This window comes from Erpetoichthys calabaricus, chromosome 6, assembly GCF_900747795.2.
Source record: "Erpetoichthys calabaricus chromosome 6, fErpCal1.3, whole genome shotgun sequence".
NCBI lineage: Eukaryota > Metazoa > Chordata > Cladistia > Polypteriformes > Polypteridae > Erpetoichthys > Erpetoichthys calabaricus.
In genome coordinates, this window is record NC_041399.2 from 159,377,705 (window position 1) to 159,666,062 (window position 288,358).

Here is a 288,358-nt window from a genome sequence, read left to right on the forward strand (position 1 = left end):
CTCCTTTTTCTTAGGAGACTACAATCCTTTAATCTGTGTAGTGACATCCTTCACATATATTGCAACTCTGTAATGGCCAGTGTGATTTTCTATGTGTGGTGTGCTGGGCTGGTAAAATCACTTTATGAGAGGCCCGATGAATCGTCAAACTAATTAAAAGGGCAGAGTCAGTTATGCACCCCTGTAGGTCGTAGCAAAGGAAAGAATTAAAACAAAACTGAGTGTCATTATGAACAATGCTGCAAATCCTCTCTATGACACAATGACAATGACAATTTCAGCCAATGAATTATTCATTGTCAGGAAACACTACTGGGGCTCCTTTATGCCAACAGTAATGTGCATGTATAACACCTCACTGTGACAGCCAAGTCAGAAGTTTTCTTTCTTTTTAATTTTCTTTCTTTTTAGTCATTCTGGTGCATGTACAGGCCATTGTGTGTTTGTTTATATATTTATTTTATGAGCTTCTTAAGTTCTATCTATCTATCTATCTATCTATCTATCTATCTATCTATCTATCTATCTATCTATCTATCTATCTATCTATCTATCTATCTATCTATCTATCTATCTATCTATCTATCTATCTATCATAATCCCATCATGCCATAATCAAAAATCATTCCTAAAAACTACAGGTCTGGAAATGTTTACAGTGTTTTTACTAATCACCCTTCTCAGAAATGTTCATCCTTTCAAATTATTTTTAAAAGAATGCCATTTATGTTTCACTGATGTTACACTCAACTCCAAATAAAGGTGATCCATAGGCATTTCTAATATCAAGTAAGGGCACTGCACAAAAACTGCATTCATGCCAAAATTGCAAGTCAGAAACTCAGGTTCACTATGTATGATCAAAGTAACTGTACAAGTATGCTTAAATAAGGACAGCTGACCGATATTGTACAGACAGATAGGTCAAAAGCGGAACTTTTTTTGCTGTAATGTGCCCAGTTGCATTGCACAGTAAAAGCCTTTTACTAGCAGTCATGGTAGATGAAAATAAAACTTAGGAATGGCCCAGTCCAAGTCCAGACAAAGCCTGATAGATGTTTTGTGCAAATCCTACTGTACATTGAGAGGCTCACATAGTAAAATATATTCTGTAAGTAGCAATGGGACAAAATTCATTCACAGTTCTTTGAAAAATGTATCCATGGAACCACAGAAAAAAGTGTAGTTGCAGTTATGTCTGCTAACAGTGGGCCCTGGTGTTTTAGGAGATGAATAAATTATTTAATAAAAAAGGAAAGAAGCAGCTACATTTTGTTATGTTTGTTCACTCAGGCTCAGTTTAATCATAAATTAGATAGTTTGATGATTTTGTTAACATTCAGAGTGAAAACAATAAAACCATGCAGCAAATCTAATGGGGCAAATACCTTTTCATGGCACTGAATGAGAACAATAAGTTTAGTAGGCCAGGCCAGTATTTCCTCTTTGAGCAAAATGTAGTAAACATAAATCCAAATAAATCCCAGAAATCTTTAATATTCTCAATAAATAATGGTGAATGCTTCTTTCAGTTAATTCCTGTCACTGGCTTTCTTTATGTACTGGATGTGCTAAAGATAACAATGTACCCCTCTGAAAATACTAGACATCTGCTATAGCTAACTTACATGGTTTAAAAATTTGTTAGTGTTTTATAATCTCTCTATATTTAGAGTTGAATGTAATGGATTTAATGGCTCAGGGTTAAATTTCAGAATATTAATTTACAATGTTTAATTTGTATAAAACAACATGTGCTAATCTGGAAACAGTGGATTTAAAATTAGACCACTCATTAATAATGGAACTGAGGAAATTTGTGTGTGTTGTTATTTACAGTGCATGCCAACAGAGTCATGGGCACAAGAGCCAAGATGGCAAGATACTGTGTTTATAAAAATATAAATATTTGTATTTAACGGCCTAATAAGAAGCATTGGAAATCTGCAAGATGAGCGAATATCTTATAACTTCTTCCGCAGGTGCGAGGATAGCTACAAGCTACGGACTTGCTGTCCTGCTTCTTGTTTGTGGCTTTGTCAAGGGTGCTTTGCTATAGTTTAAGTGCTGACTTTTTCCAATATCACTTTCTCTTCTTAAAGCAAAGAGAAAATTGCCTGCTATTTCCACGGAGCGGACAGCACAGTTGGCCCTAACTTCCAACCACCACTCTGCACCCAATGTATTCTAATAATCTACACAAGAAGCACCTTTTTCAAGTAAAATGAAGAAGAGAACCTCTTGTACTGATCATAAATTCATGACAATTGAGAACTGCTGTTGTCTACTTAATATATTATTGTCTTTTCACCAAGATTTTTGTTTTTTCAATATTTTATAGCCATTGTGTCACTTTGTGGAGTTTAAAAATGACCTTTGTGTATTATATATTTAAATGTGTTTTTTTTGGCAATGTATTTTCTTTAAAGACAACCTAAAATGTATTGCTTACACATGCTATACATGTATCTGTAAAAGGGAAAAAATGTTTGCATTTGTCTCTGATATATACACAGACATACATATATATATATAAATATATGGTACATATATATGTGTATGTTGTTATCCTAAAGCAGTTAAAAAGCTGATGCTTTATTGTAGGATCTTTTGTATTAAATGTTCTGCAAAACAATTCTTGGTCCTTGTCATTGCAGAAATATTCTGTATTAATAAAGGAAATAGCACATAATTCTTTGTTTCAATAACTACATGATTATAATAAAGATTACACTTTTATCTGTTTTGGTTGTTGAAATCAATTAAAGATTTATGTAAAAACTGTTTAAAAATGGAAATTTTGTTATAAGATAATGAAATCTTTCCAAATTTACAAAAGAAATTGCTATATTTTTTAGAAGATTTGAACTACAAAATATGCTAAATGAAACTATACAACACTTGGATCTTTCGTAAGTTTTCTGTAACTACTGTGGATATCTATATGTACTAGAGTGTTAGAAAAATGCCATGGTAAAACAGATGCTACCACCTGAAAAAATGTATGCTCAAGTTATTTCATTCAATTTAAGTACTAAATATATTTTTGAAATTACCTTCAATCATTTATGGAATGCATAACATTAATAAATTATGATTTAAAACCACTTACAATTATTTAAAATTCCAGTACAGGTATTAATTTTATTGTCACTATTGGAGACATTCTATTGACAAACATGACAATATTTAAAACAGAGGGTATGTAAAAATCACATGAATGGAGGACATGCCAGCTACAGGAGTCAAACGCAAAATAAATTTCCTATAACAATAAATATCACAAATGAAGAAGAACAGACTGTCTATTGATGTTAATTGTTAAAATTGCATTTGAAAAAAATACATTTTTATTGCAATAATTTGCATTAAAAGATTTTCATTTTTGCTACAGGAGCATACATTATGGTCAATTTATACATTTAGAAGTCATGGATACATCCAATGTTGACTTTCCTCTAACTTGTTATTAAATGACTTCTGTAAAAACACTTTCTACCAAAATACTAGGTGATAATTACTATATGTTCAGAAAACTTTTCATTACAGATTTGTTTTGATTAATGTTAACTTTTCCTTTTCCTTGTCTCCACATGAACCTCCAATTAATTAATACTACATTATTGTACAAGGTTTAGAGTCTTACATTTTACGAGTGAATGCTGTTAGAAGTATTTCCAAAATCAACATGTAGAATTTTGTTTATTACATTCTTCTTTTTGAAATATTTATTTTATGTAACATAAAAGTGTATTCTTCTACATATTACTTTTAACACAATACTGATAAGACCTTAAGGAATGTCTCCTGTGAAATAGAACTCTTTTTTGCAGATTTCCAACAAAATGTTATCCCCTGGTATCAGTTCAAACAGTTTCTTGAGCTCTACTGTTATAACATTCATGAACAGGTGGTCGCTAGTATGTCTTTATTAAAAAAAAAAAAAGAATACATTTGCGATAGCACAAGTAATGATAGGATCTATTTTATTTCCATTTATTCTTTCTCTTTAACCTCAACATTAGTTTCTCCTCAAATTTAATTAAACTGATAAATATAATTTTGTGTTTAAATGAATAAACACTGAGTTGTAGTGCAAGTTGAGTGTTACTAGGAAAAAAAATACACGGTAAAATATTTTGGATGGCTGTTCTTTCTTTAAATGTACTGTAGGTGGTGAAATTTTATTAACACAATAATCCAGTAGTATTGAAGAAACATAACTATAACCCTGAGAGCCATTTGGAAGAAACAAAACAAAAATTTTGGAACAAGGATCCCAGAAGCCTAATAAATGAGGTAAGCAATGTCATTTCGATGAATGAGCATGGGAAGCATCTATGTTTTACAGGTAGACAGGCAAAAATATGTTCATGCAGTGTAAAGCAATCTATCAATATGTAATTTCATTTCAAATTATCATATTTTCACCCTCCATACTACAAAGCATGTGTCAAATCCTTTACAAGACTGACAATGTATGTTAAAATGATAATTTAATAGAGAAATAATCATAATCAACAATGAAATAAAGGCAAACACCTAACGTTAAAAAAACCAAAATAAGGTGTACAGAATGGTGTTAGAGAGACTCTAAAAAGAAAACTGTTTATCTACATGTGTTCTAGGCAGCCAAACACCAGTAATTATTGGTGCAAATTATAAAAATGTAAGCCAAAACATATACAAATAAAAGCTGATAAAATAATAATTATAAAGTCAAACCTTCATAGCCCTAGCATTACTGTAGTTTGGAAATCTGTTGTGATCCTCGAACATTCGGGTGGTATAATAAAATATTTTTAAATACAGGATTGGGTTTTCTAAAAGTGATGCATCTTAGTGAATTACAAACAAATTAAAGCGCTAACCAAAAGTATTTGTCATGGTTGTGATCATGTCTCGAATGGCTTCTTCAGGTATTTAATGCTACAATTTAAAGTGCTTCTTTGTTGAGTCCTCTGTATGTCAACAGAATGCAAAAAAGCATTTCCAATTGAAAACTGAACAGCTGATACACATAAATATCAAATATATTTTTCATTCTTACACAAGAAAAATACATATAAATGTGTAAAATGAGTATTAGAAAAACATTAATAAGATTATTTGGTTTAGATTGAATGGACATACAGTATGATGACCCAATAAAGACTGTGGCAATGCATTTATCAATGTGACAATTAAAGCAGAGCTAACACATTAACCAACAAACTGTTGTAAAGTGAGTTAGGGGTTCATGGCAGTGTGGGAGTTTTAATAAAAACAGTGTGGCTCAGACTTGGTTCATGTAGATGCATGCTGCTGGAAAGTTGTGAGGCCGCAGGGTGTACAATGAGAAAATTATCTTATTGCATATTCACGTCCACACATGAAACTATCACAGCCATTCCCCATTGATGCTCTGAAGGTTCTTAAGCAAAGCAACTATATCCACAGGGTATTTAGGTGTCTGAATAGGACAGAGAATGGAAAAAGAAAGAACATATTGAGAACAGAAAGAAGGTTTGGGAGTGTGAACAGGTGCAGTGGACACAAGGCAAGGGGGTTGGGAGGCCCCAGGGAACTCTATGGTTGAATCGCTCCTGGTGAGCTTTAGAGGAGCTGGAGTAGTCGGTTGGCTTCTTGGAACATTTTATGGACACCAAGGGATATGGGTGGGCTGATGGAAGACAGGCATTTGGTATCCCAGCAGGTTTTGGCAGAGGTGGCTGGGATAAAAACTGATTGAATAAGGACCGCACTTGCTGGTGTCTCAGCTATGCTGTGGAAACTAGATGGGTGAGTGGGGGAGACAAGATAGAGAGAGAGAGAGAGATAAAGCGAGAGAGAGAGAGAGAGACTCACTGAGGCCCACAGGAGAAAAGGCAGACAAAGGAACCCGGTTTTAACTGGATTATGTCAGTTATTCTGATCTTATTTATTTATTGACTGATTTTAACTCCCACAATGAGCACTGATTTAAAGGATTATTTATTGGATTATTTATCTATTGAACTGTAATGGACTATTTATTTGGGGACTGCTTTTTTTGATTGCTGTGAATAAATTGCAAAAAGTACTTTGCACCAGTCTTGCTTGTTTGTGTCATTATTCCACAAGTCCATCCTTGGTTCATGATTATCGATGTCCCAGAAAATGGGTAATGCCAAGGCTGTGGGCACCAGAAGCATCAAAAAACACAGTGCAAATATACTCTCTACCTTCCCTCCCACTCTCCACCATGCCATATCAACTGTGATTATCAGGAAGAATTTCATTTAAAAGAACTAAATCAGTCTAATTGTCTTGAATGTTTGATTTTAGATATAACCGCATGGGAATTGCTTTACTGCTGATGCAAAACAAATAAACCACTAAATGTTGTGCTGACTACAAAACCAGCAGCACAAATATGCCCAAAAAAGATTCTAATTACTCTTATCATGCCTTCCATTTTCCAACCCGCTGAATCCGAACACAGAGTCACGGGGGTCTGCCGGAGCCAATCCCAGCCAACACAGGGCAGGAACCAATCCCAGGCAGGGTGCCAACCCACCGCAGGACACACACAAACACACCCACACACCAAGCACACACTAGGGCCAATTTAGAATCGCCAATCCACCTAACCTGCATGTCTTTGGACTGTGGGAGGAAACCAGAGCGCCCGGAGGAAACCCACGCAGACATGGGGAGAACATGCAAACTCCACGCAGGGAGGACCCAGGAAGCAAACCCAGGTCTCCAGGTCTCCCAACTGCGAGGCAGCAGCGCTACCCACTGCGCCACCGTGCCATCCTACTCTTATCATACACGGGGAAATGTTATTTTTAAGATGTATCAATGTAATTTCTGTTTCTGACATCTATATTTATTAATTTAGATATTTACAGACCACAAGTGCATAATACAACACTTACATCAGTAGCAGGTAAGTTGACTTCCCAAGGTCAGAGACTGCAGATAAGTGAGTCATGAAAGATTAAAACAGCTTACCATGCAGTTTACATCCAACATGTAGATAAAAAGCTACTATAATTGCATTATCACAATGAACTTCACATTTCAAAAAGATTACATTTTTCACTCCATACAAATATCATAATATGGAATGGTATGTTACTGGGAAGTATGAAATTGAGCATATTATACCATATCTAGACACCTGATAGAATGATTTTTTGAGCTTTTCATATACTGCATTGAAATTATAAACCCAAAGCGTTGTTTTTTACACACTATCTATCATTGTTCAGGTTAGTTAAAACATTTCCTACTTTTCAATCAGACATTTTCAAACTGGAGAAATAAAATGCAACTGTTAGCTTTAAGCAGAGAGCTTAAACAACAACAACAACACTGTCTTTCACCGTAGGAACTGCACAAAAATTTGTTAACTGTACGGCAAAAGTAAAATGCCAGCCCATTAAATGTTTGTGTGAAAAAGAAAATGCACTGTTGTTATGAGTGATTTACTAGTTTGGCTGCATTAAACAATGTTTCTATAAGTTATTGATTAGTTTTTTAAACATTTACATTTTTTCTACTAATTTTGTTGTTCTTCTTCTTCGTCTTCAACTTTTCCCACTTCTATGTGGGGTCGATGTGCTTGATCAATCTTCTCCATGCAGCTTGGTCCTGCACCTCCTCTCCAGTCAGACCATTTTCCTTCAGATTTTTTTTTACTTTATTGATCCACCTCTGCATTGGCCTCCCTCACTTTCTTTTCCCCCTGTACCTCCATTTCCCATCACTCTTTTGCCCACATATTCATTGTTTCTCCTCATCACATGTCCATACCAATTCAACCTACTTTACTGTACTTTCTTAGGTACTTCTCCCATATCTATTATACCTCTGATTGTCTGATTTCTTATACTGTCCTTTTTGTATCTCCACAAATCCATGCCAACAGTATAATTTCTACCACATCTAACTTCTTCTCTTGCACTCCCTTTACTGCTCATATCTCAGCTCTATACATTATTGCTGGTCTTACCTTTGACCTTTGCCTTAATTCTTTGATCACACAATACTCCTGATACCTTCTTCCAGTTATTCCATCTACATTGCACTCTAATAGTTGTCTCTGCGTCTAATTTTCCATCATGAGCTGCCACTGATCCTAGATATTTAAATGTATCCATTTTTTCAGTAGCTCTCCCTGTATGCTAACTTCTGTCTTCTACCTTTTTATCTTCAATTCTCTATCTTCCAAAGCCTTTCTCCATTCTTCTAACTTCCTCTCCACTTCCTCCTTTTCCTCTCTTGTTTATTTTTCAACAAAATGTCATCAGCAAAACGCTTGGACTGGGGGATTGGTCTTTTATCCTATGACAAAGCATCCATAACCAGATCGATGAGGTAAGGACTGAAAGAAGGTCTGTGGTGTAGACCTACTCTAACTGGTATCTTGTCTGTTACCCCAACACTGCTTTTAACAACAACACCAACATTTATTTATATAGCACATTTTCATACAAATGATGTAGCTCAAAGTGCTTTACAGGATGAAGAAAGAGAAAAAACTCAAAATATATAAAAAATAAAATTAGGCAATACTAATTAATATAGAATAAAAGTAAGGTCCGATGGCCAGGGAGGACAGAAAAAGCAAAAAAAAACCTCCAGTCGGCTGAAGCCACAAGACCGCCCAGCCACCTCTAGGCATTCTACCTAACATAAATGACCTCAATCATGTTATTCAGGGTTAACATGGAAGAACTTGATGATGATGGTCATGTGGACTTCTGGCCTTTAATCCATCAATGTAGGGACATCACAGTGCTTTGACTGGGTGGTGGTGGCGTAGATCGCCACCACAGAAAACTGGAAGAAGAACAGCAGAGAAAGTATGGGTTAGTAAGGATTTTGGAGCCAACCAAAGTCCTCAGTCCCTCACACATATCCTGGACAATCCTCACTTACTTCTCTGGTACTCCTTTCTCTCTCATCCACCTCCAGACCTCTTGATGTGGCATTCTATCACAAGCCTTCTCTAAATCAATAAACATTATATGCAAACCTTTCTTTATGATAAGTTTATAATTCTTTTAATTCTTTAATTTGACTAAAATCATTTTTTTATATTTCACAAATGTTATTTATTTCATCCAATAAAATAAATACTGTATGTTCATTTATTTTATAAAATTATTATTAACATCTGATGTTTTCCTTATTTACACTTTGCCAAAATTTATTACAGTATATCACAGATGGTCTAGGCATTTTGTAGAATAGGCTACATAAACTACAAAATTAAAAATTAAAATGTTTCTTATTTTGCAAAAAACTAATATTAATTATAATAATAATATATTTTATATGTTTATATATTTTATATTTTATATGTTTTTATAACACATCAATACAGTACTGTGTTTTCACACATTTCAAGAAGCATACATATTACCAATAATTTTGTAAAGATTATATCAGAAGTTGGTAATGCATTTGTTAACTTTATTACCTCTCACCTCCAGAGCCCTGGGTTTAAATCCCTGGTCAGTTACTGTAATGTTAAAGTTCACTTTATCTTTGTTCAGTTTTTTCCCCCCCAAGTACTTTTATTTTTTCTTGTAACCCAAAAACTTGCAGGTTGTAAATGAATGTACTGGAATACATGAGTAATAAAATAATAAAATGAATGAGAAATCATCATAGAAATTATTATTGCAAAGTTATCAAAGTACAATTTTTGGTATTGTAGAAGGATGGATAGTGAAGAATGGATACAAATAATACTGAGTACAGATCAACGAAAATGTAACATTAAGATGACATCAGTTATATAGTGAAAAAGGGTTTGGCATAAAATATATACCAGTATAATTTCTGTGGGGCGGCACGGTGGCGCAGTGGGTAGCGCTGCTGCCTCGCAGTTGGGAGACCTGGGGACCCGGGTTCGCTTCCCGGGTCCTCCCTGCGTGGAGCTTGCATGTTCTCCCCGTGTCTGCGTGGGTTTCCTCCGGGCGCTCCGGTTTCCTCCCACAGTCCAAAGACATGCAGGTTAGGTGGATTGGCGATTCTAAATTGGCCCTAGTGTGTGCTTGGTGTGTGGGTATGTTTGTGTGTGTCCTGCGGTGGGTTGGCACCCTGCCCGGGATTGTTTCCTGCCTTGTGCCCTGTGTTGGCTGGGATTGGCTCCAGCAGACCCCCGTGACCCTGTGTTCGGATTCAGCAGGTTGGAAAATGGATGGATGGATGGATGGATAATTTCTGTGTGACAAGTTGTTTTTTTGAAGGTAATAAAACAAAAGAGAAATTCTCTACCCATAACCAGCACCTATCAATTACATAAAGATTTGGGGTTAATTTATGAAAGGCAAATTCCATCAATGGAAAATGAGAAGTAGAAATAACTAATGACCCTTCAGCTTTCGAGATTAGGACTACATTAGCATCTACACAGAGACATATGTGATCATCACTAAACGACAAGATATGGCTGGTAATTTTCAGAAAGGATGACATATCTCAGATTCTTTGTATATAAATGACCTGGAAAGAAAATAAATTGTTCCTGGGCCCAGCTTAGTGATTAGAAAGAAGAGCCTGGCATAAGCTCAGTGCTCGTACTATAAATACATGAAGTTAAAACCATACGACAATCTTTATCATATTCATGTTGGCACTGATTGGGAAGTGTTAATGTCTCAGCACTACAATTTACTAATAAAACAACTATAGTGAATTCAAGAAATAAATATTTAATGAGTAAGGCTGGAAACAAAATGAGAGTTTAGGTGTGGTGGGGGAATCATGGGAGGATGAACACAGTCCCAGGACAACACAAGCATTATGAAATAAAGTACAACAACAGACAGTTTCTTTAAACAAGCTGAAAAAATAATTTTAGAGCAATTTCACAGATCACTCATCCTTTAACAATCCTTGACATTTTTAATGTGCTTATTACATAAAGGATGAAAAAATGCCAGTTTGATAATGAATAAACAAACATCTGACCCCTGCTCAGTCTTCTTGCTAAATACCTTTTATTTATATTGTTTGTGAACAGAGAATCCCCAGTCTCAATTGTTCTGTTCTATTATAATACCTTTTATTCCCTAAAATATAAAATCCAGGTGAAAAATAGTATATAATGAGAGAGTTGAATCACTTGCAAAGTTCAATGTTTCACCCTTGGCCTTGCCCTGAGGCACTGATTGTGATTTTTCTTTGCCATTTTGGATTTCAAAGGAAATGGCATTTGGAAAGAAGCCATCATACCCAGGATTCTACTCAGGTAATATAGAGGATAGAGAAGTCTGAAGGTATCAGGACCATCTTGTCCTATATTTCTGGGGTTGCTTTCTCCAAAATTTGAATAGAAGCACAGGAGGTATTATTTATTTTCAGTTCATTAAATTCCACCTGAATTAAGTGATGAAAGGAAATGCAGCTATGGTTAATAAGTACTAAATGGGGGTACTTCTGCCTGGAAGCAATTACAAGTTTAGCAGTGAGAACCAAGAAAGACAACTCTTAACTAAAAGGAGGTAAGAGAGATGCTGAAAGAATCAAGTGAAAGGTTATGGAAATTTCATTAACTAAGATAAACAATCACATATATCAAGCTGTACAAGGGCAAAATTAAAATAAATGCAAAAATGTGCCAGATGAGATTAAAGGATAAAATTGATTTTGGAGATCAGGTGACAGCTCCGTTACATGGGATTTACAACAGAATCTATGAGCAAACTGTAGCTGCAACTGTAAGCTTTTAATAAAAAATTAATGGAAACATGAATGTACTGATGAACAGGACTTTTGAAACATGCATTAATATTTTGAAAGATTTAGTCAAAGTTCAAAAATGTAGTTTAAAATTAAAGTCAGGTGATCATATCCGGATGATACAGTGTACAGTAGTGGAAAGAAGATTTGTATTACTTATAAAAGTACAAGAAGTATTAAACACAAATAATCTGAATGTTTTTGTAAATAATATGTCAGTTGCTCAAGATGCAATGTAAGGCAGGTTTGCACATCAGAACACTGCTGTTTAGCTCATCTGTTAAAGGTTTAATTGGATTAAAAATCAGGCTTTGGCTACACCAAAGCATTGAATTTGATTGTTTTGCAGGACATTCCAGTACAGTGTTTCCTGTATGTCTGGGTCATTATACTGATTGAAATGTAAACCCCTAAATGTAAAGCCCTAAGTCTCTTGCAAACTATAACAGTGTGTTTTTCCCAGGCTTTTCTGCAAGAAGTTTTAGTTATTTTGTCTTCTACCCCTCACAGGTCTTTCAGACTGTAACCTAAAAAGATTTCCCCAAGCATGATGATATGTAGTTTGTTTTTAGAGTGATATGCAGTGTTACACTTATTGACAAACATAACATGTACATAACATTGGAGCCAATAAGGTGAATCATTGCCCTGAAAAACACAGACGCTTCCTAAAAATCTTCAAAGTTTAATTTTTCAAAAATTATTTTTATATTTCAATCTCTAAGAAAGTCTGATTTGGTTTTGAGAAGCACATAGCAAATATTGTCATATTGCATTTATGTTTCATGTCATGTCATTTTCTAACCCACTCAGTCCAGACCAGGGTTGCAGGTGGTCTCAAAGTCCATGCCAGCTAGCATTGGGCACAAGGCAGGAACAAACCTTGGACAATGAGCCAGTCCATCACACCCACACACCACACACACACTAGGACCAATTTAGCATTAGGACCTTCATGTCTTTGGACATTGGGAGGAAACCAGAGCATCTAAAGGATACTCAAGCAGACATGGGAAGAACATAAAAATGCAGGATGTGGACCCCAGGTCTCCTTACTGTGAGGCAGCAGTGCTACCAGTGCAACTCCATGCTATCCCACATTTATGTTTCAAAGTATTATAATTGCTTTACAATTGTTAAAGGCCTTTTGATGGCCTCCATGGTGGATCTCCAATCTTCATAGAATCACTGTACAAGAACTTTCTTGCTTCTTTTATAATGGACTTTACTTTGCTTTATGGGATTTTCAGCGGCTTAGAAATCCTCTTTTATGCAACCCCTTGACTAGTGATTTTTAATTCTGTTTTTAATGATGTAGTGTTTGTGACATGCCACACTAGCCAACACTGGATGTTTACCTAGAAATGTGTATTTATTCCCCCGAAACGACAAAAATATCTCACTTGAATATAGGTAAACCTTGGTAAACTAACTAACTACAGGAATAATAAATGGTTACTCCAGAATACTGCATATGTACTGTATATCTTAAATAAAAGTGGCTAAATATTTAGAAAATTATTTTTTATAATTAATTTATTTTTGTCTTGCCTTTGTTTTGTTCCATGACAAAACATTTTAGAAACATTAACATAATAATGTGAAAAAGACTTGGCCTGGAGGATAAGTTTTGTATATTTAGGAAGTCATAGTAAAACTGAGACTAGACCTCATAAAATGTAAACTGTGAGTTGTGAAAAGGGAGAAGAGTATACCTTAACATAAAAAGCAGAGAGAAAAAGAAAACATTGGGTTATAGTAGTGAATATGTAGTTTTTAGGAATGTATACGCATTGTGACAGTAGGGGGCGCTGTCGCACCACCAAACCCACAGACAACACATCCAGACACCAGGTAAAAGTATCAGAAGTAATTTTAATTTTCCAATAATGTGCACAAAGCACCTCCACCACCACAATACTCAATAATACAACAATAATCAATAATACAATATCCTCCTCTCCTCCCAGCAGCTCCATCACACTCCCACCCAACTCCGGCTTAGTCTGCTGGGTTTCCCATAGTCCTTTTTATAGTCGCCGACCCTGAAGTGCTTCTGTCCTTCAGTCCATGTGATTCCATAGCACTTCCGGGTCAGATGAACACTCTTCTTTTTCTTCAGCCCAGAAGTACTTCATTTCTTCCGTCCCTGTGATGAGGTAGTACTTCCGGGCTATAATAGAAACACTCGTGCCTCCCTGCAGCATCCCCTGGCAGCCCCCACGGTATCCAGCAGGGCTGTGAAGCCGAACTCCATTGTCCATGATGCCTAGCGGGAATTCAGGGCACCTCCATGTTGCAGGGAAGACTCCATCTAGCGGCCTGGGGTGCTGGCTGGGATAAACTGCCGGCCATCCCATCAGCATACATATTGTCACACATGTGGACTTTGTGAGTGCCACAATTTGCTGGAACATCAGAGAGGATTAAACCTTTTATAACTGAAACTTCATTTCCTGTTCCCATAGCAGATGAAGTTCTGTCTGAAGACACATCTAGTTTTATCTATTCCTCACCTTCCTTTCTGGTGAAGTTGATACACAAGAAGGTGACTTCAAGAATTTGTTGTCATTTGACCAGGAGTACTCCTGAGGAACATTTACTCACCTTGTGCTGTTTATGAGATGTATTGAGTGTCTCCCTTCTGCTGCATTGTAAAAAATCTTCCATGACACTGAATCTTCCTTGCTAGGAACACAATCCTTTTCATTTCATTTTGTTTTTTATTACAATACTAGGCGGCTTTGCCCCCTGCTCACTTCACTCGCCAACCCCCCAGGCCTGCACTACTTGCCAGCCACTTCGCACCTCTGCCACTCGCGTATGTGGATTTCACTTTCACCAAACAACAAATCTTTTAATTCTTGCAGATACGCCTCTTCACTGGGAAGAAACACTACTTTTCCCTGATGGCATCAAGAATTAGATGATCTACAAGTCTCTGAGTTAAAGTTGAAATCCGAACAATATATTCGATCTCTTTTTGCTGTTCCGTTATTTCACTGAGTAATCATTTCCATTTATTTGCGCTAATGCAATCTTTACTATCACTTTTTTGAGACTTTTGAATGCTAGCACTTTCATTATCTGTAACCTGCTCTGCATGTGTATTGCACCAACGTTTTTGAATTGTTTATGACGTTCTACTTTGTCATCTACTCTTTGTCTTTTATTTCTGGCCCCGGGTGTGGTTAAATCTTTTGGCACAAAGTCTTGTCTCGTGGGATGTGAAAGTATCTCTCTGAAAAAGTCATGTCTCATCCCTGGCTAAAAATCTCGTCCCAGAATTTTTTTATTATAATAGAGAGACATATATTAATAGAAGGTGGGTGTGCAGTTGAAGGAGGAGCACAAGTAATGAAGTGCCACCGAAAAAAGGAATTAAAAAGATTGATAAGCTGAACAGACCACTCATGCACTAGCATTTACGTATGTAATCTTACTTGTGCAAGAAGAAGCACATCCTGGAGGTGTGGTACTGATATTAAATTAGTGCCCAGTTCTACCTTAAGTTTTGAGAAAATGCAGTAGTCCCAGCAGTTATTCTCTAATTGCAATGCATCATTGATTAGATTTATTGTCTTTATTTAATTACCAGGATGTCTGTTTGTTTGATACAAGTAATTAACTTTTTGTTCAAAAATATTTTGCTACTTCAAGTTTTGAACCAGACACGTTCAGTTTATTAGATAGATAGATAGATAGATAGATAGATAGATAGATAGATAGATAGATAGATAGATAGATAGATAGATAGATAGATAGATAGATAGATAGATAGATAGATAGATAGATAGAGAGATAGATAGATACTTTATTAATCCCAATGGGAAATTCACATTCTTCAGCAGCAGCATACTGATACAATAAATAATATTAAATTAAAGAATGATAATAATGCAGGTGAAAAACAGACAATAACTATGTATAATGTTGAATGTTAACGTTTACCCCCCCGGGTGGAATTAAAGAGTCGCATAGTTTGGGGGAGAAACGATCTCCTCAATCTGTCAGTGGAGCAGGACAGTGACAGCAGTCTGTCGCTGAAGCTGCTCTTCTGTCTGGAGATGATACTATTAAGTGGATGCAGTGGATTCTCCATAATTGATAGGAGCCTGCTGAGCGCCCTTCTCTCTGCCACAGATGTCAGACTGTCCAGCTCCATGCCAACAATAGAGCTTGCCTTCCTCACCAGTTTGTCCAGACGTGAGGCGTCTTTCCTCTTAATGCTGCCTCCCCAGCACACCACTGCGTAGAAGAGGGCGCTCGCCACAACTGTCTGATAGAACATCTGCAGCATCTTATTGCAGATGTTGAAGGACGCCAGTTTTCTAAGGTAGTATAACCGGCTCTGTCCTTTCTTGCACAGAGCATCAGTATTGGCAGTCCAGTCTAATTTATCATCCAGCTGCACTCCCAGATATTTATAGGTCTGCACCATCTGCACACAGTCACCTTTGATGATCACTGGGTCTATGAGGGGTCTGGGCCTCCTAAAATCCACCACCAGCTCTTTGGTTTTGCTGGTGTTCAGGTGTAGGTGGTTTGAGTCGCACCATTTAACAAAGTCCTTGATTAGGTCCCTATACTCCTCCTCCAGTCCATTCCTGATGCAGCCCACGATAGCAGTGTCATCAGCGAACTTTTGCACATGGCAGGACTCCGAGTTGTATTGGAAGTCCGATGTATATAGGCTGAACAGGACCGGAGAAAGTACAGTCCCCTGTGGCGCTCCTGTGTTGCTGACCACAATGTCAGACGTGCAGTTCCCAAGACGCACATACTGAGGTCTGTCTTTAAGATAGTCCACGATCCATGCCACTAGGTATGAATCTAATCCCATCTCTGTCAGCTTGTCCCTGAGGAGCAGAGGTTGGATTGTGTTGAAGGCGCTAGAGAAGTCTAGAAACATAATTCTTACAGCACCACTGCCTTTGTCCAAGTGAGAGAGGGATCGGTGTAGCATATAGATGATGGCATCCTCTGCTCCCACCTTCTCCTGATATGCAAACTGCAGAGGGTCAAGGGCGTGTTGAACCTGTGGCCTAAGGTGGTGAAGCAGCAGCCTCTCCATGGTCTTCATCACATGTGATGTCAGAGCAACAGGCCGAAAGTCATTCAGCTCACTAGGACGTGATACCTTTGGGATTGGGGTGATACAAGATGTTTTCCAAAGCCTCGGGACTCTCCCCTGTTCCAGGCTCAGGTTGAAGATGCGCTGTAGAGGGCCCCCCAGCTCCGATGCACAGACCTTCAGCAGTCGTGGTGATACTCCATCTGGACCCGCTGCTTTGCTGGCACGAAGTCTCCTCAGCTCTCTGCTCACTTGCGCTGTTGTAATTATGGGTGGGGATGTCTTTCCTATGCTGGTATCAGCAGAAGGATGTGTGGAGGGTGCAATACTCCGAGGTGAGAGTGAGTAATTGGAGGCTCTATACCTTTCCCTCTTATTTTTAATATCTGCCCATTCTGCTAGGCTTTAGTGGCACATCAGGCCTGTTAAGAACTCAGATATAACAGAGAAGCAGGCATCTAGCTGTGCCTTTCCCCAGTTACATTCTAAATTAAGTGACTGAACACCAGCTTGTATCAGGACCCGCCTGGACTTCATCTGATAACAAAGTTGTAAATCAGAGTTGCACTGACATCTCTTCATAGGACCCTCTGAAGAATTCTTGAGCCACAATGTTCAAAATTGAGTCAAGCAAGGATAAAGACCAATAATTAAAGAGATGAAAACTAGAATGGACAGAATAACTCACCTATTAGAAGACTCTGATTTTGTAACTGGAAGTGGCTTTAATCCATTAAAAAAAATTATTCATTCCCTTAAAACTCTCTGCACCATCCCGAAGAATTTCTCTGGGATATTCACTGGACACTAACTGAACTCCCTGGAGATTTTCTCGGGGCACCACCTCGGGGATTCTCTCGGGAAGGGGGAATATGCAAAACAACTTTTTGAAACCTGGTCTCTAAAACCAAAAAAGTTATGAGCTGCTCTTCCGACAAACCTTAGAACAGAGATCTAGTTTGCCAAGCTAAACACTGAGTCAGTCTGAAGGCTGACAATCAGCCATTACTTCAAGAAGGGAACTTCAGCATTTAAACTCTTGTGCCAGAAAGAGTTATATAAGAGTGATTCCCTTAAGTTGCAGACGGCACAGCAAAGGGCCTAACAGCAGAAATAAAGCCGAGAAAGCAGCAGCATAGCACTGACGAGCAGTGCAGCAAAGAAGAAGAGTGCACTCCAACGCAAGAAGAATCCTCCACTTTAACCCTGAAAAACAACAAACCAGCATCTCCACACAACATTGGACATTATCTTTAAAGACCTGGTATCGTAAAACTAGTCATCTGTGTCAAGAAAAACAGTCAGCCTGAGTTATATGGTTTCTGTCTAGTCTATAGTCTATATATACTGTTTGTATATATATATATATATATATATATATATATATATATTTAGCATACTTCTATAATCTTTGTGTTTCTTAATAAATTGTCTTGTTCTGTTTCTAAAACAAATGTGCTACAGTTACCTTGATATAAGTCTAAAGGCCAAAGACCTACCTCCTAAAACAGAGAAAGGTAAGGTAAATAAAGTTGAAGCCTTGTAGAATTATTTGAGTAATTACCGGTATTGCTGAAGGCAAATCTAATAATTAATTAACCAACTTAAAATTTACTCAATTTCTACATTTTATTGAATGTCCCTGGGTGGGCAAGTTAACATTTCTTTTTCAAATTCTACATATGTTAAATGAAAAACACCATGAATAATAGAACTCATACAAAATACACATAAATATATGTGAATTAATCAACTAATAATTCTTGAAAGCTAGACTAAACTATTTAAGTCAAAATATTTTGTATTTTAGCAACATACATTTTTTAATAGATTTGCCCTTAACAAACATGTCAAAAATAATCATCAGTAGTGTTGCGTCTTTCATATATTTTGGTAATTTCAAATGCTATACTTTACTCATGTGCTAGCCACATCAGATTTTCTGTTGTACTGTACATTTGCAACATTAATTGCATAAATATTTTTTTAGATATAAACATTAAGAAAAAGCTGACAGTTGATGTTTTAACAGAGCAGTAAAGTTAGAATAATGTCCAAATTTGTTCTAACTAATAAATATCCATCCATCTATGCAACTTAAAAACCCATTTTTTCTAGTATAATGTTGCAGTATATTAGTTTCACAAGTCTAGAGACTAGATTATTTGGACTGTGGAAGGAAAAAGTACTACCAAATAAAACCCATTGGAACTATGTTTGGGATGATGCAACATACATAGAGAAAGCACAAATGCCTAGGAACAATGTGCTTTATACATCATCCATCTATTTTCCAACCCGGTATATCCTTTCACAGGGTCATGGGGGTCTGCTGGAGCCAATCCCAGCCAACACAGGGCACAAGGCAGGAACCAATCCTGGGCAGGGTGCCAACCCACCGCAGGACACACACAAACACACCCACACACCAAGCACACACTAGGGCCAATTTAGAATTGCCAATCCACCTAACCTGCACTGTGGGAGAAAACCGGAGCACCTGGAGGAAACCCACGCAGACACGGGGAGAACATGCAAACTCCACGCAGGGAGGACCCGGGAAGCGAACCCAGGTCTCCTAACTGCGAGGCAGCAGCGCTACCACTGCACCACCGTGCCGCCCACGCCTTATACATCATGCATTCTCAAAACCTTGTTCTTGTGGTGAATGTAAAAGTGCTAAATCTGAAACAAGCAAACTCTGCAAGTAATGGTTCCCCTCTTTTAAAACTGCTATAAACATTTAAAATGTTTTATTAACAATAAACAGGTTCTGCTGGATATTTCTGAATTAACTCAAGAAAGGTATTAACTGGAAAATGACACACTTAATTAAGGACAGCAGACAAATTGGAACAAATATCTACAGCCACAGGGGTCCCCAAGAACTAAGGCTAGAAAGCCACTGCCCTACAGCAATACAAGGGCAAACCACTGAAATAAGTTAATTAAAACAATTTGTCCTACTTTTTCTTGTTTTCCAACTGATTTTATATTACATAGACAATTTCTGAGTGCAATCTACCTATCAAACCACTAACACTATACTATTTAAATAACGAGAACAGAACTTGATATAGTAATTTTTATGAACAGAATGAAGGCAGACCAGTTATATGATGACAAATACGGAACAAAGATCAATCTCTTTCATTCTATTTTAGGTCATTTTATAGAAAGCTTTTTTGTGCATTGTCTAGTCAGCAGGACAGAGACTTGCAGAATGATCTGACTTAATTTCATTATTATTAATTAAGCCATCATTCAGTGAGACATTTCACAACATATTTGCTTTTTGTCCTTTAATCTGATAGGAGGCTATATAAATTTAAGTGGCATGGCATGACCATTTCAGAGAAAGAAGTTAAGATGGAATTTGGTCTAATGTATTGGTAGTAAGTTCCAACCCAGCCACAGGGGATGCACAAACCAATGTGTTTCATTGTTCTGGGGATAAATGGGGAGGGATACTTCAGGAACGGCATCCAGTGTAAAATTTTGCCAAATCAATATGCGGACAACAATACAGATTTCCATACCGGATCAGTTGAGGACCAGGTTAACAATGGCTGCCACCAGTACTGTTAGCCAACAGGGTGCTGGCAGAAATTGGGCTACTGTTGGCCGAAGAAGGAGAAGAAGAGGAGGGAGACATGTCTGGAGGCAGGAGGAGAGGACGAGGGTAAAGAAAGTGGAACTGAGGGTAAGAACTTTGAATGTTGGCAGTATGACTGGTAAGGGAAGAGAGGTAGCTGATGTAATGGAGAGAAGGAAGGTTGATATTTTGTGTGTGCAAGAGACTAAATGGAAGGGGAGTAAGGCCAGGTGGATTGGAGGTGAATTCAAATTGTTCTATCATGCTGTGGATGGGAGGAGAAATGGGGTAGGGGTTATTCTGAAGGAACAGTATGTCAAGAGTGTTTTGGAGGTGAAAAGAGTGTCAGACAGAGTGAAGATTATGAAGCTGCAAATTGAAGTTCTGATGATGAATGTAGTTAGTGGCATATGCGCTGCAAGTTGGGTGTGCAATGGCTGATAAATAAGATTTCTGGAGTGATTTGGATGAAATGATGGACAGTGTACCAAAGGGACAGAGAGTGGTGATTGGAGCAGATTTCAGTGGACATGTTGGTAAAGGGAACAGAGAGGGTGAGGAGGTGATGGGTATGGTGTCAAAGAGAGGAATTAAGAAGGTCAGATGATAGTGGATTTTGCAAAAAGGATGGACAAGGCTGCGGAGAATACGTATTTTAAGAAGAGGGAGGAACACAGGGTGACATACAAGAGTGGAGGAAGACACACACAGGTAGAATATATCCTATGCAGGACGGTCGAGATTGGGAAAGAGACTGAAGACTGCAAAGTGGGGGCAGGGGAAAGTGTAGTTAGGCAGCATAGGATGTTGGTCTGTAGGATGACGTTGGAGATCAAGAGGAGAAGAGTGAGGGCAGAGCCAAGGATCAAATGGTAGAAGTTGAAAAAGGAAGACTGCAAGGTTGAGTTCAGGGAGGATGTAAGACAGGCACTGGGTGGCAGTGAAGAGTTGCCAGATAGCTTGGAAACTACAGCAGAAGTAGTAAAGGTGACAGCAAGAAGGGTGCTTGGCATGACATCTGACCAGAGGAAGGAGGAAAAGGAAACCTGGTGATGGAATGGGGGAAGTACAGGAGAGTATACAGAGGAAGAGGTTGTCGAAGAAGAATTGGGATAGTCAGAGAAACGCACAAAGTAGACAAAAGTACAAGAAGATAAAGCGCAAGGTGAAGAGATAGATAGATAGATAGATAGATAGATAGATAGATAGATAGATAGATAGATAGATAGATAGATAGATAGATAGATAGATAGATAGATAGATAGATAGATAGATAGATAGATAGATAGATAGATAGATAGATACTTTATTAATCCCCAAGGGGAAATTTACATACTCCAGCAGCAGCATACTGATAAAAACAATATTAATTAAAGAGAGATAAAATCACAGTGCAAGATAAAAATGCAAGGTGGAGAGTGCAAGGCAGGTATAATAGACAATAATCTTGTATAGTGTTACCGTTTACTCCCCCGGGTGGAACTGAAGAGTCGCATAGTGTGGGGAAGGAACGATCTCCTCAGACTGTCAGTGGAGGAGGAAAGTGACAGCAATCTGTCGCTGAAGCTGCTCCTCTGTCTGGTGATGATACTGTTCAGTGGATGCAGTGGATTCTCCATGATTGACAGGAGCCTGCTCAGCGCCCATCGCTCCTCCACAGATGTCAAACTGTCCAGCTCTGTGCCTACAATAGACCCTGCCTTCCTCATCAATTTGTCCATGCATGAGACATCCCTCTTCTTTATGCTGTCTCCCCAGCACACCACTGCGTAGAAGAGGGCGCTCTCCACAACCGTCTGATAGAAAATCTGCAGCATCTTATTGCAGATGTTGAAGAATGCCAGCCTTCTAAGGAAGTACAGTCGGCTCTGTCCTCTCTTGCACAGAGCATCAGTATTGGCAGTCCAGTTCAACTTATCATCCAGCTGCACTCTCAGGTATTTATAGGTCTGCACCCTCTGCACACAGTCACCTGTGTCCAGGAAGGGCCTGGGCTTTCGAAAATCCACCACCAGCTTCTTGGTTTTGCTGGTGTTCAGGTGTAGGTGGTTTGAGTCGCACCATTTAACAAAGACATTGATTAGGTTCCTATACTCCTCCAACTGCCCACTCCTGATGCAGCCCACGATAGCAGTGTCATCAGCAAACTTTTGCACATGGCAGGACTCAGAGTTGTATTGGAAGTCCGATGTATATAGGCTGAACAGGACCGGAGAGAACACAGTCCCCTGCAGAGCTCCTGGGATGCTGACCACAATGTCAGACCTGCAGTTGCCGAGACACACATACTGAGGTCTGTCTGTAAGATAGTCCATGATCCATGCCACCAGGTATGAATCTACTCCCATCTCTGTCAGCTTGTCCCTAAGGAGCCGAGGTTGGATGGTGCTGAAGGCGCTACAGAAGTCCAGGAACATAATTCTTACTGCACCACTGCCTCTGTCCAAGTGGGAGAGGGATCAGTGTAGCATATAGATGATGGCATCCTCCGCTCCCACCTTCTCCTGGTATGTGAACTGCAGAGGGTCAAGGGCATGGCGGATCTGTGGCCTCAGGTGGTGAAGCAGCAGCCACTCCATGGTCTTCATCACATGTGACATCAGGGCGACAGGCCTGAAGTCATTCATCTCACCAGGACTTGATACATATGGGACTGGGGTGATGCAAGATGTTTTCCAAAGCCTCGGGACTCTCCCCTGTTCCAGGGTCATGTTGAGGATGCACTGTAGAGGACTCCCCAACTCCAACACACAGGCCTTCTGCAGTCGTGGCGATACGCCATCTGGACCGACTGCTTTGCTGGCACGAAGCCTCCTCAGCTCTCCGCTTACCTGGGCTGCTGTAATTGTGGATGGGGGGAACCTCTCTCCTATGCTGGTATCAGCAGAAGAATGGGTGGAGGGTGCAGTACTCTGAGGTGAGAGTGAGAATGGGTTAGGGTGGTCAAACCTGCTAAAAAAGTTGTTCATCAGGTTTGCTTTCTCCACGAGGTGGCGAAGGCTAAAGAAAAGGTGTATGATGAGAGGTTGGACACTAATGAGGGAGAAAAGGACATGTACCGATTGGCTAGACAGAGGGACCGAGCTGGGAATGATGTGCATCAGATTAGAGTGATAAAGGATAAAGATGGAAACGTATTCACCAGCGTGGAGAATGTGTTGAGCAGACAGAAAGAGTACTTTGAGAGGCTTATGAATGAAGAGAACAAGAGAGAAGGTTGGATGATCTGGCGATAGTGAATCAGGAAGTGCAATGGATTAGCAAGGAGGAAGTAAGGACAGCTATGAAGAGGATGAAGAATGGAAAGGCCATCAGTCCAGATGACATAAATGTGGAAGCATGGAGGTGTTTAGGAGAGATGGCAGTGGAGTTTTTAATCAGATTGTTTAATTGAATCTTATAAAGTGAGGAAATACCTGAGGAGTGGAGAAATGTACTGTTACCAATTTTTAAGAATAAGGGGGATGTGCAGAACTGTAGTAACTACAGGGGGATAAAATTGATGAGCCACAGCATGAAGTTTTGGGAAAGCTTAGTGGAAGCTAGGTTAAGAAGGGAGGTGATGATTAATGAGCAGCAGTATGGTTTCATGCCAGGAAAGAGCACCACCAGATGCAAAGTTTGCTCTGAGGTTGTTGATGGAGAAATATACAGAAGGCCAGAAGGAGTTGCATCGAGTCTTTGTGGTATGGTATTGTATGAGGAAGTCGGGAGTGGCAGAGAAGTATGTAAGAGTTGTACAGGATATGTACTAGTGTGATAGTGGTGAGGTCTGTGGTAGGTGTGAAGGATGCATTCAATGAGGAGGTGGAAGTACATCAGGGATCGGCTCTGAGCCTTTTCTTATTTGCAGTGGTGATGGACAGGTTGACAAACAAGATTAGACAGAGTTCCGTGGACTATGATGTTTCCTGATCCGAAGGTGATCTTCAGTGAGAGTAGGGAGCAGGTTAAGGAGACCTTGGAGAGGTGGAGATATGCTCTAGAGAGGAAAAGAATGAAGGTAAGTAGGAACAAGACAGAATACATGTGTGTAAATGAGGAGGTCAATGGAATGGACAGGATGCAGGGAGTAGAGTTGGCGAAGGTGATGAGTTTAAATACTTGGGATCAACACTACAGAGTAACGGGGATTGTGGAAGAGAGGTGAAAAAGAGAGTGCAGGCAGGGTGGAATGGGTGGAGAAGAGTGTCAGGAGTAATTTGTGATAGATGGATATTAGCAAGAGTGAAAAGGAAGGTCTACTGGACTTTAGTGAGACCAGCTATGTTATAAGGGTTGGATATGGTGGCACTGACCAAAAAACAGGAGACAGAGCTGGAGGTGGCAGAGTTAAAGATGTTAAGATTTGCATTGGGTGTGATGAGGATGGACAGGATTAGATATATGTACATTAGAGGGTCAGCTCAGGTTGGATAATTTGGAGACAAAGATAGAGAGGTGAGATTGTGTTGGTTTGGACATGTGCAGAGGAGAGATGTTGGGTATATTGGGAAAATGATGCTAAGGATAGAGCTGCCAAGCAAGAGGAAAAGAGGAAGGCATAAGAGAAGGTTTATGGATATGGTGAGAGAGGGCATGCAGGTGATGGGTATAACAAAGCAAGATGCAGAGGACAGAAAGATATGGAAAAATATGATCCACTGTGGAAACCCCTAATGGGAGCAGCCAAAAGAAGTATTGGTAGTAAGTTCAATTAAAAAAAAAATTAATTCTTCCATTTTCCAACTTGCTTACAGAGTTCAGTTTTTTGGGAAGACAGCAGATATACCAGCAATATTACAAGTGCCTTCTCCTAGACATGACACCTTTTCAATGCATGACATGCTCATACATATATTAGAACAGTTGATTAACTTAAATAGGCATTTTTAAATATGGAAGGAAAACCTAAATAAAAACACCTAAAAGAAATGCACACAGTGCAGCGTCAGAAGTAGCAGACTTCATGTAGGCAGGTCCAGGATTTGAAAATCAAAAGTAAAATTACCTTTTTTTTATTCATGTTAATTTAATAAGATGATAGGTTTAGTGGGTAAAATGTTATGATGTAGCATTTAATCATTTATTATATTTTTTTAATTTAAGAAATTCATAAAGACACTACAAGTAATGTTAAAGGAATTATTCACCAAAAAGTATTATTTTTATGTTACTTAAAACCCATATAGTTGTGGACAAGAAATTATTTAATGTCATGTTTTCACGCAGAATGGGATGAAAAATAGTTTATGACATAACATAAGCCAATAGTACCCAATGCTGTACAACAGGAAATTATGTGAAAAAAGTGAAAAGCAAAAAAAAAAAACCCTCATGTTACTCATTTCACATAATCCACGTATTAGCTATCCAGTAATAAGTTCAAAATGTGCAAAACAATTGACAATCTATAACAGTCAAGTCTAAGTCCAAGGAAGCAAAGACTCAGTTAGTAAAGAGTTGTAGATTGATAACATTGTAATGAACTTTGAAGACGCCACTCAGGACACCAGGTAAGGCTTTTTGGTGAATGCTGGAGAACCGTGATTTATTAACTCAATTCAGTCCCTACTGCAGTTACCCCCTTGTCAACCCAATGTTAAGGTCCCCAGCAAATCATAAAAAAGGAAACCTCACTCACTGATCCAGTCAGCACAGATTTTCACTTTCTTATCCTGTTCCATTCTTCCTATTCGTTTGGATCTCCCACACTCTTCAATTACTCATTCTTTTTTGTTTTCAGGGCTCTGCATCCTCCCTTTTGTCCTGTCGCTGACAGGCTTCGGTTCCAGATGCCTTTTTTCCGTTCTTACTGTAGACAGACAGAACACCAGCCAACATTACATGATTAAATTTAATTTAGATTTAACTGTCTAATAGAAGAACCTCAAAGAATACAACACTGACTACATACAGTATCTGAAAGATATACAAATTCATCATAAAAACCATTTTTCCTTTCACCATTGCCTCTGTAGCGGGGCTATGTAGTTAGTGTTGTCAAATGTTAGTACTACGTGCGTCTTGTTTCCATCGTCCCGTTTGCTGTTTATGTGTGTGTCAGTGAATGCCGTCCCCAGGGACGGATGATGGAAGGAGGCCGCAACCCCAAACCTGGAAAACACCTGTTCACTATCAATTAATTACATCCGTCACAGGACTATTTAACCAATCAGGAGGGAATAGCCAATGGAGAAAGGAAGAAAAGAGAGGAGAGGAGAGGAGAGGGGAAGGAAGGAAGGAAGGAAGGAGACCATTTTTTCACAACCACGGATCAACTTACTTGCTGTTTTTTCACATCACGCTTTTACAATAGCTTGTTTTTCATTCTGCCGGACTCTCTTCCCTCCCTCATCTGCAGAGACCCCGGGGTCGGATCGTCATCCACCATGTGCCGAGGAATCACGGTGAGGTTGCTTCAATTGCCGGAAAAATCAAACAACTCATTTATCTCTAGTTCAGTCATCCGTCTTCAGGACTGTTTTATAACCGGACTCTAATTCACAATCAGACATTCCATATATCATTCATTGTTATTATTCGTTGTTTGTTATATGTTACAGGGGCAAGGGAGAGTGTGTTGTATTTATATATGGTGTTGTCACGTTATTGCTGAGGTGGAGGGATATTTATATGTATTTTTTCTATTTATTTTACATATTTATTTCATTTAATATAATCAATCAGTTTAATTTTACATATCTGCTTTTCTGTTGTGCTTATATTTACACTGTCGATTGTGGGGAAAAGTTTAATTTGTTAGAGGTACGGCTTGACAGTTAGATTCAAACTCAGTAAATTATCCAGGCCACAGGTCTTGGAGGTGTAGCTGCCGGCTGGGTAAGGGGTCGGCCGTTACACCTCTACTGTGCGATTTATTGAAACAGGTAAAGCCTTTAAGTGAAACCTCAAACAAAAGAGCAATCAGTGTTGCTTATGCCAGTTTTCACTATGAAAACAAATAAAGTATTGTGCTTAATGTCAATAACTAAAACCACTTTAACAATGTTACAGTAGTAAGCTTTGCTGCCCCATAGTTCCCTTTGCTGCCTAATAGGTCTATTTTGGAGTTTGCATGTTATTCCAGGAAGACATGGGTTTTGCTTCAGAAACTGTGGTATTCTTCTCACATCCCCAAAAACATGTAGGTAAATTTAATTGGTGATTTCACTTTGTTTTCTGTATAAGCATGAACGTTGCACATGTGAGCCTTGCAATGGACTGGCTCTTGTCCTGGGCTGATTCATGCATTGTACCTAGTGCTGCTGAGTAAGCCCCGGCCTCCTGTGACCTCAAACTGGTTTTATAAGTTTTGAAAATATATTAAAACATAATTATTCTAAAATCAGTAGGTCTTTTAGGCCAGAGTCACAGTAGAATCTACATGACTTCAGGTCAGAGAGCATGTGAAATTTAATGACTGTAGTTGCTAAATGTTGTTGCCTCTGATAGCATTAAATTTTATGACTAGAAGTTGCAGGAATTGAAACTCAATACAATTACCTAACAACTGTTCATCACTGTTCCGTATCTCATATTGTACTGCACAAGAACTACACAGTCATCTCATTTTGGCAGTTAATTAGTATAGTGTACAATGGAATAAGAAGAACAAGCAATGTGGAGAACAAACAACTAGTCACCTGCTTTACTGTAGCCTGTCATCTCCTTTGAGATGACAATCACTAAACAGACATCAGTGGTGACTCCAAAGTTCAAAAGCCTCTCCTCTGTTTGCACAGTTCAGAAAAATCACTTTCTTTGTTTCGTTGTATCCAGCACTGGACAAGAGTTCAGCCCTATGACTTTCAACTTTCTATGAGATAATCAAATTTGTTTTTTTTTTTTGTTTTTTTTTTTTTTATAGAAGTAGGAAGTCAAGAAATAAATCCCACTTACCAACTGCTGAAAGTTTATGAAGGCACAATAGCCCCCTCCTGGAAATCAAATATTAAAACCTGGGATATCTGGAAAGCCATAGGTGAATCTTTGAGAATTGTCATCACAGTGACTGAATTAGTTTGATTTATGGGTACTTTTCATGAATGTTAATCACTTAGAAGTAAGAGAGTCTAATTAGGGAAAAATTCTCGTATTGAAAAATGGGTATATATGTATATATTATAGTGTTGGTGCCGAGCCCCACAGTGGATGGATTCTCTACTCCTTACATGGCTGTTTGAGGTGTCTATCCTTAGAAGGACTGCTTGCCTTTTGCTGCACTAGTTAGAAAAGCATGTGACTTTGCAGACTTGCCATTTATATGGCGCCCCTGGCACTGGTGATTAATGGCAGCTCATACTTGGGTGACTTATCCCAGGCTGATGTAACTTGGCAGCGCTGTTACAAATATATATAGGCAGCCTGTTTTTAAGTTTATTAAGCATTTTAAAACTATATGCAGTCATTTAATGTTATTAACACCAAATCCCTGGCAGATGCAACTTGTCTGCGCTGTTACATAGCCCACCCACTGAAGTCGCTATCCCCAACTCCTTGCAACAGCACACAAACTCATTGAAATGGCAGCGTGGTCTTCTCTCCCACTTCAGTCATGCAGCTGGTGACGTGAGCATTGTGTTGTCTAATGGCACAGCTGGGATATTGAGTGCTGTGCTGTAATGTCGTACAGCAGAGGCATTTGATGCTGGTCAACTGTAAGCAAACAGGCGAACCTCCTTGTGTGGAGATACCAGTTTCTTGGCTGTTTTCCTTCACTGAACTGGAGCTGCAAACTGTTTTTCAGGTCTGGATGTCAGCTTTGAGACTTCCTCCTTGGTCGCTTTATAATGCCTCTATGATCTGACTGTTTTTTGCCTGTGCATTTTTACCACCTGCTTTTCTCAGCTCACTTGGGTCAGAGGCAACTCCGTCTGCCACACTTTTCCCCAACTCCATGAGCTCAAAGCTCCGCCGGCATCTGCACACCCAGGCTAATAGACCTTAGCAGATGGAGAAGTGATGAGGAGCTGTAGAGTCCTTAATTATACTGCGAACGGCACTCCAAATTATGGATTTGAGCCTCGAGACTCTCCAACAATTTCTTTGAAGAGCCAAGCAGGTCGGTTTTAGGCCTCTAAGGCACTTGGTGCTCTAATAAGTTGGACTGTAGGTCTTCTCTTCCAACTTCTGATACCAATGTAGTGTCTTCGCTGAGCTCCATAATGGATGGACTCTCTGTTGTTTACATGACTCTTTGAGGGAGCTCACTATCCTTAAAAGGATTGCTCGCCTTTTGCCTGCACTTGTTGGAAAAGCTTGTGACTTTGAAGGCTTGCCATTTATATAGGCGCCCCTGCCACTGGTGATGTCATGCCAGCTCATACTTGGGTGACTTATCCCTGGCTAATGTAACTTGGCAGCACTGTTACAACAAATATACACAGCTTGTTTTTAAGTTTATCAAGCATTTTAAAACTATATGCGGTCATCTAATATTTACATCAATACCAGTCAAAAATTTAAAAAATCAATTAAATTAATACTTTTAAGTTAACAAACCAGTATTGAATATTAAGAATGTTTTACTGGAAAAGGTGACTGTATTAAAATTGGTGCATTCTTAAAAATTTCGTTACAAGTACAAAAAATAAATTTTAAATTCCCTATCTTATGTTCTCTTTTTTCTTGAAACTCTCTTGGTAAAGCTTTTACTACAATGTAAACTTTGGCTTCTTTTGTCTATGAAGGTTAGTATGAGGCTTCAAGGCAAACAAAGCTTAGCCATGGGCCTTTCTTTTAAAAGGAAAGCCTGTCAGCCTGCCAATATGTACTAAAGTCATTTGGGGAAGCGGCCCTGAAAGATGCTTTTAAAAATAAAAAACAAAATGCTGGTTGAAGGTCTAATTTTTTTTTTTTTAGTTGTGAGTTGCAGATGCAGCTTAGTCATCAAAAAGAAATGTAAAAATAGCAGCATTTCACTACAAACGATAAAACTATTTTAAAGCCATAAAAGGAAAGATGCATGTTTCATATATTACTTGGGTACGATGATTTTCCAAAATCTCTGATCACACTTAAAAATATTGCCTTCCTGCTGTTTTCAATATTTCCAGATGCTCATACCATGTCATACATTAGTTGATATGCCATAGATGTGTTCATCGTTAGATTGCTTCCCCTATTATTCTGTAACCCAATTCTACAGCAATACTTACCAGTGATTAGATTTTAAACATGCATAATGGATGAAGTGGAAAATAAACATGAGTAACTTGGTCCTAACTAATGGCTTTGATGAAATGTAAGAAAAGGGTCCTTGGAAGTTTTCCTATTTATAAATGTCATGCTGTATAACCTGTCAGTCTAAAGGCTGTCTTTTTATTAATAGTCTTTTACCAATCAATAAAATTAATCACGATTAAAAATCTACAACAAAGCATATTTCATAAGCTCCTAACAAATATAGCTTACCAAATATTATATTTAAAAGGAAGCAGAATTTATAAACATTTCTGACATGTGTTTATTTCCTCAGAAGATACTAAAAACACTTATTATTAGCAGTGGTTAGCACCATTCCCTTCAAATTCAATATCCTGAGTTTGAATCCTTATAGGTTATGCAAAAATTATTCTTCCACCCATCAATTAGTATAGGTCAAAAATTCCTTACAGTAGCTGGGTTAAAACAAGTCTGCCTTAAGTTATTGATTGATTTGTCAGAACCTCTACTAAGGCATCCAAATGTAATTCTCCATGGCTTCACTAAACTTCAGCATTCACAAGTCTTTGTTTCAGCCACCTCTGCAGATGAAACCTTTTTGGCCTGCAAAACACTGCAAGTCAAATCCAGAAACCCTCATGCTAACATTGCACAGAAGCCATCTTTCTTAAATTTGACAGCTTTCCTTACCAGTGGTAACCACCAGCTAGTACTAGTGTTGCTGCCATCCCCGACATGGACAATCTTCTTTGCCACAGAGCAGCTGCCTCAACTACTGAAATCTTAAAAAAGGTACTGTATATTCAGGTTCCGTGTCCCAGACCTCTCACCAAATTCAGAAGAAACTCTTCTGAAGCAATAGTTGGGTTATTCACATGGCAGTTTCACTTCTCGTTCAGGTCTTGAAAGTCAAGCCATTGGGAGCTCCATCAATCTGAGCTTGCTTATCAACATGTAGGCATCAGTAGACAACTCACCAACTCTTATTACCAACTAGCAAAATACCCACGCTTCGCAGCGGCAAAGTACTGCTTTAAAATTTTAGATAATAAACTGAGGGAAAATGTACCAATAATTATTTGTTAAGGATCTCTTTGTATACCACGTTGTCAGTTCGCCCCTCCGGTTGCAATATGACCAAGCTGTGCGCTGAGCTTACTCTTGAGCATGTAACATATAGTTGGCCATGTGAAAAGCAATCTTGCCTCAAATCAATGCCAACCTTTTGTAGTGTTTGTCCTTGAGACTTATTAATTGTCATTGCGAAGCAGAGCCTTACTGGAAATTGGAGGCATTTGAATTGAAATGGGAGATCAGAGGGTATAACGGGGATACGAGGAATAAAAACTGTGTCACCTGAGGCACTGCCAGTAAAAATAGTTGCTTCAATTAGGTTGTTTTGTAGAGATGTGACCTGAAGTCTCGTGCCATTACAAAGTTTTGGTGGCTGTAAGTTTCTCAGTAACATTATTGGTGCCCCAACCTTCAAAATGAGATTATGCTCAGGAGTGCCTGGAGGATTTAGAGTGTTGAGAAACTCTATCGGATAATGTACCGCGTCTTCTACTTCTACAACTGAATCAACAGACTGATATGTTTTCGGTTGTGAAGGTAGTTCTTGAAGTAAAATGTGGTTTATAGTCGTAGTCATGTCATTTTTTGTTGTCAGGATAGCTCTCTCTCTTAACCATGACACGTCATTTTGTTGGAGATTTCGTAGATCGGGGTAAACATTTTGAAGGAGGCTTTGTAAGGTATTCACGATGATACAGAGATTTGTAGGAATATTTATTTTACGATTTTCTTGTATGAAGGTGCCATCACCTATACTCATCAGAAGAGCAGAGAACTCCTCAGCTTTTTTGTCACCTTTCAAATGAACTCTCTTGTTTATTTTTAAAGTAACAACATTGACTTGTGGCCATAGGTATGAAGATTTCAGAGATGCTTTAACTTCATCAGCGCGTGTTCCTCTGGGCACGACTGGTAGGGTTTGGCAGAAGTCTCCAGCCAGTAACACTCTCAAGCCTCCCATAAGTTTGTTGGTGTTTCGGATGTCTTGGAGGGTCCTGTCTAAAGCCTCAATACCTGCTCTGTGTGCCATAGTGCATTCATCCCAGACAATAAGCTGACAATGTCGCAGCACTTCAGCCATGTTGCTCTGCTTTGATATGTTACACATGGGGGATTCAGTATGGTTGAGGTTCAGAGGCAGCTTGAAAGCTGAATGAGCAGTTCTGCCACCCTCTAGAAGAGTTGCAGCAATGCCAGAAGAAGCCACAGCTATGGCAATGTTACGTTTTGCTCGGATTTTTGCAAGGAGAAGGTTTATTAGGAATGTCTTACCAGTTCCTCCTGGAGCATCAAGGAAAAACACCGTGCCAGTGGCTGACGCAACGCTGCTCATGATTTGGTCATAAACTGACTTTTGGTCACTATTTAGCAACCGCTCGTTATTTGTGACTATATTGGCCAATTGCGAGGTGTTGTAAGATGTCTCTTTCAAGTACTCGGGATTTGACATAAGTTGTGCCAGTTCTGTTAAAGGTGAAGGCAAACCGTAATGATGAAGAGATTGACCTCCAATACCAATTACGTAGTTTTCAAGCAACTGTAGGCAGTTGTTATAGATCAAATTTAACCACTGGTGGACTTCTGTTCGTATATGATCTCTTTCAGTCTGTCTCCTAATATCTTCTGCTATGCTGTCTTTATGTTTTTCCCATAGGTTTAAGGGGTTTTCCATTTGGCAGAACACCAACATGACAGCAAACAGTTCACGGATCTTTTGAGGTGAGCGAGACAGAGCAGCTTCCTGTAGAGTCTCGTCCCAGTTGATATCATCATGTAATAAACCGAGTGCCCTGCAGGCTGACTTACAGGTTGGATGTAGGACACCAACTGTTCTGAGAGATTTGAAAGATGTGGGACCTGTGATTTTGTTGAGCAGCAGTAGAAGATGGTAGCATTCAGAGTTATTCGGGTGTACAGTGTAGACCCATCCCAGTACATTATCCTTTTTCACTCCCGAATGTCCTGGTACAGGGTTGCCCTGTTTCCTTCAACGAAACATGTTGTTTGCCCACACATAATATGATGGAATTTCATTATAATGAAGTTGTTTTGCAAAATCATCGTGTTTACAAAGGTCAAAGAACGCTAAAAGGGTGGTTTGTGGTGGATTGTGTACTCTATCGGCAACATTGCCTTCTGTGAAATGTTCGTGAATGGGAAAACAGAAAATGCGCCAGGCTGCTTCAGAGCTACTAATGTAACGACCAGCTTCGTATCAAGATACTTCGTCATTTTCATATTGTATTGTAAATACTGCCTGGTCACTTCCCTTGTTAACATACTTGCAGATGTATTTGATTGATTTTACTGAACTGCAAAATTCGACATTGATGTGAGCATTGAAGAAGCAGGACAGCACAGGACTATAAGGGACCACCCTTCTGTTGTCGATATCTACTCTTTTGATGTTAATTGTATGACCTCCATCAGCAGGTGCGCGCCGGCGGTACTGAGGGTAACCATCTTCTCCAGTCTGAGTTTCTGAGATGAACGGACGCGGGTACTTCTTAGTGCATATTCTGTTGATCATGCAGGGTGAGTTGATATTATGAGGTCCACATGGGCCGTGAATCATGGTGGATTTTACTATTTTGTGTAGGGCAGGGTCAGTCTGTGGATCAGGAATTTCCGCACGGATGACTTGATTGATGAGAGCTGGTTTAATCCTATCTTTTAGCCACAATAGAATGTGTGCATGGGGAATACCTCACTTTTGCCACTCTATGGTGTACATGTAGCAATTTGTACAGCCAAAAATGTTACTCTTCGTGAGCAAGTCTATCATTTTGCGAATCTTGAGATGAAATACACGACTGATAAGGTCGTGGCGATCGTGAGGTTTTCAACGTGGAAGGAGAATTTTAGTGATGTCAGGCCATTTAGGATTGCAAGTAAATGTGATGAATAAGTCAGGGCGGCCATAATGATGTATGTATGTCATTGCGTCTTGTGTACACTCGTGCATATAGCGAGGTCCTCCAGTGAAGGAAGATGGTAATATCACAGCTTGACCAAGTTCTATTAAATCAGTGTCATTTTTGTCAATTGCATCTTTTAAGTGAACGTAATTTTCAGCTCGTAGTTTTTTCTGATTTAGTCTGATATAATTTAGTCTTTCGGATTCAATTTTTGCGTACATATCAACTAAAAACTGATTTAATAAAGTTCGGAAGAAAAGGATAGTATTATCATGATGTTGTCTGATCATAAGCCGGTATGAATAGAAGTTTGCTGCTGAGACGGTTTTGTTCATAGGTAACTTACTGGTAGCATGAACTTAAGGTATAGACACAGAATAGCCGTCTTCACCATAGCAGAACATGAGAGGATATTGAAGTGCATCATAGGATCTGTGGGTTTCCTTAATGCGTTGTAGTTTATTGTCTCTGGTTTTCAAGACAATATCTCTATTGTTGAACGTTTGCCCAACGATGACAACACCAACTTGATGAACTGTGGGTTTATTAAATCTGCCTTTGTGTGCATGTAATGGTTTTTTGTCTGCGTGAATGACAACTTTGAAGTCTTTCTCATCATCTGAAATACTGTCCATTGTGGAGTGGAAGTCCTGGATGTAAGTGTTACAGTCATGGAGCATTTTTTGTAATTGCTTGACCAGGGGTATGTTAAGTCCAGAAAAATTAGCGCAGCGGATTTGTGCTTCCTTTTCATCGTCCCCGACGAAATAAATTTGCAAAAATTTGTGTTCCTCACTCGGCATAGGTAAAAGACTGCCAATCAAGTGATACACTTGTCCCTGAACTTTAAATGAAGACATAAAATTTCCCTCAACGATTTGGTTAGCACCAAATGACATCATTTGAAATGCGCTGTTGTACTTTCGAATATTGTTCAAGAAATGCTCACTTTGAGGATGTTCACCATTTAACAGGCTCCTCAAGAAGGTCAGGAAGCTTACGTAAAGGAGTGAGAGAGACTTTACCACCGTTACAGCACAAACCAGGAGACTCGCATTTCCACTTCTGAGCTTGACAATAGTCACAGTGAACATCCATGGATCCAATGTGTACTGTTTTGTCAGACTCATAATGTACTGTATGTTTGGGTCGTACGCAAATCCACAATTGGCTTTTTTGAGCCAAACCTGTTGTTTTCGTATGAGCCTCTTTTCATTATTGGGATCGTATCTAGAAACAGAAGCTCTATTAACTTGTGGATTTGCCTCTGTGCATTTAGCGACAGCGTCTCTATGAACTTGTGGATTCGCTTGCCAGTATTTAGCGACAGCGACCCTATTAACTTGTGGATGTGCTTGCGAGTATTTAGCGACAGCGTCCCTATTAACTTGTGGATGTGTTTGCGAGTATTTAGCCACAGCATCCCTATTAACTTGTGGATGTGCTTGCGAGTATTTAGCCACAGCGTCCCTATTAACTTGTGGATGTGCTTGCGAGTATTTAGCGACAGCGTCCCTATGAAGTTGTGGATGTGCTTGTGAGTATTTAGCTACAGCGTTCCTATGAAGTTGTGGATTTGCTTACGAGTATTTAGCCACAGCGTCCCTATGAACTTGTGGATTTGCTTGCGAGTATTTAGCCACAGCATCCCTATTAACTTGTGGATGTGCTTGCGAGTATTTAGCCACAGCGTCCCTATTAACTTGTGGATGTGCTTGCAAGTATTTAGCAACAGCGTCCCTATGAAGTTGTGGATGTGCTTGTGAGTATTTAGCTACAGCGTCCCTATGAAGTTGTGGATTTGCTTGCGAGTATTTAGCCACAGCGTCCCTATGAACTTGTGGATTTGCTTGCGAGTATTTAGCCACAGCGTCCCTATGAACTTGTGGATTTGCTTGCGAGTATTTAGCCACAGCGTCCCTATGAACTTGTGGATTTGCTTGCGAGTATTTAGCCACAGCGTTCCTATGAACTTGTGGATTTGCTTCTGAGTATTTAGCCACAGCATGTTTATTAACTTGTGGATTTTTCTGCGAGTATTTGGCGGCAGCTGCATGAAGTTGCTTCCATCTAGCTGCATCAGAAAATCTACCACGACGTCTGATACGCCTCCTTTTTACTGTGTTCTCACAGCTTGGATTGCTGCTGTCATAATCAGCTCGAGTTGGATTTGTGTTGAACTGACATTCGGTATGTGTCAATCGATATAAGCATACAACTGGCTTCATCAATAACTTCGCATCCATCTTTTGAGAGTTGAAATATTCATAAACATCAAAGTGTCCACTACTCAAATCGTTATCTGTGAATCTAAGATGTTTAAGAGGCATTGACGGTTCTCCAAAGGTGTAAAATATTTGGCCATTTTGGTACACTTGAAAGCGACAACGAAACAATTCAGCGGCAGCCATCAACTCACATGCAGAACCATAGGTGAAGGGCTTAAGCATTTCAGTCTTATAGTGCTCCTGTGTACTATAATTATCTCCTGTACCATCATCAGTCCACACTTTGAACCTGTCCCAGTCATTTAATACATAAGACACAATGTCCCTGCGGATATCAAAAGTGAGCCTGATATGTCCGTGCAATATGTAACACAGAGAATGGAAAAGGCAGGAGCCATGGACACCATTCAGTAAGTGATAGTTCTTTGATTGATGGTGATCACCTCCATAGACATGTTAATAGGGGTACAGTTGGAACAATAAAGGGAATGGATACTTGATCAGTAAAGAAAGTATAAAATACCTACACAATAATTATAACAATCGTAATAAACGAAATAATAACCCGTGGATTAAATAAAAAGACTGCTTCCTTTTCGAAGCAAGCAAAAACGACGGCCTTATATGGCATTCGTTTATAAAATAGCGGAGAAGCTGCGTAAAGGCTGCTTCACAAAAAAACAGCGGAGCACCTTATATGGGCAGGCAGCGGATTAAATAAAGGAAATGGGTACCTGAACAGAAAACTAAGTCTAAAATAGCTACACAATAACCATAACAATCGTAATAAACGAACAATAAAACAGTAAAGAACCACGAAGCAAGGAGAAAGGATGGCCTTATATGGCGTATTTGGCGGCACCTGCACGAAGTTCCTTAAAACAACAGCAGAGAAGCCGCAGATTAAATAAAGGAAATGGGTACCTGAACAGTAAACTAAGTGTAAAATACCTACACAATAACTATAACAATCTTAACAAATGAACAATAAAACAGCGGAGAACCCGTGGATTAAATAAAAAGGCTGCTTCCTTGGCGAAGCAAGGAAAAAGGACGGCCTTATATGTCGTTCGTTTATAAAACAGTGTTTAAGCTGTGAAAAGGCTGCTTCCTTGGCGAAGCAAGAAAAGGAATGAACACACCGCAGCGAAGAATGGCCTTATATGGGCAGGCACTCAATTACGTGGGAGGCATGATGATGCAAGACGCAAGCGCCTCACACTGTGACTGAGCTGCCCACTATGGCCATATACAGTATACGAAAGTAGGTTCCAGTTATGACCGTTACGCGTAGAATTTCGAAATGAAACCTGCCTAACTTTTGTAAGTAAGCTGTAAGGAATGAGCCTGCCAAATTTCAGCATTCCACCTACACGGGAAGTTGGACAATTAGTGATGAGTGAGTCAGTGAGTGAGTGAGTGAGTCAGTGAGGGCTTTGCCTTTTATTAGTATAGATGTGTCTAGAATCCACTGTCCACCATAATGTTTGAGACAAAGACACATTATTTCTTGATTTACTCCTCTTCTCCACAGTTTAAAATTACAAATTAAATAATTCAGATGTGTACTTTAGTTTAAGAGTATTTGCATACATTTCCGTCACACCACGATAAAAATTACACTTTTTATACATGTTCTCCCCATTTTAGGGCCATAATGTTCGGGACACAGCAATGCCAAGTATATTAAAGCATTCCTATTTAGTACTTTGTTGTATATCCCTTGCATGCAATGACTGCTTGACTTCATAGACTTCACCAGGGGCCTTATGTATGAATGGTGCGTACACACAAAAATGTTGCGTTCTCCCATTTCCATGCTCAAATCGCGATGTATAAAACCTAAACTTGGCATAAAGCCATGCACATTTTCACACGAGCTAAATGTTTGCCATACGCAAGTTCTCCGTTCAGTTTTGCAAACTGGCGGCACCCAGCATCAAAGCAGAACTTTTGTTCAAGTGTGGTTTCCCTTTCGTTTTTAGATCCACATCCCTGACGCGGCTTTATCAAATACACTGAAATTAACCGCTGTGACAGATTGAGGTCTCCGTGACCCCTTGAACCCTCAGATCAAACGTCAGACAACAGGTAAAAGTCCAAATATAATATTTATTAATATAAATAAGTGCACAAAGCACCCTCCTCTCCACAATACTCAATAATAAACAAACAATCAATAATCAATCCTCCACACTCCCAGACACTTTGCCACCCTTCCTCCCAGCTCAGCTCAGTGTCTGGGCTACCCAGAGTCCTTTTATAGCCCCTGACCCGGAAGTGGTTCTAAGCACAACCCACAAGTCCATTTCCTTCCGGGTCAGGGCAAACAGTCCTCTTCTTCATCCCGGGAGCACGTCACTTCCTCCAGTCACGTGACTGAGACGCACTCCCGAGTTATAGGGCACGCAAGAGCCCACTAGCCCCCCTATAGCGACTCCCGGTGGCCCCCAAGGTATCCAGCAGGGCTGTGTGTACAAACTACAGAGTCCATGAGACCCTGCTGGAAGTCGGGGCACCATCATGCTGTCCGGAGGGCTCCTCCTAGCGGCCTGGGGGTGGCGACCGGAGTCCATAGCCGGTCGTCCATCACACCGCATATTGTTCATTAGTTTAAGGCATCTGATTGTAATTAACCTGTAACAATATAATGGTCCACGGAATGGCCAAACTATTCCAAATACCATAGCTGCTTTAGCGTTGTTCCTCTCAATGCATCACTCAGTATTTATCCCACTGTATCTGAGTGTGGAATCCCAGCTCTACTGCAGCTGATCGGAAAGAGAATTATCAGTATACAGCATCAAGCACACGCTGCCTCAGCCATGCGCACTGTCTATTGAACTGCTCCCTGTGATATCCTGTGTAGTGGGAAGTGGCCCCAGCCTACACTCTGGACATCTGATAGTTCATGAACCGAACAGGATCAGTGGAGAGATGAGACACAGACAAAAATTGAAGGGTGAATGGTGCAAGTTTATTTACAAGAGTGCTGTACAACCAAAATGCAGTAGTGTCAGGTGGGCTGTGAGACACAGTCCTTCAACACTGACACTTTTTCAGAAATAAATAAAAACAAACAAAAAGAAAAATTAGGTGTATTTTCAAAAACAGTGCACTCCTACAAAAACTACACATACACTCTAATAATGAAGGTTGTTTTCTTTTATCCCTGGCTCAAGACGCTCCTCCAGCAAAAAAAAAAAATGCACAAAAACAAGTGCTCTGCCAGGCCTTTACTGCAGTGGCTTTCAGTTGCTGTTTGTTTGTGGGCCTTTCTGTCTGAAGTTTAGTCTTCAACAAGTGAAATGCATGGTCAATTGGATTAAGATCAGGTGACTGACTTGGCCATTCAAGAATTTTCCAGTTTTTTTTGCTTTAATAAACTCCTGGGCTGCTCTGGCTGTATGTTTTGGGTCATTGTTCATCTGTATCATGAAACGCTGCCCAATCAATTTGACTGCATTTAGCTGGATTTGAGCAGACAGCATGTCTCTGAACACCTCAGAATTCATTCGGCTGCTTCTGTCCTGTGTCACATCATCAATAAACACTAGTGCCCCAGTGCCACTGGCAGCCATGCACGCCCAAGACATCACACTGCCTCCACTGTGTTTTACAGATGATGTGGTATGCTTTGGATAATGAGCTGTTCCACACCTTCTCCATACTTTTTTCTTGCCATCATTCTGGTAGAGGTTGATCTTGGTTTCATCTATCCAAAGAATGTTTTTCCAGAACTGTGCTGGCTTTTTTAGATGTTCTTTTGCAAAGTCCAGTCTAGCCTTTTTATTCTTGAGGCTTATGAGTGGCTTGCACCTTGCAGTGCACCCTCTGTATTTACTTTCATGCAGTCTTCTCTTTATGTTAGACTTTGATATCGATACGCCTACCCCCTGGAGAGTGTTGTTCACTTGGTTGGCTGTTGTGAAGGGGTTTCTCTTCACCATGGAAATGATTCTGCGATCATCCACCACTGTTGTCTTCCGTGGATGTCCAGGTCTTTTTGCGTTGCTGAGTTCACCAGTGCTTGCTTTCTTTCTCAGGATATACCAAACTGTAGATTTTGCCACTCGTAATATTGTAGCAATTTCTCGGATGGGTTTTTTCTGTTTTCGCAGCTTAAGGATGGCTTCTTTCACCTGCATGGAGAGCTTCTTTGACCGCATGTTGTCTGTTCACAGCAAAATCTTTCACATGCAACCACACCTCAAATCAACTCCAGGTCTTTAATCTGCTTAATTGATAATGATATAACGACGGACTTGCCCACACCTGCCCATGAAACAGCCTTTGAGTCAATTGTCCAATTACTTTTGAACCCCTAAAATGAAGGGATTGTGTTAAAAAAATGCTTTAGTTGCCTCACATTTTTATGCATCATTTTGTTCACCCTACTGAATTAAAGTTGAAAGTCTGCACTTCAACTGCATCTGAGTTGTTTCATTTAAAATTCATTGTGGTAATGTACAGAACCAAAATTAGAAAAAAGTTGTCTCTGTCCAAATATTTATGGACCTAACTGTATATACCTCCACCAAAAATAATCACTAGGGGATATATAACTCTATATACAAAAAGAATATATACAAAAGCCGCCAAAATCACAACTGCTTCTCCAAATAGCTCAGCAGTGCTTACTCCTACCTTGCTTTTAGGTCCACTGACGACCCCTGTTGGCTGGTAACTCCTTAAATATAACTGGCAAGATTGTCCAGCCCATCTGCCAACACGTCTACCTCATGCACCTATCCAGGTAGACGCTAGCGCATTCATGCCACGCTCCACAGCACGCCCCGGACAACTATGTATTTAAAACAAAACCCCTGCGGGTCATGCACGTATAACCCTCCAGGATAGCCAATGGCTATGCTGAGCTCAAGCACACCCGTTGCCGACTCACCTGTAAGTAAAATCATTTCTTTAACATTATGGGATCTCCATCTCTGACTCAATCAAATGCCGGCTTTCTCTTTTAGGCACACCGAACTTTAAACCACCTGCACTGGGAAGGCTGCGAGGACATCAGCGTGTAAAAATGAACACGTACGGTGGAGCCCGTACTGGCCATTATACCGGCTCCACGTGTGTCCAGTCACACCGCGCCTCACAGCACTCACCTGCAAGATGGCCCTGCGTTCCTGTGCCCTTAACACACCAACGGTCAGCACACTTCCTTATAACCATATAAATGCTCCTGCTTCACTTTCAAGGCCTCTTCAACTTAAATTTGGTAATGCGCATTAACCACACTCCCATACAGCAAATGCTTCAGAGCCTTTCCTGTAGGGACATCACGGTTCATAAAAAATTTCATCCCAAGAACTATAAACACAATCAATCAGTCCATCAAGTGCTCCTTGTAGAACTGTTTGTACATATTAGTACAATTACCTCACTGTAAACTTGCGATACAGTTATAATATTGCACAACCTGAGCCACTTTATAAAGCGTGTATTTACATATGATGACGATATCATTTTTAAGATGAAATTCAGCTAAATATATTTATTACATTATACTGATAAAATGTTACCATCATTTAAATAATCTACATTGTTAATAATTAAACATGTGAGGACATGGTGTCGCAGCGCTATCTAGTTCAGGGATTGTTCCTGCCTCGCGCTGTATTCTTGCCGGGGCTGGTGTGACACTGGAAGAATAGATGGATAGAATAATTAAACATGTACTACGAAGATATTTCAGTGTTTCTTAAAAGTTTTGAAGAGTTGGCATTCTAAGCTTACAGATGGCATAACATCTATTACAGAGCTGATTGTGTGGCAATTGGTTACTTGGAGAAAGAAAAGGAAGGACAGGAATTGGTTGAAAGACAGTACTGCTGCAATAAATTATTTCATTGAAGGTCATGCACGGCGCAGCAAGCATCTTACGGGAGACAGGAACAATCTTTGGACAATGTGCCAGCTCGTCACTATCACTGCGCCACCATGTTCCCATGTTTAATAACATGCTATAACTCCTATCATCATGAAAATGATATCAAGTATATATCTCAGTACTTTAAGTATTCAGAGACCTGTAATGTCACAAATGTAATGGATTCTGTGTCCCCTCAGAGGAAGAGAAAGCCCCTTTAAGAAGCACATAGCGATTCACACACATAGAGCATATAGAAGAACACATAAAAAACAAAGCATTTAACATGCTACTTTAGTTACAATGGGATCTACGAAACTAGTAAATTAACACTGAAATTACCACAGCCAACGAAAAAACTAATTTGATGTGTTTTGTGTCTACAACAATCTATGTAAACACATCATTAAAACAGAAACGTTTTTCATGTTTTAGTAATAAATGACAAAATGTAGACATGAACTATATAATGTATGAAGGCTGATGGCCAAATATCAAATAAACACTTTCACAAAAGGTGCAAATACAATACGACAGCTTCTGTGGTGCAGCGGTTAGATCTGACGACTTATAATCCAGAGGTTGTGAATTCAAAACCATCTCCCCCGCAAATTTACCATTTTGAGTAGTGAGCTACTCTTATTGTTAATATTATACAATAAAAACATACATTTGATTTGTGTCTGTAACAGCCGGTGTAAATTTATAGCACTTGTAAAGCATTTTTTTTTCACTTTTATTCTGTCAGTCACGATCACGATACAACACCCACCCACTGCCCCAGATCTGACTCGGTTACTTTTTATCTGAAACTGGGAATAACTGTAGATGTGAGTGGTGTTTTGAGACAGTGGAACTGAACATTCTCTGATCTGGAGGGATAAAAGCTGACACACAAATGCTGGTGAATCCGCCTTCTTCGTATCTCACCGTCACTTGAATATTTTTTTATTCAGTTTTATTGAGTGTTCCTGCTCACACTGAATTAATATGTGCCTTATGGTCAATGATGTCAAAGCCGCACTGAAAAAAAAAACAGAGACATAGGTATATATTTGGAATAACTCGTTTTATGACCTGTATAGTACATTTCGGAAAACGTGGCACTGATGCAACATTATTCATATTTTTCATATTTATTTGCACACCTTCTTGCGCTTGTAATCAGTGACCGTGTTTTTTTTTCCCCCTATCTTGCCAGTCTTCACATGTTGCTGCATGGTGCTGTTTTTTTTGTACTCCAGGACATGCAGAGGAAAGAATAGTACAGAGAGGTCAGTTCTGCGCTATATGCAATCATCAGATTCAAATGTTAACAGTTCCCACTCACCCAAGGACTCTCCTTCCTACATTTACAACGTGTACCTGTTGCAATGCACACACTTCTCTCTATGCTGTGGTTCCTATTACATTGAAGGGGCGTCAGACATTGACTGAGTTTTCTTTCCTGGGGGAAGCGGCTGTCTTGGAACAGAAGCTTGTCGATGTTGCATCCTCTTTTGCTTTATCCATCACCTTTTCTTGTAAGAAGCGACGACTAAGTTCCTCTGCAAGGTGAGCAAAGAACACTCTTCTTTTCTCAGTGGCCCCTGTGCATGCCTTGTACAGTACAAGTGCGTTGATCACCGCCAAGTCAAGCGTGTTATAGTACAAACAACTAGCCACCCAACGGTACTGCTCGCACTGAATAAGCTCACGCCTTCTGGTGCATGATGTCAACGCAGCATAGAGAAAAAAAGAAAGAGACAAATATATGTGAGATTTTGAAGAAATCGTTTTAAGACCTGAATATTACCAATCAGAAAACATAGTCGCACTAATGCAATATTATTTGAAAATGGACTGTAATTTAAACATATGATTTGTATTTGAAGAAAAAAAAATACAAACCATTTACGTTGAACAAATATTCCTTTGACTAATCTTTATCAGCCACTTTGGCATTTAGTCTAGAAATTGTGAAAGGTTTGCATAATTATGACACTGAAATAACCACTAAAATCAGAAATCCAAGCTATTAAAGTGGGGGTTCATTTGTTTAGAGTCAATAGATCTGTAAAGTATAAAGTTTTCCTGCATTGGAATGGTGACTAGGAAAATGAATTGGAGTTGACATAATATACTTCACTATGAAATGATCCTACTCTGAAATTTACTAGTCAACACAAAAACAAATCCACCAAGACATTTATATTTTGTTATATTCTTGAATGGCTCCAAAAATTATTGTTTCAAATCCTGTTAAGATTATTAATGGCTAATACAAACTTACACCATCGAAAAGTGCTGGATGATTGAGGTCATGAGATTAATTATGAAGGCTCAATAATTTTAAGATACCACTTTTACTGTTTTACAACACTGAATCAGTGACAAAGAAAAAATAAAATGTTTTGTTATTAAAATTACAATTTACTAATCCTAATAGAGGTTTTGTAGATAGCCTAACATGAGATAACAAGATATTGGCACAGAGTTTCATATTTTTAATTGAAATGTTTCAGTTAAAAAACATTTCCAAAGTTATGCTACTGCCTGACATAAACCCATTTCAGTTCAGTATTTAATTATAAAAAGCAAAACAACCCTTTGCCTTTTGCAAATATAACAAATTAACTAGAAATTAATATTTTCCTCTTTAAGTAATTTTAAATTTACAGCTATACTTGCATATTCTGTGGTATATGTATATAATATGCAAGTGAAATGTCAGTGGATCAAAAAACAGTCAGCATTAGCAGTCTGCACAAATTCCTGGAGTCTTTTGTGGGCAGCTTCAACACATAAATTAGTGACACGTTACACAGCACACCTTTGTTTTGTGTGTATTTTCTCCCTCTTGATGATCTGTTATGTTGCCTTTCACAGAGGAATGGCAGCTCTCATCTCATTTTGGCCATGGCAGCAAGCAGGCTTGTCTTTTTGTAAAGAAGATATAGGGTGTTGTACCGTGTTAGCCATTATGAATGTAGAGAAAAGCCAAGCAAAATAACACCTTTTATTGGCTAACTAAAAAGATTACAATATGCAAGCTTTCGAGGCAACTCAGGCCCTTTCTTCAGGCAAGATGTAATCTTGAAGAAGGGGCCTGAGTTGCCTCGAAAGCTTGCATATTGTAATCTTTTTAGTTAGCCAATAAAAGGTGTCATTTTGCTTGGCTTTTCTCTACTATCATATTCTACTAAAGCATTCAGTATGCTGTGAAACACGGTTTACAAAATTCAAATATGAGTAAATTATTGTGTCTGTATAAGACTAAATTCATGTGCAACCACTGTTGTATGTGATTCAACTAGTTTACTAGTATTTCAGTATAGCTGTCCTAAAATATATTTAATGTTTTTTGCAAATGATACCTCCTGGTCAGTGAAGTCCCATATTGCCTTGGTCCACCTTCAACCCTGATCCAATCCCAGATGTGTGTCAGAACCTATAGGATGCAGAAGAAGATAAAAATGACTTATTATTCTCACATTTTACATACATTGTTGGTTCTTTTGTATCTTTGAAAACAATGTAAGTGAATCATCTTCCAGTATTGGTTTCTTCTCCAGCAGGTTGCTTCGTCTTTTCTGTGCTATCAAATATGTTTTCGATTCTTCATGTGAATATTGGTACTTTATTTATACTTCTTAATGCAAGTTGTTTTAAATACATTATAGTTTTATATTAGATTATGCACATTTTATACCTTACAGCAATAACTAGAGAATCAACTTTTTTTTGCAGATTTGTCTATGGTCTTACACATAGTGAATCAAAGCAAGTGATAATAAATATAACTTTTTTTGGGATTAATATATTATATGCAATAGCATGCAGCAATACACACAACAATATAAAATAATGTCACTAATAACGGAAAGAGAAAATTTTTAAGGCGAAAAGGATATACGAATATCCTGTGAGTTACAGGAGAGAAGCAGCAATGCTTTGCATTGCATGTGTTAGAATAGAATTTTAGAGTTACAGCAACAAGGGTATTTGCAGGGTAGCTATTTAAAAAATGTGCAGAGTAGTGGCTCTGAAGGTAGGGATCTGAGCCAGCAATCGGGAGGTTGCTGGTTTGAATTTCATAAATGCCAGAAGTGACTCTACTCTGTTGGGCCCCTGAGCAAGGCCCTTAACCTGTAATTGCTTCATCCTGGGTATGATGTTAATCTGCATCCATCCCAGCAAGCAGGTCTTCCAATTTACAGGGAAAACTTGGGGGTTGGTGGCAGGATTGGCACTCCAGCCACTGTAAAAAAAACCTCACAATATACAGTGTGCTGCTGAGATGTCACCTATTGCACGGCTCAATCTGGGTGGTTCGCTGTGTGGTGGGTGCAGTAATGTGCTATAATCAGCGCATGCTCCTAACCTCCTCTCTCCTCAATTCAAGTACAGTCAACAAGGGTGGAAATTGATTAGAAACCAGATTCGCCAAAACAGTGATGTTTTAAGTAAGTTTACAGCTGCAAAACATGACAGCTAATACTGTAACAATGTCAATGTGCTTTATCACACAATATTATTTTTGCAAAGCTTTATTTAGAAATTCTATGCTATTTGTTAATATAGGATTCATTCTTTTTGAGTGACTTAAGACTGTTCAGTCCACCATTTGAAAGAAATTATTTTGGAAACAAAATCCTTCAGATAGGCTCTTCAGGGATATTTTAAAATAATGTAAATTGGCAGGAAAAAATGTAGTGATTGAATGGAAATATGATTTCTTCTTACACACTACACATTCTCCAGTTGCACCATCTCATTGTCAGTAGGTGCTTTCATTATGTTGTAGGGTCAAATCCATTGCTATCATATTAACCAAACATAACCTGTAAAACCTTTCAGCATTAAAGTTCTTTTGAAAGCCTGTCAAAACTTGGGTCAAAAGCCATCTGGCCCAGATACTATTTCCTTTGCTTATTGATCTAGAATATCAACAGACAAATTCTTAATATTTTTACTCAAATGGCTAAGAATCTAGATGCAAAAAGTCACACATCATTACTCTTTTCTTAAGCTGCAAGTTCTATTTAATATATGTTAGAGGTAAATTTTACTTGGAAATTTAAAATGGTCAAAATATTCCTGTTAACTATAAGTGTTTTCTTCAATCTATATATCCAAATAGTTACATACCTCAAATTCAGCAAAAATATAACCAAAAAGCGATACCTAAAACTGAAACCTTAAAGTCTACTCTAATTAAAACCTGTACTAGTTTCACAAGACTTGACATATTCAAATAAAACTGACATGTTTAAATGGTTTAATCATACAAAAATGTTCCTTGAAGTATATGGCATGTAGTCCTCAGTGATCAGTAGATAACCTGCCTTTCTTAGAATTACATAAAATGAGCAGATTGGTTTGGAATATTGAAGTTGTAATTTTCTGAACTATACAATTATCACTTTTTATCTTAAGCATTTGTTTGATTTGTGAAGAGTATATTTGGAAAATTACAAAACATTCAATGTCTTGTTTTTTTCTAATTTTTACCTTTGTGAACATGTAAAACAACATACCATCCATAAAATCTGAGAAAGCTCTATAGATAAAGACCAGGGGCCTCATGTATAAATGGTGCGTACGCACAGAAATGTAAGAACATTTCCACGTTCAAATCACGATGTATAAAACCTAAACTTGGCGTAAAGCCACGCACATTTCCACGGTACCTCATATCCTGTCGTACGCAAGTTCTCCGCTCGGTTTTGCAGACTGGCAGCACCCAGCGTCAAAGCAGTGCTACTGTTCCTGTGTGGTTTATCATTCTTCTTCAGATCCATGTCCCTGACGCGGCTTTATAAATACACTGAAATTAACCGCATATTGTTTTATTAGTTTAATGCATCTGATTGTAATTAACCAGTAACAATATAATGGTCCACGGAATGGTCAAACTATTCCAAATACCATATCTGCTTTAACGTTGTCACTCTCACTGCACCTTCTTCTTTCAGCTGCTCCCGTTAGGGGTTGCCACAGCAGATCATCTTTTTCCATATTACTCTCACTGGACCGCTCGGAGCAGCTGATCGGAAAGAAAATTATCAGTATACAGCATCAAGCATACGCTGCCTCAGCCATGCTTCCTATTTGAACTGCTTCTCACACGGCAAACGCTTCAAACCTTTCCTGTTCAGAAAGAGCTTCATCCCAAGAGCTCTAAATGTACTCAATCAGTCCATCAACTGCTACTTGTAGAACTGTTTGGTCTTATAAGTACAATCACCTCATTATAAATTTGCACTACAGTTATAATATTGCACAACCTGAGCCACTTTATAAAGCGTGTATTTACATATGATGACAATATCATTTTTAAGATGAAATACAGCAAAATATGTTTATTATATTATACAGACAAAAGCACTGTATGCTTCACTGGGACAGGCGTGAACAATAGAATAATTAAACATGTACTACGAAGATATTTCAATGTTCCTTAAAAGTTTTGAAGAATCTGCGTTATAAGCTTACAGATGGCTTAGCGTCTATTACAGAGCTGATTGTGTGGCGATAGGTTACTTGGAGAAAGAAAAGGAAGGACAGGAATTGGAGGTTAGTACGTTTGAAAGAGACAGTACTGCAGGGGCAGCCTTAGGCACCTGCACAGGGCCGCCAAATCCCAGGGGCCGCCACGCCAATATATATTGAATATAAAACAAAGAGAAAATAACGACACAGCTAAATACGCAGCGGCAAATTTCGGCAAAAGTTAAACGCTTGTGTCATGAGCACTAGGTGGCTATGCAGTGTCCGCAATGGACGTGGCCATCCGCCGTGCATAAGATTCCATATTGACATTGGCAGGCGAAGGGGCCACCGATTCTTTCTCTGCCCAGGGCTGCCACGAGCCTAGAGCTGGCCCTGAGTACTGCTGCAATAAATTATTTCATCGAAGGTCCCGCACAATCACTGCACCACCCTGTTCCCATGTTTAATAATGTGCTTTAACTCCTATCATCATGAAAATTATATCACGTATACATCTCAGTATTTTAGTTATTCAGAGAGCTGTAATATCACGAATGTAATGAATTCAGTGTACTGTCGGAGTAAGAGAAAGCCGGTTTAAGAAGCACGTAGTGATTCACACACATAGAGCACATAGAAGAACACATACAAAACAAGAATTTAACGTGCTACTTTAATTACGATGTGCATGCACAAGCGTTACTTTTCACGCTTATCGGGATTTATGTAGCGGAAGAATGTGGAAGTTTGTGTACGCACAGATTCCTGCATCTGGATATTTTTGTGCGTAAGCACATTTTGGCTTTTGTGCTTACGTCATGTTATAGTGCGAATTCTATGCATGGCGTTATGCATGAGGCCCCTGGGATTTTCCTGCACCCCTGAACACCCACTCTCTTGTAAAGGGACAGGTACTCTTGATAGCCTCCAAGTAGTTTGTGAAGTACTGGTCCATAAACATTTTTGCTGGTTCACATTTCTCCTTCTATTTACAAGGGCATTGATACTAATCTATTGTCTGCTCCTCTTTGCAATTTTTCTACTTCTGTGCTTACAAAGTAATTATGTCAAAGGCCACTTTCTACATAAACAGGGTACACCACCATATTTTGCCCTGGAACTATATTAACATTCCAGCCAACACAAGCTCCTCATTGTTTCAAAACAAAAAAACAAATGCCTTATTTTTAGCTATTTCCTGCCAGCAATTCTTTCTCTTATCTGACTATACCCACAATCTGTATAAAATGGTATGGTCCTGTTTCACTCCACCTATACATGAGACAAAGTGTAGATGTACAAGGGGAGCCTGTGGGGGTACTAGAAAATAACACAAAATACCTTAAAGTTGGCACTGCTTTCTTACAGCGATGGATCAGCAGTTCACAGAAACAGGAATCACTCAGGATGGCCATCGGAAAAGAACCTCTGAAAGCTCTGCTCAGTATGGTCTATCCAGGCTTTAGCATGACTCCTGGTTAAGTCACCCTAAAACAAGTCTATTTAAATGGCAGCCTGCGGGCCACATGTGCCCAAGAGGCAAACTCCGAGTTGTCCTGCCCATGGTCCCTCTAGAAATGCAGAAAAAAAGTGAGAAAAACACATTTCGTAAGCCTTCAGAAATTCCTATATAAAATCCCCATGGTTGAAAAGACTATAAATCCACACTCCGGGTAGCCTAGCAACATTCAATGCAATGCATTTTTGTGTGTCTAGAAGTGGTGATAGTAATTATGATACATTGATTTTACATGATTTCTTTGTTTGTAATGGTACACACCTTGGCCGCGACAGCTTGTTGTAGCATTGCCTATTCTATAATCAATTTTGTGCGGAGTCTTAGTAGTATTCCAGTTTTATCAAGTGAGTGTAAACGTGGGTTTTCACAAATTATCCTAATTGTTACTCCAATGACAGCCTCGTTATTGACAAGCGATTTTTTTTTTTGTCATTGTATGCACCTTGTCCGCAACAGCATATGGTAGCATTGTCTATTCTATAACCAATTGTGTGCAGAGTCTTAGTAGTATTCCAGTTTCATCAAGTGAGTGCAAATGTGGGTTTTTGCAAATGAATCTAATTGTTACTCCAGTGCCAGCCTCATTACTGACAAGCACTGTCTCCACACTTCTCTTCATATGATTGGTTGGCCCTCTACTCACACGATTTGATCCTGCAGCTTCATGGCTGTTACGAGGACAACTATCAACCATTAAAACACTTGAAGAAAAGAACAAATTAGAACAACTGCATTTAATGAAAACATACAAAAAGTTTAGAATTTTCTTTAAAACTCAGTCAAATTAAGCACTGATTGCTTTATGGGACTACATAACAACTTTTTTGTAGAATGCAGAGCTTGTTCAATTTCAGAAATTGTGTTTGTAATTTTAAACTATCAATCACAATATTATGCAGCACAGTACACCTATGCAGATCATAGGTTTGCATCCCGAGTTTGCACAGTGCTTTTAGTAGTGAGTAAAGAGCTGAATAAATGTAAAGAATAATAATAATTATTTTTATAGTTGATGATTTCTCAATTTCAAATTGTAAACATTTTTTCACCAAATAAACAAAACATGTAGCTCTAGGACTCGCTGCCTCTGTATGCCTTCACAGTACCTCAAACTTGATCTAAACGCAAAGTATGTGTACTGCTACCTTTTTATTTACAAAAATGGCACTGCTAATCACACATGTGGTGATAGTTCTTTTTTAATTTTGTTAAATACACTTTGCAATTTGACTGGGTCAGATGAGAGCAAAATATTTATTTTATTTCAAAAGGGAAATACAGTACATGTAACAAATTGCTATAGAATTAAGTAGCTGAAACTGGAATAAAGGTACATTACATTGACCTCTGTGTGATAGTGGAACAAAAGAAGCCATTATTCAAAAAGAACCATTTGAGAGCATTTTGGAAGTTTACTAGAAAACATTTGTGCAACAAGAGAGAGATATGTGAATAGGTTTTGCAATCAGATGATGCAAAGATAGAATGTTTTGGTCAAAATTCAAACTGATATCTGGGGAGCAATTGTAACACTACCAACACCTCAAAAAACATTATTCTTACAAAGAAATATGCTGGTGGCTGGAGTATGCTGTGGGATTGCTTTTCAGGGTATCTGATTAAGATAAAAGGAAAATGGATAAATAAAAACACAAACAGATACTACAAGAGAATGTTATTCAGTTTACTAAAAAAAAAAGCAAAGCTTGAGTGAAACGTTATTTTCCAATTGGGCAAAGATATTAAACATAAAGCCAGAGTCACAGTGGTGTGACCCAAAGACAAAATTACGAATGCCCTACAATGACCCAATTGAAGTCCTGATTTTAATTCAATTGATGATTTGTGACACTGTTTGTAAATCGCAGTACACAAACATCATCCAACTAACCTGAATGACCTGAAGCAAATCTGCCTGGAAGAATATGCAAAATTCACTCCCCAACAGCATGCAAAACTGATAGGTACAGTTCCACAAAAGACTTGAAACAAAGGGTGGCTCTTCAAAATATTAAACTCTGCGGACAGATTACTTATGCAACAGAATTTTTTCTTTTTTTTTTTTTCCTAACATGTAACAATATATTATAAAAAATACTTCTGAGTTTCGGTGCTTTGAAATCATAGTCTGAATTAGTGTTAGCCACCATAATTTGTGTTAATACGAATTGTACTTTACTTCATGAGGTAGAAGTACACAATGAATTGAAATAATTGCGTCAAATATTTTAAATATTAAAATGAGTGCTTTAATGTAGATGTTTAAAGTCTAAATATTTTGATTGTAATAGAAATTTGTCATTTTTCACCATCTGATAGAGGTCCATAGAAGGGCAGGTCCCTTGTAAGGATAAAAGATCAAACGTAGCATCATATTCATAACTACTGACCAAGACATGGTCTAAAACAATACCTCCCATACTTGAAATTTGTTATTATTAACATTCTGAGAGTGGTTGTTAGAGGGCTAGAACCACCGGTAAAGAATCAAAAAGGAAATAAGTTATTGTATTTGTGATCAGCAACTACGAAATAGCATGAACAACTCTCCACAAGCCTATATTACTGATCCCCATTTTTTTGAAGTTTTGTGAAAAGGAGTAATTGACCACTCATATCCCATTAAGGGAATAAACCCTTGGAATCAGTTGATTTGGCATGCACATCTTCAAATTCTCCTGATCATTTCTGCTGAAGACACCTATTAGTTTACTCTTTATCCCTGGGGTGGAATTTCCTGTTCAAAACATGGTCCTAGATAGATAGATAGATAGATAGATAGATAGATAGATAGATAGATAGATAGATAGATAGATAGATAGATAGATAGATAGCCTAAAATGATTAATTTTTTTGATCTAGGTTGCCAAAGCTTGTCATCTTGTATAACTATGCATCAAGATGAATCGAATGGTGTATGATATGTGGGGCTTTTTTTATACTGGCTAGTCAGGAGGCGCTGGACAAGAAAAAGTGAAGAAATTTCAAAGCTTTCATAAATAATTCTTATGAACAGAATATCACAGATAATATCAGTGTTCTTAACTAAAATTAGGGAATTGTTGAAGTGTCAAACTACTTTTACATATATATTATATTATATATTTTATATTTGTAATAATAAATTAATGATAAATTATGAATATCTTAAGCTAAAGAGTCTAGTACTTACAGATTCCAGGGACAATAACCTCCCTGAGGAGTCGACAATGGCCATAATTGTAATGATCTACAAAAAGTTTCTGATGATGACTTTTTCATTTTTAAAGCAAATGTTTCCTACCTATTTTGAAATCGTGTTTCAAGGGTATGGACTATTTTGGCTACAGTAGGCCCTGAGTTGCCCTACATATTGCGTGGATGTACTGACACTCTTTCCAAAAAATATTTTTAATTCTTTTCACAGCCAATTCAAATACATATGTTAGTCAGATTTTTGTCCTAGCATGTGATCACCTCAAGGATAAAATGAAGGAAAAATATACTGTAGCCACAGCTGACTACACACCAGAATGGGTTAAAACTGTCTTCTTGCTTTTCGTTACACAGAGTGTACATTGTACCGAGGAGAATTTAACAGTCATTTTCTCTTTTGCTTGCTGCTAGCAATTGCATACTGAAAAGCAAATAGAAAAGAACTTTTGTGAAATAATTAGTTCCCTTTTTTCTCTCTTCCACCAGGAGTGCATGTAAAGTGGGAAGTAAAAACACTTGTAAGACTGTATTCATTTTGTCTAACAGAGCTCAACACAAATCTAGCCAAGGAAGTGTATAGAAAGAAAGATGCATTCAGCTATAGTTTTATGTGGTATATTTAAAATAACTGTTGTCCTCAAATAATTTAACACCTTGTATTGTGTATTCTAACCAGGTAAAATATACTTTGGTCATAGAATGTATAATTTAATCTTTTGTGTAATCTGTAAATTAACTTTACACATATTTGACCTTGAGAAGCATCTAAATGAAATGTTTCTTTTTAAGTAGCTGCATGGTGCTTTGATTTGTTTATGAGCAAAGAAACCTAGTGTGTGAATCCTGGAAAATTCTTAATGATTCTTAATAAAACTATTCTCTGTGACTGAGTGTATACATGTATTATTGCAAAGCTTCAAAACAACTTACAGGTACAACGACTCCATTAATGCTGAACTATTCAAAAATGGAATATGTGGAAATAAAGCATTTTTGGTTGTAAAATCTGTTGAGGAAGAAGGAGTTACATTGAAAGTGAAAGTAAATGGGAGGTGGGGGGGGGGGGGGGGGGGGTCCTAATGCCCACCATAACATATTTATGTATCCAGTTTTCCCTCATTAACTATTATAATGCATGAAAGAACTTTGAAAAGGTCAGTAGTATTACATAAGTAAATAATATATAAACATTATAACAATCATAACATTAGTTATTTTTGTTAAAATAATGCATTTATTTTTTACCATATTAAACCTAAGTAATAATATGAACACTTCTTTCCACTTCTCTTGGCAATGATTAAAGCGAAAAAAATATATACTAAGCTTGGCTAAATAGGCTTTCCTTGTTCTAGTAATATCATTTAACTTTCTTTTAAATTAAAAGACCCTTTCAGGTCCAATGAGAGATATATTTCCTACAAGTCATCCTGGTCCTTTTACAATAGGCAGTGTCAGGCACACCTCTGATGGGAGGTACACTGGAGGCATCTTTCACTATATATCCAGATCAGTTGGCTCCACTTATTCTGAAAAAGGCCATTGTGCTGCCCTGGGATGAGCCCAGATTGCAAAATTCATCACCTTCTTACACAGACAAAGCTCTGCAGGTTTGCGGCATTTTCACGCTTTCGTTATTTGAACTAACTGATTTTTTCATTACTACTCAAAACTCACGACTAATCATGATGACTAGAAGGTAGACTGAAAGTAAATTAATATCTGTCTAACATTGAAAAGTGTCTTCATTAGTGTTTGTTATAAGGGACTGAACCTATCAAAATCGCATTTGTTCTCACAAAGCTGCAGAGAACAGGTAAATTCCTTTTGGGAGAACTCCATGCCTCAGAAATAAATGTGGTGATTTTTATCTATATTTATTAAAAGTTTTATAGTAACACTGAACATGCGATAATACACTGACCAGTTATCAATGACCACTGAAACTTCATTTAACATAACACACTATCACCCTATTGACTCACCTCCCACCACACCCAGAAAATGGTCATATCCTTTTGCCACACCTGTTTGTTTTGTTTTGACAAATCTAAATCTAATACTGTGGTCTTTTCACCTCAAAAGTGTCTGTGTCATTCCCTCCTCTCTCTCCCGCTTTCCTTTACATCTTTGATGTCAGTCTTCTAAATTTGACGGTTTCACAAGTTATTAGGAGGTTTGTGGTGTCACATGGAATATTTAATATATTATATAATATATATTTAATATTTAATAATATATCAGATGCCTCATCTTGGATGAGTTAATGCCAGTGAAACTCATCCTGGATAAGTCGGTTTTTCAAACGCAGCCATGTAGTAGATTAGTCTAGCTGGATCTAATCATCCAAGATGAATGCGCGCGCCCGTGTTGATTGAAAAGCCCATATATATTGAGTCTAGAAAACATGATCAGCAAGTCTTTGATAGGCTGTAACAAAATGACGAAAGAACGGACGCATTTTTTTTTTCACACAAGCGGAGCAAGAACTTTTATTCGAAGGATCTGAAGAATTTCAAGATTTAATATGCACAAGGGGTAACACTGCAAAAGCAGCCCAAACCAGAAAAGACGGCTGGCAAAAAGTGGCCAACAAATTAAACGCGTGTGCATTGTACTTACTGAAAGCAGCGTTTCATTTCCTATGTGTCAGATTAATTATTATTTAATATGTCATAACTCCAGATCAAACGTGAGCACAAGGAGAACACGGGAATAGGTTAAAGTGAAGTTCAAGGATATACATTTCACACTGGTATTGGTATATAACTATTTAAAGAATTGTTGACATAAAGAATCATATATAATGTAAAGAACATTAATTTTAAAGCTAATAAGAAGGCAGACAAGCAAAAAACAGGTGGAGGTCCACGCGGTCCAGACCTAACCCCTGCAGAAGAGTTGGCTCTCCAGCAAAATGCCCATCGCCCTGTTTCTGAGGGCATTCCAGGGGGAAGCTCCTCCTCAGAACCAGTGGCAGGATGCAGTGGTCACTTCATTTCAGGTAAAGGATGGTCATTGCATATATTTGTCCTCAATGTGTTACATAGGTATGTTCCATATAGCCCTCTTTTTTTTTTTTTTGGTCAGTTGCAGGGAATATCATATCCCTAGAACCTGTGTCTGACCAACGAGATATTGACGAAGGTCAAATATTTGATGAAGACACTGTGTCTGATTATTCATCAGGAGGAGAGGTAAAATTTCCAAATAATGTTTGATCAAACTCCACTGTGATCAGTCCCATGTGCCCCAATCACATTTGGAAATCCTGGGTAATGAGAATGTTAGGCTGATTGTGAAATTCTTTATGGAACTGTGGGTGTTTTTGCCTGTGTATTACCTACCTGCAATGGCATGAAACGCCTCTTTTGTCTGCACACGCACATGTCCAGGAAACACTATGAAAACCCGAAGGAAATATTTCAGAGCCAAACAGACTTTACGAATTGCATGGCAAACAGCACTTTTAGGTGGATTTTCCACATCGCCTACAGTATACAGTAATCCCTCCTCCATCGCGGGGGTTGCGTTCCAGAGCTACCCGTGAAATAAGAAAATCCGCGAAGTAGAAACCATATGTTTATATGGTTATTTTTATATTGTCATGCTTGGGTCACAGATTTGCGCAGAAACACAGGAGGTTGTAGAGAGACAGGGACGTTATTCAAACACTGCAAACAAACATTTGTCTCTTTTTCAAAAGTTTAAACTGTGCTCCATGACAAGACAGAGATGACAGTTCCGTCTCACAATTAAAAGAATGCAAACATATCTTCCTCTTCAAAGGAGTGCGCGTCAGGAGCAGGTAATGTCAGAGAGATAGAGAAAAGCAAACAAATCAATAGGGCTGTTTGGCTTTTAAGTATGCGAAGCACTGCGACACAAAGCTGTTGAAGGCGGCAGCTCACACCCCCTCCGTCAGGAGCAGAGAGAGAGAGAGAGACAGAGAAAAACAAACAAGCAAAAATCAATACGTGCCCTTCGAGCTTTTAAGTATGCGAAGCACCGTGCAGCATGTCGCTTCACGAAGCAGCTGCACAGAAGGGAGCAATGTGAAGGTAATCTTTCAGCATTTTTAGACAAGCGTCCATATCGTCTAGGTGTGCGAACAGCCCCCCTGCTCACACCCCCTCCATCAGGAGCAGAGAATGTCAGAGCAAGAGAGAGAGAGAGAAAAGTAAGTTGGGTAGCTTCTCAGCCATCTGCCAATAGCGTCCCTTGTATGAAATCAACTGGGCAAACCAACTGAGGAAGCATGTACAAGAAATTAAAAGACCCATTGTCCGCAGAAATCCGTGAACCAGCAAAAAATCCGCAATATATATTTAAATATGCTTACATATAAAATCCGCGATGGAGTGAAGCCGCGAAAGGCGAAGCGCGATATAGCGAGGGATTACTGTATAAAAAAAGTGCCGCTTGCAAAAAACCTCCAAGCAATACATACTGTCTGTGTGGTTGTGAGAGCCCGACTTCGCCGAGTTTGACTTCGAATATAAGGTCCTAATAAATTTTTGAGGTACAATATTCCCCCTCGGCTAATGCGGTATCTTTCAAAAAGAATTTCCTCCGGGAGCAATAAAGGATCTTGCCGATCACGCAAACCCCACTCTATATGAAATTCTCTTCTTATAATTTGCGTACCAATATCAATTGGTCGCTCATTCATGAACGGCGAAGTCATGACTAAATGAATTCCATGCACGGACACTGATTAAGTGTGTGAGCTAATTCTTGTTTACATAGAACAAACCTGCTCCGAGCAGGTTTGAGGATTAGGATGTGTTGCTATGACAACACTTCCAGCAAGAGTTTCGAAAAAACGACAGATCCAGGATCATGCCAAATCATCAACAATTACATCTGGCTAAACGAGTAATCCACATACGAAAAATACCCCCCAGATAAACAAAAGCTGTTTGTGGTGTGTCATGCCATTGTTTATAGGCTATGTCTCACATTACATATTACCACAATAATCAGTATGTTAAATAGAAAGCTGGCCAACACTCAGCAAGAGAATTCTCATGCCAATAAGCAAGGCTAATTTTACTTCTCAAATATTATGTGACCCACTGGGAAAAAAAAAAACTGGACTGCACCCCATAGTTTAAGAAACTCTGCCCAAGGATACTTGATGGCAGATGGTGCAACAGATATTCAGTGTGTCTGACACGTTCCTAAGAGAGATGTAGGGTGTGGAGGACTGATAGCACAGTGTTCCTAGCTAACGAAGATGGAACCAGATTGTTTATTTAACTGCTTCTACCAGGCAGCAAATAGGTATGGTGTAGTACAAGAATTTTCATTATACGGCCCAGAGGAGCTGAAAGTTTTCCTGCTTTGTTATATTTTTCTGTACTTGATTTTACTTGTGATGTATTTTTAAAATAAATACACCCTTTTTTAGTGTTCTTGGCTTTTTTATTGGTGTTAAAAGATGCTATAAAACACTGTGTTTTAATGACAATTTAGCTACAATCTACTGAAAAAAGATGGCAGTATAAATTGTAATATAAAAATAAGGCAGATGAATCCAGTTTCTTTTACACTATCAGTTGTATCATAGGTTTAGTAAACAGGGACCCATTCTCACTTATAATATCCCCAATTTACCCTCAACCTGTTCATTTATTGGTAAGGTGGCAGAGTACGATACCTTTCACTGACACCGATCATAGACAGAGTACACCAGGATTAACTACACATGTCATTTATCATTACCTTACTCAGAGACAGAAAACAAACTGTGCATTAATCAATAAGGAGAGCAGGCACAATGTTTTATTCACTCATTATTCTTTAACCATACATTTTCTTAATTCCTAAAATATACCTAAAGCTGAAGTGAAGCGATTTCATAGGAGTGTTGGACTTTACCACAGATCCAGTCTAGGGTTAATTTCCCAAAAGTTTCATAATGCTAAATATTTTGTTATGTTGTACTTAAGATCGTTCATTAATTAACAAGAGTTTCACAAAACATTTTATAACTAAAGTAGTACTTAATCTCATTCGTAAATTAACAATTGGTCCAAACCACTAATTTTTTTTAACGTCGCTATTTATTTAGGCTAGCTTGTGATTCTATCACAGAGTTCGCCCTGAGTGAAATACAAAACACATACTGACACTCTTATTTGGACAATGTAATAATAACAATAATTTAGTGTTGCAACATAAACATAAAAATATAATGTAGGTTATAAATTAGCACAAAAGAGACTCTTCGTAGCTTTGAAACCTGTAAACAATTTGAGTACATAATGAATTACATGATGAGTTAACCAATAAAAATCACTATGTAACCAGTCACATACTTTAAAGTTGAAAGGTGTATTGCCCCTCAGTACCAGCAACTACAACGGCAGCTTTCCAGAGGGTTGGGCAATTCAACCAGAGAAGCCATTCGAGACCGCGCCATCTAAGAAGCCAACTCATTTGTCTAAATGTAACCAACTACTTCTTCTTCTCTCGGCTGCTCCCATTAGGGGTCGCCACAGCGGGTCATCTTTTTCCATAAATTCTTGTCCTCTGCATCTTGCTCTGTTACACCCATCACCTGCATGTCCTCTCTCACCACATCCATAAACCTTCTTTTAGGCCTTCCTCTTTTCCTCTTACCTAGCAGCTCCATCCTTAGCATCCTTTTCCCAATATATCCAGCATCTCTCCTCTGCACAATTCCAAACAATTAATACAAAAATGCAGACTGTCCAAGGGGTAAAATAATAACCCACCTTTGTCCAGTGTAGGATGCATTGGAAAGAATTATACCCTGTCACACTGTTCGGCTTTTCTACACCCTCTGGCTGTGCTGACCATCAGTAATGCAGATGTCTAAGCTGGGCTGCTGTGTCCCAGTCTATGAAAGCAGGGACCAGATTTCTATTGTGCATTGAACACAACAAAACCTGACACTGTGAGCTCAGATCCTGCTACTGACACTGTGTGACCCTAAGCAAAAAAATACGTAACCAGTTGTGTCAAATGTCATAGGCTTCCTTGTATACATCAGCCAAATATATAAGTGAAATATAATAATAATAATAATAATAATAATAATACAATGCGTTGTGTGATACTAAAATTAGCTTTCATACCATTACAGGAATACTTGGCATTGCAGATGCAGTGGTTCTTCCCTATTCACAATCCCAGCCTCTTGATTGCCAAGCATTCCTATCGATAAGGGTTCTCAGTGCTAAATGTCCAGGAGATATGCAACCAGCCTTCAGGAGCTTTTTACAGACCTTGTAGCCTGGGAGTACATATGATGATTTTATCTGGTCCACCTCTGGAGTGTTTCTGATAGAAAGAGATGGTGCATTTGGTGGTGGATGGTTACTGGGAGACAATGGCTGTCCTTTTCATGAATACCTACCAACTCCAGTGTTGAATCCCCAAACTGTTGCTAGGGTGAACTATAATGCTACACACCAAAATACACGTATGTTAAATGCATGTGAAGATTTTTTGACACTTGCTGTATAAGTTGTTTCAACTCCACTGTTGTGAAGTGTTATTTATTTTTCCAATCACTGCTCGCCATTGTTCTTTTTTGCAAGAAAACCATGTCGCGTTTCAAGCTCTTTTGTAGATTTTCCTCTAATAGGAATTTCACCTATGGGATGAAATTTCAATTTCTTTATGTTCTCCAGTTTTAGTTGTTAACTTATTTTTATCGATTTTTTTTAAAAAATTTTTTCATGTGGACCTGTTTAGTGTGACAATATAATATATATTTGACAACTAAAATATACAGGATTGATGTTCTTGTTATCAACAGTTTGCTCCTCTAATATGGAATCATCTTGTTAAAAGTCAAATAAAGAAGGGCTTCAGGAAACACTCATAAATTCACTTGTTCCTTATCAACTTCTTTCATTAGTCACTAAGATGGACTGTTTTTGGGAAACCATATCAGTACTTATTATCGAAACCTAGATACCCAGTGTGCCTAGTGCTCAGGTAGAAGGTCTTCTTGCATTATGCAGTGAGCTGGCCAGTCTTTCTGGCAGGACCTCTTGCTGAAAAGGCTGGGGTGATAACCAGATTGTCGATCTGCCCTGGTATTTATGACTTTTTCACACTTCCCTGTGGCATTTTTGGGCCAATGGAGTCATCAATGAGTAGGGGATGAAACCCTTCCCATGATGGCCTCTGTACCTTTGACCATTCCCATCCAGGTCTTTTCAATTATGCCAAGAGTCAATGTTTATCCATAACAACAGTTTCACTGGACATCATACATGTTCAGCCCATGCTGACGTCAAACCCCCATCCTTTACCAAGCAGCTCAGCAAATCTTTTAATAGAATAATTGCTAGACAAAGTAAATTTAACCCTAAACTTTCTGATACCATTCTAGTACATGCTTTTATCACTATTATGTGACTATTCGATATCTTGCATGCATAAGAGATTGGAAACACACACAGTTTGTAATTATTCATAGTCCTTCACCAACTTACTATTAATAAGGGCAATTAACAAGGAATTTGATCTGTGTAGACCTCTGATAATTTTTTCATTACAGAAAGTAAAAGATTATACAGAAAATGCAAATTTAGTAATTGTATTAAAATGCATTGTCAGCAATTCTACAATAATTATACATTTGACATTTCAAGTGTAACATGCATTAATACACAAATTTACATTTTACAGATTATTTTAGACTTTATTTATGGTAATTAGTATCATTTTATCACAGCCAGGTTATGCTTTTTAGATTTCCAATTTGAAGATGGGTTATGCAGATGGATTATTATTAAACAGCATGTATTCTCCTGAGTTTTCAATGTTTACTCTAAGTAAGTTAAATACATATATGTTAAAACTGCACTAAACAAACTCTAGCCATATGTTTCAAATCCCAAGAGACAAGGTAGTAAAATTTACAGAGCGGAACACAACACCAGTGTAATGAACTTGCATAGCAAATTCAGTCTCTATCAGCAGCAGAATTGATCTTGATTTTTAAGATTTTTTTTTTTCAATTTGCACAATATATGATACTGTCCATACATTGTTGTGTAGTACTATGTGCCTAATTACTGGGATAATTTACAGATTCATTTTAAATATTATTATAGCATTTCAGTGTTCAGTAATTAGGAAGAAGTAAAGTCCTAGCTGAGTGAATACCTCTTCAAATCATTATTTCCTTGTTCCACTGTCACATCCCACACTCATATGGCTATGCAAATTTAAAACATTTTTAAAGTACTGTTTTTTACTTAGGGAAATTATACACATAGTTATTAAATCTTTAATTTAAATTAAAGTTTTATGGTATATTATGGATTCCCTACAAAGGAGACCTCATCCCTGAGAAAGATTTACTGGTCAGACTGAAACTTTGGCTGAGCTTACAGTACCTAACTAAAGTGTAGACAACATTACTGATGCCTTACGATCAGGGCCGGATTTATATGAAAAGAGGCCCTAGGCTATTCCACTTATGAGGCCCTTTCACCTTCCATTTTTAAGTTTGTAAATTACATGAGAGATAATAAAATTTTGCTAACAATTTGAATGTAGGCCCCTCTTGATCTTGAGGCCCTAGGCTGAAGCCTAGTTAGCCTATAGGAAAATCCGGCCCTGCTTACGATATTCATATGCATGTTAGATTTCTGTCATTCACAAAATTGCAGAAATGTCATTCTTTATTTTGCCTTATTTCTTGCAACTGTATCACACAGGCACAGAAGTTGTCCTAAGTGAAACACAAAAAACACCCTGATGCTGTTATTTGAACAATGTAATATTAATAATAATAATAATAATAATAGGACAATAATTCAATATGTAATTATAATGTAAGCTATAAGATTCCACAAAAGGGTCTCTTTGTACATTCAACACATGTAGTGAATTAATGAGTAACCAATCAAACCCGCCATATCATTGGTCAAATCCTTTAAATTTGGAAGGTGAATCTCCCCTTAATAGTGGCAACCACAATGGCAGCCATGTAAAGAATAGTGCAACTCAACTGGAGGCACTGCTTGAAACAGTACTATCCAAGAAGTCAATTTGCTGGTCTAGATGCTGTTTTTGGGCAGACATGAACCTCTTGACTCATCTAAGTAATAATCAACATTTAATAAAAAAAAATACAGGCTGCCCAGGGGTGAAATTACGATGCTTATTGGTCTGGTGCAGGACAAATTGGTAAGAGAAGCACACTGCAGTGTTGTACTCAGTCCCACTGTGCAGCTTCTGACAGCTGTCTTTTTTGTGCCACCAGTGGATTCCTGCAGACTGTCGGTGATGCACTTGGCCTCAACAAGGCTACTGTGTCTAAATCTCTGCATGCAGGGACTAGATTACTGTTGCACTCTGCACACAGCTACATACAGTTTCCAGCAGGAGAGGTTGCATTGCATGACATGTGGGGATTCAGCCCCGAACACAGACAGACAGACACCAGATGTCCATAAAAACACATGTTTAATATTTTCTTCAGAGTACACAGCACCTTACAATGCCCTTCTAGCAACCACTCTGTCCCTTTCTTTCTCCTTCTTCTACTCTTCTGTCACCCTCACTCCTCCTCTCACAAGCTCTGTCTTCTTTCTCCCGACTCCTGCTCGAATAATGGAGTGAGGTGGCCCCTTTTATAATGCCCCGGATGTTCTCCAGGTGCTCCATGAAGATCTTCCGGCAGCACTTCCCTGTGTGATGGAACTGCTGCCCTTGCACCTGGAGGCACTCTGGGTGTACTTAGTTCCTGTTCTGGCAGCACTTCCTGTTGTGGCAAAAGTGCTGCAATCCAAGGCTCTGTAGCCATCTTCCGGGAACCCCCTGACAGTGGCCATGGGCTCCAACAGGGTTGAGCTTCCAAGCCCTGCTCCCGTGGCCCCCAGGTGAACCAGGGCGGCTTCCCTCTCATGGTCCAGGGAAGGTATTGTCTCTCTCCTGGTCCTTCCCAGCATCGCAGCTGGGTAGGGTCCCCAGCCATCCGCCATAGTCACAAAGATTGGTTTTCATGCCATTGCAGTGGTTGGAATGCTCATCCCTATTCACACTCCCTGCCTCTTGAATTCATACCACAACAGGTCAGAAAGGGTTCTGTGCTAAATGTCCAAGTGATATACAGTTATCAGGGACTTTTTGCAGACATTGTGACCAAGTCGCTTGGTAGTACACATCATGAGTATATCAGGTCAAACTTTGGAATGTGTCAGATGGCAAAGGATGGTGCATTTTCTGGTGGCTAGTTACTGGAAGAGAGTGGATATTTGTGACGATGCGGGTTCAGCTCCATGCTCCTCTTCTATTAGGGAGCCCTTGAACCCATCACCGTCGGTAATGTCACCGATGAGCTAGACAGTGAGGCAATAAACAATTGAACAAAGGGGATGATGTTTAAAGTGCAAAAGTGCTTTTATTAAAAGAACAAATCAAAAGTGCAACAGTACAGTTTTCAAAGTTCAATAAATAAATAATCCTTTAAAGAAACGTGGAGGTTAAAAGACACAAAAACAACAATCCTTTAAAACGAGGTTCAAACATCTACAGGAAGCAGTCTTTAAAAACAAATGACAATCCCGGTGCTTTTTAGTTACTCTGGCGGTCCCCCTGCTACTCCCGTTTGGGTTGCTCTACAGGCGAGACGCTCTTTCTGCAGCTGGCCTTCTACCTGCTCCTACTGCAACTGTCAGTAGCCTTTCCGATCCTCGGCTCCGGTCGTCTTACCCTGACAGTGACCTGGGAAATCCACCAACGGCCAAGGCTCTCACGTGGTGGACACCACGTTCCCAAGTCCCGATTCCCCGCGGTCTTCCGTGAAGAATCATCCACTTTCTCGTCACTCCCGTCCTTCATAAAGCTCTGCGGGAGCGACAACAACTACGCCTGGGGTGTCGGCCTCACACCCAGGTTGTCTGTTCAGCTGCTGTGAGCGTGTTCACTCACTCACTCGCACCGACGCACTCGCTCTCTCTCCCTCCCTTCCATTCTTCCTTCCTGCAACCTCCTTTTCTTTCAGTCTCTTTCTTTTACTTCTCTTTCTTTCCTGTTCTTCTCCTCCCTTAACCGGCTCGTGCTTCGCTATATATGCAGGGAGGACATGGCAGCTGCTGCCCATTAGCCACAGGAACAATCATGGATGTGGGCAGTTTCCCACCTGTGCACTTAGGTGAAAACTGCCCACACCACAGACCGCTCTGCGGCTTGCTACAGCCACCACGCCCCCTCGCTAAGCCACGAGCGCGGCGATTATTTATTTAATTAAAAATGGCCTTTGGTGGGAGAGCTGTGGACCCATAACACCACAATATTCTCTTCATAAATACCTAACTCCAGTGTAACATCCCCAAAATGTGGCTGAGGAGAGGTACAAAACCTCATACTAAAGCACATGCAGCCTTATAAAGCGTGCTCTGGGCATGTGGAAGATGTGCATTCGGTGCCTGCACAAGTCTTTAGGGGTGTCTAAGATTTTCACCTGAATGCTGCTAATGCTGTTTTTGTTCTTATATGTGCTATGCTGCACAAAATTGCAATACATTTTGGCATATCAGTTCCTCAAGATCAAGTGTGAGAAGACATTGTGGAGGCAGAGGAAAATAATCCTGAAGTGGTGGGAGTGAGGAGAAAGGGACTCCTGGCTGGAATGGAAGCCAGAAGACATTTAATAGGAAATGTGTTTGCCAGACTTTTTAAATAACATTTGTTTTTGATTTAAAACAACAAATACATATATTCAAACATTTTAAACTGTGTATTTATATTTAATGTTTTAGAAAATATAACAAAAAGTGTCTGAGGGGACAAAACAAAATAAAGGACAGGCAAAATATATACATATGGTAAGCAAAAAAAGCCTTCAAGACACTGGGTCTGGTTGGACTGGTGCATGTGTATGTGCAAAGAGAAACTACTACTAAAAAACTTATAATACTTGCACTCTCCATCCACCCTTAAAATACTCTGTAAGTAATTTAAAAATATAGTGCTTCTTAATCGTTTTTGCAATTCCCCCTTCAAATCTGTGTGAGGACATTCCAGTCAATGCTGGTTCGCCGATAGGATTAATTTTAGAATTGCAGATACAGTACATATGAAAAGAATTAATAAAAAGCCATTCATTCATTTATTTACAAATCAATTTTAGTAACATTCAAATTGTTTTGACATTTTAGTTTACATTTTGTAAATGGATAATATTCATGCAGCACGGTGGCGCAGTGGGTAGCGCTGCTGCCTCGCAGTTGAGAGACCTGGGGACCTGAGTTTGCTTCCTGGGTCCTCCCTGCGTGGAGTTTGCATGTTCTCCCCGTGTCTGCGTAGGTTTCTTCCGGGCGCTCTGGTTTCCTCCCACAGTCCAAAGACATGCAAGTTAGGTGGACTGGCGATTCTAAATTGGCCCTAGTGTGTGCTTGGTGTGTGGGTGTGTTTGTGTGTGTCCTGCGGTGGGTTGGCACCCTGCCCGGGATTGGTTCCTGCCCTGTGTTGGCTGGGATTGGTTCCAGCAGACCCCCGTGACTCTGTATTTGGATTCAGCGGGTTGGAAGATGGATGGATAATATTCATTTAAATAATTAATAAATAATCTATTTTTAATTGTTCACATCACTCAGACATAATTGTAAAGGATGCAAAGGGAATAATCAATAAACTGTGAAGCAAATAAATGCCCCCAACATACAACTGCAAATGCAGTGGACCAAGTGCATCGTTCATGGTTCCTTCCTTGTGGCCAATTCTGACAGCATAGTGTTGAATAAGAATAAAGAAAACCTTCCATTTTGTATTTTGAGTAGGGCACAGCAAAAATCGAAAAGTGTGTACGTGACATTTAGCATGCACAACAGTTGTTTATTTGTGTGAGCAGTTCAAAAGAATCTGACCTCGCCAGAAAGCTGCCTTTATCAGAAATGTATTTTTATAATAGAAAGCTGCCTTTACCAGCAATGTATTTTTATAAACTGTTCTTCCTTTTTTACGAATAAGCTAATCTATGTACTCATCTGTAACCGCCGTCTATTTTAAGCCCTAAAAAGGCTCATGCATTAATCTGCCTTTATACGAACTTGTGAAGTTTGCACAGAATCAGCTGATATAAAAGAGCTGAACTCTTTCCTGTCAGCGCGCATGCTACTGACACTCCAGTCTAGGTATGCAAGAATAAAAGAAAGCTTATGAACATTTCTCCTGGTGTGAGACTCTGACTCCTTCCATGTTTACGGGTCAACAATTCTTTCTTCCACAATAGTATTCAGCAATCATCTTGCAGCAATGTACTGGTCAAAGGAGGTACAGAAAATGAGTGATGAAAAGACATATTTGTGTAATTTTATTTCTCTTTAATTGTAAAACTACTTAGATAACACACAGTATGATGCTTAAAACATGCAATTTGTTACATGTTCCAGGCAAATGAGCAGCCTATAAACGTTATTATTGTTTATAATAAGTTAAAGTAAAACGTAATTCAGTGTTGCAACTTTATTGTCTGGTTATGGGTGTGGCAAAAAGAAAAGATGCTTGAACATACAAAAAATGCTCAAAATTCACATTATTCCTAGTGATAATCAAAATTCAAAAGAAAATGTGTTCCTGTAAAATTCTGTTGTGCAATGACCATCAACAAAACCTAGGCACTAGGAAAAGCAGCAGTTGATCTATGGTAGTAATGTTTCACTCATGTACAATTTTATGTAGCATGTCCATAGTTAGTAGCCTCTGGTTAAAAAATAGAAATAGTGTATGCGTAAAAGTATATACTGGCACCTTTAAGGTAAACTCAGTATAATTGGTGGATAAAAGTTGCAAAAAATGTTTGTATATGCAATATGGTCCTTGCAGACAAATGTTAAAATCACGAAAATGCCAGTGATGCTCTTTAAGAAGAAGCCAAACCAGAAGGGGTGGGGCCCAGGGACAGTGGCCTGGAGGTGATGTTATTGGGACTACTGGTCATCAGATCTTTTGGGGAAAAAAGGAGAAGAAGCATTAGGTAACAGCACCTACCCTCAACTACAATCAGGTAAGCCTTTAAGTGTATTTATATAGCTAATCATATGCATCTGGTTATAACCTTCAGGGCTTAAACAAGGTAGATGATATCACCCCAAACCGAGAGGAATCACTGTCAGTAACTGTCCTTTCCTTTCCCCCTGCAATTCCGAGAAGTACCCCAGCAAACACAACTGAACCTGCCTGCAGAGCCCAGGGAAGGCCCCGCCTCTGATCAGGGCAACATAAAAAGAGGCATTTACAGAGAGAAGTGCCTCATTCTGGACCCGCACATTGAGGTGGAAGGAGCTCCCGAGCTGTCCAAAGTAAATAAGCTATTACTGAGAATCATTCTTAAGGCTGGATTGGCTGAGTTTCTGTTCAGTCTATTTTAATTCTGTTTTTGTTTTTCTTTCATTAAAAAGGGTTCCCAGATGGCTCCTAGATATTTATTGTGGGCTCTATGTCAGTTCCTAACTGTGACAATGCATATATATATTGTCACAAACATGCGAGTAGGAGACAGCTAAAGGGCCTAAATAATATTAATTCTATGCCAGACCAGGGGGCGGCGAGGTGCACTAGCTGTCTTTCTCAATCCCTTGCAGACTATTCTCGGGAAATCCCACACAGTTCCGGCGCCTCTGATAGTGCCACTTCCGGTTTATGGTGCCTACGATGATGTCACTTCCGGTCCTGAAGATGTTATGCCTGGGGTCCGGGCCTATTGATGACGTCACTTGATGACATAATTTCTGGTTCTGGCCCTGATTACATCACTTCCTGCCCTGGCCTTTAAAGCCGCCATCTTGTCTCCACAGTTTCAGTTCTGTTTTGGACTCAGTCATGTGAATATCTCAACTATTTCAAGCCCTTTTTGCAGCCAAAGTATATTACACGGGTGGCTGCCCCAAAACTTTATGATGTCTTTGTGTCTTTATTATGACAAAATATATATATATATATATATATATATATATATATACTGTATGTATATATATATATATATATATATATATATATATATATATATATATATATTATACAGTGGATCCTCGGTTCACGAACGTCTCGTAAACGTACAAATTGGTTTACGACCAAAAAGTTCACCAAACTTTTGCCTCGGTTCACGACCACACACTCGGTATACGAACAAGCCAGTTTCCCTTTTGGTTTGTGCGCGCTGATGATTTCCTCACGTTGCATTGTTCTCGGTCAGATGTGCGTGCTTTCGCTGTGAACTCTTTGTGCTCTATTTCATTTCCCTTCCGGTTCGTACGCGCCAATTACTGTATTTAAGGACGTGTTCAGCCTCTCCCTGTTCATTGTTCTCAGTCAGACGTGCGTTCTTTACCTGTGAACTCTTTGTGCTCTACAGTATTTCGTGTGCTTTTGCAGTTAACCATGGCTTCTAAGCACTGTAACCTCCTCTCCGCCCAGTTCCTCCCCACTTCATGCCAGAACTCGACTCATGCAAGGTTAGTTTTCTTGGTGGTTTATGGTTAGTTTTTGTATTACGAATTTTTCAAATGTTCATTTTTCGGTTCGTAGCGTGAATTGTTGCAATGTTACTTTTCTTGGTTGTTTATTAAGTTACGGATTTTTCAAATGTTCATTTTTTTTCTCTGTGATCAGGTTGTAATGCTGCTTGCGAACTGCTGCAATGTTACTTTTTTGGTTGCTTGTGGTTGGTTTTTAAATAAAGTTCGGATTTGTTCAAATGTTCATTTTTTTCCGACTGTGTTTAAAACTCATTAAAAAAAAGTGTTTATGCAGCGATCGGGTCGTAAGGCTATAGCACGAACTCTTGCAATGTTAGTTTTCTCTGTTGTTCAAGGTTTTCTCAGTGTTATTCAATGTTTTTACATTTAGTTTACTATTACGATGTGCATTCTATGGTGTGATTAACTATATTTGTGCTTAAAAATCTTTAAAAACATATATTTACATACAGTTCGTACCGTCTGGAACGGATTAATTGTATTTACATACAATCCTATGGGGAAATTGCTTCGGTTCACGACCAAATCGCTTTACGACCAGAGTTTTGGAACGAATTATGGTCGTGAACCGAGGTTCCACTGTATGTATATATATATATATATATATATATATATATATATATATATATATATATATATATATATATATATATATATATATATATATATACAGTGCATCCGGAAAGTATTCACAGCGCATCACTTTTTCCACATTTTGTTATGTTACAGCCTTATTCCAAAATGGATTAATTCATTTTTTCCCTCAGAATTCTACACACAACACCACATAATGACAACGTGAAAAAAGTTTACTTGAGGTTTTTGCAAATTTATTAAAAATAAAAAAAACAGAGAAATCACATGTACATAAGTATTCACAGACTTTGCTCAATACTTTGTCGATGCACCTTTGGTAGATATTACAGCCTCAAGTCTTTTTGAATATGATGCCACAAGCTTGGCACACCTATCCTTGGCCAGTTTTGCCAGTTCCCCTTTGCAGCACCTCTCAAGCTCCATCATCTCTCCAGAGATGTTCAATTGGATTCAAGTCTGGGCTCTGGCTGGGCCACTCAAGGACATTCACAGAGTTGTCCTGAAGCCACTCCTTTGATATCTTGGCTGTGTGCTTAGGGTCGGTGTCCTGCTGAAAGTTGAACCGTCCCCCCAGTCTGTGGTCAAGAGCGCTCTGGAGCAGGTTTTCATCCAGGATGTCTCTGTACATTGCTGCAGTCATCTTTCCCTTTATCCTGACTAGTTTCCCAGTTCCTGCCGCTGAGAAACATCCCCACAGCATGATGCTGCCACCACCATGCTTCACTGTAGGGATGGTGCCAGGTTTCCTCCAAACGTGACGCCTGGCATTCACACCAAAGAGTTCAATCTTTGTCTCATCAGACCAGAGAATTTTCTTTCTCACGGTCTGAGAGTCCTTCAGGTGCCTTTTGGCAAACTCCAGGCGGGCTGCCATGTGCCTTTTACTAAGGAGTGGCTTCCGTCTGGCCACTCTACCATACAGGCCTGATTGATGGATTGCTGCAGAGATGGTTGTCCTCTGGAGCTCTTACAGAGTGATCATCGGGTTCTTGGTCACCTCCCTGACTAAGGCCCTTCTCCCCTGATCGCTCAGTTTAGATGGCCGGCCAGCTCTAGGAAGAGTCCTAGTGGTTTTGAACTTCTTCCACTTACAGATGATGGAGGCCACTGTGCTCACTGGGACCTTCAAAGCAGCAGAAATTTTTCTGTAACCTTCCCCAGATTTGTGCCTCAAAACAATCCTGTCTCGGATGTCTACAGACAATTCCTTTGACTTTATACTTGGTTTGTACTCTGACATGAACTGTCAACTGTGGGACCTTATATAGACAGGTGTGTGCCTTTCCAAATCATGTCCAATCAACTGAATTTACCACAAGGTGGACTCCAATTAAGCTGCAGAAACATCTCAAGGATAATCAGGAGAAACAGGATGCACATGAGCTCAATTCTGAGCTTCATGGTAAAGGCTGTGAATACTTATGTACATGTGCTTTCTCAATGTTTTTATTTTTAATAAATTTGCAAAAATTTCAAGTAAACTTTTTTCACGTTGTCATTATGAGGTGTTGTGTGTAGAATTCTGAGGAAAAAAATGAATTTAATCCATTTTGGAATAAGGCTGTAACATAACAAAATGTGGAAAAAGTGATGCACTGTGAATACTTTCCGGATGCACTGTATATATAATATATATATATATATATATATATATATATATATATATATATATATATATATATATATATAAAATATATATATATATATATATATATATATATATATATATATACATACAGTGGTACCTTGGTATAAGTCCGCTTTGGAATAAGTCCAACTTGGTATAAGTCCTGTTTGGACATGAAAAATTTTCCTTGGTATACAACCTTTGTTTGGAATACAACTCGCATGCTAGAACACTGCGTGCTACACTTGTTTACCCCTCTCGAGACAAAGCCAAGACTGCCTGTGATATAGCGGGTCCGCGGCTTCAAAAAAAAGGGACAATTTTTAAATCCATATAGCCATGTCGTTCTCGGTAGGCGCGATTGCACAAACGCGGGGAGTTACTGAGGTAGTTGGAGCAAGTCGCACCTGCACATGTGGGTGCAATCGTCCTCAATTGCTTCATTGGGTTCCTGAGGCTTGTGATTAAGGCGCTGTGCCCACGGAGGCGCGGGTGGATGTATATATACAGGTCAGAACCAGAAACGGGGGGATAGATGGATAGAGGAAAAGAGGAAGATAAAAGAGGTTAAAAGACAGGAAAGAGCAGTCTTAGCAGGCACTCGACTCTTCTCAGCAAGGTAAAGTGAGGTTAAATTTTCATTTATTTCATCTTATTGCTTTTGTATTTACGTATGTATTTTAGTATTAAGCAGTGTTTAAATTATTTTATACAACCCCATCAATGTATAATATGCCAATAACAATAGGATTTTTTTTCATGGGAACGGATTAATCATTTTCCCTTTATTTTTTATGGGAAAAATTGTTTGGTATAAGTCCAGTTTGGTATAAGTCCAAGGATCTGGAACGGATTAAGGATGTATACCGAGGTACCACTGTATGTGTATATATATATATATATAGTGTAAGAATGCTAGAGGGCGCTGTTGCCCCATGACCACAACAGACAGATACGCAGACACAGGGTAAAAGCAATAAGAAGATGTTTTAATTATTCTTCTTTCTTTAAAGTAACTTTTAAGCACCACAGCCACCATACACAAATACACCCTTTAACCTTATGATCAGAGTCTTTTCATTCCACCATCTGTGTGCTTAACAAGTTGGAGATGAATTACTTACTTTTTTGCTGGATTGCAGTGGCAAATAGTTAGTTATTTTCCTCTGCTATTTTTACCATGTCCGAGTGAGTCCACCATACAATGTGATATGTGGCTGAAGGTGTTCAGTAATTACATGCTGTTTTTGGTAAATCTTAACCAGTTATTTAAAAAGTGGTGAATGCACTTTTTTGTGTGTATGAACCATTGGAAATGAGACCCCTGGTATTTATGGAGTCGTAGGACTCAAACAGAAAAGAGTCTGGCAATGTTAAGGTCCTAACACTAGCCTGAAAAGACAGCAAAAATCAGTAGCCCTAAGGCAATCCCACATGGAGGTACTACAGTAATCCCTCGCTGTATCGCGCTTCGCCTTTCGTGGCTTCACTTTATCGTGGATTTTATATGTAAGCATATTTAAATATATATCGCGGATTTTTTGCTGGTTCGCGGATTTCTGCGGACAATGGGTCTTTTAATTTCTTGTACATGCTTCCTCAGTTCGTTTGCCCAGTTGATTTCATACAAGGGACGCTATTGGCAGATGGCTGAGAAGCTACCCAACTTACTTTTCTCTCTCTCTCTCTTGCGCTGACTTTCTGTGATCCTGACGTAGGGGGATTGAGCAGGGGGGCTGTTCGCACACCTAGACGATACAGACGCTTGTCTAAAAATGCTGAAAGATTATCTTCATGTTGCTACCTTCTGTGCAGGTGCTTCGTGAAGCGACATGCTGCACGGTGCTTCGCATACTTAAAAACACGAAGGGCACGTATTGATTTTCAATTGTTTGTTTTTCTCTGTCTCTGCCTCTCTCTCTCTGCTCCTGACGGAGGGGGTGTGAGCTGCCGCCTTCAACAGCTTTGTGCCGCGGTGCTTCGCATACTTAAAAGCCAAACAGCCCTATTGATTTGTTTACTTTTCTCTATCTCTCTGACAGTCACTGCTCCTGATGCGCACTCCTTTGAAGAGGAAGATATGTTTGCATTCTTTTAATTGTGAGACGGAACTGTCATCTCTGTCTTGTCATGGAGCACAGTTTAAACTTTTGAAAAAGAGACAAATGTTTGTTTGCAGTGTTTGAATAACGTTCCTGTCTCTCTACAACCTCCTGTGTTTCTGCGCAAATCTGTGACCCAAGCCTGACAATATAAAAATAACCATATAAACATATGGTTTCTACTTCGCGGATTTTCTTATTTCACGGGTGGCTCTGGAACGCAATCCCCACGATGGAGGAGGGATTACTGTACACCCATTTCACTCTGTACAGCCAGAGTGAGCGCCTACTTATATAAACTAACCTGAATGAATGCAAAACCACCATAGTGCTACAAAAAGAAACAGGCAAAATTTAGCAGAAGTGGACAAATATGCAATACAATATATGTACTGTACATACGTAAAATCATACAAAATAAAATAAGTAAAAGGATAGGCAAGGATTTTTTTTACCTGTAAAAAGGAGTGTCTAAAACATAAATTCTTATTTTTGCCATACTTCCAGGTCTCCTTTTTTAAAGTAGAACAACAAGCATTGTAATTTCAAAAACCAGTTTACATGACCATGCCGACTGGTTTGCTCAGTCATATCCCATGATATTGCAGCCAAAAGACAACAGAAGACCGTGAATCAGAAAAAAACAACATGAAAAGAGGAAATGCACAAAACGTCATGAAAATGCAACCATCTAGCTGTCAAACCTGTGTATTTTTAACTAATATTATTGAATGATTTACTATGCAAATGTCGATGTATTTGATATTAAAACAGTGCCTCTGCCATTTCTACTACTTAATTTTTTTCACAGAAATTTTTTATTGTTTCCATGATGTCAGGTAAACGTTTAGGCTCCCCTTCATATTTATTTTTATCATACAGAATATTTTGTATATTCACGACTATTCGATTTTTTGTTCTGTGAAGCACCTGTTGATATTGTATGCTGTCAATACCATATGCAAAAGAGGGACTGAACGATTAATTGAAAGACTTCCACTTTTATGCAAAACTGATTGGGGGAAAAAAACATTTACTTGTGCATTCAAATGTGTGTTACATTTTGAGAGAGATACTGTTCTCGGAAAATCCTTCATTTCTTTATGGTCTGCTGTTCTGTGAACATTTTGTGCACAGTGATGCACAACCTCACAGAAAAGAAAATTGCATCTGAAATTGCAAGATGTGAAAGCTTCTGTTTCACCTAAAGAATCCATTTCACTGGCTGAAATGCCTTTATGCTGCTCTGTCTTTCACTCTTTCTCCATGATGCTGTATTTAAAGACCCCCTTAACAATAGGTCTTTAAAGTAAGAGTTGGGAGTGACCGTACAGTACAGAAAACCGTTAAGATGTAGAGGTGCCAGATTCTGGAGAAAAAAAAAATTAAATGGGAACCTGTTTGATGGTTAACAGATGAATATCACCTCAGCTAATACAGGTATGTAGTATTCTGGTATTATGGCTTGGCTTCCCAAGTATTTTACATGCCAGCATAAAGGTCAAGTTGTCCAGTTGTCCTTGAAAATGATAAATACAATAACAGCAGATAAGACCTCAGTTTATAAAAAACACTAACCAGGTATATTACTTACTCAAGTAAGATACATATTTGTAATCTAAAACAGAGCCCAGTTTATTTTGCACTCAGAAATTATATTACCCGTCTAAACAAAATCCCAACTGTACACAAAACCAGCCAACACCTTTCATATTGTGAATTTTGTTAGACTTACCAGGAACATTTATTGGTTCATCTACTCTTGGTCTTGAAGATTAAACTCCACACACACACAGGGCAATCTTATCCAGACAAAGTCTCAAGTAGTACCAATTGACAGTCATTCTGCAATTACTTCTGCATAAGATTTTCTAAAGAGGGATTCACTATCATCAGCTCTAACAAACATCCGGGAGTCATTGTGACACGCATATAAGCGCAACTCTTTTGGTTACATGCTACTTACTAACCAAACAATGTCTTACTAACCACAGATGTTGTAATTATTGAGGAGTGATCTCAATAGCTGAGATAAACCCTGTGAATGAGAAAGTAGCCATCTAACTCACCTTTGGTACTCTTTTATTATTTCAATCACTCTAGATAAAAGGCAAAGTGTAGAAAATACTAACGTATAATAATACCAAATAGAAGAAACTACAATAGAAAATGACATAGCAAAGTCTGGATATAAACAGTCTTAGAAAAGCTTACTGAAAATCAGAAGTGTCAAGGGGTTAATGGCCTAGTTCACTTTTCGTTTAGCGATTGGTGTTATTCATAAGGTTACGTTTTCTGATATCCAATGTCAGATGATAAAACGATTTCTTGATCTCTGACATTGTCCATTCTGTTGTTATTTTTTGGGTCCCTCAGGCGAGCTGTATTTATGTTAAAATGTACACGTGGGGTTTTGAGAAATGTGACATTGCACACGTTTGATTGGCTACCCCACCCTGTTGACAAATGACTCTGATCAAAGTGTTTGAAAATTTAAGTACCTCCACACTCCTTCCTTTCTCAAGATTTAAACCAATTCTGTAATTCCTTGTCCTGTGGCATCCATCTGTTTGCAGGTTATAGATGAATTGAAACATGTTCTGTGGCATCTATGATTATTTCACATTCCCAGGTTATAAAGTAACTAGAAAAGAAAATGACTGGAACAAATGCATAAATTACTTGTACAATGCAAAAGGATGCTTGCAATGCCTGCAATTAAAGACCTGTAAATTCAGATCATCCTGGTTCGTTTGATCAAAATAATTTAAATTTAATATAAACTGTTTTCAGTTGAAAAATTGAATATTGTCCATGCTAGAACACACCTGAATGTATGTATGGGGACTTCCTGACTGTAGACATCAGTTGTGTTTCAAGTTCAAGTTGGGGAGCATGCACTGGTATAGCGTGTTGCCACACCCATCACACAACGAACCAACTAGGGATCCCGGTTGGCAATCCCCCCAGGCAGACACGCGGTTTAGTCCCACCTTCCGGAAATGACCATCTATCTGTCGCAGCCAGGTATTATGTGGGCGACCCCTTGGCCTGGGCCAGCCACTCGGGTCCCCAACAATGAGGATCCTATGAGATGGAACACCCTTGGGGAAATGCGCCACATGGCCGTAGTGCCGTAACTGACACTCCCTCACAATGCAGGTAATGTGCCTCATTCAGGACTCCATGAGCAACCGCTCATTCGACACAAAGTCAAACCAGTGGTACCCAAGGATTTTCCGGAGAGACACAGTACCAAAGGAGTCCAGTCTTCGTCTCAGGTCACTGGATAGCGTCCATGTCTCGCAACCATATAGCATGCCTAGCATGTCTCTGATCTGTGTTACCCAGATCAGTAAATAATGTAGGAGAGTATATGTTCAATCATACCACAGTCATAGAAAACAATTCAAGTGCAAACAGAACTAAATGCAAAACATGCACACTTACACACATCTTCTCAAATCTGCTTGATCTTACTGGCAACCCCAGACACAGGCAGAAAAATATCCAGATTCTAATGGCAATATACAGTATACAAATATTTACAGAATATTAACTAATACGCATAAAAAATTTTAATATCTACATACTTCATCTAGCCCCATGTTAGTTGCACATATTTGATTACTTAGGCTTAAGTGAGAAAACAAGATATTCATTATTTAGATTTGTTGTGATTTTATATTGTATGTCTCTGTGTTAACTCCATCCTTCTGAGTGTGTGTGTGTGTGATAGAAAGAGAGAGGGAGAGACACATGGAAATTCTAAAATTAAATGAAAGTAATTTTATATGATGCATAGTTCTAAAATGAATTTACTGCAGAGTGCATATAAAATCACTGCTAGTTTATTATTATAGACTGTTTACCTCATTAGCCTGGTAGCTGTTTTCTTAATTGTCAGCAGCTGTAAAAAATGAATATGTAAGCCAGTTTCAGCTGGGCTAAGATAATTTTATGAGATCTGCAATATATGTTAATATGGTAACTATTAAACCTTTCAAAACAGCACCCATTGCAATTTAATTTAAATGTATTGTGGGTGGGAGCATAACTAACTATATTCCAACTTGTAACGTGTGCCATTTTACATACGTTAGACATAAACTACTATTTTTAATATGATTCATGTATTCATCATATGTACTTGCATTGTCCAATTCATGTTCTTGGAGGAACAGATTCATCCTGGCACTCGACATATACATGTACACCAGGCCAGTTTATAGTCACCCTTTATTCACAAATTTGGTGTATAGGAAAAAAACACACACTTACAGACACAGGGAAAATATGCATACTTCACACTGACAATGAATGAGAATGGAATTCAAAGTTAGTCTTCTGGAATTATATGGAATTACCATTAATTGCTATTCCACCACATTGGCCCTTATTAACATGTTATACATTAACATAAATTTAAGGTATGCAAGTGACATACGTGGACCTATGCTGCAAATAATGCATATGCAAAAGCTAGACCAAAAAAACTTTAAATGGGAGTTGTTTTGCTTGTATTTAGCAAAAACATCTGCCAAAGGGGTAAGAAAATTTTCTTGACAGAATTTCTTAAAGTACGCTAAATAATCATAAATACAAATTTTTAGATAAGTCAGTAATTCTTACAATAAAGAAAATTTTGACTTAACGTCATGATTTAAACACTTTTCATTTGGATTATATATATTTTTTTATGAAATATATGTATGGTCCTGAAACAAAATGCTACAAAAGGCTAGATATAAACAACACCAAACTCTTCACCCACTCTTTACAAATGTAAGAACGTACACTTCTTTAAGGATTTATGTACGTATTTACCATGCCCTGAGGGGTTATCAGTAGCTTGTGAGGATCATACTTTAATTACAATAAACTTTTCATCCAACCATTAAAGTGCCCACCAGGTTTCCACTACCTGATTTTTTTTTTAATTTCCAGAACGCATCAAGTCATAAGCTTTCAATTTAGGCCAAGACCAAGGTTTTAGTTCCATTAGTTGACAGATGGATGGACATTAGCATTTTATACAGAGAAAGACATTTGCAAACTCCTTTTCCCTTTGTACAATGGCCAGCATTGCCACCTCACTCAGGCTGTAATTTTATTCTAGGTGGGTTTACCTTTTTTGTCAAGTTTGCATATTCTCCCTTTGATTACAAGAGGGAGGCAATTGCATTTAAGGGCCAGTGGGGCATAGCCCCACCAGTTGTTGTGCAAAATAAGTAATAAGCTTCCCTCAGTATTTAAACGTGTTAATAAAATACTTAGTACAATCCCTGACTATGTGTTCATAAGTGATTTTTTTCCAGTTTTCCCTAAAACACTCAATAGATATTTTTATTGCTTTTTTTTAAATATGTGAAATTGTTACTTGGTGCTGCTAGCCTGTTACCAGCTGAGGGGTTGGTTCTATTGGCCCTGCTGTGTTTTTGGTTTACCTTTTGGTACAGTATATGCGCACTCATGCCAACTAAAATTTACAGTTTAGCTATGGGGGCTTTATTCCCACCATTAAAATGAACACTGCATTTTTTTATTTTGCATTTCCACTTCTCGTTTAAGATTTTTCCAGTCAAAGCTATGTAGTGCAAGCTAGCAAAAATCTAGAAAAAGTCCAGCGCTACTTGCACAGGAAGCAACAATAATTTGAAAATAAAGAAAGAAAATCAGTATTAGAGATTCATCAAGCACAAGACTTTACACTGGTGAGGCTGAGTTCCATCTTTACCTTCACCCACTGCTGAGGAGGACCATATCATGGTGCTGAAAAGGCCACCAAGGTGTACTTCTTCCAGTTTATGGTGGAAAAGACAGCAGTGTAATGCCCTTGTTTTAAATAAGCACAGAGTCCTGGTGTGAAAAGAACAGGTGAGAAGAAAATTGTTATTTAAATTGTTGTCCAGCCTTATGTCGTACAGCAAACAGCTGGTCACGCAACGGTTTACACTGCAGCCAGACAGCCCCAGTGTCTTGTGTTTGAGTCATACAGTGTGTAGTCTGTGTGTTCTTTCCATGAAATTGTATCTCATTCAATTTCACCTCAAAGCCATTTGAGGTGTTTCAAATAAGTTCATTCATAGCCAATAGATTTTCCTGGGCAGTGGGTAGTTGTGAAGCTCTTAGTTACTTGACATTTAAATCTATATTGCTGTAGTTTGTCAGATGAGGATTATATCCAAAGGTATTTCAATGATCTGACATATAATGGAGACAGACCAGCCACAGGCATTGCATTGCTTAATAGATTTTTGTTGACACCAACGGTGAGTGCATGTGCATGTTTCGCTAGTCATTAGCCTAAAAAGTGGATATTATTAGTTAGGTAAGTTAATGTTAGAGAAGTCTATATGCATAAAGGACAATGGTAAAACTTCAGATGGGGGCTATAAGTCAAAAACATCACTGTTTTTTTGTATATTTTATCTGCAAGGATTAATTCTTTTTTTTTTTTTTTTTTGATGCAAAATAGCCTGGTCACAATAAACCTCTCCAGCAGAAGTATGTATCATTCACTGCACTTCCTACTTTGCACCCATAGTTGCTGGTTCATTGTGATCCTAACTTGAATAGATTATACCAAAGATGATTAAGGGTTAGCACTTTGCTTTGAAGCTTTAATATTTTTCCTTAATTTGATCTAATATAGACTAGGTAATTTGGAAAAATGAGCACACATACGGTGTGTGAGTTGCATGTGATACAGATTCAGAAAAGGGGTTACAAAATATTCTAAAAAGCTTGGTTTAAAGATGGATTCATTAATGCAAAATGGACAATGAGACATCACAGAAAAGTGTGAGCATAAGTAAGCAAAAAATAAAAATAAAGAGAAACATACTATGTTATAGCCAAATAAGTAAGTAAAATAAACAAGGGGCAGGAGAAATTATAGTTAATATAGCAAAGATGCAAAATTAAAAGAAACTAAGCAAAGAGATAAGACTAAGAGACTATATTTAATTAACCCAACAAAAAACGATTACTTAGGTTCGAAACAAATCAACAAACCTATTTTTGTAAAGCTTGAGTTATTTGTATGGAAATGTTATTTGATTTTAATAAAATCAATGTTTTGTCTTGGTAGAGCAATATTTTACTCTACTTTCCCCTTTTGTATTATTAATATGTAGCCTTTGTCAGAATGCCTTAAATCTCACAGACTTTCCACTGTTTATAAGGTATTATAGTATATAACTTCTCCCCACCTTCCCTTCTACATGTATAACCTCAGGCAACTAGGTCTAGTAAAATACAAGCAGGAGTTAAGTTACAATTTAAACAATGTATTATTGATAATATTTAGAAACAATAACAATATGCAAAGTACATTTGAATTTTGGCAACCATACAACCTGATTAAATGGTGATGTGTAGTTTCAGGCAGCACACAGACTTATTAGTTACTTAAAATGTCTCTAGTTAAAGCCCCATTTGTGGTCAGCTTTCTTCAGAACAGGCCACATTGCCTGTCTCAATATGGTTGCCGAGCTGTGCTCTTCATTATGTTGTCTTTTTCAGTTCATGGTGCGATGCTCCTTCGTCAGATGTTAGTAAGAGAGAGAGAGTGACATAAGCAAGCAATTTTTTAGATTTTCTGTCCAACCCCTAGAGCCAATAGGACGTCATGGTACTTAAAGGCTTCTGATACAAGCCAGTTCCAAACAGCCATACTTTAGACCAATGGGGTGATAAAACATTTTAACACCTGCCATCCCCCAAAACCATATGTTAAGGTAAAGCTTGGCAGTTAGGCAGCCTAGCTTTCCTGCGGGGGGTTGAAAGAGAGACTTTAGCAGAGAAACATTTGTTTCAAACACTTCCCCCAACTCTGTCAGAAAAATTCACAAATAAAGACATACAAAATATTTATCAACTTGTATGCAAATTATCACAACAATCAATAAAATAAAAAAAACATTACTTAAGGCTTGACTGAATTATGAGTGCAATTAATCTGAAACAAGCTAAAGTTACAATAAAAAAGAAAACAAGAGGTACAGTAAGGTAGTAGACATGATCATGGAAGATCAGACAGAATCTCAAGGACTAGCTTTCAGAGACAGCTAAAACTCCCTCTAAGAAGCAGTCGCTCAAAGAAATGAGAGAAAGGTACATTAGCACTTCAAAAAAAATCTAATCATGCAGCTACTGCAGGCATTAAACAAAATTTGTTTATTTACGCAGGTCTGAAAATGAATGGATGAAATATTGTGAAAACCTTTCTCAGTATTTCAGCAGATGAGGCATATGGATAGAGTCTGTAATGTGCTTAGGGAAAAAGAAATTCTTAGAACAAAAAGCTATTTCAGAAAGGAAACAGACCGTGGGTCAATAATAGGATGAACAAGGGGAGCTGAAAGTTATAAATCAAAAGCTACCACAATAGAAGATGTCATAAAAATCTTTTCTTACAAAAGAGAAAAAACTCCTATAAGATTATAAAACTAAAACAGTTTCAGTGTGCCTAATAATCACAGAAATGCTTTGAGGAACGAGGACACTCTCAACATGACTAGATTCTTTTACTAGAACTGTATTTTTCTGTCCGGGGCATCAGACTATGGAATGTTGGTAGTCTGTGTTTTACTGAATGTCTTCTAATAAGAAATACCAGTACTGAGCACACACATTTCCATGATTGCCTGTTTTTAAGCTTAATAACCTAATGAGATTCTAATTCACAGTTTCCTTAATGTTAGTGTGTTGCCCTAATCCATAGACACATTTAGAAGTTCCAACACTTAATACTCTGCCATCATAATTAATACTAAGTCAGTCAGTCATTGTCCAACCCACTATATCCTAACACAGGGTCACGGGGGTCTGCTGGAGCCAATCCCAGTCAACACAGGGCGGAAGGCAGGAACAAACCCTGGGCAGGGCGCCAGCCCGTCGCAGGGCACACGCACATGCATACCAAATGCACACTAGGGACAATTTGGGAGTGCCAATGCACCTAACCTGCATGTCTTTGGACCGTGGGAGGAAACCGGAGCACGTGGAGGAAACCCATGCAGACATGGGGAGAACATGCAAACTCCACGCAGGGAGGACCCTGGAAGCGAACCCAGATCTCCTAACTGTGAGGCAGCAGCGCTATGACTGCGCCACCGTGCCGCCCTATGCTTAATACTAATACCATATTAATAGTGTATTTAATTGTTTAACTTAGTATGCAGTGATTTTAGCATTTGATACAGTATATGTCACAGATGTGTGCACAGAAGACGGTTTACAGGCTCAAATAGCGTTATTTCTCATTTGGACCTGGGGTAGGTGCTATCACCTGATCCTTTCCCCTTTTGTCCCCCTGCAGACCTGCTGGACCCTGTTGACGTCACTTTCAGCACCCTCTATTGACGTCTTATCCAGTACCTAGAATCCATCTTTTTGCCATGGCAGTTCCTTTTCCAGCCTCCATGACTCCACCTTTTCCACTACTCAACCATATTTATAGATAAGCTTTCAACCTGTTTGTTTTTGGACTCCTGTCTGTAAAGAGATGTTTATTTTTCTTCTTAAGCTTTTTTCAAGTATATGGGATGGCCAGCCCCAAACCTTTTTGTGACTTTTTATCATTATTATTACATACATTGGAACCTTGTTTTTTTTTTTTTTTTGTAATCAATTTTTAATTGATGTTAAACAAATACAGTAGTAAGACAACAAAAAAAGGGGGAAGACATTTTTGTAATCAAATTTTGAAGAAAAAAAACCAAAAAGACCCCCCCCTCAATTGGCTCCCACCCAAAACCCAACCTGTACGGAGGAGAGTTGATGGTGTAAGTGAAAGAGTGAAAGGTGGTGATGAAAGGAAATGGGAGAGATGATATTGTTTGGAAGGGGAGTTCCCTTCCATAAAAACATCAGGTAACTCTCCTTCTGGAGTTTCCCTTTCTCTTTTCTGTCTCTTGGCACCACTCAGATCTACTTGAGACTCACTGGCCCTCTTTCTTACTAAAAACCTGTCCAATGAGATTTGTTTCTGCCTGCGTTTTAAAATGTTTCTTAAGTGAGATATGGCATTGTCATCAAAAATGTTTATGACGTGGTTTGTTACAGATTTGTCACAGTGATATTTTTTAACAGAACACTGCACTTCACCCCATTTCACACACATTTCATTGATCATAGAACCAGAAACATCCTCCCTTTCTTCCTCTGTCTCTGAAGACAGCAGGAGTTTGCACTGAGTGGAGACTGTGGAGTAAGTGATGTTCTGCTGGTGCACACTGCAAATTCAAGCAGAGATCTGTGCTGAGTGGAGATTGCAGGGTAAGTGATGCTCTTCCGCCACACATCTCATCCCACGGAGCACGTCTTTTGCTTATTCAGAAACTGAGATTCTGTTCAGAAACTGTTGTGTTTTTCTTTGGGAAATATGTTAGGAAACTAATTTTTTCGAGAAAGAGACGTTCGACAACCGAGGTTCAATTGTATGTTAAATTGTTAATTGAGCTAATAAACCTTGCAGTTCAATTACAGTAATTTCACACATGACTAAGGTCTAATTTACTGTTTTTATTTTATCATTTGCATTATTATTATTAAAGATAAGGGGTAACTTTTTATTTTTTTACTATCTATGTTAGACAGTGTGACTACAAGGGGGAGTCGGAAAGCCCCAAACCCGAGACACAGCAAAACACCAGGGGCCTCATGTATAAACGGTGCGTACGCACAAAAATGTTACGTATGAACGTTTCCACGCTCAAATCGCGATGTTTAAAACATAAACTTGGCGTAAAGCCACACACATTTCCATGGTAGCTCCAACCCTGGCATACGCAAGTTCTCCGCTCTGTTTTGCAGACTGGCGGCACACAGCGTCAAAGCAGTGCTACTGTTCTTGTGTGGGTACCCTTTCTTTAGATCCACATCCCTGACGCGGCTTTATCGTATACAGTAATCCCTCGCTATATCGCGCTTCGCCTTTCGCGGCTTCACTCTATCGCGGATTTTATATGTAAGCATATTTAAATATATATCGCAGATTTTTTGCTGGTTCGCGGATTTCTGCGGACAATGGGTCTTTTAATTTCTGGTACATGCTTCCTCAGTTGGTTTGCCCAGTTGATTTCATACAAGGGATGCTATTGGCAGATGGCTGAGAAGCTACCCAACTTACTTTTCTCTCTCTCTCTCTCTCTCTTGCTCTGACATTCTCTGCTCCTGATGGAGGGGGTGTGAGAAGGGGGGCTGTTCGCACACCTAGACGATATGGACGCTTGTCTAAAAATGCTGAAAGATTACCTTTACGTTGCTCCCTTCTGTGCAGCTGCTTCGTGAAGCGACATGCTGCACGGTGCTTTGCATACTTAAAAGCTCGAAGGGCACGTATTGATTTTTGTTTGTTTGTTTTTATCTGTCTCTCTCTCTCTCTCTCTCTCTGACATTTTCTGCTCCTGACGGAGGGGGTGTGAGGTGCTGCCTTCATTGCAACTGCTTTGTGCAGCGGATTTGCGCAGAAACACAGGAGGTTGTAGAGAGACAGGAACATTATTCAAACACTGCGAACAAACATTTGTCTCTTTTTCAAAAGGTTAAACTGTGCTCCATGACAAGACAGAGATGACAGTTCCGTCTCACAGTTAAAAGAATGCAAACATATCTTCCTCTTCAAAGGAGTGCGCGTCAGGAGCAGATCATGTCAGAGAGATAGAGAAAAGCAAACAAATCAATAGGGCTGTTTGGCTTTTAAGTATGCGAAGCACCGCGGCACAAAGCTGTTGAAGGCGGCAGCTCACACCCCCTCCTTCAGGAGCAGAGAGAGAGAGAGATAAAAACAAACAACCAAAAATCAATACGTGCCCTTCGTGCTTTTAAGTATGTGAAGCACCGTGCAGCATGTCGCTTAAAGGAAGCAGCAGCACAGAAGGGAGCAAAGTGAAGATAATCTTTCAGCATTTTTTGACGAGCGTCCCTATCGTCTAGGTGTGCGAACAGCCCCCCTGCTCAATCCCCCTACGTCAGGATCAGAGACAATCAGCGCAAGAGAGAGAGAGAGAAAAGTAAGTTGGGTAGCTTCTCAGCCATCTGCCAATAGCGTCCCTTGTATGAAATCAACTGGGCAAACCAACTGAGGAAGCATGTACCAGAAATTAAAAGACCCATTGTCCGCAGAAATCCGCGAACCAGCAAAAAATCTGCGATATATATTTAAATATGCTTACATATAAAATCCGCGATGGAGTGAAGCCGCGAAAGGCGAAGCGCGATATAGTGAGGGATTACTGTAATTAAACACGTACTACGAAGATATTTCAATGTTCCCTAAAAGTTTTGAAGAATCGGCGTTCTAAGCTTACTGATGGCTTAACTTCTATTGCAGAGCTGATTGTGTGGCGATTGGGTATTTGGAGAAAGAAAAGTAAGGAGAGGAATTGGGGTTAGTATGTTTGAAAGAGACAGTACTGCTACAATAAAGTATTTCATCGAAGATCGCGCATGGCGCAGCAAGCATCTTGCGTGAGACATGAACAATCACTGTGCCACCGTGTTCCCATGTTTAATAACATGCTTTAACTCCTATCATCATGAAAATGATATAACGTATACATTTCAGTATTTTAATTATTCAGAGAGCTGTAATATTACGAATGTAATGGATTCTGTGTCCTGTCGGAGGCAGAGGAAGCCCGGAAGCACATAGTGATTCACACACATAGAGCACATAGAACGATCAAATACAAAACAAAGAATTTAACGTGCTACTTTAGTTACGATGGGATTTGAGAAACTAGTCAATGAAATGATTTTAAGATGAAGTTTATGATGTTCTACTTTAATGACAAAATAAACTACGTGATTAAAGTTGACATTTCGTGCTTTTTTCCCCACTGTGTGCCTTTTTTTTCGCTGTACCCTAATGAGCTTTTATATGACACACTTTTCATGGTGACTTTGATATGTGAAAACTTCTTTTTTATTTCGGGCACTGTGCGACTTTGTGAAGTTGAGCTTTCGAGTTTCTTCCAACACGCTATGTCACTCGATTAACTTCCTTTTGTTGATTATATCACTGTTTAAACCAACAAATAGTATGCTTTTCCTTGCCTCCACTTGGTATTCGCTGAAATTCTTCTATTTTCCCCCGTGCATTTACCATTGTCTTTTCACAGAAGGCTCAGCTTATGGGTTATTTATATTGATTTGCATATTCAAAGAGGCGTAATTCTGGGACGAGTTGGGGTGGGACAGAAGGCGCGTGCACGTGCGTTACTTTTCACGCTGACCAGGATTTATGTAGCGGAAGAACGTGGAAGTTGGGGTACGCACAGATTTATGCATCTGGATTTTTTTGTTCATAAGCACGTTTCCGCTTTTGTCCGTACACCATGTTATAGTGTGAGTTCTACGCACTGCGTTATACATGAGGCCCCAGATGTTTTTGGAATAAAAGAGATTTTTTTCTTGCACAACACCTTTTCACAATCCTCTCCAGTATTCATTCACATTACCAAAACAAATTAAACAATAACCAAACAATTCCTCCTCCTTACGCCCTCTGCTATGTGTTGCCCACTCTGACTCAAATGAGTCCGGTGTCATGTCATGTCTTCCTGTAAGCACTTCCGAGCCATGCAGAAAGTAAGAAGGTTCTATTCCGACAGCACCCTCTATCAACACTCAGGGACCCCAACAGCATTGCACTTCCAGACTCCAACTGCCAAGCACACCAGTGGGTGTCCCAATTGGATAACCATATGTGGACCACTGCCACCCAGTGTATGGGGAATGGAACCAGTCCCAATCCTTGTCTCTCCTCAGTCCATCTGTTAAGACATTCCAACTGGTTACAAATTAATTTTGATGGCCTGCTGGCCAAACAGTTTTAGTCATTGTACTGGCCTACTGTCTGAGTAATGAACCATCTTCCATCCCTGTCAGGATGCCCATTCTCCTCCTATAACAGGTAATAGAATAACTTAAAAAATAATTGATATTTAAAATCTCTTGCCTTACATATACCCTCAGCATTTGTCCTATGTGTTTCTTTGGCATCCTCACATGTCTCAACCTCTTGCCCAGCACATCCTCCCTTGATCACATTCATGTAAAGCCTGCTTTTAGCCTCTGCCATTTCGAGGCATGTTGCTTACCTCCTTTTTTATTATTATTATCAAAATGTAACAAGTACATGAACAATGTATTAAAACTATAAAAACATCATAGATTAAACAAAAAATACACGCAGAGCGGCGCTAATAAAAATAACTTAATTCCTGTTCCATATATCAATAACGCACATAGTATTCATCTCTGCTCCTCCGAAACATTGAATATGGCACTATTAAATGTTAGAGCTTTAACTAACAAGACGTTTTTTATCAACGATCTTATTAGTGATAAAAAAATAGATTTTATTGCACTAAGTGAAACGTGGCTTAGCTCAGATGGCGCAGCTGTTTTAATCGAATCTGCGCCTCCGGATTACAGTTTTACTCGTGCTGATCACCAAGGAAAGAGAGGTGGAGGGCTAGCAAACATTTACTCGAGCAGGTTAAAATGTAAAAATATCAGTTTTGGTAAAATCAAGTCTTTTGAGTATCTCGCCATTATTATTCAGGGAGATTCTCACGTTCTAGTATTATCCGTGTATAGACCTCCAAAGTTCAACGCGTCTTTCTTTGAGGAATTCTCTGACTTGATGTCAATCTTAATTACGAACTATGACACACTCTTAATAGTCGGCGACTTTAATTTTCATATAGATAATCAATGTGACCAGAAAGTAAAAGAATTTATGAACCTCCTGGACTCTTTTGATTTGAGACAGCTCGTTAATCAGCCTACACATAAAGCAGGTCATACGTTAGACTTAGTAATTACTAAAGGACTAAAAGTTGATATAAAGCAGGTCATTGATATTGGTCTATCAGACCATTTTCTTCTACTCTTTAATATAGAAATAATGATAGAAAACACTCATGAGAAGCATATTGTTAAAAAACGGTTCTTTGACTCATCAGCAGCTTTAAAACTTTCAAACATTCTAACCAATCAGTCCGTTTATAGTGCCAACTATAATAGCGAGGAGAATGTAAATAGTAAGGTGGAAAGATTTAATACTAAAGTGAGGGCTGCTGTTGACTTAGTTGCACCTGAAAAGACAGTTAAAAAATCTTCTAGCATTGTTATACTATGGAAGACCCAAAGAGTGTCTGATTTAAAGAGAACATGCCGTAGAGCTGAGCGTAAATGGAGGAAAACTAAACTAACTATTGACTATGAAATATTAAAAGTTAAAATAACAGAATACAATAACACAGTCCGTCTTGAGAGGCGCTGCTATTTCTCTAAGCTTATAAATACCAATGCTAGTAATCCCAGAGTCTTATTTTCGACAATTGATCATCTGTTAAACCCAGGTAACTCAAAGGAATGCCTCCTAAGTACTTCCAGTAAAACCTGTGAGGCTATCGCTGTATTTTTCAATCAAAAAATTAATGATATTAGAAATAACATAGTATATCTCCCCAACACTAAGGATACTCCTAAACCCCAGTACCCCATAATAAACAAATTAAAGTCTTTCACTAGGATAGATTTACCTGATTTACATAAAATAATTTCTCAAATGAAACCCTTCACCTGTGCCCTTGACCCAATACCAACAAATTTTTTCAAAGAAGTATCGGGCGTGCTTAGTGATAATGTTCTTGACATAGTAAATTCGTCATTAGATACGGGGGTCTTCCCAGACTGTCTTAAGACTGCGGTAGTTAAACCCCTACTTAAGAAAAATAATCTTGACCCCTCTGCTCTTGAAAATTATAGACCCATCTCTAACCTGCCTTTCTTAAGTAAAATTCTAGAGAAGGCAGTCATTATACAGTTAAATGAGCACCTCAATAAACATGCTATTCTTGATAAATTTCAGTCAGGTTTTAGAACAAATCACAGCACAGAAACTGCACTCGTTAAAGTAGTAAATGACTTGCGGGTAAATGCAGACAGAGGCCATTTATCTGTTCTCATCCTCTTAGATCTGAGTGCCGCATTTGACACCATTGATCATAATATTCTTAAGAATCGCCTTAGTCAATGGGTGGGCCTCTCTGGCAGTGTCTTAAATTGGTTTGAATCCTACCTGGCAGGGAGAAAATTCTTTGTTAGTTGTGGTAATTATAACTCAAAGACGCATGATATTCTATATGGTGTTCCACAAGGCTCTATCCTGGGTCCACTGCTCTTCTCAATCTACATGCTTCCATTAGGTCAGATTATCTCAGGGCACAACGTGAGCTACCACAGCTATGCTGATGACACACAGCTGTATTTATCAATAGCACCTGATGACCCTAAATCTTTTGATTCGCTAACACAATGTCTAACTTGTATCTCAGAATGGATGAATAGTAACTTTCTCAAATTAAATAAAGAAAAAACCGAAATCTTAGTGATTGGCAATAATGGATACAATGAGGCTATTAGAAATAAACTGGATGCATTAGGATTAAAAGTCAAATCGGAGGTAAAAAGCTTAGGGGTAACCGTTGATTGTAATCTGAATTTTAAATCGCATATTAATCAGATCACTAGGACAGCATTTATTCACCTAAGAAACATAGCAAAAGTTAGACCTCTTATATCATCGAAAGATGCAGAGAAATTAGTTCATGCATTTGTTTTCAGTCAGCTAGATTACTGTAACGCACTCCTCTCAGGACTACCCAAAAAAGACATCAATCGTTTGCAACTAGTGCAGAATGCAGCTGCTAGAATCCTTACCAGGAAAAGAAAATCCGAACACATTTCTCCAGTTTTGATGTCACTACACTGGTTACCTGTGTCATTCAGAATTGACTTTAAAATTCTGCTTATGGTTTATAAAGCTTCAAATAATCTCGCCCTGGCTTATATATCGGAATGTCTGACACCTTATATTCCAAATCGTAACCTCAGATCCTCAACTGAGTGTCTCCTTAGAATTCCAAGAGCAAAACTTAAAAGAAGTGGTGAGGCAGCCTTCTGCTGTTATGCACCTAAAATCTGGAATAGCCTGCCAGTAGGAATTCGCCAGGCTAATACAGTGGAGCACTTTAAAAAACTACTGAAAACACATTATTTTAACATGGCCTTCTCATAACTTCACTGTAATTTAATCCTGATACTCTGTATATCTAATTCATTATAATAACTATTCATTCAAAATCTGTACTAACCCCTACTCTCTCTTCTGTTTCCTTTCCCGGTGTCCTGTTGGTGGTGGCGTGCGCCACCACCATCTACCCAAAGCACCATGATGTTCCAACAATGATGGATGGATTAAAAGACAGAAGTCTGTATGACCATCAGCATCAAGTGACTCCGTGAAAAGCCCGAACTACAAAGAGGACTATTTCATTTATGTTAGGTAGAATGCCCAAAGGGGACTGGGCGGTCTCGTGGCCTGGAACCCCTACAGATTTTATTTTTTTCTCCAGCCTTCTGGAGTTTTTTTTTGTTTTTTCTGTCCACCCTGGCCATCGGACCTTACTCCTTTCTATGTTAATTAATGTTGTCTTATTTTAATTTCTTATTTTGTCTTTTATTTTTCTTCTCTTCATTATGTAAAGCACTTTGAGCTACTTTTTGTATGAAAATGTGCTATATAAATAAATGTTGTTGTTGTTGAAGTAAAATAAGGAATTAGCAGAAATCAGTACATCAAATAAAAAATAAAAAACAGATAAAAAAAGAAATTAAACTCCTTCCTTATGGTGCCAATAGTCCAATCTACCCATCCAATCCATCTCATCCATCCAAACCATCCCATTTTACCCTGGACTGTTTTTAGATGATGAAGACATATTATTAAAGATAGTGTTAACTTTCTTATTCTCCCCCATTTTATAAAAAACTATCAAACTAAAAGTATCGATTAGGGCCAAGAAAATGCCACACACAGAGCTGCATTCAAAACCACCACTTTTACATTTAATAATAGCACTCACAAAAAAGGATATATAGGGTGGGAAGAAAGCAGAGAGAATTATGGGACAGCATTTGCTTTAAAGACTGATCTGGATAGGAGACAAAAAACCTGGACTTCAATACAAGTATATTCATGTGCTCAGAATTGTCATAAGGATTGTCATTATCAAGAGATGTAGTATTTTGTGGAGGATAAACTGCAGGAATATATGTATTTTTTTGATAACTGCCAATCTGGAGATAGTGACAGTGGGGTAGATGTGCATGAATAAAAAAATTCCTTAATATTTTTAAAGATATGATGGTAATTTAATTTTACAATGTCATTTGAGAAACAAGAGATGTAAATGTCCATGTATTTAATTGAAAGAGCCTGTTGAGGACTAATGGGCTGATGACAAAGGGAGTTTAATGGAAAAATGTCTGATTTAGACCAACTAATTTTGTAGTCAGATGGGGTCTCAATAAACTAGCTATGTGAGAGAGATTGGAAGGGGCATTTCTGAGAAAGAAAGATATCTTTCCAATATAGAGAACTTTTATAATGGGAGCCATAAGCAGCAATAGGAGTGGTTAAGTCAAGATTGTGAAGAGTGATGGCAAAAGACTCAAGTGAAAGATTAAAAGTAAGAGCGATAAGGGACAGGTTTGTCTGGCACCTTTAAGACTGTGAAACTGTTTTGAATTAGTCAAAGTGGTGAGAATTGCCATCACAGGGAAAGAGCATTTTAATCATGTAAATATAATTTTCACTAAAACCACTTGAGTAGAAAACCTGCCAGATAAAATTCCATTTCATGCAGTTGAAAGCCTTCTACATCTTTAAAGAAAGGCTGTTTGACAGGGTGGGAACTACATCTATAATATGCAGGAGATGACAGATGTTCTTTGCTGCATGGTGAGAATAAATTAAACAGGTCAGGTCAGGACTAGTTGATTTGTGAACAACCGGCTGCAGTTGATGCACAAGGAGCTTCAAAGAAATTAGGCAACAATCAGAAGAGTCTGATAGCTCCTTTCCTTCTTTTAAAAAAATGGATGATCATGGCCGAATTAACTGAAGAGTTCATTTGGTGAAGGATACACAAAAGTTCAGAATCTCCATAAATAGGGTCTGTGTCTTTTGCAATAAAACAAGGAAATGGGAAGGAAGGGGAATGTTTATAGAGTTTTCAGAAAATAATTCAAAATAAAAATTTTAAAAGTTTATTAATCTCCAAAGGGTTGTTGTTTTTAAATTGCTGCAATGTATGTTAATGTGTCACATTTCTGCAATCTTAACAGCAGTGATCTAATAGGTTTTGCTCCAGAAACAGAAACTGCCTATGTGCAGTGGATCTTGAATTCCAGTTTCTGCAGAAGTAACTCATTTAATTCAGATATTGCAATCAATAGTCATTCTCTCGGCTTGCTTCCTCCAAAGAAGAGAAATGGGATTTGAATTTGAGATTTCTATTTCAAGGTGAGCAAATCTAGCTACTGGCATAGACAAATGATAAATCCTCAGTAAAGCTTTTTATGGTCATCCACATATGTGTAGAGTCATCAACAGAACCAGAAATGACAGTAATATTTTGAGCTAAGAGGGTTTTGTCTTGGTAGAGGTCTATATTACTCTACTTTCCCCTTTTGTATTATTAATGTGTAGCCTTTGTCACAATGCCTCAGATCTCACAGACTTACCACTGTTTATAAGGTATTGTAGTATATAACTTCACCCCACCTTCCCTTCTACATTCATAACCTCAGGCAATTAGGTGTAGTAAAAGACAAGCAGGAGTTAAGGTACAATTTAAATAATGTATTATTGATAATATTCATAAATAATAACAATAAGCAAAGTACAAGTGAATACTGGCAACCATACAATCTGATAAATGCTGACGTGTAGTTTCAGGCGGCACACAGACTTGTTTGTTACTTAAAATGTCTCTAGTTAAGGCATCATTTTTGGTCAGCTTTCTTCAGAACAGGCAGCATGCCTGTCCCAATATGGCTGCCAAGCTGTGCGCTTCATTGTGTTGTCCTTTTCAGTTTATGGTGTGTGAGGTGCTCCTTCATCAGATGGTATAAGAGAGACAGGGAGAGGTATAGCAAGCAAATTTATAGATTCTTTCTCCAAACCCTAAATCCAATAGGGCGTTGTGGTACTTAATGGCTTCTGCCAAACAGGCAACTTTAGACCAATAGATTTCTGGGGTGACACAATGGTTTCACACCTGCCCCAATACCATTTGTTGAGCTGATTCTTGCCAGCTAGGTAGTGTGGCTTTCCTGTGGGGGTTGATTGCGAGAGTCCTGCTGAGAATCACTTGCCAAACTGGTTTTAGACACTTCCCCCAACCCTGCTTCTCACTAATGAAACACTAATATTACATTGCTTTGTCTAAGTCACAAATAAAGACATAAAAAATATGAATCAACTTGTATACACAATTTCACACCACAAAGAGGAAATATTATTATTAAGATGAAATCATTTTTATTGTACGATTCATTAATTTGGACTAAGGATGAGGTAAACTTCCAACAAGCTGTACATGAAAATTAAACTACAACAAAATACACCTATAATCCTCTAGGATGACCATTGCGAGACATGTTAGTGAGAAGGGAAGCCAGTGACTGGGAGATAAAAAATAATCAAGTCTGGACTGTGATTGATGCCAGGATGTAAGGAATATTTGCAGAGGGATTCAGCAACTGGAAAGATTCAACCAGGTTTAAATCAGAAAATTTTCAGCGAGAGTGAGTGAAGAATGTGCTAGCAAACAGGAGCTGGCATTTTATCTAGCAAGGGATTCAAAAAGGCATTTGAATTGATATTCAAAATAAAGTCATAGCTTTTTCTGAAAGTGCTATTTTTCTACTACCCATAGCACATAACAGACACTACTGCACTCATGTGAGCATTTGCTACATGTTTTTATAATGCAAGTTGCTCCTTAGGAGAATAACAAGTCCGGGGTTGCTTGTGTCATCTATTATATTCTTATATGAAGTTGGGCTTATTACAAAATCTGGGCATATATTTGCAACATTAACCCAAAGTTTTCTAAAAGTAATCAAAGACACTTTCTCATTTGACATTCAGTCCTGGGACTCATTTCAGAAGACAACTAATAGATTAGCCATAACCACTGTACAGAAAAGAATCTGAGAAACTAAAATGAGGGGAACAAACAAAAAGAAGAATGTGGTAGGACACAGCCATGTCTCCATTAATTCCAATCTCAGTAGGAGCTGCACAAAAGAGTATATTCAGTGTTCCAGAGAGCAGTGGAGATATCAGCTGCAATGGAGACAGCAGTGATGGAATCCCAGCACTTCTCTAAAAGTAAACACTATTTTATTGCAATGAAGTGAAGGCACAAATAAATGTCGACACCAAAGATAAATGCTGGTATTAGAATCGGTACTGTAACACATGTGGCAAACAGGGGTATAGTGGAGGTGTTTACAGCGCCAAAACAACAGATGCCAAAATATATTTAAGATAAAAAAGGTTTTGCTATAAATAGACATGAGCACTTTTGTGAAGAAAGGCAAAGAGATTAGTGATCACTGAGATACTGAGCTCACATTGCATAACGTATCAAGCACAAGAGAATACTCACCGATCACTGTAAGGCAACAAACTGACGGAAATACATTATAAATGGAGCTAGACACTTTCATTCCAACAGAGACATATGAAGCAATGCATCCAACACACATTACTTTGAGGACAGAGGAAAAGCTCTGTTCACATAAAGAATTGTTAATGCACAAGTGAAAATTAATCTGTTCTCTGATTGTATGTAGTAAACCAAAAGAAACATTTTCGACAGGTATAGATGGGATTTAAGAGGATGGAAGTATAAAGAAGGATGAGGGTTTCATCCACTGCACCTACACTTCCAGGTATGTCAAAAGTGGCATGAAAAGCAGTTTTAGTGTCAAGGCATCCCCTACTGCTGAAACTGTACGTAGTAGCATGCATGGCACAACAGTAATCTGGTCACTGTTTGAACAGATTTGGACATAGCAGCCTTGCTGAGACCATTTGTGTCTGCAGAAATTAACCAGTAGCGCAGAAACAGATAGACATTTCAGATTGCTCCAATTTTCAATGCACCACACAAGGGGGGGTTGTTATTTTATCCCTGGGTAGCCCGTATTTCTCTATAAATTATTGATTACTGAGTAGGTCCAAGAGGTTCATGTCTGTCTGCAAAATAGCATTTAGACCAGGGATTTGGCTTCTTGGATGGCACTATCTCAAATGGCAACTCTGGTTGATTTTGCACACTTCTCAGGTAACTCCCATTGTCGTTGATAGTGTTAAGAAGTGATTCATCTTCCTACTTTATGTAACAGATTACATAGTGAGTTTGTTTAGTTAACTGAAGTATCTACAGGTATTAAAGCTACGAGGAGCCCCTTCTGCTCTAATTTACTGCCTACATTATAATTTCATATTTCTTTTGCAGCATTGACATAAATATTACTGTTGTTATTATTTTTGTTGCTGTTATTGCCTGTGTGTGTTTTCCTATTATGCAGCAACACAATGAAAAATTTTAAAACTCCTAAAAACCCACATTTTTAAATTGGCTTTTTTGTAGCTACACTTTAGATGTACTCCTAATAGACTATGCCAGGGGTCTCCAACCTTTTTTCCCCCGAGAGCTACTTTTACAAAATGAAAATGGCTGAAAGCTACTCATGTTTTCTAACATTTAATCTCATAGCTTATTTCCACCAAAACAAACTGAATAATCTTGTTTTGCCTGAACATTTACAAAATGTTGGTGTCCACAACTCACCTTTTGCATTAAAACATCACAAAAATATTTAATTCACCTGCAAGTGCATTTTATATGTCTGTATGCATTTTCTAGTGCATCATACTGAATGCTGTTAAAACAAAACAATGCAATTACAAATACACAGATATGACTTATTCATTTGTCATTTTGTTACATGTCACTGTTTCACTTCACAAGAGTATTCACATGTCTAGTTGCATGTGTGATGCGTTTTTTAGTTCATGAGATGACTGGCACTGCATGGAGTCAACAAGAGAGGTGTATGGTGGAGTGTAGCCACTCTTCTGGAGTCATGTAAATGTTCATCTGTCAGTCTTGTTCTGAACTTTGATTTCATAAAATTCATGTCAGAAAAGGCAGACTGACAGAGGTATGTAGACCCAAACATAGCAGACATTTTCAGAACTGGCTTGGTGAAGATTCTTATAATTATCTGGCTCTACTAAGCTCCAGAAATGCTGAGAATGCTGTTGAGACTTTAACTGCACATTATTTTGAAGGTTTACTAATATATAATATATAAAATCCAATGTCTGTATGTCTGTCCACTTTTCACGAGAGAACTACTTAACAGATTTAGATCGGGTTTTTTTCTATAATTTGCTTGAACATTCCGGTTGATTTTGCGACTTCTCTCATTTCGCTATGGATCATAGTTCGCTTGTGGTACCGATTTATTTGCGCAAATCTGAGAAACACTCAGCGGGCCATTTGGGGGGTGGGACTTCCTCACTCACTCACCAGCTTCGGGGCGTGTTCCTTAACTCTGCTTAGGTAGAGAACGAAAGAAGAATTGAATTCAACTTTGTTTGATATTTAAAATAAAGTGTTACTTAGGTCTTGATGAGTTTGAGTCTGGATATTCTTTTAAGTGTATGCCACATTGAAATGATAGATTGCAATTCAGATTGTGGATCGTGATTTTGTGTTAAAAGGATCGTGATATGATTTTTTGGAAAGACCGCCCACCCCTAATTTGACTAATCAAGTTTTCAAATTTATGTTGGATTCATTAACCCTTTGGCGAGCTACTTGGAAAGGGGTTGCGAGTTACCGGTAGCTCACGAGCGACGTGTTGGAGACCCCTGGACTATGCATTCATAGAATAATCATATACTTCAGGGATCTGCAATCTTTACTACTTTTCTCTGCTTTCTTTTTCATTTTTACTTTGCTGCCATTTGCACCACCACCACCTGACAGAGGCACTGTACAGCTACATGAGACTTACTGTGTCAAATTCTCTGGGATAATATCTGGAAACAATGAAGAATGACTTAAGAAAGTTTATGTTAGATAGAATGCTTATAGTGGGGGCCGGGTTGCTCTTTTAGTCTTGAAACTGTAGATTTTTTTTTCTCAAGCTTAAATGGAGTTTTTATGTATTTATTTATTTTGCTTTTTACGTCCTTCTGGTCGTTTAACCTTATCATATGACTCATACTTTAAATTTTACTTACTTTTACTCTACTTTTCTGCTAATTATATACAGTATCTGTGTTTTGTGAGCTTATATTGGTTTATTTTTTTATTACTTATTCATTATTATTCTCACGTAATTTAATTTGTTTTTTCTTTTCTTGTAACTATTTCTTTGACATCTTGCAAAGCAGTTTGAGCTACATAATGTGTATCATAATATATTATAGAAATAAATGTTGTTGTTGTGTTCTGTGATCTACTTAGGGCGATTTCAATCTCCCATTGACAAAATCACAAGCAAAAGTCCAAATAAAGAAAAACGTTAAAAATAACAAGTGGGTCAGTTCACTTGTTAATTTCTGAACTAGATTACATATTACTTCAGCTACGAAGAGTTTCAGGAAATATTCACAAATTAATGAACGATCTGAAGTTTGCAATACTAATGTATTTAGCATTGCAAAGCTTTTGTGAAATGCACCCTGAATTAGTGGCAAGGTCAAACTACAACATATTTTTGATTAAGGTTATAGAAACATTTTTAAAAGCTACATTTTTGCCATAAACATACATGACCTTACGCAAAGAAAGTTAAGAAAGAAGGTGTTTTTCACCCTATGATTTTGTGCTATTTTTTAAAGACTGAAACTGAATTTAAGAAAAAAAAAGTTTAGGGCTATTGGTTATTATTTCTTTTTGGTTTTCCAGCTTTTTTTTCTGTTTTTGACTTTGACCTTCTTGTGCCATTTTGGCTTACTTACCTACAGTAGGTTCATTTGAATTCCTGATGTATTTTCCCTCTTTTCTGCAACTCATAAAAACACCTAGCAATCTACCAGCCATAAGAAGAAAATTTTTGTTTACTTATTTATTTATTTTTGGCTATGTTTGGCAATCATCTAGATTGCAACAGGCAACAGCTAACCATCTGGGAAGTTCTCATCACACTCTTGTCTACAGAAAATTTTATTGAATTTTACAGACTGATGGGAATGTCTAGTGTGGCAGAATGAAAAGAGGATTAAGCCATATAATTAAATGGCAATCTCTATTAACAGCTAGAAGTAGCTTCTAATTAAGATACTGTTTGAAATGAAAACCTTGAGCTATTGCAAGCTTCCACGAACAACTTAGCATACCCCTGTCATACTTAATTCCTTATGGGAATGTTCCAAGAATAATAGTTACCCTTAGATTGAGCAATCCCTGTGTGACCTCAGAGAGAAAAATGTTTTGAAAATACGTGAATGAACTGATAAATATGTAGGAAGAATTGTATTACAATATGATCCTCATTTGCTCAAATGCAAATTTAATATAACTAAAAGCTAAATAGCTGTCATTAAATGTTTTTGAATTGTACAATTATATGAATAATTACTTAATACTTAACAAATACACTGTAATTCAGATTAATCCATTTTTTAAGAAATCCAAAATAACACTAAAAACTGAAGTCCTGAGGCTTTATCAATGATGCAGTTAATCAAATAAATGGATAGTTTTTCCTAAGGAGAGTCATCAGTGAAAAAAGAAGTAAAAAAGCTTCATACTGAAAGGGCTGAAAGGTATGCTGGAACATCAGTCAAACTAATTGAGGGCTCAGAGTCACTAACACGTGCATTAATACTGAAGAGGGTCAAGCAGTTTACAATTTATCAATTAATAAGTAAATCTGACTTCAACAGCAGGGCAGCCAAGAGATAACATCTCAGGTTGAAACAGTGTCAACTGAACTGCATCAGAGCAGGGAAGGCAATGTGATTATGGGATTGCTGAAACTGCTCTTGCTTGTCGAGTAATGGTAAATTGGGTTTTTTGCTATTCTGTTCGTAGCATTGCAAGTGAGAACCAATAATGACTGAAATTCTGGCATGATTGATATACAGTGCTTTCAATGTGAAATGTGAATTACAAAACTGAATACCACTTCGAGCTAGAAGAATTAATAACTTTAATTGTAACTAGTAATACAATTAGCAGTTACAAAAAGTATTTTTGTGTTTTGTAACTACTACATAGATACTGGATTATCCTAAAATAAATTAGTTCAACTTTTTCCCTCGTAATTTTAAATACTGATCTTTAAAAAGGGGCACACACAATTTTTACATGCAATGTTCCAAACAATAATACACACTGACACAGACCCACAAAATATATATATATATATATATATATATATATATATATATATATATATGTACTGATATGGACTGGGTAATGTGTTAGGAACGAAAGGATGCCACATTATTTGATAGAAATGAAAATTATCAACCTACAGAGGGCTGAATTCAAAGACACTCTGAAAATCAAAGTGAAAAAATGATGTGGCAGGCTAGTCCTTTTTTCATTGCAGCAGCTCAAAATCGTACTCAGTAGTTTGTATGGCCCCCACGTGCTTGTAGGCATGCCTGACAACGCTGAGGCATGCTCCTAATGAGACGAAGGATGGTGTCCTGGGGGATCTCCTCCCAGATCTGAACCAGGGCATCACTGAGCTCCTGGACAGTCTGAGGTGCAACCTGGTGGTGTCAGATGTGACCGAAACATAATATCCCAGAGGTGTTCTATTGGATTTAGGTCAGACGAGCATGGGAGCCAGTCAATGGTATCAATTTCTTCATCCTCCAGGAACTGCCTACATATTCTTGCCATATGAGGGCGGGGATTGTCATGCACCAGCAGAAACCCAGGACCCATTGCACCAGCATAGGGTCTGACAATGGGTCCAAGGATTTCATCCCGATACCTAATGGCTGTCAAGGTGCCATTGTCTAGCCTGTAGAGGTCTATGCGTCCCTCCATGGATATTCCTCCCCAGACCATCACTGACTCACCACCAAACCGGTCATGCTGAACGATGTTACAGGCAGCATAACATTCTCCATGGCTTCTCCAGACCCTTTCATGTCTGTTACATGCGCTCAGGGTGAACCTGCTCTCATCTGTGAAAAGAACAGGGTGCCAGTGATGGACCTGCCAATTCTGATATTCTATGGCAAATGCCAATCCAGCTCCACAGTGCCAGGCAGTCAGCACAGGGCCCATTGGAGGACGTCGGGCCCTCAGGACACCCTCATGAAGTCTGTTTCTAATTGTTTGGTTAGAGATATTCACACCAATGGCCTGCTGGAGGTCATTTTGTAGGGCTCTGGCAGTGCTCATCCTGTTCCTCCTTGCCCAAAGGAGTAGATACCGGTCCTCCTGATGGGTTAAGGACTTTCTACGGTCCTGTCCAGCTCTCCTAGAGTAACTGCCTGTCTCCTGGAATCTCCTCCATACCCTTCAGACTATGTTGGGAGACACAGCAAACCTTCTGGTAATGGCACGTATTGATGTGCCATTCTGGAGAAGTTGGACTACCTGTGAGATCTCTATAAGGTCCAGGTATTGCTTCATGCTACCAGTAGTGACACTGACCATAGACAAATGCAAAACCAGTGAAAAATCAGTCAGGAAAGATGAGGAGGGAAAAATGTTAGTGGCCTCCACCAGTGAAACCATTCCTGTTTTGGGGGTCGTCTCATTGTTGCCCCTCTAGTGCACCTGTTGTTAATTTCATTAATACCAAAGCAGCTGAAACTGATTAACAACCAACTCTGCTACTTAACTGACCAGATCAACAGCCCAGAAGTTTCATTGACTTGATGCTATACCCTGATTAAAATGTGTTCCTTTAATTTTTTTGAGCAGTATATATTTATAAATGTAACCCAGAGGAGGTGTCCCAACCACAAATTCAAAAAACTATGCAAGACAGTGATTACAGCCTTATGTTTTCATGAGATCATTGTGAGCTAGAAAGTTTGTATAAAATATCTTTTCAGCCTGAACCTGGAAATATACAGCATGAGAACCTCTATTCTCAATTGTTATCTGACCGCTCTGAATCACAGGAGTGCTCTTCAAGTTACCTACACAGAAACATTTACTCCAGCATATACGTGTTTTAATATTTAATGCAACTATAACTGCCATGATATTAGGAAAAAACATCAGGTTTCATGATCATGTTCTTCATGCATTTTTAAATTCCAGTGTTGGCACTTTATTATTTATTGTGGGCTTTGCCATTGCACTTACTTTGTTCCAGGCACTGCTATTTTTGTTTACAGTTGCCACAGGAACTTCTGTTATGTGGTCTTGATGGCGTGGTGTTTAAAGTAGCAGCACACACCTATAAAACGTAATGCCCTGCCCTGATTTTCAAGGCATCTTAGTAATGGTGTAAAATAAAACAGCCCATGTTTCTCTTGTATATTTTTAAAATAGTTTTCTTGGCATTTTGAACATATTGCTTTGTACTTTACCTTGAATGTTGTCTGTCGTGTAGTCAAGACATTTGATCTGTTATTTTTCAGTTTTGAACTTAACTTTATTTTCCTACTCGACCTCTTGACTTTTCTACTGATTTCTTGATTAATTTTACTCATCTGTTTAAGGGCAAGTGCTTATTTGTTGCTTTTGTGCACAGTATATGGATGAAAATTTTCACTTTTTATTATCAGTTTTGGAGATGATGGACTCAAGCTTGTGTCATTTCATAAATAATGTGACTTTTTTTAACTTTGTTTTTGCTTTGTTCTTTGTTGTATTATCATACGCTGATGATATCATTACTTTATAACATAGACATTCTCATGTGCAATTTTAACAAATATGACAGTAATAAAGCTTTCTTTTCTGCTTTTGAAAAGTCAAAGAATACAAATAATTTTACTTGGGTGTTTGGAACAAAAGACTATTTGTCATGGTTTTGATTTTTTTACAAATCTGGATCCTGGAACAAGTACAAGTTGCAGAAAAACGTTTAGGTGTTTGTTTCTTTGCTTTTTTTGTATGGTACTGTAGGAAATTTTTTTTTCTCATTTAATTTATCAGTTTTGCTTTTGGCAATGGAAGTAGTTAATTCAGTAATTTGGGAAGGCTCATGTTTTATTTTCCTTACCTTTCTCTGTAGGATGGGGTCTCTAGCTGTTAGCCTTTTATCAAGGTAGCAGAAGCTTACTCATTTAAAGAAGCAGAAAAATACAATTTATTGATAAACACAAAGATTACAAAAACATGTAATGCAAATATATATATTGACATAGAAGACAGGTCATGAGATAGACCAGCATATAAAAGAAAAGTGGCTGGCTGTTTACTGACTCCATTAAGTTCTAATTTATCTTGCACAAATAAACAGTTTTACAATACCAGGTCTTTACTGATGGTGTCTGATGTTGTGTGGAGCTGTTGCTGTTGTTGCTTTGGGTTCAAGTTGAGAACTACGCTTACGCTGAAGTGTACTTTTTTCTTTGATACATAGTCCTTTGATCGAGGTTCTCTCGAGCTCGCTGTTAGGCTCTTTGTTGTGCCCCCTGCAACATCAGAGGGAAGGGCATTACTCTTTCTGGTACAAAAGTGTAGGAGATGAAGTTCCTTTCTTGAAATAATGTAGCTGTCCAGTCTTTCCAGGCAGAGATCAGTAACTGGCACAGAGTTTGGCTTGGCAAAATGGATTTTAGAGCTGGTTCGTTGTGTTCGGCTGCAAGGCTCTGTGGAGAGTAGCTTCCAGACCAAAGAAATTTTGTGAGCTCTTTGTTTTGCTGACAGTAGATGGCTTCTCACCCCAGAGAGAAGACTGTCAGGTTTCAGCTCACAAAGAGAACAGATCCCACCCAAAAGAGACAGAAGAGTTTAATGCATCTCATTTTAAAGGAAGGTGTAACTTCTGGTGATTGGATTAAAGTCATTTCCAGTTACAGATCCAGGGCCTGCTTACAGGCATGTAATTTTGTCCATCCCATACAGACAGGTTCAGTTCTCTTTCATAAGCCTAAGATTAATATCCATTTGGGCTCCTTTTAGACTGAAGGAGCCTCTGCAAAGGTGCCAGCATAGCTATTACTGTATATACACCTTTGTTATCAGATAAAATACAGAGCTGATATTGGTATAGACTGCAGTTCAGCAATTCATTCTGGAGTGCAGGTGGGGGGTGTAAATGGCTTTCTCCATCCCTGTTAAATGCGCTGTCTTACAGGCCTTGTGTAGGAACTAAAAAGATTAGCAAAATTAACCAACCCCGTTTTGTCCTTTAGTACCAGAGCTGCATTCCATGTGTGGTAGCTGTTTTATTTCTTTGAGGCATTGATCTCCCTATAGCGAGGATATGCTGTCCAGGTGATCTAAACATTTTTATTTCCTGAGCAGCAGCTTGATTCATGTGTGACTTGCTTAGTGGAAACTGTCTATTCCACTTGTTCTGATCAACCATTTCCTGTTGCCTGACCTTAATTTTGCTCAGTCACATGTCTAGTAAGGTTCCAGTGTTTTGTTTCTTTTTTTCCTCAAACATCCAAATGTTACTATATGTGCCTCTGTGAGTCTGAGTTACTGCTGAGCTCAACCAATTAGCAGCCTCCTCATATTTATGTTGTCTGAACTATTATGAGCACAACCAACCAACAGCTTCCTCACTTTATTTGTTCATGTAGCCAGCTGATCTCCAACCCTTGGATGGCTGCAGTTATCATTTCTGTTTTTTATGCAGTTGGATTTCGCTCACAAATGAGAAGCCACCTCAGTCCCCGAGTGTCTTTGTTGCTTCCCATTCCTATGGGTCATGTATCCTTTGTTTTTATATCTGCCTTTTCACCATCACAGGAAGAAGCTAGCTTGTTGTGACAGCAGACTTTGCCATTTATCTAATAGCAAATGACTTGTTTTGTTAAACATTTTTTTGATTTTTGACCTATGTTTTCTTGATCATGAACTATGCTGCTCAAACAAATCATGTATTTACATGTCTATGTTTATTATCCCTGCTGTGTTTTGACAGTTTTTGTACCACCTAGATACTTAACCTGTGTCACTCATGTAACATCAGCATTCAAGCAGGCGATTATTAAAAAAAACACGTTTCTGTTGTGTTTGTCTCAATGTATAGTGACAGAAATAAATAGGGATATTCTGTAAGCAGAGGTTAGGATACTGTCTGATGTGTTCAGATATCCAGACACATTATTTCCACTCACTATAAAGCTCAATCTCTATGATCAGAAGGCAGAAAATTAAATGGAACATCTACCTGCATGCTTCATTCTTATTTATATAGACTTACCAGCCCAAAAATTTTTATGAAGAGAGATTTGCATTTTATAGATCCAGTTATTTTTTAGGTTAGCGGCAAGTGACAAGACAAATGTCCTAGATATACAATGTAAAACTGTAAGTGATTTACAGAATTCTATGCACAGTAGAAGACTATTAAGAATTCTTCTTAACAGCTTAGCATAAGGCTGAATTTTGTCTGAGTTCTCGTGTTTAAGTAGTATAATGTAGTTACATTCACTAGCTAAATATCCATTGCCAAAATTTTGTATTCTTTATCATATTTATTCTACCAAATCTACTATGATGGCACTAGTTTAAGACAATCATGTCTTGCAATGATGTCCTCTGTATTTTTGTTTCATATTGTACACTGTACCTATGTATTCTTATTGAATAAGACATATATGTGGCTCAAGTGGCTGTGAGCAACTAGCTTTGACTTAGCTATGCTTGTGGAGAAAGAGGGATTCCACCTGCTCTGATCTAATTATGAGTTTCTAAAACTCCCTCAGCCTGACCCTAAAAGTCATCTAATAATGCATTCTTTACAGACATCAGGAGAGAGATAGTCACGATCTGGCTTATGATTTGAATTTTTTCCAACTATTCTTTGGTCTTGGTATTCTGAGGCCAAAAAAATCTAGTGGTAATATTCTTTCTAGGCATTTTTAACTATTTTAAACAAATAACATTCTCCCACTTTGCTTTCTTGTTCTTCTTGTGGGCATTGCCAATTGTGTTGATGGTAACTATGACAGATTAAAGGTAGGCATTGTACACTTCTTTGTTGTCCAAGTTTGATTATAAAAAAGATGACTTAGGATTATTTCTGATATTTAGTTCTGAGCTTTCTTGTTGTTTTGCCCTTAAAGTACAATTTACATCTCATGTTTTGCTTACATGTACTCTACCGGCACCTGAAAACTTTGTTAATTTCAAACTGTGATTCTGCTTTTGCATCTCACACTTCCTCTAATAAAGTTTTGTCTTCTCGGTTTTGCTCAATATTTGTTAAGTCTGTAGATGTTTTGATTCAATTTTATCTCTAACTTGCTGTTGCCCTGCACAAGCAGTACAAAGGTTTACAGCATTATGAAATTGGAGAAAATAGTTGTTGTTTTGAACTTCCTGTCATCGTTCGAAAGTTCCTGATTGATGTAATAAGTTTTGCAATGAATATAATACTGCTGTTTGTTTCAAAGGAACTAGGCCTGACTCAGGACACTGCCATGACATTGAATATGTCAGCCTGGGCAATTTGGTTCTGTCTACCTGCGTTGCCCTACTGGTAAATGGTTTAAAATAATGATGCAGATATCTGTGAATAATATGAAGTTCTCTTCCTGGTTGCTTCTGAACTCTCTGTGCTTCTTGTCTGTTCCTGAATCGTATTTAACAACATAAGAAACATAAGAATAACAAAAGAAATTTAACAAACAAATGGAGGCCATTCGGTCCATCAAGCCTGTTTGTTTAGCTAATAGCTAAGTTGTCCTAATATCTAATCCAGATTTTTCTTATAGGTGGTCAAGGTTTCTGCTTTAATTCCATGTCTTGGTAATTTGTTCCAACATCCCACAATTCTTTGTGTAAAGAATTGCTTCTTGGCTTCAGTTTTAAATGCACTTCCCCATTAATTTCCACTGATATCCTCGAGTATGTGATTCACCCTTAAGTCGAAAGAATGTTGCTCAATCTAATTTCATTGCCTTTGATGATGACTTTAAATACCTGAATTAGTTCCCCACACAGTCTCCTCTGCTTGAAACTAAACAATTTTAATTTTCTTAGTCTGTCAAAGTAGGATATGTCCTTAAGTCCTGGGATGCATTTATTTGCTCTTCTCTGCACAGTTTGAAGTGCTGCTGTGTCTTTCTTATACCGTGGTGACCAGAAATGCACACAATACTCCAGATGTGGTCTCACTACTGCATTATATATTTTGAGCATAATGCCCTTTGGCTTAAATTCAACATTTTCTATGATAAAATCTAACATTTTAATTAACTTTTTAATTTTTTCTGTGCATTGCTTAGTCAATGAAAATGTTATATCAACATTAACCTCTAAACCCTTTTCAGAGGTTGCTTCTTGTATGACAGTGTCTCCCATCTTGTATTTATAATTGATGTTCCTTTTGCCCATGTGTAGCACTTTGTACTTTTCTACATTAAATGGCATTTTCCAGGTGTTCACTCAGTTCTGAAGGTTGTTCAGGTCTTTTTGAATTTTTTGCTGCATCCTCAGTGTCTTCCATCCCTCTAATTTTAGTATCATCTGTGAATTTGACATGTTTATTAGCTATACCAGAATCAATGTCATTAATATAAATCAGAAACAGTAATGGTCCAAGGAAAGACCCCTGAGGGACTCCACTGATGACCTTGCTCAATGTGGCGCATTCTCCTCGTATATGTACTCTTTGTCTCCTGCAGGTTAACCAACTAGAGATACAGATTGGTAGGTTACCACTGACAGTAACATCAAAGTGAATATTGAAGGAGTTTTGAATACACTAACTTTAATCATGTAATCTACTAATTTGAAAGGTGAAAATTTATGTTGTGGAAGTTATCAGTTGTTATTATAAATTTCTTTTGACAGGGTTCTTCTAATTTATATTCTGTATTTTCTGGTCACATTCTGTTTTTTGCCTTTGTTGTTTACATTCAAGTTTATTATGTTCCTTTATGTCTTATTTATAATATTGCATTCGTATGCAGTTTAGTTTCTATGAATTGTCAAGTGATCTACTATGTCCCTTGTGGAACTGCCCCCAAACCCCTCAGAGGCTAGCGATACCTAATGATCAACTGCAATTCATTCATCTGTTCTTGGTGTTAGTGAGTTCTCTTGTGTTTTTTGTAATTTTATTGTTATTATAGAATTATTTTATTTATAACCTCTGCTCTGTTTTTGACCATGGCCATTGGATTTTGTTTTTTGGATGTTTGTGCTCATGTGAGCAATCTGAAATTACAAAAAATAAATCTTTTATTTTTATAAAGTGTCCTGACTTGGCTTGAAAAGATAACCAGATAACTAATTTCTACAGATGCAAGCAAAAGGCAAATAAAAAAGAACATAAAAATAAACCAAAGCAACCAAAACCCAGACAAGAGTCAAAATTCAATGTTAAATAATACAAAATAAGTTGAAAACCAGGCAAGACATGAAAAGCAATTAACATGAGAAGTCAAAATGAAAATAAGTTTTTATCTGCGGATTGGATAAAACTCAGAACAAAAGGCTGACCTTTTATGTCGCTTGCTGATGAAATCAAAGCCACAATCCCCTGAGACCACTACTCTAGGATGTTAAAACATTACACAATATGGATTCCCTTAAAGGAAAAGGCTATAAACCTCAACATTCAGCTTTACAGTATCTGACATATTCACATTTTTTCTTTAACTTTAAATGCTTATTTTGTTTTGCTATTTTTTAATTAATATGTTCTGTGCAGTTTGTATCTGAAAGCAGACAATTATTGATAAAACAGAGCACCAGCACAAATGACTGTAAAAAGAGCAACTACTTAAGTCATAACCAGAATGTTAGAAAAAAATGAAAAAAAAAGAATAAATTAAAGAATAAATATTTTTTAACTGTTCTAAAACGTATAAATTCCTGCTTCATTTAAAATTTAGCATAACCATGTTGTAATGTCTGGATGGATGCAAAAACATAGAAACTAGGACATAACAGCTTCCTTAAAAGAAGAAATGAGTCAGGACAAAGATAAGCAGACATGGCAGGGTCCCCAGGAATAAACAGGAGGACCACTGCTTTAGACTACCAGAACTTAACTTAAAGAACACAAATGATGTATACCATTAAACAGTATTTTACACATACAGTTTTATGATTCTTTGACTTGCACTCTTCTACAATGTAAGATGAGGGAAAGTTATTTGGTCAAAGGCTGATAAAGTAATTAAATTAAATATCAAACATTTTATGTGCCACTTTTAACTAAGAAGACTTTTAAAGTGTTAAATTACTTTTACTACTCTTTATGGAGTTTGAACATCAACTGCAAAAAAAGTCAGTTTAAAATGATACTTTTTCAAAATGTTTGTACTAAATGTGTACAGTGTTTTTATGAGGGAAAAGGTTTTTAGCAAAGATGTGAGTTTATTTGTATAGAGTGGTTATGATATATCTGTTGCAAGCATGAATATGAGCAAAATAGGGTTTGTGTGTAACTATTTTGATTGCAGTTACTGAATGCTTGAACCTTTATAAATTAATTAAAAACTATGCAAAACAGAAAAACCTAGGTTACGCGTTTCTGCAAGGTCATATGAGTTTGTGTGCATTGAGGCTTACTTCTGTAAACAACTGGTAGTATTTCTATTTTTATTTTGAGTTAAACAATGTTCACATTCTTTATTTATTTCAGTACACTTTGAACAGTCACTTTACATTATAATTTATAATCCACTGCAGTCGTATCTCTATTGTAGGGAAGGGCGTTCTTCAAAGAATGACTTAATTATCACACTTTTTCACTTAATTAAATTAGCGTTGTTAATGTGTTGTACTTGTCAGCTGCCAGTTCTCAGTTCACTTCTTCTGAGTTTAACTGAAAGTCATCTTGTGGTTTCATGATTTCAATAAATGTCTGTTTGTTCTAAAAATAATCATTAATGGCAATGATACACTGCTTTCATCGTGTAAAGAGTGGTACCACACAACTGCAGTGATCACAATTCAAGAAAGAAAACTTGGTGCATTATCAACATGCCAAATGATTTAAATTGTCATATGGGTACAATATTGAGCAAACAGAAGGAAAGTTATGGAAAGGTGAGAAATACCATTTTTGTATTATAACACACCATCCTACTTTTCTCTATAGAGTTGTGGCTTAAGTGTCAGGTTGCTGTGAAGCATTACCCTCTCCTTCCACACCCACTTCCTTTATTATTATAATAACCTCTAAGCAGTTTGCTGTTCTTATACCTCTGCATTTACTTTTCCTGCTTTAGGGCAGATTGAGTAAAGTACACACAGACTGTAAAGGCCAAACTGCAAATCAAACCTAATACCCAGGAGAAATCAAGCATGAGCATTAGCCAAAATATCACTTGACTTTTTCAAACATCAACTGTACTAAACCGGATTTAAAATAAATTTTGCTTTATATTTAGGTTTCTGGTTCTGAATTACCTATGCATTCTCAGCATTCCTAAAGGACTCAATGTTAAAGACTGTGTGCAAGAAAGTAATACCTTAGTAAAAGCTTCATTCCCCAAAGTGCATTCAAATTCGGCTGCTGATTCCTTGTGACTATGAGCAAGTCAATTCATCTGCCTGTGCTCTATTTGGTTAAACAGAAGAAATTTAACCAATTGTATCTCAAATGTTGTAAGTCAGCTTGGATAGCAGCATCAGCCAAATAAACATTTTAAACGATACATAAATAAATATACTGTGTGTTTTTTTTTCAGAGATATAGACAATCCCTTCTATTCTTGTTTTTCAGTGGTTGTTTCCGGTTGGGACAAAAGTACATTATTAGCCTTCATATTTTGTGCTTTTAAATTTCTCACAATTCATGACTCTTTCAGTAAATGCTTAGTTCCTGGCTTTCTGTGCAGTTTTACTATTGTATTCCAACATTATTTCCCAACTAATATGTGCATTTTTTTATATTCACGGGTCAATCTTCCAAAATAATGCTATGAAAAAAATCCTAATACTCATCCTGCCTCTTGTATACGGACATACTGTGCAAACTACTCTACAAATCAAATAGATTTTTCTGTGGAGATGACAAGCCAGTATATACTCACACCAAGCAAATCTGATTGATTATGAAGAAATGACCTGCACTTAACTAATCATGTTCATATAATGCAAGTGGGGTTATAATTGATAAAAATCTTTCAATTTATTGTATTGGTTTTCTGGTTAGGTCTCCCACCCTATAACTTAAATAACTTGGGGTTTATGTGTTCAGTTTTTTTTATATACTACACACATAGAAGTGTTGTGATAGACTTTTATATTGTCAAGAGCTAAATTGTACAGTGCCTAGTGTAATAGTTCTTCCAAGATATCCGAAATAGATAATGTGTGTACAAAGAACAGATGTCTATTACAAAAACACACTTAACATTTCTTGTTAATACAAAATATGTCACATCATAATTGATAACTCTTCTGATTTTCTGTGGGGTTAAGCATTTATTAACTACATTTGTGAAAACCTGCTACCTGCACTGTGCTGCTTTCTGCTGGGATAGGCTTCAGACCCCAGAACTCTGAATTGGATTAATTAATATTGTAAATGTTATGTTACTTTGAGCTGCCACATTTCAGTTTTGAGATGATTACAATTCATTAAAAAAATAACTCAAGTCAACTGCACTGTTATGTGTACTGTATGTGGTTCATAAAAATTCATACTTGTACTCCTCAAAACAACTGACAAAAATATAATACAAAATAAAAAAAAGAAAAGAAAGTAAAAGTGCACAACAGACAACATACATATGTACAATCTATATATGTACAGTAAAAGTCAATGTATGTGTGTGTGTATTTACTTCCAAACAGCTGGAGCGAACTTGGTAGACATGTTTCTCATTGGTCGACTGAAAATACTGTAGGGTGAAATCAACCCTAACCCATCCTCTTCTGGGTAGGGTGGGGGGTGATCTTGCAGTCTTGTATGCATGTTATCATCCTGATGACACTTGGAACGACCACCAGAGGGCGAACTGGAGGTGACTGCCAGCATTCTTTATGTTTGAGCACCACCGCCCGCCTGTTGCCTTTGAAATGAAATAGAATTGGCTGGTTCTGAGCCTCAACTAGATGATAACATACATATAAGGCCTCAAGACAAGTGCATTAGTGAGTCTTCATTGTTTGTTAATTTATTTTTATTTTTATAGTGTTTTTTTTAATTATATTTTTCTCAAACATTTAAAAAAAAAACACTTTAATTTTCCTCCTGGGAAATGCTGGGTATTTCAGCTAGTATAATAATATTTGCAAGTGTTACATATACAGTATATATTAGTCATCTTACAGTATTTGTTCTTAAGATTGTGCCTTATTAGCAGCTTTATGAGTTATGGATAGAAACTATCCATAAATCTCATGCTGAAGTTGCCTATAGTCCTGTACCATTTGACAAATGAGAGGAGTGAGAAAAGCAGCTATGTAGGATGGCTGAGGTCTTTATTTTTTGAGATTGATTATTTAATGAATATTTAAAAACTAGTAAATAATGCTGTTTTCCTTTCTAAGGCCGCAAATGTTACATAAGCCCTAAAAAAAAGGCGGTAATATTCTATACCATCTTCATCACCCCCTGCAGTGCTTTATGATCTTGAGGTGAGCAGGTGCTATACAAAGATGGGATGGGGCAGGTGAAGATGGACTCCACTGTGCACCTATACTGTAGAAGTTTGTGAGAACAGATAGAGAAACACAGGTTGCCCTCTGACATTTAAGAAAGTACAGTGGTGTGAAAAACTATTTGCCCCCTTCCTGATTTCTTATTCTTTTGCATGTTTGTCACACAAAATGTTTCTGATCATCAAACACATTTAACCATTAGTCAAATATAACACAAGTAAACACAAAATGCAGTTTTTAAATGATGGTTTTTATTATTTAGGGAGAAAAAAAATCCAAACCTACATGGCCCTGTGTGAAAAAGTAATTGCCCCCTGAACCTAATAACTGGTTGGGCCACCCTTAGCAGCAATAACTGCAATCAAGCGTTTGCAATAACTTGCAATGAGTCTATTACAGCGCTCTGGAGGAATTTTGGCCCACTCATCTTTGCAAAATTGTTGTAATTCAGCTTTATTTGAGGGTTTTCTAGCATGAACCGCCTTTTTAAGGTCATGCCATAGCATCTCAATTGGATTCAGGTCAGGACTTTGACTAGGCCACTCCAAAGTCTTCATTTTGTTTTTCTTCAGCCATTCAGAGGTGGATTTGCTGGTGTGTTTTGGGTCATTGTCCTGTTGCAGCACCCAAGATCGCTTCAGCTTGAGTTGACGAACAGATGGCCGGACATTCTCCTTCAGGATTTTTTGGTAGACAGTAGAATTCATGGTTCCATCTATCACAGCAAGCCTTCCAGGTCCTGAAGCAGCAAAACAACCCCAGACCATCACACTACCACCACCATGTTTTACTGTTGGTATGATGTTCTTTTTCTGAAATGCTGTGTTCCTTTTACGCCAGATGTAACGGGACATTTGCCTTCCAAAAAGTTCAACTTTTGTCTCATCAGTCCACAAGGTATTTTCCCAAAAGTCTTGGCAATCATTGAGATGTTTCTTAGCAAAATTGAGACGAGCCCTAATGTTCTTTTTGCTTAACAGTGGTTTGCATCTTGGAAATCTGCCATGCAGGCCGTTTTTGCCCAGTCTCTTTCTTATGGTGGAGTCGTGAACACTGACCTTAATTGAGGCAAGTGAGGCCTGCAGTTCTTTAGACGTTGTCCTGGGGTCTTTTGTGACCTCTCGGATGAGTCGTCTCTGCGCTCTTGGGGTAATTTTGGTCGGCCGGCCACTCCTGGGAAGGTTCACCACTGTTCCATGTTTTTGCCATTTGTGGATAATGGCTCTCACTGTGGTTCGCTGGAGTCCCAAAGCTTTAGAAATGGCTTAATAACCTTTACCAGACTGATAGATCTCAATTACTTCTGTTCTCATTTGTTCCTGAATTTCTTTGGATCTTGGCATGATGTCTAGCTTTTGAGGTGCTTTTGGTCTACTTCTCTGTGTCAGGCAGCTCCTATTTAAGTGATTTCTTGATTGAAACAGGTGTGGCAGTAATCAGGCCTGGGGGTGGCTACGGAAATTGAACTCAGGTGTGATACACCACAGTTAGGTTATTTTTTAACAAGGGGGCAATTACTTTTTCACACAGGGCCATGTAGGTTTGGATTTTTTTTCTCCCTAAATAATAAAAACCATCATTTAAAAACTGCATTTTGTGTTTACTTGTGTTCTATTTGACTAATGGTTAAATGTGTTTGATGATCAGAAACATTTTGTGTGACAAACATGCAAAAGAATAAGAAATCAGGAAGGGGGCAAATAGTTTTTCACACCACTGTAGATGTGCTGGTTAGTCTTTTTGACAAGCACTGAAACGTGTTGTGCATTTTACGAAATGTACCTGTATTAAACGTACAGTACCACAACCAAACATACTGTCAAAGTTGATTTTTGTTTTCATGGTACAAATTCTAATCCTCTGTTAACACTGAAGGCTTTTTGTGTTCACAAGCATGGCAGTACACTCAGGATAAAGGCTTAATCTTTGCCAAAAACACACATAATAAATATGACCACAGCTGACCAATTGTCTTTTTTGTTGCTTTGTTTTTTAATACCCAAAACAACCATCCAACCCTAACCACAAATTAGTAGCTGTACTCAAATAATAAACAGGCTGCATATTTACATGAATATGCGCTCAGTGATATATATGAGAGCACAGACTGTACATTTGTGTGGCTATCCTCATTAACAAAGGACAGTAGTAAAAAATGATGGAGGAAGATCTGAAATAAAGCAAATAAATTTTATATGTTATCAGTCTGCTATGTTTAAAAATACAACATTATTACCTTCAGCTAAAATTAACTCAGTACCATCTAACCAGGTTCTCTTGGACACTAAGTGCACCAAATGTTACATATTTTAGTATTTTAGTAAGTGTTTACTTCCTTTTTTCTTATTTCTTTCAGATAAGTAATATTATTTATTTCAAACATAATAATAACATAAATAATATTGCAAAGTCACAAGCAATGCAGACTGCAATAGAGCCTCTCCCCAGGACTGCAAATTAGTCATTTTGCAGTCAGTAAGGGGGTGAGGGAACACATATGCTCTGGCTGGCTGAGGTGTCATTTTTATATAAGCTAACTGTATGTGAAAATAAATCTTTATGTTAAATTTGAAATCCTCTGTGTAATGTGTATACTATCACCAGTAAATTTTGGCAAACTGCTTGCGGACAAAAGTAACTGCTGGTTCTTTCTCATACAGGCAGAAGACAGAATCAGTAGATCCAATTTGCTGGCTACTTATGTTGCTTTTAGAATGTACTTGTATTTCTTAGATGCTTTCCCTAGAAAAAATACAACAGGTGCAAATAACTGCAATGTTTGGTAAACAGTAGCAAGTCTGTACATATTCTAAGCAGTAGACTAGATTACATCAGTAAAGTTATGTTACTTTAATGAGATGTTTTTGTAAATAATCACTCATTCAAAAGTTAGTATAATTTAATTTACTGCTCTCACAGTAAAACAATTGTTATAACCATTTGTTATTTATTAATTTGGCTTTTTAAATAAATTGTTACTTAACAAGATTAGTTTTTCATCAGCTTGCATGGAAATCTATGAATATATGTTTAAGGTGTTCATAAATGCAGATACTTTATGACATACTTGGTATGAGTAAAATTCCTTCTGTTTATTTTCACAGAAAATGTTTGTTTTCTACATTACGTCAAAGACTCAGACTCCTAGCAGATGAGGGTAATGGTAGTAATGAGTGATACGGGTAAGTTTGATTTGCATATAGTTTCACAAAACTGACATTAAAATACATTTTGCAGGTGTTTCAAAGTTGGGAAATATGAAATACACTAAAGAGTTTTTTTGTGTTATGAAAGTTTTATTTCATGGAAAACAAGGAATATTTCTATAAAAAACCTTGTTCACACTTTTGGGTTTGTTCTTCTCTGCAGCTGCTTAACAACAGAATTACTGAAGCCTATGAAAAAACACGTAAACTCAGTCCACCTTAAATCCCTTTACACCTCTCCATCAGTGTCTTTTGTGTTGTAAATGTGTCAGTCAGTACAAGCAGCAAACAGCCTGCTACCCCATCTCACCGTCCAGTGATCAGTGTTTATCTTGAAGTGAAGTGCCTGGAGTTGTAGAGGGTAAAGAATATATTGTCATTTGGAATACATGCATTTCATGTGTGTTCCGTGTCTACAACGATCTACACATTGCTTTGGTAATTCTAGTGTTAATGCAAAAAAATCCATGTCACACTGGTTAAACTAATTCTATTTATACCTCTTGTTTACATCACCATGGAGGAGCTCAATACATTTCTTAAAACTGTGACATGGTGTATATTTTGTACATGAAAACATACCAAGCTGCACTCTCTTGTACGTTACTTTGTTTTCTCTATAGGAAACCTCAATACACAGAAAGCTGCCACTGCCAAATCACCCAACCATGTTAAATAGCAACCACCTTATCCTAGATAAAAATTTGCATACTGTTTTGTCTCAGGTGAGTAACTCAGTGCAGGGCAGCACTCACAATAGAAATTAACAAGAATCTGGAAACAAATCCAATTGACAACTACTTTGTTTCAAAATGAACGTCAATATAAAATAACAGTTAGATGCAATTGCTTGGTGCAATCACCAAGCGAAGATTATGGACCCGGTAAGGAGTCAGTTTCTTTATACAAATTTTTAAGTTGTGTAAACCCAAACAGTTGTGTCAGCACCATACCCTAACCCCAATACCTTTTCTTTGGTTATATTCTTGAATAAAAGTGCACTTGTTTTGTTACACATGTACATTTGTAATAAATGAATAAAGATAAATGGAGTAAAAGAGGGTAGAAAACCTGCTTCCTCGACTTAAATGGTTATTCTAAAATGTTAATGATTAGATCCTTCCAGGTTATGAAAAATTTTTGTACAGATCCTCTAAGTGTAAATTTGAATTTTTTTCAATTTTCAAATAGTATATAACATCAGTTACTCACTGACTTAGAATAGGAGAGTGAGGATTCTTCCAGTTGAGCAAGATAAGTATATGTGCCAATAGTGTAGTAAAGCCAATTACAGTTTGTTTGTCCTTTTCCACTTTAAGCCCATCTGGAAGTACACCAAACACAGCTGTTAGTGGATTAGGAGGGATTGTGACATCCAAGGCTGTCTGAAAGACATTTAAAGATTTTGGTCCAGAATGATGTTAATTTGGTGAAACTGTTTATTTGATATTTGGAGTTCAGTCTTCACACATTATACACTCCACATCATAAAAATTTTGTTGTTAGTACTATAACATGAAAAAAATTGTTTTAGATATGTGTTCAACATTTCTTGCATTTACTGTCATCCTACATTTACACAGATCATTGTAGACACGGAACACACATGAAATGCATGTGTTCCAAATAACAATACACCTCCAGGCACCTCACACCCAGATAAACAGACCTGAGCTGGGAGAACTTTTTGCCTTTTCTGCAGCGGTGGGGCGATGGGACACATTTACAAAACAAAAGACACTAATGGAGAGGTGAGAAAGAATTTAAAGTGGCTCAGGATTTCGAGTTTTTTCATACTATTCAGGGATTCTAGTGTTAAAAGCAAGTTTTTGTTACTTTATTTCCATGAACAGCTGTTCTGTTATTCTTCAGTCAATGGTGTCTTCACCTTGCAGACTTAGGCTACTGCTTTTGATTCACCAGAAAAATCTCCCTGGCATGAATCAGTTTATGAATCTTTACATTTAGAAGCCATGAAACCCCTATGGAATTTAATTTGGTAGACCACCTCACAGGTGAATAATTCAATCATTAATACTAGAACCACCAGACATTTTTACATACTACTGAGACTATTCCAGGGGGCATCTGAACCCTATTGTCGTCACAAATAGCCTAGCAGCTTGGAATCCTAATAGAGTATCCCTACTGCCCTGACCCAAAAAACAACAGATTGCCTAACACAGTTTAAGTCAATTTAACAATAAATAAAGTATGTGTCACACAGCTTAATTTGTTAGCATATATTTTCACTTTAAATCCTAGTATATTTTCAAAGCAACAAAGCAGGGTTGCAAAGTTGCCCTGCCAAAATATGTCTTCAGTATTTATTTGTGAAAAGAAAAATAATAATTTTCAGTCAGCTCAACACATAAAATAATAAATAGAAAAACATTTTTTTTGGTTTGTAGAATTAATGTTAACACTTACAATCATACATATTTCTGTGGATATGCAAACAGGCATATTACAAAACAGTCTGCAACACCAATCAACTCTGATTCTTGGTGTCCTTACAGTGACACTTAATACACTGTTTTATTATTTCTTCCTCTTCCCACCTGGCACTGCATCATTGTACAGAGGGGGACCTGAAAGGATATTGTGACAAGTGTGTCTCTCGAAGTTGCACTGCTGCTTGGGATAAAACCTGTTTAATATTTAACTGTAAATAGCAACACAGCACTTTTCAGTCAGCTGCCAACCTACAAGCGCATGCCGTGTACCACAGAATGACTGCAATTCCTGTGAGCCTTTAAAGGACTGGGGTCAGTCACTCAACAGAAACTGAGAAGTGCCCCCCCCCCCCCCCCCCCCCCTGTGTAAGGTCAAGATGGACCAAGTAAATATTGTTTATTTTGTTTATTTTGCGGAAGCCTATTTAGCTTTTCATTAAGTCGAGGGAAAAAGATTAAAAGGAGTGTATGAAAATGAAGGAGCTTCAATTCTTAGAATTTACTTATTGCACATAAACTGTGTGTGTAAAGTGTGTGCAATATTTTTTTATTAATTTCAGAGTTTTGGTGTTATTAGTGCTTTTTAACATTGGACACTTTTATTAGCAAATTTAATTGCACATACTGTATGTATTGTTATTTATTTCTCACAAAAGAAAAGAAGTGTACGTTGAAATGACTGTTTCTATAAATCTATTGAAAACCTACTTATACAAAATTGTTTGCACAACAGAAATATTTTCTATGCGCCACATCTCTATGTCAACCACCCTCTTTGCTCCACTGGCCCCTTTGTCCTGTTTACTACATGACCCTTAAGGTTGAGGACACCACGGCATGACACCCAGCTACAAAACGTTGATCACCTTTACTTCACATTGAGGAAACTTTATTTTGAGCCTAGTCTCAACTTCAGATTTGTGTCTGTGTATTGAATGTTACAGGCACTTTTCTCTTGTCCCTTAGTCTCCTAATTATGGTCTGATATAATGTACTTTCTTTCTTTGTTTTTGTCTTTTGCTTTTTCTCTTTTGGATATGTCTAGTGTCATTATTTCTCTTTCAAAATAAAGTTATTTCTTTAGACACCATTGCAGCCAAAATCTTATTTTTTTCTAGGTAGAAATTTCCTAACCATTTGTTTTCAACATTGATGCTCTTCTTTTTTAAATCTTATGTTATTGGAGGCATGAGACACAAGAATTAATATACTTATATTAATATAACTACTACAATCAAGTGTATATTAAACTTTGGTTCTTAACATTCCTTTACCTTCAGGGTAGGGGGAAGTAAAAAGGGGTATAGGGATTGGGGTTAGATTGGAATGTATATTGCTGAGATTTCATCTTGGTTTATTACTCTTAATTGTCACTTTTATTTTTAAATTGAATTACTTTCCAATAAAATAGTGATCATAAAAAAGAGCATTTTATTGTTATAAAAAGTCTGGGTCAACACCTATCTAGCAAGCACAGCTTACCAATGTCCGGATAATAGAGTGACAGAATGCAAAATCACAATGTTGTTGCCATTTGCTGAATTTGCTTTTTGCTAGCTAAAGTTTATTGGCCTGCAAGACGATATTCAACTGTGTCTTATAAGGCCATTTTCCAGATGCACATCAATCAAGTAAAAAACTTCTTGGCTACAATTGCTTTTGTTATTCTCATGGGGTATGCTTTGTCATTTAGAAACTGTAGGAACTTTTTCATTATTATACTCCAGGGCCTTTTTGGATTTTTAAAGACATCTGTCTTCTGTTTTCAGCTTCCAATGCCATAAAAAAGGTAGGTATTAATGAAATGTTCCTTTATTCTAGAATGTTTGATATATTTGTGCTATAAATGTAACTTCCCTCTTAAATAAATACTACAATAGATTATTACTGTTAAATAAACCCCCTCAAAACTACAATTTAGCTTTTAATGAAATCAGCCATATGCAGCCTGTTAACCCATCACAGAGATGGAATTTTATGTCATGCTGGGCTCGGCTGCTTTATTATTTTATTGACGTATTCATGTGTTTTTCATTCACTTTCTTTTTGCAGTATTAGAGGACTTGTCTCTTTGTCTTTTACAGACAAGTGAACTTAGAAAACAAAGATTTCTCCATCTATATGTTTCTTTAATCTTCTTTCTTCTTTTGGCTGCTCCCATTAGGGATTGCCACAGCGGATCATCTTTTTCCATATCTTCCTGTCCTCATCATCTTGTTCTGTTACACCCACCACCTGCATGTCCCCTCTCACAACATCCATAAATCTTCTCTTAGGCCTTCCTCTTTTCCTCTTGCCTGGCAGCTCTATCCTTAACATCCTTTTCCCAATATACCCAGCTTCTCTCTTCTGCACATGTGCAAACCAATGCAATCTCTCCCAACCTTCCACCCTGAGCTGACCCTCTAATGTACTCCTCTAATGTACCCTCTAATGTACTCTTTTCTAATCATACTCCATTCTCGTCACACCCAATGCAAATCTTAGCATCTTTAACTCTGCCACATCCAGCACTGTCTCCAAATTTCTGGTCAGTGCCACTGTCTCCAACCCATGTAACATAGCTGGTCTCACTACCGTCCTGTAGACCTTCCCTTTCACTCTTGCTGATATCCGTCTATCACAAGTCACTCCTGAAACTGTTCTCCTCCCATTCCACCCTGCCTGCACTCTCTTTTTCACCTCACTTCCACAATCCCTGTTACTCTGTGTTGCTGATCTGAAGTATTTAAACTTATCCACCTTTGCCAACTCTACTCCCTACATCCTCACTATTCCACTGACCTTCCTCTCATTTACACACATGTATTCTGTCTTGTTCCTACTGACCTTCATTCCTCTCCTATCTACAGCATATCTTCACCTCTCCAGGGTCTGCTCAACCTGATCCCTACTCTCGCTACAGATCATAATGTCATCAGCAAACATCATAGTCCAAGGAGACTTCTGTCTAATCTCATCTGTAAACCTGTCCATCACCATTGAAAATAAGAAAGGGCTCAGAACCGATCACTGATGTAATCCCACCTCCACGTTGAATGCATTTTTTACTCCTACCACCGACTTCACCACTGTCACACTTCCCTCATACATGTCCTGTACAACTCTTACATACTTCTCTGCCACTCCCGACTCTCTCATACAATACCAAAACTCCTCTCAAGGCACTCTGTCATATGCTTTCTCCAGGTTCACAAAGACACAATGTAACTCCTGCTGGCCTTCTCTATACTTCTCCATCAACATCCTCAAAGCAAACATCACATCTGTGGTGCTCTTTCTTAGCATGAAACCATACTGCTGCTCACTAATCATCACTTCTCTTCTTAACCTAGCTTCCACTACCCTTTCACATAACTTCATGCTGTGGCTCATCAATTTTATCCCCCTGTTGTTACAACAGCTATGCACGTCCCCCTTATTCTTAAAAATCGGTACCAGTACACTTCTCTATTTCACAGGCATCCTTTCACTTTCCAAAAATTCATTAAACACTCTGGTTAAAAAATCCACTGCCATCTCTCCTAAACACCTCCATGCTTCCACAGGTGTGTCACCTGGACCAATGGCCTTTCCATTCTTCATCCTCTTCATAGCTGTCCTTACTTCCTCCTTGGTAATCCATTGCACTTCTTGATTCATTATCTCCACATCATCCAACTTTCTCTAAGTACAGTACTTTTTCCATCTGCTCAACACACCTTCCTCACTTCTGAGTATGTTTCCATCTTTATCCTTTATCACCCTAACCTGCTGCACATCTTTCCCAGCTCGGTTCCTCTGTCTAGCCAATCAGTACAGGTCCTTTTCTCCCTCCTTAGTGTCCATCCTCTCATGCAACTCATCATACACCTTTTCTTTAGACTTCGCCACCTCTGTCTTCACCTTGCACCTTATCTCCTGTACTCTTGTCTACTTTCTGCATCTCTCTGACTATCCCACTTCCCCATTCCACCACCAGGTTTCCTTTTCCTCCTTCCTCTGTCCAGATGTCACACCAAGCACCCTTCTTGCTGTCACCCTTACTACTTCTTCTTTCTCATCCATTGCACACCAAACTTGCAGGGCACATGCACTAACAACATTCATCTTCATACCTCCAATTTCCAGCTTGATAATCATTATTCTGTCTGACACACTTTTCACTTCCAAAACACTCTTGACATACTGCTCCTTCAGAATAACCCCTACACCATATCTCCTCCCATCCACACCATGATAGAACAATTTCAATTCACCTCTGATCCACCTGACCTTACTCCCCGTCCATTTAGTCTCTTGCACACACAATATATCAGCCTTCCTTTTCTCCATCACATCAGCTACCTCTCTCCCCTTACCAGTCATACTGCCAACATTCAAAGTTCCTACCCTCAGTTCCACTCTCTTTACCTTTCTCCTCTCCTCTCCTCTTTCCTCTGGACATGTCTCCCCCCTCTTCTTTTCCTTCATCGGCCAACAGCAGCCCAATTTCCACCAGCACCTTGTTGGCTAACAGTATTGGTAGCGGTCATTGTTAATCCAAGACTCAACCAATCCGGTATGTTGATCTGGTAAAATTTTACACTGGATGCCCTTCCTGACGTAACCCTCCACATTTATCTGGGCTTGGGACCGGCACGAAGAAACACACTGGTTTGTGCATCCCCTGTGGCTGGGTTCTGTATGTTTCTTTAATAGTTCCTGAAAAATTGTTTTTCTTGAAGTAACTACAGTATACTGTAATTCATGGATCATGGATGCTCTTTTTCTCATTTTTCTAAATGTAGGTAATAGTATTGGTATCGTCACATGTACAGAGTATAGTGAAATTTTAACTTGTATGTCTGACCAACATTTAGTAAAGAACTGCATAGAGAGTGATGCTCAAAAGCAAATGACTGTTCAGTGATATTAAAATCTAAACTTTACAAAGAATAGCAATAGTGTGAATAATTTCAATTCTTACTTTAAACATACTGATTAAGGAATAACAATGAAGTGGAGAAGAAAAAAAAATTAGACAAACTGCAGCTTTATACAGTTTGCACATATCATCCGTTTAAATAATGAAATTGGATATTTGGAAGAAACCAAATAATGTAACTGAGCTGAAAAAATAAGGTGAAGGATTGTTTGGAGAGGAGAAAACAGTCTGAATTAGTATTATACAGAGGAAAGGAATAAAACCATTTGCTTCTCTCTACTTTTGCTTGACCCCATTTGTATATTTGCAAGAAACTGTAAAATTAGAGATTTTACTAATTTTTACTGTCTCTTGTAATCTCAGGATGTTTCTTTGTTTTCCTTGTTCTGTGCCCCCTCATTGCATCAATGACTCAAAACACAATTTTTGTGTATCCCAGGTTATTTTTTAACACTAATAATGTTACTTACGACCAACTATTCTGGAAAACGAGTCATTAAAAGGCTTTGATAAAGACTGCAGCAATGGGACAGTTGAATTGGATTTGAATAAAATGTATATATAGGTTGTATCTTTATAAAATCCTGAGTGGCTTTCTGGGACTGCCCGTTTATAGTAGCCTATAAGAAGAGGGATGGCATGGGGGAGAGCATATTGTAGAAAACAAAGTGTTTCACAGATATTGTTGGCCTTATCATAGTTTAAATTTCACTTGGGTTCCTGTTTAGTTGCCAGTTGTTTTCCATTTTTTGAAAAGAATAACAAATGAATACTATAGAAAAGAAAATGTTACATTCCAAGAATGTGAAGATACTTTGAAAGTTGGAAAACAACTTAGAAAAGATAAACTAAAAATAAAAAATAAAGAGAAGTTGTATGAACACTGGCAATATTATATTATTTACACAAACAGATAATTCTGATGTTTTTGGTTTTCCATGATTGCATGAACACTGTGTTAAACTTTAAAACCATCTCAAGTACACAGAGTGACACACAAAGTATGTACTTTTCATATATGTTTTTACTGCATATGTTTATATATGGGCATTAGTTTGTTGTGACAGATAAGGGGTGCCACCGAGCCCCAAACCCTGGAAACGACCAACACAAATATAGTCATAGGTTTAAAAGTTTTTTATTATAAAAATACCTGACAAAGGTTTCTTCAAAGGTTACAGAAGCACAAATGAAAGCAAATTCTTCTTCCTTCCTTCTCTTCTCTCTGCATCCACTTCCCATCATTGAGTGTTGCCTTTCTTCCTCCTGACTCCAGTGGAGGATGCTGGATGGCTTCCTTTTATGTCGGAACCTAGAACTGCTTTGGGTGCTAGGGCATAGCCTGATGGAAATCTCGAAAAACAGAGATCATGAATCCCTACGGCACCCCGTGGCAGCAACCATGGGACTCAGCAGGAGTGATTCATGGCACTACAACTCCCATAATGCCCTGCATGTGTCCACATGGATCGTGAGGTCCTGGGATGCTGCCATCTAGTGGATTGGGGACATGCTCTGGAATAGGAGCCTTCCAAAATTGCTCTTTTGCTTGTCCTCCTGTCCAGGTAAGGTTCCCATACTCATCTTGGACGAGATGCCAGTCCATTCTGGATTTCCTTCTTGGCAATATTATTTCTTTAAAGCATAACTACATTAAAGGAGATGTGAGGTTTTGTTCTCCGTGCTTCTAGTTGTGTTCAAAAAAAGGAGAAAGAGAGGGAGAATGTGTATAATGAAAGGATACCAATATATTTTACTGCAGATTAAAAAAAAGTTAATTTGGTTCTGTCATGCAGTGGCTATAAAAGTGTATATACTGATAAATGTAAAAAGGATTTTAAATAGTTTATGCTACATTTTTTATAATGTTAAGAATGATATATGATTGAGGGAGAAAATGCTATATTAGGACTAATTTGCATCGATAAATTAACATAGGAGTGATTATTTTTATTAATACAGACTGGATTTTGAAAAACAAACACCTCTGAGTTGTGGTCCTGGTCCCTGGTTGTATTAAATGTGGTTATCTACCACATTGTCAGCCTTCTATTTTAATGGTTTCCTGTTGGCTGCCCATAAAAGGTAGCAGTAACTGAATAGATTCAATATAAATCATTTAAATTAATTTTGACATTATTCACTTGCTAACATCTTTTATTATTAGGGATTTGATGCAATAGTTATAGTATTCTTTTAGTAATCGCATGAAAACGTTTTTAGTCATGCCTTGATGGACAAGATGGACAGAAACAGAAAAGATGTTGCTTGATATCAGACAGTTAGAGAGGAACAAGAGAGCAGTCACACAGTGCATGATGGCAGGGAAGGATCAGGACCTCTGCTGCCTTTCTAGGTGGCTAGCTGGCCAGAAACAGAAAAAAAGCCCTAATATATTTCGTGGGAGCTCCTTCTTAACCCAGACTTCCCATAAAACTAACAAACAATAACCAAATTAAAAAAGAGATCTTGCTTGTATTTGTTGCAAATTAATGTTTTTTTTCTTTGAAAAACAAAAACTGATTGGCCTCAGAGCATTTTTTTTCCTTGATTTCTTTTTTTAGGTGTTGCTGTACACACAACATATTAGCATGTTTGCTTGTTCCAAAATTATTTAACTGAGTTTTTGGAAATGCATGTCATTTGAACTCCCAGATGCCAAATAAAAAGCTGTAGACCATAGATCTTCACTCACATGATAAAAGGTTTTTATTGCCTTGGCATTGCCTAGATAATGTAACATTTCACTTGATTACTAAATTTTTTCCATTGACAAAACCTGAATAGAATAAACATATCCATTCCAAATTTACTTATGAAATAAATTGTAGGAAATGATTTCAAAAAGATGCGCAAGTGTGGCAACTGTAGCATTTCTTAAAACATTCTTTGTTGCCATGTGACTAAACTAATGACATCAATGGCCTGTATTCTAGTTTTGTCAGCTTTGCTTTATGTGGCTTTACTGTTATGCAAGTGTTAACCTTATTGGAAAATGGATCTGCCTTCTAAGCAAATTGATTTTGCTTTATTAACAATATTGGTTTCACCTCATTAATCTTTTAACAGCACCTTAACCCCAGCCTATTGAACTAGTGTTAACTTGTATAATATATCAGATGTCAGCTTGCAACTCAGACAGCCTATCAATAAATTCTGACCATCCAGTTACTCGTGTGTTACTTTATGTTATCTTAAACATAATTTTTTACTTATTTTTGTAATGCTTGCATTGAATGAATATACTTATGTGGTTGTTTCAACAGTACAGGAATCAAAGAATTTTAAATCTGGAATATTTATTTAACAACAAATGATTCAGGGATTGTTCCTACCTTGCATCCTATGCTTACCAGAGACCCTGCTCAGGATAAAGCACATTTAGAAAATGGATGGATGGGTGGGTAGACGGGCAATCCACAGCTGTACTTTCAAATGATTATCTTCCTGCTGTTATGGCCACGGGAAATGCCTTACAATGTAGAAGTTATACTGAAACTACCACAGTTTTTGAAGTCACCTTGACTCTTTCATTGTCCCAATAATCTTCCATTGTGTTGTGCTTATCATATCTGAGGCCCAATTTGTCTAATGCTCCAGCAACCTCTGCCTGCCTTCTTGAACCTTCCCAGGCTTTAAAATTTAATGGGAATGTACCAGGGATTAGTGGAATGAAAAGCTCATTGTACCTGTGTGAAATTTCACTGTCAATCACCCATTCAGCCCCACTTACCATCAGGGTAATATGCTGGCTACTACAATACAGTTTGCATCCATGACCACCTGTGAGTTGATACTGTGATATCGCATGCAATTCAAATATGTGTTCTCATCCACACTTGGGGCAATAATCTTTATGTGTGTGCTGATTTGCATAAATGCAGCTTGATTTAATATAACCTCATATGGAGTGATGGGGATATGTATAAACCTGGGTATTACTTCAAGCCTCCTAAGGGAATTTAAAGTTTGATGCAGACTTTGAAAATTGTTGGATGTGACTTACCCAAATCTTCATTATTTTATATGTAACATTCCCAAAACTTTCATTTTACTTGACAGTGAACGGCTTCTCCGCAGTGATGGAGCAATCACATAACTTACAAGATTTGTTATGACCAATATTCCAACTATGTCAAATCAGTTTTTTTTTTGGAGTTCATGTTTCCAAAAGATTTACCTTTTCCTAGAGTGTTTGTGCTGATATCTGCCTGAATGCCATCTTCTGGCAGCTCCTAGCGAGTTAGGACTGCTGACAAGTGTGGTAAAGTGGGGTCCACGGTTGAGAAAGTTGGCGGTGTCTCATGTCTATGTGTGGGGGCGTGGTAGCGTGGCGAGAGCAGGGGCAGGATCGCCCGCAACCCTAGCTGGTGCAGGTACCTAATGATTGTCGCAGCTGTGCCATGTCCCTGTTTTAAAAGGAAAGCTTGAATTTGAGAAAAAAAAAGTAGATCGGAGGTCAAGAGAAAAAAAGTCTGTCCAGTGATGGAAAGAGGTAGACGCGAAGGAGGTGTGACGATGCAGGTTCAGCTCCATGCTTCCACTTCCTCTTTGGGAGCTCTTGAACCTGACACATTTTGTAACCGGATGAGCTAGACAATGAGGACACCAAAGAAGCAAGGGAAAAGGTGCAAAAGTGCAGAAGTGCTTTTATTAAAAACAATTCCAAGCAAAACAAAAACAGAACAGTGTCCAAATAAAAGTGCAGTGCATCAAAATGTCAATAAATAATCCATACAAAAAAAGGTAAAATCCAGACATTTAAAACAAGGCTAAAACAAGACTATAATCCTGCCACAGACATTGGGATCACACCAACCAAGCCCAGCTGCTACCCAGTCTCTCCAGCTCACCCCAGGCATGCTCAGCGGGAGAGCCTTTAGCCACCGTGGTCCTCACACTACCGACCCTCGTTTTGGCTGCCTCTGTCAGCATCTGCTAGACCGCTTAGAGTCAGTTGTCCTCCTGTCTTCTTTTTCACACTTGTAGTTGTTCCTCAGATCCCTAGAGCGGATTCCTCCACGATCGTACCCATTCTTCCATTCAGTGGGTGCGATCCATCCCTTTAGCACTAATCCTTTTCTCCATCTGGGACCCCAGACCATGCTGACCAATCTCATTCATGCTGGCTGGCTGGCTCGTCCTCTTCCTTTTGCCCCCAATGTTGCTCTTGCTCTCTAAGCCTTTTTCCTTTCTGTTCCACCTTTTGTTCCGGCCCGTTCTTATACGGCTCCATGGGCACAATGCCTCAATCATGCAACGCAGGAAGCCTATTAAGCAATTGAGCGTGGTGCAACTCGCCCCAATTACTCCATCAACTCCCAGTGGAGAATGGATTATTTAAAAGCTCCCAATCTTTCGTGGCCGCGGACCCTCTACACCACGGGAAGTTAAAAGAGATGGAAGGCAGGTGGTTGGGAGTGAGCCTCAGGGTTGCAAGAGCCAGTTGGCTGTGAAAGGGGCACATATTCTTGGGAGTAGGAGTGGCCGGATTGATGACATCTCCCTGCATACGCCAAAGGAAGGGTGGCAAGGAACGACACCCAATATGTCGGCAGTTGTCTCCTCCTTCTGCAAGGTCTGGACAGGTTAAGGGAAGGAGACACCAGGTTTAAAGGGAAACATTGGCGCTCAATGTTTTTATGGATTGTCTCTGGCTTTTAACTTCCGCATTTTTAATGGTTTATTTAGTGGATTTTAACCTCCACCATCACCTTTTCACCAATTTGTTTGACACTTTTTTTTAGAATTGTCTTTTAATAAAAGCACTGTTCACCTTTTCACCATCCCCTTGCTTTGTGTGTGTTTTGTCCTCATCTGCCAAGCTCATCCAGTTATGTTATCAACGGTGTAGGGTTCAAGAGGCTTCCAGACAAGATTGGGAGCATGGATCCGACCCACGCCGTCACAATGAGCTATCCCAAATCCTGGTGAAGTTAGGGGTAGTTTCCTAAATTAGAATAATTGATGTTTTTATTCCTACTACAAAGAGTAAATCAAATTTGTGTCACTCTGAGATTAGTTGAGACAGTTAGGACCATTTTCCTATACTATTAGATGGCTGATAAATATTGTCAAAAGAATTTCAGAGTATAGTGACTTCTAGCTAAAAAAGAAATAAGAAAATATAAATATATATATATAAGGAATAAGACCTCCAACAGAATGATCTTTATCCAACAAAAAATAAACAGTGTTAGGTACAATTATTGGTTATTGGACACAATACTAGCTTCTTGGTTAAACAAAAGGATTAAGTTAAAAAATTGACTATAAAAATTTAATATGTAAAGTTTGTAAAAACCCAAACTATCAGCAAATCTGATTTAGGTTTCTCTGCTATCTGCATATATTCTGATGGGCTTGGTCTCTGTCTCATATTGCAATTTTCTGCTTCTAAAAAATATTACCCATTTGTTGTTTTTTTGTCCCATGTTTTCCACTTTCTAGCCTCCAACATTTATATTTACAATCTGCTAACTTCATTTGTTGCTTTTATTGAATTTGACTGTTCTCCACCAGAGATTGTTTTCCCTTAGAAAAAACTGTCTCAAAAGAGTACTTGCCTCCCATTAGAAGTCTGGTGATTCTCTCGCTCTTTGGAAATCTTCCATCTTTAATTTGTCACTTCTATAACTTTTTGTGGCCAGGGTCAATGGGTAATCTGCCCATTACACTAAGAAATAGAAAGATAAATCAACTATCTATTTATAGAGCACATTATTTGGAGCCAGGTTCCTGTTGCTGTTTGCTTCAAGTCCCCCAAGCCCCAACACACAGACAACCTTTTTATTTTACCAACTTTTTTTTTTTTTTTTATAGTTCCCAGGATTTTAGGAAAATCACAAGTTGGGGTTTGGTTTGGTGTAGGGGTATGGAAAAGACGCAGATGGGTGGCTGTTATCCATCCATCCATTATCCAACCTGCTATATCCTAACTACAGGGTCAAGGGGGTCTGCTGGAGCCAATCCCAGCCAACACAGGGCGCAAGTCAGGAAACAAACCCCGGGCAGGGCGCCAGCCCACCGCAGTGGCTGTTACTACTTTAATAAATTATTTTACTGTGTTACTGTTTCTATTGGTTCCTTTTTTCATGGGTAAAATCCACAAAAAAATAAAATAAAATAAAAAATAACAAAAAAGAAAAGAAAAACATTCACAGTCTTGGATAGAAAGTGAAAAGACTGCAGACTGTGCTCATATGTGTAAGTACTAATTAGCTCAACAAGGTATGGGGGAAATAAACCATTCACAGATTTCTCATTTTCAGTGCTAGAAAAAGCAAATTGTTGATGATTAATAAAAAAGGTCCATGTGAAAAGCAACACATACTGTGTTTTCTAGCACAGTTAACAGAATTAACGCTTGAGTCATCTAAGCTTGGAGTTTACAGGTTTGTTTTACTCTTTGTAGAATAGTCAAGCATCCAATATTCAAGCAGCAATAGTAAAATCTATTTGCTGTATACTTCTTTTCATTGTTTTATCTCTGTCTTTATAAATATCAACAATAATCACAGATATAAAGTAAATGTTAAAAAAATAGACATTTTTTTAAATTAGCCAAATTCGTTCCGTATCTAATATTTAATTACAATTGTTTTTGGCTAACCGTGTCTTCAATACCTGATAGCTGCCTTACTGGGACCAGTGTTTGGTTTGTGATCTTTTTAATTTATATAGCTAAATAGATACATAGATAGGTGGACAGATAGATACTTTTAATTTCCCCTTGGTGACAAATAAACTTTACAGAATCTCAAGAGAAAAAAAATTGTGTCTGTTTCTATGTATTATAATAAACAAACCACATCCCTCTAAATAAACAGAAGAACTTATATTGGAGAGCTGCTGCTGTCAAAAAGAGGCTTTCTAGGTGGCAGTAATATGGTCAGACCTGTCCAGATGAACCACAGGTTTGCATTTAAATGCATTAACATTTTAATTAAAGCATGTCCAGCTTGTTGTGTCCACATAAGAACACGTTATTAGAAGTTTATTCCATTCAAAGTTGCCTGGCAGAAGTCACAAGCATACAGAATGACTTATCTTTATACTGTTGATAACACAGTGAATCATTCTGTTCCTTAGCTTTAAAACAAACATCAACAGAATGGTGCCTCCATGGCAGAAACATGAAGTAATTCAGTCAGCATTTCAAACTCAGTAATTGTAATGTGCTTGTGTTTTTACTATTACTTACTCCCATAAAGCTCCACACTACTCCTGCTTTTTCCATTTCATCTGAATTTTTTTTCAGCATTAAACAGCATCTGAAATAGGAAGTTTAGGTCAGTGAGATGAGATGTGACAGATGTTTGAACTTAAAGAATGATCAGATATTTCATATTATGTTGAGGTTGGCTAATTGTGAATCATTTCCAGTTTACTTTTATCCTTGTTCCAGTTCTTCACCATTGCCATCCTCGGACGAGCTGTTCCTCCGATTAGGTGTAATAGAGCTCCTTTGGCAGTAGTGGTTGCACTGCTACCAGTTTATAATAGGAATATTTATTAGATTAGATACAACTTTATTAATCCCATGGGGGAATTCAAATGCATACAGCAGCAGAAACATAAAAAACTGACTCACAGGTCAGATAATACAGCTATCAATCAATCAATTGATAAAATAAAAAAATAGATAAAAATAATCTTAGTGAGTAAATCAGGACAAAGAATTGAATTGCTTGACAGCAGTGGGCAGAAAAGACCCCCAGAGGCTCTTCTTAGCACAACGTGGTGGAATAAGCCTGTGGGTAAAGGTGCTCTAAGAAAGTGCCTCTAGGAGGGGATAGGTGTGTTTTTTTATGATGGCATCCAATTTTGCCATCATCTTATTTACAACAGCTTCCAGTGTATCCAGGGTTCACCCTGTGATGGAGCAAATGTTCCTGATAAGTTTGTTCAGGCATTGTGCTTCTTTTGTGCTGAAGTTGCACCCAAAGGTTACTGCAGCGTAGAACACCACACTGGCTACTATGGACTGATAGAACATTTCCAGCAGCTTACTGCACACCTCAAAAGACCCAAGTCTCCATAGAAAGTACAGTTTTCTCTTGATCTTCTTGTACACCACTGTGTTGTCAGGGCCGTCTTGTTGACTCTGAACCACTTCCATGTCCTCTCCCTGACTGATGACTAGTGTCAGAGACTTTCTGGCAAGTCAAAAGTCCACCATCAGTTTTTTTGTCTTGCTGATGTTGAACTGCCGGTTGTTGTCTCTGCACCACAAAATTCCTGTACTCTAACTCATCTCCATTAATGCAGCCTATAATAGTTGAGTCATCTGAAAAATTCTGTAGATGGCAAGCGCTGGTATTGTGCTGGAAACCTGTTGTGTAGAGGGTAAACAGGAAGGGAGACAGGATAGTTCCCTGAGGTGCTCCAGTATTACACACCACCATCTCTGACATACAATTCCTCAACCTTACAAACAACTGTCTGTTAGTCAGGTAGCCCATATTAGGCAGTTCCTCTGAGTCTTTTACATTCTCATATGTTGTAGACGTAAGGTAGCCTTCAGATAATCTTAACTCACCCTGTGACATGTCTCGAATTCTCAACTCGTTCGTATAAGTAGTCCTTGCTGCAGACTGACGCAGGCCTAAACATTGGTCAAGTTAAACATTTAACTCTGCCTATAGTGATAAGGCACCATGCCTCATTCGCACTTTGCATCCTGTTATTGACAATGTTTAGACTGCAGTGACTGAAGCGCGTTACGCCTGGTTACACCATGGTTAGGATAAGAGGATTATCTGACACAAATAATGACAAGTGTTTAGTAAACCAAGTGACAAAAACATGCAGTTTTGATCATTTGCGTGCAACTCATGTCTCTTCTGTCCAGGGCGGTGCTCAGCAGGACCTGAACACTTGATGTATATGAATAACCAGTGGAGTTAAATGTTTAACCCTGCCCACATTTAGGCACACCCCATTTCAGATGCTGCAGCAAGGACATTCTCTGTCCGAAAAGGCATTTGAGACAGCCTGAAGCTCGGATTTGCGATAACAGCAGCATATCTTCAATTTAAAAATCCACTTTAATGATTTATATAAAATGTAAGAAATTAGTTAAATTTGCATTTGAAGCTAGACAAATTAGCTGTTAGTTTTAGCAAAATTCAGGTGGATTAATCTCATCATAATTCAGATAATGTTGGCTATGTGGTGGAACATGTGCACATAGGAGGGCTTAACACTAGAATCCCTGAAGTCAACAAAAAAACTTGTAATCCCAGTCCACCTTAAATTGCTTCGCAGCTCTCCTCATCAGCATCTTTTGTTTTGCAAATGTTTTGATCAGCACAAGCAGCCTGCTATCCCATCCCCCTCACTGATGGAGCTGAGTCCGTTGCAAAATTCTCAGAGCTCAATTCTCTTTATGAGTTTTTTCGTAGGGTTCAGGGATTCTACAGTTAACTGAGGGTAAGATGTCAGCTCGGGGGTTGATGTACTGCACTAACCTCTTTTCACCCTCTTCTACAGATCAATAGAAGGGAAATCCAGCTAAACCAGCATCAACTTCTGCATTCCTGTCCAGACCAAGCCTTCCTACTGTCCTCACTTCTGCCACTTCTCTCACGGACCCACCTCTTCCTGCACACACCCATAAAAGCCAAGCACCTCTCCTCCCCGTTCACCTATATATTGGACTCAGTCCTTTGTGATTACTCACTGATTTATTTTGCTCTATTACAATATATGGGGTGGATCCCCAAACCTTTTTGTCTGTATTCTCTCCTTTATTATAGTGGCAAATTACAGTTTTTTTAAATAAATAAGGTGTTTTACATATTGACATAATCACTCTTTCAGTGTTTAAAAATTACTATTAAATTTCCATTATTTACTGAATGTTTATTTAATTTTAATTTGTAATCAATGTTTGGTTTTATTTTCATTATCATAATGCCATTCTGTTATGATTTTCTGATTAATGCAGTCATTTTATTACTTGCAACAGCCCTGGGTTGATACTATTCAATTTGGTGCCGGTGTGTTTATTTTCACACTTCCATTATTTAAGACGGTGGAACATACAGTATCTCATCCTTTTCTCAAATCCATGTGGCATAGAGAAAGCTAAAAGGTGCTACCATAAAGATATAGTTTTAGAACTTTTTGTTTGTTTCCTTGACTGTGATTTATTGTATTCTGATTTGGTATTAGACTTAATTTTTCTCTCACTCAAGACCTCTTGCTTGGCCCATAAATAAAGATGTGCCTGTTCATTATTGGTGCTTTTACACCAATACACACACACACACTATATATAGTCACATGTGTGTGAGTAGGGGACAGTTTAAGGGCTCAGATAATTGTAATTTTCCTCCAGAAAGCCAGAGGGTGCTGTCGACTAATGTCTTTTCTCTTCCTCTCTCTGCAGACCAGAAGACCGACAACCATGACACCTTAGATGTCAATTCTGGTTTCTGCCCTCCTGGACTTGCCTCTTCCTGTTTAAAGAGATTGTTATTTTCACAGGAATTGTTACATATGCATTATTTTCACTTTTACTTTAAAACTTCAGTAAAAACAATATTTGAAATTAACTTTTATTTGAAATTAACAAACCTGCAACTACTAGACAACACTTACCTCTGCCAATTACACTAACAGTGCATTTTATTGAGATTACATGAATATTCAAAATTCCATGCCACACAAAAAAGCCATTATAGCAACACAGACATGGTAAGCAGACAATCAAAATAGTTCCAAAAAAGCAGATAATAATGTAATTTGTAATTATACATTATAAACTGCCAATTGAGATAACAAAGATCTTCAGTTCAAGACAGGAGAAATGAAAATGGTATTGACATTTAAACAACAAAAGGGTTTTGAATTATGTTTTCTACTCAAGGCAAGTACAATCAACATATCACCAACATACAAAATTTTAAAACTTGAAAGCATGATTATGTGTTATCTGTATTATATGTGTGTTACATGTGTTAACAGCAAAGGATAAGATAAACAAATTACAATAATGAGCCACACTCCCGCAAAAACATTAACAGTGCATTAAAAGAAAAAAAAAATATGTTGCACAAGTGATGCAGTTTTCCCAAAGAAAAGGAATAGGGAGAGAAGTTAATTGTTGGTCATATGCTATATTAACTGAGTTTTTGTATCAGCTGGTAATTACTCTTTTGTTTTGTTTTGTTAAGAAGACACACTTATTTCCAGTTCTTGGAGGACCATGAGCACAAAAGGCAGGCAATATTCATTTCAATCAATGCTCAGTGTGAAACTTTTTGCTGCAGTCACTGGGAAACAAGTGCATTGTTCAAATAACAAAGGAAGCACTCATTTTCTCATGCAGAAAATTACTGAGAAATATACCAGACTTGACAATATATGTTAATAAAATGTACACACATTTAGAAAATGATGATGTACTCCTTATATGCACCTCATATATTGTATGTATTAATCACTGAAGGACAATTTATTTTTTAAATGTTGACACCTGTTATCATACCTCAACATTTTGGACACTGCTTCTGTCATGACAATATGCAGGTTTCAGAATTTTACCATAATTTGTTTTAATATTATCTCCTATTATTTCTATCACTTATTCTGTATTATTTTAAGCATCTAACTATTATCAAAGATCAACTTATTGTACTTACATATTTTTCTAAAGGTTGATAGAGAATTCTTGTAATCCATAACCCCACATGTTGTATGAGACAGGTTCCATTGCGTAGTAATGCTATTTTGTTTTCTCTCCTTTAGATGTAACAGCTGTTCTAAATGTGGCCAGGGGTGTACTGGCTCTTTAATTTAAATAGAATGTCATTGCTGTCAATACACCCAGGACTTTCCTTTGTGCCCTCCAGTCTACGATTTTCTCCATTTGCTGAAACATTTTAATCACTGAAGACTTAAATTAAGGCGCCATCTTCAGCATTGCATGTTCAATTTGGGCAAATATACAATATATGATCGTTATAACACAATCTATTATGTTTCACCATGTGACAGATCAACTTAAAAGATGTAACAAAGTAGGAGTGTTACTAAATATACTTTTTAAAGAGTAAAAGTATTAGTATTTAATTACTTTATAAAGTACAAATCCCTAAATTTACTGAATTAATGAAGTACAGTAATGAAAGTAAATGTAATTTGTTACTTTCCACCACCGATCTCAGAAAATTCTAACAAATAAGACAAATAAAAAAATAGTATGTATTGTTACACAACTTATAAGCAAAATTTAAGTTTTTTTTTAAATTCTATTGTAATCATTCCATAAATATAGATCAATTTTTACAAAAAATAGGATTGAAAGCAAATCAAACCCCACCCCTGAGAAGGAGAGCATGGCGAAAGGAGTAATACTTAAGGCTTGAAAACATGCCTAAATTATTGAGTTTAATAGGGCAAAAAAAGATAAATGGAGAAGGAAAAGAAAATTCTTCTTATTCTAAAATATTATTGATTAAATCCTGCCAGGTTTTGAAAAAATTCTGTACAGATCCCCTAACTGAGAATTTGATTTTTTCCAATTTCAAATAATATAAAACATAAGTTTCCCACTGATTTATTAGAGGAGAGTTAGGATTCTTCCAATTTAACAAAATCAGTCTGCGTGCCAAAAGTGGAGTGAATGCAATCACAGTTTACTTGTCCTTCTCCATTTCAAATCCATCTGGAAGAACACCAAACACAGCTATTTGTGGGTTAGTAGGGATTGTGACACCAAGACTGTCTGAAAGGCACTTGGTCCAAAATGAAGTTAATTTGGTGAATGCCCAAAACATGTGACCCAGTGAGGCAGGAGCTTGGTTGCAGCATTTGCAGGTTGGATCTTGCCCTGGAAACATTTTGGACAGTTTTAAGCAAGACAGATGAGCTCGATATATAATTTTGAGTTGAATAATTCTATGCTTTGTGCATATGGAGCTCGAGTGAATTCTCTGCATTGCTACCTTCCACTCCTTTTCTGATATATTAATTAAGAGATCTTTTTCCCATTGTCCTCTTGGATCTTTAAAAGGAAGGGACTCTAATAAAATTTTATAAATTGCAGAAATGGTGTCTAAGTCCTCAAGGTTGAGCAATATTTTTTCTAGCATGGTGGAGGGTATGAGATGAGGAAAATCGGGCAGGTTCTGTTTGACAAAGTTTCTAATTTGAAGGTAGTGAAAGAAATGTGTAGCTGGAAAGTGAAATTTGGAATGTAATTGTTCAAAGGATGCAAAGATGTTGTCTATATAAAGATCTCTGAGCAATTTAATCCCAAATCTTTTCCAGATATTAAAAACTGGATATGTTTGTGAGTGTTGAAAGAGGTGGTTTTCTTGCAGGGGTGCCACAGATAGAAGATTTTCCATCTTAAATTGCTTTCTAATTTGGTTCCATGTTCTGAGTGAGTGAAGCACAGTTGGGTTATTAGTATATATGCAATAACTTGCATTTATTGGAGCACAGAGCAGGGAATATAAAGAAGTGCTGCAGGATTTTACTTCTATTGCGGACCAGGCCTGTGTATGTTCATTTGTTTGTGTCCAGGTTTTTATGTGTTGTATGTTTGCTGCCCAGTGATAAAACTGAAAATTAGGTAGAGCCATGCCACCTTCTGTCTGAGGTCTTTGTAGGGTCGCTCTTCGGATACGTGAATGTTTTGAGTTCCAAATAAATGAGGTTATGGTTGAATCTAATTGCTTAAAAATTATTTACTGATATATATTGGGATGTTTTGAAATAAAAAAAGAAGCTTAGGAAGGATATTCATCTTAACAACGTTAATTCTTCCGGCTAGAGTGAGATGAAGGGTTGACCATCTATGCAAGTCTTGCTTAATTTTTTCCATACAGACGGCAAAATTTTGTTGATAAAGAGCTTTATGTTTACTTGTGATATTTACCCCTAGGTATTTAAACTGATCTGCTATGGTAAAAGGTAGGGTGTCTAATCTAATATTATATGCTTGTGAATTCACTGGAAAGAGTATACTTTTATTCAAATTAATTCTGAGACCAGAAATCTTTTGAAAATCTGAAAGTGCTGTTAAAACTGCAGGCACAGTGTTTTCTGGGTCTGATATATATAAAACCATATCATCTGCATATAGATAAATTTTCTGTTCCAGTCCTTCTCTGATAATCCCCTTTATCTGATAAGAATTTTGACAGTGGACCGCCAGTGGTTCAATGGCGATTGCAAACAGCAGTGGTGACAAAGGGCATCCTTGTCTGGTGCCACGTTCTAGTTTAAAGTAGTCTGAACAAATGTTGTTAATACAAACTGAGGCTTTTGGACTGGTATACAGTAGTTTGATCCATGCACAAATATTCAGGCCAAACCCAAATTTCTCCAATGTAGTGAAAAGGTAGTTCCATTCAATCATATCAAATGCTTTTTCTGCATCCAATGATAATAATATCTCTGGGGTGTTTGACTTTGCTGGTGAATATATTACATTAAACAGGCGTCGAAGATTGGAAGATAAATGTCTGCCTTTAATAAATCCAGTTTGATCCTGTGATATTACCGAAGGCAGCACTTTCTCCATCCTCCTAGCTATGATTTTTCAGAGTATCTTAACATCATTATTCAGAAGTGAAATTGGTCTGTATGATGCACATTGTAACAAGTCCTTATTTTGTTTAGGAAAGACGGTGATTAATGCTTGACGAAAAGTTTGAGGTAGAATTTGATTGTCTCTAGCTTCTGTAAATGTTGCCAATAAGAGGGGAGCTAGCTGAGTGGAGAATTTCTTATAAAATTCTATAGGGTAGCCATCAGGGCCTGCTGATTTCCCGCCTTGAAGTGACTTAATAGCATCTAGTAATTCTGATAGGGTCAGAGGTTTATCCAGTTCCTCAGCACTAAAAGTATCTATTTGTGGTATCTGTAATGTATCCAGAAATGCATTAGATTGTGTGTTGTCTTCTTTAAACTCAGTAGAATATAAGGTTTTATAGTAGTCTCTAAATGTGTGCATTATATTTTTATGGTCAATGATTTCATCTCCATTAGTGTTGGTGATTACTGGGATTGCATTGCGAACTTCTTGCTTGTGGATTTGTTGAGCTAAAAGCTTATTAGCTTTCACTCCGTGTGCGTAGTAATGATGTCTTGATTTATAAATAAGTTGTTCAGTTTCTTTAGTTGTCAAGATGTTGAGTTCTGTATGCAGAGCTTGCCTTTTCCTATGAAGAGCCTCACTTGGACGCCTGGCTTGTTCTTCTATTCTAGTAATTTCGTTTCTTAGCTCTGACACTTTCTTGGTTTCTAATTTATTTCTGTGGGAAAGATATGAAATAATCTGTCCTCTTAAGAAGGCCTTTAGAGTTTCCCACAGTGTTCCTGTAGACCTCTGAGGGTGTGTTTGTCTGTAGGAAGAAGCTAATTTGTTTGGATATAAATTCTGTACAGTTCTCGTCTGTTAATAGAATTGGGTTAAGGCGCCATCTGCGAGGTTAGTGTGGGGGGCATAATGATTTTAGCTCCAAAACTAGAGGTGCATGAGATAACAATTGTGTCGTATTTACAAGATTTAATCGTAGGCAAGAAATTATTATCTATAAAGAAATAATCGATTCTTGAGTAGCTATGATGCACTGGTGAGTAGAACGAATATGTTCTTGAGTTTGGGTTTAGAAACCTCCAGGAGCCTGATAAGTTGTGGTCGGTTACAAACTGTGTAATTGTCTTTGCAGTGTTAGATGTTGTCCCCCCTGTGGCAGGAGTCCTATCTAAGAGTGGATTTAAAACACAATTAAAGTCCCCAGCCATTATAATTTTATGAGTGTTCACATTAGGAATGGATGCAAATAGATTTTGCATGAATTCCTTATCATTGACATTGGGTGCATAAACATTTATCAAAATCATTTTACAATTAAATAAGTTGCCCATGACCATCACATATCTCCCTTCAGGATCCAATACTACATCTGATGCTACAAATGGGACTATTCTATGTATGAGAATTCCCACACCTCTAGTTTTCTTTGTAAAGCTAGAATGGAACATTTGGCCAGTCCAGTCTTTTTGTAGCCGGAATTGAACCTTGCTTAGTAAGTGGGTCTCCTGTAAAAATACTATTTTAGCGTTTAAGCCTGTTAGGTGAGAGCATACTTTCTTTCTCTTTAATTTGTGATTCAGGCCTTTAACATTCCAGCTCACAAAATTAACTGGCCCATCATGGAGACATTGATTCTGAATTTTTAATGTCATTTTATAGTCTTAACTGGTAGTGAGGCAGTTTTAATCTTAATTTCCAATTTCCCCACAAGTTATTGCCATACAGCCTATTGTTGCATTGATAGTTATAATTATAAGGATTAAAAGGATAGATTAGATATAGCCTGCTCTCCTTCTCTCCCCCTCTTATCCCCCCACCCCCATTTTGCCTCCCCACATGAGGCTAGACCCCACTTCACAATGTCCCAGTCCTGACATACCGAGAGAGAGAGCACGTCCAAAACAAAACAAGCCCCACCACCCACCCAAGCAGCGTCGTTTGAAAATTAAAAAGTTCAGATATCTATTGCAGCTAAAATTTAAATTCTATCTGCCAAATATATAATCATTAACGGTCTATAAGCTTGAAATATTATTTTAAAATTGCTGAAGATTATAAGATAATAAAATAATGTACCCTGGAAGTGGTGTTGAAAAGTGGTCTAAGATAAGCAAAGTAAATCTTAATGCAATAATAGAAATAACAATAAACCAAGGGTATGATGTTAAACAGTCTCCTTTAGGGAAGTAAAAAAAAAATACTTTAATTACATCCAAACACTCACGTCTATAACTTCCACACACTCACGTCTATAACTGTAATTAAAACATAAACTTATAGCGTCCAAGTAATGAAAAGGATGTATGATTATAATACCCATATATTTACAAGAGGATCAGACAGCAGGTGATAGCTCCTTGCCATGCCATGACAGGATACGGCTCATTATTGTCTTTCAAAAGAGTGTCGGGAACAGCTTCTTTAATTCCTTTTCAGCTTCCTCCTTGCTTGAAAATACATAAAATTGGCCATGAACTTCCACTTTCAGTTTGGCGGGACACAAGAGGCTGTATTTGATATTGGCTTTCCGTAACAGCTGTTTAATGTTGAAGAAGGCTGCCCGTTTTGCAGCAGTTAAAGGTGAGAAGTCAGGGAAAATACGGATGAGATTATTTTCAAATATAATCTCTTGCTTGTGTCTGAGAAGTGCCATCACATCAAGTTTACATCGTAGTTGCTCAAAGCAAACAATAAAAGACCTAGGTTTAAAGGTATTTGAACTGCATATACGATAAGCTGCTGCTATCTCGGTATCTGGTTTAAAGTCATCTCCAATTACTTTAGAGAGTAATTCTACTGCAAATTTCACTGGGTTTGTACTTTCTCGTTTCTCAGGTAGACCTTCAATTCTAATATTATTCCTTCTACATCCATCCTCCTGGGCTGCAAGTCTGTCTCTGTGTTTTTTGCATTCGGAATTCGCAGCTGTAGCTTTTTCATCGGCGTTAGATGTCAACTGTTCCGCTGTTTCAATTCGAGCCATGAATGCCTGCTTAACGTCATCCAGCTGATTGGTAACGTCATCCAGCTGACCAGCAAGTTTTTTCAGTTTGGATCTATTTTCTTCAATGTGTTCCTCTATTTTCCCCACTATACCTTTAAAGGTCGAATCAAAACAATTAAATAGACGCATATCCCAGTCTTTGTTATCCTTCTCAAGCCCCTTAAGCTCCTTCTTAAGCTCATTTATGGCTGTGGAGGTGGCAGTCACCAGTGCTGCGATCATCTCTTTCAGTTTGGACAGGTCGCTTCGGCTTTCATGCTCCATGGGTGGAATTGCCGCTCCTATTACAGCCGATGCTTCGGGCTCGCAAGGAGTACATGAGAGCACGTACTGTAGGGCCTTTTCTAGTTTCGATTGATCTTCTTCTGAAATCGGCGATCCATTGTGACCTGCATCACTTGCATCTTCGCTCCCATTTTCACTCTCGACTGGAGACGTTGCGGTGGAGCGAGGTCCTAGGAAGTCTGCGTGGATTAATAAAGTATCTATCTATCTATCTATCTATCTATCTATCTATCTATCTATCTATCTATCTATCTATCTATCTATCTATCATTCGTCTGCCAGTTCCAGGTCAGTCTCCGAGAGGCCGTACCTCGCACTTGGGCTTGATGTCTGTCTAGACTTTGATGTAGTTTTAAGTTTCTTTTCCGGTTCTTTCTGACCTCTCTTCTTGTTATTCATTTTTATATACTGTAGTGGAATCTCCTCGGGTCGGGTAAATATAGGATATCTCTAAATAATAAAAAATACGTGAGAAAATAAAGCCGCTGCTAACGGAGCTCCGCTTCAGACGTCCATCTCCTGTAACGGACGAGACCAATTAAGAGTCTTAATGGACCTGCCATTCCCACTTTCCAGAGAGTGTACGTGGATTATTAAAATGGCTAACAGGGTGTTGAGTTGTACAGTAAGCAGTATGGATGCAAATCAAGAGAGTATTTGTTGAAACTGCATAACACACTTACAGCATAAGGTTACATCTCCAGATTACAAAAAGGACAAAACAGTGTTACCTAAAGTCTAGTGATGAGATACTAAACTAATGCTAGGACTGTGTGGTGCCAGCTTTTTAACATTTCTCATCTTAAGGGATGGAGAGTTCATAATTATTGATTTGCTTTTTGTTAAAAAGATACAAAAATAAATCTAAGCCACATCAGTGAAATATGAACAGCATTAAATTTTAGAAGAGTAAATAAATTAAAATCTTAGATATGCATTTGGATTCATTTTGTGCTTTTATTAATTCATGTTTTTTAATTAAAGTAGTAGAACAGTTTATTTTACAAATACTGTACAGACACCCATTCAGTGTTAATGCATTGAGGATTAACAATTACTAAGCATGTCTAATCATTGGGAATTATTTTTGCACCACTTGTCTTTCTGAAATTTGTTATGTCTCACATTTACCTTGGTAGATGAAATTCTACCATATTAATACCATTTTGGAAAGACTTTCAGAAAGTGTACAATCAACATTTATGACAGTCCTTGAGGACAGAGGATTTATACTCAGACAGGAAGCATTTGTCATTTAACTTACCTATAATATAACCTTTTCCAGAGCTAATGTAAATTCTGTGGAAATGTCTGTGCATATTAAATGTAAGATTTACAGAAATATGCAATGATCTACTTAAGCTAATTACACACTAGGAGCATAGTTTAGGATATTAAAAATTCTATGCATTGTTTATCCATTTATCATTTACTTTCATTTCTATTAGTCTTGGAACAATAAAAAACAAATGTAAGGTTTTTGTTGATGTTTTGTAACTTTTTTAGAACATTACAACCGTATATGGAAAAAGAATTGTGCGTTTAATAGTGAAGTAACATTTGTAAAACAGGTTGTAATGTAGTAATTTGTTTATACATATCTTATTTACTGTTGGAAGAAAGTATTCAGCATAGTACAAAAAGAAATTAACCTTATTCAAGAGATTCTAAGTAACATTGAGACCGGTTTTACTTGGAGAATACAGTAATCAATTTCACAGTGTGAGTTTGCAATTTCATTTCATATGTTGGGTAAGCACCTTTAATTTGAAAAATAGTTTGGTAATGGAAATACAGTTTTCATGAAGTTTTATTGAAGTTCCCAGGTATTGAAAACAGTTTTCAGTTGTACACTATTATTAGGTATACTGTCTGATTTATATTTTAAAATATTGTTGCCTTGTGCCTATGGTTTTCATTTACAAAGCTACTGGTTCATTTCTCATATTAGGGTTTACTAAGTGATCCTTAGAACACCTCTCTAAATAGTACCTCATGTACAGCAATTGTTAATAATTTCTGAATCATGATGCCCCCTTTTTATATAGTTGATACCATTCCTTTAAAGTGTTCATGCTTTCTCTACTCTCGCTAGCCCTGCTGTTGAAAGCATTCTGTCTTTAAACAATTTTTCAAAATTGTAAATTCTCCTAAATTGTGCTATTTCATAGCATGAGAAAATATTAGTAAAATATATTACATAGTTATACATAACCAACTTTAATCAAATTATATTATTATACAATCTAAGAGGTAACAATTTGTAATAATGTAGAAGTGGTGGGGAGTTTGTAAATAGTATACGAATTAGGCTTGTAAAAAAGTAAAACAAATGGGCTGTAATATATTTTAATCAATCAAGTAACTAGACATAATCAAGGCACTAGACATAATCAAGATCAAAAGCAAATAACAATCAAAATGCACAAATCTTTAAAAAAACATATCCATCCATCCATCCATTATCCAACCCGCTGAATCCAAACAGGGTCACGGGGGTCCGCTGGAGCCAATCCCAGCCAACACAGGGCACAAGGCAGGGAACCAATCCCAGGCAGGGTGCCAACCCACCGCAGGACACACACAAACACACCCACACACCAAGCACACACTAGGGCCAATTTAGAATCGCCAATCCACCTAACCTGCATGTCTCTGGACTGTGGGAGGAAACCGGAGCGCCCGGAGGAAACCCACGCAGACACGGGGGAGAACATGCAAACTCCACGCAGGGAGGACCCGGGAATCGAACCCAGGTCCCCAGGTCTTCCAACTGCGAGGCAACAGCGCTACCCACTGCGCCACCGTGCCGCCCTAAAAAAACATATTCGGAAAGCAATTATAACTCAAAGACACAAACAGTAATAGTTAATAGTTAATATCTTAAAAATATCAGCTCCATAAATGTTGGCTGGCTGAATCAAAAAGCCAGTCACTGCACAGATGGCAATGATACCTATGGTAGTCTCACTGAAGCCAGAGGTACATACTTTATATATATAAAATCCTAAGCCTAAAAGTGCAACGATTTTATGTGACGTTTTTATATCATGTTTTTTGTCACACTTTAAATCTGGCTTATTTTAAAACCTACATATATATGTTTGGATTCATTCTTTTCAGAATTTATCGAACTTTAATGTGATGCTGTTAGATTTTCAGATTCTTATTCCGTTTTTAAATTATAAACTAAAAAATATCAAGAACTCACGTCCCACAAGACTAGAGTTTGTGCCAAGAGATTTAACCATGCCCGGGGCCGGAAATAAAAGACAAAGAGTAGGACATCTGCTGTACAGGCTTTTAAATGCTTGAAGCGCCGCTTGAGATGCAGATCATGCGGCACGGCAGCAGCAACAAGCCAGCAGCTGATCAAGCAAAGAGGAGGTAAAAAAAAAAAAAAACGTTTAAAGGGGGTTTCAGAGGAGTGACTGCGTCTCCTTGGGGTGCGTTCAGCCCCCCTCTTCACAAAACGAGCAGCAGAGACGTGGCTGGCGCATAGCGCGGGCCAGTAAGGTTGGGAATCGAAGCGAGCAGAAGGGAAAACCCTAGTATATATGTATATGTATATATATATATATATATATATATATATACTAGCAAAATACCCGCGCTTCGCAGTAGACAAGTAGTGTGTTAAAGAGGTTATGTAAACATATATATACATATACATATATACATATATATACATATCTACATATACACATATCTACATATACATATATATATATATATATATATATATACATATACACATCCACATATATATACATATATATATATATATATATACACATATCAACATATATATACACATACATATACACACATTCATAAACACACACATATACGTATATACATACATACATAGTGCGTTGTAACATGGGCTGTGATTGTTACATGAGAGGGAGACGACAAATCACAGCTTCCCGCTTTCTAATCGGGCCTGTGATTGGTGCTTTGACAGATGCCCAGATCCCACAGTATGTCCCCTTAGAAGAGGCGTTAGGCAAGTGTAATTGATTAGCGGTGCTGCAAGTTTAGCTTTACACCTGTTTTTAAGGCTTATTGACTGAAAGGGGTTTTCATGAAAAAACTTAGGGCTTTGCTACAGGATACACCCTCCACAAGTTAAGGAAGTAAAAATAAAGGTATATATTTCTGTTTTATCTAAAGCTTTTAAGTTTGTATGCGGGCAGTATGGTGGTGCAGTGAAAGGTGCCAGTTAGGAGACCCGGGTTCGCTTCCCTGCGTGGAGTTTGAATGTTCTCCCCGTGTCTGTCTGGGTTTCCTCCGGGTACTCCGGTTTCCTCCCACAGTCCAAAGACATGCAGGTTAGGTGCATTGGCGATTCTAAATTGTCCCTGGTGTGTGGGTGTGTGCACCCTGCGGTGGGCTGGCACCTTGACCGGGGTTTGTTTCCTGCCTTGTGCCCTGTGTTGTCAGGGATTGGCTCATGTATTTAGGATATAGCGGGTTGGATAATGGATGGATGGACATTTGTATGCATAGCCCCATTTGCCCGTTTTCGTTTTTTTTCATTCTTCAGTAATATTTCAGCAAACCCGGAGCTTGTCAGTTCAAATCCTGGTACTGACATCACTGTGTGACCCTGAGAAAGTCACTTCACCTGCCTGTGCTGCAAAAAACCAAAGTAATGTAACAAATTGTACCTTAGATGTTGCAAGTTGCTGGAATAAAGGCATAAATCAAATAGATAAATATGTATTATACACATAGGAACTATTCATTTATTTTCAGTTAAGTCATCTGCAGCAAACCTTTATAAATGAGGGTTTCTCATTTTTAGATAGTGCAAACTGTTTCTTCTTCATTGATATTTTCTCTTGGAGAGCTTTTTTCATTTCATTGAAAATTAAAGCAGCAGCTGCCAAAATATGTAGCTTTCTTATTAATTTTTCAACATTGTGTAAAATAACTATAAAGTAACATAAAATGTTTAAATACTCGTTATCCTTTTACACTAAAATGTTACTAAAGAGATACAAAAAAAGTAAAATGCATATGTTGTTTTTCTTTAAGGAGATTAAATATTACTGAAGAAAAAAAAAAAACCTAAAACAGCCAAATGGGGCTATGCATACGAACTTAAAAGGTTTAAATAAAACAGAAATATATACCTTTTATTTTTACTTCCTTAACTTGTGGAGGGTGTATCTTGTAGCAAAGCCCTAAGTTTTTTCATGAAAGCCCGTTTCAGTCAATAAGTCTTAAAAACAGGTGTAAAGATATTGACAATAAGCTATGCAAACCCACCAAGACATGCAATCGTTTAAATCAAGGCGCGAGTCGAAAAACACCATCCAATACTATTAGTTAACGATTAACACATTTCTATATGTATTGTAAGCATACAATACAACTGATAATATGTTGCGCTTATTTATCTGGTGTACTGACATTTTTGCGCGTTTAACGGCTGAAATCTAACGTGGTTTGTGCCCTTCAGAATGAAAACAGTTTGCATTTAACTTTTTAATTAAAAGCGAGCTTTTAAGTCTGAGAAATCACTCCGTAAATGCACACGTTTAATTCTTTATCACTTCAAACAACTGAACTATCCAGAACATTTCAGGCATACATCCAGCATTCAAACTATGTATAAAAAGCACAACTGTTAAAGGAATTCAGCATTTCTTAATTGAAAATGTTCGTTTAATCCTCAACATGTCTCAATGAGTCGTTCTGGTGGTTTTACTTGACGTTTTGATCTTCTGGTTAATTGTGTTTGCAGTTGAGATGTTCTTTCCTGATTTATACTTGTTTTCTCGTTAATATTTGTTTCGCTGGTGTTAGTGTTCTGATTAGAGATTATTGTTCCTTTGATGTCTTGACGGTTTCTTCTTAGAACAGCTCCTATTACGCAATTCCGTCACATACTGGTCTATTGTTTCTCCGCTTTTCTGGAAACATGTAAAAAAACTTGTGCCGCTCAAACATCACATTGCGCTTTGGGTTGCAATACGTTTCGAATTTTTCAACTATTTTGTTCAATTTCATATTGTCTCCATCTTCTTCAAACTGAAAATTGTTATACACCTCTAGCGCCTTTTCGCCAATTACATGTAGAAGCATAGACACTTTCATTTTTTCACTTTTCCTATCTGCTTCAATCGCAGCAAGATACAACTCGAATCTCTGTTTAAATCTTTTCCAATTTTCAGCTACATTTCCCTTTAACTGGAGATTTGGTGGGGGCTGTAATCCTAACATATTTTTTTTTCTCTTTTGCTAGAACGTCATAGCGCTTTCTGATCACGTTTTTGGGTTACTCACAGACATGCGACTCGTTCAAAAGCTGAACCTCTTTTTCAGATTCCTCTTCCAATCCGCCACTTCTGACGCCATGTAGTGATCTTGTTAGGTTCGTAGTATAATCAATACACAGGATTGAAAGATATAATAACTTTTTAATAGACAGACTTTAGAGACATTTACTGTACAAGTTACTAATCGTTCTTTAGTTCACACCCATTCTCCTACTTGCATCGGCATTCACAGGCATTACTAATCATTCTGTAAGTATCCCTTAATAGACCTTACTAATCAACTATCATTACAAAATCCAACGTGGTTTGTGCCCTTCAGAATGAAAACAGTTAGCATTTACCTTTTTAATAAAAGGCGAGCTTTTAAGCCTGAGAAATCACCCCGTAAATACTCACATTTAATTGCACATGTGTTAATATGTATGCTTACACGGTATTAAAAGACACTCAAAAATTAACGTCATTTACCTTTGTTCCCACGTTTGAGAAAAGGCGAGCTTTTAAGCCTGAGAAATCGCCCCGTAAATGCACACGTTTAATTGCACATGTGTTAATATGTATGCTTACACAGTATTAAAAGACACTCAAAAATTAACGTCATTTACCTTCGTTCCCACATTTGACTCGTGCTGTAAATCTCTTCCTTGTTTTTAGTTCAAGTAATTACGTAGGAGGCGTGATGACGCGATACGTGACTCCGCCTCCTCCATTACAGTATATGGACAAAAAACAGGTTCCAGTTATGACCATTACACATAGAATTTCGAAATGAAACCTGCCTAATTTTTGTAAGTAAGCTGTAAGGAATGAGCCTGCCAAATTTCAGCCTTCTACCTACACGGGAAGTTGGAGAATTAGTGATGAGTCAGTCAGTGAGGGCTTTGCCTTTTATTAGTATAGATATAACTTGTGTATATATATATATATATATATATGTCTAGAGACACTCATGAGTGAATTTGGCTTAAAACTGGGTGGGAGCTCATTGATTGTCACATTTCTAAACCAATCCAATATATTCTGAAAGAGGTGGTAATTTTGAACTGGAAAGAGCAGTTGTGCTCTCATTAACCTGGTTTAACAGAAAGAAAGCTTCTGTTTATGATGAACTGTCAATAGTTGAAACGTCTTCTAAAAAAACTTTATTAGACATATAAATGTGTGTTGCGTGTGCAGCGAGCACATAGCACATTTTAAAAATAAACATAACCTCTTGCAAGGAAAAAATCTTTCTGTATCATCAGATTATATAGTGGCATTCACTGGCATTAATGTACTAGCGATAAACATGAACAGTATGTTGTCACAAAAGCTGTGTGTGCACTCTGTTGTTCAGTGTTACAACAGTAGGGTAGGAGTCAATGTAAGTTTGAAAGAACTGGCAGCTATATTCATGAAAATATGAACAGGAAAATATGCATTTGAAGTAAATGATGTGTCACACCAAATCAACAGGACTGTCGTTTATTAGAGCTGATAATGAAAAGCCACAGGAGTTGCAGATTTCGGTCCTCAAAACGCATGAATCAACAAATCTGCCTAATGACACCAGTAAAACATAGACAAGACGGCAAAGCACCCACTTTCTGAGTGCATGTGTAAGAGAGTGACCCATGGCATTAGACTTGAACAACATATGAATAACAATTTGAGTTACCATTTTACTAAACAAGGCATTACAAAATGCCCAATTCCTTAAATATATCATACACAAATGTGTTGCATTTTGTATTGGCTTTTGTTTTAATTCTCTGCTTAAGAAGAATTTGTTTCTTTCTTAAATGTATGAATTGCTAAGCTATTTGTCTTTTCTGTGGCATCTAACAGACTTCTGAGCTCTTTTGTTTGAATTTACTCCTGGATATACAGTATCTAAAATGAAGTAATAATTAATAATCTATTTAAAATTACTTTAGGATTTGCTTTAGTACAACTATTACTATGACATTTATAAATTTATTTATTTAATTTATATTAAAACAGTTTTGCCTTTTTTAATATAATATGGGTATTTATTTGGATATGGTACTTAATCCTAGGTAATTAAATGTCCGCCATACTTCATCTTCTGTGTGTGTTACAACAGAACAGCTGATAAATTAAAAGTTACATTTGATTAGGAGTTTGACTGCAAATAAATGACAATAATCAAATATTATGATAGTTTTTTAACTATGATATGAGTAACAAAATGCACATTCCTTTCATAACTAGCAATGAACCATTGCAATTTATTTAGTTATTGGATGCAGAATTTCCAGATTTGTAGCAGGTTACAACCTACTGGAACACAGTAAACAGCATCTGTTCAACACATTAAGAAATTTTATGGATACAGACTGAAGTAAGAGACTTTCACACACACACACAAAGTTACCTGTGTTGCTTATCTTTGGAGTTGAGAAGATGAAAACAATGTCACTCCATGCAGCAGCTTACTGAAAAATAAATTTGCTGTCAGTCAAGTTGATATGCACATATTTAAGATAGAAGGGTTGTTGACCCCAATGAAGAAAAGGTGTTAAAATCCATTCAACTGTTGCTAAGGAAACCTTCCCCTTTGTGTGACTGCATGCTATCAAAAACTATTATATTTTTGTTTTTATACTTCTTTGTCAAGAATTCAACAATAGGTATTTTTGCTGTGCTTCATATAATGTCTAATTTTCTGTAATACTGCACCTATTAAAAATTTGATTTGATAACGGGAAGAGCTACCAGAAAACTCAAACCCTTGCTGTATAATAACATGATTTTACGTTACATTTACGTTTATATTGTATATTTCACCCACTGTGATCATCAGTGTGTACGTTTTACTACAGATATACTGATTTCATTTTCTTAAACAGTTTCATAATATGTAAAATTCCAGTATAGAATATTTAAAATGCAAATTCATTTGCAATGAGGAGTACATATTGCTGTTTGCTCTGTGTGCTATCTTTCAATCACTGTGAAACCAATTAAACCATCTTGTAATTATTACCATGCAGATATCCTAAAGTATTCAGAACAGTGCATACTAACAAGTTTGCTACTGCGGTAATTATTTACTTCTTCATTATCCTTTACTTTCAAGTTAACAGATTTTTTTAGATAGAATAGATTTATTTTATACATATAAACATTTTGTGAATATTCAACTTTGTGAAAAATATAACTATGGGAATTGTTATATACATTTTGACACTGAATCTTTTGTTTTATTTCTTTATTTGCAAGTTACTCTTGATATATCTTAACAAAGTAAAAAATATTACAATATACTTTTAAAAATAGGAAATATTCTAAATATATGCAAAAAAATATGGTACATACAGAAATCTGGGGGATCTTGACAGCTTGACAATTTTAACACTAGAATCCCTGAAGCCTACAAAAAGAGTCATAATGCAGGGCCACCTAAAATTCCTTGGCACCTCTCCTCATCAGCGTCTTTGTTTTGCAGATGTGTCAGTCAGCACAAGCAGCCTGCTATCCGCACCCCCACAGACGCAGCTGAAGTTCTCCCAGCTGAAGTCTGCTATCTGGGAGTGTGAGGTGCCCTTTAATTGTATAGGGTAAAATAATATATCGTTATTTGGAATACATACATTTCATGTGTGTTCCATGTCTACAACTATCTGTGTAAATGTAGGATAACAGGAAATGCAATGCAAGACATGCTGAACACATAACTAAAATAGAAACTTTTTTCATGTTATAAACATAAAATGCTGACGTGAAGTGTATAATGTGTAAAGACTGAAATCCAACTATCAAATAAACACTTTCACAAAACGTTTAACAAAACAAGTGTGTGTTTATTCAAGAATATAACCAAAGAAAAAGAAATTATTCAATTAACATGTTGCTGTCAAAACCAAAGCCCAAATATCAATTGCATGGTTGGTTTAGAGGTAAGAATGGCTGCTTCTAAATCAAGAGGGTGCGGATTCAATCCCAGGTCGTCCCTGCATTTACTGTTATAAGTAGTAATCTGCTGTTATTATTACTATATAATAAAAACATAGATTTGATTTGAGCCTGTAACACCCAGATAAACAGATTTGGACTGCGAGAACTTCAGCTGCGTTGTTGGGGAATGGGATAGCAGGCTGCTTGCTGCTTGTGCTGATTGACACATTTGCAAAACAATGACACTGCTGACAAGGTGTGAAGGAATTTAAGGTGGCCCGGCATTACGACTTTTTTCATAGGCTTCAGGGAGTGTAGTGTTTAAAGCAAAGTACCAAAGGAGCTTTATACACCATACAAACTCTATAAAATCACAGATACCTTTCTATGGCAAAAAATTACTCATGGTTTAACAAACACTATATAACATAAAGAACTTTTAAAGATAGTTGACCAAATTAATAGAGCATATGGGAGGGTAGTTGCAGTACCATACCAATATATACAGAACAATTTTAATATCATTACTTTCTCCAAAAAATGTACAGCAACATTACAAAGCGCTGTTGCAGTAGCTATATAACCCTATACCATTTATTTTAATAATCACTTGATATTATAATACTAATACAGTTTCAACCTAAAACCTACTTTGATATTGTCATGATTAATCACCCTACTCAAATTTTGGAAGCTACATTAAGTACAGTAAAACTATAATAACTTAAAACTGGGTAAAGCAAACATCACTCAGTACATTTCACACGCTCCTTTTTTCACATGCCGAAACATAAACCAAATTTCCTTTGTAAAGGTAAGCTTAAACCATCACGATAACTAATTCTACTCAAAATACAGAGATTACAATGTTACCCCTGTTACATCTGAACGTGTAAAATACCTCTGTTTATCAAGCAATAAGCATACTCTAGCTGTTTCGTATACCTGCATATCTTTTATTATCGCCAAACCTGCTTTCATTAATCTATTAAGACAGAGCTGATACTCTGCATTTTAAAGAGTAAAATTTGACATTACTATGCACATGGTGAAATCCCATCAGCTTCTTATGCATACAAAATCCACACATTTATTTTTCTATCAATAAATCTGTTTTCATTAATTTATTAAAATAGAACTGATGTTTTGCATTTTAAAATATAACAATTCTGAATGCAATGCAAACTGGGTACTATTTAAATAAAGCAATTTGTGAGGTGTAAAAAGGTGAGCAAATGCAGAATACAACCAATGATGGAAGTGCTGCTGCTACTATTTTTAGAGGTTTTTATATGTTTAAAAGACACATGTCCTTTACAATTTTAATGGAGTAATAAAATCAGATCTCACAATACAGAAAGATATGCATCAAAGGAAGACATTACATTTTTGAGTTCAATTAAATGATTATTCTTTCTAATTGTGTTTTCCTTATTCAATTTGTTTTTGATTTCCATTAGCAGTTTTTTTTTTTTTTTGCAAACCTTCCATATAGGCATGTTGTGTGGTTTTAGATGGATGTGCTTTTCTGTGTGTGTTTCTCTCTCTCTTTCTTTACTCTACTCCTTTCTATACATTTAAAGGATAAGTTGTTCTAGTGTTCATTGCAGTGCCCTTGAAGAAGCTTTAAAGAGAAGATGCTATTCAGGGGATGTGGCTGCAGCATTGGTTATGTTTTAGTAATATACAGTACTAGCCAACCCGTGGTGTAGCATACACCGCATAATTATGTATTGATGGGTGAACACTTCCTGAAAGACACAGTTGTCCAAATGGGGTTGGTTTTGAGGATACGACTGTAGGTGAATGAAAAGATGTTACTCTGGAGAGGGCAACATACAATACAGCGTTTTACATGCTGCATACAGTGATTCACATCGAAGCATAGACACTGCTAAGACCATGGGATACCCCTCGCAAACTGTTTTACACGCTGCATACAGCGGTTCACATCCGCGACAAATATGATTCTTCTTAGATGGTGCTGTCGCGTCCACCCTTGCTCTCGAAGCATACACACTGCCTGGTCATGTGCCCGCTCACATGAGCAACTAACAGAGACCTGCCCACCAACTCTAAGACCATGGGATACCCCTCGCAAACTGTTTTACACGCTGCATACAGCAATTCACATCCGCGACAAACAAACAGTTTTACACGCCGCATACAGCGATTCACATCCGCGACAAACATGCCTCTTCTTAGATGGTCCTGCCGCGCCCACCCTCGTTCTTGAAGCATACATACCGCCTGGTCATGTGCCCGCTCGCAAGAGGAACTCACGGAGACCCGCCCCTCAACTCTAAGACCATGGCGTGTAAAACAGTTTGCGATGGTGGACACGGTCGTGCGTCATAACCGACAAGAATGCAGTGGAACCTCGGTTCATGACCATTATTCGTTCCAAAACTCTGGTCGTAAACCAATTTGGTCGTGAACCAAAGCAATTTCTCCCATAGAATTGTATGGAAATACAATTAATCCGTTCCAGACCATACGAACTGTATGTAAATATATATTTTTGTAAGTTTTTAAGCACAAATATAGTTAATTAAACCATAGAATGCACTGCGTAATAGTAAACTAAATGTAAAAACATGGGCGGCACGGTGGCGCAGTGGGTAGCGCTGCTGCCTCGCAGTTGGGAGACCTGGGGACCTGTGTTCGCTTCCCGGGTCCTCCCTGCATGGAGTTTGCATGTTCTCCAGGTACTCCGGTTTCCTCCCACAGTCCAAAGACATGCAGGTTAGGTGGATTGGTGATTCTAAATTGGCCCTAGTGTGTGCTTGGTGTGTGGGTGTGTTTGTGTGTGTCCTGCAGTGGGTTGGCTGGGATTGGCTCCAGCAGACCCCCGTGACCCTGTGTTCGGATTCAGCGGGTTGGAAAATGGATGGATGGATGTAAAAACATTGAATAACACTGAGAAAACCTTGAACAACAGAGAAAACTAACACTGCAATAGTTTGCGCTATAGCAACAAAAAATGAACATTTGAAAAAATCTGTAATTTAATAAACCACCAAGAAAAGAAACATTTAAAAAATGCACACTACGAATCGATCGCTGTAAACAGAAGTGAAAACAAAATCAAGCCCAGTGCAATTTTTAACTGCCTTCCTACCTTATGAGTCCAGCCCTCTCTCTCTCACGCGCTGCCTGTGTGTGTGCGCGGCTCTCTCTCTCTGGCCCTGCCTGTGTGTGTGCGCGGCTCTCTCTCTCTGGGCCTGCCTGTGTGTGTGCGCGGCTCCCTCTCTGGTGCTGCCTGTGTGTGTGCGTGGCTCTCTCTCTGGCACTGCCTGTGTGTGTGTGCGGCTCTCTCTCTCTGGCGCTGCCTGTGTGTGTGCGCGGCTCTCTCTCTCGCTGCCTCTGTGTGTGTGCGCATCTGTCTCTCTCTGGCGCTGCCTGTGTGTGTGCGCGGCTCTCTCTCTTGTGCTGCCTCTGTGTGTGTGTGTCGCACAGGAAATGCACAGGGAGAGACTGAACCTCGCAAGAGCAACTAACAGAGACCCGCCCACCAACTGTAAGACCATGGGATACCCCTCGCAAACTGTTCTACACGCCGCATACAGCAATTCACATCCACGACAAACATACTTCTTCAGAGGTGCATGTGGAGTGTAGCAGAGACGAACGTGAATGACGCCCCGCTCTGTGAGTTGCTGTGTCCGAGTTGGTGGGCGTGGCTCTGCGAGTTGTCGTCGTATCCAATGGTCTTACAGTTGGTGGGCGTGGCTATCTTGCGTGCTTTCCATGGGTATCTACTTGTCGGCGGCTTAGTGAATTATATATATATATAGATAAGGAAAGCCACAAAACCCATGAGGTCAAATGAAGAGTGTACCTTCTCCAAAATTAAAGGTAGCTAGGTTTGGTGCCTAACCCAGGTTCCTGTAGTTGTGCCGTGGAAATACTGCCAATTGTGTTTCCAGCTGTATAAAGAAATAAATACATAGATAAATGAATAAATAGAGGCCAATGAAGTTTGCCACTTCCTTTTTTGAACACTGAGAAATGTAAATGTAGTTTTTGACAAGTTGTTTGTTGCTTGGGATGAAACAAAAACAATGCAAAATGTAAATCATATGAATTAGTTTATAAAACTCCACAGTGGTTAAATAAGGCAATAAAAAAGAAACTGCAAAGGAAAAAAACAACAAGACATATAAGACTAATAACTACAGTGCTAACAGTAGGGCACATGTGGGCGTGAGAGTGAACATTAAAAGTAATATAGAAAAGCTAAAAGGCAGTGAGAGAGAAATATTGCAGAAAAGGTGAAAGATGACCCAAAGATATTCTTTCAGTTTTTTAGAAGTAAAAGAACTGGCAAGGAAGACACAAAATGAAACATGAATGTAAAAGGAAAATATTAAGGGATAATTAAAAATACTGCATACACAGTGAAATAGTAATCTTAACCTGAGTTTCTTGGGTGTTCACATGTGAAGAAGTAGATAACTCAGCAGCAATTACAGATACTATCTTTTAGGTACTTAACGATATGAATATTATAGAGAGAGAAGTACCGCTTAGATTAAATAGGCTAAAATCTAACAAATAACCGGGACCACATAATATTTATGGTATAGTGCTTAAAGTGGTTAGTGAGTGCATATATAATCCTTTGACACACATTTATCAAAAGTCACTGTGCATTAGGGAATTAACGTAGGGTTATAAAACAGCAAACATTATCCATTTACATAACAAGGATGATGGAGGAAAACCAAGTAACCATAGGCTATTAAGCTTAACATGCATCTTGGGCAAATTAATGGAAGGAATTATCAGGTAAAAGATTGAGCATCAAATGTCAAGAATAGGAGTGCTACTGAACAGTCAACATGGATTCAAACAGGGGAGTGTGTTTTACTAATATGCTTGAAGTCTATGAGGAAGCAAAATAAAAACATATGATGAGAGAGGTGCATATGACATTATATACCTTGATTATCAGAAGCCATTTGGTAAGGTCACACATTAGAGGTTTTGCGTCAAACTGAAAAAATTGAAATATCTGGTTGCAAAATTGTCTTGAATACAAGAAGAAAAGGATTATGGTGTGAGGAACCTTATCAGAATAAGGTGATGTTAAAAGTTGTTTCCCTCAGGGGACAGAGCTATATAAAATAATCTCGATGGGAATATAAATTGCAAGTAGTTAAAATTTGCAGATTATACCAAAATAGGTGGGATGGCAGATAATATTTAATCGGTTAAATTATTACAGAGTGAATTAGAGGGACTACTGTAGAGGCTTGGGCAGATATGTGGCAGCAATTTAATGAAAATAAAGTAATGAAAGTTCAAATGTTAGACTTAAATGCACAATGGGAAGCCTAAAACTTGAAATTACCCTTTATGAGACATGCATAGAGGTCATAGTGGACTTAACACTATATATATTCAGGCATTATACAGAAGCCATTAAGAAGCCTAACAGAATACAGGTAAAATTCCGTTATAACGAAATCCCAGGGACCTAAAAAATATTTTGATGTAACGAATATTTTGTTGTAATGAGATTCTGTATTTGTTACTATAGTGCTTTCTTTAACTTGTGTCCAGGCATTTGCAATCATTTCAATAGCTTCTTTTGCGTTACTTTTAATCTCCTCCTACCTACAAGTTATGCTGACGAGAATTTTTCTCAGCATTTCCTTGCCATAATACACTTTCAGGGTACGACTGATGCCCAAATCCAATGGCTGTAGCGCTGCCGTGCAATTGGGTGGGAGGTATTCTAAGTGAACATTATCTGAATGTGGAAGCAGCACAGTTATCAGTCAGGAGCCGAATCATTATTTCTTCTTCATATTGTGTGGTTTCTGAACTCTTTTGAGACCGCTCACTCCCCACCCAATGGGAATGACACGCTGAAGTGTGTCCTGAGGCGCGATTGCAGCGTCTGTGGAAGATTGTTTGTCTGTTGCTGGGGCAGGGCAATAGGAGGCTCACATTGCTTCAGTGAAGCGCCATAAAAGCAAATCATAAAAGATCAGGGTTGCGCTATAAGTTCTTGTCTTGCACCCCAAAACATGAGGCTTAGTCTCAGTACTTTAGCAAAACTAGCTTTATTCAGCGTAAAACAGGAACGGCATAGTTATTTATTGTAGTGTGATCTGCCACTCTGCTATACACAGACATAGCAGTCAGGCAGGATCGTGGCCAGGTCAGTGATCAAGTAATCCTGTTACAGTATCTGCATTTACAATTTACGTGCTCCTAACCTTGCATCACCCATCGAGACTTTTTCTATTTACTTTGGCGGAGACACACAGCATATCTTTGAGCCTGCTGTTGCCCCATACAGATGCGGAGATCGCACTTCAGGACGCTCTTCGGCTTGCTGTCAAGTTGGGGGAGGTCCCAAGAGAGTTTACAAACCTCACATTTTCTTGATCGAGTGCTGCATTAATAGGAATGTTTCTTGAACAAGCATCACTGAACCACATAAAAATGGCTTTTTCGACATCTTCAAATGCAGCAGTTCACATATGTTTGCAACCCGAGATTTTTCTACTTTTTTTGCTCTGTCTTTTAAGAAAGTTGACAGTGTCAATGGCGAAATTCAGAATTCACTGACAATGTCTTTTTTCTTTTTGCAGCAATCGAGAGCTGCAAAAAATTAAGGTTTTTTTTTTTCTAATATGAACTGTTATAGTTTTTCCGTGTCTGCTGTTTCTATAGGAGGGTGACAATGGGTTAAATTCCAATGGATGTTTTTCCAATGTTGACGAACAATAAGCAAAAGGTATCACTGAAAACCACTGAAAACAAAAACAGCAAAAAAAAAAAAACAAAAAACAAACGGTACGAGGAAAATTTGAAGAAAGCAAAAAAAATTACAATGTTTCTGTTTGGGGATCATTGTGCACAACTGAGCTGCGGCCACAGAACTACTGTAACTGCTCTGTGGATGATTCATTCAGGCATTTCAAGGTCTTTTGTGCACTTCATCATAATGAAAGTATCTGCTGAATGTACTTCGTAGTAACGAGATTTCTATAGACTCATGTCATATGGGGAAGCTGTCGGGACCATAAAAATACTTCATTGTAATGAAAATTTCGTTGTAAAGATATTTGTTATAATGAAATTTTACCTGTATTAAATTTTATAGCATGATAAGTAAAAGACAAGTAAATGGAGGTTATGCTTAAGCTTTATAACACAGATGTGAGGTCTCAAATGAAGTACTGCATTGAGTTTTGGTTTCCGTGCTACAAAAAAAGACATAACGGTGCTAGAAAAAGTCCAGAAAGGAATAACTAGGCTGATTCCATGACTGAGTAGTATGAGCTATGGGTAAAGATAAAAGATATCACTTTAGATTAGGTGTCCTTAATTACTCTGTGCTTACCCTGTAATTACCTGTATAATTGCAGAATAACGTAGTGTTATTTTATTACCTTGTACATACTGAGTAGTACAGTGTAACACTATAATTAAATACTCAATTGTAACTGATACCAGATAAAGTAGCTGAAGCTTTCAGATTAAGCAAATGGAGATTAAGAGTTAACATAATTAAAGATTTTAAAATCTTCAATGGAATTAGTATAGTGGATCAGGGATTTTACTTTAAAATGAGTTGAACAAGGACCACTGAGAGTTGGAAACTTATTAAAGGATAAATTTTGCACCAATATTGGAATTTTATTTTTCATACAGAGAATCACAGATACATGGAATAACTTAGCAAGTAGTGTGGCAGAGAGTAGGACTATAGGGCTATTCAAACTCTACTTGTGATTCTGGTAAAATTAAGTTCATAGGATCAGCATGCTTTGCTGGGATGAATACGTGTTAGATTTGAATGACATCTGCCTATAAATTGACCTTTAATGAGTGAGCATGCCATGTAATGGACTGGGACATACTGAACTTGGATGAGCCATCTGCTTCATTACATTTCTTAATTTGTAAAAATACAAACAAGTATGTTGGCTGTTAGCAGGGAGGGAGGTGAAGGTAAATTGATAATCAGATGCCAGGACAAAAAAAATAATAGCCGAAGTTAAAGCCAAAATCAAAATATTCAAACCAAAGTTGTAAATGCAATGCTAAAAAAATGTTTCCTTTAATAACCTGGGATTTTTTTCATTTTCTCCCAAAGCTAGGATAGCAAATGTTGCATGCCACCGTGTTAAATAGCCATGGTGTGGTAACGCCATAAGACACACCTATAAGACCTGGCATCTGACGTTGCTGTCAAAAAAGCCACATCCATGAAAAAAAAACACACACAAAATGGTTTGTCCATAATTCAGACAATATTTAAAACTAAGTGAAGAATGTCATAAATATAGTGCTACATCATAGAAATAATAAGAATTCTAATCCCCACATGCACAATTTCGTTTGTGACAAACTAAACTTGCTTTGACATATCTTTCTCAATCCCAAGACGATTGGAGCACTACAAGATAAATTCTTTGCATGCATGTACATACATGTCACTTGTAGCAGCTTATTCAATTACCACCTTATCCTACTAGAAGCAGAGTATGTTCATACAATAGCTAGCATAAAATTGGCTTTTTTGTTAAAAATAAAAACAATGACTTATTTTTGTGATGGAGAGGATCAGTTTAGATTCAGTATTATTTACTTATCACTGTCTTGGACTTATGGTTTGCTGTTGATATATACTGTAGTGATGAGTGAACACTGCAGTCGTGAGTTTAGCAAAATCAAAGAAATGTTCGAGAACCGCAAAATGCATTGAAGTCAATAAGGAAGGAGGAACTGAACTAGTTTCGATTGTATTGAAATGTTGTAATGGTGTTTTTTGTGACCCAGAGGGCTAGTAAACTGCTTGCCATCTATAACTAGGGAATCCATTCCCAGGCTCCCGATTACCGGGAGCCCAGGATTCCCAGATATTTTTCATTCCTGCATTCCCAGAAATTAAACTGCTGTAATTCCCAGGAAAACGGGAATGGCCAAGCTCGCATATATAGCGTGTAAAAGTGTAAAAATCGATCAAGAAATAACAGAGTTATAGCTGAAAACAATTAAGTGGCACAGTTTTTTGGCCCACGGTGTAGTGTGTTGCTCATTAATTCATTCAACAACAGACCAGCAGCAGTCAGTCTCCCGGCTCCCACTAAGACTGAGCACAGTGGACTGGGAGGTGTCTGCACTCTGCAGCTCACGAATGCCAGGATGGTGCAGAGTTCATTGACGTCTGTGCTGTTGACATCTTTGAACAGGAACTTGAAATTGCAATGTGTCAGTCTGTTCCATCCACATTATCTGTGCCAAGAAACTTGCCATCACAGAATGATGAAAATAAACTGGATGCATCAGTAAAAGCTGAAATGGCGGTGTTCCAAAGCAATGGCAAGCGCGGGCGTTGTTTAGAACAAGTGTATCAGTATCTGATGACTGTGCCGCCTACTTCAGTGGAGGCAGAGCGTGCTTTCTCAGCAGCTGGCATACTCTGCACGAAGGTGCACTCTCGCCTGGACAACAGCACGCTGACGACCGCACGCTGGACACGTTGTGCTTTCTATGCTCTTATTACTGCAACTAAAGATACATGTATTTATATGACAGCATGAACTTCTTGTAGATAAGATTAGTCTTTTATTTGTGCCAACATATTGCAGTAGTTTTATTAAAAATAAGTGTCAGTTGTTCTAAGACCGTTCACATGTGAGATGCCCATGCACTGTGTCATCCCCGGAAGCCCGGGAATGACATGCGGGATTCCTGAATTCCCAGGAATGGATTCCCTAGTGCTAACCACTGTGCCACTGTGTCTCAAATAAACAAATGACAGAGATAGATGAATAATCACAAAGTGCAGCAAATAGCCACAAACTAGTAATAAGTAAATATATATTATTACGCTAACAGAGTTCCAGTTTTGTAACACAGATTGGCTGTGCAATGAATTGGTGGCATGGGACTGGCTTATTCCATTGGTTGAAGTTGTGGGTGGAGTGGTGCCTCTGAGGCTAAGGAGCTGTGCTGATAACTGGTAGGTTTCTGGTTCAAACCCCCGTTTCTGCCAAAGTAGATCATACCCTGCTAAGCCCTTGAGCAAGGCCCTTAAACTGCAATTGCTCTAGGGGTGCTGTATAATGGCTGACCCTCTCCCCTCTCACAAGGGGTATGTGAAAACTAACATATTCCTAATACAAGAAATTGTATAAGGTGAAATAACAAAAAAAAGTACAGCTGTAATGTCTTTTTTTGTTTCCGTCTTCTATCAAGAAGTTAAGCATTTTAAATAGTAAAAAATCTTTTATTATAATTATTTGTCTTTTCATTATAATTATTATTTCACAGGGTCTCATACTGACTGAAGGGTAGGAGGAGGAGGATGAATCCTTTAAGTCTTGTGGTTAATGGTTAATTGTCCATGCAAATTAGCTACGTGGTGCTGCAGTGCCAACACACAGGGATCAGTGTTAGATATCCGTGGAACTATTCATAATATTTTCTTTTTTTTTTTTTTTTTTAACACATATGGTTGCAAATCTAACTGGATTGGGTTATGACATCATGCACGCATCCATGAAGCAGATAAGGCAGTGATCTTACAGTAAGTGTCTGTGAAAGTTCTGTACATGGCTGCTACAGCTCTGTAAAGTCACACTTACCTTGCAAATCATCATGCCCGCATGGCATATTCCCAGGACAATATTCAAGGAACAAGGCCTCCAGTGACCACAGCATATTCTCTGCAAAAAAACACATTGGAAATTTCACCAAACAATGCTACTGACCAGCATCAAGGACAGAGTTATAAAGGAATTCATACTTTTTGACAGTGTGGACATTTTACATTGTTCTATATATTAAATATTTTTTGGCTTTGTTACTAGATTCAAACACATTTTAAAAAATAAAAACCTGTATACCTAATGCATTTAAAAAATGTTATGCAGGATGGGAAAGAGAAAGACACTGAGGCCATTATGCTTAAAGAAGGACAGAGTGGAGCAGTAAAAGCAACTGATAACTTCAGTTACAAAGTTGGACTGAGTGGACGTTTGTTGTTTTAAAGGTGATGGACATGGGGAGCAGCCTAATTTTATCCATCCATCCATCCTCTTCCGCTTATCTGAAGTCGGGTCGCGGGGGCAGCAGCTTGAGCAGAGATGCCCGGACTTCCCTCTCCCCGGCCACTTCTTCTAGCTCTTCTGGGAGAATCACAAGGCGTTCCCAGGCCAGCCGGGAGACATTGTCCCTCCAGCGTGTCCTGGGTCTTCCCCGGGGGCTCCTCCAGATTGGACGCGCCCGGAACACTTTACCAGGGAGGCGTCCAGGAGGCATCCTGATCAGATGCCCGAGCCACCTCATCTGACTCCTCTCGGTGCGGAGGAGCAGCGGCTCTACTCTGAGCCCCTCCCGGATGACAGCTTCTCACCCTATCTTTAAGGGAGAGCCCAGACACCCTGCGGAGGAAACTCATTTCAGCCACTTGTATTCGCGATCTCGTTCTTTCGGTCACTACCCATAGCTCATGACCATAGGTGAGGGTTGGAACATAGATCGACTGGTAAATTGAGAGCTTTGCCTTACTGCTCAGCTCCTTTTTCACCACGACAGACCGATGCAGAGCCCACATCACTGCAGATGCCACACCAATCGGCCTGTTGATCTCACGCTCCATTCTTCCCTCACTCATGAACAAGACCCCGAGATACTTGAACTCCTCCACTTGAGGCAGGATCTCGCTACCAACCCTGAGAGGGCACTCAACCTTTTCAGACTGAGGACCATGGTCTCAGATTTGGAGGTGCTGATTCCCATCCCAGCCGCTTCACACTCAGCTGCGAACCGATCCAGAGAGAGCTGAAGATCACGGCCTAATGAAGCAAACAGGACAACATCATCTGCAAAAAGCAGTGACCCAATCCTGAGTCCACCAAACCGGACCCCCTCAACACCCTGGCTGCGCCTAGAAATTCTGTCCATAAAAGCTATGAACAGAATCGGTGACAAAGGGCAGCCCTGGCGGAGTCCAACTCTCACTGAAAACGGGTTCGACTTACTGCCGGCAATACGGACCAAGCTCTGACACCGGTTGTACAGGGACCGGACCACCCTTGTCAGGGGTCCGGTACTCCATACTCCCGGAGCACCCCTCACAGGATTCCCCGAGGAACACGGTCGAACGCCTTTTCCAAGTCCACAAAACGCATGTAGACTGGTTGGGCGAACTCCCATGCACCCTCCAGGACTCTGCTAAGGGTGGTCCACTGTTCTGCAACCAGGACGAAAACCACACTGTACCTCCTGAATCCGAGGTTCGACTATCCGATGGACCCTCCTCTCCAGGACCCCCGCATAGACTTTTCCAGGGAGGCTGAGGAGTGTGATGCCTCTGTAGTTGGAACACACCCTCCGGTCCCCCTTCTTAAAGTGGGGGACCACCACCCCGGTCTGCCAATCCAGAGGCACTGTCCCTGATGTCCATGCGATGTTGCAGAGACGTGTCAACCAATACAGCCCTACAACATCCAGAGCCTTCAGGAACTCCGGGCGTATCTCATCCACCCCCGGGGCCCTGCCACCAAGGAGTTTTTTGACCACCTCGGTGACCTCAGTCCCAGAGATGGGGGAGCCCACCTCTGAGTCCCCAGGCTCTGCTTCCTCATTGGAAGGCATGTTAGTGGGATTGAGGAGGTCTTCGAAGTACTCCCCCCACCGACCCACAATGTCCCGAGTCGAGGTCAGCAGCGCACCATCCCCACCAGTGTTGACAGCACTGTTTCCCCCTCCTGAGATGCCGGACGGTGGACCAGAATCTCCTCGAAGCCGTCCAAAAGTCGTTCTCCATGGCCTCCCTAAACTCCTCCCATGCCCAAGTTTTTGCCTCAGCAACCACTGAAGCCGCATTCCGCTTGGCCTGCCGGTACCTATTAGCTGCCTCCAGAGTCCCACAGGACAAAAGGGATCGATAGGACTCCTTCTTCAGCTTGACAGCATCCCTCACCGCCGGTGTCCACCAACGGGTTCGGGGATTGCCGCCGCGACAGGCACCGACCACCTTACGGCCACAGCTCCGGTTAGCCGACTCAACAATAGAGGCACGGAACATGGCCCATTCGCACTCAATGTCCCCCACCTCCCTCGGGATGTGGTCGAAGTTCTGCCGGAGGTGGGAGTTGAAGCTACTTCTGACAGGGGTCTCTGCCAGACGTTCCCAGCAGACCCTCAGAACACGTTTGGGCCTACCAGGCCTGATTGGCATCCTCCCCCACCATCGAAGCCAACTCACCACCAGGATGTGATCAGTTGACAGCTCTGCCCCTCTCTTCACCCGAGTGTCCAAGACATGTGGCCGTCGGACCAGCGACCACATGTCTTGGACACTGTGGCCGCAGCCTAATTTTAATAAAATGATAAATATGAAATGGTGAAATGTCGACTATATGTGGTGTCACGTGGTGCTTGTTACAATTCATGCAATTATGAAAAACTGATTATGTGGGTGGTACTTTGGATACTTTCTTTAGTTATAGTCCAACAAAACTAATTTATTGTTGAAAGACATCAGCTGTAATAAAAGGGGAGTAAAACATATATTTCACTATGATTAACACTAGTGAAGGTTACTTTATACTTATAAGACATGGTGAAAATATAATTTTTATTTCTATATTAAAGTTTTTTTGTTTTTTTTCTGCAAGTCAAGCATATGTAACACCTGCAATGGAAGATGAAAGGTATACATTTGGCCACTTGTTTAAAAAAAGTTAAGAAATTAAAATTTTATCCACTTTGTTCCCATCAGTGGAGTTTACTATCTTTGACATTTATTTAATTTATTCATTTTTATACCAACTTACTCAGATATGAATTTCCCATTGGGATTAATAAAGTATCTATCTATCTATCTATCTATCTATCTATCTATAATAATAATAAATTTTATTTGTATTGCACTTTATATTTTAGCAATCTCAAAGTGCTACAGAGTCAAAAATAAGAGTCTATAAAAATACTTTAATAAAAAGTCTTTCTAAAGAGATGGGTTTTTAGGTTTCGTTTAAAAACATCAGTCGACTGTAGGGCTCTCAGGTATTCAGGGAGGGCATTCCAAAGCTTCGGCGCCACAGATGAAAAAGCCCTATCACCCATGCTGCTGAGCTTAGTTCTGGGGATTTGGAGGGTGTTTATGTGTACAGAGCGGAGGGTACGTGAAGAAGTATAAAGAGTGAGAAGTTCCTGTAGGTAAAGAGGGGCATGTCCATAAATGCACTGATGGGTGAGAAGGGAGACCTTGTACTCTATTCTGAGCTGGACAGGGAGCCAGTGAAGAGTTTTCAGGATGGGGGTGATGTGATCATGCTTTCGAACCCTCATCAGAATCCTGGCAGCGCTGTTTTGAATATACTGAAGTGTCTGGATACACTTACCGGGTATCCCGATGAGAAGCGCATTACAGTAATCCAGCCTGGAAGAGACAAAGGCATGGACGAGCTTCTCTGCATCTACCAGGGTGAGTGTTGGGCGTAGTTTGGCGATGTTCTTGAGGTGGTAAAAAGATGACTTACAGAGGTTTTTGATGTGGGTGTCAAAGGTGAGTTGTGAGTCCAAATTGGTAACAGATGTGGAAAGAGGGATATTTTGACCAGAGAAAGTGATACTGGTGATAGAAGAAGAATGGAGATGGTGCAGTGTACCAACTAAGATGGCTTCTGTTTTTGATCTGTTCAGCTGAAGGAAGTTGAGCCTCATCCAAGCCTCTATCTCCTCCAGACTTGTAGTCAGTGTAGATATTGGCGGAGGAGCAATAGAGGAGTTTGGGGTAGTCCTGAGGTAAAGCTGAGTGTCATCGGCATAGCAATGGAAAGATAAACCATGTCTGCTAATGACAATTCCATGGGGGAGCATGTAGATGGTGAAAAGGATTGGGCCTAGCACAGAGCCCTGTGGGACACCACAGGTGACGTTGTAGGTGTGAGATTTTGTGCTACCCAAGGCAACATGCTCAGTTCTGCCAGTCAGGTATGATGTGAACCAGTTGTAAACATTTCCTGAGAGTCCAATAGTGTATTGCAGGCGGTGAAGGAGGCTGTTATGGTCTATTGTGTCAAAAGCAGCTGTCAGATCAAGGAGAATGAGTAGAGAAGGGGAACCAGTATCTGCTGTCATCAGAAGGTCATTGGTAACCCTGACCAAGACTGTTTCGGCGCTATGGCCAGGGTGGAAACCAGACTGAAACTTTTCAAACAAGTTATTCAGTTTGAGATGATCATGAAGTTGTGTTGCAACTGTTTTTTCCAAGACTTTGGAGAGAAATGGAAGATTGGATATGGGCCTATAGTTAGAGAGAACTTCAGGATCCAAGGTGGGTTTTTTCAGTAGAGGTCTGATGACAGCAGTTTTAGTGCAGATGGAATATAGCCAACCAGAAAGGAATGATTTATAATCCTGGTGATAAGTGGAGAGACGGCAGAGATGGCCCTCAGCAAGGCTGAGGGAAAAGGGTCCAGGGAACTGGTAGACAGTTTAATTTTCCTGCTGACATCCTCCACCTCTTCCCGTGTGACAACAGAAAAGGAGCAAAGGGGCTGGACAGTCTCAGACAGTGGGTCGACAGTTGGGGAGGGCATAATATCCATAGTGGAGAGGTGCAAATGGATGCTATCAACTTATCAACTATCAAAGATATATTGCTGCAGGACCAGTCCTGGCAGTATCGGCACAAAGCAGAAATTAAATCAAAGAATAATACCAAACATTCTGAGGCACATGGCTCAAAAATTAATTTTTCATTTTTTTAAAATACTTTTGAAATGGCTCATTTGAAACCCTTTCTTATTCTTAAGCATATTTTAATATTCAAGTAGTCATTCCCTTCAAATACCCTTCATTTGAGTGTACTGTTACTCTGCTTTCTTGAATTTTCTTGCTAGGAAAAAGATGACAAAAAGCCATTTTTTTAAATAAAAAAAAAGTTTGGCTATTCCATTTATGGCAAGGGTTGAATTAGAGCCCAGGTCTGCAGAACAGCGCAGATAAAGCTTCACTCCCTTTTACATTGCTAAACAATCCACAGACTCTCAGGTTGAAGTACAGAAAGAACGCAATCCATATGATATTTATTCAGATTTCATTACCTATTGTAATGCTTTTTCACAGAATTCAGAGCTGAAAAGTTTCTCAATAAACAATATAATTCACCAGTACTATATTTTCGATCCCCATCTCTACAAGGTTTAACTTTTACCTAACTAATCTGAAATGGTAAGTAAGTACACGTCCCCCATTAACACATACTTTGAGTGTATACATGGATGATGGTTGGTATGATGGCGCCGACTGGTGTGGCTGGCCATCTGATTGTCTCGCTAATCTATGTTTTATCTTTGTTTTTTTTATTAGTTTATCTCAACAACTACTGTCCTATGATTGCGATTCTCTACTTAACATATTTCCATGCTTGCTTTCCTCTCAATTTTCATCTCCTATTGGGATATTATATGAACCTCCACCTTTTTTTTAATTCATCTCCTGACTTCTTCACCTGGACGCAGGTGTTCACCTGTATCAGTGAGCTGAATGCCTCTCAGAGACGCAAACGCACCCGCCGCCAACATGGAAAAAGAGCCGGCATTGCTGTTAAACAACGCCGACTCAAGTTCCAGAGCTTGGACTCCCGATGCCTGCGAGTCGTCTATGACCCATTTTCTCCTGCACAGGATTCCATCCCTGGTCCAGGGGTGCTAGATACTGGATTTAATTTCTCCATTTCAAGACAACACCACTTTTCCTCGGTCTGCAATCGGGCAGTAAACACTGCTAATCTTCGCACATTCACCCGTGCTCATCCTGCAACAAGCTCTTCTACTTCTATCAAAGCTACTCTCTTGAACGTGCGATCAGTGTCTAATAAAACTTTTATCCTGCAAGACTTTATTACCTCAAATAATCTGGATTTCTTCTTCATCGAGACTTGGATTTTAAATGGTAACTCTTCATGTTTTACTGACTTGGTACCATCAGGTTATTCATTTTTAAACTCTCCTCATCTGACTTGTCACGGTTTGGGGGTTGGTGGGGGGGGGCATTGCCACTGTTTTTAAAAGTATGTTCTTGTGTCGGAGCCTTACAAGGGGTCCGTTTAGCAGCTTTGAACTTCAACTTTTCGAAGTGTGCAGCTCCCCTTCTCTGCTGTTTGCCGTGGTTTATAGACCTCCTGTAATTAATGATACTTTTATTTCTGAATTCTCTGATCTCCTGGCTGATATCACCCTCTCCCATGACAAAGTATTTATTGTTGGTGATTTCAACATTCACGTTTGTTGTCAATCGAAACCTTTGGTCAATAACTTTTTATCACTATTGGACTCATTTGATTTTATACAGCATATTAATACGCCAACTCACTCTCTCGGTCACACCCTTGATCTCATTCTTACTCATGATATTTCAGTTAATAATATTGATTTATGTGATGTTTCTTTCACTGATCACTTTTCTATAATGATGGATCTGAATATTACTGTTGATGTCCCAACTAATAGCTGTACCCCACACTGCTCGCGCTTTTTAAATTCTATTATATCTGATTTTAAAACCATTTTCTCTAGTCTTTATGTGCATGTCTAAAATAATGATATCAATGATTCTGTCATAAAATTTAATTCTTCCTGTAAAACGGTTTTAGACTTAATTGCTCCGCCCAAAATATGCAGTAATATGGGAAGACCTGCTCCCTGGCTAAATGAAAATACACGATCACTGGGCCTGTCTAACTGCTGAACGGCGTTGAATAAAAGATGGACTGATTGTCTCTAAACAGATTTTTAGGACTTCTCTTTTCATTTTCCAGGCTGAAGTTAAGAAAACTAAACAAGACGTCTTTGCCGATTTAGTATCCCGTCATTCAAAGAATCCTAGGGTCTTATTTAATTCAATTAATTCGGCCATTCACCATCACTCTGCGATGGGATTAAATAGCATTGTTCATTCATGTGACCAGTTTCTATCATTCTTTGTCAGCAAAATCGATACTATCCGCCCTGGCATTGTTCAAACTGACTATAAACTTCCTACTGTTAATCATGACATTGTCTTAGAATCCTTTGATATAGTCTCACTTTCACAGCTAAAAAGAACTATTGACACCCTTAAACCAGCTTCCAGCCCCCTCAATATTGTACCACCACGCCTTTTAGTAGAAGCCTTTGATGTGTTGGGCCCATCCTTACTAGCCATTATAAATGATTCTATTAGTTCGGGGGTTGTGCCCTTATTTTTTAAACATGCTGCAGTCTGTCCCCGTCTAAAAAAGGCAGAATTAGATCCTGGAGTTTTAGCCAATTTTTGTCCAATTTCCCAACTGCCATTTCTGGGTAAAATTCTAGAAAGAATTATTTATAATCAATTGGTCAATCACCTTAACTCCAATAATTTATTTGAGATCTACCAATCTGGCTTTAGGCGTTATCATTGTGTTGAAACGGCCCTCCTGAAAGTGTTCAACGACATCTCTCTTATTAATGACATAGGTGATGTGGCAGTCCTTCTCCTCCTTGAGCTGTCTGCTGCCTTTGACACCATTGACCATGAAATATTGCTGATGCGGCTTGAACATCTTGTTGGGCTTAAAGGGGCTGCTCTTAACTGGTTCAGGTCATATTTAACTGGTAGACACTTTTCAGTGACTTTAAATTCCTCTTTTTCATCTACTGCTCCTCTTAAATATGGTGTTCCTCAGGGATCAATTTTGGGTCCTATTTTATTCCTATATACCTTCACCCTATTGGAGCGATTTTTAGGAAATTTAACATTTCTTTTCACTGCTATGCTGATGATACTCAGGTTTATATTCCTGTCTGCAACTCTGCAACAAATCAACTCCACAACTGTCTGTCTGAACTAAGATCCTGGATGGCTAAAAATTTTCTTGATCTAAATCAAAATAAAATGGAGGTGCTTATAGTGGGTCCATCAGCTAAAGCCCAAATTGGGCTTGGACTTCTCGGCTCTTTCTCTGTCTTTTCCAAACCTCAAGTCCGCAATCTTGGTGTTACCTTTGATAGTAACCTCTCTTTTGAGAAACAAGTAAATTCTGTAGTCAAGAGTTGCTTTTACCAACTTCAACTATTAGGTAAGACCAAGCCTTTTTTATCTTCTAGGGATCTTGAGATAGCTACTCATGTTTTTATTTTTTCTCGCCTTGATTACTGCAACTCACTGTATTCTGGGATTAACAAATCTCTGATACACAGGTTACAGTTGGTCCAAAATGCTTCCGCTCGCTTTCTGGTTGGGGCAAGAAAGTATGACTCTGTTTCTCCTATTTTAGCTTCTTTACACTGGTTGCCTGTCAGTTTTCGAATTGATTTTAAAATCTTGCTGCTAGTTTTTAAATCTTTACATGGGCTTGCTCCTGCCTATTTATCTGAACTGTGTGTTTTACATCAGCCATCTAGAGTGCTTAGATCTTCTGGTCAGTTGTCTCTGGTTGTCCCTCACACCAAGTGTAAAACCAAGGGGGACAGGGCTTTTGCAGCTGCTGCTCCTCGCCTGTGGAACTCTTTACCTCATCATATAAAGGAGTCGTCTACAATTGAACTGTTCAAAACAAGACTAAAAACTCATCTCTATTCACTTGCATTCTGTGACCTTCAATAATACTGATGGTCTCCTCTTTGTGATTATATAACATTACTTCTATTTATTATGTATCTTATTTTATGTTCATATATTTTATTTCTATTTATGTTTTTTATGTTAATTGTTTTGTTTTTCTTTTATTCTATTATTGTAAAGCACTTTGGCCACAGCATTACTATGTTGTTTTAAATGTGCTATATAAATAAATTGGCATTGACATACATTAGAAGGTGCAATATTTTCACAGGCTTGTTTCTGCAGTTTCTTACCAGGCTTTTTAAACCTGTTCTTTGAAACAGCTGAGAGAAGAGCAACAACCAGGTAACAGTCATACATCAGTGCTGCATCAAGGATACCAGCATTTTGGGTTCAAATCACATGCCAGGTTAGCGTACGCACCATCCAAATTTATCTTCAGGCACTCTGCATTTTCTCCTACATTCCAAAAATGGGCGTGCTAGTTTAATTAAATACAAAAGAAAGAAAGCTCACTTTAATCTAATTAGTTTTGATCACAACAAATGTGTCCATTCCATTTTAGAATATGTTTGTAGAATAATCTATACTTTATCACTTTTCACACTTGCTCTGCTTTATTCAATGACATATCAAAGGCTTGCAGGTATGCACAGGACAATTGTTTTTCATTTAATCACTTTTCATGATTCATCCCACACTTTTTCAATGAGCTGTAAGAGTACTAACAAATTTGACTACATTTGTTAGTAAATTATTACATTTACAGGATACGTGAATTCGTTATTTTTCTCACTTTAAATGTAAAAAAATTCACTTATAACTTCCTATTTATATATGTTTTTTTCCATAACCAACTCTGCAAATAATCCCTATTGACCAAAATAGATTAATCAGTACAAAAAATGACATTCTAGTTAAACCTATATGCTAGTACTTTGTTCTCATTTTTTTCAGTCAACTTAACTAAATACTTGCTATACTTTAGGTGTGAATATTTGACCCAGTCATTTGAAATTTACAACTGTTACACATTTAAATGGCAAAATAATAATAATATTAATAAGTAACAATAATTCAAATCACTTTGCCACTCTTTGTAAAAAAAAAAAAAAAACAGTATAATTAAAATACATGTATAAGCTGTATAAGCTTACTTTTTAATGAAAGAATGAGGATTTACTGTTTTATTACTAATTTCCTGAATGTTAAATAAATAACGTATTGTCTTCTGTTATGTTGTGGCACACCAATATTTACACTTTTGTTTATTTCTTTATTTGTTTGTTGACTTACTCTATATTCTGTGCACATTTTGACAATTATAAGTTTTAAGTAATTATAAAGTAAAATTCTCCAGGCTACACCAAATACATTTTTAATAATAAGCAGTACTCATGTCATGTACTTAATATTTGCTCTTTTGTGACTATTTGTGTGAGCACTGGGATTTGTTTGTTAATTATTCGTTCTAAATTTATTAGAAGAACCCTCTGTACAGAAAGCATGTTTAATCACTATCTGAACTAAAAAAATTAAGGTCCCTTTTGTACAGATGGTTACAAAGTATTAGCAGATGGCATGTCATAGTGATTATTTACAGAAATGTCTGTTGAATATTTTGAAGCAAAATAAAAATTAATATTCTTATCACATTGTGTGCCAGTTAAATGTTATGGCTGTTGCATTTCACTCAAGTACTGTTTAATTTGGTCTGGGTTTACTGTTTGGCTTAAATTGCCTCCTTAACTCTGCTATTGTGTGAAGTTTGCATTAGTGAATATATAGTGTTTTGGGGATAAAGACAAGTACAAAACCTTTCTTAAGAAGCAGCAAATTAATATTATTTAAAATTTTGCATGTCTTTCTGCATGACAGTTGTTTCATATCTGACCACCACATAGAAAAATACATTATACCAGTTATTCCTGTTACCTTTCTGACCAACTTGTTAATTTCTGTTTAGGTAAATCTAATAAATTAATATATATATACAAAGGGTGTACTTGACAATGTACTACATTAGTACTGTATCAAGACCAGACTACACACACGTGATAATCAGTTCTGGCTAGTACCAAACAACAGAAGAAGATCAAGCCTAAGATTAACTAGTCTGCAGCTGGTCCTGTTGTGGTCTGGTTTTTATTATCTGCACAGTCAGCTGAGCACGTCATTGCTTGTCATTGACAAATTGCCCATATGTATTCTCCACACATTTAAAGGATCAGAAAAAAGTATATATTAAAACTTCCATCCTCATTGCACATCCTTGAAAACATTACATTAAATGATATTAAAATGATTGTTTTTGTCAGGTGTACTGTAGGATTATTGTAAAATTCACTGTGGTTTATGAAAAGGCATTGCAATTCTCATTTCATTACAAATTATTAGAATATTTTTTCTTTTTTGAAGGGGATCCCCAGATTGTGTAATGAAACAGCCTATGTCTCCATTGGACTCTTCAGTCAGGCAGTTAAAACCCCTGCTGTCTATCTGGAACTGGACCCAAAGAATAGGATTCGCAGCCTGGACTCAAACTAACATGTCAGGTTTATAGTCTGCGTGAGCCCATAAATGTGGCTAGGGATATTAAATCAGCAAAACTTTTCTAAAGGTCCTGAAATGGAGAAGCAGAAATTGTTTAAAACCCTCCAGATTTCTTTATAATTAAATGGTTGTTTAAAAAAGTTTTAAAAATAGAATATGAAAATCAAAGCAGGACAAAAAAGAGCAAAAATAGGTTTTGCCTAAAAGGCAAAAACTAACAAAACATGCCCATCCAATAACCCATAACTAAAAGCAGTACCTTAATGAGAGCATGGGTCAAAAGCCAGGAAATCTTATAATAACAAGAATCAAAAAATAAACACATTAGTCAAAAAATAAAATAACAAAACTGCATTGAGAACTGAGTCTTCTCCTCAAAAACTTGCTGGGGTCAGTAAACCTGCTGTATGATTAGATAGCCCACCTCCTTAGTCGCTATATGTGGGAGACAGGGCAGATAACAATAAATAGCACACTATTTAAAAAGTACAATGGGGACTGAACAAAACCAAAAATATCATCAATAACACAATAAACAAAATTATATATAAGTGATAACAGAAAGGTTAAAACAACATAATTGAGCCAGGCATGTAACTGTGGGTAATACATAACAGTTATGAATAAAATAAATAAATTAAAAACTCCAGGTTATAGTCAAGCAAAATAAAGGCAATGGAACTTGGCATTAAACTCCGCTAACAGAACCTATTGTTATCTTGAGAAAGGAGAAAAACATAAAGGCAAAAAAAAGTCTTAAAGGCTTGCTTCTCTCACCTGACCCATTGTAGTCAATGTAAGGGCCTATCTATGTGAAATGGCTACTTATGAGCATAACAAAATACTCTTATGCAGGAAAGCTAGGGAAAATATTAAAGGATAAGTTCAGTATTTTTCAAATCGAAGTTATTTCTTCAATATCATTATTTATTCATTTATTCAACATAAAATTGTGGTCTAAACTGAAGTGTTTTTTTTATAAATATTAAAAGTACCTGTCTGTTGTTGCACCTTACAGTACGGCTTACGGTAACCAGGGTTCAAACATGAAAAAAGGGCTTAAACTTTTGGAATATGTCCAGTTTGAAGCAGTAAAAGTTTCAATTTAAGAAAATGTGCCTCACACATTTGTCGGGCATTTTTGTGATAACAGAAGGACAATAGAAATAATTATTTTATCACTCCTTCTCATAACTATTTTCCTTCAAGTAAGAATACATTTTCTGTTCACACGTCTGCTCACAGCCACCATTGTGGGTGTAGTTTAGATCTAAAAAAGGAAGCTGATTAGCACAAAACCAAACATGTGTCTGAAGCTGCTTAAGGCAATTTTGCCTTTTGAGAAAATGGTTCAAAAACACATACAGGATGTGAACATAAATTTAGAAAATAAAGCGTTTATAACTTTCATCGACTACCGTAATGTAACCACAATACTTTAAACTTATGGCTTTTAAAGTTTAGGTTTTATGTGAGCACTCTCATGGAAGAACTACTGAAAGCAGACCTGCAAGTATGAAGCACTCATTTCTCCATGGAATTGCAGACAAAAAGGAAAACAAAATGAGTTTGATTCCCTGACTTAAGCCCTATTGTAAGGTGTAAGAACAGACAAGGTATTTTAAAATTTATACAAAAAAATGCTTCACTTTAGAACACAATTTTATATAGCAAATTACTATATACCATGATTGTGAAAAGATAGCTTTGACATGAAAAATACCAAACGTACCCTCTAAACAGAAAAAAGAACACAAAATGCAAAAGCACAAAAAAAAACTGGAATGAGAGAGTCTTGATATCCCGAAGAATTAATGTCTTAGTATGTTTTCAGGCCTGATTTTATAACCAGGAAAATTAGCACTTTGACACCATACACTGACCCTTACAATTATGCATATTGTATATCATGGACACACCATGTGTGAATTTCCCCTTGGGGATGAGCTTCTGTCCAGTTTGGATTATCGGAAAGTTGTAGGAGGTGGCCACACAACAAAATAGCAATAAAAAGTTAACAATATATATACAAAAAATAAATCCAATATGCACTGATGTGGCCATGGACCCAGAGACATACTAGGTATTTTTTCCTATCCTGTTACCTGCCAATCTTAACTTTAAACATTAACAGTAAATTCTTTATAAAAGGTTATCAATATTTATGCTGTATGTTTTTTTGTTTCATTTTGTATGAACTAAATATATTTTTGAATTTCTTTATTTTTTGTTTTTGATACATTCTGTTTCTTGTTTTTGACATTATATTTTAGTCCAGTAATATTTTATTATACCAGAGGACATTTTTTGCAGTAAGGATATACACATAAGTGCAATGTAGGTAGTTTTTTAATGCTTTAATAATTCAGTGGTTCAGTACATTATAATTTGCAACATCTGCTGAAAGTTAACCAGGGCCACTATCTCTGCTGAAATAAATTTGCAAAATTTATTTGCAGAGATAGTGAAAAAAATGTGTTTTTTCCCTTTATGGAAAAATGGTAACTAAGGAACACCCCTGCCTAAAAAATTGCCTTTGCTAAGAAGCTCCTGTGATGAAAGATCTAAACTGTCCATTGTGGCCCAAAGGGGGTGCTCAAGGTTCCCAGCAGATACAGGCACAAGTCCAGCACAAACACAGGCTTTTTATTTTGATGTGGAAAACTCTTCCCAATAGTTTCCCACACAAGCACAGTACAAATAATCACAAATAAAGCACAGAACACTTTGTCTTTTTCTTCTGTCTCTGTCTCTGTCTTTCCACCTCCTCCTTCCTTCAGCAAGCTTTGTCCCTTTTTCTCCCGACTTAGGTTCGTGGAGCAGTGGTAGCTGGCTTCTTTTATATAATACCCAGGAGTACTTTCAATGTCTTGTAAGCTTGGTCTGGAAGCACTTCCAGGAAAGGTGGCAGCCCGATGAAGCAGGGCTCTGCAGTCACTGCAGCACCACCTGGCGACACCCCCAGAGCCCAAGAGGACTGAGCCAAAAAACTCCAAGCCCCAACATGCTCTGTTGGAATCCGGGGTGCTGTAGCAATCCAGGGGGACTGCCCTCTAGTGATCCGAGGAGATAATGCCCTGAGAATGTTTTCTCCCCTGGTCCTTCCATCAAGATGTCATCCAAACCGGGCAAGAGAAAGAACGTAAATATTGGATTGTAGTTGGTAATATGCTAACAACACATACACATAGATAGCCTTAAGTATCCTCTAATATTATTGTCCATTATTAATAATTCATTATCAATAATAAATAACCATAACCAAGTGCTTTTTGTTATATTTATATTACCGTTTTCTTAAATTGATTAATTTCAGTGCTGCAAGTTTGTATAGTCCAAGATATTTCAGACTTAAAAAAGGTGCTGAGCCTCTGTATCAGAAAGCCAACTGCCTATATCCCTTGCATTCCAGATTTGACATTTAATTAGAGTTGCTGAAATAGACCAAGATTCTTTTGCTGTTGTACCAGTTTTTAATAAAAGATTAGATGACATCTCTACAGACCTTTCCAGATGAATAGACACCTGGAAGGACATTAATCTTGGGCCTGCAAGTTGACCCCTTGCTTATTCTGAGGGTCACAAGCAGGTACCTTTGAGCAAACATAGACCTAAATCTTGAAGCAGACTCTGATCCATTCAGCAGGCATTACAACTGCAGTACTTGAGTGTTAATCAATAATGTTTAATAAATGCTGTTGACTGAAGGCAATTTCTTCAGAGATGGACAATATTTACTTAGACAGTTTGGTATTACCAGAAATATCTGTAATGATCCAGTCAATAGAATAAAGAAAAAGAAAATTAAAACAAGTTTTTCTTTTAGGCTTGCTGAATCATTGAATTTATATGTGGATTGTACAGGTGTATATTACCTACAGTAGAGGGAAAAAAACAACATTCAGAAATTAAAGCAATAGTTGTAAAAGAAAGGTCCTAAAGAAAGCATGGGTCAAAACTAAGAGTGTTAAAAGTATTGACATTGTAATAAAGGTAGAGCCCCAGAATCCTAAGCATGGCACATGACATAGTCAAAGCCAGATAACCTTTACAAGTGAACCATTCATCTGTTATTTTGCAGAGCCCGTTCTTTGTGTTTTTATACTATTTGGTGCATTTGGGACACTTACCCAATCCAGATTTCTTATGTCCTTGAAAAGCAAAGCAAAAACCTCAAAAAATACATTTTTATTTTTACTCTTAAACAAAAAAGTATATTAATTAAAATAATAAAACATAACCAAATGTAGTATTTATTCCTTTACTCTTTACTTTTTATTCCACTACCCTGAATAATGTTTGAGTTCAGTACTTCCAAAACTGAACCATCTAACAGCCTTGTGTCACAATAGTTCTAACTTTGATTTACTGTTAATGTCAGAGCAGAAGCACTCAAAGAAAAAGAAAACATATTACACTTTTATTAATGTTAAAATCACTTGAGGAATGGCAAGTAAAATGTATTTAAACATGTTAGTTATTAGAATTACACCTTTTCTTGAATATAACTGAATTCATTTTAATGGTCAAAAAATGACTAATACTTTATGTTGGAATTATCTTTAATTTCAGAATTTTTAAGCACATATATTGAAGGTGGAATAAACAGAATGTGAGACTATTAATATAAGTAAAAATGTCATACAAAATTACGATAGCATTAAGAGTCTACTTATTACACATTGCTTCAAAGATTCTGAATTGTATTAATCATACAAAAGGTAATTTATTATTATGGCAGAGCATTTATTTTTCATATACTCTTCATGTTGGGAGTATTTATTGAGAGTATAGCTAGAATGGTTACTATAGTACTTTACATTGTAAGAATGACACCTTTTATTGGCTAACTGAACATATTATAATATGCAAGCTTTTGAGGCAACTCAGGCCCCTTCTTCAGCCAGGACAACTTGCCTGAAAAAGAGGCCTGAACTGCCTCTAAAACCTGCATATTGTAATCTGTTTCAGTTAGCCAATAAAAGGTGTCATTTTGGTTGACTTCTCATTGCATCCATAATGGTTAACACCCTACTACTACAGTACATAAATACAAGTAAGTAAATACACTATACATATAGAGTGAAGAATCAATTTCACAAAGTCAGTCAGTCATTTTCTAACCCACTTAGAATAGTGAATAGTGTTGTGAGGCTCTGCTGAAGCCTATCCCAGCCAGTATAGTGAACATGGCAGGAACAAACCTTGGACAGGGCAGCAGTCCATCACAGGGCAAAAACACCCACATTCACACATCCCAAACACACACTAGGGCCAATTTATGATTGCCAATTCTCCTAACCTGCACGTTTTTGGACTGTGAGAGGAAAGCACACAGACACGCAGAAAACATGCAAACTCCACACTGGGAGGACCCAGGATGCAAACCCTGGTCTCCTTACTGCAAGTAAGCAGTGCTAACACTGTACCACCATGCCCCAGACTTACATATTGTTAAAGAAAATATTTTGCGGTTTAAATGTTACTTTTAGTCAAAAAAATTACACAGGAATGCACTCCATAGCACTAGATGTTAAGAAACACTCTTAACTCTTGATCAGATCTAATTCTAGTCAATGTCTTATACTTTTCCACAGAAACAGAAGTTTTTTGATAACTACAGTTTACCAAAAATTAAGTTAACATAGTACTGTATAACTTTCTGAAAACCTTTCAATACATCTTAGAGTTGCGGAGAAGTTGTAGACTATACTGGCAGCACTGTCGTTATGGCAGTTCATTGCAGAACCCATTCTGTTTTCTATATCAAATTTTTCTTTTCTGTTTGAATTTACTTTAATACTTACTGTATTAGTTTTGATTATTTTGGGGATTGAATGTGATCTGATTTATCCCTTAAAGTAGCTACTATACATTTTATAAATGGATTTTAAATTTCCAAATAATTTCTTGCTGTCATTGTTAATCCTTGGCCACTTTTTGGATAAGCTGTGAACTCAGGAGATGTCTCAGAGAGAGCAAAGATGACCTGATGGCTACCTTATGTGTGCAAAACTCAAAAACAATAAGAGCTATTGAGAAACTTATATCAGGAGCTGTTCTTCCAGTGGAGAGGGCACAGAAATGAAGCAAGAATAAAAGCAAGGCAGAAAGGAATCAGAACTGGTCTGCTATAATGGGAAGATTTGATAGATTTCAAATGAGATGAACTTCCAGCTATCATAGCGAGTCACAGTGTGTTCAAGTACTGTGGCATTTTGTGTATTACGGAGAGCAGGCATAAACCTGATATTTCTGACACTATTTTAATGCTAGATGAATTTCAACTTATTCATGCAGAGAGAGAGACCCAGTGAGCTGGGGAAAGAAAGGCAGGAAGGGGATTGTTCATCTGTGTGAATGAGGAATGATCTAACAGGAAACATGTTACAATTAAAACTAACATTTGAAATCAAAACATTGAAATATTCACTGTAGGAATTTATCCACTTTATCTGCCCAGGCAGGTTAGTGACATCATCTTGATTGATTGATTGATTGATAATGTTTTATATTCCTCCTTCTGGAAATGGGGACTTGGCAACAGAACTTATTAATTTTGTTACCAAAGCTCTAAAGATGAATCATTCACACCCTTTAGTTATAATATGTGGTGATCAGTGTTGTGCATGAACTAGTTCAAAAGAGTGTGTTCATTGAACAAGGTCATTTTTCTAAGAATGGTGAACTTGATGTAACGTATTTGCAAGTGAGCTAGTTCAGTTTTATGTGACATTCTGGATCTGGTTTAGATCCAGATTAAACATTTTGCCTTACCTTGTAATGTAGGGGTGGAGCCAAATCCGAATATGGTATTCGGATAAGCACAAATAGTGGAGTTTTACAAATATTTATTTCGTACCAATTTTTTGCCATTTATTTGTATTCAGAAAAAATAACCTAAAATCAAATAGGCACTGTCTGTGTCTGGCTGCTTGTGCTTAAGCAGCACCCCCTGCTGACACGAGCACGCAGTGAAGCTCTGCTTTCGCTTTTAGGAAAACGTTGTACTTTGCGAGGCCACTTTATATATTTCCCCGATGGACATGTAATATGTGATGCGAATTTTGACCAGCAGTGTAAAAGTTTAGTTCACCTATACGCTGGTTCCACAGTCACCATTTGTGTCACATGGTTGTAAATAGAGCGGTAATGTATATGTATACTTGCATCTGTTTAATTACTTTTTTAACCGGGAGGATATTAGCGTACAGTGGAATCTCGGCTCACGACCAAAATTCGTTCCAAAACTCTGGTTGTAACCCGATTTGGTCGTGACCCAAAGTAATTTCCCCCATAGGATTGTATGTAAATACAATTAATCTGTTCCAGACCGTGCGAACTGTATGTAAATATATTTTCTTTAAAGATTTTTAAGCACAAAAATAGTTAATTATACCATAGAATGCACAGTGTAATAGTAAACTAATGTAAAAACATTGAATAACACTGACAAACACCCAGGCTCCCTGCTCAGTTGCACGCACAGGCTTGCTTGCTCTCAGCTGCACGCGCTCTCTCTCTCTCTCTCAACTGCACGGGAGCCTTCGCTCTCACTATCCTGCATCGGCTTTATTTATTTAGTTATTTATTAAAACTGGCCTTTTTGACGGGAGCTGTGGACCCGCTATACCACAGGAGGAAGCTGGGTTTAGAGGAGGTTACAGTTTTGAGGGAGAGTCCCTCTGCGTGATGCACCTAGAACAATGTACAGTACAGGGAGAGGCTGAACACGTGCGGAAATCATCAGCACGCACAAACTGAAAGGGAAACTAGCTTGTTCGTATACCGAGTGTGTGGTCGTGAACAGATACAAAAGTTTGGCAAACTTTTTGGTTGTAACCCAATTTGTACGTGTTCCGAGACGTTCATGAACCGAGGTTCCACTGTATATGGTTATATGTGTTTGTTGCTAGGTACAACTCAGTAAAGTGTATTTAAATAAAAAAGTCTTCATAATTATTGTATTTTATTCAAGGACACTGTAATAACCTAATATAAGGCATGCAAAATTGAAAAAAGTAAACTCATGGGTCATTTATTCTCACTCCTTAAAAAATACAAAATTAACTGAACATGAACTAGTTCAAAATCGAAATGGTGAACTATGAACATGAATTGATTCATTTTAATCTGTATGAATTGAACTTTAAGCTAGTTCTTGTGAGGTGTGAACTTGCACAACACTGGTGGTGATTTCAACCATGTGACTTTGGAAGGAACAATGAAAAACCTCCATCAGTATGTGTCATGTCTCATTTTAGGAAAGAACAAGCTGGACCAGTTTTATTCAAATATTAAAGATGCTTCAAATGTAAACCTATGGCTCCAATGGGCAGATCTGACCATAGTGTGATCCATCTTTCTTCCACCTACAAGTCTGTTATTAGACAACAACTAGTTGCCAGTAGAATACTGAGGAAATGGACCCTGGAAGCTTAAATGGCTCTAAGTGAGTATTTCCAAAGGACAGACTGGAAAACAATGTGCAAATCACATGCCAATGACATTGAGGGACTCAGTCACTGCATCGCAGACTATATTAATTTCTGTGCAGATACTATTGTTCCTTTAAAATCAGTGTGCAGATTTCCAAAGGCCTGGGATTTATAATGGGTTAAAAAGTCTCCTGAATGATGAGAAGAGAGCTTTCAAATCTGGTGATAAAGAGACTGTGAAAGGCATACAGAGAGTGTTGAAACTGAGTGAAGGGACAGTTTGCTTACAGAGCTAAAACAGAAAATAAACACACTGAATAACATTAAGGTCGTTTGGAATCGACTAGGCATAAGTACTAGACTCAAACAATGCAGGGCTCAGGTCCAGGAAGGGGATGCAGATAAAGATGAGGCCCTGAACCGATTTTCTTATATATCTTACTTCCAACCACTCCTTTCTTCCAATGGTCTGTCCCCTGACACCATCACTAGTGCATTAACAACTCTTTCACACGTATTTCTTGTTCATACCTGTAATGCCCCATGCCCAAGTAATAGTAGTAGTTTGTGAACCAAGATTAATGGTATACAGAAATGAGACACAGACAAAAAAGCAGAGTGGAAAACATAGTTTTTATTTACAATGAAACAAAAATATAAAATGTCATCAAAAAGAAAATTACAGAAAATCCATAGTCATGATGACACAATCAAAAAGAAAACTGTAGCAAAAAAATAAAATTATAAAACAAACACTCTTTCTTCTTTCTTCTGAGTTTAAATCAAAAAGAAAAACACAAAAAAATAACACACAGCTCAGCAGATTTGCTCCTCAATATTACTGAAGGTGTCTCTTCACTTGGTCCTGTAGGGGTTTCTTGCTGTAGGGTCATCAAAGGCAGAAAAGACACTGCCAGCGGTTGACAACCCTGCTTTATTCGGTGCCACGATTGTCACAGCCAGTCTCTTGCAATGCCATTTCCCTTCCCTCAAATGATGGCTCCTGACATAACACTGGCCACTCACTATGCTCCTTCCTTTCAGAACTGTATTGTAAAAAGGACTTCTCACTTGCATGTGCACATGCACACTCACAGCCGGACATGCTACTCTTACCCTACCTCTATTAAGCTTTTCTTCACTTTAAACCCCTTTGCCAAGATCTCTTTCTTTTACAGCTTCTCTCACAGCTAAAAAATAAACTCTCATCTATTCGAAGTGCTGACACCTCAACTGTACCTAGGTGTGTTTCTGCAGTGCTGCTAAGCTACCAGCTTAATTGAGCCCCTCTTTTAATCAGTGCACCAAATCCTTTGCCCTAGAGGTAAGTGCACTCTAGGTTATAACTATTTACACTTAAGGTAAACAAGATAATAGTAGTTAATTTTTTAATTTCTAAAGACATGAACCATCACATATCCCACCCCTTAAAATCCCTGGTTACACGGTTAGGACAAATACCCGTTTGTCTTTTGCCCACAACCCGTGATGTCCTGGAACTTAGACAGCTGTGGTATCCTAATAACCCCACCCCTTAAAGTCCTATTCCAAAACTCCTGTAGAAATAAAAATGCTGGCACCCTGCAAAACAAAATAAAAAAGGTTAAAGAATAAATACACTAACAATTAATTTTCCCCCAGACTCTGTTCTGACCATTTTTCCACCCCAGTTCTCTTGCTATTATCATCCCAGGAAGGTGCCACAGTTAAACTGCCCAGTCAAACTAATTCATCCTCCATTCAGGACTCTGCGGGACTCATATTTACACAGCTAGTTAAGGTGATTGTGCTTCATTTTTACAATATTTAAAAATAAAGGTAGTTCTAGATTTGCCAGATCATTAGGCACCATTGTGTCTTGACTTTTCACTGTTCCTTTAGATGCATTTCACAACTTTTGAACTACCACTTGGGATGGGCAGCATTGCTTGCACCTTTCTCCTTCCCTTCAGGTTCTCTTGTCACATCTTTCAGCCTTCTGCCTGTTTGGACAAAATTATCAAATGTGTCCCCTCCTGTTACAGCCAAAGCAACACATGATCTCCTTCCTTCCAGAAAGGCAAGGAACCTTTTCTACATTCCTAACCCTTTCACCCTTATCCTTCACCGATATACCTCTCTCTGGGTCTCCCAACAACTGCGGCCTTTTGCGCTTTAGTCCTTCATTGGGCTGCCATGAATACTTCTGTCAGCTATGCAGCTTTCTGTGCTAAAACAGGTCTTCACTCCACCACCCAGGTTTTTGTTTTTGTGAAGAAAGAAAAAAGAAAAACAAAGTTCATGTCTCATTCTCGATTACACTGCTGCCACCAAAAATGTGATGCCTCCAGTACTAGCACCTCTGCACATGCTCAACCTCTGGCCATATGCACTGTACCTATGCAGATGAATGGTAGAAATATTAATGCACAGATCAAAGAAAAAGTTCTAAAAGTAAATGCTTTTTACATATGGAATCAGAAAGTAATAATTCTGGTGCCATTCCCTTAATGGACTTTCACTTTTTCTCAGGGACTTTAACTCCTTTATTGTTCCTTTCCATGACCTGTTTATGTGGGTCTTTTTACCAGCTGGTATCCTTGCAGCGACACATGTGGAGTTCTTTGTAAATTCTTTCCTGGCACAGCACGAAATAATGCAAGGTTTTCAGCACAACAATGCTTAAAAGTCCAAATTGGTGATAGGCCAGAATGTGGTGTCTGAACATTCCACTTTCAGTGTGCCTCCATGCCTGGAGCCTACTCAACTATCCCACAGGTAACTTACTATAAAAAAAAATATGAAAAAAGCTATAATTAGTTACGTTTCTGAGATGTGGCCTATCAGACTACCAAGTCAATTGGTATGGCCAATTAAACCTACCTCTGACTATCAGAATGGGCTGGCCATGACTGAGGAACAGGTAAGGGGACAACTGCAAAGGCTGCACAAAGGAAAAGCCACAGGACTGGATGAAGTTAGTCCTTAAAGCCTGTACCGGCCAACTATATAGTGTCCTATAGTACCAGTTCATTCTGTCACTTAAGTTTGAGAAAATGTAACTGATGTAGAAAATATCCTGTGATGTACCAGTTCCAAAGAATGAAGGTGCCTCTTCACCTAATGTAGCAGTCCAGAGTTCCTTACATAGCGCATCAGTAAGACTTCTGAGAGCCTGGTCCTGGACTATATGATTAGTCTTGTGAAAGACCTCTTAGACCCACTGCAATTTGCCTACTGGTCAATAACTGTAGTGGAAGGTGCGATTATTTATATTCTGTCCAAGGCTTATTCTCATCTAGACAAAGTAGACAGCACTGCAAGTATTATCTTTTTTTAATTTCTCCAGTGCCTTCAATCCAATTCAGCCATTGTTGTTAAGAGGTAAGCTTGGAGATAAGCAGGTGGATCAACCCATGGTTTCCTGGATAAGTGAACATCTGTCTGGCAGTCTCTGATGTGGATGTGGGCAACACTGGTCCACTACAAGAAACAGTCTTGCAACCTTTTGTTTTCACCCTGTACACCTTGGACTATAAATATAGGACCAGATCATGTCACTTGCAGAAATTAGCTGATGGCTCTACTTTAATGGTGTATATTGAGAAGGAGGATGAGATAGAGTATAGGAATCAGGTGGAAAACTGTGTATTTTGGTGCAAAGAGAATTCTCTGCAACTCAGTATCAGCAAAACCAAGGAACTGATTACTGACTTTTAACACATCAAAGAGCCTCTACGCCTGGTCGGTAATTGACAAACTCTCAACCCACAAGGGGTAATAGCGAGGGAGAGAATGAAGAGAAAGCTGATGTCCATTATGAATAATGCTGCATATCCTCTTTCTGACACTAACATAATGCTTTCAGCAAACAAACTGTACACTAGAAGTGTGTCAAGAAATGCTGCTAGAACTTCTTCGTACTTACGGCAATACTCTTGACTACTCTTTTGTCATCACCCAATTCAGATTTTTTTCTATTCAATTTTTCTATTTACAGTCAAATATACAAAAATAAAAGTAAAGACACCTGTAAAATATGTCTCTCAGAAAATAGACCAATAAACTTTGTTGTAAAAATTATATAACTGTGTTGGATTTCAGAGCTGAAAAGGTTAAGGAACCTTTCTTTAGAGCAAAGAATAGAACCACATATTCAATTATTAACAGAAATTCTTCAAATGAGAACTTATTTTATGTCTTTCATAGTTCACATAAGAATGTGTGTATAAAGGAAGGCTGATTGTCAAAAGAAGTACACAAGAATGCTGAATATCTGATTAAGAAAAATAGACTTCGTTTTAACATTGAAGAGAGCAGATTGCTTCCAATATTTTTGTTAGAAAGGAATCGTGAAACCACAGTGCAAATAAACTTACACCTTTGTGCATCACATATCATAATATTCATGAATTCATGGCTGTAATTTCTTGTATTTCAAAAATGAAAAATAGAGTAGTTTTAGGGTTGGTTATTTATTTGCAAAGCAGTTCTATACTGCTGTTCCTCAATGTGTTTTATAAACATTTATGTTACATTTCTTACATTTTTCATGACTGTTCATTTATCTTTATGTTAAAAAAATGTTTTGAACATTTGTAACTACTGATATACATGTGTGTAAATATTTTTTGAAGAAATTCCCAAATTACATAAGTAAAATGATACTGTATAGGATACGGTATGTGTAAAATCTCAGTTTGTAGTTTCCAGTGGTTAAATGTAATATTACAAGATACATATATACTGTACATCCATCCATCCATTATCCAACCCGCTATATCCTAACTACAGGGTCACGGGGGTCTGCTGGAGCCAGTCCCAGCCAACACAGGGAGCAAGGCAGGAAACAAATCCCAGGCAGGGCGCCAGGGCACACACACACACTAGGGACAATTTAGGATCGCCAATGCACCTAACCTGCATGTCTTTGGACTGTGGGAGGAAACCCATGCAGACACAGGGGCCATACAAACTATTGAGTACAATTTTGAGTTGATACAATGAAATTTCAGCAAAATGGACTAGCCTGCCGCATCATTTTTTCACTTTGATTTTTGGTGTTAGCCCTCTGTAGGTCGATCATTTTCATTTACATCAAACAATGTGGCATCCTTTCATTCCTAGCACATTACCCAGTCCATATCGGTATAGATATTCAGCAGGATTTTTTTCCCATTTAGATCTGATGTGTTTTCAAAATGTTCCTTTAATTTTTTTGAGCAGTTTATATATATATATATATATATTACACATTTTGCTAAACTTTGGTGTACTTCAAGGAAATTTATCAGAAAAGTTTTCACTGAGATATCTTTAGGGGAGTGTACTGTGCACATTTTTGAAATGTGAAAAGTGATGATGCAACTCAACATATAATAGCTGGGAAACAGGTCATTTGAGGGCACCAGAGAGAGAAAATAGCACTTCTTTCTTTGTACTGAATATTCATGAATACATTTAACATGCATTCATCAGTCTTTGTAATTCTTATACCTAGTGCATTATCTTTTAAAATATATTTTGGTATCTTATTCCAATACAAGTTACATTAACATCTGTGAAGCATACAGTACAGTATATGAAAAGATTAATATTGAAACCTAGTTTTCTTTCATTCAAAATCCTTGTGTAAACCCCTGTTTATATTTACAACAGCTTTGCTGAATTTAATGCAATTATCAAACTGTATTTTACCTGTCTTTATCATTATCATATCAAGAAATGCCTTGAACATTATCTTGACTTCATGTAAAAGTAAATGTGTTTGCCCTGCACATTCCATTGGAAGAACCTTCTGTTGTGAGTTTTTTCATTATGTTCTTTGAATAGCCCTGTTGCTTTCTGTCTTTATCTCCAAATACTCATTACAATTCAAAAGTGCTTTAAATCTATTATCTTCTAATATTGCTGTTGCTCTTTGTATTGCCTCAAAGCTGGTGCAGTCAATATAATATTATGATCTCATCTGATATTTTTCTGTAGAAAGACACCATGTTTTCTCCACTTTTTTCTTCCAAAACTATTATCACCCGTCTCTTTTCTATTCTTGTACATCTTTAAGGACCATACACCAGTCTATCATCATCAGATGCTGTTTTTTATGTGCTGATCCATTATCAACTAAAGCATTACTATTTCACCATCCTCTTATGTGCTAACACTGGCACATACAGCATTACCAGTATCAATAAATTACTTGTACTTCCTGTTATGTTGACTTTCAGAATAAATTGTCACCTTTTCATGAGTTATCAGACGTGGCACCTAATATGTGTAGAAGAACTAATAGACAGGCAGTCAGGAGGTGTTATAAACTAGCAGGAGTCTAAGAAGTCAATAACATATTGCAAGCACAAGCAAGTTGTGAAAACACTCAATTAAGGCTAGACACAGGTAAAATACCTCTTCTACTTTACAAAAAATAAACGGCATGGAAAAAACAAAATAAATCTTTACCTTAAGTCTCACAATTTTCCCATGAGTTTCCTTTTTAAATTATCATTTAGTACTAATGCAGTCAATTCTATTTAACTGCCTTATGTCATTTTATGTCATAGTGATCATATATATAAAAGATCACATTACGTTGTAGATCTTTCAGTAGCACTGTTGATAACTTGGTAACCATGTCAGGGTTGTTGTGTTTTGGATAATCTTACATATTAGATGGCACTCCTTCTAACATTTCCAGTAATTGTCTACTGTTGTTCTTGGTCTGCCTCTCTACATATTAGTGAAGAGTTCAAGTGTCATAAGAGCAGTAATTCTGTTTCAAAAGGGCCACAGTTTGCTATTGCTCAATTATTCCACAGTAAATCATAACATAATGACAATGGAGAGATATTTTATCAGTGCCTATGTTAAACTGTTTATCTTAAGATATCAAAAGTAACCTCCAAGTACACTTTTATTAACATTCTACATACAGACAAGGAAGTAAAGAATTTTGTTAATGTTTAACATAATAAGCAGCATAGCTGCAGTATATGCAAAATCATAAGAATGGTGCACAAGTCAGTGTTTTAATATGAAAATTACTTGAAAAGTTGGTGTTTTACACCTACAGTGGCTATTCTTTTATGTATAAAGCTGCTCTGCCCTGTCTTTGATGATCCATTCATCTATGTTACTATTCTCTCTCACCCCTGTGAAACTGAAATTAACTAAAGATTGATTACACTGTACAGGTTTACATTACAATATGCTCATACTTTCCAGGGGCCTCATGCATAACGCTGTGCATAGAATTCGCACTTTAACATGATGTAAGCACAAAAGTGGAAATGTGCTTACGCACAGAAAAATCCAGATGCAGGAATCTGTGCGTTCGCCAACTTCCGCGTTCTCCCGCTACATAAATCCCCTCAGCATGGAAATAAACGCACGCCTGCTGTCCTGCCCCAACTCCTTCCAGAATTACGCCTCTTTGAATATGCAGATCAATATAAATAGCCCTTAAGCCCAGCGTTCTGTGAAAAGGCAATGGCAAAAGTATGAAGAAAAATAAAAGAATTTCAGCGAATACCTAATGGAGGCAAAGAAAAACATACTATTTGTTGGTTTAAACAGTGATATACGCAACAAAAGGAAGTTGATCAAGTGACATAGTATGTCGGAGAAACTCGAAAGCTCAAGTTCACAAAGTTGCATAGTGCCCGAAATAAAAAAGAAGTTGTCACATATCAAAGTCGGGGTGAAAAGGCGACTCGTAGCCCACCGTCTGAGTGTCATATGAAAGCTTATTAGGGTACAGTGAAAAAAAAAGGCACACAGTGTGAAAAAAGCACGAGAATGTCAACTTTAATCTCGAAATTTCCACTTTAATCACGTAGTTTATTTTGTAATTAAATTAGAACATCATAAACTTAATCTTAAAATCATTTAATTTACTAGTTTCTCAAATCCCATTGTAACTAAAGTAACATGTTAAATGCTTTGTTGTGTATTTGATCTTGTTTGTGCTCTATGTGCCTGAATCACTACGTGCTCTTCCTCCGACAGGACACAGAATCCATTACATTCGTAATATTACAGCTCTCTGAATAATTAAAAATACTGAGAAGTATATGTGATATCATTTTCATGATGATATGAGTTAAAGCATGTTATTAAACATGAGAACACGGTGGCGCAGTGATTGTTCATGTCTTACAGCAAGATGCTTGCTGCGCCATGCACGACCTTCAATGAAATGCCTTCTTACAGAAGTACCGTCTTTTTCAAACGTACTAACCCCCAATTCCTGTCCTTACTTTTCTTTCTCCAAATACCCAATCGCCACACAATCAGCTCTGTAATAGACGTTAAGACATCTGTAAGCTTAGAACGCCGATTTTTCAAAACTTTTAAGGAACATCGAAATATCTTCGTAATGTTTAATTATTCTATCCATCTATCCTTCCAGTGTTGCGCCAGCCACAGCATGAATACAGCGCGAGGCAGGCACATACCGTGAACGAATCTCAAGCTCGCTAGCACTGCGGCACCATGTAGTTAAAGTTTTATCTGTATAATATAATCAACATATTTTGCTGCATTTCATCTTAAAAATGATATCGTCATCATATGTAAATATGCGCTTTATAAAGTGGCTCAGGTTGTGCAATATTATAACTGTATCATAAGTACAATTACCTCACGGTAACTTGCAAGTACAAACAGTTCTACATGGAGCACTTGATGGACTGATTGAGTGCGTGTATAGTTCTTGGGATGAAACTGTTTGTGAACTGCGAGGTCCGAACAGGAAAGGCTGTGAAGCGTTGGTTGGATGAGAGCAGTTCAAATAGCGAATGGCTGAGGCAGCGAGTGCTTGATGCTGTATACCGATAATTCTCTTTCCAATCGCTGTAGATCTGTGATTCACGCTCAGATACAGTGATATAAATACTCTGAGTGGTGCAGTGCGAGTAATATGGAAAAAGATGATCTGCTGTGGCAACCCCTAACGGGAGCAGCTGACAGAAGAAGAAGAAGGAGCAGTGAGAGTAACAACGCTAAAGCAGTTATGGTATTTAGAATAGTTTGACCATTCTGTGGACCATTATGTTGTTACAGGTTAATTACAATCAGATGCATTAAATTTATGAACGATATGCGGTTAATTTCAGTAAATTTCATAAAGCCACCATCGTGGATGTGGATCTAAGAAAGGGTAACCACACAGGAACAGTAGCACTGCTTTGACGTTGGGTGCCACCAGTCTGCAAAACCGAGCCAAGAACTCGCGTATGACAGGGTATCAGGTACCGTGGAAATGTGCATGGCTTTACGCCAAGTGTAGGTTTTATGCATCGCGATTTGAACGTGGAAACGTTCTTACGCAACATTTCTGTGCGTATGCACCGTTTATACATGAGGCCCCAAGACTGGTTTCTGCCATGTGCCTAATGCTGGCCCCCTTTCAGTATGAATTTGATTTGGCAGATTTATAATGTTATGTCACAAAGCTTTGGTTCATTCATTTTTAATTACGTAAATGCCATCTCTTGATCTTTTGTAAAAGTGTGTATTGTTTCCTCCAGCTGTTGGCTCCAATCAAAACTGTGTTTAGACATGAAACTATTTTTTTTTCCTTACATACAAGTAATATACTGATAAAGGCTTACTGTTTACTGCCCTGGTTTTATTCATTTCTTAAGGTCCTAATAATATGAGTAACATTTTAGCAATAGATGTCTGAAATATTACATCAAAGGAACGTTCTAAAAGGTACAGCTCTGAGGATCAAGAGAAATATAAACTCAAAATGCCACTCAACTATTATTTACATCTGTTTTGCATCTGTTTCTTGACAGGTAAAACGGTCTGCCCATTTATTCAATAAGATATTCACCTCATATCACAAATCGTGAACTGAAAAGTCAGCCGAGTCATTTCTTGTGCGGAGTCTTCACATTTCTGTTTTCATGAGTTTTTCCTAGGTACCACTTCATGAAGACTTACATGTGAGGTTCATAGGAAAGTGTGGCTTGATTAATGTAAGTAGATTCTTACAACTAATAATTTATAGAAATACAATTTATTCATTTTAAAAAGCTTTATTTTTCTATTTTGTTCCAGTCTTATGAAAGGCTATAAGGTAATATATGAAAAAGAATCATCAATATTGTACATTGAGGCTGATCAGCACTGCTGCGTCTCAGAATGAAAATCCTAGGTGGAATTTTCCAAACTCTATCTGTGTCGGAGTGGGTTTTCATCAGGAACTTTTTTTTTTTACTGTCAAGTTAGATTTATTGGGAACCCTAGAGGGTCAGTGTGGTTAGTGTGAAGTCTGATGACAGAAATAGCACCTATTTAATTTGGGTTTAAGGTTGTTTTATTAATATTTAAAAATCTGTTCTAGGTGGGTAACTTAACCACATAAATCTTGCAGAGATAGATCACTGCTTTTATTCAGTCCAACATAATTGCGTTAAAAGAAGTGCACTGTATGTTGGATAGGTTTAGAATCACAAATTATCAGTGCATTTTATTAATGTGCCCTTCTATTATCTTAACTATCTTTGTTGACTTTTTTATAGCAGTTATTTTGTAAGGAGGGAAACCAGCCCAATACAGGCATAACCACATCCACACTGGTCAGTTTTTCCTTCATGTCTTTTGGGATATGGAAGGCAGTCAATAAGGGCCCATTTGGGATTTGAACCCTTTTGAAGCAGCAACACTAATCACTATGCAACTGTGCTACCTATTTTCCAATTTAGCTGTCATACCTAAAGTACAATAATAAAAAATGCATTTGTAAAGTGCATTTTTCTCTCCAAAATTCTCAAAAACCTTACCTAAATTACTTTAAAGAAGTTTATGGTTCAGTGGTGGAGTTTGCATGTTCTCCCTTGTGTTTGTATAGGTTTTTCTCGTATTAATCCAGTTTTCCTTTCACATATGAAAGAGATGCATGTTAAATTACTTGACCAGATTAAATTGCCACTACATCTGTGAGTCTAGGTGTGTACATACAAGTGTGCCTGACCATAGACTGAAACATTAGAAGATTAGGACATTAGAGCAATCTAGACAAGAACAGGCCATTCAGCCCAACAAATCTTGCCAGTCCTATCCACTTAATTCTTCTAAAAAAACATCAAGTTGAGTTTTGAAAGTTCATAAAGTCTTACTGTCTACCACACTACTTGGTAGCTTATTCCAAGTGTCTATGGTTCTCTGTGTAAAGAAAAACCTTTCTAATGTTTGTGTGAAATTTACTCTTAACAAGTTTCCAACTGTGTCCACGTGTTTTTGCTGAACTCATTTTAAAATAAAAGTCTCAATCCACTGTACTAATTCCCTTCATAACTTGAAACACTTCAATCATGTCACCTCTTAATCTTCTTTTGCTTAAACCAAAAAGGCTCAGCTCTTCTAATCTTTCTTCGTAATTCATCCCCTGTAGCCCTGGAATCAGCCTAGTCGCTCTTCTCTGGACCTTTTCTAGTGCTGCTATGTCCTTTTTGTAACCTGGAGACCAGAACTGAACACAGTATTCCAGATGAGGCCTCACCAGTGCATTATAAAGGTTTAGCTGAACCTCCTTGGACTTGTACTCCACACATCATGCTATATAACCTAACATTCTGTTTGCCTTCTTAATGGTTTCTGAACACTGTTGGGAAGTTGATAGCGTAGCATCCACTATGACTCTAATAAGGTGTTCTCTCAACTTTCAGACCTCCCATTGTGTATTCAGACCTAACATTTTCACTTCCTATGTGTAATACTTTATATTTACTAATATTAAATTTCATCTGCCACAAATCTGCCCAAGCCTGTATGCTATCCAAGTCCCTCTGTAATGGCTTAACAGATTCCAAATTATCTGCCAATCCATCTGTCTTGGTATCATCTGTAAACTTAACCAGCTTGTTACATTCCTATCTAAATCATTTGTATATATTAAAAATAGCAGCGGCCCTAGCACATGACCACCATGGAAAAGCCAATTCTGATAATATTCCTCACACCATCACCCTATGCTTCCTGTGTCTAAGCCAATTCTGCACCCAAACAAAAACATCACCCTGAACTCCCACTTCTTTTAGTTTGATGCCCTACCTCTCAAGTGGCACCTTATCAAATGCTTTCTGAATGTCAAGATAAATAATATTATATGCTCCACTTTGATCATAACCTTTTGGTGTTTCCTCATGAACCCATGCTGACTGTTCAGAATAACTCCTATACTTGCCATGTGCTGCTCAATCTTACCCTTAATAATTCCTTCAATTAATTTTCCTGTGATGCATGTTAAAATTACTGGCCTATAGTTAGCTCTAGCTAGGGTTGTTTCCTGCAATTGTGTTTAAGGCTCCAGGCCCTAAGACCTTGTTCTTAATTAAGCAGATTGAATAATGGATGGATGAATGGAATTCATGTTTCCCACTGGCCACAGCACTCAGCAGTGTCTTTATTTACTGAAATAATTCATACTCAATAGAGTGTAAAAAACATTTTTATAACATAACATTCTTACGAGTTGGCAAATCTAGTTGAGGGTCATGAGGGTCTAAGCCGTTACTGGCAGCATTGGGTGCAAGATGCTGTAGGTACCAGTCCTAGCCTAGAAGAGACAATTTTTACGATTCTCTTTTGATTTTCAGTGCATTTTTTGTTATAACCAAAGTTACTATAAAAAAGAAACAATAAACTAATAAACTAGTGTGTTAGCACTGAACTGCAGTGTTTAGGTAAAAGACACATAGCTTTGAACCAATTTGTTGACAGCTGACAATTTAATATACATTCAGAGTGATAGAATGAAAAGACTAATGCTTGAAGGTGTATGCTGTTCACAGTTCTTGGTTTTGACAGATCAGTTATATCACCATAAGATATGACTTTTTATCAAATATGCCCATACTTTGATTTTTTTAATGAAAACATAAAAAATTGTTAACATCTCATGAGATCCCGAATTAGATTAGGCAGGTTTGAAGATTGATGGATGGATAAAAATGTTTTAATAAAATATTATTTGCTTATGTAATAAAATTTGAAAGAAATTTTGGATTAAGTGAGTTTAAAAAGCATGTTTGTATGCATTTATCACAAGTGTTTATTGCGCTTGTTACACTATGTATCTTCCTTCTATGTCTGAAGAAGAATGGCTATAAAAAAACTATATCACAGAAAATTGTGTCTGGCCAGGGTTACCATTTGAAGGGAGCACGTTAAAAGGTGTAACAGTAGTAATAATGCATGCAGCTAACTAAGAAGTGTAAAGAATTATATAGTAATGGAATAGTTGAATCCTATTGTTAAATACATTCATTGCATGATAGTAATATATTTTTTCTTTAAATGGTGTTGAATGGGTGGACTAATTAAATCAATGAATGTGTGAAGGACATAAATACCAATTACTTGTTGCCAATATTCTGCAGATAGGAAAGCTCTAATAAATGTAACAGAGCCTTTACCTTAGCCTTGATCTTAACCTCCCACTTCCTTCCTGACAACGTGCACATCAGAAGTTCTTCTATGTCAGGAGGTCAGGGGTCTGCAACTCTGGTCCTGTGGCTGCAGGTGTTCATTTTAAACATTTTCTTCTTAATTAGTAATAAGACTTTCCTTCTAATTAACTCTTTTCCCTTCATTTAAATTAACTTGTTTTTAAAGATTCTTTCCTCCTGGCATCCACGCATAAATGAGATGTGAAGTGAGCCAAAAGATCATCTGCAAAGTTGTGACCTCAAACTCCAATCAATTTTATTCTAAACAGTTTCTTAAATAGAATCCAATTCTTGTTGTTAATTAAACCGCTATTAAATTCCATGGCTTCTTGTTGTTCTCATTTTGCCATGGAAGACATTTCCAAAACTGTTGATTCTCATTATTTCTAAGCACACAGTCAAAATGTTTTGTGGACCTGAAGAGATCAACATTACTGAGACTTTCACTTTTCTTTATCTTCAGATATTAGTTGATGGACACAGTTTAGCTGGTCATGTGTTGGCTTATTTTATATCTAATTATTGTCTGAGTGGCTCTTAAATAGCAAGTCTTAAATAGCAAGGCAACTCAAATTAAGGCAAAAAACCCAATTAACAGCAAAAAAAGGTCATTAATTAAGAAAATGGTTAGAAAAAAATCCAGCAGCCATGGCGGCACTCCAGGACAATAGTTGGAGATCCTTGCTGTAAGTTTATCTGGACTTCCTATTAGTTAATTTTTCAGACCTTGTAATAAAACCAATGCATCCTCAGATGAGCACACTATGACCTTAATTAGCACTATGTGTCTGGGCTGAGGTGGAGGGTACACATGACACGGCCATTTGCAGTACTTCCTGCCTTGGGTGCTGTCGGCCATTTATACAGGTTATACTATACATTGCTTTCTGAAATGATGCATATGTCAAGGTTATATTTGTCTAAAAAATAAACGTGCTAAGATAGCATTCAGAAAACTCATTTCAACTGACCTATTCACAGTTTCTGTGTTCCTAAAAAACATCAGTATGGTGCCAGAACGTCTTGTTTCATAATATAACATTTACAATGTGATCAATGTACTCCACAACTTTTGTTCAAAATACATTCAAGTATGATAATGAGATACAGTATTTTATTATTAACTGTACTACTTTTTAAAACACTTCATAATTGTTTGAGTCACAAGTACTGAGCTGTAATCTTTATTTTGTAATTTAGAAAAATTGAACTGTGCTCCAGACTGTAGAAAGCAAGATTTAGGAATACAAAAAAATGTCATCATGCATTTAACCTCCTTAGCACTGCATTTTATTCCAAAAAAACATGTAGAAAGCATTGCATTTTTTTGGCATGAAAAATTACATTTTTATTAAATCTCAAAAGTATAATAATGACACAAATAATAATAATAATGATGAATAAAAACAATAATATGAAATGAACAATAATAACAATATATAATCTGAAAATGAGTCCTTTGTGTGGTAAATCTTAAAGCACAGTGAAAGAAATAATCCAACATCACAGTTGAAACAATTTTTCTTTTTAGGTTTATCAGTTTTGGAATAGCACACTGCACAGGTACTATTTGGATTCTGTTTTATTTCTGCTGGAGGTATATAATCAATAAAATGTCTTCCAAAAAGATGCTTTGGATTGATCCGTGATGTGCTGAATCAACTGCATCTCTTTAGTGGTACTGTGGACGGTGCATGTGCGGCAATGATTTGTTCTACAAGATGGCATGTAAAGTTTGCATGAGATACAGTTTTGCAAGCTTTTTGTTTGAATAACACGAAAGCATTCCAAATGAACTGTTCCATCAGATGCCCGCAGCTGCATCTTTCTTGTCTTTCCATTTCAGCACTTTACCCTTTTGCCAAGCTACTAGCGCATCACACTGTAATTTAGCTCTGCCAAAGTCTTCAGAGATGCCACAACGGTTCTGACACACTGTTCCATATGCGTCAGTCTTTCTTTGCAGCTCTGATGAAGTATAAAAATTGTCCATGGTTATACAGTAACTTTGATCCAGCATAGCATCCATCAAAGTCAGCACTGATGACGTAGCAATGCCTTACTGATTGTATTTTGGATCAAATTTCCCTGTGTATGGAACCAAATTCCAAATGTATCCCATTTTACATTCACAATGCTTGTAAAGCTTTATGCCAAAACTTGCTCTTTTTGACGAGATGTACTGTATCCATGATAGTCTGCCCTTATAAGCCATGAAACTTTCAACAAAACTTTCAACGATGCTGAAATTATGGTCTGGAATGTAAACACTCTGAAATTTTACTACAATCGCCTGGTATATCTCCCAAATTTTATTCATTTTGGGTACTGGATGGGTATTCTCATCAAAGTCTTCATTGTTGGTAAAGTGCAGATATTTCATAATTAGTGAAAACCTACACTCAGACATAATTTCTCCAAATAATGGCAGTACTGACAGCACCTTTACAGCCCGAGTGATTCTTGGTTGTAACTTTTAAGCAAGACGCATCTGTACAGTTGCCCGAGTGACATTCGGTTTTCGCAGCCCGAGTAACACTCGGGTCTAATGCTCTGAATAAAGATATAAAAATTACGACTGCTGATTAATCACTGTTAACACTTTAAAAATGTTTGTGCTTAAATTTTTGTAATGCAACCCATAAACGAGTACATTTAATCCAGTTAATTAAACCGTGCTTCACATGTTATTAATAAAACAGCGCCAAATGAATCCAAGTCTATTAAAAGTAGTAGCAGGCCACAGCTACAAAGGAATTCCAGTCCATCTTGTCCAGCAAAGCATGCTCACATCCACAAAACTCTCACTGACTACCCAAAATGCATCTGCTCTCATCTTCAACTGACCCTATACTGAATTCTCGCAATGCTTTTATAATCTTGTCCTGATATCAGTTAATAAGGGACCTTATCACCCATTCCCCTGTCTTTTGTCTTATGTAGACTTTTTTGTGTTGGCATTTTAGCAACTCCAGGTGGCAAGACAATGAAGTGTAAAGAAAATCTCATTTCATTGCTCATTTCAAAGACTCGTCAGTCACATTCCGATGTTCTTGAACTAATTTTATTACAGTTAAATGACATGTTTCTCTTAATATAATTGTCTTTAGCATTGATAATAAAAATTAAGCATGTGTTTTAGGTGTTAAATGCCTTAGTATGTAGCCTGTCTATTTCATCCACAAAAAGGGTGCACAGTGTGGTAATGGCAGCGTTATCATCACACAATATTATTATTATTAACCTTATTTGGTAAATTAAAGGAATTCTGGATTCTCGATCGCACCAATGTTAGACAGACAAATTTGAGCACCGCATATTAGTTGTATATTAATTGAATGAAAGTGCTTTCTCTTTACAAAAACAAATTTATTCTGTGATAGAGCTGTTATCACAACATATGTGTAGTCAATTATTAAAAGAAAGTCAGGAATCGAAACAAATTGCCTTTTGATCTCTGCCTTCTCACCCTAGCTGTAAGGAAAATATCAGGGTATCATCTTAATTATACCCAGGGCTTGAGGTTCTGGCACTTCCCTGCCTTTGCGGCAGACAAGGGATGCATATTGGCACATTGTGCACTGACATTGCATGTACAGTATTTAGGCACAAATTAAGTAATTCCTTTTCTCTGGAGTAAATATATTTATTTCATAATGCATTGTAAAGACTAAGAGGAAGCAGATACAAAAGCGAGTATACCAGCAGTTATTTCATTCCAATTCAAGTACTGATTCGCCTTCCTATACAGATAGCATTATGTGGTTCAGCAATGACTGCAAGATTCACAACCAATCATCCAGTTAATGCTGAAAAGTGCCCATCACCAAATACTGTATGGATATTAAAAGCTATAACAAAACAAAGACGAGTGGTTTCTGCATGATGGTCTCTGTAAAGTAGGCTCCAAATCAGCACATAACTCCAAAATGGCAGCCCTGGGAAGTCTGAATCAGATTATAAGCCATTCATCATCATGAGCCAAAATATCATCACAGTCCCTGAAAACTCACTCCTTGTGTAGTCAGCAATAATGCTGTACAACCCCACTAACGTTTGCAGCATTGTGATGGCTTGTGCAGTACCACACAACATAGGGAAGAAATATGGACTGCCTCTTCCACCTGAGATGAGTGTAGAGATGTCTCAGATGCTACCCGAGACCTGTATATAATGTGAAACTGACATTTATTTGGCAAATTTAATTTTCTTTTTTTTTGGTCTCTCAACTCAACAGTTGCCACTTGTACATAGTCTTTTATTTGTTAATCTCATTGAGAGACTGGCATTGTGGTCTCCATTTAAATCAGTAATACCTCAAGTTCCTGTTCACTGAAGTTTATTTTCTCTGTTCTCCCATGGTTGCTTATAAACACGTTACTCAGGAACCTGGCCAAATGCATTAGATTATGAATATTAAAAAAAAAATATTAAGCCTTACATGGTTATTGGAGGGAAGTTATGGGGAGTGGCTAAAAGCATATGAACTAGTGCAGAGTTTTAAGTTGATTTGAGATTTATAAAGGAACTTGGTGTTGCATATGGCCTACATATAGTTTATAAATCCAATTTTTTGTGCATATGCTGTTTTTGCCTGTAAAGCATAAGCAAAATTTAAGTATGGGATCTAAGTAAGGTTTTATACATGAGGCCCCTGGTCTTTTCTTAATTACTTAGTTATTCAGAACAAGCCAATTTCCATCCTGGCCATAACAAGCAGTGCCAAGTGCTTTGCTTACTCTTATTGATTTATTATTTTTTTGCTAATTCATTTTGTTATGCTAGCACTTGTCTGCTGCATCCTGTGTTTGCTATATTGTCATTGTGGTGTTTATTAGTTCTCTGAGACTGTGCACAGAGTTAATCCAATGCTTGCCTTTAATCGCTCTTTATGTCACATGCAGTATTAATGTTTAAAAAAAGGTGATATTGAGCAGGTGAGTTGTCAGCTTTGGTTTGATTAGATCTTGCTACTGCTTGACTCTGTCTTCATGACATCCTTTGCTATCATTTTCTGCTTAGAGCAAGGGCTTGTTGGGGAATTAGTATATACAGTACGACTGAACATGTCACTACAAATAAATAGGGTCCAGCAGCATTACTTTGATTATCATACCAGCTAAACCATGACAACTGGTAAAATTCTTATAAAATATGTCTTATTTACTATGTTGTACTTTTTCTATTTTTTATTAAAACACTACAATTTAAAGTTGTTTCTGTTAATATAACTTTCTTAGCCTCCTGGCAATTTGAAGAAGCAATTAGAATCCCAGTCCTCCTGGCAATGTGCAAAGCTAATTTGTGTGGAGTATAGTGGGAATGCTTTCTCACTTTATTTAACAATAGCAATAGCTATTTTTCCTAAGATTCTCTTGCCATTAATTAAGCAAACGTTTTTGGGATAATGGATTCAACAGCCTAGGGGAACCTGCATATAGATACAACAATATAAATAAGTAGAAGCTAGTATCTCATGTAAGGTTGCACATAGCACAACATTACCTGAAATAGTAGGTATGCCATATGACTGATGGCACAGGTAGCATTATAATGTTAAATCTTAATTTATATAAATGATCAACAATAAAGTTCCTATTCATTAAATATGATTATAAATATTCAGTGTTGGTTAAAAATGGGTGCTTAAACTATGATTTGCAGAGGCCTGCTTTGTTTTTAGAATGAGAGGCAAACCAAAACCAAGATTGTCAGGTCATCAACCATCTTAAAAAGTGTGGGCTAAAGCAGATGTGTATAATTCATGTTGATCCTGAAGAACTTTTATTACACAAGACAATTTCCTTAGATTACTATCCCTTAGAAAGCTGTACATTTTATGAATTGCACTGAGGAACAAAGAAAGTGAAGGAAGGAAATGTAATTAATAATTTGATGAATATAAAATATGCTTTAACATTTCAGCATGCATATTGTGATATAATAATGTGTCCCAATTTGAAACTCTTAATTAAGCATTTGCTTCCAGAAGTTGGCCTCAAAGCTCCACTAAACTCTCCTATCAACAGGAGCCACGTTTTTCTGAAGTCTTCACAAGTGAGGTAGCAGATAACCTCCCAACGATAAATCAGACTACTAAGGAGGTATTGACTGATTTGGAAATTGTAGAGGGAGAAGTCCAGCTTAAATTAAATAGGCTGAAATCAAATCTCCAGGACCAGATAATATTTACCCTCAAGGTCTTAAGGAAGTTACTGAGTACATATATAAACCCTTGAGGAATATTTTTAGGAAGTCACTGCACACTGGGACAATTTCAAAGAACTGGCAAATATTATCCCATTATATAAAAAGGGTGATCAGGAAGATCCAACCAACTATAGGCCACTAAGCTTAACATGCATCACAGGAAAACTAATGGAAGGAATTACAGGGTGACACAAAAAAACGGGAACTTTTTTACAATCCAATAAAACTAGAAGTGATAAAAGAAATAAATTTTATTCATAGTAATTGAAACCTTAAAATTTGCCATTTACGAAAAATTGATAGAATTTATCATTTTTTAACAATTACGTCTTTTAGATGGCGTCCTCCTGTACGAATACATTCTTGAAATCTGCTGTTGAGATTCTTCATTGACCGCTGTAACATCTCAGCTGGGATACTGTGAATTTCATCCCGAATTCTCTGTTTTAACTCATCCAGGGTTCTTGGTCGAGTCGTGTACACTTTACTCTTGAGGTAGCCCCACAAGAAAAAATCACAAACGGATAAATCTGGCGATCTAGGGGGCCAGGGAATGTTACCGAATCTTGAGATCACACGGTTACCGAACAATTCTCGCACAGCTTCCATTGATTGCCGTGCAGTGTGTGATGTCGCTCCATCCTGTTGAAACCAGGTTTTTTCTTTAGGGCAGATCCAGTCTCTTCAAACTTATTAATCCAACCTTTTATCGCGTGTTTTGATGGAGCGACACCATGACGTCCTAAATTATAAAAACGTCGAAACTCCCTCTGCGCAGCTTCCAAACTATCATTGTTTTTATAAAACATTTTTATGGCTAACGCACGCTGTTGCCCGTTCCACTGATCCATGATTACTAAAATGGCGGAGTGTTTACTTGCTAAATGTCACTAACCCGCAGTGCTAAAACCTGCTAATGGCTACCAATACGCATTTCAAAAATTCCCGTTATTCTGTGTCACCCTGTATTAAGGATACGATTGAGCAACACCTGGCAAGAACAAGAGTTTTACTGAACAGTCAGCATGGGTTCAGATAAGGGAGGTAATGTTTTCTCAAAATGCTGGAATTCTATAAGGAAGTAACAAAAGAGTATGATCAAAGTGGAGCTTATGATATTATTTATCTGGACTTTCATAAAGCATCAGAAAGCAAGAGGTTGGGCATCAAACTAAAAGAAGTGGGAGTTCAGGGTAATGTTTGTAGATGGGTGCAGAATTGACTCAGACACAGGAAGTAGAGGTTTAGATAGATAGATAGATAGATAGATAGATAGATAGATAGATAGATAGATAGATAGATAGATAGATAGATAGATAGATAGATAGATAGATAGATACTTTATTAATCCCAAGGGGAAATTCACATACTCCAGCATCAGCATACTGATAAAGAAAATATTAAATTAAAGAGTGATAACAATGCAGGTATACAGCCAGACAATAACTTTGAATAATGTTAACGTTTACCCCCCCCCCCCCCCCCCCCAGGTGGAATTGAAGAGTCGTATAGTGTGGGGGAGGAACGATCTCCTCAGTCTGTCAGTGGAGCAGGACATTGACAGCAGTCTGTCGCTGAAGCTGCTGCTCTGTCTGGAGATGGTACTGTTCAGTGGATGCAGTGGATTCTCCATGAGTGACAGAAGCCTGCTTAGTGCCCATCGCCCTGCAATGGATGTCAAGCTGTCCAGCTCGTGCCTACAATAAAGCCTGCCTTCCTCACCAGTTTGTCCAGGCGTGAGGCGTCCCTCTTCTTTATGCTGCCTCCCCAGCACACCACCGCGTAGTGAGGAACCCTATCAGAATTGCCTGAAATGTAAGCGTGGTGTTCCACAGGGGTCAGTGCTAGGGCCACTGCTATTTTTAATATATATATAAATGATTTGGATAGAAATATAAGTAACAAACTGGTTGTTTAAAGATGATGCAATGATAGTTAGATTGACAGATAATTCTGTAACTCCTGAATCAATATAGAGGGAGTTGGACAGCTTACAGGCTTGGACAGATGTGTGGCAGATGAAATTTAATGTCAGTAAATGTGAAGTATTACACGTAAGACATAAAAATGTTAGGTTTTAATACACAATGGGAGGTCTGAAAATCGAAAGTACACCTTATGAGAAGGAGTCGTAGTGGATTCTACACTATCAACTTCCAGACAATGTTCAGAAGTACAAGTCCAAGAAAGTTGTGCTCAAGCTTTATAATACACTGGTGAGGCCTCATCCTAGAGTATTGTGTACAGTTTTGGTCTCTAGGCTACAAAAAGGACATAGCAGTGGTAGAAAAATTCCAGAGAAGAGTGACTATGCTGATTCCAAGCCTACAGGCTATGAATAGGATGGGAACACTGGCGTTTCTGTCTGCCGCTGTTTGCTGGTGCTCTGTTTGTGTATTTTTTCTATTTCTCTTTTTTACTCATTCTTTGCCTTTTTATTCAGATTTTCCCCTCGCCTTTGCTTTGGATTAAAACTGATATCATGCATTCCTGTCCATTGCTTTTTTCAACTTTACCATAAGCTGAAACAAGCGTGAAACTGTTTTCTGCTGGCTGGAATCTTAGTGGGTAAGTAGAAACTTTCTCGCTGATTCTCTGCTCTAGTGTCTAGCTTTGATGAATAGGTCATGGAAACCGTCTCTTGTAAGTTTTTGAGTAGTTGTGGAAATACCAGTGGTGACGGTCTACTGACTACGTGTTATTTTAATTGAGCCGAGTAGGTACATGAGGGGGTACATGATTTTGCTGCAAATCTGAAATTTGCTTTGGTGATTTTTGGAAATCTACTATGATAAGCTTCAATTGGTTGTCATGGATTATTCTGTGTACTCTGCTATCTAATGCAGTCATTTCTACAAAACTAAAATATTCACCGGATTAATTTTATCAACTTCAGACAAATCATGAGGTGCCTGCTGATCTCCTGCTGTAACACGATATTCTCCAGCATTCAAAGTACATTCACCAGGGATCTTGTTATCGTTTTTGTCTCAGCTGGTGTAACAATGGGTCTATTCATTCATTTTGGTCTGGAAGACGCTATTGTCCACATATCTCTAAGCACTGTTTTGATCATAACGCCCTGATTCCTCTGGTAAAATCACCAGAATATATGTCCATAGCCACTTTGAAGTTTGTATTATTTAACACTCATTCTATCCCTAACAAAGCTCTGCTGATTGGTGATTTTATTGTAGACACTAAGATGGACTGTTTATGCCTAATGGAGACTTGTCAACAACCAGATGATTATTTTCATTTAAATCAAGTGCTCCCTCTGGTGTTTGTTTGCATCTCTAAATCCCATTCTTCAGGAAGGGGAGGCGGTCTCACAATAATTCATCACAAAGACCTAAAATTATCACCGATACTCTCCCAGAGCATTCTTCCTTTGAACTGTTAGCTGGCAAACTCAGTGGGCCTTCACATACTATAATTGCTGTCTTATATAGACCTCCTAAAAACGCAGGTGTTTTTATTGCAGAACTTTTTATTGTTGTTTTTACTTTGTGTGCAATGTCAACCTTAATGGGTGACTTTAACATACATTTTGACACCTCAACTGATGTACTTACAAATGATTATAATGAAATGTTTGTTTTAATTTAACTCAATATATGAACTTCTCAACTCATGACAAAGGTCACATTTTAGACTTTAGCAGTTTTCTGCTCAGGCATCATACCCCACAATATTATTTCTACTGAATTACATATCTCGGATCACAAAATGATTACATTTGATGTTAGCTTACCTCTCAGAAAGGTTCAGCGTGTGATTTCATTTCATAATATCAAGCATGTAAACCCAGAGGACCTTATTAGTTTATTGCAATTACTGCCTACTTCTCCTCCTCCTACTACATCATCAGAACTAGTAGACAATTACAGTGTTGCTCTGTCTTATGCTTTCAATAAGCTGGCTCTCTTAAAAACAACGGACTGTTTCATTTATTCAGACTGCTCCCTAGTTCACCCCTGAACTCTTTCTGCTTAAGGCCATGGGCCGACGATTGGAGCAACTAACTAAGAAGACGGGTCTTGTTGTACATATGAAAATGTATTCAGATCATATGTTAAAATAAAAAAATGCTCTCTCTGCTGCCAAAACTGTATACTACTTTAACATTATTAATACAGGAGGGAAAAATATTAGAGCTCTTTATTTTCACAATGAATGGGCTTATTACATCACCAGAAAATGTTGTTCACCATAAATCACTGTTAAGCACTTCTGTACTTTTTTGGATTTTTTCAACTCAAAAACTGAAAAAATCCACCAGCAACTTGCTTCTTCTATCCATGTTGAAAATTACATAATTTTCCTTTAATACCCATATTCCCTTACAAATCAACTTATTCTCAGAGTTCAGTTTACCAGGTGTAAATGATATGTCACAGCTTATAACAAAATCTCATTCTTCCACTTGCCAATTGGATCCAGTACCTACAGGCTTTGTTAAGTCCTGTTTATCACACATTTCCCCCATGATAACTACTATAATTAACCCTTCCCTTAATACTAGCACAGCCCCCTTCTCATTAAAAATGACCTAAATTTCTCCAATTTTTGAAAAAACCTACCTTAGACCTCCATATCCTTAATAATTATTGTCCAATTTCAAATCTTCCATTCATATCAAAAATTCTCGAAAAATATAGTTGCTTCCCAACTTCAGTCCCATCTTTCAAAATATTAATCTTTATGAACAATTTAAATCTGGCTTTCATCCTAAACACAGCACAGAGACTGTCCTTGTCAAAATCACCAATGATCTTCTCTGGGGAGCTGACATGGGACTGTTATCAATTCTTGTACTTCTTGATCTCAGTTACCTCAGATACCTTTGAAATGTCTACCTAGTTTTGGAGGGTGTGGCCTTCTCCTTTAATGGTTTTCTTCCTGTCTCACTGACAGCAAGCAGTTTGTTCAAGCAAAGGGCTTTAAGTCAGAGAATGCAGTAGTTATTCAGGGAGTTCTGGAGGGCTCTGTTTTAGGGCCACTTCTTTTTCTCATCTATATCTTTCCAATAGGTAATATCTTTTGACACCATGGTATTAAATTTCATTGTTATGCTGATGACACACAGCTTCATCTATCCACTAAATCCACTTCTATTTTTCTTCCAAATACTCTTACGGCGTGTCTCCAAGACATAAAGTCATGGATGACTCACAATTTTCTCTGATTGAATAGCAACAAAAATGACGTTCTCCTCATTGGTTCTAAATCTACACTTGGTAAGGTTAACTGTTTTTCCATTTTAATTAACAACACTATCACAAACATCTCTTCCCAGGTTAAGAGCCTGTGCATCATTCTAAACAGTAAGCTCTCCGTTTCATCACATATAAATAATGTTTCTCAGACTACCTTCTTCCATCTCAAAAACATTTCTAGACTTTGTCCTGGTCTTACACAGCACAGTACTGAAGCATTGGTTAATGCCTTAGTCACTTCACGTATAGATTATTGTAATGCTATTCTATCTGGCATCCCTAAAAAACTTATCCATCGCTTACAACTTATACAAAACTCTGCTGCTAGGATAATTACCTGTTCTAAATCCACTAAATATATTACACCTATTCTCTCCTAATTTCACTGGCTCCCTGTGTACTACAAATACAATAAAAAAAATATTGCTCTTAATATTTAAAGCTCTCTACAATCTTGATTCTCCCTACCATACTGATCTTCTACAGACTTACACTCTCTCTTGTTCACTCAAATCCTTATCTGCAGCTTTATTTTCTGTGCCACACATCCAACTCTGTTCTATGGGAGCTCGAGCATTCTCTCATAGTGCCCCTCAACTCTGGAATTCTTTTCCCTCTCATATCTGTCAGCTACACTCAATAACACAATTTAAAACTACTGGCATACCAATTATGATTTTACCACTGCCAGTTATCTTTGATGTTTGGTAGTACTTTTGTATCCTTATTGCTATTTGATTTTATTGTCCTATTTGTTTTTTATTTTTATTATTGTTGTTTAATTCATTTTAAGGAGACCTTGAGTACTAAGAAATATGTCTATTAAATAAAATGTATTATTATTATTATTATTATCATTATTAAATTAAGAAGAAAGATTAATAGAGCTGTGCCTTTTCAGTTTAAAGAAAAGAAGATTAAGAGAGGAGACATGAATGAAGTGTTTAAAATTACGAAGGGAATTAGTAAAGTGAGTTCATCAAAAACACAGGGACACAGTTGTAAACTGTTTAAGGGTAAATTTCACACAAACATTTGTAAGTTTTTATTCACACAGAAAACCATAGACACATGGAATAAGCTACCAAGTAGTGTGGTAGGCAGTAGGACTTTAAAATCTAGACTTGATGTTATTTTAGGAGAATTAAGTGGATAGGGCTGGCAAGATTTGTGGGCTGGTCTGTTCTCACATAAATCTTTCTAATTTTCTAATAATAGGGATGTGGTCCTTACTCCTTGGATTCTCTTTTAAGTGCACAAGGCACATAACATAATGAATGAATATTAACATAAAATAGCAATTTCAACAAAATATACTGTGAACTGAAAAATAACTATCAAAAACATGCATGATCAATAATGTACAGTATGTAAAATATTTTAAAAAACAACAAAAACATTAAATAAAATGAAACAATATTTAAGACAGGTGTGACACCCTAACTGTTACATAAAAACTGATTGTAATACATTGCATTTGTACTCTGGAATGTGCATATTCAACTTGGACTCAAAGCATGTATGTAAATGTAATTTGTATCTGAAAGCTTGAAGCTCCGACTTTGTATAAAGCTGAAAAACTGAGAGATATTGTAAAAAATACTGATTACTACTAAAAAAGTACTGTGCAGTAGTAATATAATTCTGTTGTTATGCTCCCCACTGTCAAACAAACAAACAGGATGGAGCTGCACTATTTTGTCTATTGCATTGGTGGAATTACCTTTGTCATGCTTCGAATTGACATTGAGTCACATGGTTGATTTATATATTGTATAAGGACAACTAAATTGAGACTTTTCTTTAGTGAAGCTGGTCACATTTAATAAAAGGTCATAAAAGCAGCACACAGACACCTTAATCCTCTGCACAACATACAGTATATCTACAAAGTCTCCTTAAATTTTTTTTTAATTTTATTTATTAATTTTATTGTAATCATTCCATACAAATAGATCAATTTATACAAAAAAGAACTGAAGACAAATCAAACCCCACCCTTGAGAAGGAGAACAAGGCCAAAGGAGAATTGCTTAGGGCTTTTTAATAGGGCAAAAATAAACAAAAGAAATTTATATATATATAAATAAAAAATGGAGAAGGGAAAGAAATGCGGAAATAATTATTTCTTCTTATTCTAAAATATTATTGATTAGATCCTGCCAGGTTTTGAAAAAATTCTGTACAGATCCACTAACTGAGAATTTGATTTTTTCCAATTTCAAAAAATATAAAACATCGGTTTCCCACTGACTTATCAGAGGAGAGTTAGGATCCTTCCAATTTAACAAAATAAGTCTGCGTGCCAAAAGTGTAGTGAATGCAATCACAGTTTGCTTGTCCTTCTCCACTTCAAGTCCGTCTGGAAGAACACCGAACACTGCAGTTAATGGGTTAGGAGGGATTATGATACCAAGGCTGTTTGAAAGGCACTTAAAAATTTTGGTCCAAAAAGATGTTAATTTGGTGCAGGCCCAGAACATGTGACCCAGTGAGGCAGGAGCTTGGTTGCAGCATTCGCAGGTTGGATCTTGCCCTGGAAATGTTTTGGACAGTTTTAAGTGAGACAGATGAGCTCGATATATAATTTTAAGTTGAATAATTCTATGCTTTGTGCATATGGAGCTCGAGTGAATTCTCTGCAATGCTACCTTCCACTCCTTTTCTGATATATTAATTAAGAGATCTTTTTCCCATTGTCCTCTTGGATCTTTGAAAGGAAGGGACTCTAATAAAATTTTAAATAATGTGGAAATGGTGTCTAATTCCTCAAAATTGAGCAATATTTTTTCCAGCATGGTGGAGGGTACGAGATGAGGAAAATTGGGCAGTTTCTGTTTAACAAAGTTTCTAATTTGAAGATAGTGAAAGAAATGTGTAGTTTCTCCTTAAATTTAAACACTGCAATGCAACTGAGGAGTGTGGTGGTCATTGACATTTAAAAGTAGATATATTAAAAATTAAAATAAAATGAAGAGCATCGAGGATGCAAAATGCAAGATATCATTGTCTTAAATCAATACAATCTTTGAGTAATGAATGTTTATGTATATAAGCTAGGTGTTTTGTGTTAAGTATGTTGTTTTCATAAGTGGGCACAGTCACTTTAATAAACAGAGAAAGGCACTTGTTTACTTACCAGTTTGTTCTCTGGTTGCAAATGGCGGTAACTATGTGTCTTTGGCTTTTCGGTTGGATAGTGTGACAGGTGTTTCCATTCCAAGGTCCCTGTTGTTTGTTGGCTTCCTGCAGCATTCTTCAGGTGTCACTGTTGGGTTTCTGTATTGCTGTGTTGCAGAAAAGGTGCTGTTGGGTGAATAGGGTGGATGTCCAGTGTGGGGTGCTGCTGAGAATCAATTATATGTGTGCATGTAGGGTGCGACACTTAAAAATAAGGTTAGGCGCATTACCAGGGAGAAGGGTGTTAGAATCCAGTCAGGTAATGGTTTGACCTGGGATAAAAGCCAGTCTATTTGCTAACCTATAGCAGTTAAGTTTCGATCAAGAGAAGGTCAGATCCAGACACTTTAGTCTTTGCACAGAGTGACTTCCATTCAAAAAAAAAAAAAAGTGGTGATTTTGGTAGGGTTAGGAAGGTTTCTTTTTTATGGGTGTGTGCCACATGATTTTTCCGTGCCTTTTTTTCTTTATATTTATTTATTGAAGTATTTGTTTGTACATTTTGGTTTTGTTATTAACCTTTTCTGCAATAAGTACACCTGCTGTGTCTGCCTCTCTTTTTGTTAAACTGACTCTCGGTCCTGATATTCATTGATCCTGAGATCCTGCTGTAAGGAAACCAGAGAATGACATGACTACATTTAAATAAGCCTGCTATCAACTCTTGTCTTTTGGTTAAAGAAAATAACTAAAGTAAAGTAGAGTAGGCATGCACATTGAGTAAAGACCTAGCAAGAGGCAGTGTCAGCTTGTGTCAGGGTGTTGAGTACATTGTACATTAGGGCAGTTAAATTTCATTTGCAACTTACTAACAATTTCCTCTACAGTATTTCATATTTGTGACAAAGAATCCCAGTTACTACTATGTTAAATATAAACTATTGTACATAAGGTACATTTTTGATTAAATTAATTAATGTGCATGTCTGTTTTGTCACAGAATCACAACATACACCACAATCCTCACCAGTTCAGAAATTTGCATTGTAGTAACTACCAATGAGCAGCCATGAACTTGTGATTTCTGGATTCCAAAGGCCTTCAGAAATATCTAGATAGGAAAACTCATATGTTAATTTGTGCTGGAACTGCCTCTAAACATTACAAACAGAAAGCTTCCTGGTGTCACTGGGCTCACACTTTTTGTGCAGCACTGTCACTACCCTCCATCCATCCATCCGCAGAGCAAATCCCATCAACTACACCAGGGGCCTCATGTATAACGGCGTGCATAGAACTCACACTATAACATGGCGTAAGAACAAAAGCGGGATTGTGCGTATGCACAGAAAAATCCAGATGCAGGAATCTGTGCGCACGCAAACTTTCACGTTCTTCCACTACATAAATCTCGATCAGCGTGAAAAGTAACGCACATGCACGCGCCTTCTGTCCCGCCCCAACTCCTCCCAGAATTATGTCTCTTTGAATATGCAAATCAATACAAATAGCCTTCTGTGAAAAGACAATGGGAAAAGCACAGGGGAAAATATAAGAATTTCAGCGAATACCAAGTGGAGGCAAAGGAAAAACGTACTATTTGTTGGTTTAAACAATGGTATAATCAACAAAAGAAAGTTGATCGAGTGACAGAGTGTCGGAGAAACTCGAAAGATCAAGTTCACAAAGTCGCACAGTGCCCGAAATAAAAAAGAAATCACATATCAAAGTCGCCGTGAAAAGGCAAGTCGTAGCCCACCGTCTGAGTGTCATATGAAAGCTTATTAGGGTACAGAGAAAAAAAATAGGCACACAGTGGGAAAAAAGCACGAAATGTCAACTTTAATCTCGAAATTTCCACTCTAATCACGTAGTTTATTTTGTCATTAAAGTAGAACATCATAAACTTCATCTTAAAATTGTGTATTTTACTAGTTTCTCAAGTAGCACGTTAAATGCTTTGTTCTGTGTTTGATCTTCTATGTGCTCTATGTGTGTGAATCACTACGTGCTTCTGTTCTTTCTCTTTCCCTGACAGGACACAGAATCCATTACATTCGAGATATTACAGCTCTCTGAATAATTAAAATACTGAGATGTATACGTGATATCATTTTCATGATGATAGGAATGAAAGCATGTTATTAAACATGGGAACACGGTGGCGCAGTGATTGTTCATATCTCACGCAAGAGGCTTGCTGTGCCATGTGCGACCTTCGATGAAATAATTTATTACAGAAGTACTGTCTCTTTCAAACGTACTAACCTCCAATTCCTGTACTTACTTTTCTTTCTCCAAATACCCAATCGCCACACAATCAGCTCTGTAATAGACGTTAAGCCATCTGTAAGCTTATACCGCCGATTCTTCAAAACTTTTAAGGAACATTGAAATATCTTCGTAGTACATGTTTAATTATTCTATTCGTCTATCCTTCCAGTGTCGCGTCAGCACCAGCAAGAATACAGCGCAAGGCAGGAGCTATCCGTGAACTAGCTATACGCTGCGGCACCGTGTCCTCACATGTTTAATTATTAACAATGCAGATTATTTAAATGAAGTTAAAGTTTTATCTGTATACTTTTGCTGCATTTCATCTTAAAAATGATATTGTCATCATACGCTTTATAAAGTAGCGCAGGTTGTGCAATATTATAACTGTAGTGTAAAATTTACAGTGAGGTAATTGTACTTACAAGTACAAACAGTTCTACAAGGAGCACTTGATGGACTGATTGAGTGCGTTTATAGTTTTTGGGATGAAACTGTTTCTGAAACGCGAGGTCCGTACAGGAAAGGCTTTGACGCTTTTTGCCGTGGTTGAGGTACTGTGTACTTGAAACTGTATACCGATAATTCTCTTTCCGATCAGCTGCTGCTGTGATTCACACTCAGATACAGTGATATAAATACTCCGAGTGGTGCAGTGAGAGTAATATGGAAAAAGATGATATGCTGTGGCAACCCTTAACGGGAGCAGCTGAAAGAAGAAGAAGATGCAGTGAGAGTTACAACGCTAAAGCAGTTATGGTATTTGGAATACTATGGCTATTCCCTGGACCATTATATTGCTGCAGGTTAATTACAATCAGATGCATTACACTAATAAACAATATGCAGTTAGTTTCAGTGTATTTATAAAGCCGCGTCAGGAATGTGGAGCTAAGAAAGAAAGGGTGATCACACAGGAACAGTAGCACTGCTTTGACGCTGGGTGCCGCCAGTCTGCAAAACCGAGCGGAGAAATTGCGTACGCCAAGGTATGAGTTACCGTGGAAATGTGCGTGGCTTTACGCCAAGTTTAGGTTTTATATATCGCGATTTGAGCGTGGAAACGGGAGTACGCAACATTTCTGTGCGTACGCACCGTTTATACATGAGGCCCCAGGTGTTTTGTCCTGAGAACACAGACACAATCTATGGAATTTCAGACATTTGTTCTCTGGTAACTAACTGCCACTGACCAGCTGTAAACCCACGATATGTGGATTACAAAGGCCCTCAGAAGTGGATCCTTTTTTGAAAATGAGTTAATAGGAGATCACCTATGCTTTTACACACAGGAACTGCCTCTAAGCACTTGGAGCAGAGCACATCTTGGTAACAACAGTTGAGCTCTAACTCACTCAATCCCCACCTTTTGCACAGCACTACAACTGCAGTCGTAATAACATATTCTGCTCAAATATATTGCCCTGTAATTGTGAAACAAATCTTTTAAGAACAACTAAACAATCCTCAGACAATTTGCTGTGTTGGCTTTGCATATTTCATTATACTATTATATACTGTAGCTTCACAGTCTAGTAAACATATATCATAGTAAAAGCCTGTCCACCAAGAAAGTTATGAATTTTATGCCTCAAGTTCCTGCCACTGATCAGGCCCTTTTAGAGAAAAGAAGTCTAGTTGAGATCACATACAGTACATTAATGTAGGCCTATGTCATTGCACGTCAAACTGCACATACTATCATCAATCATACAAGACAGTTCTATGAACTGACATCTATAACGTGAATTGATAAAAAAGAACAATAAACGTTGGTGGATTTGTAACACTTCAGGTAAATTTCTAATATGGTAGCTTGCATTGAGGTGCATTGAAAATGGAACCACTATAAATAAAAAGGCTAGGGTTCTGGCAGCTGGCATGACAAACCTCCTAAAAAGGGTCTTTTCTACCCACTGGTATTGGGCATTTCAATGCTTCCTACCAGGGCACTCATTACGTTTATTTTCAAATACGATTTTGAAACATCCAAACAATATACATTTCTTTATTTATATTTTTTATTTACATATTGATTAATTGATTGGCTGTGTTATTTGTCCTGTGAGACTGTATCCATTTTATGTTCATGCTGCTATATGCATATGAATTTCCCCCTGGGATTAATAAAGTATATCTAATATAATCAAATCTAATCTAAGACAGTATTTTATATTTAAGTATAATACAGTATATCTTTATGGCCATGATTTTGTCCTTGTAAGGTCATTATGAAATTGTGGGCAAGAGACATGCAAATTTAAGTTGCAACCATCAAATAATTTCACCAACAATAATAATTATCCTTTGATCACATATCCAACAATGTCTCAATATTTAGCCATGGAAGAAACATATGTGAGCTGATGTGCTAACTGTACCAAACATTTTAGGAAAAGAGCTTTTTATAAAAATTATCATGGGAGTAGAGCCCTAGGATGAGATTTCTAGGTGTTTCGGAAAATATGAGAGAAAGATGCTTGTATTAAAATAGTGATACTGTAGGACTTGTGGGGCTGTTGAAAGCAGAAGATTTTAATTCTTTTTGTTGTAGGCATATACAGGATATAAATTCACTATAGTGTGAATAACAAATCACTGTCAGGTCCTATAGCATAGCAAAATAAATTTTAATGAGTGTAGTAAATGTTAATTTGTGTATTACAGAACCCAATGAAAATGTTTAGAAATAAACTTGAAAAGAATGTTGGGTGATAGAAACAACTAAATTAAACTAATACAAAAAGAAACTAGGCCCTTCGTCCAGTAATGATCTCTGATGACGTCAGCCATCCACTGAAGAAGGCGTCATTTCCACCTTTTCATCTCCTGCCAACTCAGTTCCGTTTATTGTTTGTCCTACTTCCTCTTTGTCTATATAAAATGTCTCAGAAATCTCAAAGCATCTGTTGAATGTCTTGGTCTTTAACACTACAATTCCTGCAGACTACGAAGAAACTCAGAATCCCATCCCATCTTAAATCCCTTCACACCTCTACCATCAGCATCTTTTGTTTTGTAAATGCGTTGATCAGCACAAGCAGCAAGCAGCCTGCTGTCCTATCCTCCGCCTTGATGGAGCTCAGCTATAATACAGTATATCGTTATTTGGAATACATACATTTCATGTGTGTTCCGTGTCTACAAAGATCTGAGTAAGTGTAGGATGAAAGGAAATTCGAGAAATGCAAGAAATGCTGAACACATACCTAAAGCAGAAACTTTTTCCATGTTATAGTAATAATGGCCAAAAGTGTATAATGTGTGAAGACTTAAGTCCAAATATCAAATAAACACGTGCTCTTTTATTCAAGAATATAACCGAAGAAAAAAAAAGCATTCGATTTACACGTGGCTGTCAAAGAGTTAAAAACTCAAGCTCAAATGTCAGTCGACAGGGAATTAACATGTGTTCTTGAATGGTGCAGAAGTAAGAGCTGCTGCCTTATAATGAGACCGGGCCCTCCGTGTTTTGAGTAGTGAGTTGCTATTATTATTATTATTATTTCTACAATATACTAAATACATACATTTGATTTGAGTCTGTAACACCCGGTGTAAACTGTGGCTACTTCTAAATGTTAGCGGTTGTTTTTTATTCAGTTTAATTCTCCCAGAGACGTTCACATGGTACAACAAACTTGCCTCTCCCTCTTTGACTTGATGACATTTATCTCCATTCTTTTCACAAGAGCAGCGCTGTGCCTGATGCCTGCTCAGAAATGTTTGTTGTACCAGCAATCCGCTATCAGACTGGACAAAGGCAGGACCGTAGCATCAGACAGATTCTTCACAGCGCTTTCGCTGGCTAATAAACTGCTCTGCACCACAATGCAACTCTGCTTGGCACCATAAGTAAAATGGGACTTCCACTTGCAGCTAAAGTCATACCAGTATGCGAGCAATTCGCTGTCTCTGCGAAGAGAACAGGGCGCCAATGGTGGAGCTGCTAAATGTGGTATTCTCTGGCAAATGCCAATCAAACTGCCACTCATGCTACCCTCATGGAGTCTGTATCTGACAGTTTGGTCAAAAACATGCACACTAGTAACCAGCTAGAAGTCATTTTCCAGGGATCTGGCAGTGATCCTGCTGTTCCTTCTCGTACAAAGGAGCAATCAGTTCTTGAACTACTGGCTACTGGATTTTTAGATTTGGCCTGAATCAGCTGGTGATGCTGAAGGATGAATTTTTTAAAATTCCTCTCCTTGAGAACGGGCACTTCTCAGGGTTTTCTCTGGTTAGTATTCCTTTATTAATTGTACAGCAAAAATGCAGTTCTAGTGTAGATCCTATGAGGATGGTCAAGTTGCATGCCTGACAGGATTTATTTCACACATGATTTATTTGATTTATGCTTGCTGATTTTGACTTGGTGCGGAAACAAAATAGTCTTATTAAGTTTTTTTTTCTTTTGATTCTGCCACTAATTACAATTCTAGTGCCACCTTTAACTAAAGTACCCAGTCCTTTTGGGAATTCCCATTTTACAGCCATGTAAGTGAGTTTTAATTCTCAGGTATGTCTTGGTAAGTAAATTTTGCTATTTGAAAAAATATTATTAGCCATTAAATAAGTATTATTCTTTTTTTTGTTTATTCTGTAAAATAATAACAAAATGTATCAACAACAATGCATTTGCCAGTATTCATGTGCATGGTAATGAATAAAACATCAAAATAGAAAGAGAATAAAAAATGAGAAAATGTCAAAAATTGTAATAAAATGGTGCCAACATCTTTAAAAATGCTGACAGTTATTTCATTTAAAATAAAGAAAATTGTACTCCTTGTACCATTTGTTTATCATTTTATAGCATAGCATAGCATCAAATATAATTTCAACTTCAAGACACAAGTCAACAAATGTGTTTCTTTTAAAATGCTGTCAACTTTATTCATGTAAATTATTTAGATTTTAATGGAGCTAACTTAAAACATACACTAAGTCACGCAACAGAGTAAACAAAATTAAAGCTAAAATTAATCTTTTAATTTTTATTTATTTCTACATGTTTTGTATGAGTGACAATTTATAAAAGGGTTTGCAATGATTAGTGTGAGATGATTTCACAGTGCTCCTTAAGCAGATCTTTATAAATATACTCTTCATGTTTATATAGAAATGGACTCTGTTTAGACCAAAGGCAATTAACAAGTGTACCAACAATAAGACTAGAGAAAATTAAAAATCTTAAACAAGGATTAAGTGTACTAGGTGTTTTGAAAATGCAAACTATATTTGTGAAAGGTCATTTTAAAGCCACACTCTGAACACAGAGGTAAAAATATGTGAGTGAGTGTAGTTATAAAAATAATGTGGCTCACTTATCATGATTAAATTTGTCGTATTCCCTGAAAAGCATTATGCAAACAGAGTGAATATTTAGATATGGTATTATCTTTATCTCTTCCTTAGTATAAAAAAGAAAAATAAAACAAACCTTGAAATAATGAACTTTAATTGCATAGATTTTCTTGTGAATTGTGCTAGTCTCTTCCTTATAATGTCTCAATTAGCTTTTAGTACAATTTCAAAATGACAAAAAATGAATTATTTTGGGTTCTTTTGCAAAACTAGTAAAATTAATAGACAGATTTTAAACTCATGCTTTGCAATATATGTCACATGTAGTATATTGTTAATATGTGGTATGATATTAACAATAAGTGCAAGTGCACTACTTTCCTGTCACACCAAACCTTAGACAGCATAGTTCATTAAAGCTACTTCTACACTGGAAATTCTACTGATGTATTGTTTAGACTAACCAGCAAAAAGCATTAACAATAAATCACACTAAAAAGTTGTGAAACATTAGCTGAGTTGTGTTTCTTCTCTGATTCTTTATCTATTGAATTTGGTTTAATGTAAATGCTATTTACAATTTAGGTTTTTTTGTAAAACATAAAGCTAATAATAAGAAGAGGAGTTATGTTTTATTATCTTTAGAGTGGATGCATGGTGGAATATACTATAGGGAGACTACAAGCATCCTTTACAGATGTTGATAGAACAATTTAAAATCTAGGCTAAATTGGTGTCCATCTGTAATTTAATGTTTTAAATAAGCCCTGTATAGTGATTTGTTCAACCTAGAATCTAATATTGTTACTTATTTTACTTATTTAACATTAACCATGTGGTGTTTCTGTGCACTTATTTAAAGCATCCTATATGATTCTCCTTCAGATTCCTGGTATATATGGTGTAATAAAGAAATACACTTGAATACTCAAAAAAGAGTTGGAGAATTACCACGTATATTGTCTGAATGACAATATGAAAAAAAACTGTCAAAATAATCAAAATATCAGGCATTCGACAAAACATTTTGGGTACAATCGTTTTTATAGCAGAAAATGGTGGCAGGAAATAACAAAACGAAAGCAACTTCATCGTAGATGGCCGGTAGTGATGTCATCAGGGATGGCCGGTAATGATGTCATGGCGATAATAATAATAATAATCCATTACATTTATATAGCGATGGCGCCAGAAGTGATGTCATCGGGGATTGCCGGAAGTGACGTCTTTATGGAGGAGCCGGAAGTAACGTCATTGGGGATGGTCGTCAAACGTGACGCCATTATGGTGGAGCCAGAAGTAATGTCATCCATGGATTGGATTATGGGATCATGGCCATTTTGAGAACTCGGAAATATGGTCAGTGAAATATTGTTTTTCTTCTTTGTTTCTGTAGATGGAGAGAGAGAGAGACAGTTAGTTCTTATAATTTACCCTTTATCTTGCGAAATATCACTCACCTTGGGACTTGTTGGCTGCTTCCTAAGTGCGCGTGTGTGACAATGGAAATAAGATATTTTAGCATCAATGTTTAATTAACATTTGAAATATGAAATAACAAACACCACTACTTTATAATTACTAAACTACAGAATCAAACACGTTCAGCCATCTTTTTATTAAACCTGATTATTCCAATTAGTGGCTATGTTAAACTAGAGCCTATTATGATGACAATGGGCATAAGACATCTCAACTATGAAAAGGACACCAGTTCATTACAAAGCATCCCCACTTAGAATGGATCAAATTAGAGCTGGCAATCAATTGTAAATGTTCATGACTGGGCTTCCAAGCTAGATGAGTTGATGATGGAAATCCAATGCAACTATTTATTTTTTGTATCTCAATATATGAAACTATTCATATAACCCAGGCTTAATTTGATCAAGTATAAAGAATTAAAACAAAACTCATTTTTTACTGGCCAGAAGTTTATGTAGATGTCATAATATATCTCTGCATATTCACCATTTTTTTGTCAGTAGTTATTACAATGAGTGAGTCAATAGTCTCATGAGCTTTTGAGTGCCCTACTGTTATATTTATAAATATACAAAATAGTTAACTGATATTGTTTTAATATGTAAAGTCATGTTATATAAATATTTTTGAGGTGACGTTGTTAAATGAAAAAAAAACAGTAATTTTTCAATCAATTTTGTTACAAACCAAACTTACTTTATGATTGGATTTACAGGTTGTGTAAAGCAAAGGTGCAACAGTCAGTTACCACTAAGGATGTCATAATGAAGAAATAGATTACTTTGATTGGTGTTCCTCAATTAAAAGTTCCTTGGTAATTATAATACCACTCCCACTTTATTTTCCCATGCCTTTGTCTATAGATGTAGACTCCTGGCTACTAGGCTTAAATTAAGAAACAAAATAATACAATTTATTGGTAAACCCAATAATTATAGAAATATGATAACCTGTATTACATATATTGACATAAAAGCCAAGACACGAGACAGAAGTATATAGTTCATTTAGAACTTTTTTACCTTTGAAACTTTCGTGCAACTTCACAACCGTCTTCCACTTGCTGAGGTTGTCCGTGTCCATGTGATATCTTCAGACACTGATCTTCTTGGTATTCTACAAATTAAATACAAATGTTTATGGTTGCGACCTTGTCCATCAAACCTGAAAACCCACCTTTTTCACATTTTATATGTGCTGTATTCCTGCATTTATTTCAGCTCCGTTTTTATGTCTATTTACCAATATACTCATATACTTTTTCATTTTAAACTAATGTCTTTGCAGCTCATGTGAGTTATGTAGTATTTTGATTGTCTTACAATGTTTTTCTGTGGATTGCTTTGTGTTTTTGTTTGGTTTATAAAAAGCTTTGTGATGTTGCTCACTAGGAAAGGGGCTGTATTGTATGTGACATGATGTATAGCTGATTAATTAATATTTGATTTATAAATTACATGCACAAGTCACAAAAGTGTAACACCATACAAAACATATTCTATAAAATGCTGCATATATTTCTTTCAAATTAATTCATACTTCATAACTGTATCTTAAATTTCCAAATGACCAACTTAAAACACCCCACTGTCTATGCTTTCTCTTCAACAAAGCTATCAGAAGTGAAGTATGAGGTTGATGTAAAGTAAAATTCAAGGTCATATTACTCTCCTTGTGTTTCTGCCTAGCTGACATATTTCATTAGTCCAAGACATGAAGGCACAATCACTCTGCATTTAAATTAAATGTCTTGGAAAATGCCTGATAAGATGTCTGAAGCTAAATGGTCACAGAAAGCCTATTAAATAAAACTAATTAAAATGTAGATTCACGGTTTCATGTTTTATATTGTGTACTATTGCCCATCAAATGTTTAGATTCAGATAATAATGTTCTGTTAAAATGGATAACAATTAACTAATAGTCTATTTAAAAAGACCCCATTTTTGAAAAGTGCAATTCACTATCTATTCAAGGTCATAATGGACTTTGTCAGTTCATTATTAACAACAAAATTTATGGCAGAATGAAGAGCAGCAGAAGGGGTTCTTTATGCATTACCTTATTTTCCTGATATTTAGCTAAAAATAGACTTGGATAAGGGTAAGATTACCGCTCTCTTTTTATATACTGGGCTACTCATTTTTTATTCAAGCATCTAATATTGCTACAATGAAGATGAAGAGCGATGATGTAGCTGTTTTGAAATAAGATAGCTGCAATTAATTATATTTTATATACAAAAAATCAAGTAACAAGTGCACAGTTTCTTTGTAATAAATAATTACAATATTTCACAATATCTTGTATATAGATTTGGAAATTAATAAATTCAGTTAGTTTTCCTTATAAAAGAAAATGTCAACTTGTATATTCCTCATCTAATGTTCCTCATATTCCATGACGAATGATGTCTTAATTTAAAGGGAGCAAACAAAAATTAAGAATTTTATTAGAGAAATAATGCAGCTATAAATGCAGTGACCATTGTTGCACTGAATATATATTGAATGTTATCTACCTTATATTTCAAATAAAAGCTGCACACATGCTACTTCTGTGGATGAAATGAGAAGCTAGTTATAGTACCCCCTGAATGGCAACAATAAATTCTATCTCATATTTAAAGGTAGCTAAAGAATCTCAGTTTTATTTTAATTAAAGAAAGTCTGCATTCATTCAGCAAAGTGGAAAAACAAAAAGTAGAGGACATTGCTTCCAGCATAGAAAAATAAGCAAAAAAAAAAATGATTGAATATTAAATCAGTAACAGATTGAAGAGAAATGCAGAGGCAGAAGGATAGAAGAAAGCTGCAGGCAGTAAGTAGACTGAATAAGAAATATATAGAAAAAAGGTTTCTTGAAATAATTTGTAGCTGGTTTTCAGCCTTATATTTTTGTGTCATTGGAATGCTTAACCCAACTTGTTCAAAGTGTTTCAAAGTGACCTCAACTGCACTGTGCAGGAATTTATGTACTTAGTTTAAAACATCTGGGGGGTCCTGACTGGCTATTTAATAACACTGATTTTTTTCGCTTATTCTTAATATTGGCCTGTTTTTGTATTTGCCATATTTCACAATACTACTTTACAATTAACATGATGTGTGACATTTTATTAATATAATTGTAAAAGAGGCTATGGTATATGTTATTTACAATTTTACTATGGTTCCTATGTTATCATTTAATAATTGATACATAACAATGTTTTTGTTAGAAAATAACTATTAAAAATGATTTTTTGCTCTTGAGCACTTGCATGTATTCTAGTTAGGGCTCATTTTCGTTTTCTTTACTTGATGCCATGTTTAATTAAATTTCATAATACTTAAGCCCATGTTGCAGTTGTTTATTGTTTTCCAGATTTAAATATAAGCCAATAAACCATTATTTAGTATAACTCAGTATTGCCTGGGTGTGATGTTAACTCTGGGGACACTGTTTTTGTTGATTTTGCTCAGTCTCTCTGGGTCTACATGGTTTTCACAGTGTAGCCTGCTTACTCCCATATGATAAGAACGACTGTTACATTAACCACAGCTGCATTTATGCACAGGTTATACTGATCTGCAGAGGACAAAAATAAGTAAAAATTAATAAATTCCTTTTTCATTTTTTCCAAAGAAATGTTACTGCCGCTAAACTGGCTGATTGGGTCCTCTTTAAATCAATATTACAAATTATTTCCAAATGGGGAAATATAATGGATGTGAACTTTAGATGAAACAGGTGTGATTGTTTTAGTTACACATCTAGCAATTTTTATTTATATTTGTTGATTGGTTTGACTTTCTGTCAATCACATTGCTATGCAATTCTTAACATACAAAGTTGAGCAGTGTTGCAGAGTTAGTTTAGTTTTAGTTTAGTTTTAGCTTAGCTTAGTTTTTAGTATGTTGTTGATGTAACCATGACTGATCATAGAAGGTACGATAGTGGAGAATAAAAAAGAAAAAGAGGAATGTTAAAGTGGGACACTAAGAAAAATGCCAAATCTTACTGGATTTTTCAAGGCACTTGTCAGTGATGTTTTGGAATTTGGCACATTTTTTGAGACAGACAATGTTGCCAATGTCAAAGAAAACAAGAAGGGACTAGCTGTAGCAGGAGAAGCTGAGACAGGTTCAGCAGCAGGCATAGTGAAAGAAATAGCACAGCCAGTACCGGAGACCACCAAGGCTTTATCTCCACAAATATTTTGGATGACCAGTAGCATTGTAGCTGATGAGAGTCTCTGCAACACCGATCTATCTAGGTGAAGTAAGGAGTCTAATTATATTGGGTTAAGAATGGGCTGGAGTCATGTCAAAATAACAATGTGGACATCACAGCCTCAAAATGCCTGTCCATAAACCAGACAAAAAAGTCTCAAAAAAGTGACACTCATAAATGGCGATATGTGCCAAAGGAATGGCTCTTTGATTCCCCTACCACCAGGTCTGTGTTTTACTTTGTTTGATGTCTCTTCGGTGAAGAATGAAATAGCCAGTCCTCCTTTGAAGCCAATTACAGTGACTGGAAAAATGTCAGAGAGCGTTTAGGTGAACGTGAAGATGGATAGATAGATCTTTATTTGTCCCTAGAGAATAATGATAGCCACAAGAAGGCAATGAAAACTTACATTAAACTGATGCTGGATTATGGAAAAATTCACTTAGACATGAAAAACAATAGTCTCAATATATATATTGGACTGAGGTTTTGAAAAGGGTGGTAACAGTTGTAAAATTTTTGTTGGAGTGGGGGTTGGCTTTCCAAGGCACCACTGAAATATTTGGCAGGTGTAGTGTAATGAACCCAGTTCAGTTCATTATTCGTACAAAATAGGTTTTTTGCACTTTAGAAATATATAAGAATAAGAAATTTATTTAACAAAGACACATTTAGGACACCCCATGCAACATGCATCACTGTTGCATAAAATCATGGATGTGCTACCAATCTTTTGTTAAATGAACCCTTTATAGTGTATAAAAATACAAAAGCATATTTGGCATATAGCAGAAAACGTGTTAATCTAATATAAACATGTGATATAAGATCATCCTGTATTAGGTTACACAGAGAAATTACATGATACTTCATTCTGATTAAGGAACGACCTTGAGGGTTTGCATACAAGAATGAATTCTTCATACTTTGAGTTGTTAGAACAGTGATTCCCAAGCACTGTGCCGCTGCACATTAGTGTGCCGTGAGAGATCATCAAGTGTACTGTGGAAAATTATCCAAATTCACTTAATTGGTCTGAAAATTATTATTTATTTACTGCAAATAATTTGTCTTCGTTCGTCTATGCTACAGTGACAGGCAGAACAATTAAATACTCTTCTGCTAGGTGGCAGCAGATGGCTAATTAATCTGTGTACCTACCTGTTGCCATTCAAACAGTAGAATTAGTGATGCTTCGGCTATGACAGCAGTGATAGCGATGGATAAATATCTGAAAAGAAAAAGTACACAATCTGAACTGGGTACTGGAGAAAACTGTGACCCAGATGAAGGCCCTAGTATGAGTAGTGGTCAGAAGAAAGCAAAAAAGGTGAGCTCAAGACAATACAATGAAAGTTATCTTTCCTTTGGATTTACTTTTACTGGGGAACCAACCGACCCGATTCCGTTATGCTTGGTATGTGGGGAAAAGCTGTCCAGCAGTGCCATGGTTCCTAGCAAACTTAAACGCCATCTCCAAACAAAACACCCATCACTTCAAAACAAAAACACCGACTATTTTATTCAACTTCGTGAACAGACTAAGAAACAGGCAGCTTTAGTGAGGAAAACCACAAAGACGAATGAGAGAGCTCTCAAAGCTAGCTACCAAGTTGCTGAACTTATTGGCAAATCAAAACAGGCATACACAGTGGCTGAGACATTAATACTACCTGCCTGCAAAATCATTGTAAATGAGATGCTCGACCCTGGTGCTCAAATAATACAATTGCCAGACGTATTGATGACATGTCTGCAAAAATTGAAAGGATCGTTTTGGAAAAGTTGCACGCTAGTGGAAAATTTGATGAATCTCTGGATATCAGTGGACATGCACAACTTTTGCCAAATGTGTGCTTTGTAGACGGAGACACCATCAGAGAAAACTTCCTGTTTTGCAAGGAATTGCCACAAAGAACAATAGGAGAGGAAAGCTTTCGAGTTGTATCAAAGTACCTTGAACAAAAGGGAACTTAATTAGGAAAACTGCATAAGTGTTTGCACTGATGGAGCAGCCACCATGTTCGGGCACACCAAAGAATTTGTAAGCAGAGTGAAAGTGCAACATCCAGATGTTATTGCGGCGCATTGTTTTCTGCACCGTGAGGCACTCATTGCCAAGACATTACCAGCAGACCTAGCTCCTGTATTGAACGATGTGTGCATGATATACTTTGCGAAGACAAGACCTGTAAAAAGTTGCATGTTTGCATCATTGTGTGAGGAAATGGGAGCGGAGCATAAAGTGCTATTGCTGCATACGGAGGTCCGGTGGTTGTCCCGTGGCAAAGTTTTAGCCTGCGTGTATGAGCTGCGGGAGGAACTAAAAGTGTTTTTGACAATTGAGAGGTGTGATGACGCTAAATTGCTTTCAAGTGATGAGTGGTGTCCATGACTAGCATGTCTGGCAGATATATTTCAACATTTCAATGATCTGAACACACAGATGCAAGGCCGAAATGAAAACCTGCCCACAAGAGCAGATAAAATAAATGGATTTCCTTCAAAGGTGCAGCTCTGGCAACAACATCTGGAAAGTGCCAACCTTGACATGTTCCCACACATCCAGAAATGGCAAAGGTATCAACATTGCTGCACTGTGTGAGACAATAGGCAAGCATCTGAAAACTCTTGAACAGAAGTTGTCATTTTATTTCCCTTCAGTTTCAACTGATTGCCTTGACTGGTTTAGGAACCCATATAGCTCAACCGCAGTTGGAAAGGACATGACTTTGCAGCAGCAGGAGGAAATAACTGTACTGAGAGAAAATCGTGGTTTAAATCTGAGCTTTTCTGATCTACCTTTGGACAGTTTTTGGCTGACTGCTGCCAAGGAGTTCCCCATTCTGGCAAGCAGAGCTATTTCAGCCCTGCTCCCATTTTCCATAACCTACCTATGCGAACTTGACTTTTCAAGCATGACTGCTATAAAAACTAAAAAAAGAGAGAGACTCAGAGCTGTTGAAGAAGATCTTTGTGTGTCTTTCTTCAATTCCTGCGTGTATATCAGCGTCGTGTTCAACTAAACAGGCCCAGGTTTCACACTGAGTAAGTAAATTGTGAGTAAATTGAAACTAGAAGATCATTATATTTCATTACATATACTTTTTGTGACATTTTTGTTTGGTGGTGTGCCGTGGGATTTTTCTAATGTAAAATATGTGTCGTGGCTCAAAAAAGGTTGGGAAACACTGTGTTAGAATACAACTGAAAAATGTAATAGTTTAAAAATGTATATACGTTTTCTCCTATACAGGCCTGATAACAGAAATAAAATGTGTATGTCAGAAGTAATAAGTGAGTCTGACCAATTTTTAAAGTCTCATATAATGTAATTTAGTAATACAGGAGTAGAAACTTCCTTGTAATTTTTGTCAACCACATACAAAAAATTTATTGGAGCTCGAGTGTGCTCAGAAATTGTTGAGGAAGTTAAACTGGCCAAATTCTTTTCAGTCAGTATTGATTCAAGTCCTAAAGTTTCACACGTAGATCAGCTTACATTTGTCCTCCGTTATGTGAATCCTGATTGACAATGTAGATAATCTGGTTGAGCGAACGCTGGTGTGACTGGTTGCCGCTGCTCACCAGTAACTTTTTAACTTTTTTATGATTAACTTACAATGTAATGGACTAATCATCTGTTTCATTTTTATTTTGGGCAGATTTATTCGTTGAGTTTTATTTTTCAATCATTTAAAGTTAGACTGATTTCTAGCTCGACTGGTGATTTGGCTGTGTATGGACTATTTTTCCGTCTATCCCCACTTTGAAACTTACTTTGTTCTCCGGACATCTGAGTTGTCTGCGTCTTCGCTTAACACGTAGACCGGTAGGATATTTATTTAATTCATGTTTGTTTGGTCCCTCCTGTTGCTCACTATCCTACCTGCAACAGGCCTGCTTCAGTACTCAGTTGCCGAGGTCCTGCGACTGTGCTTCCACCTGTCCGAGCTTCCGCTGACTGGGCTATATCTCCATCCGGACATCGTAATCGTCCCCTGAGCCTGAGATACATCCACCACGGGTCCCGCCAGAGTATCCAAGCTGACAGTTTGAAAATAATAAACTCCATCTGGTGCAGTTCTCGACGTCCTCCACGTAACTTAGGCACAGTCACTGACCACAGTGTGTTAGCCAACCTAGCCCGGTCGGCTAACACCGTTGCTAAATGTGATAACGCCATTGTCAACTTTGGTATGTTGAACATCCGCTCACTTACGAGCAAGGGGCCTCTCATCTATGATCTCCTCACTGACCGTAAGTTTGACTTTTTCTGTCTAACCGAGACATGGCAACAACCTCATGACTTTTCCCAACTTAATGAATCCACTCCCCCGGGGTTTGTTTACATTTCTCAACCCTGTGGCTCTAGCCGAGGATGAGGTCTTGCGTTAATGTATTGTGAGAAGTGGAAAGTCCTGCCGTTGTCTGTTCCTGCTTTCGGTTCATTTGAATCTCTTGTGTGTCAATTAACTGGACCTATTCCTACTATTATTGCAACTGTTTACCAGCCCCCTAAACCAAATAATGACTTTCTGAACGACTTTGCTGTTTTCCTTACACACTTATCTACTGTTTCATCAAACATAACACTTCTGGGGGATTTCAATATACATATGCATAATATCAATGTCCCTATTACGAGAGACTTTACATCATGGTTTGAGAGTTTTGGATTCCAGCAACATACTGATGTTCCCACTCATTCCAAAGGACATATCTTGGACTTGATTTGCTGTTCTGGAGTTACCCCGCTTGATTGTACTGCGGATGATCTCCCCATAACTGATCATTTTCTTATTTCATTCAATGTTAAACTTGCACTTTCCAACACTAAGCTTTCCAGTCTTATGTCTTTACATATTAAGAATATTAACATAGACTCTCTTTCCTCTAGTATTGATTTCCTTATGGACATTCATAATTTATCCACTCCTGAAGAACTGGTCTCACACTATAACACTGGACTTAATGGTATTCTTAACTCTGTCGCTCCATTAAAAGCTAAATCTGCTTCTTTCTATTTTCTGCTCCCTGGTTCACGCCTGAACTTTGGCTTTTGAAAGCCAAAGGCTGGCAACTTGAATGGTTGTATAAAAAAACTGGACTCTTTGTTCACAAAGAGATGTACAAAAACCATATACTTTATTACAAGGACTATGTTGCCCAAACTAAATCTAACTAATATACTCACATTATTTCTTCCAATGAAGGCAACACCAAGTAATTGTTTTCACTGCTTAATAAAATCAAACATCCCCTGGATTCTTTACCTTCTCACCTTTACTCGACTAATTTTTGCAATTCCCTTATGTCCTTTTTTAATGAAAAAATCCAGAAGATTCATTAGTCCCTTGGTACGGATTCCTCCAGTACTTCATTTGAATTTCACCCACCAACTCACTCATTTTCCTCTTTCAGGCTTCCTACTTTCTCAGAAATCTCAGATCTTGTCTGTAAGTCTAGGCCATCCACCTGTCAACTGGACCACCTCCCTGCAGTTCTGGTCAAAGCCCGCCTTCCCTCTCTGGGACCTCTTATTTCTATTATAATCCACTCTTCTCTCATTACTGGTACTGTACCTTCATCTTTTAAAACTGTTGCAATAACCCCAATACTGAAAAAACCTGGTGCCGATCTGACTAATTTCAGTAATTTTCGTCCTATTTCTAATCTACCCTTCATTTCCAAAATTCTTGAAAAGATAGTGGCTATTCAACTTCATTCTCATTTATCTCAAAATAATCTGTATGAACAGTTCCAGTCTGCTTTTCGTCCCCTCCACAGTACAGAAACTGTACTTATAAAAATTACTAATGACCTCCTTATGGCAGCTGATTCTGGTTTAATTACTATTCTCATCCTCCTTGATCTGAGTGCAGCCTTTGTCACACTACTCTTCTCAATAGATTATCTTCGATTTGCATTACCCACACTCCACTAGATTGGTTCAGATCCTACCTCCCAGGCCGCACTCAATTTGTTCATCTTAAAACTTTCACATCTCAACCCTGTTACTTCAGGTGTGCCCCAGGGCTTTGTCCTGGGACCCCTCCTTTTCATTATTTACCTCCTTCCCCTTGGAAATATCTTTTGTAAATATAACATTAGATTCCACTGTTATGCTGATGACACCCAGCTCTATCTCACTAGCAAACCTACTGTTTCCTTTCCATCCTCCTCGCTTATTGATTGCATAGCAGAAATCAAATCCTGGTTTTCTTCATATTTTCTTAAATTAAATAGTGACAAAACTGAGGTTCTCTTCATTAGTACAAAATCAACATTATCCAAAACTGATAATTTTTCATTTGTTATTGATAATTCCTCTGTCTCCCCTTCCCCACAGGTTAAGAGTCTGGTGTCATCCTTGACAGTACTTTATCCTTTCAGTCCCACATCAATAACATCTCCTGGTCTGCATATTTCCAATTGTGTAACATTAATCGTATTCGCCCCTCCCTCACTCCCCACACCACTGCTATTCTTGTTCATAGCCTTGTCACTTCTTGTCTGGATTATTGCAATTCCTTTTTCTTTGGTCTTTCTCGCAAATCTCTTTATATGCTTCAACTGGTCCAGAATTCAGCTGCCCGCATCATTACTAGAACCCCCTCTATTCACCATATCACTCCCGTTTTGCAGCAGCTTCACTGGCTTCCAGTTAAGTTCTACATTCAATTCAAAATTCTTCTGTTCACTTTTAAGGCTATCCACAACCTTGCCCCCCCCCCCCCCCATATCTGTCTGACCTCCTCCATGTTTCCATTCCCTCCCGTACCCTTAGATCCTCTTCCTCCATTCACTTGACTGTTCCCTTCATCTGTCTTACCACTATGGGGAGCAGAGCATTCAGTTGCTCTGCTCCCCAGCTCTGGATCTCACTACCATTTGCTCTGTATGATTTAAATTTTTGTATTTTAGTTTTGTTTATAATCTGTGTTTTATCTATTGTTCAGTGTCCTTGAGTGTTTAGAAAGGTGCCTACAAATAAATAAAATGTATTATTATTATTATTATTATTATTATTATTATTATTATATGTTAAGGGTTTACAAAGGTTTGTAAGCTTAAATTATTAAAAACCAGTCCACTAATTGAATGGATTCTGTGTGCAACACACACTTACTGAATCTTGTTTGAGTAAATGCCGTAAGGTGTTGCATTGAGGAAAATGAATGTTTGAACTTTGTGCAAAGTTTGTTCAACTTCTGCTCCAAGGCAGCAGTTAGGTGGAAGTTGGTAACCGTGGGATTGTGCCCCAATGAGAAATCATTGGATTGAAAATTTCAAATCTTGGTTTTATACAACATAGGCTCCTCCAACTCAAGCCACACAAGTATTATGCAGATATTATGCCAATATTTCAAAATCCTTGAAGAGTACTGCAGATGACACCAACCAGAACCTTGCAACCAAAGATGATACAAGGTCACTACACATAAAATTGATAAATTCAAAGTTGTTTTTTTGTGCAGCATGTGGAATTGTGTTCTTCAGTATTTTCAGAATTGAACACAAACATCGAGGCCCACTTTGTGACTCACCACGACCCACTACCCTTATAATAATGGCGTGACCCACTTAGTGGTTGAGGGACACTGACCTAAATCATCTCATTCACTTGAGAGTAATTTGCTTCACAAATTGGACTTTACAGACCTGAACAATGTCTTTGCTGTGAAGAAATCTAGAAGATATAACTTCCAAAGGTAAGCTTCTATCTATGTAAATTACATTATGGTTTTAATTTGGATTCTTACTGTGTTGCTTTTATTTTAGGCTCCATTACTGACTTAATAATTCTTGGTTAGAGATGGTATGTATTGTGTGGGCCTTACTGAGCTGAGGTCACACCCAAGGATGTGTTGTATGGGGTGTATCTCTGTTTTCTTTGCTTGCTGTGGTACTTGCTCTTGCTGTGCTTGTGTTGTGCGGGTATGGCTACAAAGTATAATTTTAATCTTTGACACAGCATACTCCATCTCTCTCTACAAATTTGTCATCATCTCGGATTCTGTTTCTCTGGTTCTTGTGGCCATCCTTATGGTATGACAATGCATACTCTTACTTATTACTTAGTGACCACTTGTTGTTCTTGTGTAGTGGTTATTCAAGTCTAGTCAATTCCTAAGCTTTGACATTACACATTACACTCAGAAGAGGCTTTCTTTTTTTGTTTTGATGGTATATAATTTATATTGTAGTGTGGCCCCAGCAACGATTCAAGCCCAGGGGCCCCATGCTCCCTAAGCCTCCTGATGACATTAACTGTCAATTGTAAATTGGCTGAATGAAAGCAAATGAAAGCAAATGAATGTATGTGTAATTCCTTGTGATGGATTTGTAAATAAATTGTTAGTTAGTTCAGGAACATAGAGGGTCAACATTTTGAACTGAATATTTGAACCTTATTTTACGAGTCTGAGGACTTCTATATTTGCAGCTACTTTTTCAAACAACTTTACAGCTCTGATCAGTGGCAAATCTTCAGTTTTCTCTCTGAAATACACAATAACTTCGACACAGTCCACTTCATTGGCAATAGTAAGCATTTTTATAATTTTTGTAATTGTTATACTATCTCATTTACCTCTATCTCCCGCACTGACATATTGAATCAGGCATAAGCAATCTACAGAAGACGATTCACCAATCAAAACACAGTATGTGCTAGAGCCCACCCACTCAACGATGACAAGTGAAAGTAACACTTTTATTTCAAACTGCATGTCATGATGCGTTTGGAGGAATATTATGGACAAAATTAAATAAATAAGCAACAAAAAACATTTCTTGACACATTTATTTATTTATGCTCACATTTCATGACACATTTATTGATTTATGCTCACATGTCACAGTACGTTTATTCATTTGCACATTTACTTGTTTATCTATTTATATAATTTTGTCTGAAATATTCCTCCATCCAGGAATACAGTTCACACAACAGTAATGAACTTTACGAAGACAGTAAACCAACAAAATATTACATTTTCTGGATGATAAGGCAGAGACGACTTTTTAGTCTGGTTACAAATTTTGCAAAGATGGTGATTTAATAGACAAGAGATTCAAACAGTGGGCTCTACAAAGCTAAATTTGCTGAATTGCTTTACACCTGAGTATCAGATGCTTGAAGATAATTTTAAATAAAAGCAGCCACAACTCCTAAAAGGCTTATTGAATTGCATTGTCATTGTCATGATATTTTAGGTATCATAAGGTTGATGTTGCTTCTTTCATCATCCACATTCCAATCAGTTTCTTCAGTATGGTTCATTCCCTGCTTGCCAGACATGTACTAGTATTTATCAAAGCAATTCTAGATAGCTCAGTTATTTACACCTTATATCCAATCTAAAAGTTTCCTTTATTGTCTAAAAAATTGAATACTGTATATCCTTTCAATTCATGTGTTTGTTTAAAGCTTTACAGTCTAGATGATTTTCTGATATTTGCTCTAACTTCATGGGTTCTCTACTGCATTAAATTCAGCACAGTTGATTATTGATTATCCATTCTGTTTCAACCTATACTGTATACACAGTCCTACATATCTATGTAATTTACCAGCATGACTGTATTTCCTGCTTTGAAGTTTATAACTCCCAACTCACTCTACAAAATAACTCCAAAATGTATACCCACCATGGAAAAGTTGACTAATGTAAGTGCACAGTTTCATACAAACTTTTTTAAACTCAGCACAGACAAAACAGTTTTACTTCCTATGGGGGCAACTTGACAATGTCTGAATCATGACACCTCAATAAAGCACAGCTCTTGCAAAACTACATTAATATTTTCAGTTGACCTTTCCATCCCACAGATATGCTACAGTCAAACTGTATCATCTACAAAATCGTGAGATTGACACTACTTCTCCATATCAAAGGTTAAAATTCTTTTTCTTTGTCTTGTTTTCTCTTTTATAATTTCTAAGCTGGATAGCTGAAGTTTTCATTTTAATGGTCTTCATGAGGAAAGTACAGTATCAAAAAGCTGCAAGTTCAGAATGAAGCTGATGGAGTTTTGACCTCAATGTACTGAACAGACCTCAATGACTTCAATTTTGTTTAAGATGGCTTCAGGTATTGAATCATCTTTAAAAATAAACATCTCCTATGCAAGGTTTTTGTTCCATATATTGCACATACTTTATAAATGTGTTAGACAACTGAGATCTTTGAACACTGTCATTTAAAACTCCTTTACACAATATTTGGAAAATTAGCTTTATGGCTTCTGCTTAACACTAGAATTACCAAAGCCTACGAAAAAACTTGTAAATCCGGCCCACCTTAAATCCCTTTGCACCTCTCTGTCAGCGTCTTTTGTCTTGTAAATGTGTCGATCAGCAAAAGCAGCAAGCAGCCTACTATTCCATCCCCCCACCACCGCAGAACAGGCACAAAAACAGTGTCAGATCCCTTTCTTGGTTTGGGCAGGGTAGTATGTATCGTGATCGTGACTGAGAGAATAAAAGTGAAAAAAAAAAAACGCTAACTTTTTCAAGTACTGTAAATGTACAGCGGCTGTTATTGACACAGATCACAGCTCAAATGTATGTGTTTATTGTATAATATTAACAATAAGAGCAAAAATATAGGGGGTAGTGAGGAGCGCACCGGGAACTCTTGATTACAAGTCAGCAATTCTTACCACTGTGCCACAGAAACTATTGTGTCATCCTTGAACCTTTTGTGAAAGTGTTTATTTGATCTTTAAACTTCAGGCTTCACACATTATATAGTTTATGTCTACACTTTGTCATTTATTGTTAAAATATGAAAAACGTTTCTGTTTTAACAATGTGTTTACACAGATTATTGTAGAAACAGAACACACGTGAAATGCATGTGTTCCAAATAACAATCTATTATTTCCCATCTAAAACTCAAGCAGTTCACTCCCAGATAATGAAGGCTGGAACTGGGAGAACTTTGTGCCCGTTCTGCGGTGGTGGGGGGATGGAATAGTAGGCTGCTTGCTGCTTGTCTTGATCGGCAAATTTGCAAGACAAAAGATGCTGAAGGAGAGGTGTGAAGGGATTTAAGGTGGGCCGGATTTACGGGTTTTTTTATATGCTTTGGTAATTCTAGTGTTAAACTCTCTTCAAAAGTCTATTTGTGAGCTTCGGCCTGTCAAGTCCAGCTTGAAGACTGTTTATGAAATAGGTCTGAATAAATTTTTATGCCTTTACTGTTACATTTTTCTGATCTTTTTAATTCCCATTTTGGGGTTTGTTTGAATATTTCAGTATTGTTAACAATTTTATGCTTTAAAAATGCTGTGGGAGACCCAAGAGGAACACTGGACAGAATGATCAGCCAGATAGAAAGATAACTCTGTGCCCAACCAGTTTAAAATAATGGATGGACCAGCAGAAACTGAAGCTTGGGGACGGTTCCATCCCCTATGCACTAGGTGGCAGAGCTCCTCATATGAGAACTGAGTCAGGACACCTGCAGGGGTGCTAGGGAAATGAAGTCCGGAAGTGCAACCTGTAGTAGTCCCTTGGGATCGATAGAGGGTGCTGTTAGCGGAGGACCTTCCAGGAAGACATGTCGTAGACCCGTAAGCATTCCTGGGTCCAGTATAAAAGAAAGCCCGTTGCCATACATGAACGAGTCAGAGTCGGGAGGCAGCAGGCAAAACTCAGCGGAGATGGAGAAGTAGAAAGAAGCTTATTGTATATTTTCATTATGCTTGTGGAACTGGTCAAAGAGGAGATTTGGAAAGGTGCTTGTGAAGAGAATATGTATTTAAAGAAATTCAGTTATTTTTGCTTTTCGTGACACCATTTTGTTTAGTATGAATGTCATGAAACTTTTCACAGAAACTTCTTATGTCTACTTCTTCCTAGTAAAAGAACTTTAGCTTTCAACTTTCATTTAGTGTTTTTGTTGTTTTGGAGACAGTGCATTTTTATCTTCTTGTAATGACTTTTACATGTTTATTTTCACTATAGTTCATCTCCTGGACCTTTACTATTCAAATCTGCCCTCTCCTGTGTAACGGTAGAACAAAAATCCATCTTATTTCACAGATACTTCCTTCCAGCCTCTTCAATTGTGCTTCATTTATGATCTTTACCAATTCATGTTATATAACAAGATAATACTTTACTATCACCAACACACTATATAGTAACCTGATAGTCTGGTATCTACACTCATAAATTATCAGTTTATCCTGTTCTGTTATTTTGTCTACCAATATTGCAACAAACTCTTCTTTGCACAGTATATTTACATTATAGATGTTTTTGTAACTTTATGATTAAAAATTGCTCAGGTACATTTCAAATCACTGAGTCATTTTAAGTTTTCATTAGTCTCAGTTTAATCTGTTGACCTTTATTTATTTTCTTATTTTGCATTCAGAGTAATATAGTAGTGTGAGATTTTTACTTATAAAAAATAAAGTTTTTTTTTTAACCTGTGAAGCTTTTGAGGCTTCTTTCTGATTGTGCCAGAAAAAAGATCCAAAGCTTCAAAAACAGCAACATTTATTGGCTTAAAGAAATTACAGCAGCCAAGCTTGCATACTGTACAAACCCTCATTGATTGCTTAGTTTCAATCGGACATGTAGACTAAAAGTCTAAGAAAGCTCTGTGTGTTCACTTTGTCATTATGATAATCACATAATGTGCTATTCTAAAGATATAATTGTTGTTATAATATTGTTGTCGTTATGAATACTGTAGCACTATGCCAGTGCTCACCTGCACCGAGGGCCAATCAATTCTCTCTCTTTAAGTCTCTATCCTTAGAAGGACTACTTACTGTATTGTGGCTGCGCTAGCTGAAATTCTTAGGTAACTTTGGATGGCTTGCCATTTTATTGATTGCCCTGCAGAGGTGTTAAATTTCTCAGATGTAGTCTATAAACAATACTCTAGTATAACAGTTCTTATTATCTGGCTGTGTCAGCATGGTATGAAATGTATGGAATATGGTGTTATCTGTGTCCTGTGAGCAGCATAAAGATCACCTTCCTAGGTAATGCTGCAGAAAGTAAATGTGTTATTGGTTTTGTGTTTGCATTTGGCTTCCACAAAAGTGAGACAGATAAAATTACAATTAACAGAACTATTCTTCATCAATAAAACATCAACCTTCTTCAGCATAGAGGCAGCTCAAGTGATGATGAACATATAGATGGGTTTATACAAGAACTGGTGGATTGACACAGGACATAAAGCTAAAATCAGATATAACAGGTTCACTACTGTCATAGAGGATTCAGGTTTGCTGGCATTCTGCCTTGAAGGCTTTTTTAATGGATAGATGGAGGGATGTAGTCTTCTGGGGCCATGTGCTTCCTCAATGTGATAGGTGGCAGCATCTGTCTAGTATATCTCCTACAGTATGTGCACACCTGTATAGCTGCATAGGAGTTGTAATCCCACAGGGAGGCCCTACTAGGATTCTTGGGAGCTGGAAGGGGTAAGCTGTGGGAAACAGCATTCCTCATTTTGGGGAGATTATGTCTGACCCGGAACTGCTTTTCAGGTGCAATGTGGGGGGTAGGAAGTACCTATAAATGAAGCTGCTCCTCCTCACCCAGGTGAGTTAAATTGGGTGTGGAGGACAGACAAAGGTTGCCTGGGAGTAAGGAGTGGCAGAAAAAGAATTGTATTGGTTGGAATTGTGATTTTTTTAAAGAAGCCAGTCTAAAGGTATTTCCTTAAAATAAAAAGGTTAATTTTAAACCTGGGACTTGTCTGTTCAATTGTTTCCAGGGTTGGGGTGCACTTACATCCCATAGAGTTCACACTAGATAAACCTTATATGACATTATGCCAGAGGATAGCTGCAATGAAGGAAAGGTATGTTTACCTTAAATGCTATATAATTACTTCTAAAAATAACTACAAAACAATAAAAATTTAACAATACATGAATATACATCTTATTATTTAGTAATAGTATTCTTTTTCGCTTATTTATACTTTCTATTACTACATAGAGATAGTTAAGCTATCTTCACCACTGAATGAGGGGGAGAGATGGGTCTTCATTTCAAAAGCACAGAATTATGGGAATGCATTTTCAAGTTTATACTGTACGTTACTTTTGGCAGTTATTCTGCAATCAGTTGTTAATAATCTATTTTTGACCCGCTTTAATTCCCCGATTAAATTTTTGGCACTTGCCTTCTCTTAAAAATGCCTACACAGATTCCCAGAGTATACATGCAGAGACCTCTAGGGATGCATTTGTCTCCAGAAAATATTCAATTTGCTTGGATATGTATTCTGTACAGTTCTCATCAAGTAATGACAGGGGGGTAAGATGCCAGCTATGAGATAAGTATGCAGGGCATAGTAAGTTTAGTTTCATGATAAGAGGGGCATGGTCAGAGATAACAATAGCATTGCACTTACACAATTTGATAATGGACAAAAAAATATTACTTATGAAAAAATAATCAATTCTTGAGTAACAATGATGAACTTGTGAGAAGAAGAAATATGCTCTAAGGTTAAGATTTAAAAACTTCTACGGATCTGATAAGTTCAGATCCATTACATATTTTATACAGTAATCCCTCCTCCATCGCGGGGGTTGCGTTACAGAGGCACCCGCGAAATAAGAAAATCCGCGAAGTAGAAACCATATGTTTATATGGTTATTTTTATATTGTCATGCTTGGGTCACAGATTTGCGCAGAAACACAGGAGGTTGTAGAGAGACCAGGAGCTTTATTCAAACACTGCAAACAAACATTTGTCTCTTTTTCAAAAGTTTAAACTGTGCTCCATGACAAGACAGAGATGACAGTTCCGTCTCACAATTAAAAGAATACAAACATATCTTCCTCTTCAAAGGAGTGCGTGTCAGAGAGAGAGAGAGAGGAAAGCAAACAAATCAATAGGGCTGTTTGGCTTTTAAGTATGCGAAGCACCGCGGCACAAAGCTATTGAAGGCGGCAGCTCACACCCCCTCCGTCAGGAGCAGGGAGAGAGAGAGAGAGAGAGAGAAAAACAAGCAGTCAAAAATCAATACGTGCCCTTCGAGCTTTTAAGTATGCGAAGCACCGTGCAGCATGTCGCTTCAGGAAGCAGCTGCACACAGAAGGTAGCAACGTGAAGCATAATCTTTCAGCATTTTTAGACGAGCGTCCGTATCGTCTAGGTGTGCGAACAGCCCCCCTGCTCAATCCCCCTACATCAGGATCAGAGAAAGTCAGCGCAAGAGAGAGAGAGAGAGAAGTAAGTTGGGTAGCTTCTCAGCCATCTGCCAATAGCGTCCCTTGTATGAAATCAACTGGGCAAACCAACTGAGGAAGCATGTACCAGAAATTAAAAGACCCATTGTCAGCAGAAATCCACGAACCAGCAAAAAATCTGCGATATATATTTAAATATGCTTACATATAAAATCCGCGATAGAGTGAAGCCGCGAAAGGCGAAGCGCGATATAGCGAGGGATTACAGTAATTATTTTAGCAGTATTAGATGTTATTGCCGCTGTAGCTGGTGTGGGTTTAAAACACAATTAAAGCCTCTGGCCATTATAATTTTATGAGTGTTCACATTAGGAATGATGCAAATACATTTTGGATGAAACCTCTATCATCCAGATTGGGTACGTAAATATTTATCAGAAGCACTTTAGTGTTAAATAAATTACCCATCACCACGTCATATCACCATTCAGGATCACATATTACGTTTGACGCTATAAATGGGATAGTTCTGTGTATTAAGATTTCCACACCACTTGTTTTCTTTGTATAGCTAGTGTAAATAATTTGGCCAATCCAATCCTTTGCAGTGAATGAATATTTCCTTTCTCTTTAATTCATGATTTAGACCTTTCACATTCCAGCTTACAAAGTTCATTGTTTGGTGATAAAAACATTGCTTCTGAACTTTTGTTGATATTTAGTAGTCTTAAAGTTAAGGTAGTACATTTTTACATATAGCCTATTGTTGTGTTGGCATTAACAGTTACTGGGGTAGAAAGGATAAATAAGAAATAGCAGAGCTTTCCTTCTCTCTCCCTCACCCCCTAATTTGCCTTCCCTAGTAAGACAGATCACATTTCACAAAGTCCCGGTCCTCTGAAATGCCAAGAGAGACAGAGCACATCCAGAAAAGAATGACTCCCCTAGCAGCAGTGTAGAAAAGGTTAAAATTGATGTTACTTTGGAAAGTACAGTCTCAGTGCAATAAACCTAGGGAATGATATTAAACAGTTCCCATGGAGACTAAGATAACGAATGATAGTACATTCCCAATACAATAAATAAAGGATATAAAGGGAAAAAAGGAAAGATGGGAGAAAGAAAACTCGCTATAAATAGCTAGCTACCTTGTGGTTGCCAAAAAGTACATACAATTAAAGAAATTTCAATATAATAAAATAATTGAAGTTTGAAAAAAGGGGGAAAGGTAGCTGAAAAGGAAGTAGAATACATAGTTACGGCAAATGTCATATTACAAATAGTCCAAACACCACTTCATATTCCTTCTTAGACAGGAAGAGAAGTTTATATTTGAAAATAAACACATTCATGATTTTTCCGATTTCTCACCTTCAGCAGCTGCTACATGTGCCGCATTTTACAGAATTAAACAGCAACTTACACAAAGCTGAAATCAGATACAACTTCTTGTGTCTTGCTAAAGTGAAAGTGGATATTCAAGGCAAGTTCTGCATTTTTAGTTCTCCAGATGAAGCAGAAACAGAGCTAAGAAAATTGATCCTAACACTTTTTTAAATACAATCGTGAGTCAGATTGTGTCCTGGCAAGGCAAAGAAGATTTTACCTTCTATTTGATCCATGAGACTTTTGCCATAATTATTCTATTTCCTTCTTGGCTATTTTTACGTTTTAATTACAATTACAATTTTTCTTCTTCTCCCCAAAGGGGACTGTTTAACATCATACCCTTGGTTTTTTGTATTAGGATTGCACTATCATACTTTATGTGCTTATCCATGGCTACTGTTTAACATCATTCCCTGGTTTTACTCTTTCGGGACTATTTAAGATTATATTCTAGGTTTATAGTATTTGGACTGTATTTTCAATAGATATCTCTAGCTTAATCCCTCTACACAGTTGCTGGGGGGCTTGTTTTGTTTTGAATATGCTCTTTCTCTGGGTATGTCAGAGGATTGGGACTTCATGAAGTGCCTCATGTGGGTAGGTAAAATGGAGGAATGGGGGGGCTGGGGGGGAGAGAAAGAGAGAAAGCTATTTCTAAACTATCCTTTTAACCCTTATAATTGTAAGTGCCAACACAACAATAGGCTTCATAGGAACAACTCCTGGCAGTTTGTGAGCTGGAATGTGAAAGGTCTCAATCATGAATTAAAAAGAATGTATTCTCTCATCTAAATAGTCTAAACACCAAGATAGTATTTTTACAGGAGACCCACTTACTAAGCAAAGATCAGTTTGGGATCTGGCCAAATATTTCACTCCAGCAATACAAAGAAAACTAGAGGAGTGGTACTTTTACTACATTGAACAATGTCATTTGTAGTATCAGATTAAATATCTGATTCTGAAAGGAGATATGTGATCATCATGGGTAATTTATTTAATTGTAAAGTGATTTTGATAATTATCTATACACCCAATATGGGTGATAAAGACTTCATCCAAAACATATTTTCATCCATCCCTATTGTGAATGCTCATAAAATTATAATGGCCGGAGACTTTAATTGTGTTTTAAAACCAGACCTGGGGCCTCATGAATAAACGGTGCGTACGCACAAAAATGTTGCGTATGCCCGTTTCCACGCTCAAATCGCGAGGTATAAAACCTAAACTTGGCGTAAAACCACGCACATTTTCACGGTAGCTTAAACCCTGGTGTACGCAAGTTCTCCGCTTGGTTTTGCAAACTGGCGGCACCCAGCGTCAAAGCAGTGCTTTTGCTCCAGTGTGGTTTCCCTTTCTTTTTAGATCCACATCCCTGAAGCGGCTTTATCATATACACTGAAATTAACCGCATATTGTTCATTAGTTTAAAGCATCTGATTGTAATTAACCTGTAACAATATAATGATCCACGGAATGGCCAAACTATTCCAAATACCATAGCTGTTTCAGAGTTGTTACTCTCACTGCACCTTCTTCTTCTACTTTCAGCTGCTCCCGTTAGGGGTTGCCACAGCGGATCATCTTTTTCCATATTACTCTCACTACACCACTCGGAGCAGCTGCTTGGAAAGAGTATTATTGGTATACAGAATCGAGCACACGCTGCCTCAGCCATTCGCTATTTGAACTGCTCTCATCCAACAAACACTTCAGAGCCTTTCCTGTACGGACCTCGCGGTTCTGAAGCAGTTTCATCCCAAGAACTATAAACGCACTCAATCAATCCATCAAGTACTTCTTATAGAACTGTTTGTACTTACAAGTACAATTACCTCACTGTAAACTTGCGATACAGTTATAATATTGCACAACCTGAGCCACTTTATAAAGCGCGTATTTACATATGATGACAATATCATTTTTAAAATGAAATGCAGTAAAATATGTTTATTACATTATATAGATAAAGTGTTAACATAATTTAAATAATCTATATTGTTAATAATTAAACATTTCAGGACACAGTGCTGCACCGCTACCGACGAGCTGGCACCCCGATTATTCCAGCCTCGCGCTGTATTCTTGCTGAGGCTGGTGCGACACTGGAAAGATAGATGGATAGAATAATTAAACATGTACTACGAAGATATTTCAATGTTCCTTAAAAGTTTTGAAGAATCGGCGTTCTAAGCTTACAGATGGCTTAACGTCTATTACAGAGCTGGTTGTGTGGCGATTGGTTACTTTGAGAAAGAACAGGAAGGACAGGAATTGGGGGTTAGTACGTTTGAAAGAGACAGTACTGCTGCAATAAATTATTTCATCGAAGTTAGTGCATGGCGCAGCAAGCATCTTGCGGGAGGCAGGTACAATCTGTGGACGAGGCACCAGCTCGTCACTATCACTGCGCCACCGTGTTCCCATGTTTAATAACATGCTTTAATTCCTGTCATCATGAAAATATCAAGTAAACATCTCAGTATTTTAATTATTCAGAGAGTTGTAATATCACGAATGTAATGGACTCTGTGTCCTGTCAGAGGAAGAGAAAGCCCGTTTAAGAAGCATGTAGTGATTCACACACATAGAGCACATAGAAGAACACATACAAAACAGAGCATTTAACGTGCTACTTTAGTTATGATGGTATTTGAGAAACTATTAAACGATTTAAAGATGAAGTTTATGATGTTCTACTTTAATGACAAAATAAACTATGTGATTGAAGTGGAAATTTCGAGATTAAAGTTGGCATTTTGAGCTTTTTTCTCACTGTGGTGGGCTACGACTTGCCTTTTCACGGCGAGTTTGATATCCAACCACTTCTTTTTTTATTTCGGGCACTGTGCGACTTTGTGAACTTGAGCTTTCAAGTTTCTCCGACACTCTATGTCACTCGATTAACTTCCTTTTGTTGTTTATACCACTGTTTAAACCAACAAGTAGTAAGTTTTTCCTTGCCTCCACTTGGTATTCGCTGAAATTTTTCTATTTTCCCCCATGCTTTTGTTGTTATCTTTTCACAGAAAGCTAAGCTTAAGGGCTATTTATATTGATTTGCATATTCAAAGAGGCATAATTCTGGGAGGAGTTGGAGCAGGCACGTGGACGTGCGTTACTTTTCACGCTGACTGGGATTTATTTAGCGGAAGAACGTGGAAGTTGGCGTTCTCACAGATTTATGTATATGGATTTTTTTGTGTGTACGAACATTTTCACTTTTGTCCGTACACTATGTTATAGTGTGAATTCTACGCACGCCGTTATGCATGAGACCCCTGGAAAGGTCTTTTGCCACAGTGGTGATAACAGTTAACACTGCAAAAACAATCACACAGTTTGTAATTGATCACAGCTTTTCAGACCCTAGGAGATTTACAAATCCAAACTCAAGAAAATATTCTTTCTTCTTACCAGTATGTCACTGTTACTCAAGAATTCGTTATTTTTTAATATATACCAATTTTTTGCACACGATCAAATCTTGCTAGTACCACGCCCCTGTGATAATGGAGCTCAAATCATTGTGCGCCACATACTCATCTTGCACCTGGTGTCTTAACTCACTTTTATTAGCTGATGAGAACTGTATAGAGTTTATAATCAAGTAAATAGATTTTTTAGAGACAAATACATCCCCAGAGATCTCTGCAGCAATACTGTTGAAACTCTGAAGGCATTTTAAGAGGACAGATTATTTCATATCTCTCCCACAAAAAAAAAAAATTGAAACCAAGAAGGCATCTGAGTTAATCAGTGAAATTACCAGAATATATCAAAAATATGCTAGGTTCCCAAAAGAGAATTTTATAGGAAAAGACAGGCTTTGCATTCAGAACTCAACTTCTTGACAGCAAAAGAAAGAGTACAACTAATTTTTAAATTGTGACATCATTACTACGAACACAGAGAGAAGGCGAATAAAATCTTAGCTCAACAAATTCATAAGCAGGAAGTTTGCAGTGCAATACCAATAATTACCAATACAGATGGAGACAAAATCATTGACCATAAAAGTATAATGCACAAATCCAGAAACTACTATAAGTCCTTATATTCTACTCAGTTTAAATAAGACAAGACACAATCTATTGTGTCTTTCAGTGCATCACAGACACCACAGCTAGATACTCTTAGTGCAGAGGAATTGGATAAACCTCTGACACGCTCAGAATTACTAGACACTATAAACTCACTTCAGAGTGGAAAAGCAGGGCAGCAGGCCCTGATAGCTACCCTGCCAAATTTTATAAAAAAAAATTTCAATTAGGTTAGCTCCCCTTTCATTAGCAACATTTATAGAAGCCAGAAACAATAAAATTCTACATCAAACTTTTCACCAAGCATTAATTTCCATCTTTCCTAAGAAAAATAAGGACCTATTACAATGTGCATCTTACAGAATAAACCAGATTTATTAAAGGCAGACACTTAGCTTCCCATCTTCGACGCCTATTTAATGTAATATATTCACCCACAAAGTCTAACAACCAGGAAATCTTAGCGTTGGATGCAGAAAAAGCATTTGATATGGTTGAATGGGACTATCTATTCATTAAATTGTACAAATTTGGGTTTGGCCCGAATTATTATGCATGAATCAAACTACTGTATATCAGTCCAGAAGCTTCAGTTTGTATTACCAACATTGTTTCAGACTACTTCAAACTAGAACATGGTAGTAGACAAGGAATGCCCCCTATCACCACTGCTTTTTGCAATCACTTTTGAGCCATTGGCAGTTCACATTTGGAATGCTTCTGAGATAAAGAGGATTATCAGAGAAGAACATGAACAGAAAATATCAGTATATGCAAATGATATGGTACTATATATATATATATAATATATATATATATGTATATATATATATATATATATATATATATATATATATATATCCACAAAATACTGTGCCTTGAGTCCTGATAGAACTAGCAGAATTTCAAAAGATATCTGAAATCAAAATTCATTTGAATAAAAGTATGCCCTTTCCAGTGAACTCTCTAACACACAATATTAGTTTGGACATACAGTGGAACCTCGGTTCACGACCATAATTCGTTCCAAAACTCTGGACGTAAACCGATTTGGTAGTGAACCGAAGCAATTTCCCCCATAGGATTGTATGTAAATACAATTAATCCTTTCCAGACCATACAAACTGTATGTAAATATATATATTTTTTTAAGTGTTTAAGGACAAATATATAGTGCATCCAGAAAGTATTCACAGCGCATCACTTTTTCCACCTTTTGTTATGTTACAGCCTTATTCCAAAATGGATTAAATTCATTTTTTTCCTCAGAAATCTACACACAACACCCCATAATGACAACATGAAAAAAGTTTACTTGAGGTTTTTGCAAATTTATTAAAAATAAAAAAACTGAGAAATCACATGTACATAAGTATTCACAGCCTTTGCTCAATACTTTGTCGATGCACCTTTGGCAGCAATTACAGCCTCAAGTCTTTTTGAATATGATGCCACAAGCTTGGCACACCTATCCTTGGCCAGTTTCGCCCATTCCTCTTTGCAGCACCTCTCAAGCTCCATCAGTTTGGATGGGAAGCGTCGGTGCACAGCCATTTTAAGATCTCTCCAGAGATGTTCAATTGGATTCAAGTCTGGGCTCTGGCTGGGCCACTCAAGGACATTCACAGAGTTGTCCTGAAGCCACTCCTTTGATATCTTGGCTGTGTGCTTAGGGTTGTTGTCCTCCTGAAAGATGAACCGTCGCCCCAGTCTGAGGTCAAGAGCGCTCTGGAGCAGGTTTTCATCCAGGATGTCTCTGTACATTGCTGTAGTCATCTTTCCCTTTATCCCGACTAGTCTCCCAGTTCCTGCCGCTGAAAAACATCCCCACAGCATGATGCTTCCACCACCATGCTTCACTGAAGGGATGGTGCCAGGTTTCTTCCAAACGTGACGCCTGGCATTCACACCAAAGAGTTCAATCTTTGTCTCATCAGACCAGAGAATTTTCTTTCTCGTGGTCTGAGAGTCCTTCAGGTGCCTTTTGGCAAACTCCAGGCGGGCTGCCATATGCCTTTTACTAAGGAGTGGCTTCCGTCTGGCCACTCTGCCATACAGGCCTGATTGGTGGATTGCTGCAGGGATGATGGAGGCCACTGTGCTCATTGGGACCTTCAAGGCAGCAGAAATTTTTCTGTAACCTTCCCCAGATTTGTGCCTCGAGACAATCCTGTCTCGGAGGTCTACAGACAATTCCTTTGACTTCCTGCTTGGTTTGTGCTCTGACATGAACTGTCAATTGTGGGACCTTTATATAGACAGGTGTGTGCCTTTCCAAATCATGTCCAGTCAACTGAATTTATCACAAGTAGACTCCAATGAAGCTGCAGAAACATCTCAAGGATGATCAGGGGAAACAGGATGCACCTGAGCTCAATTTCGAGCTTCACGGCAAAGACTGTGAATGCTTAAGTACATGTGCTTTCTCCATTTTTTTATTTTTAATAAATTTGCAAAAACCTCAAGTAAACTTTTTTCACTTTGTCATTATGGGGTGTTGTGTGTAGAATTCTGAGGAAAAAAATGAATTTAATCCATTTTGGAATAAGGCTGTAATATAACAAAATGTGGAAAAAGTGATGCGCTGTGAATACTTTCCAGATGCACTGTATATTTGTCCTTAAAAGCTTAGAATGCACAGTGTAATAGTAAACTAAATGTAAAAACATTGAATAACACTGAGAAAACCTTGAACAACAGAGAAAACTAACACTGCAATAGTTTGCGCTACCAACCACTGGCTAAAAACACTTTTTTTTAATGAGTTTTAAGCACAATGAAAAAAATGAACATTTGAAAAAATCCGTAATTTAATAAACCACCAAGAAAAGTAACATTGCAACAATGCACGCTTGAACCGATCGCTGTAAACAGAAGTGAAAACAAAATCAAGCCCAGTGCATTCTTTAACTGCCTTCCTACCTTATGCATCCAGCCCCCTCTCTCTCGCGCTGCCTGTGTGTGTGCGTCTGTCTCTCTCTCCCGCGCTGCCTGTGTGTGTGTGTGTGTCGCACTATCTTGCTCACTGCACAGGAAATGCACAGGGAGAGACTGGACATATACAAACCGAAAGGGAAACTGGCTTGTTCGTATACCAAGTGTGTGGTCGTAAACCGAGGCAAAAGTTTGGTGAACTTTTTGGTCGTAAACCGATTTGTACGTGTACCGAGACATTCATGAATCGAGGTTCCACTGTATTCCCCTTTATCATTGCAGATCAGTTTAAATACCCAAGAGTAAACATCGCAAGTTAACATAAAACTCTTTTTCAACAAAATTTTGCTGCCTTCATGGAAAAACTTGCATAGATGGTCTACCCTCCATCTCAGTTTAGCAACACTATCAAGCTGAATATCCTTCTTTTTCTGTTTCAGAGCATCCCCATATACATTAACAAATAATTTTTAAGAAATAAGATTCAATCATAACCTCATTTATTTGGAAAAAAAAAACATTAACGCATCCAAAGGGCAACCCTACAAAGATCCAAGGCAGAAGGTGGCATGGCTCTACTTAACTTTCAGTTTTATTACTGGGCGGCAAATATACAAGATAGAAAAACTTGGACACAAATAGATGAACATACACAGGCTTGGTCAGCAATAGAAATAGAATCCTGCAGTACTTCTCTATGTTCCTTGCTTTGTGGTCCAGTAAATACAAGTTATCATCAATATACTTACAACCAAATTGTGCTTCATTCACTCTTAATATGGAACCATTGTAGGAAGTAGTTCATTATAAAGAAGATTTTATCTGTGGAACCTCTGCACGATAACCACTCTTCCAACCTCTCAAACTTAAATAGTTTTTAATGTTTGGAAAACACAGAGGATTAAATCACTTAGAGATCTGTACATAGGTAATGTTTTTGCATCCTATGAACAATTACACTCCAAATTTAGCTTCCCATCAACTCAATTTTTCCCACTATTTCCAAATTAGAAACTTTACTAAACAAAACCTGGCCAATTTTTCTCACCTCCAACCTACTTCTATTCCAGAAGAAATACTGATCAGTCTTGAGAACTCAGACAGTATTTGTATAATATATAAAAACATTTTAAACTCCCTTCCTTTCAAAGATCCCAGAGTACAGAGGGAAAAGGATCTGGCATGGGTGGCAGCTATGCACAGAATTCACTCTAGTTCCTTATGCACAAAGCATATAATTATTCAACTTACAATCTTTTATCGAGCAGATCTGCCTTGTTTAAAATTGTCCAAAATCCTTCCAGGGCAAGATCCAACCTGCTAACGTTGCAGTCAAACTCCAGCATCATTGGGCCATATGTTTTGGACATGCAACAAATTAATCATTCTGGACCAATATCTTTAAATGCCTATCTGAAGTCCTCTCCAGTTGTTTTAGAGAATATTTTTTCAGTGAGTTTGGACTTTATCAGTTTTTCAGGGAGACCTTCGATTCTGAGATTATTCCTTCTATATCTTCCAGCGCAGCCAGTTTATCAGCAATTACTTTACATTCTGATTTTTAGCCGTTGCCCTTTTGTCAGCAACATATGTTGATTATTCAACTATTTCAACAGAAGTCATAAACTTTGCTTAACCTCTTCTTTGTTTTTTGGTCTTGTCCTTTTTGTGAGATGGATGGCTAGAGTTGAGCTCTAATAGCAGCGGTGTTATTTTTCGCTTTTTTTTTACTACCATCCCGAGGTATGCTGTATTTAAATAATAAGCGAGTATAAATAACTATGAGTATCAAACATAGGTTTCAGAAAGAAAAGGATAAGGCAACTAAACTTTCACTATAGACAAAACCAGCCTCAAGGTCACTGTACGACCTACCAGAGACTGACCTGGAACAGACGGGTGAAGGAATAGCTCTGCCAGGACCTAACACTGCAGCATCAGCTTCAGTTGAATGCGAAAGTACGGGTGAGGTGGGCAAGGAGGATTTGTTGTGTCTTTTCATCTTCACTGTGAACTGCAGTTAATATCTCAACCAACAACCCGAGTCAGCTGCATCATCCCCAACCAGATTCACAGCTTCTCCAATGGAGTGCAAAGAAGACCAAAATGCAAATTCCGAGCTGAAAGAAATGATTGCCACACTCAGGGGGGGACATAAATGATACCAAGAGTGATGTAAAGAAGGATATAAAGAAAGAAAGAAATTTCCTAAACAAGAAGAATGAGAAATAGCATAAAGATATAAAAGACCTGGAGAAAAATTCAAGTACTAATTTTACTACAGCCTTTAAAGAAATAAAAAAAAAAAATTCTGAAAATAATACAGGAAAATACAAGTAAGTTAGAGAGTAATATTAAAGTACTCGCCCTTCAGCAGTATGTCATTCATAATGTAGTAGTAGGCTCAGTTGGCTAAACACCAGGGGCCTAATTTATAAAGTTGGCACATGCACAAAAAGATTTATAAAAGAAACCTTGATTGGAGACCTTGCATATTCAATATTTTGGAGAAACTGGTAAATAACAACCCCCTTGATCAAGTAGGAAAATCCTGCTAAATGAATACTCGCACACAAAATAATATATGTCACCAAGCTGTGTTTATAATGTGCGTTATTGTGACAAACATTAAGCCTCAAAAGTGATGAAAATGATGTACAGGTTGTATTTTAAATCCCTTTTAAGAGAGCCCACTACTCTGTATCTGCACTGAGTAACTCTTTTGGTTATTTGTCAGTTTATAGTGGCTACCTGTTGTCACTTTCCAGGGAAATGGCCGACAGGTCAATAATGTCTTAGCAAAGCTTCCCTGCCGGAAGACATTAAACAATGGTGAGGCGCTATATCTAGGGGAAAGGAGTGCATGATCTTGTGCTTTCAGTTGCGGTGCATAGCCAGATACTTCTGAATGCAGGTGACAGCATCTCTTCTTCATATATCATGATTGCATATGTGTGATGTTGATTAGCATGCTCCATTTTCAGGGCAATGTTCAAGGTACGTTCACATACACATATTTACAAGTTGATTGTGATACATAAAGGGTAAGTTACATAAAAATGCGTGTACACCAGGTTTTATAAATCTATTTTTTTTTCCTACCTGCATTTTTCTGTTTTTTTTACCATTTGCATATTTTCATTCTCAAATCCTCGAAACGTTTTATAAATGAGGCCCTAGATCGCCACAGGACTAGTTAAGCTTGGTCCAGATCTCCTTTCATTACTCACTGCAACAAGTCAGGTCTTGATACAGTGTATAGTACAGTACTATTTATAGTTTAAAGTTTTTATCTACTTGTGCATGGTAACTCACCCAACATTCTTTATGTAAAATACCTGTAATTTGCAAAGTCAACAAAGCACATTCAATATTTATAAATATTAACAGTAAGCAACAAAATAAATTGTAAAGAAATTAAAGATGGCAATAACAAAATCTGCCCAGATATCAAAATAAAAGCTTAATTAAGTAATTTTAGGGACTGAGAGTAAAGTAAATTTTACAGGTAAAAATGTAAACCTTTTAAGCTATTAAGAAAATACAAATAGTATAATTTTACCTGTAGTCTTATTTCTTTGACAGTTAAATTCCATGAAACACTAAAGTCAGAGAAATACTGAAGTACTAAAGACACTGCTTCACATAAGGCAGTTTCTACTTCCTAGAAGAAATTGCACAGGGACTCCTTGCCTCTAACATATCTTTGTAATCATTTAAAAGGGCAGTGATACATAAATCAGCACCTTTCCAAGCACAAGGTAGAGAGAGAAAAAGACAAATTCCTTCATCTCAGTGTTAAAATTTTAAATACTGTGTTATAAAACAATGAAAGAATTTTGAAATGCTGGTGGAAAAATCACAATAACAAAACAGAATTCAGTTTAGTAAAGAAAGGCAAACATATGATTATTATTTTTTTTACTTTTCTAAATATTTTTTGTGAATAATATGGTTCCTAAATACCAAATTGCAACTATTTTAATTAGTTTGTTTGCTGAATGGACAATATTTCCATCAGACTAAATCAGAATAAGGTGAATTTTTACGGAGGAGTGAATACAGATGAATAAAGTATTAACTGATAAAAAAGACTACAACTGTAATACAGATAACTAGAATATGTACTGTTGTTTACCAGAATTGTTAAAAATAGAAAACACTGTATTCTTAGTGTAAATTTTTTATGTTTGAATTTGATATATTTTTTCGGGCAATGGTTTTAATATTTCGAAAGTTGTATTCACAAGCTTCATTTTATATATGTGTTTTTATTTAACATCTTTGAGAAGGATTTCTTTTCCGTTTTATTTATTTTTTTGTTAATTCAAAAATGCATCATGCCACCATTTTACAATTTTAGTGGGTAGTTAATGGGTTGCTAGAAAGCTTTGCATGGTCCCAGGAGACACCACAACCCAAGTCTTGAACACGTGCTTATTAGTACTAGCGCTGGACCATTAGTCATGTGCCTGAGATTTCAGATTTGAAATGTGAATAAGGGTTGGTTTAGTATTTTAGGTTCTGATTTTCTCGTAATGGTTCAGTTTTCCACATTTTGATTCAATTCTCAGTTTTAGTGTTTTAGATCTGGTTGAATTATTGTGCTCTTGTTAATGACTCTTGATTATTTTTGTTTGACTAAAAGAACAGTTAAGCTCTCTGGTTTTTGAAAGCAATTCACAGTTGGTTTGGACTGGTCTGTAACTAATTAGATCTAGCAGTTTCACTGTCTCATTTTGTCAGCACATTATTCGAAGTCAGCAGCTGGAAATTAAAAGACAGCAGGAGAGCATCTGTGCTGCGGTCCAGCTGAGCTGCTTTAAGTACTCATGTCTGGTGTAACAGTAGGGAAGTATGGTAACTACAACATTTTCTCAAAACCTATCTGTTTACTATGTACTTGCCTATAAATCTCCAGAATTAGTTCCTTAAGGTACTGGTTTTAAAATAGCATACAACATTTAAAAAAAGGTTTTAGCAGATAAGTTTGAAAGTAAACACTAACTAAAGGGTTTTATTATGGAACAGCAGACATGAAAACCTTTACTTATATGTATGTGCCCTTATTAATCACACTTGATGTTAATTATAAAATAAGTTTTTAACACAGCATTGATAAAAAGACATTAAAAAATAGAAAAATATTAACAAAAATCCCAACAATAATCTATACCAAATCAATAATCCTTATTAAATTACTGTTTACAAAAAATCGAGAAAAACTAGTAAAATTAAAAAAAGAGAAAAAATAAATTATGGTAAACACTGGGAAATAAAGGGAAAAGCATCAGCTTGTATTGAAAAAAAAACAAGGTCAAAAATCACAAGAACTATGAAGAACTAAATCAGAAATTAATTTATAAGACTGAACGCAAAACATAGAAATGAGGATCTCGAATAACTGATGACTCATATATGTTTATTATTATTATCCATCCATCCATCCATCCATATTCCAACCCGCTGAATCCAAACACAGGGTCACGGGGGTCTTCTGGAGCCAATCCCAGCCAACACAGGGCACAAGGCAGGAAACAATCCCGGGCAGGGTGCCAACCCACCGCAGGACACACACAAACACACCAAGCACACACTAGGGCCAATTTAGAATCGCCAATCCACCTAACCAGCATGTCTTTGGAATGTGGGAGGAAACCGGAGCGCCCGGAGGAAACCCACGCAGACACGGGGAGAACATGCAAACTCCACGCAGGGAGGACCCGGGAATCGAACCCAGGTCCCCAGATCTCCCAACTGCGAGGCAGCAGCGCTACCCACTGCGCCACCGTGCCACTATTATTATTATTTTACTTAAGAAAGGAAACATAAGAAACACAACTCAATAAAGTGTAAACAACACAGCAACAAAATGAGAATCTTCCAAAAATACTCAGGGAAAATCAGGAACCACCCAGCTTATAATTTGTTCAAAGTATCTATATATATAATTCACTAAGCCAGAAGACAAGTAGCCAACCATGGAAAGCACGTCGGAAGGGGCGTGGATTCACTAAGCCGCCGACAAGTAAGACACCCATGGCGCACGCAGGAAGGAGCCATGCCCACCAACTCTAAGACCATTGGATGCGACGACAACTTGCAGAGCCACGCCCACCAACTCGGACGCGACGACACAGAAAAAACGGCGTCATTTATATTTGTCTGTCGTAGAGGCCACATGCACCTCTGAGCCACGTTGACTGTTCATAGAGGCATGTTTCTCGTGGAGGTGAATCGCTATATGCAGCGTGTAAAACGGTTTGCGAGGGGTATCCCATGGCATCCTTAAAACAATCCTTTACAACTGAGGTTAAAACACAATGAAGTAAGCAGTCTTTAAAAACCAATATGCCCTGTGCCTCTGTTTCATTAGCGTCGGCTGTCCTTCAATTGTAAGTCACGGACAATTGAATGTTTCCCTCTCAAAACACAATGAAGGAAGCAGTCTTTAAAAATCAATAAGCCCTGTGCCTCTGTTTCATTAGCGTCTCACCTGCTTCATCCAATGGTCTTAAAGTTGGTGGCCGGGGCTCTGTGAGTTGCTCTTGCGAGCAGGCACATGACCAGGGGGTGTGTAAGCTTAGAGAACGAGGGTGGAGGGGGGAGGACCAGGTAAGAAGAGGCATGTTTGTCGTGGAACTGAATCACTGAATGACCGTGCGACGACGGTCGGCTGGCAAAAACTGGCCGACAAAAGCGTGTGCATTATACTTACTGAAAGGAACGTTACGGATTTTGCAAATGTTAATTTTTTTCCCTCCTTTTAGACAACTGTGTCTTTCCGGAAGTGTTCAGCAATTAATATATTATTTTTGCGGCGTTTGCCTACAGGACCACATGCAGCGAGAGAGCGAGAGCTTGTGACACACACACACGCACACGCATGCGCTCGCTCGCGCGAGAGAGCGCGCAGGACACATAGGAATAATAATACTTCGTTACATTGATATAGCGGTGTTCTCAGTATTCAAAGCACTATCCACACAGGAAGGAACCGGGAAGCTAACACACAATCTTCCAGAGTCTCCTTACCGCAAAGCAGCAACACTACTACAGCCCCACAACGCAGTTAAAAAATACACGGGGCTCGAATTTGTTTTCACTTTTGTAGATAGCATTGTTGCAATTTTACTTTTCTTGGTGGCTTATTACATTATGGATGTTTCACATGTTCATTGTTTCCCCTGTGCTTAAAAGACATTAAAAAAGTGTTTCTCAACTGTGACTACAAGTACTGACAACTGTGTCGTTCAGGAAGTGGTCACCCATCAATACATAATTATGCGGCGTATGCTATGCCGCGGGTTGGCTAGTAATTATTGTTTTTAAACCCTTGGGTGAATGTTTGCAGTTATACTCACTTAGCTAAGATTACACCTTATGTGTGGCTGTACCCATAGTCCACCAAGGCATATCTACACCTTTTGCAAGTACCGCTGAATCACTGTATCTTTAAACAGGTATCTCTGTCTTTGTGAATTTCCCCTTGGGATTAATAAAGTATCTATCTATCTATCTATCTATCTATCTATCTATCTATCTATCTATCTATCTATCTATCTATCTATCTATCTATCTATCTATCTATCTATCTATCTATCTATCTATCTATCTATCGCAGTATAGAGTTAGGAAGGAGTAATGCCAGACAAGAAACCTATGAATCTTTTTAACTTAACTGTAATATTATTAATATACATTTGATAATAAGCAATACAAAACTTATGTAATGAAAGTTTTGATAATAAAAATAGAGAATAGTTAAATGCATTGAATACTTTTTCAATTAGGATATCAGCAACAGCAAATGGAGAGAACCAGCAACAGTCAGAGGCAAAACTAAATTGATATCTCCATTTTGCAAAAAAATAGCTAATAGGTATGTACAAGACTTAACCACATTTTGAAAATTACACTATCAAAAGTTAAATAAAATTAGAGTTTTAGTTTACATACACTTGATATCAATGGGAAAATAATAGTAATAGATTCAACTGATGTTTCTTTGGAAAAAAACACATTTTATATTTAAAGTATTTTTTGATCTCACACCTCCATTTACACATGTGATTTTTATGGAACAAGCTCAAAATTTGACAACATAGGATATTGTATTTGCATAAACAGCGAGACAACTATATCAGCTGTCACATGTAGGCTCCTATTGAAATTACAAAAATTTGCCATTAAACTGGAATTATTTTTATGTTTTACTATGGAACAAAGGGCCCTCTTTAGTAATGCCTGAGTCGTAAGGTTGGTCATTAAATATTTTTATTTCACTAAATAATGACAATATGAAATTTTCTAAAACATATAATCTTGAGAAGTTGCACCAACTTTGCATGACTGGATATTTGTACAAAGGACTCAACTATTGATCCAACCTTGACATTGAAAATATTTACAGTTACAGGAAGTAACTGAAACATTTTACTATAATGATTCTCAGCTTTAGTAGTTTCCCAAAAAAGTCCTTAAGCAATAGTTGCATCATTGAATTTGTTAGATGCATAACAGATCCTGAAACATACCAATTATCCTTTTTTTACTTTCTCGTATACATAGTATACTGAAAGTATAGGAATTGTGAAAAAATTCAACCTTGAGATTTTGTTGAATCTTGACGTTTTAGACCTTTCCATTTTTGAAATTGTGTCTGTCTGTAATTCAAAATGCTTTGACCTAGGTCAATGAGATTTTGTACACCTGCTATATATCAAAAATAAGGAATCCTATCAACTTTTGGGCCACTTCCAGTTCTTGCAGTGAATACTTTTGCAAATTTTCAAGCAAACTATGGTTATAATTACAGATAGATGATTTAAATTTTGTATAGATATTTATAATGATAAAAAGCAAACAGATGTGAAATTTGAGAAAAATTACTCAAGTAGAAGTAGTAGTTTATTTAAACAACCATCCAAATTTTTTGTATCATGGAAATATAAATGTGTACACAATATTAAAAACTGTATTCAATATAACACATGTTCTTTTATTATCTCCAAGAACCCATCTTCTTTCTCCACCCCTTGATGATATCGCTTCCGCTCCCTGTACGCCGTCATCTTCTGCCATGTCAGTCCATCTCTTCAGCTTGTCTGTACAAACCTGGCTTTATCTGTTATAAATTGTTAAATGCTTCTGAATTTGATCACGCTTTTCTGTTTATTTCAAACCTCCAAAGGACATTATACGGGGCTATTCCCCAACAATTTGTCCACTCTCCAGAGTGTCTTTTTTCAAGATAATTACTTATTACACTCTTTATAGTTTTCACATAATCTAGGTAATGCGTATGTAATTATGAAAAAATTCCACCACCATGTTCGACCTCCCTAAGTGTGAAAATATCATTTTAATATAAAGTTTGATTATAAATAGAGATAAATGATTGTGTATCGATATTATCAATTAGTTATGATGAGAAACAAAGTGGTATGATATTTGAGAAATATTGTGCAACTGGAAGTGGTTCTGATAATCTTTTCCTCTATCTATACGAGAAAGTCGAGGTGAAGCATGAATGACACTTGCTAAGGGTGTAAATCAAGTATCTCAGATTGATCACCTAAGTAATCAGATGCAGGTTGTGCTACAGTAGCATTCACAAGGCACAGATAAACATAACAAGTATGTCTTACAAATATTTGACAACTTTAAAGACCCTTTCTCTAAGAAGTGTCCAGTTGTAGTCAGGACAGTTTTAGGCCTCAGACAGATCCGAGCACTTCAGACACTATGAGGTCCATAAATTGACACCCCCTTCTAGAGCCATTCCCCTGTTTCGCTAGTGAACTGATGCCTATACAGTAATCCCTCACTATATCGCGCTTCGACTTTCGCGGCTTCACTCTATCGCGGATTTTATATGTAAGCATATTTAAATATATATCACGGATTTTTTGCTGGTTCGCGGATTTCTGCGGACAATGGGTCTTTTAATTTCTGATACACGCTTCCTCAGTTGGTTTGTCCAGTTGATTTCATACAAGGGACGCTATTGGCAGATGGCTGAGAAGCTACCCAACCACAGCGCGTATTATGTATTAAATAAAACTCCTCAAATATATTGTGAGCACGGGGGCTGTTCGCACCCCTAGTGGACACGGCCGCTCCTCAAAAAATGCTGAAAGATTACCTTCACAGTGCTCCCTTCTTTGCTGGGCTTACAGGTGGCTGCTTTGCAAGCGATATGCTTCCCGCATGGTGCTTCGCATACTTAAAAGATCAAACAGCACGTATTGATTTTTGATTGTTTGCTTTCCTCTCTCTCTCTCTCTCTCTGACGGAGGGGGTGTGAGCAGAGGGGCTGTTCGCATACTGGCATAGAGGATACGGAAGCTCCTCTAAAAAATGCTGAAAAATGCTTGCTCCCTTCCTCACAGCTACTTTGTCCGGCGGTGCTTCGCATACTTAAAAGCCAAACAACCCTATTGATTTTTGACTGTTTGCTTTTTTCTCTCTCTCTCTCTCTCTGATGCGCACTCCTTTGAAGAGGAAGATATGTTTGCATTCTTTTAATTGTGAGATGGAACTGTCATCTCTGTCTTGTCATGGAGCACAGTTTAAACTTTTGAAAAAGAGAAAAATGTTTGTTTGCAGTGTTTGAATAACGTTCCTGTCTCTCTACAACCTCGTGTGTTTCTGTGCAAATCTGTGACCCAAGCATGACAATATAATAATAACCATATAAACATATGGTTTCTACTTCGTGGATTTTCACCTTTCGCGGGGGGGTCCGGAACGGAACCCCCGCGATGGAGGAGGGATTACTGTATTACACGTCCCTCATGATGATTTCAATTCAGTTTAGTTCCTGCACTCAAATGTGTATTCAGCAATTATTAAACTTCTAAACTATCAAGGTCTCTCAGCTCTTCATCCAAAGCAAAACCATAGAATTGACGTGTCTTTTGTTATTGTATATATATATATATATATATATATATATATATATATATATATATATATATATATATATATACAGTATATATTGTCATACATGTGAGCATGGGAGACAGCTAAAGGGCCTGAATAAGAGTAATTCCATGCCAGACCAGGGGGTGGCGGAGTGCTCTGACTCTTTATCTCACTTCTCTGCAGACCAGTTACGGGAAATTCTGCCTGGCCTAATGACACCACTTCCGGTTCCATTGATGACATCACTTCCAGTGCCAGTCCCCTTGATGACATCACTTCTTTTGCTTGCCTTTAAAACCACCATTTTGACCATCTCAAATCAGTTCTGTTGTGGTCTCTAATCTGTAATATATTTATTCAGCCAATTTTGCAGCCAGGAAACCAATATACGGGTGGCTTCCCCAAACCTTTTTGTGTCTCTTTGTCAAGGTTATTAAAAAAAAAAAAAAAAAAAAAAAAAATATATATATACATATGTATATATACGTACATATATATATATATATATATATATATATATATATATATATATATATATATATATATACAGTATATATAGCAGTAATAGTATAACAGGGGAACATTTATTGCAATTTAAGACTTCTTGGTTTCCTTCTTATTATAAAGCTAATTTTTAAACTTACTGAGTAAAAAGAAGAAAAAAAAACAGTTTTGCTGCACAATAAACTTGATTTTAATCTCTTTAACTGAAGTTGTGCATTGTTCTAGCTTGCTTGTACATGCCGATGAGAAAAGATAAGGGCAGGATGCTATTGGTGAATCAATGTGTTATGGTCATGGTTTAGTTAGAACCGGTTGTTTCTCACTGTAAAGATAAAGTCATATTGGCAGTGGCGCCTACTCCATCCTTTGATACTTCCATCTGTGAAGGCTCTTTTTATCCTTACCTGCCATTATACATCTGAAATGTATTGTTTCAGAGGACTCTTGTTGGCTGATCCATTTGTATGACATGTAAAATTCACTAAGTAGGTCTTAACATACAGCAATATTGAAATGTATTAACACATTATTTTTGTCTTAGTTGGTGGTTATTTTAAAGACAAGCCTCTTTTATTGATAAACAACAAATACAATTTGCATGCACTGGATGATCAATTTCACCTTCTATAACTTGCATTTTTTTGCCAGTGTCTACTTCAACTTTAAATCAGTCATAGGTTAAATTTCATCATAATATGACAGTTGCTTTAAAAAATTGAACTGATGTGCTAAATGGAGAATTTACTAACTTTACATAAACATTTTAGTAACACCATAATGTAACATCTGATTAACCAAGCAATCTATGGAGACATGTTGAGCAGTAGTAATGTAATACTGTGGCAATCATTCAATACAAAATATGCCAGAAGAACAGGAGTCAATTGAAGTAAAAGGAGTAAATAGTGTAGCAGTGGGTGAAACAATACTTCTGTTCAGCTTATAATGTTAAATAGCCAAAGAAGAAGAAACATTCCGAGATCAGGTGCTACATACAGTATCTGTATGAGTGCTTGTCTTACATTGCACATGAGGAAAGAGGTGTCAGAAGATTTTTACTGTGTAAAAGGTGTATGCATAATACATATCTATCAGTGGCCCACACACTGGAAAATGGTATATTGTATCATTGGCCATTCTACACAAACTCAGTTAAGAATGATGGAGTTATAGAATTTAATTTGAATAAAGGCTGCCAGGAGAGTTGCTGTTTCATACTGTGCTATACTATACATAATACTTTACAAACCTTTGTATGTCCAATCTTTAAACATTAGTTAATCTTTAAACATTAATTTTAACTTGTATAACTTCTTTATTTTATCTTTTCCCAATTCTATGTGGGGTTGATGTGCCTGATCAAAGTTCTCCATACAGCTCAGCCCTGCATTTACTCCCCAGTCAAATCGTTTCCTTTTCTTTCAGATTTTCTCCAGCTTTATGCATCCACCTCTGCTTTGACCTCACTTGCTTTCTTTTTCCCCATATTTTCATTTCCATCACTCTTTTCCTGACATATTCCTTGTACCTCCGATTGTCTCATCTCTTATTCTGTCTTTTTTGTGTAACTTCACACATCTGTCTCCACATTGTCATTTCTGTCACATCCAACATCTTCTGCTGTGCTCCCTTTACTGCCCATGTCTCAGTTCCATACATCATTGCGGGTCTTACACTGCCTTAAAAATCTCACCTTTAACCTTTTTCTTGATTTTTTTCATCAAATAATACTCCTGATACTTTCTTCCAATTGTTCCATCCACACTGCACTCTGTGGGTTATCTCTGCATCTAATTTTCCATCTTGGGCTACCATTGATGCCAGATATTTAAATTCATCCACTCTTTTCAATAGCTCTTTCTGCAGGCTAACTTCTGTATCCTGACCATCATTAAACCTCAAATAGTCCATCTTCTTCCTGATAAGTTGTATGATGGCAAACACTATATTGATGTAGTCATTAAAAAATATATTGCATAACAATGTTTATTCATAACAAGTAGAAAAATTACAATTTGTTATATTTTAATACAACACACAAGAACTATTTATATGTGTCACACATTGCATTTATTTATATGGACACATTGTGAGAAAGAAAAGTATCCATGTCTTTTAAACTTTTAAAAGTGAACATGAAAGGTTGAATAATGTTTTCCACCTCCTCATCCGAATTTTGGACATCACAAAAAAATCCTGGTAAGTTTGCACTGCTGCTTCTGCATCTTCTTTCTCCATTGACAGAAAAGTGGTGGTTGGACCTCATATTCAGAAAGATATTTATTCTCCTCACACCACTTGTTAGCAGTTCTCATATACGAGATTAGTTTAGTCTCAGTTCCTACAATGACAGTTGAAAAGAGCAAGATTTTAAGATACACAAAGGGAAGTCATGCCAAAAAAGGTAAAATATTAAGTGGTTAACATTTCTTTAAGGGGTTGGCACAGTGGCGTAGTGGTAGCACTCCAGTTTCTTCCAACAGTCCAAAGACATGCAGGTTAGATGGATTGGTGATACTAAATTGGTCCTAGTGTGTGGTTGGTGTGTGTGTGTTCACCCTGTGATGGACTGGCATCCAGTCTAGGATTTGTTCCTGCCTTGTGCTCTGTACTGGCTGGGATAGGCTCCAGTTCAGTGTTCAAACAATGTAGCTGCATTTACTGAAAATTACCCAAGTTCTGCTTCAGTATGCTTCATAGGATTCTGGTAAAAAGCCTGTTGCGCTGAAATGATTCCACAGACAAAATATCTTCATTTAAAAAACTTTAGTAAAAATTCAAAGTAAATCAGTTTCCAAAGAAACAGAGAAAAAATTGGTATTGCAAGAAAAGAAAAGTTCTGTTTAAGGCTTATATCTTGATTGTTTCTTTAAGTTCTCTCAAACAGCTGAACCATTTCTAAACAGTCAGAAACTGTATGTTTATCCCATTTTCAGGGGTCTTTCAGTCCCTGCTAGCAATGGGACCTATTCTAAACAACAACTGACTCAATTAACACACTGTATCTCAGATATAGCAAGAAAGTTCTATCTCATATTAACTTACAGGGGGTAAAAGTCTACACCATTGTCTATGACTATGAAAGAAAATTATATTCTATTCAAGTTGAGCAAACACTAATATGTTTAACTTAAAACATTAACTTTCTAAGTTTGTCTCTTACAAACACCTTCACATGGCTAGAAGAACATCCATCCATTATCCAACCCACTATATCCTAACTACAGGGTCATGGGGGTCTGCTGGAGCCAATTCCAGCCAACACAGGGCGCAAGGCAGGAACCAAACACCAGGCAGGGAGGACCTGGGAAGCAAACCCGGGTCTCCTAGCTGCGAGGCAGCAGCGCTACCCACTGCAGCACAGTGCCACCCCGCTAGAAGAACACAAATATGAAAATGATGAATATAGTAATGTTTTATGTAAACTACTGTTATTATCTCCAAACATATATATATATATATATATATAAAAGCCATATACCACTGACTCATCACGAAATCTCCTGAACCATGGGGACTTGGGACTTGAAATTTGGAACGTACAGGGTGAGGCAGAAAGGACGGACATCTTTGAAATGGCTAGAACTCACCACTAGGTGGAGTGACAGATGTGCGGTAGGTGGCGTTAGGTTCGCGAAGTCTTAGCATTTTTTTATTTTCTTTTTAGTTGAAGCCATGGAGCCGTGGACGATAGAACACCGCGTTTTTGCGTACGACTGTTTTGTCAAGAACAACCCATCTATTACCGCAGTTCAGCGTGAGTTTCGTTGCCATTTCAATATCTGCACTCGTAACACTATCCTATGTTGGGTTAAAGTACTTCGTACACGAGGTACACTAATCAACAAAAGACCGCCGGGGGCTACACGAACGGCACGTACTCCTGAAAATGTGGAAAGCATACGACTAGCCCTGCTGCGCAGACCAAGTCGATCTACTCGGAAGCATTCTTCTGAACTTGGCCTCAGTAATCGTTCGGAGCGCTATATCGAGATGATAAACAACTTCTTTTTACCTGAATTACGATGAAAACGTATTCCCATCTGGCGTGTGTGATTTCAACAGGATGGGGCGACAACCCACACAGCTAGAGCATCAATGGATGTTATTCGCCCTCTCTTCCCTGGTCACCTCATTTCCAGGTTTGGTGACATTCATAGGCCTCCTCGGTCCCCTGACTTATCCATGTGCGATTATTTCTTGTGGGGTCACCTCAAGGCACATGTATACGAGCATAAGCCCCGTGCATTGGAGGAACTGAAGGAAGCCATTCGCGTGGAAGTTGCCCAAATCGACAGAGCGATGTTGAAAAGAGTGGAGGCCAACTTCCATGAACGCCTTCAGAAATGCATCAGTGATAACGGACACCACATGGGAGATGTTGTTTTCCACAGTTGATTTTGTCAAATGCTATTTCAATATGAACTCAAATCTTTCAGTAAAATTCTTTGCAAGAAAAAATTAACAATTTTGTGATTTTGTAAAAAACGTCCGAATTTTCTCCCTCACACTGTAGATTACTCTTGGCCCATAGGTGCTTGCTAAGAAATGGTTTTACAAATTTTGTGGTCCAAGCACGAAATTTCTTATAGTTTTTAGACCCATTTAATCCATTTCTTTCTAAAATACATTTCTTTGAAGTAAATTAAAAATACTTTCTTTTTTCTGAAGAGTACAAGTTTTGTTTTGATATTTTCGAAGTTTCCACAAAGTGTTTATAATTTCCCATTCATTTATCTTTTTAAAATAATTTAGTCAGGTTTTCCAAGGTATATTAAAGCAATTATTTTTTTCTGAGGATGAGGAAGCTCCCCTGACAGCCTGGTCATCATCCAGCCTGAGGGGAAAATTAAGAATGTAGTGTACAACAAAGTACCGTGTTCTTAAAACATAGGCTGTTTACTCCATGGATTTTTTTCAGAGGCAGTGGTAAGATCCCTGGGCTTATCTTACTCTATTACAGCCTACGTAAATGACAATGTTATTTTTGATTTTGATTTTTGTTTTCAGGTTTGGTAGATTGCTTAGGATTTGTAATTTTTTATGATCTTAAAAACCTCTCGAAAATCTATTTTTAATATAATTAATATTATAACATTCACCTTCATCTATTTTTATTAACAAATAAATTTAGCACTTGAAACTTACGCGGTCTGGTTACTAAATAATACCAGTAGTGGTGATGGGATTACTGGGGCTTTTGATCATCACTGTTTAAGTCTGCTGTACTTAAAACAGCTTATATTTGAGTAAACCATTTCAAGAAATAATTTGCAACGTATTTTGTTTCATTTATGTGCTAAATTTTGTCTTATGACCTTTACAGGACATATACTGTCACTCTGTATATTTTAGATCACAGTATTCCTGTTGCTATCCCATAGAAGCATCGGCCATGCCCCAACAAGTGTTTAAGTGACACAGATATCTAAGGCAAAAGTGTTGCAGTAAAAAGGTAACATTCTATGAGGCAAATAAATAAAATTCCTCAATGTAATTTTTTTTGGCCTTAACCATGTTACTAAGAATCCTGTATTCTAGGAAACTTGCAAGCTTAAAGAATTATACTACTTACACACATTAGGAAAGGCCCAGGTATCCATGCTGGAATAATGATTGCGTCTTAACATGTGCAACAGCATAAAAAAAAAAAAAATATATATATATATATATATATATATATATATATATATATATATATATATATATATATATATATATATACACAAAAATATTTATATCAGAATTTTGATGTTCAGTTTTTATTTCAGGTGCAAAAAATATTTTTCTTCTGTCTACAATAAAGTATACTCATGGGCAGGGAATTAAATGGATTGCAATTACTTGGTGGCAGCCATGTTGGAACTACATTCAAGTCGCAGATGAAAATATCTTTTCCTTGGGTAAAAGAAAAATAAATTTATCTGTAACCATATAATTTAAGAGTTATATATTTACTTTCTATGTATGTTTCCGTAAGACACACAAATCAATCACCAATTTCTGGCAGGAGGTTCCCAGCAAGCTTTGTTCGGCTACTGCATAATCTGGAGTAGGTTTGAGAACAGGGCTGAACAGCATATGAAGCGAATACAAATTTAAAAATTTATTCTTGTCAAAAGAAACTTTAAGTAAAAATACATACCTGAAACTGAGCAATTTTCTCGATGAGTAAGAAACATGCATTTCCAATCTGTAGAGTAGATTTAAGTATTAAAGACTTTTAAGGCTTCCTAACATAATGAAAAGATTTCAACTGCTTCTCACAGAGGATTCCATTTCTTGGGTTGAGCCTAGTGTCCAAAAGTCGGAACGGGTCAGTAATATTTTTCCTGCTTTGACAATCAACTTGTCTCCTAGCTTTTTTTCATCTAAGATATATTTGAGATGCTGCGGTGGGTTGGCGCCCTGCCCAGGATTTCTTACCTGCCTTGCGCCCTGTGTTGGCTGGGATTGGCTCCAGCAGACCCCCATGACCCTGTAGTTAGGATATATCGGGTTGGATAATGGATGGATGGATATTTGAGATGAAAAAAATGTTCACATTTGTTTAAAATATAACAGAATGTGGCATACAACATACCAAATACCAAAATGATCATTTCTAAAATTAATCAAAAAAAAAAACAACTTGAAAAAAAAAATAAAACTTACCAGATGCTGTTGCCTGGGGTGCTGCCCAAAGTCCGGGAATCTCTGCAGGCTATAATATTGCTGAATTTTGTTAGCTTCTCACAATGCTCTCCACAGGGGTCCTCTTCTGTTAACAGAGGCATACACAGTATATAACAGCATATGACCACATATAATAGGAACACCAAATTTAAATTTTTCAATGGATTCTTACCAGTCTCGATCTCACACGAGGGTGCTACTTCTGATGCCTGAAGCATTTTCTTGTGTAAATTGGTATCTAAAATACAGAGTGGATAACCTTTTCTACTGTATATATTGTGGCACACGGCTGGGGGTGGTACCCAGCCAGGATGCCCAGGAGGACCGGAGGAGGGCTTGTGCCTCCTCCAGACCACGAGGGGGCGACCGTCCTGGTTGCTTTGGGGGCCACAGGTACAAAGCTTTGAAGCTTAACCCTGTAGGGACCCGTGGTCACCACCAGGGGGCGCCCAGATGCCTTGGCAGCCCTGGACCTCAGCACTTCCGCCACACCCGGAAGTGCTGGGGGGAAGAGAAGCAGGGACGCCCAGAGTGTTTCCGGGGATGCAGCCGGCACTTCCGCCACACTGGGGAGTGTCGGTGGAAGATTGCCGGGAAACACCTGGAGCACATCCGGGTGCTTATAAAAGGGGCTGCCTCCCTTCATTCAAGGCTGGAGTCGGGTGAGGAGAAGGACGAAGCTGGAAGGCGAGGAATGGAGGCGGCCTGAAGAGACAAGGCAAAGAGTGTGAGGCCTGGAGTTTGGGGTTGTGTGGCACTTAAATTGTAAATAATAGACTTGTAAATAAACGTGTGGTGGTGATGGTGGTGATTTACATCATGTCTGCCTGTCTGTGTCCGGGGCTCATTCCACAATATATTGTGTTCTTTTAAAATTCACATAACAATCAATTTGTCAAACTTACCAAGAATTGCTGACTTAATGTGCTGACAGTAATTTTGTGCAAATCCAAAAATCTATGACCTTTCTCTAACTGCAGTTCCAGGAGTTTTCTGTTAGTTGACTCATTCCGTTGATGGAGCATGTTTTTCATCATGAAAACATGAGTGGATGGAGCCATATTGTTCAGGAAAAAGTTCTTTCTTTGCATAGTTGAAAACAACTGCTTAGCAACTTGACTGTTTAGCCAGCCCTCAAGTTCTGAAACCAGGTGTATTCTGCAAAGAAAATCTCTTGGGTCTGTTGTGTTAGCCTCATGTAGCTAATTATAGAGAACGTAGTGATGGGAAGAACCAGTCACAGGATGGCCATTGGCATCAGGTGCTTCAAGCTTTTCAATAAGCCAAGGGAGAGATACCTGTAGACATCCCATCCGAGCTGCATCAATATTCTGTGCATTTGGTTCAGCTATTCTCCCTTCATTTGGATGGAAGGGCATATAATTTGGTAATCGCAAAATCTGTATGTGTCACCAAACCACATGCACAATCAAACACTGAAACATTAGGCAAAGGTTTCCAAGAGAGAGGAAGATCTGTGTAATCTCTGGGACTCTCTGCGCGCAAATAAAATTTCAGGCTATATACAATGTCATGTGGATATAAAATGACAGACCATACAACTAGACAAAAATTTAAAATAAAATAATTTTACCTTTTTATTCTGTATTCATCATCACTTGTTTCCAAAAGAAAATTAACGTTACCTGAGGCTCCCCAAATTTCCTGGAACACCTTGTCATAAGAGAGTCCAGCCCCTCTCAAGGAGATTGGTTCCAGAGTCCAAGCTGTGCGTCGAGGTGAGCCCGACTATATCTAGCTGGAGCCTCTCAACCTCATGCACAAGCTCAGGCTCCTTCCCCTTCAGAGAGGTGACATTCCACATCCCAAGAGCCAGCTTCTGTAGCCGAGGATCGGACCGCCAAGGTCCCCGCCTTCGGCCACCACCCAACTCACACTGCACCAGACCTCCTTGGCCCCTCCCATAGGTGGTGAGCCCATGGGAAGGGGGACCCACGTTGCCTCTTCGGGCTGTGCCCGGCTGAGCCCCATGGGTGCAAGCCCGGCCACCAGGCGCTTGCCATCGAGCCCCACCTCCAGGCCTGGCTCCAGAGGGGGGCCCCGGTGACCCGCGTCCGGGTGAAGAGAGGGGCGGAGCTATCAACTGATCACCACCTGGTGGTGAGTTGGCTTCGATGGTGGGGGAGGATGCCGGTCAGGCCTGGTAGGCCTAAACGTGTTGTGAGGGTCTGCTGGGAACGTCTGGCAGAGCCCCCTGTCAGAAGTAGCTTCAACTCCCACCTCCGGCAGAACTTTGACCATGTCCCGTGGGAGGTGGGGGACATTGAGTCCGAATGGGCCATGTTCCGTGCCTCTATTGTTGAGGTGGCTGACCGGAGCTGTGGCCGTAAGGTGGTCGGTGCCTGTCGTGGCGGCAATCCCCGAACCCGTTGGAGGACACCGGCGGTGAGGGATGCCGTCAAGCTGAAGAAGGAGTCCTACCGGTCCCTTTTGTCCTGTGGGACTCTGGAGGCAGCTAAGAGGTACCAGCAGGCCAAGCGGAATGCAGCTTCGGTGGTTGCTGAGGCAAAAACTCGGGCATGGGAGGAGTTTGGGGAGGCCATGGAGAACGACTTTCGGACGGCTTCAAGGAGATTCTGGTCCACCGTCCGGCGTCTCAGGAGGGGGAAGCAGTGCAGTGTCAACACTGTATATGGTGGGGATGGTGCACTGCTGACCTCAGCTCGGGACGTTGTGGGTCGGTGGGGGGAGTACTTCGAAGACCTCCTCAATCCCAATAACATGCCTTCCAATGAGGAAGCAGAGCCTGGGGACTCGGAGGTGGGCTCCCCCATCTCTGGGACTGAGGTCACCGAGGTGGTCAAAAAACTCCTTGGTGGATGAGATACGCCCGGAGTTCCTAAAGGCTCTGGATGTTGTAGGGCTGTCTTGGTTGATACGTCTCTACAACATCGCATGGACATCAGGGACAGTGCCTCTGGATTGGCAGACCGGGGTGGTGGTCCCCCTCTTTAAGAAGGGGGACCAGAGGGTGTGTTCCAACTACAGAGGGATCACACTCCTCAGCCTCCCTGGAAAAGTCTATTCGGGGGTTCTGGAGAGGAGGGTCCGTCGGATAGTCGAACCTCGGATTCAGGAGGAACAGTGTGGTTTTCGTCCTGGTCACGGAACAGTGGACCAGCTCTACACCCTTAGCAGGGTCCTGGAGGGTGCATGGGAGTTCGCCCAACCAGTCTACATGTGTTTTGTGGACTTGGAAAAGGCGTTCGACCGTGTCCCTCGGGGAATCCTGTGGGGGGTGCTCCGAGAGTATGGAGTACCGGACCCCCTGATAAGGGCGGTTCGGTCCCTGTACAACCGGTGTCAGAGCTTGGTCCGCATTGCCGGCAGTAAGTCGAACTCGTTTCCAGTGAGAGTTGGACTCCGCCAGGGCTGCCCATTGTCACCGATTCTGTTCATAACTTTTATGGACAGAATTTCTAGGCGCAGCCAGGGAGTTGAGGGGGTCCGGTTTGGTGGACTCAGGATTGGGTCACTGCTTTTTGCAGATGATGTTGTCCTGTTTACTTCATCAGGCCGTGATCTTCAGCTCTCTCTGGATCGGTTCGCAGCTGAGTGTGAAGCGGCTGGGATGGGAATCAGCACCTCCAAATCCGAGACCATGGTCCTCAGCCAGAAAAGGGTGGAGTGCCCTCTCAGGGTTGGGAGCGAGATCCTGCCTCAAGTGGAGGAGTTCAAGTATCTTGGGGTCTTGTTCACGAGTGAGGGAAGAATGGAGTGTGAGATCGACAGGCGGATCGGTGCGCCGTCCGCAGTGATGCTGGCTCTGCATCGGTCTGTCGTGGTGAAAAAGGAGCTGAGCCATAAGGCAAAGCTCTCAATTTACCGGTCGATCTATGTTCCTACCCTCACCTATGGTCATGAGCTATGGGTAGTGACCGAAAGAATGAGATCGCGAATACAAGCGGCTGAAATGAGTTTCCTCCGCAGGGTGTCTGGGCTCTCCCTTAAAGATAGGGTGAGAAGCTCAGTCATCCGGGAGGGGCTCAGAGTAGAGCCGCTGCTCCTCCGCACCGAGAGGAGTCAGATGAGGTGGCTCGGGCATCTGATCAGGATGCCTCCTGGACGCCTCCCTAGTGAGGTGTTCAGGGCACGTCCAACCGGGAGGAGGCCCCGGGGAAGACCCAGGACACACTGGAGGGACTATGTCTCCCGGCTGGCCTGGGAACGCCTTGGGATTCTCCCGGAAGAGCTAGAAGAAGTGGCCGGGGAGAGGGAAGTCTGGGCATCTCTGCTCAAGCTGCTGCCCCCGCGACCCAACCTCGGATAAGCGGAAGAGGATGGATGGATGGATGGACCTTGTCATAAGTATGCCTGTTCTTCATCTCTGCTTACAACCTTAACAGATGATCCATATGGGACCCTTTGCTGTCGATGTTTCCTTAAGAGGCATTAGCTCTCTGGAAATGTGTTCTTTTGAATTGCGGCATTTTAATTAACCTGAATTTAAATAATTATAAATTAAAAAGGTACTATACCCACCCCTCATGCAATATGACGGTTACAAGATTACACGAGAAGCATAAAGGATAATCTAGCTCTTTACTGACAGTTTCACACGGTATTACAGACGGGAAGCTTATGACAGACATATGAAGCAATGTGGGTATCTTGACTTATGCAGTCTGCCATCTTTCATCACCACGCTGAAAGGATTTTCACCGGACGGAAGACATAATCTTCCGCCCGGCCTCGGACGGAAGACATAATTTTCCGCCTGGCAGCTTCAAAGTGTTGGCCGTAGGTCCATCCTTATATTCGGATTGCTCCATGTGCAGGCTCCTTCGTCCTTGGATCCAAACAAGGAAAGGAGTCAAACCTCACCTTCAAAAATACAGGAATAGCACAATGCCTACATACAGTTTTCATTCTCCCAACAAGGATAATGTGCTGGCAGAGGACAGAAATATACTAGTCTGTCTTTAGGCTGACTGTTCAATTCTCCAGTTGTCTTTGGCTCTCTAGTCCTGTGCTTGGCTAGGCAATTCTAAATGAAGATGCTGTGCCCCTGTGTACCATGCTTGGTCTGCCTGTATGAATGAGTCCATAACAGTGGGCACAGAGAACAGTGACGCTAAACTTAATAATAAAACATATTATAACAGTTGACATGTTATGAATTGATTTAAATATAAATATACAGGTGCTTATTCAGTTGCAATTGCATAATGAATAATAGATAAAAATGCACTGTTTTGACAAACATGTATTTTTTTAACAAAAAGCAGTACTTAAATATGCAGTTGATGAAACAATTTACCTTTTGTTTCATTAGCTCACCAATCAGCCTTTTTTCGGTTATTAAATAAAGGTCTGCCTCGGAACTGGACTTCACAGGGGTTATTTTCGTATTCAGGACTAGATCACTTTTTCGAGTGTTCTTTCTAATCCATGGAGCCCAGAAGGTACAACCTACCACATTTAAAGAGTAAAAGATAGGATCAATTCAAGAATACAACATGAGAACAAAAACACAGATGCCAATATTATTTTTACTTATTTGTAACAAAACCTCATGCTATAATTTCAAGTTGCACAGAGTCCCAAAATTCCCAAGAGTCCCAAATTGTCTGTGTTGTGCTCTCCACTAAAACTGTGTGCAGGTTCTGGAATATCACTGACTGTGAAAAAGAGGAAAGCAATCTTTTTACTTTAAAAATAATGCAAATATTCATGCCTAAATACAGGTAGGTAAAAGAAATCTTCACATTGTACAAAGGCATGTGACAATCAACAAGGCATTTAATATAGGCTAAGCAGTGATTAGATGATTTTCACTCTGATTTCTATACATGCACATTGACATATATGTATAGATGACTGTGCCCTAAATAGCTACAGAAGAATGTCAAACCTTAAATAAGAACATGGAAAAAAGTAAAGTAAAACACAACACCAAGACTCACCAGCCATACTGAAAATGCCTTTCTTGTACAGATCCATTACAGCCAAAGCTGGATGACAGCCGCAGTTTACACATGAATATTGGTAATGGTCTGTTTGGGCCTCAAAATGACAATAGACATGAAATATTTCTCTTGCAGGAAACTTGATGCTCAAAAAACTTTTGGAGAGGCATGATTCGGTAAAGATTGATAAATTATAAAACCATACCTTTAGTTACATACTGTATATGTTCATAGTGTACACAGGCACACATATAATGAATACATATTATTTAAAAAAAAATTTTTTTAAATAGCAAAATTGTCTACATGTCATTTAACATTAAGTGCACATACCGGTAAGGAGTTTCTGAAGTTCAAACACAGATGCAAGGTAAGAACTTCATGATTGTCAAAATTCTGAAGACCATTCTACCACTCCTGATACCTATTGGTTATGAAGCATTGAGGACACTGTTTGTAATATGTTGATACATCTAGCAAAATCAAGAGAACTGCAAATCATACAAGTGAACATTTGTAATAACAGCACGAAGGAAAAATAAATGTAAAATGAAATATACTTACTGTTGATTATTCCATTGACAGCAGCAATTCTGGCATTTTTAGTTATAAGAACTAGGCTAACAAGTTTTGGGTGTGAAGAACAAAAAACAACTTGCTTCAGAAGGAATTCAATATTTGAAATAGTTTGAAACTTCAGAGAGCTTTGCCAGTTCAAATGGAACTGTTGCTGGAATCCTTTTTTCCTCATAGATGTTTTGAACAATACGTTCCAGCTTGTCCAGAGTTGAAAGGTACTGTCCAATTAGCTGAGGAGAAGCCTGATCTACTGAGACTTCTAAATGCGTTTCAGACAAGTCTTGTTTTATTTGAAACAAGTGCCATTTGGCTATATTCTTATGAGGGCATGATAGGCATGGCTTTGAACAAGGATAATGCTACATGTTAGCTTTGGAGTTATATGTCACCATTATCCTTCCAAGTCAACAGTAGTGCTTAATTTTTGGTTCATGTATGGATACAGTGAGGATATCAGAGGACATTTCCAATTTGGACAGACAATGGAATACATGCTATGCATGCTGCCTTCTGTCTTTTCATGCATTCTTGTTTTTTAGACTCCCCAAACCATTTAGTGAGAACCATTTCTTCCAGAACAGCCTTGCCAAGGTGTTCCTCTACTGTTGTGTTTGCACAATAATCTAAGGAACGAATATGCTCACACATGCTAGAAACGAATCCATTCCTTTTTGCATAAAGAAGGAACTGGTGACATTCCTCCAATTCACAACAAACGTGATGAGCTTTACTACAGATTTTGCACTGTACGTGAATTGAAACAGAAAACCCCTTTTTAGTTTTCTGCACTGCAAATAGTGCATTGTCCACATCTACACACACACTCTTCAAATTGCTAATTTCTGTTTCTGTGTGTTTATGCTTCCTTGAAAAATGAGTGCCCACGTTTTTCTGATGAAGTTTTATAGAAAATTCAGGGCATTGTACTGTCTTTGAATGTACAGTGGGTGCAGCACTTTCTGACTCCGGCTCAGGAGGTAGAATGTTACTGTCCCCAGAGAGTAATATAGTTTTTTTTTTTTGTTGTCCTCTGGTACATTTATTTTACTAGCTTCATCTGTCCTTAAAGGTAGTGACAAGCTGATAGTTTGGCAAAGGATTCACAGCGGATACAACAATTGATGATGATATAGTAATGCCTTTACACAATTTGATGTGAGCAATTAATATTGTGCTTTCGTAGAATGGTTTTACAATGTAGATAGGCTAATCATATTATGGCCACATACCTTTAAAAAACACTGCTTTTTTCATATGTTGGACAATGTGCTTCTTTGTCCTAGACTGTTTTGTGGGCTTATATTTAGGACAAAGTGGACAGTGGAATTAATCACAGCATGATGTGCATCGTTTCAATGGCAGTGGTGATTTCATAGCACAAATTGAGAGATAGCTCTGGAACAAAAAAAATAAATGGGGATTGTTTTGGTGTCATATATTAGAAATAAATTAAACAAAAGATCTTAACATTTTGTATTTTATAGTATACGTTTTATATATCTGGAGATGTATGAGTCACCTTCATCTAGCTGTGGATTGATAATGGCTCAAATGATAATGATGACACCTTGAGAAATATGAACCCAAAATATGGATCAAACCTTGCTGTTGTAAAATTCAGCTAATTGCTCAATGTGAGATAGGGATGTAATGTTACAGAGAATTTTGAAGGTAAAATCTGAGCAGTAAAATTAAAAGAATGAAGGGAGGGAAAATTTTATATGACACAATTGTCTTTTTTTGTGGCGATACCGTAGTTTGGCATGAATTGTCTGATTTTAAAGAGGGTTCAAGTTTTGATTACAGCAAATGTACAGCAAGTGCATGTTTGAAGAAATGAAATCACATTTTAAGGAAGAAGCATTTGTGAGAAGGACACCGGAACGATATACATTACACAATGCAGTGAAATAGAAATGGATATTACAGGGTTCTTAAAAATCAGTCTGAAAATATCAGACAAAATAAATTGAACAACCTAGTTAACTGAATAACCAGCTTTTAGTATTATTCCACATACTCTACAAAATGTAATGTACTATATATTAATTTGGAAGGTATTGTACTTCCAGGGCTGACAGATCTAGATGCATTTAATATGGCTATTGTTAGTTTTCCATATTCTGCCCAGGATGTAAAAGATACTGTACATTAAACCATGCCTTATGAGTTATGGCACATTAGCATCTAATAATAAGACCAATCAGTTGTCTGGGCAAATGCTAGTCCTTTTAAAAACATTGTCATTTCTGTTGGACACCATTAAAAGAAAATACCGCATTCAGTTAATTTTTGAATTGCTACAGATTGTTCAGGTAATTTATGCATGTGTTACTAGTGTTGCCAAAGTTTAACTTACTTATTGGGCAAAGTTGGATGGATATGAAGCAAGTCATTTGGAAAACAGCATTCCTTCTAAACAGCTTTATTTGATCCAGGTTGCGTATGAGGTTTGAGTCCAAACACTTTTTTATGCAATGCACCTTAAAATTAAAGTTAAAAATTGCATGGGAATCTTTAATCAAATACAATCAAAAGTTTGAATGCTGTCAAAATGCTTACCATTGCATTGTGTCTGATGTAAAAATATACAACATTTACAATAAAAAATACAAGACCTCCTGGGTATTAAAGTATGTTGTGTTCGTCAAATTCTTGTGCTAATTTATACCAAGTACAGTATGTTATTCAAAAATGTTCAGTTGTCACCTGTGTAAATGTTGATATGCATGGGTTTGGCCCAACAAAAAAAATATATATATCTACTGTACTTGTTTTGAAGTTCAGGCATAGGCTACTTTGTGTTATGACAGAAATGTTTAATCATTTGAAACTGAGGTCCCTAACCCTGCTAATGGCACCATTTTGTTTGATGCAGAGAAGCCTATTGATTTTTACCTCCTATGAGACTGTGTGTGTACCTGTGAAATACTACCTCGGGGATATCATTGAACTGTATAAAGCTTCTGATGATTCCTAAACTCTATATCCTCTTATTGTGTATTATTTTATTCCATTTTAGCAACACTATTGGGATTACCTCTTTTATGTGAGACAGTGCTTACATCAAAACACCATCCCCTTTTCTTTATAGAAAGGTCACTTATTTGAAACATTAGCTGTCACCATGAAAAATATAATAAATATAGTACACCACAATTTCAAAGCACTCTGATGTTAGCATCCTTTGCAGACAATCCTGCTGTTTTTAACACTTATTAGTTACAGAGAAAGGCTATTGCAATAGGCAAGTGTTACTCTGAATCTGGAATAAAAAGTGTTTATATTAAATTACAGGTATGTAACAATAACTCTTTTTATAAAACAAGACAGCCTAGAAAGGTTTGGCTCTTGAAGTAAGAAAATTTAATCTCATATGTTCCTAATTAGAGTTATTAATAAACATTTCTCTCACAGTCGCACTTTTTGTAAATCCAAATTTTCTTGGAATTAGACTAAATATACAAATATCACTTTACACTATAGGATTATGAGCAAGCAGGATGAACCCTGGATTTATAGACAAGAAAGGGTCCTTGTTGTAGTTACACTTAATGATAATAATTTTCTTTGGAATTAAACAATTGAAGATTACCAAAATTGTAAGGTATGCCTGAACATTGACTCAGCTAATTCCAAGCCATGGACCCTACAGTCTTTTTCAAACTTTTCTTTTGAAAATTGAAACTGATTGTTTCTCAATTTGACCAAAGGCTCTTGACAAGAATTTTTTTTACCATTTTATCTATATTTGTTTCTTTATTTTTTTACTGTATTTAATTAAATGCATTCAACATTAGTTAGATATACACAACAAGAATCATTTGCATTAAAATCCTGGGTTATGAAATTATGTTTGATTTGAAAATACAGATATTACTACCCCTTTTAGGTGAAAAACACTGCAGGAAATATCTACCAGGAGGTTATCTATAGAGAAAGCTCCTAAAGATACAAGAATAAATGTATTTAGTACAAGACCTACTTTACATAAATGCATTTATTCCTAAGCATTATTTTATTTATGGCAATATTAAGATGTAAATCACAATTAATATATGTTAAGAGTAGAGAAGGAAAAATTATTACTATTTTTAGCCAATAAATTAAACGCATGTCAAAATTGCCAGTGTTAAATTAACTTTTATTGTATACACATATCCGTTAAAAGTCCTTATTTGGAAAAAGCATTTCCAAATAAGCAATTAATAGGTTAACTTAATACTGCCTATTTTGTAGTGTATCCACCATCAATATTTATAATGATGCATAGTGATGTATAAGCATTTTTCCGTCCTACCAGAGATTTTCTGAACTTAGTTTTACATTAATAACATTCCAAGATGAAGCACACACTAGGAAGCAACATGGAATGGGATGCAAGTCCATCAGGGGCACACTTATACACATAAACCACCATAAATACAAGTTTCAGAATATGTTTTATATTAATTTGCACCTGCACATTTTCTGTTGTGTCTAAATGGAAAGCATTGATTAATATGCTACCTTGGATAAACACATAAAATGAACAATGCATTGTGTTTTAATTGATGTAGGGAGAAAAACCCATTAAGCTCTTTTCTAGTTTACTAATTTAGTTTGAATACTATTTTTTTCATTACCAGTGGAAGCTGCCAAGATTTTGAAATTCGTAATAAAATGAAGTACATCAATTTTTATAATAAAGGTGGCATTTATTGAAGCATAATGAAGAATGAAAAAATGTTCCTGGTGGTATAGACAAAATATGCATAATTAAAGTAATAATGTAGAATTATTTCAAACCTACGGTATATTTTCTTGTGTTAATAAAAGCACAAAGTTATTTATATTTCATCAAAACAGTGAATAAGACAGAATGGATTAGCAACATAAATTTCCATGTCAATCTTAAAAGTTTTCATTAATATGTTAATAATAAATTTCCCCATCTAATCAAGAAAGTTAACAGTTAAAATTGTGCCTAATGTGTAAATAATATGCATTGATCTTGTCAAGCCTGATGTGATTTGTTATTCAATTCATTGTTATTGCTTACAAAACATTTTGACTGGGATTTTAACTGCTTTTCTTTCTTCAGTCTGACATGCATTCTTTCTTTATCACATCCAATCTTTTTTTGGATTTTTTTTTCTTTTCAGTAGAGGAAAAAGACAATCTTGCACCATTCATTCATTCATTCATTCATTCATTCATTTTTTGAACCTGCATATTCCAATACCTGGTTGGAGATATGATGTATCAGCACTAGCCACTGTGTCAATCTGCCACACATGGATTACATATTCAAGTATACACATTTTATTCATTGACCATTGTGTTAATCAAATCGAGTAACTTCAATGTCTTAGATTTAACAGACACACAGTACAGTGAATGTTTACCAAAACAAAAAAATGCCACAGACTGAATCCAAATTTCAGTTCACATGGTATAAAATAGTTTCCCTGACCCAAAAAAAACTAAAGTTGACTACAGACAACTTTGTTTTTTATTTAAATTCCCACATTCTGTAAAGTTCACTACTGAGTGGCTATGTTTATAATATTTAATTTTTATTAAGTTACACACTGAAATTATTGTTTGTCATTTACATTTCATCCAGCCAGTCTAAATTTAACAATAATGGACAGAAAACACCGCTACATTAGATTACTTTTTGGCAGGGAAGACACATTTATAGCTGAGCAGCTTGCTCATAGATGGATTTGTGCATCTTTGTGTTTTATTTGGTCATGAAAGCCACAGGAATTCCTTTTTTTTCTTTCTTTTGCAGTTATATTTTTATGAAGCCATCTGTGTTTAGCAGTTATTCTCCAACAGCCACAGTATACTTGAAATTTCTATTCTTTTCAGTCAACTACCTCGTTTAGCTACTGAACAGGAATCAGTGGGTTTAATAATGTATATGGAAATTAAAGAATGTTTGTTTAAAACTTGAAACTAAACCAGTAATATAAACAGAACCAACATTTCAGCATTAAAATCAATTAAAATAACTTGAGCCTTATTTAGTGCTTTAAATTCAGCTAGAATAATGAAAAAACAGTTAACACAATAAACCACAATCAATAGATCACTGAAGGTCCAAGAAACTGTTGTTTCTCTAATGTATCTCCTATCTGAGTTTCTTCAGAAGTGTCATGGTCAACAAAAACTTGAATGTGAGAATAGACAGTGTTGTAATGGGGTGTACATAAGACTTTTTTTAGCAGTCATTTCAATAGATACAGTATAGATAGCCCTTGTTGTCATGCTGTTTAAGTGAAAACTGAAAAGCAAAGACTGTTAAATGATTTGACAGAAAATAACTATTATAGTTATGCTTGGTGCTAACAAATCGATACATTTTTCTTTTCTTTTTTTTTTTTCTTAAACTGTGACCCTTATTAATTTTGTTATTTGTTAGTTAATCAGAGCAGTACACTGCATTGAGATTAAGTATGGATTAGCTTATTGTGAGTACATGTTTGTGAATAAATATACCCTACAAAGGGCTACAAAATCTAGTTAGTTTATATCTTACATCAATGTTGTCAGGATGGATGCCTAAAATTTGGAATGAACATGATTTGAAAATGGAAATGAATGGTGTTAACGAAGGAACCACAGAATTAATTCCAGGGCCTTGAATTGAAGTGACCCTAGAATGGCATTTAATGGTTAATCAAGAGTACTGGGTGAAGACATTGGGGCAGCAGCTTGAAAGACAGGAAAGTAAGAAACCAACTCCAAAAACAGTTGAGGATAAAGCCCTTATGGTTAGGGTGAGTGAGCCATCTAGGCTTTATTTTGTTTCATTATTCCTTTAATACTAATTATTCCACCTTTGCGTGTTTGCACATTTTGATAAATCTGAAACAGAGAAAATATTATTAAAGGTATCATTTAAATAAGCAAAACATAAAGAATGATGTGTGTAAAAATCTTTATATATGATAAGCTACCGCTGCTATTCGTTTGTCTGTCCAGGATTTTACATCACCTGTAGCTCGCAAACCGCTTGACCTATTGACCTGAAATTTGGTACACATATACTACGTGATGTCTACTATTCGCTTTCGGGGTGATGATTGACCTCCAAGGTTATTCCTCTTTTTGTTTTTATTTTATTTTATTGTAGAATCAACTCTCAGCAGCATACAAGCGCCATTCTTATTCCCTACCACGTTCGCCGTCACTTCCCCTACCTCTTCATATCTTAAATCATTCTTGAGGCAGATTGAAGACTTAAGTGCCAGCTTAAGTGAAACTTTAAAGAAAACATACTAAGTAGTTGCAACACAAACACTGACTTAATCAGTTTTAACGCGAAAAGATGCCAATGAAAGAAGAGGAGATGCGGGCCGGCAGGGTGGAGAAAAGAAGAGCTGCTCAGAAAGCAGCAAGCGCATCAACCTCTGAGCAAACAAGTTTAAGTTCAAAGTTTATTGTCATATGTATAGTAAGGAAACACCATGTACAATGAAATTCTTTCTTTGCTGTCCACACCAATTGACAAAACCAACATATAAAGATAAACATAAATAATAAGTAGCAGATAGATAACGAATGCTAAACGACTGCTAAACATACAGAGAAAGAGTATGAAAACTAGGAATGCTCAAGTCAAGTGTATTTGTGCAGTGTGCTGTTACTGGTAATGTATAATATAAAATAAAACACAAAAAAATCTCAAGCTACCCTCTAGGCCAGACCATAACAGGTTCTGTTCCATCGACACATCCTGTTTTGTGCCACTCTTATTCCTGTTCTTCCCTTTTAACTCTTTGCCACACAGGCAATTTGTTAAAGCCCATGTTTTCTTCTCCAAAAATTCCCATTCTGATCAACGTACGTTTAACACAAATATTCGAGGTAGCAGCTTATTTTTAAAGAGTGAAACTTAATTTTCTAAACATATAAATATTTTCTTCAAATAAAAATGAATTTATGTTGGAGGGCTGCACTGGCTCTTTTAATCCTGCTGCCGTCTGTTTAAACATAAAACCAACTTCAGCCCTCCCAAAGCTTTACGATTAAGTCTCATTTCACAAAATCTAGACCTGTAAGTCCCACAGGGCTCCCACCAGAATCTATGCATCTATGTGTCAGTTATGGACTGTGTAATTTCAATAAAACCTTGGCCGTAAATCGTGTCATACATTGAAATATTAGGAATATTTTTTGGACATTTGTCATTTACATGTAGGCGTTTGTTGTGAATATCAGTTTAATGTGCCATTTGACAACAGTGCTTAATTACTTGAGGTGACTAATTAAAGCTTTCTTGCATTGAAACATTTAAAAATATATAGCAGCAAACAAACAACAGCTACTGTAGTTTCCATTCCCAATTATAAACATGGAAAATAATTGCCATATATACAATCTTAATTATTTTTTAAATCACCAGTTTAAAAGCCTTGTCAAAACAAGCAATGTTCTTTTTAACATAAAGTTTTACACTATCTCAGCACATCTTCTGGCATTTTCAGCTGCCTGCACTTCCACTAGCAGTATGTTGATGCTCAGTATTACTACTGTGAGGTGTAACATAAACACAATAATTCAGATTAATGCAGCAACGTAAAAAGTAGGAAAGTTTTTAAAGACTGTTTTAGACTTGCATATTATTATTTGTAGACCACTCACTTCTCCCGACAGCACTACTTCACAACCCAGTCCATAATGAATTAAGATGGATTCCAGAGGAGCAAGAGATGAAAAATACCAGTAAAAACAACAAAAAACTAATATACCACAGATACTCAATAGTTTTAAAATTACCTGTTCTGCCTTAACTGAGTTATTTTTTAAAGGAATTAGAAAATAGAAAGTTAACCTAAGACATAGCAAAAGGCAGGTCAGATCAGATCAGGTTGGGGAGCATGCTCTGGTACAGTGTGTTGCCACACCCAACACACAACGAAACAGTTCGGGATCCTGGTTGGCAACCCCCCCAAGCTGACACAAGGTCCAGTCCCACATGCTGGAAATGACCATTCATCTGCCGCAGCCACGTGTTACATTGGCATCCCCTTGGCTTGGCCCAGCTGCTTGGGTCCTCAACAATGAGGCCAGCCAGATCACCCTTGGGGAATCGCGCCACATGGCTGTAGTGCTGTAACTGATGCTCCCTCTCAATGCAGGCAATGTGCCTCATTCTGGACTCCATGAGCAATCGCTCATTCGACACAAAGTCAAATCAGCGGTACCCAAGGATTCTCCGAAGAGACACAGTACGGAAGGAGTCCAGTCTTTGTGTCAGGTCACTGGTTAGCAAGCATGTCTCACAACCATATAGTAAAACAGAAAGCACCAGGACTCTAAAGACTTGGACCTTCATCCTTTTGCAAAGATATAGGGAGTGCCACACACCCCCTTTCCATCCATTTATCCTCCTGTGTTTGCCTCAATCCAGTCGATCACCCTTCCCCTTCCAGATATGACAAGTGATATGATGGGAATGACAAGTCACATTTTCCTGTCAATTGGGATGATGCCTGTCTCCCAAATGGAAGCAAAGATTGCTTGCAATACCAGGAGGACAGCCTTACCACCAGCCTGGAGAAGTTCAGCCCAAATACCACAGATCCCTGCAGCCTTCCCTGCCCTCAGCTGGTTCACTACCTGTGCAATCTCAGTAAGAATTGGTGGTTCACAGCTAATTGGAGGATCTGCCTCAAGAACCATGGACCCAAAGATGTCCAATGTCCTGTCCACTTCTGTAGACCTTGCAGTTTTGTAAGAGCCTCCAGTGACTGCTCACAAGGATGTGATCAATCTCTTTCACCGCAACACCGGTATTGGAGTACCAAGTCAAGGAACATGGAGCCACTTCAACTACGATCGTCAGACCCATGAGGACCAACGCAATCCTCATAGCCAGCCCTGTCAGTGAGAGTGGCTGCATTGAAGTCAGCCATGACCAGAGGAGTGTCATCTCATGGGCAGTACCAACAGAAAGTATGAAACTAATAATAAAACCAAAACCACTTAGCAAATTTGTAGTAATAATTTTATACATAATTCATTACCTTTTTAACTAAGAACAAGAACACAAACATAATGATAACATTTTTATCAAATATTTAGAGACAATAATTTACAAAATTGCAACAGGGTTATAATTGAGAGGTGGAAGATACAGTTTAAATGTCTTCCAAAAACCCATTAGTGTTACTCTTCTAGTAAGGTACAGTAGTAGAAGGATTGGGTTCATCTCTGAGGCTGAGGAGTCTATGGTGACTAAAAGAAGGAGTCTGGATGAGATGAGACTTGCTAAAGTGCACTAATTTTACTTGGTCTTTGATGAGCCATTCTTATGGCTATACTGTTATCATGGAACAGTTTATGGAGTGGAAAATTATGAAAAATGTTAAATGTAAAAACTATCTCTACCGAGTACACCCCCACCAGGCATACGCATATAGTCACAAATTATGAACCTCACATATACAAATAATAAATCAGGTACAGAGATTACAACAGAACAAGGTACAAATCTTTACATTGGTTTAATTTCACAGTACTGAAATGAATGTAAAAAACTGATGAGTTAACATTACATCTGCTAGAATTCCATTTTTGTTCTGATATCACAGTTTAAATTAACTTTTAATTTAAATTCTAACATACTTTCTGGTAAAATGATGACATATACATAATTGATTATGGGGTAAAATAAAGTAAAAGACCAAAAAGGGCTCCTTCATTTGGGTTTGGTTTGTTTCATTTATCTTTTCTCCTGCAGTTGCCACATTATCTGGCACATTGTTGGTTGTTCACGTCTATGTAGGCGACACCAAAAAACTGGAATGCACATCAATGGGGAAACTGCTAGAAGCTGTCATACCTCTCTCTCTCTCTCTCTTGGCCATCTGTAAGGTCATTCTCTTTAATCTCAACTCCAGTATTTATGGCTTGTTCAAAGTACTTATTCAAATCATTATTTTATTTAATTATTGTAAATGTCTGTTATAGTTTTCAGCACAACAGGGTCTGTTGTTTCTCTTTTATACTTTACATGTTGCTGAACTACTCGGCTCTTGGAAAAGTGATAAAACTGTGAGTAAGGACTTAAATTTTCAACAGAGGTATGCAGGGACTGATGGGATACGAATCCTCGATTTAAAAAAGTTTTTTTTTAATAATTTTTTACGAAATGCAAAAATAATAATACAACAAAAGATATATAAAACAATATAGTAACGTATGTAAATGTCCATATTGAAATAATTTGTAATGAAACAGAGCACATGGTAAAATAAGGAAGAAAGGAAGGAAGGGGTGTGCTGTGTTAAGGGATCTCTTCAAATAATTCAAAGTCAACAATAATGTTAAGCAATCTTTTTCCTGATTTCTTTTATAGTACAATATAAATTTCTTAATAAAATCTACTAATGGAGGATTAATTTAAATGTATTTACTCTAATGAATTAAATATTTCTCTAAAATAAACAGGGCTTTCAACAAAAACTGACCATTCTTACCTTCCATTAGAATCCCAAAAATTATATTAATTAATACAAAATGTACAATTGTTGGAATCAATAATAAATCTATGTCTAAGAAATTCCCCTTATGGATAGTTGTGATTAAATATATATCATTGTGGCACCACCCAGGAAGACAGGAGGAGGGCTCATTCCTCCTCCAGACCGCGAGGGGGTGTCCGCCCTGGTTGTATTGGGGGTCACGGGTACAGGGCTTGGAATCCCAACCCTGTAGGGGCCCGTGGTCACCGCCAGGGGGCGTCCCCCTGCCTGAAGGATCCTGGACCCCAGTACTTCCGCCACACCAGGAAGTGCTGGGGGGAAGAAGAGAGGGAACACCCGGAGTGCTTCCAGGAGGACAGCTGGCATTTCCGCCACACTGGGGCGTGTCCACGGTATTGCCGGTGCACACCTGGAACACATCCGGGTACAGATAAAAGGGGCCGCCTCCCTTCATTCAAGGCTGGAGTCGGGTGGAAGCAGGACAAGGTGATAGAAAGAGAGAAGGAGGTGGTCTGAAGAGGCAGAGTGGTTGGCCTGGACTTTGGGGAAGATTGGGGTTTGTGGCATCGTAATTGTAAATAATAGTGTAAATAAATGTGTGTTGGGTGACATGAGCGTGTCTGCCTGTCTGTGTCCGAGCCAGTCTCCACAATCATATATAAAGAACTTCTTTAGCTTTTGGAGGCAAAGGTAACAGCAAGTAGTTTACACACAGTTTCTTTAGAACAGATTGACTAAAGATGAAAGAAAGAGAATTTCCACAAAACTGCATAAAATATAATTGCTTTGTGTAAAGATCACAAATTACTTTATTTGGCAAAATCTTATTTATAAAATGATAATCAATAAAGGTGGAAAATTTGGGGGTGTTTTTAATCCTCAAAGGAAAGAGCATTGGAAGTTGGAAAACTCTTAATAAGCTTATTACATTGTTTATAATTGGAGAGAAATTAAATTTTGTACAAAGTTAATCAAAGGCTAAAAGATGACCACATTCATTGAGGAAATGAGAAACAGACCAAATGTTTGTCTCCATCCAATCACAAAAAATTGAGCTTTATTTCTTAAAATAACAAACCTGTAATTCAAAATAAGGAATACTGTGTGGTGTAAAATTATGCTTTTATAAAAGTTTCTAGTACATCAGAACATGTCTATGAAAGAAAGGCAATCTCACAGGTAGTTTTTTTTATTGGGAAAGTCACAACACAATAAAAATTCAATACCACCCTGATGTTTGAATATTTCTCTTGAAACACAATAGCATAAGCTGTCATTATTTGTTATAAAATGTTTTAATCATTTGGTCTTTAAAGTCCCATTAATGTAATCAACGTTGATGACTTGTAGACCATTGTCTTGAAAATCTGTCACCAAGGTTGCTTACATTCAAATAGCAAGTCTTATTTTTCCAAATATACTCAAAATTCAGTCTATTGATTGTCTTTAAAGCCCTGTTTGAAGGAGAGGGAGTACACCAGATAAATGCACCTTTAATATAACCATTTATCTATTTTGAGCTTACATTCCTTAAGTTGGGGCGGCACGGTGGCGCAGTGGGTAGCACTGCTGCCTCGCAGTTGGGAGACCTGGAGACCTGGGGACATGAGTTTGCTTCCCGGGTCCTCCCTGCGTGGAGTTTGCATGTTCTCCCGTGTCTGCGTGGGTTTTCTCTGGGTGCTCCGGTTTCCTCCCACAGTCCAAAGACATGCAGGTTAGATGGATTGACGATTTTAAATTGGCCCTAGTGTGTGCTTGGTGTGTGGGTGTGTTTGTGTGTGTCCTGCAGTGGGTTGGCACCCTGCCCGGGATTGGTTCCTGCCTTGTGCCCTGTGTTGGCTGGGATTGGCTCCAGCAGACCCCCGTGACCCTGTGTTCGGATTCAGCAGGTTGGAAAATGGATGGATGGATGGATTCCTTAAGTTTACTTCATATGTTCAGGGTTTCACTTAAATTGGTATCCTTATTCCTTAGTAATATGCACTCTCAGGTAATTTGACTGGAATATCATATGCTATGTCGACATGGTAGCCACAATTTGTTTCAAATTAAGATACATGTCAGAAGCTTTAGAAAATAAATCTATAAATTGAACAGCCTTGGAGATTGTTTTTTTTTTTTTGCAAAAACAATGTGTTTTTCTGCAAACTGATCTATGACTGAATGATTGCCAAAAACATTCTGTTGTTCAATATTTGAGTTTTTAATAAGACTGTCGAACATTTCTGCTGCAACAACAGTTGGAGATAATAGACATGCTTGTTGTATTCCTATATTGATATTAAAACAAGGAGAAGTGCTACCTGCTAGAGATACTGAGTAATTTCTGTCATGATAAAAACACTTAATAATATTTCTTAAAAAAAAAAATTCCCCAACACCACAGAGTTCCAATACTTTGAAAATAAACAGGTGTTCAATTGTATGAAAAACCTTGTGAAACTCAAGGAAAAAAAACAAAACCATCATCATTTATATAATCATCGTATTCAGGCAAGTCCAGAACTAAACAAATGTTATTATATATGGATCTGCCTTTCATAAAACCTGATTGGGTATCACTTTTTTTATTTGAGAAATCCCTTCTTTATGAGGATTTGAAAAAAATGTATTAATGATTTATAGTCATTATTTTGAAGTGTTACTGGTCACAAATTTTCTACATTTCAGGTATTTTTAAAAAAATTAATTTATGTGTTGGGAAACTAGTGTTCAGTTCTTTTATTATTTTTCCATTTTCAAAAACTATTTTTGTTTCCATTACTATAATAGTCCCCAAAATAACAAACGAGAATTTAACTGCTAAAACAGAAAACATCCAGTGTCCATTCAGACTTTTTTTTTGGAAGCTATTACCTGTTGCAGGGCAATTGTTCAGCATAATTGTAGTACCTGCAGAGTGGTTGGTTCTATGGAAAAATAAAATCTTTTCTCCCCACTGGTTAGACCACATCTTTAAATCAGATTCATTAGAATGAGTTTCTTGTAAGAAAACAATATGTGGCTTCTTGCCTTTACAAAACAAAAAGTTGCCTTTGTCTTTATATTATTTCTGAGACCCCTTGTATTAACAGAACATACCTCTGAATTAATTAAAAGCATGACAAACACCTTAATAAAGATAGAGGAATTTAACACAACCCAGTTACTGTTATATTTATAGAATGGGGTCACTGTAGAATTATTAAAATTGAAAGGAGTATTCATATTATGAGCTAGCTATACATACAGTAGAAGGTAAAGGCTTCACATCATACTATATAGTACACAAAGTTTTCTATTAGCCTTTTAATTTTTAAATGAACATTACAAAACTTCTACTTTATTTGCAGATAGCTGGGGACTCAGTGTGACAATCAAGTGGTTGGTGCCTCAAGCATGCTTGAAGCACAGTTAATAGAAACAACACTTGCTGTAGATGAAGGCTGCATACCTCTTCAGGCAGTGCAAGCTGATTTTAATAGATTTCCCAATTGCTTTGGAATATATGGATATACAGAATGTCAGTGAAACTACAGCATTTCTGCATTTAAGCAACATTTTTTTAAATATTAGATAGATATTGCTTGGAAGTTTAAATGTTGCATACTCATAAATGTCCTTATTGAAAGTATACCTCTGATAATGTCGTGATTAATGTGGCATAGGTTGTAATTTTAAAGCTATCATTACATATGTTTAAGGGTTCACCGGCCATGTCATTATAAACAGTCGAACAGAGAACTATATTAAGACAAATAATTTTATTTTTGTGTTCTGTTTATGTTTACCTTTTTGCTCTGTTTTAAAGCAGTTATGACTATAGCAAGTGTACTCTGAAATCATCTTACTTCTGAAAGACAATGGTGTATTTTATGATCTTCCTATGTGTCACACATTTAGTTATATAAAGTCTGAATTATGTTAATTGCTTTTATTCATGATTTAGCTTAAAATAGATTTTTATGCTGTTCTGAGTTCTGATGGCTCATTTAGCAATTTAACAGATCAAAA

General features: G+C 37.7%; 1 protein-coding gene across 3 annotated transcripts in view; it reads left to right on the forward strand.

Annotated features, from left to right (window-relative positions):
* Nucleotides 1-2,744, forward strand: part of LOC114653621 (V-set and transmembrane domain-containing protein 2A) — a 254,282-nt gene extending 251,538 nt beyond the window's left edge. The window contains exon 5 of one of the 3 annotated variants that reach the window (XM_051929089.1): nucleotides 1,840-1,953. In XM_051929089.1, coding sequence (XP_051785049.1) covers nucleotides 1,840-1,919 — 80 coding nt within the window. In that variant the 3' untranslated portion in view covers nucleotides 1,920-1,953. Of the gene's footprint in view, nucleotides 1-1,839; nucleotides 1,954-1,982 lie in introns of those variants that run through there. The other 2 variants (XM_051929090.1, XM_028804036.2) reach the window with 2 other exon arrangements.
* The last annotated feature ends 285,614 nt before the right edge of the window (nucleotides 2,745-288,358 follow it).